Source organism: Sinohyriopsis cumingii, unplaced genomic scaffold (genome assembly GCF_028554795.1).
Source record: "Sinohyriopsis cumingii isolate HCF-2022 unplaced genomic scaffold, ASM2855479v2 utg000441l, whole genome shotgun sequence".
Classification (NCBI taxonomy): Eukaryota; Metazoa; Mollusca; class Bivalvia; order Unionida; family Unionidae; genus Sinohyriopsis; species Sinohyriopsis cumingii.
In genome coordinates, this window is record NW_028315899.1 from 318,228 (window position 1) to 549,863 (window position 231,636).

The following is a 231,636-nucleotide window of genomic DNA, read 5'->3' on the forward strand; positions in this document are numbered from 1 at the left end:
TTAAAGATTTCAAGGCTGAAGTGCCGTTAGAGAAAGCAGAAGTGTTCATCACCGAGGTGTGGGATTCTTTGCTCACCTCACTCAAGCGACAATGTCAACCCAAAGAAGACGATCGCTTGAGACTTTCCATACAACACGACGGTTTGAAATCCCCTGTTTGGATCGAGTTTAGCACCCCTGCAGAATTGACTGCTTCCAAAGTCATGGACAAGATTCAACACGTACAACAATCTAATGACCAGTTTGACATCACCGATGGTAAAGCCACACTGGACATGACCCACGTCTCTCCTCCTCAAGGGACAGGAAGCAAAAAGATGTTATTGGTGGACGACCTTCGCAACACCAAAACAAGTCTCGTCCGAATTGACAACCCTCATGACCAGATGTGCTTAGCCCGTGCCATCGTGGTGGGACGAACCTATGCCAACAAGAACGACACGGTAGAATGGAAAAGAACCTGGGACACTATTCAACGTTCCGACCGAGCCAAACAACGAAATGAAGCAGAACTCCTGTTACAACAAGCCGGACTGCCCAAAGACACACCCTGCGGCATTCCTGAGATGCAAAAATTGCAAGATGTCCTAGCTCCACGATACACCTTGAAAGTGCACCCTCAAGAAGTGCGCGGACCTCTGTTGTTTCGAGGCCAAGACTTTAAGGACGGAAAATACATTCATGTCTATTATCACGATGACCATTTCGATACGATTACCACTATCACTGGATTCCTGGGATACAGTTATTACTGTGAAAAATGTGACCATGGTTATAACAATCGAGAGCAACACAAGCATTGTGGATCGAAATGCACAGGATGTTTGGCCTCTTCACCCTGTCTGAGCGAAGAACCAGTGCCTTGTTCAACTTGTCTGCGCACGTTTGTCAGCCCTACCTGTTACCAACAACATTTGATGACGCAAGGTTCACAGAAGAAATGCGCTTGTCAACTGCTGAGATTGTGCTCTACGTGTGAACAAGTCATACGTACCAATAATACCAAGGCACACGTATGTTCAGGAAAGAAAAAATGTCACATTTGTCACCACATCGTGGACTTGGAACACCAATGTTACGTGCAAAAATACCAACCCCCACCAGAGAAAGAGGACGGTCACAAGAAGAAAGGCAATTTCATCTTTTTCGATTTCGAATGCATGCAAGAGACCGGCATTCACATTCCTAATTTCTGCGTGGCTCATCGAGCGTGCGAGAAGTGCATTCAAGAACCTATCTTCAGTCATTGCCCTCACTGCAGCAAGATTCCCGGAGGGCGTGAAAAAATCTTTCGGGGGCCGAACACGCTAGCCGATTTCGCTCGATGGGTCTTAGACCCCATCGACAAGACGTGGAGCCAAGAGGACATCGAACGTTACGGAGATTGTCATCGTCATGCCACGGTGATGGCTCACAATTTCTCCGGATACGATGGACAGTTTCTTTTGAGGCACTATACGGAACAAGGCACCGAGCGTCCTAAAGTGACTTTGAACGGAGCCAAAATCATTTTCATGCAAGTGGGACAAGTACAGTTTAAAGATTCGATGAGCTATTTGGCCATGCCTTTGAGTCGAATGCCTAAAACGTTTGGAATGACAGAAATGGCTAAAGGGTACTTTCCACACTTTTTCAATACGGAAGCCAATCAACACGCCGGTCTACCCCATTTGCCTGAGGCTCACTATTACGACCCCGACAACATGCGTACCGAACAACGAGAAGCTTTCTACGCTTGGTACCAGATTCACGCCTCAGACCCTTTCGACTTTCAGGAAGAAATGCTAAAGTATTGTCGTTCCGACGTGGACATTTTACGGCGTTGCTGTGGAAAATCTCGAGAACTGTTCATGGAACACGGAGGGGTGGATCCTTTGAAAGAAGCTTGCACCATTGCCAAAGCGTGTTCCCTAGTGTATCGACAACGATTCATGCCTGAAAACACAGTGGCTGTTATCAGCCCTCAAACGACCCACTTTGTCAAGCGTCAATACTCGGTCAAAGCCCTACGTTGGTTACATTACTTGTGCGACAAGGAAGACAAGTGGATTCAGCATGCCCGCAACGGAGGGGGCGAAAAGACCATCGGAACGTATTCGGTCGATGGCTGGGACTTAGAAAACCCCAAGATCGTGTACGAGTTTAACGGTTGCTTATTTCACGGATGTCCTGTTTGTTACCCTGACCGTGGTACTAAAAATCAGTTTTTGCAACGAACCATGGAAGACTTGTACCAGGACACTTGTCAGCGACGCCTAAAGTTAGAACAGCAAGGATACCAAGTGGTGGAAATGTGGGAACACGAGTACGATCACCGTATGAAAACCGATCCCGAGTTTAAACGCCTCGTGGAAAGTTACCAGTTCGTGGACCCGCTGAACCCGAGGGATAGTTTGTACGGAGGAAGGACCAATGCCACCTGTTTGCTGTACCAAGCCGACGAAGAGAAAGGAGAAGAAATCAAATACTTGGACGTGTGTTCGCTGTATCCCTACGTGTGCAAATATTGTCGCTTTCCTGTAGGGCACCCGCAATTGCTGACGGAACACATCGACCTGAAAAACATTCGACAATACGAAGGCTTGATCAAGTGCAAAGTTTTGCCTCCCACGAACCTCTACCATCCCGTCTTACCTCACCATTGTCAAGGCAAGCTGATGTTTCCATTGTGCCGTACTTGTGCCGAAACGTGCAACCAAGACCAACCTTGTCAGCACAGCCAGGGAGAACGGGCCTTGACGGGAACGTGGGTCAGCGTAGAATTGTTCAAAGCTCTGGACATGGGATACCAACTGTTAGAAGTGTACGAAATTTGCCACTTTCCCAAGACACAACAATACCGCAAGGGTGACCCTACTCAGAAAGGCATTTTCGCAGACTACGTGGATGCCTTTTTGAAACTGAAGCAAGAAGCCAGCGGCTATCCTTCCTGGTGTCACACTCCCGAAGACCAAATACAATTCAAAGAGAAATACTACGAACAAGAAGGCATCACTTTAGACCACATCGAGAAAAACGAAGGCAGGCGATCGTTTGCCAAAGTGATGTTAAATTGCTTGTGGGGTAAAATGGCACAACGACCGTGTTTACCCAAGACGGAATATTTGATAGAACCTTCCCGCTACTTCCAGATGATTCACGACAAAACCAAATACATGAAACACGTGGACGTCGTTCGAGAGAATTTGATCTTGGTGAATTACGAAGAAGATCTGGACTTTGTACAAGACGACCCTTTTGGAAATGTCATCATTGCGGCTTACGTGACAGCCCATGCTCGCTTAAAATTGTACGAGGCTTTAGAACTGTTAGGGGAACGCGTCCTGTACTTTGACACGGACAGTTGCATTTACATCCATCACCCGATTCAACATCACCCTAACATAGAAGGAGACCGTTTAGGAGCCTGGACAGACGAGCATCCCGACGACAAGATTTTAAGTTTCGTCAGTGGCGGTCCCAAAAATTACGGCTACGAATACCGTGACAAACAAGGAGAAGTGCACACGACGTGCAAAGTGAAAGGACTGACTCTGAATTATCGTACCAGTCGAGTGGTCAACTTTGGGGTATTGAAAGAAGCCTTGCAATCGGGAGAGGATGGAAACTTTAAAGTGACCACCTATCAACCTAACAAGATTGTACGTTTACCCACTCACCACATCGTCAGTCGACCCTTGGAAAAAATCTATCAAATTGTATACCAGAAGCGAGTTCGACTTCCCAATCATTTCACCTTACCGTACGGTCACGTCGGTATTGGTCTGTATATAAAAAGGAACCCTAGGCAAAATCGATAGTTCATTGTGACTACCAAGACCGAGCGAACAAGATGAATACTTTCAGAGAAACACAGAACAAGTTGTTTAGAAGGGCACAATTCAAGTGTGAGGCTTCGGAAGTGGAATGCGATTGTGAGCCTTGCGATGGGTACGATGCTGTACCTTGTGACCTGAGCGATGCCGTAAAGCATCATGGGAACTTTAGTGCCCCTACCCCTATCATGGAAAGTGATGCTGTGCGTGTCAAACCTGTGGGATGCGAAAGTGATGCCGCTCGTCCTCTTGGACATTTTACTGGGTTTCGTTTTAAAGGGGAATGTTCACCTTCACGTCTACCCCCCTACGGATGTCATCCAGCCCTGAGCAAACTCCTACCCATGTCACTCAACCCTCATCGAAACGAACCTGTGAAAGACGAATATTCGTTCCCTGTGCGTTTGTCGGAATACTGCGACTTTGAAAATCGTCTTCAATCGTTCAAAGGAAAATGGCCTAAGTATCTGGGAGGACCGACCCCCGAAGAATTAGCCAGAGCCGGATTTTTCTACTTGGGCGAAGGAGATAAAGTCAAGTGCTTCAGTTGCGGTGTGTCACTTCACCACTGGGAACCGCAAGATTCGGCCTACGTAGAACATGCTCGATGGTCACCGAATTGTCATTACTTACCCTTAGTGGGACCGAGACATTGAAGTAACTTCTTACCATAATAATCTGTTCATGGATACTTTACAAGAGAACATTTGTGCTTTGCCTGTGGAGTTGAGAGAACGCATTTATCGAGAACTGGTCAAAATACAAGTGAAACGTAAAGAACAATTGCATCCGTTACGTCACCGGTGTTTGAACCACTGGTACCTGAAAGCTATACAAGGATTGATTCAATTGAAAGTGTTCCATCGGACAGACATTGATCAACGATCCTCTAGTTTTCAAAAGGATTGGTTTGGTATGGACGATTGTAGTTACATCATTGTAAACGTACTGCATCGAATTCCAGAGGAAGAGTTAACGAATTACCAACATCTTGAACACAATGTCAACTTAGTGAAAGAGGAAACTTCTGAACGAATTGTAATGTGTAGATTAGTGACTCAACGATTTAAATTCGACACTGAAGTGAAACCATGTTTGTGCAAAGAGTACATTTCTTGTGTCAGACCAAAGAGGATTTAGTATGACCTATTCATGGATACTTTACAAGAGAACATTCGTGCTTTGCCTGTGGAGTTGAGAGAACGCATTTACCGAGAGCTAGTCAAAATACAAGTGAAACGTAAAGAACAATTGCATCCGTTACGTCACCAGATCTTTAACCACTGGTACCTGAAGGGTATAAGAGAACTGATTCGTCAGAAATTGTTTCAGTGGTCAGACCTTGTTCAATACTTCCAGGGCCCCCGATGATTCACGTGTTGATCATTTTGGTTACTTCGAGATTCACCTAGAGAAACCCATTGAGGAAGACGAGGTAAAGGATTACCAACATATTTTACGTGGAATCTACTTAGCGGAAGAGGAAACTTCTAATCGAACTCTGAAGTTTCGGTTACAGTATGCAAGATTTACATTACCCACTGGAAAACGAACATCACTGGCTAGAAAGTACGTGTATTCTTTTCGAAACAAAGAGACTATAAAAACAGGCAGCTATGCCACGACTTATGTCGTATGTAATCCAACAGATTCCGTGGAAGGAACTCAATGACCATATTCAAACCGTGGATCATTACCATCGATTATTGCAAGAACTGTATCCATTCAATTTGGGACGACAAGTGGTGTGTGTCTTAGTGACTTGTTTTCTGGGATTTCGTTTACCAGCCGATTCTTTGTGGACTCTTTACGATCAGTACTTACCACCTCCATGGCCTTAAATGGTCACGAAAAACTCCTTTTGCTCAAAGCCTTGCGGTTTCATCTGGATACTTCTCGACCTCAACAGGAAAAAAAGATTCGTCAACTTTTAGCTACCCAAGACGTGTATGACGATGTGTGTGTAGCTTGTGACTTACACCCTCATTGGACAGATGTTCGTGACTGGAAAAAGGGGGGTTTTGAGGTTTGGACCCAAGAAGTGGCCCAGTATGCACAAGAGTTGTTCAAGGAAAAAAGTTACTTTTCAACCTGTGTTAGTGACGGTGCCAGAAGAACCCGTCACCGAGAACAACCACTCGCTTCAGGACAGGACTGTCATGGACATTCCTGAAAGGTCATTCCGGGAGGACACTTGTGTGACAATACCTCATGTAGAGACTGTAAGAACATTACACACTGTCCCTAGGACATCTTGGTTAACCAAAACATGTTGTACAGACACTTGTTTATATTCCACTTTGATCGCTTTGGTGTGTTTTATATTCCTGTACATCACTATTTGGGTTGTATGTATTTTTGTCTTTCGTGTTCATATTTGAAACATTCAATAAACGTGTTCTGAAAAAAGTATATAAACTCTTGTCTTGTTTGTTTTTCGTGTCACAAGTGACATTTCTCACACCATGACTACCTCTGCTGTCTCTGCTCCCTCTTCCTCTACTGTCAAAGTCATCGACGAACACTTAGATCGTGCCAATTGGGAGGCTTTGTATCTTCGCCATCCCTTTAACATGCTCATTGCTGGACCTAGCGGTTCAGGCAAAACCGAATTCGTCAAACGTTTGATCGAGCATAAACATCATTTGATCGATCGGCCCCCTCAACGGATCGTGTGGTGTTACAAAGAGTGGCAATCGGCGTACAGCCTTTTGCGAGAAAGTCAAGGCGATTCCATCGTGTTTGTGGAAGGCATTCCTAAAGAAGACGACGGCATCGTCTCTGACTCCCGTCTAACCCATTTGGTCATTTTCGACGACATGTTAGGAGAAGACGAAGAAGAAATTAAATTGTGGTTCACGCGCAAAGGGCATCACCGTAATGCCAGTGTCGTTTACATCACCCAAAATTTGTTTCAACAAAGTAAAGCCCATCGCACCATCAGTCTCAATGCGCATTACGTGGTCTTGTTTAAAAGCCCTCGAGATAAATCGCAAGTGCAAGTCTTAGCCAAACAGTTAGGAACGCCTTGGCTGACTCAGGCGTACGACGATGCCACTCAAACGCCACACGCCTATTTACTCGTCGATTTGAAACCTACCACTCCCGAGGATTTGCGATTTCGTACCCACTTGTTTCACCACTGGTGCCAAGACGGAGGGCCTGTCCTGTACACGTCTCCGTCCTCGACTTCATTTCACTCCCCATGAAAAAAATCTATAAAAACCTCAGACCCTTTTTCGTCTGTCTCACACTCAGTGCGAACATGACGTCCCTTCAGTCGCATCTTCCCGTCAAATTGATTCGTGCCTTGTATGGCATCAGTCGAGAAAAAGATCCACAAACACGAGCTCGTGTCTTAGAAGCTAGCCTCAAAGAAGTCTTACGATGGTTCACGGTGACGGCACGTCAATTACTCCAAGGAATCATTCAGATTCCTCATCAAACCCAACGCTTTTTCGATCGAAACAAAGTCGCTTTGGTCCAACTGGCCGATCCCCGCATCGACACTCAAACCAAAAAACAAATCATTTTGAAACCTGGAGGGAGCGGTACTCTAGGAGGGGTCATCATTCGCTCACTCTTAAGATGGGATCCTAATGCCCCCAAAGTTATCCCTAAGACAAAAGTTCAACAAAGCCCCAAGAAGAAAAAGACCAGGTCCCCAAAGAGAAGAACTTCTCCAGTGGCGGGACCCTCCTCTTACCAGACACCACCCCGAAAAAAGAAAAGAAGCCCCCAGAAAAAGAAACAGAGAAAAAGTCCTCAGAAAAAGAAAAGTCCACAGAAGAAAACTAGTCGCAAGAGAGGCACTGCGGCCAGGACGCAGCCTTACACTCGCAAACCACGACCTGCCACAGCGTCTCCGACAGCCTCACGTTTGTCCACTTCTCCGTTGATGTCACCAGGAACTGAAGAGTACTTGGAGACGTTGATTACACCAAGAACTTCTCCGTTGATGACCCCCAAAAGAACTTCCCCAGTGGCAGGACCTTCCAATTTAGCGGCAGTGGCTGCTGCTCACAAAGTACCTTCTCCCAAAATCAAAGTCCATGAAAGATCGGGCATGTTACAAAGTTTACTGGATTTGTCCAAGCAAGAACTGGCTCGATTTAGTCCGTTACGTACCCCTGCACGACGTGTCATGCCTGTCCTCAAACTGATACGACGTAAAGACAATCAATGGCGACCCGTTCCAGTATAAAAAAGGCCTGTGACCGAGTAGGATATCAGTGTTTTTTGGTGCTCCTGAAGACTCAAAGATGTCACCCTCCAGAAAACCCCAAGGAAAGAAAAGGAAAGGACTGCCACCACGTTTAGCCAAACATGGGGACATGTTATCTGTCCTGTCCAAAGCTTCTCCACCCCTACGAAAAAAACTCATTCAAACGGCCTCCAAAGAGGTCATCGATACCGTGTGCGAATGTTGTTTGAACGTCTTGAAAGGCACGATCCCTTTGTCCAAACACCAGAAACAATGCTTAGGCAAACATCGTCACGTTCTTCGGAAAATGGTTCAAAAGAAAATTCCCATTCGTCAAAAAAAGAAGATGTTGGTCCAACGTGGAGGCATTTTACCTCTCTTGTTAGGCCCCATACTGAAAGGAGTCTTGGGAACCATGTTGGGAGGACTGGTGGGAGCAAGATAAAAAGGCCCTCGGAAGTCCCAAGATCTCAGAATCGACCCCTGACAACCCCATGGAAGGACGAAAACTAGCTTTAGTGCCTTACAAACGATGGATGGAATACCATCAGTGGCAAGAACAACGCACCCCGCATTTACCTCCCAATCCCAATTTGAGCGAGATGTCCCAGTTACAACACGAACTGCAATCCTTGATGGATCGCCAAGATTTGTCCGAAACAGAAAAATCGCAAAAGTACGGTCAACTCTTGCAAAGACTGCAACTCTTTCACCAGAAAGCTTTAGACGAAACAGCTTTACCCACTCTGAAAGATTTTAAGACCTTGATGAAAAGTCCAGCACCATCATCATCATTACCACCACCACCACCACTACTGTCATCCCCAACCGTCACCAGAGATGCTACCCCACGAAGACCTGAGGAAGAAGAGACGCGCGAAGTGTTTCAAACACCGTCAGCAGCTCCCATTTCGAGTAAGATTGCAGCATCCTTATTGACCCCGTCCCCCACACCCCAACGAGAAGAAATGAAAGCTTGGGTTAAAAAGATGATGTCCACTCCTCCTTCGACAGAAGTGAAAAAGAAAGAAGGGAAACCAGAAGCGAAAAAAGAAAAGAAAACCAAAGCCATTCCATTGCCACCTCCACCACCACCACCACTACCTTCGACTTCTACTCCCGTAGCCCATCGGACACGTAAATCCGTTTCCAAACCACCCTTTCGACCCACCCAAAGTAGCATCACCGAAGAGTGGGTGACTTATTAACACACCAACACAAAAAATGGAAAAAGTCTTAGCCAGCATTTACTACGATCCCTCGCATCCTGCAGGTTACGCAGGAGTTCAAAAATTGTATCGTGCTGCCAAAACTCGACTGAAAAGTCTCCGTTTACCTCAAGTGCAACGATGGTTACAAGAACAAGCTACCTACACTTTACACAAACCCATTCGACGCAAGTTTGCCAGAAGTCGCACCCGAGTGGAAGGCATCGATCATCAATGGCAAGCCGATTTAGCCGATGTCTCTCATTTGGCCAGCTACAATCGTGGTTACAAATATTTGTTTTGTGTCATCGACGTCTTTTCCAAATTTGCGTGGGTCGTGCCTTTGACTTCCAAATCCAGCAGCGAGTTAGTGCGAGCCCTGCAACGGGTGTTGAAACAAAGCGGTCGTCGCCCTCTTCGATGGCAAACGGACAAAGGCACCGAATTTCTGAACCAAGCTTTCCAAAAAGAATTAAAGAAACGTGACATTCATTTTTTTACCACCGAGAATCCCGAAACCAAAGCCAGCATCGTGGAACGTTTTCAACGCACTTTGAAAGAACGCATGTGGAAATATTTTACGCATCACCACACTCTGAAGTACATCGACATCTTACCGCACCTGGTGCAAGCGTACAACCAATCTTACCATCGAAGCATCGGACGTGCCCCGCAAGACGTGACTCCCGACAACGAAGTGTTGGTGTTTGAGCGCCTGTTTGGTACGTCCCCGACGAGGGCTGTCCCCAAGAAAAGTGGAGAGTTGGTCGTAGGAGATTGGGTGCGCATTGGCAAAACCAAACGCACTTTCGACAAAGGTTACTTACCTAACTGGACGACCGAATTGTTTCGCGTCACTGGACGAGTGCATGGCCGTCATCCTACCGTCTATAAATTGGAAGACATGAACGGAGAAGTACTCAAAGGAACGTTTTATTTGCCCGAGTTACAACGTGTCACCAAGAAAGAAGACGACGTGTACGACATCGAAAGCATTCTCGAACGCAGAACCCGTAAAGTGGGCAAACGACGTGTCAAAGAAGTCAAAGTACGTTGGAAAGGATATCCACCCAGTTTCGATTCTTGGATCGACGCTTCGCAAGTCATCGACTATAAAAAGAAGAAGTGACCATCATGCCCTTTCACACATCAGACGCAGCTACGTCGACCACTCCTTCTTCACCTAGTTCTTCTGTGCAAGATTTACAAAAACAACCCTTGTGGGTGTGGTGCGGAGAACGTGTGCCTAAAACGCAAATCGTCTTTTTCTGCCAAATCTTCGTGGTGTATTGTGTCATCGGGGCAGCCATCGCCAATTTGAGTTTGCAACAAGGAGACAAACAATTGTGGACCATTTTATTGAGCAGTTGCATCGGTTACCTGCTTCCCAATCCTTCCCTGAAATTCTCCTCGAACGGGAACCCCGGGAACCTTGTGTCCAGTGCCAGTGTCAGTCACCACTCCAACAACCACAACCAGAACCCCATTTTGGGCGGAGACACGCCTCTGACGTCCAGTAATATTCCCTCGGACAGCCACAGAACTCTAGAATTATGAGTCACCAAAACCAATTTTACTTAACTTTACCCAGTGACAGTTCCATGGAGGTGTTTCCCAACAACACGTTGTGCTGTTACACGGCCAAATTACCTCAGGCCATCCCCTTAGATCACGAAGCCCATTGGGAAGTGGCTTTAGTAGAAATGATTCACCCGACCCAAGTCCTCAATGTCGTTGCCAATCAAAATAAATTTGTGGTGGAAGTTTATGACGAACCATTGAAAAAGTGGATGAATGACAATAGCAAATATCCCCATAAAAAACAAAACAAAGTCAATCCAAATTGGACCGACTATGAGTTGTCCATTCCCTCAGGCTATTATTTTAGTGGTCAACATTTGGTCAACACCATAGTCACCAAGTTTAATGGCGTGTTTGGGGAAGCTTTTAAGAATGTCAAGACCAAAGCTGTCACCATGGAATACCACAAAACAGCTCGTCGCTTCCTGATCAAATTTCCTGAGGGGGACAAAATCATGGGTTTCCATTTTATTGATGATGAATTGTTTGACATGTTGGGTGGTGACGTGAAGATGAAGAAGAAAACAGAACAAACACTAAAAGAAAAAACCATCATTCACGACAACGATTCTTTTGTCAAGTATTTTCGTACCGCGGTAGAACTGAACCAAGGACTGAATTTGATGTTTGTGTATTCCGATGTGGTGGAATACAACGTGGTGGGACACACCTCCGTGCCGTTACTGCGTGTCATTCCTTTCAAAGTAGATTCTGCCACGAATGCTGACGAGGAAGGTGGTAACACTTACCACGTCCACCGCGAATTTGTCCATCCTCACTATTTGCCGGTCAGCAAGTCGTATTTGGACACGGTCAACATTACTATAAAAGGAGATTTGGGACAAAATATTCCATTCACCAAAGGAAAAGTCACGGTGAAACTCCATTTTCGAAAACGGTTCTCTCACGACTCGTAAGTAAGTCATGTATCCAGTGTACCGAGGGGTTGCACGACAGCGAGGACACGGTTTAGGAGACATGTTAAAATCGGCCTTTCGTTCAGTGGCTCCGGTGTTGAAACCGATGGTGACACGCGGATTGCACGCCTTGAAAGATGCGGCACTGACGCAAGGCAAAGAATTTCTCCAAAATGTCATCATCGACAAACAAAACCCTAAAGAAGCCTTCATGAGGGCTGGCAAAAATGTCTTGCTGCAAACGGGAAAAGACATTTTAGGCCGACGAGACACACCTATAAATGCCCTGCACGCTACCGAGTCAGGCATTCAGCAAGGACAAGGCAGAAAGAGACGACGAAGAAAATACCCTTTCACCAGACTTCAAGCTAGAAAGGCCAAGAAAAGAAGAACCGTTCGAGACTTAGACGTTTTCGATTATTGAGAAAGAGAAAAAAATGATGCACCGAGAGTCTTGCGCTTGTTCCAAGACGGAACTGGATCTGTTTGCCATGCCCCCCACGATGATGACCATGCAAGAATCCCAGTGGGTGGAATTTAATCCCATCTCCACATTGACCGATTCTGCTCCCATCGAATTTGAAATCAAAGGACAGCCCGAAGATTACATCGATCTGAATAGTAGTTACCTGTACTTGAAAGTCAAAGTAACCGAAGCGAACAACGTTGCCATAGACAATGATGATGTAGTAGCTCCCGTCAACAATTTCATGCATTCCTTGTTTAGCGAAGTGGACTTGTACTTGAATAACAAACTGGTCAGCAGCAGCATGGATACTTACCCTTATCGAGCGTACCTGGAAAATCTCTTGACGTACGGAAAAGAAGCCAAGAACACTCATCTGGATGCTTGCGTGGTATGGAAACCTGACCAAGCGGATAGGTTCAACAAAGTTACAATTGTTGATGGGGAGAATCCAAATACAACGGGATTTGTAGAACGAAGAAAGAAAATTCATCTAAGTCGTAGTTTAGAACTGATGGATCGCTTGCATTTGGACATGTGGTTACAAGAAAAGTATTTGCTGAACGGGGTGGATGTCCGCCTGAGACTGAATCGTAGCAGTGCCGCTTTCCATTTGATGGCTGGTGCTGATGCCACTTACAAAACCAGCATCGAAGAAGCCAAACTTTACGTGCGTCGTGTGGAAGTGTTACCTAAAGTAGGTAACGACATCAGTCAGACATTGAGCAGAACAACCGCCAAGTATCCCATACGACGCGTGGAAGTGAAAACGTTCACCATTGCCTCTGGACTCCGATCCAAGATCGAAGATCATCTGTTCCAAGGACAGTTACCCAAACGTTTGATTGTTGGTATCGTCAAGAATTCAGCTTTCAATGGTGTCTATAACGAAAATCATTTTCAGTTTCAACATTACAGAGTGTCCAAGATCGAAGTCAGTCGCGACGGCAAGACCTTGTGTACCCGACCTTTCGAACCTGTCTTTCATGCCGCCGATAAGACTAAGTCGAATTACTTGAGATCGTACTTGTCCCTGTACGAAGCCACCGGACAGTTAGGAACTAACACCAGTCACGGCATTACGTACGACGAATATAACGGAGGCTGTGCTTTGTGGGCTTTCGATTTCACTCCTGACCAGGGCAGCGACGAGGGACATTTCCACCCTATAAAATCTGGCCAGATTCGTGTGGAACTTCAGTTTGCGGTTGATCTACCAGAGACGGTGAACGTCATCCTGTATGCAGAATTCGATAATACCATAGAAATCAACAGTTTGAGAGAAGTCATTCTAGATTACTAGAAGCCATGGAAGACTGTTATCCCTCTTTACAAAGTGGAGAAACTTTGGACATGGAATGTGAGGAGACCGTGAAAGGAGAATCCCAAGACAAAGACGAAGAAGATAACATAATGAAGTCGAGATGGCCAGAACAAGAAGCCCATTTAGTCTCCTGTTTTGCCAAACACTTGGTCGACAAAATTACGGAATTGATCAAGAAAAATTGCTATGGATGTCAAAACGATCATCCCAGTCAAATTCAACACGATAAATGCCTGATGTTAAGTCAAGAAGAAAAATTGGACGAGTATCTGGACGAAGCTTGGAGTCTCATCTCGAACAAAGACGTGTTGCACCAGTGGTATAAAGACTTGCGTGAACATTCTTGTCCACCATTAACCACTCAAGAGATCCATCGTATCGAAGCTCTCCTGAATCAGAGTGAGGAAACAGAACGAATAACCGTTTATTCGTCAGACATTTTCAAGCAAAAAGTCAGGATCGAATTGACGACGTATTATTACCTGTGAAGAAGAAAAAAAACCACACAAAACAATGGATACCTGGGAACTTTATTACCTTTTGAACCACAGTTCGTATACGTCTTCTTGGAATCCTGTCGTCTGTGCTAAAGATGAACTCCCTCATCGCAAACCTAAAGACCATCAAGCTTACGTGATCAACACGGACGACAGTCATCTCCCAGGAACCCACTGGGTAGCCGTCTACTTTCCTCAAGAAGGATGTGTGGAATATTTCGATTCGTACGGATTGCCCCCTTTGGAAGACGATATCATCGACTTTATGAGAAGAAATGCTCAAACCACCCGATTCAATAACGTGAAATTACAAGGCACAGATTCCTTGGTGTGTGGACAGTACTGTGTGTATTTTCTGCATCATCGCAGCCTGGGCTATTCCTTAGAACATTTAGTGACTCATTTTGATCCTCGTTCTTCTGCTAGAAACGATGTGAAAGTAGATCGATGGTTTTGTGACCATTATGCTTATCTTTTGTCTCAAGCTAGGAAACGTAGTGTCCATCAATGGCCTAATGATTTCCAACAGTGGAAATCACAATTTCATTCACAACGTTGTCAACCCTGTTCTAAGTAGATTGTATTTGAAAAGATTGTTTGATGTTATAGTGTTGGATTATTGTTAAAAATGTTAGAGTTGTTGTTTAGTGTTAAGTGATTTTTGAATAAAAAATGTTGCGTTTTGAAAAAAATGCCTTTGTGGTTTGTTTAGCTATAAGAATGTTGGATTGATGCTCTTTTTTCTTACTATCCCTCTCATGACACTCACTGAACGTTGCGGCTCGAAAACCGTGTGGGGGATGTTTTCCTTCACGTCCGCGCTTTGACTTTAAGAACCGGTTTGTTCCCAGTCTAACCATCCATTGTCGACTCATCCTCCTAAGAAGATGTGCTCCAAACTAGCTAAGCTCAACGAAGCCTACGTGAATTTGCATAGGGTCAGACACAGTCTGATACCAAAGCCAGAAGAAATAGAGAATGTGAGAATGCTAAAAATCACTGAAGACCTAATAGAAGAGCTCTTCAGAGAAGAAGTGAACAGGGAAAAAGAAGAATGGACAGAGAAGTACAGACTTCAGAGACAACAGCAACAGCAGCAACAGCAGCAACAACAGCAACAACAGCAGCAACCTGAACCTGACAGAGGCTTTGTCGATTGCCGTATCGACACCAAAGAGTTCTTCTTCTCTTTCCGAAGAAGCAGACCTATTGCCAGAAAGTCTATCCTCAGAGGACATCGCATTCTTAGAAACTAAAAAAGAATGCCATAGCAAACAAAAAAACAGCCCTTTTCAGGGCTACCCAATACTCTAGAAAAGAAATAACGATTAATTTGCCAATGTGAGTAGGTAGAGTAGTGTGTATATAAACACTAACTCTTTTATAAAAAATGTGAGAGTATGTGTTTGTGTGTTTGTGTGTTTGTAAGAGCTCACGTAAGTTGGTGTGGATAGTAGATTAAAATGATGTCTTTTTTGGTGTCTGAGGTGTATATTTGGGGTTAGATTGGATTGCTTTGCGTATGTGGATAGTCTATTGAAGTGATTTATGAAAAAATTTTAAAATAGTAATGGGGAGCATAAAAAGTGAGTGAGTGTTTCTTTTAGGTCCGCGCGTTGTTGTTGTTTTTGGTCATGATCTAGGTAAGAATAATAAAAACCAGTTAAGGACGAATATTACAAAATCACTGTTTGGGAATTATGACGGCCTGCTAGGTCTCGTAGGTTCACAAACTGACACAGCCGTTCATACCCCGAATAATAAAAACCAATTAAGGCCACAAAAAATTAAAATAGGAAAATAGGAATTAATTAAAACAGGCCTCCATAATAACATACAAACAACCATAAAAACAAGTTTTCATTCCAAACCAATAAGATAGGGAATCAAAATAAATAAGGAATTGATGAATAAAAAAAAAAAAAAAAATACTCCTAACCGTCTCCTTGTCTCTTAAACAACATCTGGCTGAACTTTTAAATCAAGCTTCCACAGCTATTTCTACTAACATACTCAGCCAAATCCAGGCAATGTTGGCAGACGACACTGAAGAATTTGAAACTTCCACGCTGGCAGCGGCCCTGGAAGTATCATCATCCAGCGGCGATGAAGCTGATGAACCTGCACCACCTAAACAGAGTGGAAAAAAGGAAGGCTCTGTCTACCGGAATATCGGACTGGGAAAGGCAATTGATGATATCAAAAAAGCGGGCCACTTCGTCAATGCCACAAGACCGGGTGTCCTAATGTGACCTCATCGCTGCCGACCAATCGTGGCGGGAGTCACATACTGCTTGGTTTGACACCTGGGGCATTTCAATCCAACTAAGAAACACGAGTGTGTGGTGTGACTATTCCCACTCATGTCTATTAGCCTTTCAGTCAGGTTGTTAAGGACTAGTTAGTCCTACACCTGAGTGGCTAAATAAAAAAGTACTCTTTGAGTACATAAAAGCCTGGGGGATGAGGCTCCTTTTCCTTCCCCCAGGAGTAATTAAAAATCACGCAGTGCGTGAATAAAAAAGTGGTACATGTTCAAAAGAACGAAAACCACTATAATCCAACTAACTAACTAACTAAGGTAAGATCCATTTTATGTTATTAGGGGGATGTTTTCCTTCACGTCCGCGCTTTCACTATAAATTGAAACTCGTTCGGCAGTCCAGCTACCCTTGTTGATTGATCAACACCAAAAATGAACACGAGACTGGAGAAACTGTTGGAACTTCATGTGCATCTGGAATATGCCAGGCGCATATTAAATGAACTGGCCGCGGAAGCCATTGTGGAGGAGGGAAGGATAAGAGAGGAGGAAAGAAGAAACAAAGAAGAGGAGGAGAGAAGATATAAAGAAGAAGAGGAAAGAAGATACAAAGAGGAGGAGAGAAGATACAAAGAAGAGGAGGAGGAAAAGGAGAGAAGAAATTTCAAAATCCCAGAGAGCGAAAATTGGGATTCTGAAGCGACATATCCTGCCTCTGCTCTCTCCCCCCAAAAGGTAAAAAGTAACTGGGGGATAAGATGCGTATGTGGCGCCAGGCCTGGAAGGTGCCACCATTAACCAGGTGCCCATGAAGTTCCAAACAAAACAGTCCTTTTCAGGGCTACCCAATACTCTAGAAAAGAAATAACGATCAATTTGCCAATGTATGTAGGTAGAGTAGTGTGAATATAAACACTAACTCTTTTTTATAAAAATGTGAGGGTATGTGTTTGTGTCATTGTGTGTTTGTGTTTGTAAGTGATAAAGTAGGTTGGTGTGGATAGTAGATTATGGGTTTCTTAGAGTATGTGAAGAGTATAGTTGGGGTTATATTATATGAAATGAAAAAAGTAGGGGGATGTTTTCCTTCACGTACGCGCGTTGATGGGTCATGATCTAGGTAAGATTAATTTTATGTTTTAGGGGATGTTTTCCATCACGTCCGCACTTTCACTATAATAACCCACAGTATTCGTCGTTCAAACCATTCTGCAAAGAATTAAAAAGAAGATGGCGTCAAACCAAATGGACAAAATACAAACCTTGCAAGACGTTTTAGACAACTTAGGAATAATGGAACAGATGCTATTAAGACTGGTTGAAGACCATTATTCCTATAGTCCCCATCGTGTGAAGATGGAAATTAATAACTTAAGGAAAGCAAAGGACAAGATTAGTGGTGTAATGAAAGAGATCAAGGAGGAGAAGGAGGATGAAGAGGAAAGAATAAGAATACGCAATTGGAACGAAAAAATTGAAAAAGAAGAAGAAAATGAAAAGAGGAAGAAAGAAGAGGAGGAAGAGAAGAAGAAAGAAGAGGAGGAGAAGAAAAAAAAGAAAGAGAAGAAGAGTGTAGGAGATAAAATAAGAACTTGGTGGAGGAAAAGAAGAAATTAGAAGAAGAAAACCCAAAGGCCCTTTTCAGGGCCAGCCATATTTCTCGAAAAGAGATAGTCTTTGAATTGCCTACCCCTTTTTTAAATTTAAAAAAAAAAAAAAATCCCATGTTAAATTCCCCTTGTCCGTAGAGTGACCCACGATTTATCACCATGTTAAATTCCCCTTGTCCGTAAAGTGGCCCACGATTTATTCCCATGTTAATTCCCCTTGTCCGTAGATTTGCCCACGATTTTTCTCCATGTTAAATTTCCATTGTCCGTAGATTTGCCCAAGGGGTTTTGTAATGCTAATTCCCATTGTCCGTAGGGTGCCCCCCTTCACTACTATCCATTGTCTAGGTCAAATAATGTGTAGTACCATAGACTTAGAGCATGCAAACGTTCTGTTACTATCCATTGTCTAGGTCAAATAATGTGTAGTACCATAGACTTAGAGCATGCAAACATTCTGTTACAATCCATTGTCTAGGTCAAATAATGTGTAGTACCATAGACTTAGAGCATGCAAACGTTCTGTTACTATCCATTGTCTAGGTCAGATAATGTGTAGTACATATAGACTAATAGCATGCAAATGGTCTATATCTATCCATTGTCTATACCACTCCGGTGGACTAGTGGTTAGAGCGTCCTCCTCGGATGCGGGAGGTCGTGGGTTCAAACCCCGTCCGAGTCATACCAAAGACTTACAAAAATGGCACTAACAGCTGCCTCGCTGGGTGCTCAACATTAAGAAGTTAGTGTTAGGACTTTTCGGCCTGGTGTCAGGATGTGACTAATGTGATATGGGTCCTTTTGACCTTTAACCCGGATACAGCTGTGAAATTCCTGCGCATGCGAAGTAATTTTCCGTGAACTCGCTTGTTACCTAATTCTTCTAGGACCGTCAAAACACCATCAGCCAATGAGAAATTAACCCAAAATCGCCAGTCTTATTATTAAGATTATTGTCAACACACACTAAGTATCTATTTATTGATCATATGTAAATTTACACATTTACTATTCCTAAAACAGACGCTAGTCATGTAGACAAAATCTAGGTGAATATAATCTAAAATTTACAGCCATGAATAGGAATTAAATTAGAAGTTAAAAATATAGATATACATAACAATGAAATTTTCAATCAAGTCAAATGCAATGATTGTTTGTTTAAATATTGTTACCACTTACATTACTAATTTGCGTGTGCCCGTGTTGTTTGTTAGATTCTGTAAGACCTCTCCGGTGGCCTAGTGGTTAGAGCGTCTGCCTCGGATGTAGGAGGTCGTGGGTTCGATCCTCGACCGAGTCATACCAAAGACATATAAAAATGGTACTAACAGATGATCAGCATTAAGAGGTTAGTGTTAGGACTGGTCGGCCTGATGTCAGGATAATGTGACTGGGTGGGACATCATGTTACATGTCTGCGGCATGATTTCCCAGTGCTAGACATCACTATAAACTGTCAAAGCGGAGACAGTGTAGCGATATGACGGAAAAATTGTTAAAGCTACGTTAAAAATCCAAATCATACACACACAGAGAGATTATCTTGTTTTAGGGTTTACCGCCATTTTTCAGCACAAGATTGGCTACACATGGTGGCCAGTATTAATGGTGGAAGACAAAACCCGGGAAAACCCTGGAAATAACCACCGACCCACGAGAAGCTACCGGCAAGCTTTCTCACATATCCACATTGGCCGAATCCGAGACTCGAACCGATTTTAAAAGTCTTTCCAAATACCATAAACTGCATAGTTTCTTTATTAGTATTGTAGTAAATTTAGAGTATGTGCACTTGGTTGTAGTGCCCCGTTTTAAGCAATTCTTAGATTTGTGTGATTACTTGTTTGATTATTGGAATTCGGCGCTATGGAAATATTCCTGGCCCGAACTAATGAGCTAATTAATAGGAGCAAACGTCATGGAGTGAAGTGTTAGTGTGTTTCCATGATGTCCTGGTTCACTAGTAGTGAATTCCGACCAAAACCGAATGAATGTCCCTGTCGTAAAATAGTACATATTAAAATCTAGTGGTATACATTGGTAGCGTGACTGCAAGGACGGTACTTACGGTATTAAACCGGTAAATTACACAAGGGCAAAAATAAAAAGGGACTTGACAGACACCGTTTATGTCGCCATGTGGGCGAATATGGTGCAGTTATATCGGCGAAATGTGCCTGGAAAGCATACATTGACTGGCCTAAGGTGGCGGAGTTAAAATATTTCCCATTGTTAGGGAGTACTCATATATGTTCTAAGGCGTGAACGGTTGGTGGTACGGAAACATAATGTAGCCAAAACACGCAGATGTACGGTTGATAGATAGTTGGCAGTTTGGTTTATCTGTGATCTTGCATTAATTAGAGGAAAATTTAGGTATAGAATGGACACGTCGGGCTTTCTGATTTACAACTGAGGTTGTATGGAAGTCTTTGGAAAGTCGGGGAAACTTATGACTTCTAGCGAGAATCGCGCCAGGGTTTGACAACCGCTCGGTCAAGTAAATACCCGTGTGCGTGTAACAGTATGTTTTACCGGTACTTTTGGCATCACCTGATTCTAACTTTATCAATCATTTTTGCTCATGAAGTTTTCTTCAATGTTCCTGCTACCCGAGACAGGAAACACACCTTTATTTGTTGTAATAATGTCGTTGACATTTAAATTAATCATTGCTTTTGTATGTTATTTATCACAAGCAGTCCATCCAGAATGTTAGCATCTCCTTTCACCCATTTATCAAACGACACTAAACAACTACTATTAGTAGCCAATATTAGCTTTAATATAAGGCGTTTGCTTCGGTTGAATTCTACTAGTGGTGTGCGTAATAAAATGTTTAGGATTGTTGTATTTAACTCCTTTTGGTTTCTTCACCTGGTTGTTAAGAGTTATTAATTTACCGTACGCAGAGATCTATTTTGAAGGGCTGAAAAATAACCATTATGTTATAAACCTTGTAAGCAACAAATACACTGACATCTATCACAAATGCATTTGAAATGTATTCGTAGTTTGCTTGTCCATCTGAATAATAGTCGAAACCATTGAGTTTGATTGCATGTTTTGTTCATGGTTTGTCTTAGTGTCCGGAATATACAAAATGATTTCTGGCATCATCATTATGAGTAGACACGTGTAGAGACAAAAAAAAAAACAAAAAAAAAAAAACAAAAAAAAAAAACAAAAAAAAAAACCGTCGTCCATTTTATTTAAGTCACCAAGGCCTATTTTATCAATCTTGTATTCAAGTAGTCATCTGTCACTGACCTTTATGATTTGAATTCATTAGAACGTGCAAATGGCAATCAACACTGGAGTAGATTACAGACATTAAAATTCTATGTATATCTGATATACAGTTTGGTAACTGTTATGATATTTGGAAAGAACACACTCCTGGAAGGATCGACAAAATCGTGAAACATTGATAGGCTCTTTATTTGAAACAACAAAACCCCTAAAAACTAACCCAGTGTTACTTTGCTGGCGGTCGACAATTCATGTAAAAGTCACAGAGTATTAAGTATTAGCTTTTGACTGGTTGAACTCTTTGTTTTCTGATAAATTAAAATATGTGCTTGCCTCAGGTTGACGTAAAGATTCTTTAGTACGATTCACAGCTGTTTTTAAGACACGTACTTAGTCAACTGGGGTGGGGGTGGGGCGAAGGTGAAACACTTCTCATGGTTAGCTGATCACTAGAAGAGGGCAGTTTTATTATTCCTATTTTTGTATGTAACGAACGTTAAGAGTGTGACAAATAAAAATTAGGACAGAAACTTAAATCACTGGCAGACTAAATGAGTTTCAATCCATTTTTCTTTCTATAGATGGCGATAGAAACAATAATCAATGTTTTCTCTCAAATAGAACATAAATGGAACATCAGTGCGTCATTTTTTCCAATATACGTTAGTTTAATATAAATAACTATTATAATGATGCCCCTAAAATGTTTGTAATGAATATTGTTAACTGCATTTAAACTCTACCATTATCGTTAACAACGGTCGAATCATACGGTATATCACCTTCCTCTATAATGGCATTTACACTAAACTTAGATTTGAAACTAACTGAAAATGAAATGTGATCATGTCATGATGCGATTCCGAACCTGTGGTCCGTTTCGTCAATTCTGAACTCATGACGTCATATATTGGCGCCAAATACTTTTGTTGTGTAATCTGCTTTAAGCATATGAATCCATCACTTGGCTATTGTGATATTATATATATATATATATATATATATATATATATATATATATATATATATATATATGCAAAATATTTTCCAATATTATACTAGTTTAATAACATAATAACACACATCAAATGATGCAACAAATTATGGCATGACAATATTTAAGGTTAGGGAATTTAATTTAAAGTCAATTCTTTAAATTATTTTTACTGATTAATATTGGTATTTACATGTAATACCATCATAAATTTGAGAAGATTTTAAATGGTTAAGAGTCCTTAATAATTCAATTTGTTCCATGCATTTCATTTAACACAGACACTCGTGTAAGACCCTCCACCCACTGTATCTTATATAATTGTTTACAGTCCATTATAATGTTTTATTGAAAAACACTTTGCTTAAATAAAGGATAACTTCATTTTGTCCTGTCCTAACAGTCATCTGCAAAGTTATTACTTAATTTTGCCTGTAACACCAGTGGGACCCTAATATTAGGACATGCTTGACCTCTCTTTCACCTTTTAGCAACTGTACATGGAGATTCATTTCGTCTGGGTGTAGCTATGGGAACATTCTTTCCAGGCATTCTTGATCAGCATGGAAAGCTTGGATCAGTGCTAAACTCATCATGTTTATATAATTTGTTCTGTCATTTATCTAATGTTCCAAGCTGAGAGAACTGAACAAGCAGAATGGAAAAAACAAACAAAAAAACTACTTGTGTAAAATGAGGAAACCCGTACTACTACATTAAGTTTCTGTTTTACCTGTTTATGGATAATTAAAAATATGCAAATTATTAACACAAAATGCATAAATTCTCCAGTCCAATATTCACATTTCATTTTTAAGAATGATACGTTCTATGCTTATACTTATATTAAAAGTATGTCAGGAGAATAAAAATGAAATAAAAGAAACTTTAATCGTATTATTGTAAAAACACAAAGTGTTATTTGTGCTTTTTTATATTTTATTTTGTTTTGTTGACACCAAACTGAAGATTCAAATTACAGGTGACTTACATAAAACCAACTCCTGCACCTATAGGTGTAAAAGTCATGTTTATGTAATCCTCGTTACACAAAAGTGATATTGGGAAACTTATTCTTTTTTGATATATAAACCTCACCCGTTTATTGTCATGCTTTGGTGATATAACACCTTGTTTCATTGTAAAACAAATTAGAAACTGGCATGTGCAGAGAGTGTGCATGGCTAATGTGTTTAAGCAATTTGCTCATGGTACTGATTCATTATTGGTCGGTAAGCATTAGGCTGTCAGAAAACTGAGAAAAAAAAGAATTAAAAATAAAATAAATAAAAATTAATAATTAAAATTAAAATTTAATTAAATTTAAATTAAATAAAATAAAATTAAAATCAAAATCCTTTTTTTTATTATCAAACTTTGAGAAGAAAAGGGCATTCATTAATAGGAAAAATGTTATCTGCACATACATGAATATAATTCTACAGGAAAATTAAGACCAAGTTTTTCATAAGAACTATTAGTAGGGACAGTGTTTAGTTATCAATGCTCAAAAGAGTTTTGTGAACAATAAAGTAAAGTGTGCGTGATTTGGATTTTTAACATGGCTTTAACAATTTTTCAGTCATGTCGCTACGATGTCTGCAGTGTGACAGTTTATAGTGACGTCTAGTACTGGGGCATTATGCCGCAGACATGTAGCATGATGTCCCACTCAGTCACATTATCCTGACACCAGGCTGACCTATTAATACTGAGCACCAAGCGAGGTTGCTGTTAGTACCATTTTTGTAAGTTTTTGTTATGACTCGACCGGGAATCTTACTCACGACCTCCCGCATCCGAGGCAGATACTCTAACCACCAGGCCACCAGAGCGGTTGACAATAAAGTAAAACTATTGTTTTACATGCACATTTTTAAAGGGAAATGGATACTGTCAGAAGTGATATGTGTTTCATTTTGCAGATAACTGGCATTTTGTAAATATATAAATACATGGGTTGAAATTTGGAGCAGCAGTGGCTCATTGGTTAGCTTTCCGGAGTCTCTATCACTAGTGTGTCCCCAGGCAAGCGCTTTACCATTGGTACTAAGTAACCTACTTAGCTTGCTTTGTCGTAAAATACCTAACATAGATAAACTGGGTTGGATCTTCGTTCAGAATTATATAATGACCATGAGTGGAATAAATGCCAGCTACCGGCAGTGTATTGGCAATAAATATAAAAAAAATGTCAACTCTTGAAGTTAGTTGTAGAATAATAATAATAGTAATAGTAATAATAATAATGCATTTTCTGAATGGTCTCGCTCTCAGTGTTTTATACAGCTGGTCGATTTGCACCATTTTTATTTTTCCTTTTGTTTTTAGCGAAATTCCAAAATGTACTGTACCCATTGTAGTATAACTGACAAGATCTGAAATCCAAACTGACACCAATATTCAGGAAATTTTTTATAATTATAAAACAAATTAGAAGTACAGGTTTAATTATGGGAAAGTAATCCACACCTATGTTAGACAAAGATACAGAAAATGGATACTCTTACGATACTGAAAAAGTAGTTTTCTCGACCTGTATGATAACATGTCTAGATTTGGATAGGAGTCTCATGTACGACTATGACTAACTTTGTCATAGGAAATGAACGAAATGAAATACTGTGTTAGATACGGATGCTTCATAATACATACTAGTTTTGATCGCTCCGGTGGCCTAGTGGTTAGAGCGTCAGACTTGAATGCGGTAGGTCGTGGGTTCAAAACCTGACAGAGTCATATCAAAGACTTATAAAAATGGTACCAATATCCGCCTCACTAGGCGCTCAGCATTATGGAGTTAGTGTTAGGACTGGTCGGCCTGGTGTCAGGATAATGTGACTGGGTGGGACACCATGCTACATGTCTGTGGCATGATGCCCCAGTGCTAGACATCACTATAAACTGTCACACTGCAGACATCGTTTTGAAATGATTGAAAGACTGTTAAAGCTAGGTTAAAATCAAATCCAAAGTAACTGTAGCCTCCATAAGGGTTTTGTCTACAACTGTTCTTTAGAACAATTACATTATTATTTGAATATATATCTTATTGTTATTGACTGACTGATCAATTTATTGATTGACTGATTGTCCTGCAAATTAATTTTAGTACAACACGACACATTTTGGACTAATCCACCGCTTTGGAGATCATACCATCTGGCTGCATTTGTGCATTTATGGCAGGAAACTCACCTTATCAGCAATGACTATTCGCTTTTTGACAAAGTAGAGTAATATCTTTGTTGCCTTCAAAATTTCTCTATCTCTCTTTCTTGGGCATGTGCAGATTTAATGTTGAAAATAGGAACGAATGTTTGTGTTAACCATATTGTGTATTTCAGAGAGACTTTGTATTGTTCGAGTCATTTTTGCTGAATAAATCGATCAAGCATACAACATTAGTTCTGTTGTAATCTGTGTAGTGTTTTACATTAACATCAACACAAAGAATAATGATATGCTAAAAACAACAATAACAACAACGACAGCAACTTATCTGTTTTAACTGAATTGAAACCTCCTAAATAGCTATTAAGTTCAGTAATTCTAGAAGTGAAGTACAGAGTTCTATGAGAGTACATATATGTATAGAGTCAGTGGATGGGGATAATTTTCTAATACCTTTTTACAAACAGTTTATCCTGTTTTATTGTTTTAGCGCCATGAATGAACAAGAATATACTTTAATGGTACAACACTCTCACGGTTTACCTTCCAAATCACTTAGTTTATACATTTGCTAATTCAAGATACCTTGTAAAGGTGTTTTGTATCATTGACTGGAAGTTTTAAACAGTTTTTTTCCTCCCTGCGTCACCTTCTGCATAAAACATCCTGAAAAAAGACTAAACGAGTAAGAATATTACAGTCTAAGTAAATGTTCTTTTAAGTTATAAAATATAAATTGGTCAAGAAAAACATCCTGAGAAATTTGGCTATTGTTAAAAACCTCTTTAAATTTGGAAAAACAATATAGATTGATGCCTTGTCTGTACATTTTGTGTGCTGTTTTAATAAGAATTCGGTTACAATGGAACTATAGATACAAACACTATTCATGATATCAGACTTGCCAACCCCGACAAGTCTGTCTCAGTAAGGCAGCTGATTTGTTTTCCGTAAGATTGACCAGTTTTCAATAAGGTGTAACAAAATATCAATAACTGCTATTGTAAAGCTGGAAAATGTAATTAAAAGTTTGACGCATCGACGATAAACATTATGTTCAACTGAAAAGTTGGTAATGTATGTGCAGACTTTATTTACCACTAGTACAGTTAGACTAGTACAGTTGCACAAACTCTAGTTCCAAACCCTATGCAGTTCAGTGACTTGTTGCTATCTCTCAACTTGACATAATTCTTGGAAATTCTTTTCCATTTCACATGACGATGACAATCATATCTCCCGCCATGAGACATACTCAAATTGGTATGTGATGTCCAATACAAGTAATTGTGTCCTTTCTAGCTTTTATTCACAAGAATCTGAATACTCCTTTTTATTCTTCTGTGTTGATTATTAACACTTTCTAGAAGCTTATTTTTAACAATTCTATAATCAACAGTTTGATCATGCAGACGCTTCACATGAACAAATAAGTGCAGTTTAAAGCGTCTGGGGTGCTGTTGTAAGGTTGGTCTGGTTCCCTAATTTTACTAATTTTAAGATGAAACCTGGATCCAAATAAAACACAGATGAACCAATTATCCAGATATTTTGGCAACCAAAATTTGTCTGTAGTTTTTGCTAGTATGCCATAAATCTGTATTTTAAGGGTAATTTTTGTAAGATTTACAGCAAAATCGTAAGAGTTGAAAGGTCTTTGATATGTTAATCAAAGTCATCAAATCACCACCTGAAGCAAGTATATACATTTAAAAGAACACTGAATGCATTCAATAGTTTATGATTACTTGCTCATGTAGCTGCAGGTCTTAAAACTCACCTATTTTGACTGCAAGAACAAGCTTAAAGACCTAATAATGTTTCCTACCTGAAATATTTTCAGCATTTTTTATGTTTTATAATTTCATGGTGTTTGCTTTTTTTAATCATATCATTATATATGTTTTTTATGTTTTAGGTGTTGTCTATTGTTGTCAAGTGCTTAGAGCTTCTAAAGATTAGGCACAATGCAAAGTCCTCATTATTATTATTATTATTATTATTCTTAAGAGCACAACAATGAAAAACATATTGCTGTAATTAAGTGTTTCATTTTGGGAATAATCATCTTGATGATAAATGTTTGACCTCTATATAATATATTTATCTTTCTATATATTTAATGAAGTTCTGTGCGTGTAACTTTTAAATTCGGTTCGTGATAATTCAATCTCACCTGTTCCCTCCTGTTTGAATACTAAGTAGGCAAATGATAAAATAAAGGCGGATATAGCTCATTTAATAAATCATAAAATAACTTTTGCATATCAATGACGTCTTTTCAATATCTTTACATGTGTAAAACCTCGTTGCAAACAGGACGTTTTAACTTTACAGATGGGTGGGTTAGTTAGGCGATTTTGGTACATTTCTAAAATGAATTTATGCGTATGTTCAATAGCATTTTAATGTACTTCTTTCATACTTGTCATAGATTTATTTGCCTGTATTCGACATGTATGGTATGAATGTATCGTTAGTTTCCCAACACTATTGTCTCACATGCATGAAATATTAATAAAATTACAAGGGACTGTTATATGTACCAGTTTTTTTTAATAGTTTAACTAAGTAGTTGGTATTTGATACTTGGATCTAAAGGGAGATAACATTTTCGCAACGTGCAATTTGATACAAGTTTTCCACCAGGCTATCGAGGACATGGTTTCAGGCATGTGTATTGCCAGATTTGGAAGAAAGATACACCCCAAAATCGCAAACAAACACTAAACGTGTAAACGGGGACTTCCTACAAATCATGATTTTACATCATTCTAGGTTAAAATAGTTAGTAGAAGCAAGATTTTACCATTTTTCCAACCTAGGACGTCCTCGGTACGTTGGTGTGTAATCTCATGAATGTCCTTGGTTTACACCAAATACAAACAAACACACAAGATGACAAGATTTATGATTCTCCATGCCTGACTGGCTAACAAAAATGACTGACAATCATGGATTAGAATTTAGAACTGTTTAGTCGGAGTTTGAGGATAAAAATAAGATTATAATCTGACAGTCTAAGTAAATTAAATGCTAAATAAAATCCTATTCAGAGCAACAAAATCTGAGTGAAAAGTCTGCTTTATTTTTCTTCATACAGATGGACTTAAAAATTCTCAGCATCATTGGCAACAGGTATAGGAACCATCTACCATTCTTTTCTTTCATTTTTTCACGCAAAATTCAACTTGAATCACTATTCCAGAATTTGCAGATTATCACTTGTTGCAATATCTTAGTAGATTGTGAAAAAAATCTTAACTTTTTGTTAGAAAAAATATATGTCAATACTTTCAATATTTACCTCAAATTAACACGTGTACTGAGGTTACTATTTGACAACAAGAACTTTATATCATGTAAGTCGTAAGTGAATGACCCTGACCCTGACAGTAGTAAATAATTTTATCATAATTCAACAGTTTTTTTCTTCTTCCTTCACACAACATATAAAAATAAATTGCATATTAAAAGATTCTGCAATCTAGATACAAGCATTAACACTTTATGGTAAATTAATGTTGATATCTGCCTCATCTAAAGACTGAATTTTATATATATTGTGGTATGTCATATTGTTGTAAGACAGGACTTTGGCTGGCATAATGGCCATGTTGCCTTGAATCTTTCCTTCTTTGTAACACTGAGCAAAGAAACGGTTGGCATCAGTCAGGCCTGAATCATTCATATACTCATCAATCTGCAGAAAAAGAAAACAGATATTGCATTATCATGATGCAGTATAACACAAATTATCCCAACCCACCTAGAGTCCATATTGCATTAATGTGATGCACTGAACCCAATTATCCCAGCCCACCCCAAGTCAATGATTTTGTTCAGAAACTAGTCATCCAGACGTTGGATTATAAACTATTGGATATTCACATTTTCAGGGAATGTAGTGGGAGATTGTATAGGAGAAAAATTCAAATATGAAGTTCCAGATCATTGGTTTTCTATAATATAATATCAGTGAATAATGCACATCCAGGTGCCCCTCCCCTACACCTATGTGCAGGTGTCCATGGCACAAACCCATAGCTGCAACTGAATATTGTGCTGGCAGATAGTCTATGACAATTGTTTGAAATCATACCTCAATGATCCATGTAAATGTTGATCTGCATGTGCACAGACCCAAATCTGCCATGGCATATTGTACTGGCAGATCAGTGTATATGCCATCTGTTTTGAATCATAAGTGAATGATCAAAGTTGATGCTGATTTTGCCAGGACATAGAACCAGACCTGCCATGAGATATTGTTCTGGCAGATCAGTGTACAGTTTGAAATGACCCAGTCAGCTGCTGATCTATCTGTGCATTATATGACAGCAGATCTGGATCTATACTGTACACAGTTGGCTACATCTATACTGTACACAGTTGGCTACATCCATACTGTACACAGTTGGCTACATCCATACTGTACACAGTTGGCTACATGCATACTATACACAGTTGGCTACATCTATACTATACACAGTTGGCTACATCTGTACTATACACAGTTGGTTACATCTTGTAAACAGATAACAATGGTATTTAATTCAAAGTTTTGAATAATGCAATGATAAACTTCTTCCTCCAAATTACAGTACAACCTACCTGAATCAAAATAATTCATCCAAATTTTTGATTTTTCTGAACCACATATATATTTCCCAAACAAGCAGAGTTGGTATAGTTTGAGTCTAGGATTTGGCCAATGTGGGTATATGAGAAAGCTTGCCAGTAGCTTCTTGTGGTGTCGGTGGTTCTTCCCCCACCATTAATACTGGCCACCATACATAGTCTATCGTGTGCTGAAAAATGGCGTTAAACCCCACAACAACAACAGATTTGGTATATTATGAATTCAGTATTATTTGTGGTATATAAATTTTCATGGATTGAAGGTTGCTAAATAACAAGTGTAAAGACCGAAAACACAAATGTAACCCATAACCCAAATAACAATGATCCTCCTGTACACAAATAATAGCACTCCCTTCTCAATACATGAATTTATACACCAAAAAAATAAGTCATCGCTTTAATAACCCCTAAAACTGATGACCAGGAAAATCCCGAATTCTCATAAATCTGAACATTTTTGTGTTCCAAAAGATTAAAGATAATGTACTGTATTCAAAAGTGCACATATATACTGTACCTCCAGGAAGGACAGAAAAGAGCTGACACCAAGTTTTGACTGTACAGACACTTTGGGTAGAAAAGGTTACTATTTTATGACAAAGATATAATGCAACTGCAGAGAAAATGGAATGTGATGTATAGTTATCAAGGCTATAAGATCAGATAAACTTTGTCGTGCCCTTCCATAATCTTTATCAAACAATTATCTTTGGGCCGCAATTCCAGTAAAGCTTGGCAATGATGATGCTGGAAAAACTGTCTTGAAATCCAATTTTGGGGGATGTTTTCATGTATAAATTAGGCTATATACATGAAACGTAACTTGTCCAACAATGATATTTAGTTGTCCAGGTTAGATAGACATGGAGAATGTTGTCCTTGAAGTACAGATAGACATGGAGAATGTTGTCCTTGAAGTATAGATAGACATGGAGAATGTTGTCCTTGAAGTATATCATACTTAATTTGAAGGAATAAGAGTTACAACAAACAGACTTTCTGCATAAAATCACAGAATGTTTTTTCCTAAAAAAAAATACAGATAACATTATCTCTGCCCTACCATGTGTGTGATTCAATTAAAAACTATTTGTGTTTCCATCTTGTGTACACCAGAGGTACAAGATGCAAGTCACTGTGTTGCTTCGTCTTTCTAATCACCCATTTACATATCTGTTATTAATTTTAGTCATTTTTTAAAAATTACATCCTCAATTATTGTGGTGAAATGTCACAAGTCCTGACAGTTCACTGAGTTGCATTGTCCTCTTCATCCCGTCCGAGACATAAGTTTGCAACTATCTTCTGCCATCTAGGTTGGTTTTGAGCAATGGCTTGTGCCTCCCCCCAGGAATATCCCATCTCTTCCATCTCGGTCATTACTGTCCTTCACCATATTATCTTTATCACATCTGCACTTACCAGCTGGCGTCCATCTGAGGGCCACCTTGGGTACCCATTCTTAGGGCATCCTCAAATAAGGCCATACAAATGTGAGGGAGACCCATCTGCACACAGATAATCTAAGACATCAGTAAGCTGTAAGAGCTATAAAAGTCAGTGCAGCACCATAAACTCCAACAAATGGCAATTAAAAAAAAAAGCAGTGAAATGATGGAGTCATTTGAGACTTGGACTCTTGTGATGGTAATAATTCTTTAAAAAAATACTTTGGTGCAAGACAAGGTATCTTCTAGAAGCAGATTCCCTCAATAGGGACCTCTATGTACGAGAACATTTTTACTTCTTGGAATGAATAAAATTCTAATTATCATGAATGCACAAGAACTGTCATATGAAAACTTCAATTAAAAATATGTCAGAATGTAAGTAGAAAACGTGTCAAAATGACTAAATGAAGCAGATGGTAGGTTTACACCAAAAACAGAAAATATACATCAGAGCTCTTAAGACTCTGCTCACGAATTTGTTCAATTAGATTTCATGTTGGTCAACTAAAGTAAGGAGAATGGGCATTCAGCAGCCATAACTTCTCTAAATGATAAAAGCAGAATAATGGAAATCCAGCTCATTCAAAGTCTTATCAATGTAAATCTGGACCATGAGCCAGATAGATGGACAGGAAAATTACTATAGGTCCTATATGACTTTATCAATGTAAATCTGGACCATGAGCCAGAAGGATGGACAGGAAAATTACTATAGGTCCTATATGACTTTATCAATGTAAATCTGGACCATGAGCCAGAAGGATGGACAGGAAAATTACTATAGGTCCTATATGACTTTATCAGTGTAAATCTGGACCATGAGCCAGAAGGATGGACAGGAAAATTACTATAGGTCCTATATGACTTCATCAATGTAAATCTGGACCATGAGCCAGAAGGATGGACAGGAAAATTACTATAGGTCCTATATGACTTCATCAATGTAAATCTGGACCATGAGACAGAAGGATGGACAGGAAAATTACTATAGGTCCTATATGACTTCATCAATGTAAATCTGGACCATGAGCCAGAAGGATGGACAGGAAAATTACTATAGGTCCTATATGACTTTATCAGTGTAAATCTGGACCATGAGCCAGAAGGATGGACAGGAAAATTACTATAGGTCCTATATGACTTTATCAGTGTAAATCTGGACCATGAGCCAGAAGGATGGACAGGAAAATTACTATAGGTCCTATATGACTTTATCAATGTAAATCTGGACCGTGAGCCAGAAGGATGGACAGGAAAATTACTATAGGTCCTATATGATTTTATCAATGTAAATCTGGACCATGAGCCAGATAGATGGACAGGAAAATTACTATAGGTCCTATATGACTTTATCAAGCAAGGCTCTAATGCACCACAACATCAAGTACAGCAAAAGTACAGCTGCAAAAATATATAAATGTACTGATGAATCTTAATAGGAAGCTCATCTAACACATAAAGTTAAGTTTATTGCCAGGAATAGAGTTAAAAAATGGTCTATATTTTTTCCACAACTGTCATGATATTAACATAAGATTTTGTAAAACAATACAGGAATTGTGTAAAATGAATTAAAAATTTCATCTTGCACAGATCACCCTACAAGTAATGAGTTCAAAACCAAGAGACTTTTGATTTCAGTTGATTGGACAAGCCTACTTAAATAATATTTGTCTTGTGCCAATGAAAATAAATATAATGGAAAAATAAACTACTTAATTGTACTTCCAACATCGAAACAACTTATTTTCAAATCTGTATTTTGTTTATATAGATTACTGGTTTATCTTTCTTAATTTTCTGTTCTACACAAAGGTTGAAAATATTGGGCCAACATGCTTTATTCCAGTATTTGGGAAGGAATCATTATTTAAAAATGTGTGCAGTAATATGGAATAATACCAGTTTAAATCAATTAGACCAAAACAGAAGTAATATTTAGGTACAACTGATAAATTAATTAGGTCACCTATAAATGAATTACCACCCAATGTGACTTTCAGTCGGGTTAATAAATTAAATGAGAGAGAATTTGAAAATACACATGCAGTATTTTAGTGTGTATAACATGTACCAATTTTCAACACAGAATGTTGTTGTTGTTGTTGTTGTTGTAGGGTTTAGCTCCATTTTTCAGCACACGATAGGCTATACATTGCGGCCAGTATTAATGGTGGAGGAAGAACCCGGGAAAACCCCGGAAAGAACCACCGACCCACAAGAAGCTACTGGCATGCTTTCTCACATACCCACACTGGCCGAATCCAAGACTTGAACCCACGCAGACAGAGGTGAGATGGCAGTGAACCGTAACGGAGAGTGCTTTAGACCACCTGGCCCTCGGGGCTCCCAACACAGAACGAGGGAAAAAAAAATTAGTTCTGCCACATAACATGTGATATAAAACACTTGAAAATCGTGATGATTTTACACTGGTTTTGTTGTGTGACAACAGTTGGCCATTTTGGATAGTGAATGAAAAAATTGGTAATACTGAAAATATATCAGTAAGATTTCACTGATTTTATGTTTTAATGTTGGTGTTGTTGAGTTCAGTCTATTGCATCAAATTCCTCTTCAATGTCATCATTTGAGAAATGTTGTTATGAGTCCTTGTTTGTCATCATTCCAGACATTTCTGCATAATAGCTTTCACTTTTGTCATCATTCTTGCTCTCTGGGTTATGTTCATACTTAGCACTGTCTTTCCACAAGGCATCATCCTCTCTGCTATCCGTTTTATTTGAGAGCAGCAATTTTTGAAGGCATGGATGATTCTTGGACATCAGTCTTCTCGGGTTTCCTCATGTTTCCAGACAGTGTAAATACAAACCACATATTCTATCTCCTTCTGAGCATGGTTTTCATGGGCTTGTTGAATCTGACATTTAAGGGCAAAAGCACTGATGTCATATCACCAGGAAATATGCCCAGAATGGTCCAGTAGTCAGTCCTTGACATGGTCTGAATGTGGTATCAGAATAAATAAACATTTTCTGGTGTAAACACTTGACCATTTTCTCATTCATTTTTTTTATTCAGTCCTTCATTAATGTTTCATGTATCAATTTCTTTTCCTGGTACCTAACAATAATCACATTTAGCCATACTGCACCCTTTGGAAGTGTCTTCCTCTTGAAAATAAGTAAGGAGGGAAGCTTTCCACCATCAGTGGTACAGGCAAGCACCACTGATATAATGATATCAAAGGAGGAAAGTTTCCTACAATTAGTTGTACAGGCAAGAATCACCATAAAAGCTGACCTTGCTGGCCCCTACCATAACAGACAAACCATTGTTATGAAAATGATGCCATAAATGTGCCTCTAATGAGAGCATCAGACAAAAATTGTATTTGATGCACAGTTATCAAATACTGAATACTGACAGGTATATCAATCATATATTTGTTCTGCTTAAATGAGATACCTTGCACAGGTTTAGAAAAACAATTTACCAGTCATTATGTACATGTATTTCCGGTTGAGCCACAACAAAATGCTATGAATGAAGACGAGTTTATTAAGCAATCAAAGAATAAGGACTAGCGAGGTTTGTGAGCATTTTTTGACTTATTATTAAGGTCAGTACTGGTAAAAATTTAGCTACAATGCAACGTGCAACAAATATTTCACATCTAGGCATCTATAGTGTTTTCATACTTTTCTCAGATTAATTTCTATAAAATTCCCACCTCTTCCCCAAAATAAGAGAATTAGACTTAACAGAAAGGGTGTGCTATACACACCAAAATATAGCAAATCTCTGTTATTTTGAGATAAACTTAATTTTGTTCTCTCATTATTTGCCTGCAAATGAGACTAAATGATACTGATATATAAAGAGGCCCAAATCTGCAAAATGCTTATGCTATTAAAATGATTAAATCATAGAATACTTATGAAATGGAATTCCCAAGGTATCCATAAATATTCCCACATGGATTGTCCCATATGAGGAGTATTGAAGAAACTGTTTTAAAAAAACATTGTTTATAATATTACAAATAAAATGTGTGACACTTTTCTAGCTATAATCACTATGATCATACATACATCCATCCATTTGCAAAAGGCTATCTCTTGCTCGCAAGTCTTGATTTTCTCGGACGTGGCTCTCATCAGACAAACAAAATACCAATCATCGCACCCGTATCGGTAATTGTGTTGATGTCGGAATGCGATCACTGATTGAAACTCACAATGCACTCCTGTCTCTTCCAGGACTTCTCTTTTAGCAGTATCTGCAAGATCCTCACCTGTGAAGAAGCCACAAGCTATTAATTAACACCTTTATTTTCTTCAATCTGTTGAAGTGGGGCTCAGAGCCACAAGCTATTAAATAACGCCTTTATTTTCTTCAGTCTGTTGAAGTGGGGCTCAGAGCCCAAAGAAGTGGGAAAAATTACACATAAAATAAATTAGGAGTAATATAAATATGAAGACATTTTTTTAATGTCTTAGATATGCTTTAATCTTGTTTATAATACATTTGTAAAAAAAAATATATTGGAACAAGTTTATAGGCAATGCAAGACCAGTATCTCCTTTTTGTTCATCTGAATTGGGAGTCTTACAGGTCAAATTTAAGAACATACCATCATTTTTAGATTGGGAATGAGGTCTGAATACAGCCTTAAATTTGAGCCTGGAAAATACTTGAATTAATAATGATCAACAGATACCGAAATATAGGGGTCATCCACAGAACAAATTCTGAAGTATATAATTTACTACAGGTGATATTGAATGTTAAATTTATATTTACATGGGTCAATATAATTAACTCGATTGCTCCTGAAGGTGAAAGAGAAAGTTCAGTATCACTGGTTGTACCAATGAACCATTTTAAGTGGCACTGACTTAAAGATAAGTGTATAAAAAGGGTGACTAAGACTTGGCTGAATTCAAAAGTTGGACATTGCATTAGTAGAGTCACTTGTCAAGCATGTCTATTGTTATGGGTATGATCATCAGAATGGTAATTATGAAAGTAACTACATAAATAATGCAAGTTTTGTGTTGCAAGTCATTGGTAAGAGGTTCTTTTCAGATACGGGCCCTGGATAGCCAAGTGGTCTAAAGTGCTTGCATTTACAGATTACTGCCATCTCACCTCTGTCCATGTGGGTTCAGCCAATGTGGATATGTGAGAAAGCTTGCCAACAGTTTCCTGAAGGTCAGTGGTTTTTATCAATGTTTCCTTTGTTCTTCCTCCAGCAGTTGTATTGGTTGCCATGTAAAGCCTAGCATGTGCTGAAAAATGGTGTTAAAACCCAAAACAACTTCCAGATACAACATCCTACTCCTGTTCAGAACACGTGACTTCTACAGCTACGGAGGACAATTTTACTTTAAGCATACATTATTGCAGAAATGTATTCTAATCAAAGTGTGGCTTCATGCACAGAGACTACATAGAGTGGGTGTTAAATGATTACAAAGACTTCATTGATATATATATATATATATATATATATCCCTACCTTTATCTGCATGTCCTCCTGGTAACTTCCACCTTGCTGGTCCAATAGAATATTTCTCTTGAATAACCAATACCTGATTTTTGTCATTGACAACAAAGCCACCAACACCTACAGCATTTTAAGCAAAACAGAAGAGACGAAGATTAGAATGGATCTTAGAAATATCATGTGTAAAGAAACAATATTTTCTACAATTATATTATTTTAGAATGTAAAAATATGTACACAAAACTGCATACATCTTTTGTTCTGAGTTGGCAGAAAGAACTGATTCTTTACCTCAGCTGCGTACAAAACATGAATGCAGTTTTGTAATTATTACTAAACATTTTTAGCTTTACTGTACAAATGAAAATCAAAATGAACTGGGATGTATAAAAGCATGTAAGATTAAATGTGTATGGGTCTGACTTATAAGTAAGTACATATGGCATCTGGTCTCTGATATGAATCAATAGTGATGTTAAACTTTATAGGGACACAAATGATACATAAAGACCTACCTTAAATATTTTCAGCATGTTTTTTATGCTTTTTAATTTCATGGTGTTTGATTTTTTTTGTCATAATATCATTATATGTTTTTTTTATGTTATGGGTATTGTCTAATGTTGTAAAGCGCTTAGAGCTTCTAAAGATTAGGCGCTATACAAAGTCCTTGTTATTATTATTATTATTAATAAATAACAAAAATATCACAACATGTATAAGAAAACTGTTGAGGCAAATAATTTTAAAGTTTTTAAATTATTCTAAACTCATTACTGAATAGTTATGACAAAGGAATTTGATTAAACCTATTCTTTCCAAGCTCTGGAGCTGTGAATCTCATTTATCAAAGTGTAACTCCACCACAAGCATTTAATACAATCTAACCTGTAATAAAAAACTACATCTCGTCCTCAAAAATATAACCTTCTAATACAGGTGGTTGTTTACTGGAGGTTTATTTCTACAATGCTTTTGTTTATAAAGTCTGAAAAGTAAGTTGTTTATTTACAACAGGTTACTGCTTAATATTTATGGCAGATTTTGACTATATTGTAACATGTAATCCAATTTTTACCCAGGTACTGATTGGCATATTCAGGTATCATGCTTTTCTCTCCATCATTTAGCCATTTGGCCATCATTACATAGCCAGGCTGGGCATGGTGGAAATCAAAACCATTCTGAAATCAAGTTAAACAACTTTATCCTAGAAGAAATTTCATTTATGGATATATATCTTAGCAGATCATTATCAAAGGCATTGCTTTTTAAATGTTGGGGTAACAAGCTTTAAAACAAATGGCATCTTTACATGACCAGGAGACCAAGCAAACTAAAAATTATTAAAATCTACCCCCTAGCAAGGGTCATTACACAGAAGATTATGGGAAAAGGTATCCTATCACTGACTGACTATACAAGCTGAACGAATATTTTAAAATGCATAACTTTTGTACAGAAGGAAGATCAGAGACTCTTTTCATCAAAACCACAAAAACAAGAATATGTTGGTGATCTGGCTTTCTGCAATGGACTACCTGCATGACTGATTTATGGCAGATTGCAATCACTAAATATTTCTCAAGTTTTCATATACTTTTCACTGACTTCTGTCCTTTTCTTTCACAAGTGGATGTTTTCTGTAATTATTGAAATTGTACAAAAATTTTCTTAATTATTTAATAGGAGACAGAAGTTGTAACTAAGCCAATGTCCAGCCAATTTCTCCCGGAGTTCATAGAAATAGATTTGTTTCAAATGAATTCCTTACTCAGCTTTTTAATTTTAACTTAAGCCCAGTTATAGTTGAAATAATATACATAGTAACATACAAATTTTTGATAAGTTGCAGTAGCGAAGTTTATTTTAACAAAGAATGCCACTGATGTAAGAGGCATTTCTTACCTTAGCACATGCATGTACTAAAGTGGAATCTGTAAGATAAATCTTCACCCACAAACCCCTGATTCCATCAGCTCTCCACTTTGGAATTGCATCTGGTGATAAAATCAATAGTAATGGACATGATGGTGAAGTACAATAATATCTATCATGAATAACATAATAATGAGAATAGACTGTAAGTACAATGTCAACAAAATATCTTCAACCAAGCTATGGAAATATAATGCAATCAAAACTGCAGGATACATGTACCAATAAATCTGAAAAGGCAAATGGTTTGTTGATGTACAGTTGAGTAGATAGGGTATTAATGACTTATATTTGAGGATGTTACTATATTAGTTGAAGCTTACTGAACAAATTCAATTTTAATCACCAGTGATGCATCAGCAAAATTGGTAAAATTATTATTGGAGAGAGTAAAACTATTATTTGCATCCTAAACCTTAAAATGATTGTGATCCTTCATATTTTTTAAACATTCTGTAGAGAAATTATCAGCAAAATAATGTATTTGTGGCTCTGTGTGTGATTTGGATTTTTTTAACATAGCTTTAACAATTTTTCAGTCATATTGCTACGTCTGCAGTGTGGCAGTTTATAGTGATGTCTAGCACTGGGGCTTCATGCTGCAGACATGTAGCATGATGTCCCACCCAGTCACATTATCCTGACACCAGGCTGACCAGTCCTAACACTAACCTCTTAATACTGAGCACCAAGCAAGGAAGCTGTTAGTACCATTTTTGTAAGTCTTTGGTATGACTCAGTCGGAGATTGAACCCATGACCTCCTGCATCTGAGGCGGACGCTCTAACCACTAGCCACTGGAGCGGTATATTATTTGTGGCTCTAAGTTGCAAGGAACATCATGATGTTACAATGGTGTCCATGTTTCAAACAGTTCATTGTAAAGAACATGTCACAATGGAGTCCAAATTTTCAAGTTTATTGTGAAGATGATATCAAATTGATATTCACATTTCCAAAAGTTTACTGAGAACATCACAATGGTATCCAATTTCCAGCAGTTTATTGTGGACACTGTTGTGTCACAATGGTATCTGATTTCCAACAGTTTATTGTGGACATCATCGTGTCACAATGGTATCCAATTTCCAGCAGTTTATTGTGGACATCGTTGTGTCACAATGGTATCCAATTTCCAACAGTTTATTGTGGACATCATCATGTCACAATGGTATCTGATTTCCAACAGTTTATTGTGGACATCATTGTGTCACAATGGTATCCAATTTCCATCAGTTTTTTATTGTGGATATCATCATGGCTGCAGACCTTCGAGGTGATGGACCTAATGATGGCACATTGCAATAGTCATGTTGTGTTTTATGACAAGTGAGAATTGGGTTCCAGCACAACTTTATTTGGGTTTATTTCAGGATTAATTATGCTGTAAAATTTAAATTATATTCACAACAATTATCAAGATTTTAAGAATCCAGACAGAGAGATTGACTGTAACATTTACATATGTCATTCTAAAGCAAAATAAATCCTTTTTACAGCTTTTGCTGATACATTAGTTTACTGCCGAAACTTGCAAGTATTCAAGTGTAAAATACTGTCATAGGCATCAGTTTAAATGGTTTTACAAACATGTCACTTTATTCGATATTCAAATTATGGACTGGGGAGGGAGCAGTATCAAACTAAGTTGAAAATACTCTCCTAATTAAGATTTTGCCCCATTAATTTACCTTGTAGATTCTTGTCAAATTCATCACATTCTTTAAAGTCCTGATCCTCTGTTGCAATGGTAAGTCCTCCATAGCTGACAACAGAGACAACAAGATTATTATTAGCATCGAACACTGATCAAATGTTAATAAATGCCTTGACAATAAAGGTTTTACTACAAAGTATATTTACCTGTATTTCAATACTGTAGTATCATTTATTTTCGTGGTTTTGTGAAAAAAGGCATTTTCGCAGGTACTTAATTTCATGGTTTTGCCTGTAAAAGTTTTCATATTAGTAGGTATTTAATTTTATGGTTTAACCTCTACAAATACCCAAAATAAACAATACAAAAGAATAAAACTATGCCAACACAAATGGTGGTCACTTTAATGTTTAAAGCAATCCTACCACCTGTATGAGCACAAATCAAAGACCTGGCAAGTTCAATACTCACACCGTGTTTTTGACTAAATGAATAAAATCAGTTGAAGCTGATGCAGCCAACAACACCAAAACAATACTTCCATCTCTATGAGCACAAATAAAACACCTGTCAAGATTAATAACTTCTGCCATGTTTTCGTTTGAGTGCTCAACATCAAAAGAAGCCAATGCAGCCAACAACAGTAAGCCAATCGGTTATTAAAGATGTGATGTGATGTGATTTGGATTTTTAATGCAGCTTTAAAAAAAATTCTGTCATATCACTACAGTGTCTGCAATGTGGCAGTTTATAGTGATGTCTAGCACTGGGGCATCATGCCCCAGACATGTAGCATGATGTCCCACCCAGTCACATTATCCAGACACCAGGCCGACCAGTCCTAACACTAACCTCTTAATGCTGAGCGCCAAGCGAGGCAGATGTTAGTACCATTTTTGTAAGTCTTTGGTATGACTCAGCCGGAGATGAAACCCACGACCTCCTGCATTGGAGGCGGATGCTCTAACCACTAGGCCACCTGAGTGGTTAGGTTATTAAAGAAGAATTAAAGTCAAACTTCCACGAGTGGTATGCTAAACAGGTCATGGACGCCATTAAGGAAAAAGATGTTACTGGTGACGATCAGTGCACAGTATTAGTAAACCTTGCAACCTCATTAATCAAGCCAATTCATGCTGAATGGATAATTGCAGCTCACGCGACAATGAATGAAAGATAGGACCTAATTATCAGTGGTTTTGAGAAGGCTGGATTTGTTTAATTCAGCAATTTGGGGATCATTTACCTGAGAAGCATTTTTGAGTACCATGAGACTTGATTGACACGATGTTGATACAGTGGATTTGTCCAAAAATCTGTGAAGTGTTAGCTTTAATACTCTGTTGTAATTAGTGTATATACATAGTGTTTCATTAATAAAAGTGTTTCAAGAAACAGTTATAGTATTTTACAGGATTGTTGTTCTTTTGGATTAAAAATTCTTGGATAAAATGAAATGTGCTTTCAGAAGGATTCAAATGTTTCAAAAACAGTTGTACTCAAATGAAGAATTGATCTGAATAAGTATTAAACTTAATTTCATATACTGTTATTTTGTATTATTTTTACTTTCATTTTCGGTATTACTATTGTTTGAACACCTTACGCTTTTTCTCTATTTTCTCTCTATCCTTACTTACCTCACATATCGATTTAAGGCAGTGAGTGTAAAATTACATATATCAGATACCTTATCAAATGTGCATTGAAACAATATAAAATGATTTATAATTCTTGTTTCAAAAAGGTTAAGATAAAAAATAAAATAAAAACATGTAAAAGCTAATATTTAATTACCAAATTACAGTACTGACCTTGATTCATCAAATACTAGTAGCTGTGTTAATCTCTAGGAATGAAACACTGCAAGAGAATGGGGGGGGGGGCATCATCCTATGTGGCTCATTTTTCCTTGGGGATTAAAATTTGTGGTTCGGGGTAACAACAAAAACCATGAAAATTGGTCCCCCATGAAAATGATGATACAACAGTATATAATATTTTTCTGCAATAAGTTATGCATTTCTAAATTTTTATATGTAAATTTTCACTATTATGTAAAACTCAATTTTGTATATGAAATATAAAGTCTTTACACCTATGTGCATTCATTCATTGATTTAAAACGCAAACCAAGTGACCTTGGGGTTTACTTGTACAATACTTTAATGAGCTGCAGATTGTATGGAGTATCTTGATTAAAATCATCCTTGTTATGTTCTATGTACATATCAAAACACATATGTAACCTACTATAAAAACATGGATGCGGGCGCTCACGGGTTAGATCCCCAGCCGAGTCATACCAAAGACTTATAAAAATGGTACTACCAGCTGCCTTGCTAGGCACTCAGCATTAAGAGGTTAGTGTTAGGACCACTTGGCCCCATGTCAGGATAATGTGACTGGGTAGGACATCATGCTACATGTCTGCGGCACAATGCTCCAGAGCTAGACATCACTATAAACTGTCACAATGCAGACATTGTAGCGATATGACTAAAAAAAATTTAAATCTACATTAAAAATCCAAATCACACACTCTATGAAAACCCTTACAATGGTATCGTCTTTTGGTCTATTCACAAAATTACAAATCATAATAGGGGCATAAATAAACCCGTATATTCACACAATTACAAATCAGGATATGGGCATAAATATACCTGTATATTCACACAATTACAAATCAGGATGTGGGCATAAATATACCTGTATATTCACACAATTACAAATCAGGATATGTGATAAATAAACCTGTATATTCACACAATTACAAATCATAATAGGGGCATAAATATACCTGTATATTCACACAATTACAAATCATAATAGGGGCATAAATATACCTGTATATTCACACAATTACAAATCAAAATAGGGGCATAAATATACCTGTACATTCACACAATTACAAGTCAGGATATGCGATAAATAAACCTGTATATTCACACAACTGCAAATCAGGATATGCGATAAATAAACCTGTATATTCACACAATTACAAATCAGGATATGCAATAAATAAACCTGTATATTCACACAATTACAAATCAGGATATGGGCATAAATATACCTGTATATTTACACAATTACAAATCAGGATATGCGATAAATAAACCTGTATATTTACACAATTACAAATCAGGATATGCGATAAATAAACATGTATATTCACACAATTACAAATCAGGATATGGGCATAAATATACCTGTATATTCACACAATTACAAATCAGGATATGGGCATAAATATACCTGTATATTCACACAATTACAAATCAGGATATGGGCATAAATATACCTGTATATTCACACAATTACAAATCAGGATATGGGCATAAATATACCTGTATATTCACACAATTACAAATCAGGATATGCGATAAATAAACCTGTATATTTACACAACTACAAATCAGGATATGGGCATAAATATACCTGTATATTCACAAAATTACAAATCAGGATATGGGCATAAATATACATGTATATTCACACAATTACAAATCAGGATATGCGATAAATAAACCTGTATATTTACACAATTACAAATTAGGATATGGGCATAAATATACCTGTATATTCACACAATTACAAATCAGGATATGGGCATACTACTATATAAGTAGTATTCACACAATTACAAATAAGAATATTGGCATATTGCTATAAATTTATGACAAGACTAGGTTTGATTTACAAGCAAATTAAAATTGACCTCATCATACAAATATATGTCGCTACAGATATGTATTTAACTTTCACTTCAACTAATAAAGTTAAAGAGAATAAACAAATTTAACCATTTATACTTACTTATCCTTTATGACCTTAAATCCATAACTGTCCATGGCAGATGTATTTGAAGGTGAATGATTTACAGCAGTCTCAACAATAACATCCATGTCAAGTCATCCAAATAAATCTGTGGATGAGGAAAAAAAAAACATATATGCATTCATATCATGAATGTTTTCAAGGTTGATTAAATTTTGTTTTCATCCACTTATTTGTTACAGGAAATTTCATAAAATTTACTTTTCCACAAGCCTTACAACTTTTCCCAAAATTTCAATCAGTTGTCAGGATTCCATAAGCTTTATACACCTTAATCTATAGAACAAATACCAGAAACACATGTACATGATATTTACTTCTTGAAAGGTATTGACTAAAGATATTGATTAAAGATAAGTATTATATGTTTTACTACTTTTAGTGGGGCCCCGAGTGGCCGAGTGGTCTAAAGTGCTTTCCGTTACGGATCACTGCCATCTCACCTCTGTCTGCGTGGGTTCGAGTCTCGGATTTGGCCAATGTGGGTGTATGAGAAAGCTTGCCAGTAGCTTCTTGTGGGTCGGTGGTTCTTTCTGGGGGTTTTCTGGGTTCTTCCTCTACCATTAATACTGGCCGCCATATATAGCCTATCATGTGCTGAAAAATGGCATTAAACCCTACAACAACAACAACTACTTTTCGTTTTATATATTTTAGAAGTTTGCCACTCAGACCAGAACTAAGCGTGCAATTGATTGATGCATCTGGGATATTGTCTGCAATAACTGCAAAACATCTTTTCCTGACAAATGAAAATTGAAACCATGGGTAATTATCAAACCAATGAAAAATTTTCTGTCTTAGTTACCTCAAACTCAGCAACAGCCTTTACAAAGTTACAATTTATCCCTCCATACTCGTGCAAATTTCCCAAACTCTGAATCTTCCTTATTACCATCCTTGCAAAAATAAATTTAGCAAACTCATTTTATCCACATGCATGTTTAAAAAATCCACCTTACTTGACCACTGCTTGAAAAGTGATCATAACATAATCCATTGTTTAAAATATAAAGACACAAATTTGATTAATTGGTGTAATCATTTCATTCCAACCACAGTATCAGATGCAGACAATTGATCCTCAGTACAATCAGTTAAAAATTAAATAATCATTACTGGCATTTAATCGGCTCCTGATGGAAGAAACATGCACTTTATCTACTTTCACATGCAGTTACATGAATGGTTTACATCAAATCAATTTTTTTGTGGAAGGGAGGAGGGGAGGAGTTCTGTTCTTTCATTAAATATCAGCAGCAATGTGTCTGAAGTGATTTCTATTCATAACAATTACATTTTTGCATTTTCATGATATGGATGAACTTGCAAATTTATGTGTTGCGGGAATTCTCACCATGAAAGTGACCAGGTCAATAAAGTCTCTTTATAAGAGCCAGAGAAATCAAAAATGAAAATGAAATATTCTTGCTTGCATTCGTTTGGTTTTGACAGCAACAACGTAAATGAAGCTCAGTTTGACATCTCTGCAAGTTTTTTGTCAGTTAAGCATAAATGGACTAATGATTCAAAGAGTAGTTGGGTCAAACTATTTTGTATGTAAATACATGGTCAAAAAATAAGCATGGAAGCTGGCACCATAACAGTAAACCATTTTGTGAATCAGTCATAAGTAAGGACAAAAAGAACATAAATAGTGCAATATTGAAAAGAATCTTAAAGAATTGGAACTACTGAAAGCTAAGGCGTTAACGGTGAAGTAGAAAAATATGCACAAAAACATCACTGACTTCAAGCTGCTTGATTGAAATCACGATAAGCATTTGTGTTTTGTAAACACAATATCATAATGCTGACGAAAACACTGCTAACTAAGTAACTAATCATACCAGATTTGGTTTGCCTGAAGTGTGTAGACTGACTAATAATTTGATCTCTAAGTCCAATACGCAGACAAGGAAATCCATACACACGCAACAGTTATTAAGTTATTTTAGGAGTGGTACATCACACGATGTGACTGAATAAATGGGTACAGGTAGATTTAAGCATCCAGTACACCCAAAGAGCATTAAGCGGCCAAATAAAGATAATTAATGTAGCTAAATCACGAAAATTGTGCTTGCCTGCTTCTTTTAAAACTGGAATAAAGTACAAGTCCTGGCTTTTGCTTTGGACTTTGAAAATGAATAGTCCAAGATGTCAGGTTATGGGATTTGATCAGCCTATGTTATATACATAATTATTTGGCTGACTTATCCAAGGTCAGATAAATGAAGAATGTACAATAACTTGTATGTTCCTCATTGTAATTAACTCATTAAAAATTAGTTTAGCTATTATAGATGTGAGCACTGCAACGGGCCCTGCTTTCTTCAATTTGCTCAAGAAAGCATTAAACATAAATATTAATGGAAACAAATGGAGATGTATCCAACAATAATGAAGCATAACCATCAGGAACTGTCTCTATTGAAGTTATTTTGCGGAAACCTACATTAGGCAATCAGAGGTCATAACTCCTGTAAATGATTAAGCGGAATGCTCATAACAACCATTCAACGACTTGTCAATGTAAACCTGTTTGCTAAATTTGATGGAAATGCAAAAATTCCTGGTCAAGTTATGGTGTGGAAACCAAAGATAGGAAGTAGGACAATTTGGTACTGTAACTTGTGTAAATCATGACTGGGAAAATCTGACTTTCAGAGTTCTGACCAATACAAAGCTGCAGTTGGTTGAAATCCAATTTTCCTGGTACAGTTATTTTGTGCAAGCCAAACTGATGATGGTCAGATGGCTGGATGGGTAACTTGATTGCTATAAAAGCTCCATTGACCTTTTCTAATAGAAATCCTAAATAGTTTCACTTCACAGTTATATAAAACTATAAAGCAGAAATATTTTAGCATGCATTATACTCTAGGAAATCAAATTTTTTCCACAACAAAAATCAATAGCCCAATATCCAATTCTAATTTTTGGATTTTTTTAATATACTAGAACTCAAGAATGAAGATGTACTTTTCACAAATATTTTTGTTGCAGGATGTGTGAGAGAGAGAGAGAGAGAGAGAGAGACAGAGAGAGATCAGATACAAGCAGATTTGTTCAATTAGGGCCTCTTCAAAACTCCATCACTCATTCCTGAGAAAAGTATTAAATCAACCCTCTTGAGAATGATTGAGACTTTTGTATATTACACATTGTACAATGCCCTTCTCTAAACATGGCTTGATAACCTGCAAACTCACTGGCAGCATGGAGACAGTCTGGATCCTACTTTTTTCTTATAAGCCCTAATTTACTTAACATTTATAAATCGCAATAAAAATTGGTAGATGAAAGTTTGATATATCACTCATGTTACTGCTGAAAACTGGTAAGTCATGTTAACAACATGAAATTCAAACATTTCAAAAGACTGTCTTTAATAAAAATATTTTCTCAATAAATAACACATTAAAAGATACTAAAGTGAAAATACTGGGAAATGCTCACTAAGAAATAAATACCAGCTAAAGAAGCATTACCTTGTGAAATGTTAACTTGGTTTTGTTGCAATTATCATAAAAGTAACATGCCCTCTTCTATTCGAATGTGAAAAGATTCATCTAATGTACACAATACGAACATAATTGCTTGGCAGCTAAACTAGATTTATTTGACAAATGATGAAAAATTAACAGTCCTTTGGCATGACATCACAGCTAATTAGCCAATTAATTTGTCTAAGCCATGAAAGGTGCCATCATCAAAGTATCATACATGTGTAGGGACAACCTAATTTCTTGTTAAAATCACACAATGCAGACAAATCGCCAAGTTGTTACATTTGTCTTATCTGTGGATTGTTTCTCAAACTTTGCAATGATACATTTGAAAATGAACTTGGAAGTTCTGATTAGAACATGGTGAATGTTTTTTCTTCAATTCAGATGTAGTGATCTCGGAATATGAATGGGCCACTTAATTAGTACATATGATATAGGGATGTACACTGCCATTAGCTATTGGCAAAATGACATTTTTTAAATTGATATATGGAGGAACTAACCAGTGTAAACATATGGATAGATTCATTAGTGTAATTCACGATATGAAGCCTCTTTTTTAAATTTATATTTACTTGCAATAATTACAGGTGCTATGGCCAGGAAAGGGAATCAACTCCAACTTGACTCGTGCACTCATATTTATGAGTACTGGAGGTCAACTTGCACTAGTCTATATTGAAAATCTGTCATCGATTACTGACTTTAACTGACTTATTCAGATCTAATATCCAAATATATTAAAGTCCAGTACATGAATATTTGCAATGGACAATGGAGACTATAGTTCTCACGAAGCAACAAAGGTTGTAAACACCCAACTCTCTTCCCTCCCCAACCACAACTTTTAACCAAAATGTGAGCCTTCCTTGCCTATGCATAATCAATGTTTATGGACCCATCATTTATGATCTAATATAAACAGTTAAAAGAAGCTTACTGTCTGTGGGGAAAAAATATGATCGAAAGGAAACCTTCAGATAGCAGAGACTGAAGAAGTGAAAACCGTACTTTAGATTGAATGCTTCACTTGAGGTGAAATAGATATCATGTATACAAGCAGAGACAAGAAATATTATCTATACAACACCTATGTAATCTTTATTCCAGTCCTTCTCTTTCTTTAAATGACTTTTTTAATTCCAAGTTTTTGCATGCTTTGTTTTTCTTCTGGGCTTTCTCCTCACTTAGTTCTTTAATCTGTTGGCTGCGAAAACTCTTTTCACCATTAATCAAATCATCTAGCTTCAGCAATAAAGTTTCTCTGGCTCTTTTCCTGTTGGTTTCCTGTGATCTGGTTTCGTGACACTGAATGTAAAAAAACTATGCATTATTCATTTGTTTAAATGTGTGAACCTCAAAATAGGCTAGCACTGGGAAATTTAAACAGGCATCCTAGCATGAATTACTTTTGTCTCCCTATAGAACATATGATGAGAGGCAAATATTTATCATAATTATAAGGCAATATACTTCATAGCTACCATAGATTGTTATAATGAGGGAACAGTGTTACATCATTATAACAATCAATGGGAGCTATAGTGTATATTGCCTTATAGTGAGAAGGTCTTATAATGAAGTACATACTACATTATTCCCTCATTATAACAATCAATGGAAGCTATGGAGTATATTGCCTTATAGTGAGACTGTCTTATAATGAAGTACATACCACAATATTCCCTCATTATAACAGTTCATGGGAGCTATATAGTGAAATACATTGTAGTGGGACATAATAATGTGTAGTGTTATAAGTATGTATACAATACATGCAAGATAACACTGTCAGTGGGAGCAATATAGTATACTGCCATACAGTGACACTCATAAAATTTATGGTGATATATGCACTGAGACAAGGAAATCCCAGTCAAGGGTTACATTATTTGCATCCCCATGAGGATCTTCAAAGTGTTAAGACAAATAATGTAACTCCACCACTGGTATTTCCTTGTCTTTGTACAAACAATGAAATAAATTATTTTTCTCATCCAATTATTTTCCAATCAAATTAAAATAACTCAGCAGATTCAACACCCACAGAATTAAGATAAGAACAACCAGACTAAGATAAGAACAATCACGCTAAGATAAGAACAACCACACTAAGAAAAGAACAACCAGACTAAGATAAGAACAACCAGACTAAGATAAGAACAACCGGACAAAGAAAAGAATAACCAGACTAAGATAAGAATCACCACACTAAGATAAGAATAGCCACACTAAGATAAGAACAACCACACTAAGATAAGAATAGCCACACTAAGATAAGAATAACCACAATAAAATAAGAACAACCAAAGATAAGAACAACCAGACTAAGATAAGAATAGCCAGACTAAGATAATAACCACACTAAGATAAGAACAACCAGACTAAGATAAGAACAACCAGACTAAGATAAGAACAACAACACTAAGATAAGAACAACAACACTAAGATAAGAACAACAGACTAAGATAGGAATAACCCAGTGTATCCCCTAGGAGTGCAAGATTGAGAATCAAAAATCTTCTTGGTATCAAAACTGGGAGTCAGACTGAGTAAAAAACAAATTTGGTATCAAAGCTGGAGGTCAAATTAAAAATGTGGGGTCTCTGAAGCACAAATGAGGGTGAAGGGAAACACTGATAATCACATTAAGATAAGAACAACCACACTACAATAAGAATAACCACACTAAATAAGAACAACCACATGAAGATAAGAACAACCACACTAAGACAAGAACAATCACACTAAAATAAGAACTACACTAAGATAAGAACAACCACATGAAGATAAAAACAACCGGACTAAGATAAGCATAACCATGCTAAGATAAGAACAACCAAATGAAGATAAGAACAACCACACTAAGATGAGAACAACAACGCTAAGATGAGATCAACCAGACTGAGATAAGAACAACCAGACTGAGATAAGAATAACCAGACTGAGATAAGAACAACCACATGAAGATAAGAACAACAATAAGATGAGATCAACCAGACTGAGATAAGAACAACCAGACTGAGATAAAAACAACCACACTAAGATAAGAACCACAATAAGAATAACCAGACTGAGATAAGAATAACCAGACTGAGAAAAGAATAACCAAACTGAGATAAAAACAACCAGACTGTGATAAAGAATAACTAGACTGAGATAAGAACAACCACATGAAGATAAGAACAACAACACTAAGATGAGAGCAATCTGACTGAGATAAAAACAACCAGACTGAGATAATAATAACCAGACTGAGATAAAAACAACCACACTAAGATAAGAGCAACCACAATAAGATAAGAATAACCACACTAAGATAACAACAACCACACTAAGATAACAACAACCAGACTAAAGACAACAATAACCACATAAAGATAATAACAACCACAAAAAGATAGGAACGACCAGACAAAGATAAGAGAAGTTATGTTAGCAAAACAGCTAGATTTCTCTGTTGCACAGAGTAGAATATATACTCCCTCATTATAACAGTCTTATAATTAAGCATGTGATACAGTACTCCATTCATTATAATAGTCAATGGGAGCTGTTTATTATACTACCTTAAAGTGAGACTGTCTTATAATGAAGTACGTGATACAATACTCCCTCATTATAACACTGTCCATGGGAAAAATATATACTGCATTACATCACAACCACCTTACAATGAAGTATATAATACAGTATTCCTTCATTATAGTACTACCCATGGGTACCATGGAGTACTGCCTTATAGTGACACTGCACAGTAATACAGTACTGACAATTTTACAAGCCCAGAATACTTATTCAATGAGTTTTTTAAATAAATATTAAAGTTGATGATGTCAACAACCTAAATTTGGTCATATTAAAGGTTTTTCAGTACTTATTTTATGACCCTTCTAACATTAGTTGTATCAATTATAAACTGAGACCAGTTTGATTTCCCTCACAAAAACATTTATCAGTACTGAAGAAAGAAAGAAAAAGTGCTTGCATGATCTTGACGAAAACAAATTTCAGGAAGAAAATATGAACTTTCAATGGAGAAAACTGGAAATATTCTTGCCAAAACATTCTTTTCATTAAAGAGAAATACTGGTCTTCCCTGAATCAGCATTTGACCAATCAATGGAGTTAATGGAAAATTCATTCAACCAACATATATTTAAAAACTGGCCTTTTCCAATTGTTTTAGTGTATTTTCAAACCCTACATTTGCAGTCATGTGCTACCAAGGGCAATATTTGGTATAATGTGAAGTTCACAACAATCAAAGACATCCACAGTCAACTGAAAGGCTCAAGGCTCTTCTGGTTATGGGAAAAATTGTGGATCAAGAAACCAACCGAGGACACATGGAAGCTATCGATTAATTTAAATATTCTACTAGTCAGGCTCGATGTACACTTACTGTATCATACTGGGTCAACAGGGTGCAGGTGATGCAAACAACTGTTTCATTAATATGCTAGAAAAGAAATGACAAGAACAGTGGTATTTCTATTAAAAGATAACAAGAATCCCTTGAAGGGACTAAGAATGGAACCTAGACAATATTGTTTCTTCTTTTTAACTGCAGATTGCTGAAACAATCTGGCAGTCACATTTGAGTAAGATTGGCACCATTTTCATTTTGGACCAACTAAACATCATATGAAGTCTTTGGTTTAAGAAAAAAAAACCATGTTGATATGAACATCGAATTTCAAGCTGGCCATCATAGTGGCTATATACACGATCAGTACCATTTCCATTTAGGTCCAACTATATCTAAGTCTTTTGGTAGAAACCCTATGTAAATATGACCATCTATTAAACTGGGCTAATCATAACAAGATTTTCAAGGTGGCCACAGTGAAAGTTAGGTGAGCATAATTTTAATTCAGGACCAACTAGATAGACACCATAAAAATTCTGGTGAAAACCCCATGTCAAGATGACTTTTCATTAAAAAAAATAGCAGTAATATTTCCCAGATGGCTGACATGGTGCCATATTGGATGAAAGATCTGTGCCAATTCCATTTAGGACCAACTAGACATCATATCCATTTAGGACCAACTCGACATCATATCCATTTAGGACCAACTCGACATCATATCCATTTAGGACCAACTCGACATCATATCCATTTAGGACCAACTCGACATCATATCCATTTAGGACCAACTAGAAATCTTATCCATTTAGCACCAACTAGACATCATTTCAATTTAGCACCAACTAGACATCATATCCATTTAGGACCAACTAGACATCATATCCATTTAGGACTAACTAGACATCATATCCATTTAGGACTAACTAGACATCATATCCATTTAGGACCAACTAGACATCATATCCATTTAGCACTGACTAGACATCATATCCATTTAGCACCAACTAGACATCATATCCATTTAGGATCAACTAGACATCATTTCCATTTAGGACCAACTAGACATCATTTCCATTTAGGACCAATTAGACATCATACCCTGTAGTTAGCCTCTTGGCAAAAACTAAATATGACCCTATGTTCAGGAGTAGTAGAAATAACATTTTCAAAATGGCTACTGTGGTGGCCATATTGGTTCTCTAAGGGGCACCATTGTCAGTTAGGAGCAACTAGACCTTGGGATGAATGTATCTGTAAAATTTGATGTCAATCCTCTTAGTGGTATAGAATGAATAGCAATAACAAACTGGTGGTGACATTAGTTAAAAGGTCATCTCATGTGACAGATAAAAGGTCATCTCATGTGTCAGATAAAAGGTCATCTCATAAGCTTTCTTAGTCTATTATCAGTAGAGTTAACAACTTGTTTACAAAGTTTCAACCCTTTATATTCCTGAAGAATAAAAGTCTACTGGAATTATTTTTAAAAAACTGCAAGATAATTAATTTAAAGATGTTTTTTGTTCAGAGAATTGAAACAGGTATAGTCCTGGATAAAGTTTCATATTGGTAAATAAAGAACAGGAGATTATATTGCTTCACTGCTCTGGTCTCTCATTCTCAAACACAATTTCAATATTTTTTCTAATGTTACCCGACTCTAGACATTAAAATATATCCTGATTAAGTGTGCACGTAATTATTTCTTTTCTATTGAAAAAATCTGCTGTGCCTTCAAAGCCTTGTTTCCAGTGATATAATTGCTCTTCACAAAAGTTTTGAAGAAAATGGGAGGATTATGTGCTCCTGCCCCTCCAGAAGTACATTAATATATTTGAGGTAAGAAAGAGCATAATGCTTACTTGCTGCATATTTCCAGTCTTCTGTTTTCATTTAAATATATTTGAAATGTGAACATACAATCTTCACTACTTAACTACCAGTTCTGTTGGTTCACAGTTGAAATAAACAGTTGGCCGTCTTGTTCATTACCTTTACAACCAGTCCTGTTGGTTTATGTTTCAAAAAAACACAGTTGGCTGTTTTGTTCACTGCCTGACCACCAGGCCCACTTCCACGTGCAAAGTGTTCCTCTATGTCTTCTTCCCTCAGTTCTGGAAACTGGTATGACTTCTTAGATATCCAACGAGACTGACCGTAACTCAGGTTACTATGCCTAAGAAATGGTATTAACAAACTATAAACAGCTGTAGAACATCTGACTGGGATTATAATACTAATATCCCGTCTGACAGAATTGTTGAAGTTCCTTCTCCAAAGATGGCAGTCTGGATACCTGGTTTGATTCTTACACAATGAACTCAATATTTTCCTAGAAGGAGACAGAACCCACCCGCTCATTACAAATCCTCTTAATCACCATCTGAAACAATTAAAAACCAATGAAACATTTTGGATCAATGTCTTAAAATTCAATCAAGTTTCTGATACCCATCATATGATTGACAGAAAACACAGCGATGCATTAAAATAAACTTAATGCAAGACTGGCAAAACAAAATATAATATAGAGAAATATTGCCATAATTTATACCAATACAATCTATCGCACTTTCTTGTGTGCCCCTATTATTTTATAGTTATAAAACAGCTTACAAATATTCCATGAAAATGGATATATTAATGGGTTTAACACATAGGAATATCTGCATAGTAAATGAAGATAATGAATGCAACAAAAGACTGACATCAATCTATACTAATCTTTGTTCTTTCAATCTGACGGCCGCTTAACTATTTGCTCTCCTAACCATCATAACTGTTCTCTCTCCATTCACAAAATATTAATTAAAAACAACTAATTCACTAACTGTGGTAGCAGTACTGGTAAAAAAGTGCAAGGTACATGTTTGGAACAAGTATAGTATTCAAAGATCAGCGTCAATTGTGTGGCTTGCTAACCTTAAAGAAAATCATATATTAAGTGCCCCCATCTTTGGTTCATATGGAATTTTCTCACAAATGATATGAACATGTTTTCATCTTAACAGTTTTACTATATCCTCCATGTTATTCAAGTTCATAGTGTCTGATGTTTCATCTGGGTTCAAGGTTACTTACAAGTCTCAGTTTTATTCTGAGATATTCAATGTGTTCTTGAGATTTGTACCAATTCTGGCATACCACAAACTGGAATAGTCATAATTACACTGTATTAGATAGAGTAGAGTATAATGTTTATCTAGTTTTTGGAGATAAACATTGACTTTGTCTAAAAAGAAACTTTATTCTATCACTTACTTAATTATACTACTGACTAGGGCAGCATAAAATACACAAAGCTATCCCCAAACTACCCAACACTAGCAAAACTGGCCCCAAACTAATCAAAACTATTAAAATATAGTCCAAACTACTGTGGTTACCTAAATCTTGATATCAAAACCAAAAATTATGTTATATGTAAATTTTGGGATTAATAGCTAGACTATATGCAACAGGAAGAAGTGAAACTTGTATAATTGTAATGCATTTGCTTAGATACAATCAGAGATGTCTTTCATTAACCTGTGTTAGTGATAGATGGGTGGTTTTGTGGTTTCATGGTCTGTAAGCTGTATTTTATTAATTTCAAACATATTTTTTTCGGCACTGTGGGGTACCTGGGTAGAACCACCAGCCCTCTGTATGCTACTGGCAATGTTTCTCAATTACCAGTCATAACTTTGTGCTGATAAAAAGGCAGCATTTCCCCAATGATTGTGGTGTGTGAGATTCTAAGACTTGCACTACTGTTAATCTTGTTCATAGTTATAAGCAACAACAAAATCAAAAATGTTGCTAGAAAAGGTAATAAACACCTTGTCTGCAAATGATAAATTAAGAAATCTGCATAACTGAAACCTCTAAATATTTTGACAATCTTTCAGTACTATAATAAATTGAACAAATGACATAAATTACAGAAAAAAAAAGAGTCTTAACAGTTACTGAGGTGCCCAAGCATTGCCAATCCTAAAAACTCAGGCTATTGTTGAATACGTATGCACCAGACAACCTGTTCAAAATGATCCTTACAAATTCCAAATTGGGTGACCCCAGTGTGCTGCAGGCCACACTGGAAAAAGTTGGGACAAAAATAGTCACTGAAGTAGTGAATTACATGGTGAAAGAAGATAGCTTTCTGACTCCAAAGTCAACATTAACAAGATAAAAAATGCTATTAGGAAAGGTAATAAACCCCTTGTCTTGAAATTCTTCAACATCAGGACAAATTATAGTATGAGTATAAGAAGAAAAAGACAAAAATGGTCACAAGCTCCACAACAACTTTGCTGATAACATATCATGTTCTTGGACAAATGAATGAAAATCCATTTGTTTACAAAGTAATTCTTGGTCAAGGAAAACAACTATTTTATATAGCGAGGAGCAGCTATTTGACTTAAAGAAAAATTGTTTCAGTACCAACTTGTTTCCTAACAACTTGCTTACCTCCTACCGCAGAACAACTCGATAACTGTCTGCGTTCATTACTTGACAAACATGCCCTAGCTACCAAGTGCAGAATATCAATTCAAAAGTGTTCTCCATGGTATAGCAGTGTTAGGGACCAGCTTCGCACTGCTAAAAGAGACCGCTGTAAAGCTGAGAGGCTCTGGCTTTCCACCAGACTCACTATTCATAAGCAAATCTATGAAGTCGCTAAGAAGAATGTCACAAATATAGTCCATGCAGAAAAATCAGCCCACTACACTACTAAGATCATGTAAAGTTCCAGCTGCAAAGAACTCTTCAAGATTACTAACAAGCTAATGTCAAGGAACAAATCAACACCACTTCCAACTACCTTCTCTCCAGTCGACCTTCCGGACATGTTTGCAAATTTCTTCCGTGACAAAGTATAAACCATTAGAGATACGCTTGACACCACAATTTCAATTGACTCGTCGACACCATACAGTTGGGATACAGAATTTGAGCGGTAACCATTAGCAGCATTTGAACCTGTCTCTATGGATTCTGTACGTACAATCGTGATGAAGAGTGCACCAAAGTCATGTGAACTTGATCCAATTCCAACATCACTGCTGCTTGAGTGCTTAGATCCAGTATTGCCTTCACTAACCGATGTTATTATTACCTCTCTCTCATCTGGGGAATTCCCATCATTTTTCAAAACTGCCATTGTAAAGCCTCTGCTGAAGAAACCAACACTAAACCATAACGATTTAAAGAACTACCGCCCAGTTTCTAATCAAACCATTCATATAAAATATCTGAGAAAAGGTTGTTCTATCCCAGCTTGTATCTCATCTGAATTCAAACAGTCTATTTAGCAATGTACAATCTGCAATTAGCCCTTGCCACAGTACTGAAACTGCTCTTCTAAAAGTAGTTAATGACATTCTCTCAGCCTTGGATAGCGGAAAGATTACAGTCCTCACCCTCCTTGATTTGTCACAGCATTTGACACAATAGACCATGATATAATACTTCACCATCTCCAGCATGTATTTGGCATTCATGAAACAGCCTTACTGTGGTTGAAGTCCTACTTGGTCAACAGGACACAAATTGTGTCCACAAATGGAAAACACTCCAGCCCAGTTGATCTATGTTGTGGTGTTCCACAGGGGTCTGTTCTTGGACCTGTTCTCTTCATTCTATACACTCAGCCACTCTCAAGTGTCATAGATCATCATCCAGTGTCTCACCAATTGTACGCTGATGACACCCAAATATACAAATCTTGCCACCCAACTGAAGTTGATGCTACCATCCAAGGTGTAGAGAGGTGCATTTCTGATATGAAATAATGGATGACATGTAACAAGCTGCAGATGAATAATGATAAAACTCAGGCCATTCTGATAACAACACAAAGACTTTCTCATTCACATCCTTTTCCTCAAACAATAAATATCAGCAACGCCAACATTAAATTCACACAATCAGTATGAAACCTAGGTGTTACTCTGGACAGTACTCTCACATTGCACCAACATGTCATGAACATATGCAAGGCTGCATATCTTGAGCTGAGACGCATCAGCTCAATTTGCAAATATCTTTCAGTTGATGCCACTAAAACACTTGTGTGTTCATTAGTACTTTCAAGACTGGACTATTGTAACTCAATTCTGTCTGGTTCATCTCAATATCTACTCCAGAAACTTCAAAAAGTTCAAAACACAGCTGCTCGGATCATACTTAGAGTACCACAATCAGAGCACACCTCCCCGCTGCTCTGTACCCTACACTGGCTATCCATTCGATCCAGAATCAAACACAAAATTTATTCTCTGTGCTACATTTCACTGTCAGACTCTAGTCCAACATACCTATCTGACCTCACCCATGTGTACACACCAGCAAGATACTTATGCTCCTCTTCTGACAATCGTATACTCATTATTCCCACTATGAAAACAAAGTCATATGGACAGCGTTCTTTTGCATACCAGGGCCCAGCAACGTGGAATGAATTGCCCACTGAACTTAGACACAAAGACACAGTGATCACATTCAAGAGGGCTTTAAAAACTCACTTATTTTGACCGCAAGAACAAACTTAAAGACCTAATAATGTTTCCTACCTGAAAAATTCTCAGCATGTTTTTTATTTTTTAATGTTTTTCTAATTTCGTGTTGTTTGTTTTTGTAATAATATGATTATGTTTCTTATCTTATAGGCATTGTCTAATGTTGTAAAGCACTTAGAGCTTCTAAAGATTAGGCGCTATACAAAGTCCTCATTATTATTATTATTATTACCAACATTAGCATTATTAGTGCCAAAAGAACTTTTAACTTACTAAAGGTAAAATGTTTGTCACCACCATTTCGTGCAAAATTAGGAGTAAAAATTGCAGGACACCCAATCAGTACCCTATCTTAACAAGATATCTTTGCCTTTGATGGGATGGTGAACAAAGCACCTAATACACTTTATTTCACATATAAGAAGGAAACTCATTTCAGACAATTTTACATTAAGGCACAGATGATAAAAAGGCTATGAGCTATGCTCTTTGAAACAATTTTCCAAACGCACTCTTTTAATGTGTATGAAGCTCTTAAAAGAGAATATCAGACATTTTCTTCAAAAACTAGGCTTCAGTCAGGAAGATCAAGAAAAAAATTATAAACATTATCTTCAATGAAATCAAATATGGCCTATTTTTCAGTCTTGATAAGCTTGAGTTTTTAAAATGGAAGGACGATCTCTCATTATATTTCGACAAATATCTAAGGTTCAAGATCTTCTACAAGTATTTGTCTGCAAAATTTAAGCAAAATGTCTTCAATCTATTGAAAAACCAAATCATTTCCAAACTTTGTACTAACATTACCAAAACTCAGAATAACTGACTGAAGCAATGACTGAATGGAAACAACTTAGATTTCCCAACTTATGGACAGATTATCCACAGACATGTATATCATAAACTTGACATAATCTTTATATGGGACTATGACCTAACATTGCATTATTTGTTAATTCTGTGCCATTCTTGATGAATAAAAACACTTAGCACAGAGAGACTGCTGATGAGAAAAAGTTTTTTTTCAAAAACTTTCATAACACCCAGCTATAAAAGAGAAATTAAAAATTCCAATTATGTTCTATCAAAAAACGGATCATACAAGATGAAGAGACCAAAAGTTTATGCTGGATGAAAACCACAGCAGTGCAAATGTCTGAAAGCTGATAGGGCAACTAACATTAAATAATCAATAAGAATGTCATTACATATCTAATTATGAGCTAGATAAATAATATGTACAAGTTTGCTTTCTCTCTCTTGATCTGAGCTTTACTCTGCTTTTCCATATAGTTTTAAGTATTTCTTTCTGCCATACTGACTATGCACTCACTGAAAGTTATCCATATGTGTGAATATGGAGACTTAAATTATCCATTTTCTACAGATATTAAATAAAATTTCTTGTATCTTCCGTAGTAAAAATTTGAGCACTCCTTCAGTCCAACATGGACACAGTCGGTCATTATTGTTTTTTCGTGAGGACTATATAATGAAAACAAAAAGCAAAATTCAATGATATATCAGCAGATTGAGATTATTTAGGTCTGTTGTGTTCACTACTCAAAAGACAGCTCATATTGACAATTATCACATTAAAACGCAAGTATCTCATTATTTACAACCAGCTTAAGTAGTTAAGACACATCACCCAATATTTTTGTTCTGGGGGAGGGGGTGATAGCACTAAAACAAAAACAACATGTGCAATGTCTTACACTGTACGACTAGTGATCATATAAGCATTGTCGATGTAACTTTGTAAGTCAATAAAGGGGTCAAAATAAAGTCCAGATAAAGTCTCATTAGAAATAGGCCATAATGTTCCGACAAAAATTACCGGCGTACAAAACAATGGATTAAAATTCTTCTTTACGATGTCAGAAATCCAAATAAATTGCAGAATGACCGACTGACTAAACAAATAAAGATGATAGCATGAGCTAACCACAGGTTATCATCTGCATAAAGGGGCATAGCTTTCAAAGACTGTCAATGAATCATGGTCACTAACACGACTACTTACTGGTTGAACAGTACACATAAGCGTTTAAATTACAGAGATGTCCGCCGGAAGATCAGCTTGTTTTGACGAGTCTATTATATCACAATAATCTAGTTTTTGTTGCGACTTAATTTGATTATAAGCCGATTATTGTTAGCACACACCCGAATTGCACTAAGATAGAACAAATGATGTTATGCATGTTGATATTCTAGATCGATTTTTTGCATAATAACCACAGTGACTTGGTGAGATCCATGTCAGCAAACTGTACTCGTCAGTAGGATTTACCTGTGGTAAGTGCTCGTTTTATGGCGGTGTGTGAGAACTGTGGGAAGCCATTTATAAGACAGATTGTAAATATTGTAAAAACTGTTCCAAAATAATTATCGTTGTGGTTTTTTGTTAGATTTACGTTGTTATATTAACTTAATTTGATTGTGGATCACTTTTTGTCCTCTGAGGAATGTCGGTTCTTGTACTTGGCGCAGAAAACAAAATCCAACGTCTCAGGGTCGGTTGGGTAGCAAAAGTTACTCATCCTTTTCCTGGTCATACTCAGCACAGTACAGTTCTCCACCATACTGCTGACTGTTGCACGCTTGTTACTGAATTGGGTCAGTTTACCATGAAAATATTGTATTCTAATATATGGCTCATTAGATAACCATGAAATAAGCGCCATCGTTATTTTACTCAAGAAATTGCAGTTTCACATTTAGCCCTTGATTTCTTTGTGGTATTATCATTTACAATGAAATCTTTCAGTAACCATTGATAGCACCTTATCATGGAACAGCCACATTTACTCTGTTACAAAGAAGGAAAACAACACTCTAGCATTCCTTCCTAAAAATCTGTCTTCATGTTCCAAAGAAGTAAAGCTACATGCTATAAATCATTAGTGCACCCACATTTGGAGTATGCATTAACCGTTAGGGACCCATCTACCAAAGTAAACATGGCCAAACTTAAAGCAGTACAACGAAGGGCAGCATGGTTTGCTGCTGGTGATTATCGACTAACTAGCATCTCCACCATGCTCCAACATTTGGGATGGGAAGAACTTCAAGCTGTTGTGATGTACTGGATTATACACCATCTAGATGACACCCCAGCAGCACTATACCTCCAACAGACATGATCTAACACCAGAGGGCATTTATGCAGATTTCTCATCCCCTTCATCAGAGTCAACACATACAAAGACTTCTTCTTTCCATCAGGACTCCACCTATGGAACTCCTTACCAACCACCCTAGTAAATACAAATTCTAGTAATGCTTTTAGACTTGTGGTTGGTATAGGGATTGCTTAGCTCCAGATCAAGAATGTTTTTAACCTCCCATCACATGTACATAGTTCACACCATATGCGAGTATGTTCCAGTGGAACCCTGCACATTATTGGAAGAAGAAGAAGATCTGGATGTCCAATTTTTCATTTCAGCTGGCTATAACACCTTTATGAGTTAGATAATGGATAAGTCAAGACAGAAAATATAAAAATGTGATGATTTTGTATGGTCAGACATAGTTATGCTTGCCCCTGATCACGAGTATTTTTAAGACTGCACCTTTATTAATGCACTGTCCTGCCTTAGTAAAAGACAAAAGCAGCTATTGATATAAGAATGTGATTACTTTTCACAAGAAAAATGTCAGTTACTTGTATTTGAAAGAAGAATTTCATCCTCTTCAACTTCCACCAGAATTCATATTAATTGATTGATTTTGATCAAACCTCCATTCTAGAAAGCTAAAATTAGATAAAATATTAATTTAAGTCAGCAGGGTTTAAAACAACAATTCAGCATGAGCTTTAATGAACTTTTACCAACATTACATAAAACAATTGAGTCATTACCACAAACATGATTTGCAAGACATACAAACACAGCATTGTACATAGATACAATTGGACAAAATGCACAGTACATAACTTGAAACATGAGCAGGCATAGCATTTTAAAGGCTGCGATTAAAAGTGAATTTAGTACCTGGATAAATTAAAATCACAATTAGGATAATTTAAAAATGAAAACCAAAAATATTACTAAATTTTGAAATTGAAATTAAATACAGAAGCACCAGATTAGGTCTAAAAAGTATACTGCGATGCAACTTACATCTTGCTTAAAAAGAAAGGGTCTAACAGTAGGGCACTTGACAGTATAATAGACAAGGTCGGGTAAACAAAAAATGCTGTCGTTGTGTGTGTATTATTTACAGTCTTTACCATTGCAGGATAGAATTAAAGATCTAAATGTAATTAAACTTTGATTGGTCTCAAAAGATATTAGGTAGCTCATTCCGTAGAATGGCAGCTGTACATGTAAAAGATTTTTTGCAAAATGTTGAGGTTTTAAATATTGGGACAACTAAAATATTTGGTTATACAAAATTATATTTATTGTGTTTAAAGCATTAAATCATCCAAACATTTGGAAGCATGCTTATTCAGAATTTTGAAAGTCTCTAGGGCCGTAACCTGAAGTCTGCACGCCCTTAGAGCTGTTATTTTTGCTATAATTAAGAGTTTAAGAGCTGCTTGTGATACTACTTCGGTGGCCTAGTGGTTAGAGCATCCACCTCAGATGCAGGAGGTCGCGGGTCGAACCCTGGCTGAGTCATACCAAAGGCTTACAAAAATGGTACTAACAGCCACCTTGCTTTGCACTCAGCATTAAGAGGTTAATGTTAGGACTGGTCGGCCAGGTGTCAGGATAATGTGACTGGGTGGGACATAATGCTACATGTCTGTGGCATGATGCCCCAGTGCTAGACATCACTATAAACTGCCACACTGCAGACATCATAGCAATATGACTGAAAAATGTTAAAGCTACGTTAAAAATCTAAATCACTCACTCACCCAGCTGCTTGTGAAGTCATCATAACAAATCTCAGATCATGCTGTTGTATTTTTTCAAGTTTAGTAGTGTTCATATTATTACAGAAATGCCAGGCTAAGAAACATAAATTAAAATTGGAAAGGATAAATGTCTTAAGATAGTCAGTTTATTAAGTCTAGTTAGCTTCTGACCAATACATTTCAAGACAGATAGTTGCCATGAAACTTTCCTTCAGAAATTATTTACATGTGAATCAAATTGCAGTTGATAGTCAGTATCAGTTTCAAGCAGTTTAACAATTTCTTCACAGTGAATGACGACATTGCTTATGTTAAGTACAGGCTTTTCACCGAACGTCTGGGGGCCCTGAGTGGCCGAGTGGTCTAAAGTGCTTTCTGTTACAGATCACTGCCATCTCACCTCTGTCTGCGTGGGTTCGAGTCTCGGATTTGGCTAATGGGTCGTTGGTTCTTCCCGTGGTTTTCCCGGGTTCTTCCTCCACCATTAATACTGGCTGCCATGCTGAAAAATGGCGTTAAACCCCATAACAACAACAACAACTGAATGTCTGTACCCAGAGCTAGTGCTTAAAACTTTTTAGTCAGTGTAAAACTCCTGTGTCAAAAAGACAAAGTGTTATCATAAGCATAGTTATATAAAGAGCTACATGTAATAAAATGGAAGATATCATTGATAAAAACATTAAAAGGTAATGGTCTGAAGATCGACCCCTGAGGAACCAAATTTGAATTGAAATCTTAACTACTCAAGACACCTTGCAACTTAATTTGCAGCTTTTGATTCAGCAAATGAGTATTATTCCTACTGAGTTATTTGAAATACATAAGCCTTCAGCTTACAGATAAGAACATAATGAGGGAGACAGATAAAAGCCTTGGATAAATCCATTAGAACTGCAGATACTTATTTGTTTTCATCAAGAGCCTTCCGCCAGTCTTTAAGCAAATGTAACAGAGAAGTCTGGCATACATGACCTTTACGAAAAACACCCAAATGTTTGCTAAAATTGTTCTCAGAAATGATGTTAACTGGGTCTCATAATTTCTCAAACAGTTTGGATATGATGGATAAAATGTTGACAGGTCTGTAGGTAGTTTTATCAAGAGGGCTGTTCTTTTTGAAAATCAGAACTGCTTGGGTGCCATAAAGAGGAAGACTACTTATTGACCAGAAGAATTGGAACATTTTTAAGTCCTTACTAGATTGTAACCAGTCTTGACAGCATCTGCTTTCTAAATAGATTATGATAAAATGTATTTGAATTGGCTGAGATACTTAAAATATATCGAAGTAAATACTCATTTTGAATGTAAGTTGCCAACATTTTACATGTGAAAAGTAATCACATGCTTTTAGAAATTTCTGCTGGCATCTTCATTTGGTATGACAATATATCAATAAAACTTTAAGTCTTGAATATACCGGTGACCTCAGTGAAGATTACCTGACCAACTTTGTCTTTTATCTTCTCAGATATCTAATGCAAGAAGATTTATGATTGCTTATTTGATAGGGAATAATTATCCACCTCCAACTGGTGCTCAAATTACTGAAACATCACTGTAATTGTGAACACCATTAAGAAACCAAGGGCTGGGTTTGAAACTGGAACATAATATGCATATTGTTTACTCAATTCATTATCAAGCTTACATGGGTATCTGTGTAAAAAAAAGAACTTGTTTCCACTGTGACATGTTCTAGACTGACAACAAGTAATCAGATTAGGTGATAATTATTTATAATTGATGCACTGCAGATGTTAAGCAATATTATGTGCACTGTGCTTGTTAAGGGTAGAAAATGCATTCATTGTTAAAGAAACTTGGAGCTTTCAGATATTTCTTTTGTGATGAAGAATATAATGCATATTCTTAATATACATTGTGGCCAGTAGAATTGTTGATTTTGATATGCCTGCCATAAGGTGGAGCATATCATGTTATGATGTCTGTCTGTCTGCTCCCTATTTCTCTCAAGCATAATAAGTCTGGTTTTCTACCATCAGTCATTACCAAACTTTGAAAGTAGCTTGCATTTTGGTAAGGAAGAAACACATTGATTTTTCATTTGGCTTGGTTTGATTTGGCTTGGCTTGGTTTGATTTGGTATGGTTTGGCTTGGTTTTGAGTTTTACAGCACAGCAACACCAGTATATTCTTTAGTGCCAAGGGTATTGGAGTAATGCACCTTGGTCAGTAGCACAGTAGCCAACCCAGGTTCTGATAGTAGGATTCAAACCCATGTACTGTCACAAGTCCAGCACATTAACCACTGAGCTATTGTGACTCCTCATCAATTTGGCATCAAAAGGTCAAAGATTAAGTTTAGGGACTTTGAGAAGGAAGACTTTTTTTCAGCACAGTAACTTTACCTATATACTAGATACTTTGACCAAAACATTGTAATTAGCTTGTATTTGAGATAAGAAATATACCTATTGAATTTGGATTCCAATGTCAAGGTCATAATGTCCATAAATTATAATGCAATTTTTATCACTTACTTTGACCAAACTTTGTGGATGGCTTGTATCTGAGACAAGAAAGACACTTATTCATTTGGAGCTGAAATATCAGTGAATAAATTTATAGGAACTGAATGAAGTAAAAATGGTTTTCACAGAATAACTTAAGTCCTATGCCATCAACTAATGCCAGACTTGATGAATGGTTTGCATTTAGGGTCACTATATCAAAGCAGAGATCTCAGAAACAATTACGTGTATTTGGACGCCAGTTTTTTATTTGGGATGCAGAAAATCACTGAGGCGAGAGTCCTCCGTATGCATGTAATGGGTGTGCGGCAAAATTCAAAGCCTTGCCAGTCCTACTTCAGCCACCTGCTTTGTGGGAAAATGTGTTGATCAGTTAGCTGTGCTGATATTTACAATGACAGAATTCAGTGACTGAAAGATCCCTTGATGTACATACATGTTGCCATTATAAGAGTACGTCAAAAAGAACATGATGCAATAGCTGGGTGGCAAGTTCAAAGGCTTTGACTGGCGGCCAGGTGGGAAGATGTACTTATATTTACAGTGGTTGAATTCAGAGTAAGAAAGACCCAGAGGTGTACATGCGGACATTTATAAAAGTACATCAAATAAACAACTTTAGTTTTCGTTATTGTGTTCATTTCCGAATGTTTCGGAATAAGTAGTGCATGTGACCTCAGAATCAAAACATGTTGAGACTTAGACAAATTGCCATTTGTAAATTTGGATAAGTAGTTTGGGGTTAAATGGCAAACTTATGAAGATTGTAACGAGATTCAGAAGAGTGCTAAAGCTGCTAGAATTGATAGTTCAGGTAGGACAGTAGCTAAGTGTAAGAAAGTGTGTGATGCCTAGCTTAGTTTTTGGAATAAGTCCTTACTTGGATTGACAAAATTCAGTATCACTCTGATGAACAAACAAGAGCTACTTAAGAGGTACATTGACTGACCATACTTTTTTAAAAAATGCCCCTCGCCTTATCCCGGTTAGTTCTAGTGTTGTAGCGAAATGTATTCATCAAGACGTCAGTAGCTAGGCCTAGTTATGATATCAATTATGTTGACAAACAAACTCTTGCCCATTCACAAGCATATGTTTTGATAGCTGATTGACCATTAACCCTTTTCCAATTAAGGTAGCAACTATCAATTTCCTGCATGATATCCTTTGATGATAAAACATACAAACATGTGTTTAAAGATCAGAATCGGTGATCTGGATATATATTAACTGCCTCTTGTACACTATTTCGTCGTAAAATTAGTTTGAAACTGTAAGTGAACCAGTAGGCCTAACGAGAAATAATGGCGGACTTCGCTAAGTCTGGGATGTACCAGTTTATTAGATTGTCTGTTTTCTTAAATCATCAGGCAAATATTTTCATAAAAATATACAAATCATTGAAAGCAAAGCCAAGGTATTATTTTATTAAAGATTTAACTTTCAAATGCAAATTATGTAGGTCAGGAACATATGGGACAATGCTGTGTTGTGGAATTCGCGAGATGCGCTTTAAGGTCTAAGCTGTTTTCTGACTTGACACATATTTGTGAAAATACGGGGGAAAAAAAGCAAATCAGATACTATTTAACCATTGCCTAAAATTGCTACAAGGACGTAGACAAATAAATAAACCATAAATTTGCAATCCTGTCAATGGACTGTTGTAATGAAGCTATATTAAAGTGAGTGATTACATTACTAAAACCTCTCCATCTAAAAATAGATGCACTCACTTCTGTGTTGATTCTGTAGGAAAGAAGGGACTGCAACTTTTGATGGTGGGACTCCTATTTTTACCAAAATGGGAGTCCTGGACTCCTAGTTTTAAAATCCTAGCGAGACCTCTGGCAAAGGTTAATGTCATAAAGACTAAAAAAAGAAAAATGGTTGTAAGAAAATAAAATGAGTTCTCTGTTTATTACCTGAACCAAATGGCTTGTATTTAAAACAAGGAAGATACCTATTGATTTTTTTATTATTTCAAACTGTCAAGCATCCAGTCAGTCAGTGAAGGTTTTGTATATAAGAAGTATAATAATACAATTTATACCATGGTGGCATGTAATAATTTTAAAAGCCATTGTTTGGGATATTCCTTTTTTGATTTACATAAGGTGAAATTCTGATTAGCCAGTACCCGAGTGCATGGCTGTCAGGCAGACAAGTTTTCTTCAGCTTGTCCCTAATTTAGAGACATAAAAGAATTTGTGGACATCTAAAAAAAACTGTTTCCATGGAAAATTGTGCATATCTTTAAGATGCAGACAGGTTTCCATGCTATTTAATAACTTTGCAAAATATATGTTGCTATTCAGTAGCCCATATCACCTGCCTAGGCATGTTCTTGGGATTGGCACTTAGCTCCCATTACCTCTGGATGATATAAGCAATGATATGTTTAAAGTGCTTTTAAATTTAAAAAAATTAAAAAACTAACCTGATATTTACTTTTTAAAATTTATTCATTTATTTATTTATTTCAGAAACAGTTTTTTTAATTATCTAAATGGAGGCGGCTGATTCAGATCATGGTAAACCAGTCACTGATACCAGTCACAAGAAACACGAAGGAGCTATGCATGAGACCGGTTCTCCTGATATCTTTTGTTCAGAAGGGCAGCCAGAAAGTGAAAATGATGATAAAACTAGTCCAGTGCAGACTGCTACCTTAGAAGGTCCTGTGACTGAGAAAAATGGACAACCTTTTATAGAACATCAGACATCTGATAATATCAATATGATGGATGATTTGGAGGATTTTTTTGAATCTGAGAATATGGCAAGGAATGACCAGTCACAGGAGGGAGATGAAACCCAGAATCATGAAATCAACACAGTGTTTGATCAGTATGTCCTGAATGGTGATATGAAGGAATCTATAGACTTAAACAGATTGATGGTGGAGGAGGAAGTAAACAGTGGGGTCCAAGTAGGGCTTAACTCACAAACTGCCCAGGATCAAGGCCAAACTAATCCAGCATCTGAAAATGCCTCTACTGCAAGTGAAGAAGATAATCAGATATTGGATCTAGATACTGAAGGTGCTCCAGAGTGTGACAATGACACAGATACCAGTCAGATAGCTCAGACTGTGGTCTCTCAGGTCCTGATGCAAGCAGTTAAGATTACCAGGGAGGAGCAGGCAGAAGCCTCTAGTGGAAGCAAGCTGTTAGGTTTGATACAGAAGGATCTGGAACAAGATACTCATCATCAGGAATATTCTAACTTGATAGAGGATGATGATGGATCTCTACCTGACATACAGGTTAATACCCATCAGATTAGGAATTGAAACTTAATTCAAATTTTCTTTTAAAAAATATGGTAAAACTTTGGTAGATAGGCCCCATTGTAACCCAACCATAAGCTATGCAGTAACCCAACCAGTGACCCTGATGTAACCTAATCATTGGCCCCACTGTAAACTGATTACAAGCTTCATTGTAGTCCAGCAGCCACTGATCCAGCTGTAATCCAACCACTGGGCAAACATTTTTGCCCCAATAAGTCAGTCCTAATATTAATCAGACCTTTTTGTACTGACCAACTCTTTAAAACAATCTCAGTACTGATCAGACCTCCCTGTACTGACCACTTGTATAAAACAGTCCTATCGCTAATTATACCAAATGCTGATAACCTTAATAAAACAGTCTTAATGCTAATCAGACTTTATACTGACAGCCTTTATAAAACAGTCTTAACTCTAATCAAACCTTATACTGACAACCTCTAAATTAGTCTTATTTTTAATCAGACCTTATACTGGCAACCTCTCAGTCTTAATTCTAATCAGACTTTATACTGGCAACCTCTCATTCTTAACTCTAATCTGACTGTATACTGGCAACCTCTCAGTTTTAGCTCTAATCAGACCTTATACTGACAACCAATATAAAACAATCTTAACTCTAATTAGACCTTATGCATACAACGTATATAAAACAGTCTTAACTCTAATCAGACCTTATACTGACAACCTCTGAAACATTCTTAACTCTAATTAGACCTAGTTGACAACTTCTATAAAACAATCTTTACTCTAATCAGACCTTATACTGACTACCTCTGTAAAACAATATTTACTCTAATCAGTCCTTGTACTGACACCTCTATAAAACAGTCCTAATACTAATCAGACCTCCTTATGAAGATCACTTTTCTGAAACTGTAAATGTTCAGTGAAGACTGCCTGGTTTGGGGGAGTTTCACTGTTCAGTGAAGACTGCCTGGTTTGGGGGAGTTTCACTGTGACTTTATGAGGCCATCAAGTTTGAAAAATAATATTTACACAGCCATTGGAAAATGAAACAGTTATGTTTAAATCTGATAAATCCACTTGCATTTAATCTAACAATCAGCAGCAAATATGAGTCGTTTTCATAAATGATACTGAAATGAAAATTGAACATTTTTTTAATTAAGTCCAAAAATAGGTATTTCCTAAATAATTCATATTACTTAGTTACACTGTTTACCTGTTGACATCAGTTTCTGCTCACATTTGACAAATTAATGACTGCTGTAGGTATTTAGAAACTTGAGCAAGATGAGGTGTGTTACAGAATATGGACTGACCCATTGCTCTCATGCTCTCCTGATTCCATAAATGTCATTAATGTTGTTAAGACTGCATCAAAATCAAACTTAAGCGTCCATGTTCAGTTGAGTTGAAACTGTCCCGGCAAGTAAATTTCCTTACGCAATAATTTTTTACATTGACCAAATGTTAGAGTATGTGTATTCAATGACTGCACTGTTAAAAACGTTAAGTCCATGACTATATTAACTCACAGAATGCAGAAATGTCCAAATTCTATACCTATAATTGACAAGCAAACATTAAAGAACATTTTATTAATTTCTCTTTCAATATTTGTGCAGTTCAAATATGGATGTCAGTTGGCATTCACATCTATGCAGAAATAAATACATGGGGTAACTGTTGTTTTTTTCTGCCTGTTTACTGAGCTGCTTGGCTCATGCCAAGCAAGAGGGTTGTCTTGTATTTACTCACAAGTATAACAGGTCATAATAGACAGAACCTTATTTGGCAATTGTAGTTTTTTTCTGGCAATTTGTATGAGGGATTTAATTTAGCACAAAATGTTTGAATCCCCCCCCCCCAAGCGATAATCAGTGGTCAGGGATCATGTGTGCATATAATGGCTGGAATTTCAGTACACCACTGCCACTTGGACACTGGATATTGTTGTCAATTTAAATGCAGGAATTGGCCAGAGACCATGTGATTGCAAGTCTCAGTTTTTAAAAGACTTTTGTAATTATCACTCATCACAATTTTTAAAAGAACTGTGTACTTGTCACTAGTCTCAATTTTTAAAAGACTTGTATCCTCATTGCTCATCTCAGTTTTTAAAAGAATTGTGTACTTGTCACTAGTCACATTTTTTAAAAACTTATGGACTTGTCACTAGTCTCAATTTTTAAAAGACCTGTACTGGTCACTATACTCAATTTTAAAAGACTTGTTTACTTGTTTCAAGTGATTGCCCAACACACCAATGCTACCCCAAATGCTACCCCTAATTTATGTCAAAAATAGGTTACATTTACCTTTCTGTTTGCTGCTGGCATAAACAGTCATGAAATACTTCCAAACTGGAGATAGTTTCCAAAACTAACTTTTAGCCATTTTGAATAAGACAAGGGATTCCAAATGACATGGTTTTGTCATGGGCTTTTTTTATTGTTCAGATAGAAGAGATATGTTGTAACACAAAACAGTTTCATTAATACATGTAAACATGACAGCATTAGACTTAATAAGAGATTTGTTTAGGGATTCACAGGATCTGCAAATATGTAGCAATCCCAGATTGCAATATCTAGTTGTTGCTAAATGAAAGTTGTACTACCTCATATCACTATATAGGTTTTTTTAACACATGACTTCATATGATGACTAATTGATCATAAATGAAAATGGTGCCAGTCTTGCATCCAATTTGAGCATCATGAAAATTTTCTTGTCAATCAAGAATATCGTAGATGGTTTAAATGTTAAACAGTTAAATAAAAGAAACATACTTATCTTGGATTTCTGGAAAATCTCTTCAGCCAGTAAAAGCATCAGACCTTTCAAGGTACTTTTGTTTGTTTGCCTCAACAAGAATAATGTCATGGCTTGTAAAGGATGAAAATTTGTCAATGAAAAAAAATACCTAATCTTGGAATGTACTGTTGAAATTTAGCCATAATTTAAAATAGTAGAATTTCAGTTTCATTCTTGAAATTCATTTGCTTTGCATTTCATTCCATTTTGTCATTTATTGGTTTTTTTTTCATTTACATTGTCCATTTTGTTTTTAAAAAATGCAGTGATCATTTAATTTTTACATTCATTCTACGTTTCATTTAGTTTGCCTTTATTCTGCATTCATTGTGCATTTGTATGCATTCATTCTGCATTTTTATGCATTCATTCTGTATTTGTATGCAATCATTCTGCATTATGTTTGCATTGTTTTCATTTCACTGGTAAAATTACATATTTTAGGGTCTGTGTGTTTTATTATGTAGTGAAATGAAAATTATATCAGCTTTCAATGATATAATAATTTTACCATTGAATTTTTTACTGGGCATTACTAATGGCAGTCAGACAAGTCATTTTGGTTGCATTCATAAGTTAGTCACCATAATAATGCAAGTAACATTTTTATTAATAGGTTCTTTCAGCAGAAACAGACCAGCATTTGAATGGGCATGGCTATACAGAACATACTGATAAACAGATCTTGGTCATGAAGGATGGAGATATGGAAGATCTTGAAAATATTAGAGAAATACATATTCTAACAGATGAAGAAGAGTCCTTGGAAAGTCCAGGCAGTATTCAGGAAGAAGCTGATGATCAAATGACCAAGATTGGCTTTGAAGAAGAAAAAGAAGAAATAAATGCACAAGCTGATGTCCAGGAAAAGGAACATGTAGAATTGCAGGAGAAGGAGCAAGCTGGTTTCCAAGTAGAGCCTGAGGATGGTCGTGGAGAGGTGAGGAAGCTTGTCAGAACCAAAATGGTACGAGAATCAGAGGATGAAGGCAAAGTTGTTACAAATCAATCATCTCAGATTGCCACAGAACAAAATGTGCATGTTGAGATACAGCAGCACAAAATTCATGAAAGGATTCCTTTGTACAATCCAGAGGATAATGAGGAGATATCAATAAGCCTAGAACCTGTTAAAGGATCTAGTCAAGAGGCAAAGCTGCTGGATGATTCTAAGCCAGAAATATATACCATCCAGGAAGACACGCTTGTAAGGTCAGATTTCAGGGATCTAAGCACAATCGACAGGGACTATCAGACATCGCCAGTCTTTACTAGAGAGCAACAAGAGAGAATTCAGAATCTAGCTCAGAGAGAAAGTTTTGAAGCAAAGAACATGGAGGATCATAGCAGATATAAAGCCACCAAATACAGTCCAAGATTCTATAGGGAGAGAGAACTCAGAGATTATATATCATCAGCAACCTCTGACAGAACGAGAGAGTTTGATCTGAAAGATTTTGAGACAAGGTACAAGGAAGATCTGCAGAGTTATTTCCCAGAAAGGGATGAAGATCAAGTATCCAGGGAAGCTGAATGGAGGGAAAAGAAAGCCAAGACAGAGGATTCAGAAAAGCCTCAAAACGAGGAAAATGTACAGAAGGCAAGAAAAGATCTACAACCAGGGAAGAAGGAAACTCAGAACGTTACAGAGGTAACTACAAGGAATGGCAGAGAGACAGAAAATACGTTAATAGAGCATGAATCAAGTGAAGAAAGAGCACAGAGACTGCGTGCAACAGCTGGATTCCCCACTCAGTATGAGTCAAAACTATTACAAAATGCATATGAACGACTGCAGCATCTCCGCCAAATGGCCAGTGCAGCGGTCCCAATGCCAGGTCATGTGGCTTCACCACCCAGTTCAGGACCAATACCAGGCTTCAAGACACTCCATGAGCAGCAGGTAAGGAGAAACAACTGAAGGAAAGTCATCTTTACTGAAAAATTAAATGAAGGATAAGTACTTGTGATCTAGTCTACATCTGGAGCTTTTCAGTAATTTCATCGTTAATGACACTTATACAATATAATGGGTAATACAGACAACAACACATGATATGAATGTTCAGGGATTATTTTGAATCAATAGAAGAGGAAAACATAACAAATATTGTGACCATATAAATATTTTTGTGTGATTGGCAATTTACTACAGAAGTATCGAGGTAATGCTACACAGTACCAGATAAAGTGGGTAAAATAGTTGCTATAATTGCATGACTTTGCCTAAAACAATAATTCTGTGCATAATCTCATAATAGTGCATAAAAGCATATTGACCATACAGTTTCAATAGAAAAGGCATATGGACCATAGAGTCACAATAGAATAGGCATATGGACCATCCAATCACAATATAATATGCTTATTGACCATACAGTTTTAATAGAATAGGCATATTGACCATACAATCACAACAGAATAGGCATGTGGGCCATACAATCACAATATAATAGGGTTATTGACCATACAATCACAATAGAATAGGCATATTGATAATACAATCACAATAGAATAGGCATATGGACCATACAATCACAATAGAATAGGGTTATTGACCATACAATCACAACATAATAGGGCTGTTGACCATACAATTACAATATAATAGGCTTATTGACCATACAGTCACAATAGAATAGGCATATTGATCATACAATCACAATAAAATAGGCATATAGACCATACAGTCACAATATAATAGGGCTATTAAGCATACAATTACAATAAAATAGGCATATAGACCATACAGTCATAATAGAATAGGGCTATTGAGCATACAATTACAATAGAATAGGCATACTGACAAATGCAATTTCAATAGAATTGACATATGGACCATAAAATCACAATAGACCAGGCTTATTGTTCATACAATTTCAGTAGAACAGGGATATTGACCATTCAGTAGAATAGGCATATTGATGATACAAGTAAAAAAGAATAGGCATACTGACCATACAGTTATAATAGACTAGGCATATTAACCATACATTTTGAAAATAATAGGAATATTGACCTTACAATTTCAATAGAATAGGTATATGGACCATACATTCACAATATAATATGGTTATTGACCATACAATCACAATTGAATAGGCATATTAACCATACAATTTAAAACGAATAGGCATATTGACCATACAGTCCCAATAGAATAGGCATAGTGACAATTCAGTAGAATAGCTATATTGACCATACAGTCCCAATAGAATTATATTTTGTTTATATTTAGAAAATTCATTTGGAAAAGAAACTTCTGTATAATTTTTTATGGTTATTCCATACCATATTTTATTAATTATCTTTTTTATGTTACACTATTGGAATGCAGAATCTCACAAGATAAAGTATTTTTAAATGTTATCACTAGCTTTTGAATAAAAATACTTTAAACTTTTGTTGTAAAGTACCTAATTTAAATTTGGAACAATATTTTATAAAAAGGAAAAGTTTATTTGTATATATTTGACATCTGTTGAAAAAACACTTATGTTCCATGAAATGCTTGTGTGATATGCAGTCTAATAAAATTAGATCTTCACTGCCCTGCATAGGGGTCATTTTCTGGTCACCTTTGAATTGGCCAAGGGAAATGCAGCTTTCAGAAATCGGAAAATGAATCATTTGGCACATAATGTTGCTCTTCATCTGTACTGCTTAGTATCCCAAATGGAAAGATACAAGACTTTATCTGATTGGCTGATAAAATTAGCAATTATGGTAATGACTTTGGTCACCAGAACATGACCCCAAAGCTGTTGCTGTCCGATCTTCATGTAGGACAGTGGAGATCTGATTTTAATCAGACTGGTGTGATATATATATATATATATATATATATATATATATATATATATATATATATATATATATATATATATATATATATATACTGTATGTACTGCTTTTAAGTCACCCAAATGTCCAACTATAAACAACATAGACCCTGATCTGCCATCACATGATGCAATGGCAGGTGAGAGCCCCTGTTGTTTGTTCTACTGATTGCCCCAGACAAACTCCATAGACTCAGATCTGCTGGTGCATTATGTGATGGCAGATTCAGGTCTATGGTGTTTGCAGCTTGGCTTGACTTATGAGCTGTTGAAAAAGTTTAGGTCTTACAAGAATAACTTTGATAAGCCGACTGTCATAATGGAGAAATCTGTACCAAGAAAACTGTTTCTCACACTAGAAGAAAATAATATTTCAGAACAATGATTATTATTATTAATTTCATTATTGATTCATTAGATTTGGGCTGGTCTTCCTTAGAATACAAAAGTTTTATCCTGATTTCTAATTCCAATCCTTACCTGATTTGATTCCCAGGAGTAGCTGCATGGAAGTGTGTGAATTTTAGTAGCACACAAGGAACAGATTGTGTTGTTCTTGGTCAGTGTTACTTACTAAACAATCAATATTTGAATGTATGTTACAGGCTAGCTGGATGGCAATGTTTCGAGAACTGGAGAGTCATCATCGTGCTGAGTTACAGAATCAGTATGAGAGGCATCAGCATAGCATCCAGCGATTACAGCAACAGATGGAGAATGAGCTGCACAGTCAGCATGAGACACTCCGTAAGAAGCTGGATGTTCATAAAGAGGCCTTGCAAGATGGGTTGTCGCCAGAAAGACACCCGCCACATAGAGACGGTATGGTTAAAGTTCGTTTATTTAAATTTATGGTAGAACACATTCTGACAGATTTTATTGTATATTATAGATGCGAAACTTCACTGCCTAAAAGGGAATCATGTGGTATAAATCGCTCTGCAGATATGAACCTGTCTGATGCAATAAAATCAATAGTTACCCGTGTAACAGGCAGTGTAAAGGCACTCTCCTTTGGACAGAGCCTGGATTAATAGGTTGATATGGCCTCCACCTTCAGCCACCCAAGCCTTATCAACCTGATGGACTAAGCTTTGTCTTTAGGGCAGTTCAAGTTGATATGGCTTTCACCTTCAGCTGCCCAAGCCTTATCAACCTGATGGTCTAAGCTTTGTATTTAGGGCAGTTCAAGTTGATATGGCCTCCACCTTCAGCTGCCTAAGCCTTATCAACCTGATGGTCTAAGCTTTGTCTTTAGGGCAGTTCAAGTTGATATGGCCTTCACCTTCAGCTGCCCAAGCCTTATCAACCTGATGTTCTAAGCTTTGTATTTAGGGCAGTTCAAGTTGATATGGCCTTCACCTTCAGCCACCCAAGCCTTATCAACCTGATAGTCTAAGCTTTGTCTTTAGGGCAGTTCAAGTTGATATGGCCTCCACCTTCAGCTGCCCATGCCTTATCAACCTGATGGTCTAAGCTTTGTCTTTAGGGCAGTTCAAGTTGATATGGCCTCCACCTTCAGCTGCCCATGCCTTATCAACCTGATGGTCTAAGCTTTGTCTTTAGAGCAGTTCAAGCTGATATGGCCTCCACCTTCAACTGTCCAAGCCTTATCAACCTGATGGTCTAAGCTTTGTCTTTAGGGCAGTTCAAATTGATATTGCCTTTACATGAGCAGCTATAGCTCAAATATTGGAGTGAGATGCCCATTTAGGAAATTGGAGAATACAGAGAAACCACTGGACATCCTCTTACCCTTTCATGTTATCAACACAGTGTATATTTGACTAAAGTCCTTTCAGAGCCTTTTCCACTGAGCACAAGAACTCATTTTTTTAGCTCCCCTTAAAAAGTACTAAAGAGTTCTTTCCCTTTTATGTTGTGATAGTTGTGGTCATACTCCGTTCACGTTTTATCAAATAAGGTAAACCTGTCAGTTTTTTTCTTTTCTTATGTCAGCCACCGTTGTCATTAGACTGTAATAAATTATCTTGTTTTAATTTCCTCATGAGAGGTCCACTTTTACCAGCTTAGTTTTGTTGTACAAGTAACATGAACACATATTAATTGCCATTGATTTTCAAACTGAATTAAATTTTATTTAATCTTAGCACATTTTTACATGGTCTGGTTCCAAGGCGTTGGACTCTTGAAATATTGTAATCGTAAGCTGTACTCAAAACAACAAAATTACATGAGGTGCTTTATATTTATCTGATGAAAAGAACATGCTTGATAATAAGTTGATGCTTGAAGATAAGCTTATTCTTTGCATATTTACACAATCTAATGATAAAAACATGCTTGATGTGATGGGTATTTTATCATTGGATACTGTAAACATGCCTACCCCTTGCATGTTTACAGTATCCAATGATAAAATACCCATCACATGTTAACAGTATCCAATAATAAAATACCCGTCACATGTTTTCTAAATCTAAAGACTCTGCTTGATGATAAGCGTACATCTCTTAGTTTGCCAAGTTCAATGATAAGACAATATTGGATGATAAACCTACCCCTTTTATGTTTACAAAATCCAGTGATAAAACCATACCTGATGATAATTCTACCCCTTGCATGATTATAAAATCCATTGATAAACCCATACTTGATGATAAGCCTACCCCTTATATGTTTACAAAATCCATTGATAAAACCATACCTGATGAAAAACCTACCCCTTGCGTGTTTACAAAATCCAATGGTTAGACCATACTTGATGATAGACCATGGTTGATGATAATGCTACCCCTCACATGTGTACAGAATCCAATGATAAGATTGTGGTTGATGATAGACCATGGTTAATGATAATCACACCCATTGCATGTTTAGAAAATCCAGTGATAAGGCCATGCATGATGATAATCCTAAATCCAGTGGTAAGACCATGGCTGATGATAATCCCACCTCTTGCATGTTGCAAAATCCAGTGATAAGGCCATGCATGATGATAATCCTAAAACCAGTGGTAAGACCATGGCTGATGATAATCCCACCTCTTGCATGTTGCAAAATCCAGTGATAAGGCCATGCATGATGATAATCCTAAATCCAATGGTAAGAACATGTTTGATGATAGACCTTGGTTGATAATAGTCCTACCCCTTGCATGTTTGCAAAATCCAATGGTAAGACCATGGTTGATGATAATTCTATCACTTGCATGTTTGCAAAAGCCAAGGATATGACCATGGCTGATAATAATCCTACCCCTTGCATGTTTCAAAAATCCAATGATAAGGCCATGCATGATGATAATCACCTGAAGCTGTGCATATCAACAAATTACTTTGCTCAACTAGTTTTTGTTTGAATTTTTGCCCTTTTTGTATTGTAACAATGCTGAATATGACAATAATTTTAGCACAACTAGCCTCCAAGTTTTTATGGATTGCCATTAACCTTAGTAAATTTTATGCAATGTTCATCACCTGAACAAATGTACAAATCACTTTGCAGATGCAATTTTTATTAGAGTTATTGTCCTTTTTCTAGTAGTCTGATCAAGTGTATGATGCAGTCTCATTAGCACTAGTCCTGTATTTTTTGATAGATTACCATACAACTTACCATTATGGTAATCACTTCAGGATGTGCAAACACTCTACTCCCACAGTCTCATTAGCACAACTATTCCTCCAGTTTGCCTTGTAGTTTTTTGTATGGATCACTTTGATGCACATGTTGACAAATCATTTTGCATAATACACGGTATTGGAATAATGAACATATACATTTTGTTATGTTTAAACATTTCCTGGAGCACTCACCTGAAAACTGTTACAATTTGACCACTCGTCTTGCTGCAATAACCCTAAAATTACAAACTTATGGAATAATGGCAAATGCAAAAATGTAATTGTTGATGCCATCTGAAGGTGGAGGCCATATCAACCTATTAATCCAGGCTCTGTCCAAAGGAGAGTGCCTTTACTGGCATGTCCTTGCTTGATTCAAATCCAGGTTTCATATTACATTCAGTGGAATTGGTCAGGGAACAAGTCTAAATTTTACATTAGTACCTTAGACACTTTAAACTGCCCATATTTTTTCATGCAAAACACCTGCATGATCTCGCTCCGGTGGTCTAGTGGTTAGATCGTCTGCCTCAGATGCAGAAGGTCATGGGTTCAATCCCCGGCCGAGTCATACCAAAGATTTACAGAAATGGTACTAACAGCTGCCTCCTCGCTTGGCACTCAGCATTAAGAGGTTAGTGTTAGGACTGGTTGGCCTGGTGTCAGGATAATGTGACTGGGTGGGACATCATGTGGCATGATGCCCCAGTGCTAGACATCACTATAAACTGCAACATTGCAGGCATCGTAGTAATATGACTGAAAAATTGTTAAAGCTATGTTAAAAATCCAAGTTACACACACACACACACATGCTCAAGATGCTGATTAGTGCATTTTCTGGAAGTGGCATCCACTGCACAGAAACACTTTGAAGACATAATAGACAGTGGACATTTATGTTTAAGAAACTTATGCTTAAGATTTCCCAAGAATTTTAATATTTCTTTTATGCTTCTGCACAGAATGTTTATCTAGCATAGAAGTATAAAAAGCAATATTAAGCTTTTTGGGGTAAAAGCGGGAAGGCAACAATTATGTTTACTGGACATCATGTCATGTTGATTTGATTAAGTCTCATGGCAGTAGAGATGATTGTTGCCACTTGAAATTGAAGAAACAAAAGAACAAAACAAATAATAACCCAGTGATTATGTACAGTTGAGAAAGCTAGTAAAAAGCTTTTGAGGTCCATGCGGTTTGGAATTGCAGTACTGTTTCTGAAATTGTACTGAAGGTAATCATGGTCCAAGTGTACTTTACAAACTTTTTTAGTTGAACATAATTTTTACCTTTGCCACATTAGTCTCGGATCAAACTTCTGAACTTTTTAAATGCATGTTTCTCAGTTGACAATAGCAGTACATGATATTTCACTGCACCTTTCTGAAAATTGGTCTAACTTACGGGAACATTTTTATTACCATGCTGATCTTGCTATAGTTGGAAGGTCTGTCTTAGGGCTTGAAAAATCATAAAAACTTTTTTTCTTTTTTGGAATCAAGATACCCAATCATTATACATTAGGAATACATCCACTACCTTAAAATTCCAGCCCTCCCAAGCTTCTTGTTAGCAACAAAGTGGTTAGCATAATCTGCTCACTGAGGTGGAAATCATACAAGTGTAATCTCCACATGGATAGAAGGGTTGGCACCAAATCCCATCAGTATTTAAGTTACTCTCTCTGCACATGCTGTGAAGTACAAGCTTCTGGAGATGTCATAAAAGTGATTTCAGCCTTGTCACTGTTTTAGTGATTCTAAGGAATTTTCTGCTGCTCTGTTAAGAACATGCATCATCTGCTAAGCTTACTAAAACATGACCTGCAAAGAAGTTCCCACTCACAGGGAATCAGCCTTTTGTTGTGGAACCTCTTTCCTTGTTGGACCCTTAACTTCAAGGGCATCTTCATGACCTTGTTGGGGCTTTTAAGTGGTACTGCAACAAACTCGAGATGGTGAGAAGATGGAGATTTTGTTTATTTCGATGGTTTAAAAAAGGAAAGGTTGATATCTTAAATCAAGTTATGTTAGCATGGGTGTGAAGGGTTTCTGGTACATATTGTTCACAAATTTAAAACAGCTACCACTAGTATATCATTCGAGCATAACTGTTCCCAAAACTGTCATTATGTTAGTCATGGGATGGATGGCAGTAATGACTCTCTTTAGCCTTTATCTCAGAGATCTTTAGTTCCAAAGAGCTCAAGTTTGTTTGGGTGAGACTTGTAGAAGCAGCAGAACAGCATCTTTACAGTGATACAGTCAGTTGACTTTATTAGATTTTTGTGGGTGAAAATTTTTCTTATAATCTATGTCCAGTTATATTGGTATGCTAACTCTAGCCCATATCTCTTACAAGCTTTGAAACTGCTAAATCATGTATTTTAGGGGTCCAAAGATTGGGCCTTCCCTAGGGCTAGGGAATGTAACTTCCTCCACCTTTTACCTATTCCTTTAATATATTATTATCAGGTAATGTATTTGAACTGGAAACGAATGATAGATTTCACACTTATCTAGTCTGATTTTATAAATTACAGAGGTTCAGATGTATGAGAATGTGAAGAAGTCCAGTGGATATGATTTACATGTTGATGTTAGTTTGGGAAGCTCCTCTGGTTACCAAGGAGACACCTCTAGTCCAAGGTCAAAGAGTGCCATTCAGAGGGGTGAGGGAAAGTTTTCCACTGCCTTGCAGTCTCGTTCCTGGGTTGATATTTATAGAGAAATTAGAGAGGAAGAGGAGGAAGAAGAAAGGGCTGAACCTCGACCATTACGGCGATCTTTGGATGGGGACTTTGATAATTTGGAAAATACTGTTGATAATGGTTCAACAAAGTTGCCAATTAGCAAACCTCCCTATGACTCAAATGGAAAAGTTTCACCAGCCAAAAGACCATCAGATGGAAGGAAAGGCAGCACAAAAGCAACCAGACTGAACTCTGACAAACACATAATCAAAAATAGATCATCCTTATCAGAGTCAGAAAATGAGGATGAAGATGCACTTCATGTAACTCCTGGAGATGTATCCCCTCATGTGAGACGGCTCCTGAATAATTTAAACGAGGGTCGCTCCAGTATACATGGGTTGACTGATGACATAAGGTCACCTCCCAAGCAGGGGATGGATTCAACTGACACACGTCCAAGGGCTGGTGTGTACAGCAATCCAATGCCAATCATAAGGTCATCCAGAACATTGAAGGTAAGGTTAGATGGTGTGTGCTTGATAAATCAGCTGACACACTTCCAAGGGCTGGTGTGTACAGCACTCCCACTCCCAAATCATAAGGTCATCAAGAACATGGAAGGTAAGGTTAGATGGTGTGTGCTAGATAAATCAGCTGACACACTTCCAAAGGCTGGTATGTACAGCACTCCCACTCCCAAATCATAAGGTCATCAAGAACATGGAAGGTAAGGTTAGATGGTGTGTGCTAGATAAATCAGCTGACACACGTCCAAGGGCTGGTGTGTACAGCACTCCCATGCCAATCATAAGGTCATCAAGAACATGGAAGGTAAGGTTAGAAGGTGTCCACTTGATAAATCAGCTGACACACTTCCAAGGGCTGGTGTGTACAGCACTCCCACTCCGAAATCATAAGGTCATCAAGAACATGGAAGGTAAGGTTAGAAGGTGTGTGCTTGATAAATCATACTCAGACACTGATACTTCTTTTGCTCATTGCACAGTTTGTCACTGATACAAATTCTGTATTCATTGGTACTGATGTTACTTTATGCACAGTATCTCACTGATACAAATTCTATATACATTGATACTGATATTACCTTATGCACAGTATCTGAATGATACAAATTCTGTATGCATTGACAGAGGTCTCGCTAGGATTTTTAAACTAGGAGTCCAGGCCTCCCATTTCGGTAAAAATAGGAATCCCACCATCAAAAGTTGCAGTCCCTTCTTTCCTACAGAATCAACACAGACGTGAGTGCATCTATTTTTAGATGGAGAGGTTTTCGTAATGTAATCACTCACTTTAGCTTCATTACAACAGTCCATTGACAGGATTGCAAATTTATGGTTTATTTATTTGTCTCCATCCTTGTAGTACTTTTAGGCAAGGGTTAAATAGTAGTCTGGTTTCTGTTTTACCCCCGTATTTTCACAAATACATGTAAGATGGAAAACAGCTTAGACCTTAAAACGCATCTCGCAAATTCCACAACATAGCATTGTCCTATACATTTCTGAACTACATAATTTGCAGTTTAAAGTTAAATCTTTGATAAAATAATACCTTGGCTTTGCTTTCAATGATTTGTATATTTTTATGAAAATATTTGCCTGATGATTTACGAAAACAGACAATCAATAAACTGGTACATCCCAGACTTAGCTAAGTCCGCCATTATTTCCTGTTAGGCCTACTGATTCACTTACAGTTTCAAACTAATTTTATGACGAAATAGTGTACAAGAGGCGGTTAATAAATATCCAGATCACCGATTCTGATCTTAAAACACATGTTTGTATGTTTTATCATCAGAGGATATGCAGGAAATTGATAGTTGCTACCTTACTCGGAAAAGTGTTAATGGTCAATCAGCTATCAAAACATATGCTTGTAAATGGGCAAGAGTTTGTTTGTCAACATAATTTATATCAAAACTAGGCCTAGCTACTGATCTATTGATGAATACATTTCGCTACAACACTAGAACTAACCGGGCTAAGGCGAGGGGCATTTAAAAAAAAGTATGCTCAATCAATGTACCTCTTAAATAGCTCTTGTTCGTCCATCAGACTGATACTGAATTTTGTCAATCCAAGTAAGGACTTATTCCAGACACTAAGCTAGGCATCACACACTTTCTTACACATAGCTAGTGTCCTATCCAAACTATCAATTCTAGCAGCTTTAGCACTCTTCTGAATCACGTTACAATCTTCATACGTTTGCTGTTTAGCCCCAAAATTCTTATCCATATTTATGAATGGCATTTTGTCTAAGTCTCAACATGTCTTGATTCCAAGGTCACGTGCACTACTTGTTCCAAGACATTCTGAAATTAACACAATAACGAAAGCTAAAGTTGTTTATTTGATGTACTTTTATAAATGACCACATGTACATCTCTGGGTCTTTTAACTGGTTGCCCAGCTATTGCATCATGTTCTTTTTTATGTACTCTTAAAATGGCAACAAGTATGTACATCAAAGGGTCTTTCAGTCACTGAATTCAGCACAGCTAACTGATCAACACATTTTCCCACAAAGCAGGTGGCTAAAGCAAGACTGGCAAGTCTTTGAATTTTTCCGCACACCTATTACATGCATACGGAGGACTCCCGCCTCAGTAATTTTCTGCCTCTCAGATCAAAAATTGGCATCCAAATACGCGTAATTTTAGGTAATTTAAAGTTCTTTTTACATGTTTATTGGTTACTTGCTTAGGGAAAAAAGTGGTAATTTGTTTTTAAAGATTGGCTGAGTATAAATTAGCAGTTAATACCAAATACCCAGTGTAATGTATTACATAATAATTTGATTTGAAGAATTTGTATGTACCATTGCTCAGACTTGCAATTAAGGAATCAATAATCCATATAGAGCTTCATCTGTGCTAACACTATGTAATGAACAAATTGAGAAGCAAGACAACTTATTATGTGTTTTTGGTAAACCTTTTGTAACAACATTATCTTCCTCCAGCAAATTTGTTCAGTCCATTTCATAATTTGTACTTTTTTAGTCACTAAAATTTGAAAATTCATCACAGATGGACGCTCCTGTCTTCAAAACCAGTGGACAGGTTTCCTCCCCCACTCCAAGTGAGCATCAGCAGAGTTCAGTCCTGAAACAACAACTTGAACGACGTCATCAAGAGAGGTTACAGCAGCTTGAAAGTAGAGATCAGGAGCTCATGCAAGACTCTGGGCGAAATGATGATGTCTATTTATCTTCAAGGTACTGTACAAAATAATATATATGTTTTTATTTTCCTGGTAATATATTTTTGTTTTTTTAGTCCATTCATTGCAGTTCAACATATATTTTTCAGAAATCTGTTTGGCAGTATGTTTTATATACTTATCTGTATCAATTAATAATACTTTTTGAATTTGTACACAAAATTCTTGAAAATATCTGCTCATTTATAGTTTGTGACTACAATTGTATCTTTGTTTCTTGCCTATGTAGGAAAGATGTGATATGTAGTCATTTTTCCAGTTGCAGAAACAGCATTTTCGTCAAAAACATTTAAGAGATTTGAAAGTCACACATTTTCTACAAAATGTTATTGCATTTATGTGAAACTTTGGGATAATATCCCCATTAAGTATAACAATTATGATGTGATATGCATTCATGTCTTGCTTGTCCCATGCACTTATGGTTATGCTCTACAGTTTCAGAAAATTTCACTTCCATATTTTCAGTCTTTGCAGTGAAAACTGCCAAATATTGGATCTTTTTTATCTTTGCAATCCAAAATAAAATTCTGTATCTCATTCTAGCTTAGGGCTGTTCTAGTAAAGCATATTTGGGACCTAGGGAAAGCACATATATTGTTGGGTAGTCACCTCTTTGTGAAATTTAGAATTTGGCATCATTGTCATTTGAATCTTTTGAGTAATCAGAATACACTGGCTTATATTTTCAAACATCTGCCTTTGCTGTGTACCATATATATTAAATGAAAGAGTCCTTATAGTTTTATTGTATTTTTAAGTCTGAATTATTCTGCCACCAAGCAAACCCATCTTGTTAACTTCAAAAATAGCCAAACTTAGGTACATTTGCCCTGTCTCTGTTCTGTCCAATGACTATTCTTACAAATATGTTCATATAGAGTTTTAAATATCTAAATTTTCCATTCTCTGGACAAAATTTGATGAAAATCTGAACAACTGTATATGTTGTTAATTTCATCTCAAACATTTGATGATAATTTTGCTTTTTAAATTCGGTATTTACTTAAGGAGCATTGTTCACAGGTGGTACTGATACTTTGTTATAGTACAAGTCATATGGGTCATGTATGTGCACTTACTCATTTTAAATTTGATTTAAAATTTAACACTAATTTTCTTTAACCAAATTCTATTAAATCCTGAGTTTTGAATGGTCTCCACCTTAACTGTCATCAAGAAACTTCCAGACAAAAGCTATCAATCTCTACGGTCTTTTACAATGATGGCCATGTACTAAATTTGGGTCAAAATAAGAGCACGACGAGTGGAATCATCACAATCGAGGGTTGTACGAATTTGTTTAACAATATGTGTAGCTTTCATTGTGACTTCACAGCATACGACATTCAATCTGGATTGTACTGAATCACACCTTTAGGTACATTTCGTCTAAAAATGTTTACATAATTTAACATTGATTTTGCCCTATGCAATTCTTGGGATATCTAAATAATGAATTTCCAAAGGAATATGGATGTATACAAATCCAAATGAAGTGAATACTGGCCACTTAAAGCTATGTAGAATCAAGTTCTAAAAATTGACAGCCTTTACTGAAATAGTTGGTGTTTAATGTCTACATGATCTGTGTGACTTGTACTAAAGGTATACATTGTGTTTTGTGCATATTGAATGCTTAAAAACAACTGATTCATGCCAAAAAATAATTCCTATGTTCAGATTCATATAACACATGATCATGTTGATCAAATGTTGAGATTTGCTTTTTAATTAGGAAGTCACCCTTGTGCAAAATACAAAAAATGTGGAGTGGAACCTAAACAGGTATAATTACAAACTACATAGCTTAGTAGTGGTATTTGCATGCTAATTAAATATGCCATGGCTGTATTCAGTCATTCCAAGATAACACCTGTTTGAGGTCAAGACCAGATCAGATTAGCAAGGCTACCAACAGGGAAATGAGGCTACCCATGGGTATTAAGAACACCAAACAATATAGTTAAAGGAAATGCCAGGTGGTTACTATTGTAAATTTCTCAGCCAGTGACATTTTTGAACTTGCCAACAGAACTGACACCAATTTAAAGTACATCTAGCATGAGCAAAGATCAAAAACAATTGCCGCCTTAGTACAGGAAGAGCACATGCACTTTAAACTAAAGCTTAATTGTTGGGAATGGAGAGGTTATTATACTTGAAATGAAAATTAGACAGTAATCAAAATGGTCGTCCTTGGGATTTAACCTAATGGAGTCCATATGGATATAACTATTGTGAATATTTAAACCTTAAAGGAGTATGGTATGTATTTTCATAGTTTACATTTACTGTTTCATTTATTAATGTTTTCTCTCTTTGACAAAAGCTTCAGCAGCATGGGGCAATAAGTATACAAAAAAGAACAAAAAAATCCACGAAGAGCTGAAGTTTCTCTCTCTCTCTCTCTGTGTCTCTCGCTGTCTCATATATCGGACCATATTTTATTTTGATCACGAGGTGCAAAAAGAAAATTGCTATGGAATACATATGCATCCTTATTTCTCTGTCTCTCTTTCCCACCACCTCCGGAAAATTCATTTTAATATTGATGATGCAATTTACCTATTGCTGGCAATCTGAAATAGCATACAGTGATACTTTGAATATTTATGAAAATGGAAGTTATTATAATTTAATTCCACACAGATCACGAGTTTTATCATATCTGTAACTCAATAAATTTTTGTTGCCAGTAGCTTCTCGTGGATCGTTGGTTCTTTGCCAGGGTTTTCCCGGGTACTTCCTCCACCATTAATACTGGTCTCCATGTATAGCCTATCTTGTGCTGAGAAATGGCATTAAACCCAACATACAACAACAACAACAATACATTTTTGGGTCAGCATCATTATATGTAGAGAAAAGTACATAATACATTTAAAATACTTCTTGTGAAACAAAAAAGGTACTTTTAGTTATATTTAATGATCCAGACTGGAAATGTTACTGAGTCACAAGTAGGATAAAATTTGTGATGCTGTGTGGAACAAAGTGAAAAACTCTATCAGAGGTATTGATCTGGCCTTATCTTATACTCACCATTGACTTATATAAGGATGAAGGATGGAAAATTTGCCAAATTTGCTGATTCAGCTTATACTATGTATTGACTTATAAGCCGGCAAATATGTTACCCAAAAACATAATTGTTTTCAAATTTGTTTGTGTGTGTGTGTGATGCAAATTAATAGACGGAGATGGGTAGAATCAAGCATTTGGTATGCCCAGAAGGCATGAATGGCCAGGTAAAGGTAGGTAAAGTGATTACAGAATTTAAAAAACACTTGACTAACATTTTTAAAATATGATAAAAGCCCTGTCAAATGTCAAGGTTGCTGGTGGCTGCATTTATTTCTTTTTATATAGTAATTTTCACCCACAAATACATTTTCTGGGATGATTTGGAGCAAGAAATGTCATGGTTACAGAACTTGAATGCTAGTTTCCATTACAAAAGTGCAAGCTCATAAGATATTCATGCACACATTTTTCCCATTGTGATATAACATTTTCTTATTATCAGGAAAATATCATAATTAGATTGCTTCCTTTGACAGGGTTTTGTTTCAATAATAATAGCACAAGCTGTTATAGATTTATAGATTAATTCAAGGTCTGCTACCACAAAATTAAATATTCAATGCTGTAATGTGCAAGTAGACTAATGGTTGTACTCATTTTGTATTTTTCAGTTAAGAATCAGAGTACACATATGTCATTCTTTTTTGTTAACAGTACAAGAGTCAGTTTAAGAGAGAAACATGCCAAGCACTTGGCTGACCTCAGGGTATATTATGAGAATGAGCTGTCCACACTGAGATCAGCACTGTCCTCATCTGTTGAAGCCTCGATGGACAGCAGTCTTGACAGTCAGGCTCAGATGAAGTACCATGTGGTGCTAGCAGAAAACCGACACCTGAAGGAGAAATGCCAATCTATGGAGGATGAGATAGATGACGGAGAAAGGTAACTTTTTGCCAATCTTAAGTCCATTTCAAATGGGTTGTGTAGGCACATCCTTCAAGTTTGCTGAACAAAAACTTAATCTCATTAAAAATGACAACTACAAGCTCTGACAACATTAAGGTTACATTAATCAAGAAATTGAATTTCAGTCTTGGTTAAAAGTTAGTATGATTTTGTACAAATAGGCAATTTTTGCGAGCCATTCTCTGTAATTTTCTGCAAGGTACTGTGTGTAAAACTTGTAATATAAATGAAATATTTTTAAGTTGATAACCTTATAACAATCATACACCTTAATACCTTGCAGAAAATGGGAAACAATTACTCGTAAAGTTGACACTGATTCATACAGGAATTTATTTTGCGTTTGCTAAATTGATCAGAAGAACTGACTGCCCAGATTGTCACAATTTATAGTTATTGTATTAAATTATGTGAATTATTTTTTTAAATGCAAGAATATACTTAATCAGCCCTGTTGAGATAGGCTTACATGTGCAGGTTCCTGTTAGCATGTTGGAAATACAAGTAGTGAACCTAGTTGGCATGTTGGAGATGGTTGTTGTCTTGGCATCAGTCCGTCTACGGGAGACGATTGCGTAGCTCCAAAGTACGCTTTTGCTTATCCTTCTTTTTAGCTCTCTTTTCAGCTTGTTTTATTCTTCTCTTTTCCTCTGCGTTTTGAACTCCCTGCCTGACAGCTAGACGCCAGCTAGAACGGTTGTTTGCACAGCTCTCCCAGTCGTTGACATTGATGTTTGCCGTCTTCATATCCTTCTTGCAAACATCTTTGTAGCGCAGATGTGGTCGTCCAGTTGGTCGTGCACCTTCTGCTAACTCCCCATATAACAGGTCCTTGGGAATGCGACCTGGGTCCATTCTCTTGACATGGCCGAGCCAGCGAAGGCGCCTCTCGCTGAGTATGGAGAACATGCTGTTCATGTTGGCGTGTTCTAGAACCTCTGTGTTGGGTACTTTGTCCTGCCACTGGATGTGCAGAATGCACCGCAGACATCTCAGGTGGAAGCTGTTGAGTTTCCTTTCGTGTCTTGCATAGGTGGTCCATGTTTCGCTGCTGTAGAGAAGTGAGCTGAGCACGCAGGCTTGGTAGACACGCAGTTTGGTCTTCTCTGTGAGGTTGGGGTTGTTCCAGACCCTCTGGTTAAGTCTGGCCATCACTGCTGCTGCCTTGGCAATCCTGCCACCCACCTCAGAATCAATGGAGAGTGAGCTGGAGATGTTAGACCCGAGGTATGTGAAGTTCTCGACAACTTCCAAATTGTATCCATCGATGGAGACAGAGGGAGGGGAGTCTGTGTCCTGTGCCATGACATTCATTTTCTTCAAACTGATGGTCAGTCCAAATTCCTTACATGCATGGGAGAGGTGGCATACCAGCTGCTGAAGTCCATCTTCCGTGTGTGATGTCAAGGCTGCATCATCGGCAAAGAGCAATTCACGGATGAGTACCTCTGTGACTTTAGTCTTAGCACGGAGACAGGCGATGTTGAACAGCTTGCCGTCAGCCCTGGTATGGATGTACACTCCCTCGCTGCAGTCCTTGAATGTGTACTGGAGAAGCATGGAGAAGAAGATGGCAAAGAGCGTCGGTGCAAAGATACAGCCTTGTTTGACTCTGCTAATGACTGGGAATGCTTCAGATGTTGCGCCATTGAAGCACACTGTGCTGTGCATGTTCTCGTGGAACGACATAATGACAGCAAGCAGATGTGGAGGGCAGCCAATCTTCTGCAGGAGTCTGAAGAGTCCACTCTGACTAACCATGTCAAATGCCTTCGTCAGGTCTATGAAGGCAATGTAGAGGGGCATCTGCTGCTCGCGACACTTCTCCTGCAGCTGACGTAGTGAGAAGATCATGTCTACAGTTGACCTGCCGGCTCGAAATCCACACCGGGACTCTGGGTAGACGCGGGATGCTAGGACCTGCAAGCGCACCAAGGCAGCGTGGGCGAAAGCCTTTCTGACGATGCTGAGGAGGGAGATGCCCCGATAGTTGTTGCAGTCGCTACGGTCTCCTTTGCTTTTGTACAAAGTGACGATATTGGCGTCACGCATGTCCTGTGGGATGTATCCCTGTTCCCAGCAAAGGCAGAGGAGTGTGTGTAGGGGCTGGAGCAGTGCTGGTTTTCCGCTCTTGAGGACTTCAGGCGAAATGCCGTCGCTTCCAGGAGCCTTCCCACAGGCAAGGCAATCGATGGCTTTTCCAAGCTCTTCCAGGGTGGGCTGTGTGTCTAGCTCCTCCATGACAGGCAGGTCTGGAATGGCGTCCAGGGCAGTTCCAATCACATTGTTTTGGGTTGCATATAGCTCGAGATAGTGCTGAACCCATCACTGCAGTTGTTTCCCCTGGTCTGTGATGATTTTGCCCGTCTTGGACTTGAGGGGGGCGGTCTTGTAGCTGGGGGGGCCTGTCGCCTTTTTGATACCCTCATACATTCCTCTTGTATCCCCGGTGTCAGCAGCTGTCTGTATACTGTTGCAAAGGTTCAGCCAGTAGGTGTTGGCACAGCGGCGGGCGGTCTTCTGGGCGTTATTCCTTGCAATCCTGAGGGCTTTTAGTGTTCTGGGGTTAGGTGCAGCCTTGTATGCCAGGAGGGCTTTCCTCTTTGCCTCAGTCACGAGCTCCATCTCCTCCCAGTTTGCCTTATACCATTCGACATTCTTTCGCTCCCTCTTCCCATAAGCTGTGATGGCTGAATTGTACACAGAGTCACGGATATGGGAGCACTTGGAGTCAATGGTGTCGTCAGGTGTCACTTTGGTGAGGGCTTCCTTCAGTTTGCTGATGAACTGCTGTGTTTTCTCTGGGTTGCTTGCACAGCAGGTGTTGATGCGTGGGTGACCCTTCTTCTTGGCATGGTGCAGCTTCTTGGGTAATATTCGCACCTTGCTGGCCACGAGGGAATGGTCCGTGTCACAATCGGCACTGTGGTAGCTGCGGGTAAGGAGGACACTGGCCAGTTCTGCATGCCTGGTGATGACGAGGTCTAGCTGGTGCCAGTGGCATGAACGTGGGTGTCTCCATGACACCTGGTGGATCTCCTTGCATTTGAAGAAAGTGTTGGTCACACATAGGCTGTGGGAGCAGCACATCTCCAGCAGTCGCTGACCATTCTCATTGATCTTGCCCCTTCTGTAAAAGCCGAGACAGGTGGACCAGGCCTCATGGTCAGCTCCCACTCTAGCATTGAAGTCTCCTAGTAAGTAAAGGCTTTCATTGTTGGGGATACTGGATATTGCCTGATCCAGAGCCTCATAAAACTTGTCTTTCTCCTTGTAGGTGGAGCAGAGGGTTGGGGCGTACACGCTGAAGATGTTGACCGGGCCTAAGGATGTTGACAGCCGGAGGGCAAGGATTCTCTCAGTACCTGATGATGGAGGTTCAATGAAGGCGATTAGCGTGTTCTTGATGGTAAAGCCTACACCATGCTGCCTAGGTTCATGCAAGGGCTTCCCCTGCCAAAAGAATGTGTAATTGGCTTCCCTGATGGTGCCGCTGTCAGCCAGTCGGGTCTCCTGGAGGCAGGCAATGTTGATGTTCAGTCGGGAGAGTTCTCTGTCAATGACGGCAGTCTTCCGTGCATCATCGCTCTGCTGTAGGTCAGTGGTCAATCCAGGACACATGGTCCTGATGTTTCAGGTTGCAAAACGAAGAGTTGGAGTCTTTTTATTTCTTCTTTTAGTCTTTCCTGGTGCAGAGTTTTGTGGCCCACTTGTCGAGATGGTTCTCTAAGCTCCACGCACCCAGTGAAGCAGGCAGGCCATGGCGGGCAGTACCTTACTGACTGGGGGCTTCCCAGCTTGAGACGGGCGGTAGCTGTCCAGTGAGACCTGGTGATCTCTCCCACCGTCAGAAGTAACCCCTGGCGCCAAGCTCTAAGCCGATCGAGCTTTGACTTAGAACCGGTAAACTGCTACTTCTCGTGTTGTGTCGATGCCATACGACGACGCTGGAGTGTCCTCTCCAGGGGAGCTACGAAGCCTGGGCAGGGTGGTATGGAGAATCAGCTGTTGTCCATGCAGCAGATCCCCCTCTCCACGCAGCTGGTGTGCCCAAGGGAACGACGAATGCTGATACAGCTTGGCACCAACGGCGTCGCAGGAGTTGCCGGAATGATGTTGAAGTCAATGTCATACCGCCTTAGGGACTCAATCTCCAGATTTTCTGTCGGGGTTTACTACCTTAGCCTTTCCCATGAGTGGGTATAGCCACAAGGCAGCAGAGGTTTGGAATCAGAGTTTTCCTTCTCCTAGGTTTACGAGTCCCATCTACCCGAAGCAACTGGTTTTAAGGCGCCAGTGGGCCGCCTTCACCCCTTCTCCTGTTAGTAAAAAACCGGGCTTCAAATCTAAACCACTCGCGAAGGCCAGGAGCTGGATTTTAGTTGACAGAGGCAGTAAGAGACGCAGGCCGTATGGGGCATTTTGGAGGATTGGGGCACTTGTCTCCCACTCCCACCCAGGGCAATGTCAACCTTAGACCACAGGAGATGGTTGTAAGGGACCCAATTGCCATGTTGAAAATGCAAGTGAGTTGCCCTGTTTCCATGTTGGAAATGCATATGAATAGCCCAGTTACAGTGTTTGAAATGCAAGTGGGTAGCCTAGTTGCCGTGGTAGAGATGAAAGTAAGTAGCCCATTGCCATGTTGGAAATGCAAGTGAATAACCCAGTTACCATGTTTGAAATGCAAGTGGGTATCCTATTTATTCTCATTTTATTATTCTGATTACATATGTTAAGATATTGTCAGTACTTTATCAAATACATTAAAAAGCCATTTTTTTTTAACTTTCTCTGTCGAATGCATTACCTAATCATATTAATGGTAGGAACTTACATCTGTCTCCTCATAAATCCAGCCCTTCAAAAAGACAAAACAAAGTAGTCTTTCCCATTGACATACAAAGGAGAATCCATCTGCAAGGTCAGTATTGCCATGATTATTATCTTCTTGCATTGTTACATTATTGTTTCGTATTTCATCAGTAACTTTGCATATTTTTCCACCGTTGTGGACTTGGTCATTGACATTGCTGTTTATATTCATATATAGCAGTCACTGTTGAATTTATATTGAGCTTTCATAAGTTACTGTGTCAGTGCAATGATTTGTGTTAAGTTCGCTTAAGGCAGTTTCCTTTCTCGCTTTTCATTCCACCTATTGGCTACTGATAAGAACATGATGGGTGAACTTGATCCCTCTTTTTGACTGCTTTGTGGGCATAAGTCTCCATTCATGCTAGAGCATTTTGAGAGAGTATATAAGTCTCTGTGCATGCTAGAGCATTTTGAGCGAGCCTATAAGTCTCCATGCATGCTAGAGCATTTTGAGCGAGCCTATAAGTCTCCATGCATGCTAGAGCATTTTGAGAGAGCCTATGTCTCCATGCATGCTAGAGCATTTTGAGTGAGCCTATAAGTCTCTGTGCATGCTATAGCATTTTGAGTGAGCATATAAGTCTCCATGCATGCTAGAGCATTTTGAGAGAGCCTATAAGCATCCAAGCATGCTAGAGCATTTTGAGAGAGCATATAAGTCTCCGTGCATGCTAGAGCATTTTGAGTGAGCATATAAGTCTCTGTGCATGCTAGAGTGTTTTGAGTGAGCCTATAAGTCTCCGTGCATGCTAGAGCATTTTGAGTGAGCCTATAAGTCTCTGTGCATGCTAGAGCATTTTGAGTGAGCCTATAAGTCTCTGTGCATGCTAGAGCATTTTGAGTGAGCCTATAAGTCTCTGTGCATGCTAGAGCATTTTGAGTGAGCCTATAAGTCTCTCTGCATGCTAGAGCATTTTGAGTGAGCCTATAAGCCTCCATGCATGCTAGAGCATTTGAGTGAGCCTATAAGTCTCTGTGCATGCTAGAGCATTTTGAGAGAGCCTATAAGTGTCTTTGCATGCTAGAGCATTTTGAGTAAGCCAATAAGTCTCCGTGCATGCTAGAGCATTTTGAGCGATCCTATAAGTCTCAGCAGTAGCAATCTTCTCTTTGCTTGACTTTGCCTCACTCTTGACATAGGCTGAGAAAGTGGACAGTGTTATTACACACTGTGCCAAATGCAATGACTGTCTCATGTGGCTGAATTTAATGAGATGTGATGCTTTTTTTTTAGTACACTTTCACTTAAGCCCTATCACTTTCAGTTGTCAAAATAAAGATATCTTAGCCACTAAGTAAATAAAGTTATTACTGGTGTTTTTTATCCTTTTGGTTTTATAATGTTCTCATACACAATGCCGAGTGGTCTAAAGCGCTCCCCGTTACGGATCACTGCCATCTCACCTCTGTCTGCATGGGTTCGAGTCTCGGATTCGGCTAATGTGGGTATGTGAGAAAGCTTGCCAGTAGCTTCTCGTGGGTTGGTGGTTCTTTCCTGGGGTTTTCCGGGTTCTTCCTCCACCGTTAATACTGGCCGCCATGTATAGCCTATCGTGTGCTGAAAAATGGCGTTAAACCCTACTACAACAACAACAACTACAACTCATACACAATACATATTACATACAAGGGTAAATAGTCTTAGTCTAGTATAAAAATGTATATGCCATGTTCATTTATATATATGCAGGTGTGAGAAAAATGGATAAACTTTGGTTGTCCATGGGAAGCCAGGTTTGAAAATCTGGTTGCCTTGCATACATTTATATATATATATATATATATATATATATATATATATATATATATATACTACCCCTCAGAGAGTATAGGAGGAAGAAGTTGTTTGTGGTACAGAGGCACTGCATCTTACCTTGTATATTAGGCTGCTCCATCTTCTGAAAATAGCAGATTCAACTTTGCATTCTCTATTAATATTTACATTTTGTGCAAACTGTTGAAGTTTGAACAACAAAAAAAGAAGGAATGGTATGATATTTTAAGGAATTAAAGGGATTAAATCATTCTGAGATAGTATTTAAATAATAACAACTTTCTGAGATCCAATATGGAGTACAATTTAAAATGGGTTTGATCTGGACTAAATGTACAGTGGTCCCTCTTTTGAACAGCCCACCCAACCACCCCATCCAGTGCCAACCACTTTATATGGCCAGAACAAAATCCCTAGTCACAAATGAGTCTGTTTGCAGATGAACCCCTCTTTGATGGACACCACTCTAATGCCTGGCATTAGTCCACAAACTCTAAGATTTGCCTTTCATTAGTGGTCATAGGGTATGGTTTGCAAATAGAATTGTCATGGATTGTTGTCGATTTTCTAAATTCAATACACTGACATTTGCTCCAACATGTCAATAAAGAAACTTGAATCCATACAAAGAGGCAAGTTATCTGATTATCTTTTCTGCTGTTCATGAGATATTTGGCTTTGTTACTTGGATAATAACTGAATTACTAGCTTTTGTTACCACCGATAAGGAGTAAAATATTTCTCAGCACAAGTCAACATAATGTCTAGTTGTCATAAAGTGAATATGGTATGCCATTGTCACAGCTTCTCTGTCATAGATATTAAACAGACTTGAAAGGGTACCAGACTAAAACCAGTCAATCACATGACAATTTCACTGGCAATTGTAAACTCTGATCATTTTGTATAATAACTACAAATTGCCAGTGAAGGAATATGTTGTTTGGAAATAATGCAAAATGTGCAAGGAAATGTGAAAGCATTTCAACTTTACAAAAAGAGGGAAGGTCCTTTAATGACTGTTGAGTGATTTTGATGTCAGAAAAATATAACCATCTTCAGTTATACATTCTACAACAGTGAGAAGATAGAATAGATCATCAATGTTACAGCCAGATGGTGGTGCTATGATTTTATTGACAGGGTGGTTTTGCACTATGATTCAAGATTGTTCATGCTTATTTATATAACATTAATATAATTTTTTGTTATTGATTCCATAATATGCATGCAATTTTTACATGTAAATATGAAATATTTACAAATTAGTTACTCCATTCTTTCTGTATTATGTAATTATTACATCTGTGAGATCCCAGTTAAAAAAGCCACCACTCTTATAAGGCTTGATTTCTGCTGTAGAAGGGGTGGCCTTATAAGATGTTGATCATTGTATTGAATAGTTTTGCTGAAAGAAATATTTTCATCCATCTAGTTAAAGCAAACTATAGGAAACAAAATCATTGCTATTTTTTTGCATGTAAAATTGATCAGTGTGAATTAAAAATATACTATTTTATTTACATTTACAGAAAAGTTAGAGATCTTAAACAGAAGATTATTGGGCTGGAGAAGAGAGCTGTAAGTTATTTATATTCCTTACATTGACATTTCCTATAGTGTTTGAAATATTGTGCATGTCCAGTATTAAAATTCAGTGTTAAAAGTTTGATGTTAATATCCAGTGCTAGAAGTTTAGTGTTAAGATACACTGTTAAAGGTTTATTGTTAAAGTCTAGTGTCAAGATTCAGTGGTAATGGCCAATGTTAAAAGCTTTTTGTTATGGTCCATTGTTAATGCTTCAGTTTTAACGTCCGGTGTTAAAGTTTCAATGTCAGTTCTGGTTGTTAAGATCCAGTATTAAAAAATGATTTTGAAATGAATATAGTCTCTTCATCAGCTGTTGTGTTTGACACAGGAAAGGCACTTAGTTTCCCACTTTCTTGGCATGATATAACCAATTAAAATTGCCAATAAAACTAAAAAGGGAAGAACAAAAAAATGAAACTTTGGTAAAATAACATGCCTAAAAATGATACTTTAACATGCCAGGATTCCATTGTCTTACCTTTGTTATCATAGGGATGTTCAGAGTTAACACACTGCATTCTGTGGAACACTTATTTTGAAACAGTTACAATGAAGGATCCTGGTGTGAGTGAATGTTTTATATCATTTCGAATTACTTGACAGTAAATTTGTTGATTTCATAAGGGTGTTTTAAACATCTAACATCAATGATTCTGTCTTACAGAAGGAGTATGCAACCTCATGTGCAGAAGCTCAAACGCAGGTGGTGGAACTAAAAGCTCATGTGGAGGAACTTCAGCGGTACTGTCAGGAGCGGGATGACATCATCAGTGATCTTGAGATCAAGGTCAAGACCCAAGAAGATGCCATTAAGCAATATAGAAAGGTCGGTGTTATTTGTATTACAGTGGATTTTTCACAAGATGTCCTTTTTGTTGTCTAGCTGGTCCCAAATGAAAATAATGACCATCTTGACATTCTTATCATGTCTACACCTACGGAATGGATGGTCATATCAACATCAGGTTTTTCAAATATCTCAGATGGTTCAAACACTTAGCATCTAAAAGATGAAATTGTCAGATCTTGAATTCCAGGAAATTCTTTTCAGCCATTAGAGCAGTGGTTTCCAGCAGTTGTTTGCTGCAACCCTAAATTGGTCACCAACAGGACCTCTCAACCCTGGGGCTTATGATGATTTCTTCTGATGACCCTTCATAACCCTAACAAGGAATCCCCTGTAACCCTGATTTGGGTCATGACCTGAGTTTGGGAACCAGTTCAGTAGAGCGTCAGTCCCATTGAAAGACTTGTTCCAGGGTTATGCTTGCTAATACTGTTAAATTTACGTACAGTATTTGATAATTATTGTGTGTGCAGCTAGTTCTACAACTTTTGGTGAAATGTCCAGAAACTTTTCAGACATTACTAATATGTAGTGATCATGTACCTGTAATTCTGTTGTCGGAAACTGGTGCGATTTTCCATAGTTTTGCCTCTTTTTTTAATGTTAAATATAAACTAATTTTGTATGCCCCTTTCTTTTATATCTATTCTAAATGTACATTTACATATTCATTGATCCATGCATACATTCTTCCAGATTTTTTGCTACTTGCATCAATCTTTCTAGCAGAGCGGGCATCTGTGTCTTATGGACACATTTTCAGTTCTTTAAAAATCTTTGGCTCTTACTTGCTGTCCTTGTTGATAACTGGAGACTGCACATGCTCATTACAGTTTTCTGCCACAACTGCACATGCTCATTACAGTTTTCTGCCACAATAATGGTTTCACAGCTACAATCCTATTGATCAGAGTGGTCCAACTAGAGGCCAAATGTGGCCCATTGGTCTGTTTTTGTGGCTCACACTCATACAAAAAGTTCTGTATGTATTGCCCATGAACGTTATATTTTTAGTTCATGTGGTCCACAGTGTTGAAAGTGTTGGCTCACCCAGCTCTAGTCTATTCTTTGACTGATATAAGTCAAAGAATCTTTCTTTGGTATGATCAGATGCTTTTCTTTGTCTCAACGTAGTCTTTTATATACTGGTACAATATGTACTATATGTGACATGTAATGTATACACATTTTTCTTTATAGTGATGTTTCTTGAATCTATGTCTTGAAAGAAAGGGAACATGGTGTCCCCCTACCAAACATTTGCGAGGACATTGAGAACGTCAAGGTGCCAGGCATTAATTTAAGGGAGAAAAATCCCCAAGAAAATAAATCAATTTATTTAAACAACTGAAGGTGTTTGATTGACCTTATCATCATTGCAAACCTTGCAGAACATTCCAGATTGGGTACAAGAATCAAATGAAAGCTACATAAATTTTGTTTGTGTGTGTGTGTGTGTGTTTGTGATTAGATTTTTAATGTAGCTTTAACAATTTTCCAGTCATATCGCTACGATGTCTGCAGTGTGGTAGTTTAAAGTGATGCCTAGCACTGGGGCATCATGCCGCAGACATATAGCAGTATGTCCCACCCAGTCACATTATCCTGATACCAGGCCAACTAGTCCTAACACTGACCTTTTAATTTTGATCGCCTAGCGAGGCAGCTGTTAGTACCATTTTTAGAAGTCTATGGTATGACTTGGCCAGGGTTTGATCCCACGACCTCTGCATCTGGGGCACATGATCTAACCACCAGGCCACTGGAGTGGTGCCACATAAATTTTTATTTCCATCTCATCAGAAACAATCTTGGTCTGATTGAGGTACAAATTTTCTTCACAGTTGCCTCTGGATTTTGATCTTTTTTGCTTGGTCATACATAAGGCTGTTGAGCTTCATTTTTTCTCCAGAAAGAAGAACCCAGATTAAGTGAGAGTTATGGTTCTTGGATTCTCATTTGCATCACTGCCATTACCAGCAATTGGCTAATCCGAATAATTTGGACATTATATTCCAATAATATATGGTTGCTCTTAGGAATGACAGTGGATAGAGGACACTGAATTATTCAAGTTAGAAGTCAGTGGGAGAGTTTGTTTTTATTCCATTGCAAGAATGTAGATGCTTTCATTTGCCAACAAGTCAAATATGCTTTATCAGAAATTCGAGAATCTGGAGAATTTGAATTTATTTGAAACTTTCTTGATCAAAATAGGGATTGACACTATAAAGTAAAGCATGCCATACTGGACGCAATAATTTTTATTATGGAGGACATCAGTGATAAAATTGCAGCATTGCCACAATGCCGCACCCATCATTGATTATTGTGAGCTGACAAATTAACACATAGATTCCAGTGTACAGGGAGGCAGACTTTGGAATATAGCCATACTTCTCATTGTGGACAACTACAGGTAAAGGACATCTTATAAAGGACAATATTAATAGTGCTTCTGTATTTCACCTGTATATGCAAGTTGAGACATATCTCTTATATTTTACAGATAGCATTATAGAATATATTTTTTTAAAAATTTCAAGTCAGACACGAGGGAATACATCATTATGCAGCTGCAGTTGAGGCATCACGTTCTTTATTTAATTATCAATTTCCTGTAGTATGTCATAGACATATCCATTGACTAGGCAAATTATTTTCCCTTAAGTGTCTATTGTAGATATTTTCATTGTAGAATAGCTTCCTGTATAAATGAACATGATGGAGGGACAGCATAGACGGTATCAGAGGTCCTGTCACATACACAGTGAGAGAGAAATAATGTTTTTGTAATCCTCTTTTAAGTACACAATACTGTTAATTCACTTATCTTCTTTTAATTTTCATTGCTTTGCTCAAAGTGATATTGTCTTATATATTTAAATTTGTGGTTGGGAAAATGATTATGTTCAAGGAAGGACATTAAATTTGTGGTTTGTAGCAGTCATGAAATCTGCAAAGATTGGTACATCACAAAGATTGGTACACCACAAAGATTGGTATACCACATAAGATTGGTACATCACAAAGATGTCTACACCAAAATGATTAGTAGACCACAAAGATTAGTATACCGTATAAGATTGGTAGATCACAAAGATTGGAAGACCACAAAAGATGTCTATACCACAAAGATTGGTACACTACAAATAAAAATAAATGCACAGTAGATTTCAATGGAGGATGTAAGCAAATTAATCCTTCAGTCAAAGTTTCTCAGATATATTAGTTATATTTTATTTTCAATGGATGAAGAATTCATCAGTAATTATAACAGTGATTTTTTTCCTCAGAACCAAGATGAACAGTTAGAAAGTCACAGAAAGGACAAAACTGCCTTGCAAAAGGTGAGTGTATCAATGATCTCATAATTCGAACCAAACCATAATTTTTTTTTTGCCCACTTCAGAGGCATAGTAGTCACTTTTCTGTTGGCTGAGTCTTCATCAACAGTTTGTTATGGTTATATATTTACATATATTTCCTAAATCTATGGATAGATTCTGATAATATTTGCATTAATCATTATGAAATGGAGCCAATTTATCCTGCAATATGCATGCTTATCTCAATGCTTTGGGTCAAGGTTATAGTCATAGAAAGTTGCATTAAAGTTTTCTTGAAGTTTTCGTTTGCTTATATTTATTAACCTACTTGATGGATTTTGTCAATATTTGGGATGAAACAGTATGGAAGTAATTCATTTAATTCAGCAACATGCTGGATCATCCTTTGTACATCAGGGTAATAGAAATTCACATACAGATTCTCTTGTTCATTTGCTTTACTTCCTAAGGCTGCTTCATTTAAACATACATGGTATTAAAGGAAGGCAGTTTTTCAAAAATATATGCCGGCTACTTTGCTTTCTGAAAGAGTTTAAATGTAAAAACAAAATTCAAAATTTGCACTACAACTGACAATTCCAAATTGAAAGGGCCTTCCCTTGGTCCCAAGTAAATGTTATTGGAACAACCCTAAACTCCTTGATTGATTCTTATCTAACTTGGCATGAATCAAAATGATGTTGAGACATATTATTATAATAATTATTATTATTATTATTATTATTATTATTAAGCTAAGACAATTCATTCTATGATAAGCCTACTCACTCCTTTGACAATTAGGGTCATGGTCACAATCATAGACAATTTGCATTCAGAAGTGGTTGAAGTGCTTTCATTTGAATATATTTTGTAAACCACTTGATGGATTTTGTTTATATTTTGAATGAAACATTAAGAAGCTAATTCATTTCATGTTGCAGCATGCTGGCTCACCCCTTTTACTTGGGGATGAATGTCACAGTCATAGAAAATGCACATACACTTTGGTCAACATACACATCTCATTTTTTTTTATCATGCTGTGATATATTTTTCCAGAGTTACTTCCCTTTCTGGCCTTAGCTATATATACAGTAAAGCAGGTCTTGAAAAAAAACGAGAAATCACCTGTCTTGAGAGAACATATTCTCAGTGAGCTAATTGATCAATTATACAATGTTATGACTGGTTGTGAGAGACCACCTGTCTTGAGAGACCATGACTTTTTGGGTATAAAGGGTGGTCTTTCAAAGCAGGTCTTCATATATTGTATACAAGCATTCCTGAGTATGCAGATTGTCACAGCTTTAACTTAATTGTCTTGAAAATTGAGATCATAGGAACTTTCAGGTCAACATATCTGTATTATAGTTTACATACTTAGATGCTTTATCCAGTTATACCTATTTTTGGTCTTAAATGTATACATTTTGCATAACAGTTCTTATATGTACAGATAGTTGCACAGCCTTTGATGAATTGCCCTAAACATTGACAGACAGTGATAATATAAGGTTAGCAAAGCATGTATATATTTTGTCATGCGCTGATGCAGCTTTTTAAGAGTTATGGCCCTTTGTGTGATAATTTTATATAATCTTTTTGATAATTATTGTGTATACTACCAGTCCCCAAGTTTTTAATGAATTGCCTGTACACTTAAAAGACATTATTGTCACAGTCAGTATGCACATGTCATTCTTTCATCATGTTCTGGTGTTTTTTGTTCAGAATTATGCCCATTCTTGGTGTTAAATATGAATGCTAGATGTGTTAATTGTTATGTGTGGAACTTGTTTTATAACTTTTGATGAATTGCATTTATGTGAGGTCAACATATTCATATTGTTCTGTCTTCATGCTATGATACATGTTTCCAGAGTTATGCCTCTTTTGGGCATTAACTGAATATACAGTATATGTCTTCTGCTGTTCATTCAAGAATGGGGAGGGGGGGGCATCAATTTCCTATAGAGACATTGCTAGTTTTTAATTTGGTAACAGTATGTGGTAATTAAAAAATCTTACTAAAAGATGGTTGTTGGATATTTTTCACCATGTATTTGAACAGGGATCACTGCCAGTCCCAAATGTTCAAAAAGGCAAGTGTTTTGTTATTACAAAGCTGTATTCTGTAGGAAACACAACTTCCAGTTAAGGTTAGCATTATCTTTCATTTTGTACAGACAGATATGATTTGGCATTAATGAAATGCATTCCAGACAAATGATTCAATCTGCCTAAAAAAGAACCTTAAATTTTCCTTCTATTTCCTTTCTTGCCCAGTTGATCATGCTAAACATGAAGCTAAATGGGCACATACTTGACTTTTGGCTAAAATAAAATTAAAAAAACCCAACAATTATTGCTGAGTTATTTATAATTATGCAGTAAAAGCATGTAATAGAGATGCAATAAGATAGGATAGAAGACACTTATTGATACAGTTTACGAATGATCAGCACATCTAATATTTTTCTTTCAGTTTGACTTAAATACAATATATAAATGTACATTTTGAACATAAAATATTCATACACCACAAATATTTCTATATGTAAAATATATATGTATTGAAAGTGTTAATTATTCTGTCAAATATTTTAGAAACAGATATGTAATATGTTTGTAATTTTTTAACTTTTCAGCACGTATACAGTACTATAATATAGGTCACTAATGTATATTGACCATGGCTTTGCACATCCTCTTCTTAAGCTATTTTTTAAAATTAATTCTGCTTTGTGTATTATTGTAAAAACTCCAGTTTGCTTTTTACCTTCTTATCCTATAACCGGGTAACTTGTATTTTCTTGTAGTTCTTTCTTAAGACATTTTATATATCTTTTTACCAACTGTGTAATTAAGAGATATTTCATTTAAAGAACTATAACATATAAATATCAACAAACAAATCTAGAGATATGAATTATAAATATGAATTTTGACACAAAATTCTGTAACAAAAAAGAAAATATATTTGGAATTTTTTCACCCCACCCCACCCACCCAGTTGCCCCATGGAACATTGCCCCTGGACCATTGGAGAGAGGTTGAATCTTTCCTTCCCCTTCCAGTTCTTATAGTTATGCAACTTCACCATGCCAGTGGTCTAGTGGATAGAGAGGATGCCTTGAATGCAGGATGTCACAGGTTTGAACCCTAGCTGAGTCATACCAGAGACTTATAAAAATGGTACTAACAGCTGCCTCACTAGGTACTCAGCACTAAGAGGTTAGAGTTTAGGACTGGTCGGCCTGTTGTCAGGATAACTTGACTGGGTGGGACATGATGCCACATGCCTGTGGCATGATGCCCAGTGCTAGACATCACTATAAACTGCCATGCTGCAGACATCATAGCAATATGATTGAAAAATTGTTAAATTTATGTTCTAAATCAAAATCACACATACACTTAAGTAACATCTCTTGCTAACCCCTACTGCTATCCCTTGCTGAGTTAATTATATTTTTAAACAATAAAACTGAAGACACACAAACACACACACACACACTACAGAGGAGTTCTTGTATTTTTTAAATATTTTATGTAATCATAGATGAATGGGCATGCACAGCAAGTTAGTCTTGACATTACTCAAAAATTTTGATAGCATTACAGTAATTTGATCTAAATCTCTTGCATGACATTGTGCTTGGATTATGTTTTCCCATACATGTTGCTGGAATAATCAACAAATAGATTTTGAAAGCTCCACAGTATTAATGTATCAACAAAAATGTTCTGTAAGTGTTGAAATTAATGCTTACACAAGGTACAAAAGGCTATGCCATTTTCTTTTCAAAAGAATGTACCAGGGTTCAAAGACAAGCTTAAATGATGTCTGTGTATTCATGTTCTTTTGCAGAAAGTACTCCTTTGTGTGACTGACATCAGTGCACAATTATGTGTCTTGGTTGTGGGTCGGAATACAACTGCTTTCTGACATCCCCTTTTCACTGCAATATTTTGTCATCAGGATTTATCTTCCAAATAATTAACGTGGCTCCATTAACAGCAGTCACAAATTTAAATATTTTTGTTTTTAATCACATACAGACCCTGAAATCGGTAATTTTACTAAAACTACATTTCATTTGATTTTCATTTGGGTTTAATTTGCAATCATTCTGCATTTTGTTTGCATTCCAATCACATTTGTATTTCAACTATTATCTTGTTGTTTTTCATTTATTGCCTTTGAAATGCATTCTTATTTTGCATTTTTTGCATCAGTTCATATTTGCTTTTCCTTTTATTTCATTTGTATACATTTGAAGTTTTCTGTTTTTGTTGAGCCCATGTTAGCAAGCTGCAAGATATGGCAGTCACTTTTCCCGATGGTGTTTTCAATTGCAGTGGTGACATCAAGAGTTTGTTAATGTTATAGTTGGTTTTGTTTCACTTGCTTATATTTCCTAAACCTCTGAAGAGATTTTCATCTTACTTGACATGAATCATTATGAAGGCTAGACAAGTCATTCTACAACATTCTGGCTCACCCCTTCTACCTTAGGGTCAAGGTTACCATCAAAGAACTTTTTTGTTATGGTTTTGCTTGAAGTTCTTTCATTTAATTACATTTTCTACATGCCTTGATGGATTTTCTTCATATTTTGATGAATCATGTGAACATAAGACAATTATCTCAGTGGTCTTTTTTTAACCTTGGGGTCAAGGTCACAGTCACATAAAGTTTGTTTAAAGAGTTTAGATCAGGTTTTCTTCATTGGCATAATAGGCATGAATCATCATGAAGCCAAGACAAATCATTTTGTGAAACGCTTGTTCTCCCCTTTGATCTTGAGGTCAAGGTCACAGTCATAAATGTGTTTAGATCTAGGTTAATTTTTTTTTTATTTGCTTAAATTTTCTAAGCCTGTCAATGGATATTCTTCATACTTAGGATTAATCAGTATGAACCTAAGATGATTCATTCTGTGACATACTCACTGGTCCCGTAGACCTTGGGTAAAGGTCATAAAGATAATTTGTGTAAAGGTTTAGTGCAAGATTCTCATTTGTTTATGTTTCATAAACCTCGTTTGATGAATTTATTCATATTTTGGATCGATTATGATGAAGCAGAGACAAGTGATTCTGTGATATGCTCACATGACCTTTAGACCTTGGGTTCAAGGTCACATATTTAAAGCAATGCTTTAATTGTGGATTCAGTGTGTAAGCCTTGGCATTTTTCAAGATATTAAACAGAGAGAACATCTGCATTCATATCTTGTCTTATACAAAGTTTGTTTTGATCAAATTGATACTTGTTTAGATAAAATGGAAAATTATATAAGTCAAAAGAGGATATTGAATTTACAAGAAAATATTTACCCCAACTGAAACAGATGTAAAAGTATAGTTGTAGAGTATTTATAAATCGATTTTATTTTCTGTTTCATTTCCATTAAATACAAATTGTACAGATGGTGATGATCTAATCACATCTTTGGCAGTTTGTTAGAAAAATGTCTTAGATTGTAAGTAGTGATGATGTATTGTGTTGGTGTAAAGAAGTTAATCCCACAAGTGCATTTGAGTATGGAAATCTAGTAACATCCACAAAAATGGGATACTCAAATCTATGCATGAAATGCATTATCATTTCATTTTCATTTATCAGTTATTACAAACACTGCATCAACTGCATTGGCGTGTTCATGGGAAGGGCATTTATCTCCCCTTTCCTCTGCTTAACATAGCCAGTAAAGCATGAAAAAAGTCATTAAAAATGAACACACACAAATAAACTTTTGTATTATGTATGGTGCATGTATATTTATTTCTGATATGTTTAAAACTGATTTTAATTGCAGATTGTTGACAAGTATGAGAAGATGGAGAGAGAATACAATTTGTTAAAGGTAAAAGGATCATAAGTATTTCTTATGGGTATACAGTTTCAATATTTAGATTTATATATAGATGATCAGTCATCATTCCTGCAAGTATGTTTATACATTATAACAATCTGAACTGGAAAGGTTATGTGACTTATCACATAGGCATCAGGGAAAAATGTAAAAGCCGTGAAACAAATACAGCTTTAAAGATCACCTGTAATCACTTATTGGTGCCATCTCTTTAATTAAGAAAACATAATATCTACATTAGAGATGATCAATTTAATGGTATTTTGAGTAATGTGGCAGCTTGTCCCAGCAAAGAATAAAATTGGTCCTCACCCAGTTCCAAATGCAAGTCAGAAATGGATTAGCTGAATAAAAATTAAGCTGTGCTAACCTGACCCAGTGAGTCTACATGTTGAACAAAAATGTGTTCTTCAGTCACATTATCCCTTACAAAAGTTGAAATTGTCCATTTGTTTTTACTGAAAATTAAAATTACAAAATGAGGGGGATTTTCAGTTGATAAATGAAGGTCATACTGATTATGTACCATGTTTTACATGCACGGCATGAAGAAGAGAGACGTACACTGAGATGACCATAGTTTGATTGTTTTGATTGCTTACTTTGAAATCTGTTTCCTTTATATAATGTCATTACTGTAGCCATTCTATGGTCTTGGATATTATTGTATAGCTCCATATCAAATTTAATTGCTTTAATTTTGTCATCTATGATGGGCAATTAACCATCTGCAGGAAGAAAAAATTTAACAGAAGTTTAAGATTAGACTGAAAAGCAGGTTTAGTTGTTCAGGCAAGTAAAAATTAATTTGGCCAATAAATCCGGGAAGATAGATTGCCAGAATAAGTTGACGGAAATTTTTTATTTATTCCTAGGGTAAAATGATTGGGAAATTGAACATACTCTTGGGAGATTTGAGTTTGTTTCAAAATATGACAACATAACATCACAAATAAACAACTTTTATTTAATTTGTATTAATGTTTACACAATTAAAAACATATGCCTGTGATTAAAATGATCAAAAAAGAATATGTCATACGGTAGTACAGATAGATAGATTCACAGAATAAGAAGGAATCTAAGGGTTTGGATTCATACATAGTAAGAAGAGAAAAAACAAAGAATGTCATATAGATAGGAAGATAACTGATAGATACATGTATTGGAAATAGCTAGATCTTTTAGATACAGGTATTGGAAATAGCTAGATCTTTTAGATACAGGTATTGGAAATAGCTAGATTGTTTAGATACAGGTATTGGAAATAGATCTTTTAGATACAGGTATTGGAAATAGCTAGATCTTTTAGATACAGGTATTGGAAATAGCTAGATTGTTTAGATACAGGTATTGGAAATAGCTAGATTGTTTAGATACAGGTATTGGAAATAACACTGTGACAAAGACTGTCTTTCAAATTTTGCTGTCCCTACTTCTTCGGACTGGATGGTCATATTGACTTATGGTTTTCACCAAGAAAGAAAGGATGATATGATATCTGGTTTTCACTAAGAAAGAAAGGATGACATATGTTTGGTCCTAAATGAAAAGGTGCAATTCTGACATCCGGTATGTTCATCACAACTAATTTGAATTTTTGTTTTAATCACTGATGAATATCAGACAATGGTTTCAACACCTTGCATTTAAAAGGAAGAAATTGTTTTATCTTGAATTCCTGGAAATTATTTTTGGTCAGTGGATCTCAGACCCTTTGAAGAACTCTTGTATAATTTTTACTTTTATATGTTATTTTTTTTAGACATTTAAAGAATTTTACCATCTCTGCCCTTTGTATTTTTTTTATAAAATTTTGTATTATGTTTACTTTGGTTTAGAAGAGTTTCTCTGCCGTAAGTTTTTCGTATTTCTTTATATTTACATTTTCAATTTGTGTCTTTTGTCTTTTAGTACTTTATGTTCACATTTTTTTGGAAGAGTTTACCTTCCTAAAGATTTTGTGGAATTCTTCATTTTAACCTTTTTATAACTTTACTTTTAATCAGCACTGTGTAGTGACTGTTGTGTTGTTATACTGTTAAATGCTGACAGGTGCACTCATGCATCCACACTTCAAATAACCAGTATAACTCGGCAACCGTTATACATAACTGGATGCCAAATATTGCCTTTTACATATACATGTGCCTTTTTAAGGCTTTATCTTCTAAAGTTCAATTTTGATGGAGTTATTGCCCATTTTCTGTCAGCAGATATTGGTAACCACCATAGCTCAGTTGCAATTAAAATATCCAAATTCAATTTGGCATGTTGTCTCAGCCTTAGATGTGCCTTTTATGGATTTTTTCTGGTGAACTCCATTTTGGATAGAGTTATGATCCTTGATCAGGGTGCAGAAATCCATTGTGTTTATTGTCCAGAGTTGGAAGTTTGTTCTTAACAGATGGACAATTTTTGCATTGTTACTTGTCCATGGACAAATTGTGGCCTGTTACTTGAAAGGGCAGTAGTTCCCATTTTGTCTGAGCAATGTTTACAGAAACGCCATGTATTACCATCAAGTACCATACAGGTGCTTTGTATATTTTGATAGTGTATGCTGAAATTTATAGGTTAGGACTGAAACCAGCTGCAGCTTCTTTGGATACAACAAAGGGAAGCAGACAGTACTGGTTTAGGTGATATCTTTTTATGGTTACATCAGAATGAATTTCTTTGGCTGGAGGTTAGGGCTTCCCAGAGAAATCTGTTGTTTTGATCCAACTGTTTTACTCCTTGAAGCCATTTTGAGCAGCTACGATGAATTTTCCCAGGAATACATCTGGATGGATCATTTTCTTATAAAGCTTGGGCTAAATGGTGAAAAGGTAACAAAGTGAGCTAAAACGAACATTAAATATGACAGGGAATACAATTTAAAAGAAAACAGGAGTTCATGGATTTTAGGCTGTCAGAGCATTCTTGGCTCAAGGCCATTGAAGATTGAGCAATAGCATCTTGTAATATGTGTAAGAGATATCTCTCAACTCTGGACACAACCAGTGGATTAATTTTAGGACAGGTTACCACACTGTTAACGCACGAAAAAGTGCACAGCGCAATACACGTAGTTAAAATTTGATAATGATTTAACCATAGTGATCTGTTAATACAGTGTAAACCAAACCAAGCATTACTAGAAGCCTTTTTTTAACACAGCAAATGCCATAGCAAAGCAGAGAAAATCTTTTTCCGAATGAATTTCTTGGTGAAGTTCAAATCAAAATTGGATTGAACTTGGAACTGATCACATTAAGAGAACTACATGCACAGATTTCATCAACAGTATATCCTAATGAAAAATGTCATGGATAACATATCTAGAACTAAATTCATATCCATCCTTTAGATGCTAGTTCTGATTCAGCAGTTATAGCCAGAATTCATTCTTGTTATACTTGTAGACCCTGACCATTTGAGTCCAAAAATTAGAGAAGTTAAAATATCCTGTATGTTTTACATGCCACAGAACCATATTGCATTTATTTAAATGGTGTAGCTTTATAAAAGTAAATATTTTATCAGTTCCTTCTTCCACTATTTTTTCTTAGAAAATAAAGACAATTGGGTGGACAACTTGATTTTCAACCAAATGAAAGTTAACATTCATAACTTCACATGGGATGTTGCTTGTAACTGGCACAACTGAAAAACCATTCAACATATTCTGGTGCAGATTTGTGTGAACACAGTCTCATAGACTTGCATGTGCCTTTAAGGGTTTAGTGTTGTTTTTAAGAGCTATGGCCCATTGATTATGGTCATCCTGATTTAAGATGACTTCACCAAAATTTTATGGATTTCAACCATTTTTGGAATATAGCTTCAGACTGATAACATCTTGTGAGAGCTTGATTTTCTGCTTTCCACAGCCTGATTTACAAATGTTATTGTCCAGCATCTTGACTTTAGTTTTTGAGCATAACCATAACAAGCTTTTTGCATTCAGACCAGACTTGGCATGCAGCTCTATATTGATGAGACCCTGAATGAGTTTGCTTTCAAGCATTCCACATTATTATTTATAAAAGTTGTGGCCCCTGACTGCTAATCATCCCACCTTTGTTTTCTTTAACATTACTTATAAAGTATTTCAGCCAATTATCATGCCACCTTTATGTTGATGAGACCTCGAAAGAGTTTGATTGGCAGTAAGAGTTTTGGCTCATGAATATCTGTCTTGACCAAACTTCCAAACAGAATTTCTTCTGCTTAAGGACCATTTAAGCAAATTTAGAGACTGGAGCTCATTGCTATTCATCCAAGGCTACTTGCTCTTATTAGTATTATTAGTATTATTATTATTATTATTATTATTTTATTATTTTATTATTATTATTATTATTATTATTATTATTATTATTATTGGTTAGTAATAAGAATTATTTGGTAAATTGAAGCAATGAAAGGGTTTAAAATCGATAATTAGTTGTTTACCTGCATGGGAAATGAATTACCTTATGTAACATAGGCATTGATATGTTCAGTTTTAGATTCTAACTTTTTTATGTAAATGATCTGATATGGATAGGCATCTTAACCTGGATGGAACAGGTTACAAATTCTCTTCCAAAACAGAAACTGTTTTATATGAAGAATGGAAATGGACGACGGTCTTGAAATTATTCTCAGGTCAGCACTTTCAGGTGCTAAAAGGAAAATGTTTGTATCAACACTACACATTTTTCATATGAATACATTCCCCAGTCACATTACCCTTTAGAAATAAAGTCCACTACCTATCTAATCCAGCCTTCCAGAAAGATGAAAATTTAATCTATATGCCACCAAGACAAAGGGAAGACATGCTTACTAGTCACCTTCTTTTATCACATGGCAACCCATGAAGGACACACGGTACTAATTATACGGAAGAACTGTGAACCAGTCTAGAAATGGGTGAAGAAATGATAGAGTATTTACAGGTTTGGTGGTCCATAATTGGTTAATAATGAAAATTAAAATTTTAGGAAAAATATCTTTTGAGAGCTTGTCCTATATGTAATGTAAAAAAAATATTGACAAATTTCTACTGATGCAATTTTAGCATTTTTACAGGCTTGACTCAGGAGTACTCAATACTGAAAGTAGCACCTGATTCATTTGGTGCAGAATCAATAACACGTGTTTCATGCACATGTATGTAAACAAATTGCCGCGGGTCATATGGTGTTCTCCACACATAAGCTTGCACCAAGGTTAGATGTGCACGAAAAATTATAGGTGTCATTATCAGCACCCATAAATTTTAAGTTATTGAATTTTGAATATGACAGTGTTTCCATATGTTTACCATTGGAGTGGAATTAGTACCGTGAGTCCTATATGCGACCTATACCATAATAGGAGTTTGTTGTTTCCATGGTTACCACGTGCATCCAGGGTATCAATTTGGTGGTTTTTACATATGACAGTGATAATGGAGTCTTTTTATCATGGTTTGCATGTGATTTTGGAGAAAAATTCTATACAAAAGACAGATGGGGATTGTTTTATACACTGGAGAGTGGAAGTATATAGCTCAGGCCATAGGGAAAAGAGCACAGTATGGCCTGATGGCAGAATTTCATATGATGGTACCCATAGATTGGCCTGTATGGTTAAATACCATTTAACACATGCAATAATTCCCCAAAATGGGGTGGGGTGGGGTAGATTTTATATGTAAGCCACTTATGTCACAATCACTTATGTATCAGTACTGATCATTTAACTTTAGAGACACACTCAGCAGATCAAAGCAGAGAACATTGTAAAAATAAGGACTGTGCACAAAACTGCACATGCTGCATTGCCTCAACCTGTAAATTGAATTATTATATGTCGAGTCACATTGAATATCAATTATACCGGTCTTATTTCTTATCCTAGAATTAAACTCCTTGACACCTATTCTATGTTCAGCATGTTTCTCATATTGGTACATTACATTTTTGGGCAAACAGTATTGGAACTTTTCTGCATTCCTTTTGTTGAGGGAGCAGGGAGGGACATTTTCACTTAAAATAATAGTTTTCAACCCTTCATTCCCAATATAAGTCTGCAAAAGTCCTATCTGTATTGCATTCTTTACACAGGCAGTTTTTCTTCCCCAACCTCCCTTCATACAGTTGAAACATTCTTGATGTATAACTGCATGGTGAACATACTGCTCTCTCCCACCAAACCAGATCTCTTTTTTCTTCATGTACCAAGTCCCATGATAGAAAACCTTTATACTCAGGGTGTTGCAACTTGTGGTCTCAGAACACATTATTCCAAATCTCAGCATTTGATTACTGCATGCACTAAGTGATATGGGTTTTCTTCACCATATATGTTGTTGTGAATAAATGAAAACAAGCTTCATGTCAGAAATATGGTTTCATATTTGAAACAAAAGCTATTTATTAAACCTACATTGCTCTGTTCTTACCATCAAGTAATAGTAAGGAATCATTTAGCTGTAAATTAGAGCTTGCTATTTGGTTTGCCAATTCAAGGTGTATTACCTCCCCTTTGACTGTAATTGAGTGATTGCAATGTTTGCTTTGTTTCTCTTTTGTTCAATAATGTATGCATTTTTTCAGCTTTATATTAAAAAGTAAGTAATTTAACACTGCTTATAGTGGAAAGTAGCCACAGTAATGATTTTGAGACTTTTTCTTAACTTTTTATGAGCTTTGGGTAAATGTAGGTATATGTTTATGTATTAGACAACTTCAATATGCAATTCAATTCTATTACTTAAATTTAACAAGTAGTGTATTCAGTGACAATTTTTATCAGTGTCTGCATATTGCATAGAGACATGAACTTGTCTTGGCATAGCAAAGTTTTTCACACATTTCTCCACCTCCAGCATACTTAATAGCTTGAGTCATAACAGTTTGTGCATACACTTTCTGTCTCCAACATCAATGTCAGCATTATAGGAACTTTGGATAGCTTTTTCAAATTTGTCTCTTGCTGTCCTTATGTAACATACCTCATGCTGATGTGTTATTTGGGTTGATACACATTCCCCCCACCCCCGTTGTGGGGAACATTACCAGGCTTGAAGAAATTACTCTGTCTATTCTTTGCTTATTCACCCTTCCCCATAGTTTTATACTAAAAAGTAGCACTATGTTATTTAATTATTCAGTATAATAAAGCTTATGGAACTCTTCCTTGGCTTTTATACCTTTTTATTAACATTTGGGGGGTCATGAATCACATGTGATGATAGTTTAAATAAGTTTGGAATGTCAGCATCTCTTGATGCTTCATGGGTGTGTGTATATGTTTTAGTCACAAAAGGGCAATGGCCTCTTATCATTTTGACCTGTCATGTGGCACACTTATTTGTTTTGTTTGATTGATGTGAATAGGGATGTACTGTATCTTATTTCTGTGAGAGTCAGCAAGAAAAGAAATGCAATTTTGAAATTTAAAACATTTAAAACTTGTCTTATAGCCAGTGAGAGATGAAAATACAATGCGTCATGTAATTTGATACCCTGTGATGTCATACTTGCTGATGTCAGCATGCTTGTGTTTCTTTTGTGTAGCATGCATGCCATAGAAAGATAACATGAAGATACAAAGGCAGAAAACAATTATTTTAATAATAAGAATAAGCCATTAATAAGTACAATACAACACAGCAACATGTGATGCGGATGCAATTTAACTATAGATATTGGTATCACATAAAATGCTATTGCACTATTATCCATGCACAAGCATGGCCAATTCTTTCTTACAATTATGCTCTAATATCAAGGAGTAAAATACAACTTTTTCAAAAAAAATTAAATCTGGTTATAGGACACACGGTACTAATTATACGGAAGAACTGTGAACCAGTCTAGAAATGGGTGAAGAAATGATAGAGTATTTACAGGTTTGGTGGTCCATAATTGGTTAATAATGAAAATTAAAATTTTAGGAAAAATATCTTTTGAGAGCTTGTCCTATATGTAATGTAAAAAAAATATTGACAAATTTCTACTGATGCAATTTTAGCATTTTTACAGGCTTGACTCAGGAGTACTCAATACTGAAAGTAGCACCTGATTCATTTGGTGCAGAATCAATAACACGTGTTTCATGCACATGTATGTAAACAAATTGCCGCGGGTCATATGGTGTTCTCCACACATAAGCTTGCACCAAGGTTAGATGTGCACGAAAAATTATAGGTGTCATTATCAGCACCCATAAATTTTAAGTTATTGAATTTTGAATATGACAGTGTTTCCATATGTTTACCATTGGAGTGGAATTAGTACCGTGAGTCCTGAACTGAATGTTTACCATTTTTAGCTTTTTGCTGGGGTCAATCAACTTGGTACTGCATAACATCTACTGATCTATCAAAAATCAATTTGAATACCACCCATCCATTTAGAAGTCTGTATGGTATTATTATTTTATTTGCTATGTATTGGCAACATTATTTTTGTATTTTTATCTGCAATTCTTACATTTTTGTGTACCAACACTGTCTCATGATGCATACTGTTCATTGTCTCATGATGCATACTGTTCATTGTCTTACGAGCATAAACTGATTTAGCATTTTGCTAGCTTGTTAACGAGAGTTATTGTTACCGTGAACACTTAGGTTACTTTACCAGTATATGTTCTTGTCATTTGATTTAAACCAGTCCAGCCAGCAAGCCTGATGTTCAAGGTGTATCTGATGGGTAGGCACCATGTTGCACACAGGGACAGGGACATGATCTTGTCCATGCTGCTGGTAATAGTTTATGCAGTTGCCTGACCTCCACAGTAATAGCAGGCACAGATCAGTTGGTTCACTCCAACCACACCATGGATTGCAAAGATACAACTATAAGACCTAAATCAGTCCTGGTTACCTCCCTTGTTCCCCCAATGGAATTTTTTGTGGTTATGACATAAAGGCAACTCGATTAAGTTCAGGCCTCTGTTCAAAACCTCACTGAGACTGCTATCATACAAACCATATTTCTTTTATAGCCTTAGGTTCAGCGTACATGATTATAGTTGCTTGCCCTTTCCTTGGACCTAAACTAGTTTAGATGATTGATGTTGTGGTCCTAATGATGAAACTGGGCAAGAGAGTCAAGAACAGATCACCATGTTCAGGCAATCAGAAGGTGGTCATTTGTTTGCTGTCCTTCATCAGTATATCAATAGAGGCAATAAAGCAAGATCTAGTCAATGTTAATTACCTTAAACATCCAAAGATGATTTGTGGGACCCAAAAGTATTTCTTTCTTCCACTAATGGCCATGAAATACAGCATATCCCCACTAGCGTTAGCAGCTTTTTTTTGATGATACATTAAATAGTGTCAAAAGTCTCTCGGGTCCGGATATGTCTCAAATAAATCTCAGCTCATGAGATTAGAGTAATCTTTGCAAGCCTCACAGTCAAATATAGTTTCTTCAGTCCGTGACATTGTTGAAGCCATTGGCTGGTATGAACAGTGAACCATCTTGGCTTTCCATGTCAAAGAAATAGTGTCACAAAGAAGGGAATTAAACCTGGTGGATCCATTTGCTGCAGCCCAGATGATAACAAGATTAAATTGATAAAAGTGCAACCTCCTCAATAGCATGGGTAAATATACAGTGGTCCCCCCTCTTATACAGCCACCCCTTCTGCACCAGGAAAGTGGCCTTATAAGACAGGTGGCCTTACAAAAATGGTACTAACAGCTGCCTCACTTTGCGCTCAGCATTACGAGGTTAGTGTTAGGACTGGTTCGGCCTGGTGTCAGAATAATGTGACTGGGTGGGACATCATGCTACATGTCTGCGGCATGATGCCCCAGTGCTAGAGATCACTATAAACTGTCACACTGCAGACATCATAGCGATATAACTGAAAAATTGTTAGAGAAACATTAAAAATTGAAATCTCACTCTCACAATACACAAGAGCATTATCCATTTTTCTAGTAAGAAATGAATAACAGTACTCTTTACTCTTGAAGCCATGTCTTATTTCAAAAGATATCTGTTTCATTGTAGATCCATTCGTACTTAGGGTATATTCTGTGGATCTATGATGACCAAGATTGAGGTGAAAAATAAATTTAATTTGTTTCAGTTGAACAATATCTTACCTGCACTGCTTAATAATTGGTATGCAAACAGGATTTTTTTTTACTGTCTTACAGATGCACCATAGATGATTAAACAGTTTATTTCACTGAGTCAGATGTAGATATTTTCTTTTATACAGCATTTTGATTAAAACAAATATTTGTATTCAATGTGAATAGCAGATCTTCATGTGATGTCAAGAACTTCAATGTGTTTTGCTATCATAATTGAATGCATATGTTGTGGCCATTCCACTGCAAACGCAGCAGCTCAAAAGATGATAGCTCAAACTATCTTTAAATATAAAAATCTCAAAATGGCATCATTATGCCACATTATTATTTTGTTATTTTGTTTCAGGTTTTTTTTTTTGATGGACTGGTATATATCTTTAACCCTGCTGTGTTCATCTTTAAGTTAGAAGAGAACACCATGTACATAAAACATGTTTTATTATTTATAATATATTTGTTGTTGTTGGGGGGTCCTCTGTAAGTATTATGTGACATGTCACTTTTCTGAAGGTGTTGTGATAAAGTCTTTCAAGTTGTTTGTTAAAGTCTTTGCCACTCATCAGTATAAGGACACATAAAGAGACATCAGGATCTGCCGAAGACTTGTCATCAAGCAGGAACAAATTTGTTGGTCAGCAAGGAAAGCAATGAAACACAACACTTTGACTATGACATATGATGCTCTACTTAGAACAGAACTGTTAGGTATCAGCCACTTAGATAGAACCATGAAATAGACAAGTTAATGTCAAAAATGTGTTTTTATATGTAAACTTACATTTCATGGATTATTAGTAAGGATTTACATTTCAGGGACTGTTAGTAAGGATTCACATTTCAAGGACCATTAATAAGGATTCACATTTCAAAGAGGATTCCCATTTCAGGGACTATTAGTAAGGATTCATATTTCAAGGACCATTAATAAGGATTCATATTTATAGGACTATTAGTAAGGATTCCCATTTCAGGGCCTATCAGTAAGGATTAACATTTCAAGGACTGTTAATAAGGATTCTTATTACAGGGACTATTAGTAAGGATTCACATATAAGTACTCCCATTTCAAGAACTATTGGTAAGGATTCACATTTCAAGTACTATAGTTAAAGATTCACATATGGCAAACGATTGATAGAACGGTCCCTTTATTCAAATTCTTCAGCTTAAGTATACACTGAAATATAAATTGTTTCAAAAAGAACATATTTGTTACATTTGTATAAAATAACTCATTATTTAATGTTCTTCAACTTATCAATTACCACTTTTTAATCTCTGTATATAAATTGAATTGTTTTTTATTGAATATTGAAAAATAATTGTAAGGGTGCATTTTAGATGTGGAGTTTCATCATTACAAAAGGCCAGTTGTTTGAAATAGCATGTACCATAAAGTTACGGGTAATATTCTTAGTGTTTGAAAACTTGTCTGAAAAACTGAATGCATAAGTATTTCAGCTGAAAAATAAATTCATAAAGGCATATGATTTCATACACATGCTTCACTGGTGTTATGATTAATTGATTGAGTTAATTTCTGGTCACTAGGGTCTCAGATTCCATTAATTGATCATTGTTGTAAAGATCAACTAACATTTAAATTCATGATTTACATTGGATGAAAGCCAAAGCACGCATAAAGGGTGCAGGAATGAAAGTCAGAAGGGTGCATAAAGGATAGGGGAATGAAAGCCAACTGGTTCATAAAGGATAGAAATTGTTAAATAAGTGCTGCTACTATATCTACATTGTATTGAAGAGTGCTACCATAACAAACAGGCAGTGTGTTTGCAAAATACATAGATCTTTAATTGATCATAAGCAATAATCAGTTGTGAATTTTGAAGTGATTCCCACATCTAATACTTGCTATTTCTGCCTTTCCACAGGAAACCATGGCTTCAAGAGAAAATGCCCTCTATGAATCCAGGACAGAAGTAGTGGAACTCAACAGGCTAGTTCTTTTTCCTTTTAACATGTTGTCCAGTAATATTTCTCCAACTGATTCAAAACAGTGTTAAATTGTAAGAAAATTTAGCTCTTTTTTTTGTTATCAGTTTTAACCTCTGCAGGTCACAGACCAGGAGAGCATGTTAGACGGTCATCTGTTCTCCAACCATCTGTTAGCACAAGTTTGTCACTGCAACTCCCCCTATACTACTTGGAGGGTTGCCATGAAACTTGACACATATTCAAATTCCATGGTCTATTTGATCTTAAATGAAAATGTCTTGATTGATATCCAATATGTCCACCACAGCAGCCACCTTGAAAATCTCATTATGACAACTTCTAACAGAAAGTCATATGAACTTTGGGATTTTGACCAGAAAACTTCCGTATTTGCAACTGAATGACTTTGTATTTTTTTTTGTCAGTTCTGATGGTCATAAGAGCATCAGGTTGTCATGAAAAGACTTCCTATAAGGTTTAGTTGGTCCTAATTAAAATGTTGCCAATCTGATGTCCAGTATGACCATCACTGTGGTAAAATTGAAAATCTTTGTTATCACTACTCCTCCTAAATGATAGGTAAGATTTCGCCATAATATTTCTTATGATCTCTGGTTGATCCAAAATGAAAATGATAACTGTTTGCACATCAAATAATGCCACCTGGGGCCATCTTGGAAATACTGTTAATGCTACTACTCCTCAGTGGATGGTCTTATCAGGATGGGAATTTTACTAAACAACTTCATCTTATGATGTCAGGCTGTCTCTCTCTCTATATGACCATGGTATTCAGACTTCGAGTATGTCTTTCATAGTGACCATCCTGAAAATCTTGTTATCACTATTTCACCTAAATGAATGGACATAATAGCATAGGGTTGTCTCTAAAAGCCTTTTTATGACGTTGTGTTAGTTGTAAATGAAATCTAATGTCAACTATGGCCAATACAATGGTCAACATGAAGATCTTTCTATCACCAGTTCTCTTTGATGTCTGGTCATATTGACATTGTGCTTTCACTTAACACATTAACCCCTGGAGGTTTTTGTCGTTTTCGCCTGAAATTCGAGTAGGAAACACATTTTGAAAGCTATTTCTGAATAGATCCGAAAACACCAAATCCTAGGTGATGTTTCAATAACATACTTCCTAGTTGTGTTAGAAACATCGTTTTTCATTGGCTATTTGGCTCGCATATGAGCATAAAGGGTAAAAGTTGGAGTTCTTTTTATTTGTTTTATTTTTATTCTTGCTAAATGGAGCCATTATTTTTGTATCAAGACCACTTTTTATTCCAAATGCCCATCTTATCCTACTTTTTGCAAAGGTTCATCTATCTGTTTGTAGTTCATACCGGTTTGCCTTAGATCTGAGACCAAAAAATCTAAAATCCGAACACAAAATCGGATTCCAACCACGGGCGAATTTTGTGTAGAAAAAATCGGGTTAACAAAATGAGGTATTTCCCTATGTATTTTGTAGTGCATTTGAAATTCCCGATTATTTGGCATCATTGTAGAGCTACATCTGTCTACCTTTCTATAACATCACCCACTTTAGTGTTTCATGCATGACCATGACGCTACAGAGCTTGGCAGTAGGCTACCACCTTCTGCCAGGTTAACTCGTCGCTAGGGGTTAATGTGTTAAAGACATCATATGATGTGTGTTTGGTATTCATTGGAAATGGTGCTAATCTGATATTCATTATGACCACCAAGGCAGTGATCTTGAAAATCATGTTATCCGTGTCTCTTCAAACTGGAATGAGATATCAATATGGGGTTTCCTTTAGAAGACATTTTACAGTGTGTTATTGGTTCTAAATAATACTGATACCCAATCTTACCTATGGTATGTCCACCACAGGAGCTGATTTGAAAATCTTGTTATGGTTGAACAATATCAGAGATGGTTTCAACAATCAGCAATGAAAAGGAAAAATGGTCTTATCTTGAATTCCTAGAAATTCTTTTCAGCCAAAAGTGCATCAGCCGAATTGAAGAGACCATTGTTTATTGTACTAGAGTATTATAGGGTTATTTTTTATTGTCTGCGGTACAGCTTTCCGTTTCACCACAGGAATATACGTATAACAAGAGTGAGACTTTTAATCAGACTGATTTCTTGCCTTGAATGTTTGCTGTTGTTTGTTTGATCTGTTGATAAAAAATGAAATGCTACCTATATTGCATTCTAGTTGAAGCAGAATCATGAAGTTCTACATTGAGATAAAAGAGTTGAGCAATTCCCTTGCTAGTTTATTATTGTTTCAAATGTCTCTCTTATAAAGACTGTCTTATCCTATATTTTTTTAGGATTATTTCCAAATTTGAATTGGAGAATAAAAGGATTGGGAGAGAAAATGACAACTTAAGGCACAAAATAACCCAGTCGATGAAGTAAGTGAGCACAACCCTTTTTTTCTTCTTCATATTTTAATGTTTTGGTATTTTATTTATTACTGCTGTGAACAACATTTAAAAAACCCCAAAACATGCAATCATCATATTGTGATCTTTTATGTGACAGTAAATTAAATGTGTTGAAAAAGTAGCAGCAACAAAATAGTGCAGATAGACTCTGCAGTGTAACTGGGTTTAAATTTACAAGGTAGTGTCATATACTGCAGACTGTAAATCAGATTTGAATACATATCACAAATTGCCATTATAGTGTTACAGTCCTCTAAATTTCTTTTGTGATTAAAGAAGTAATTATGGATGTACACAATTCAGATGTTCATATTGTTTGTTATCTGTTGTGTTCACCTTAGGTTGTCTGTTACTTCCTTTTGTTTATCTGTTGTGTTCACTTTAGGCTGTCTGCTATTTCCTTCTGTTCATCTGTTATATTCACATATATGCATGGCAATTATGGGTAGTTTCCTTTTTAAGCATGGTTGATTTTCGACCTTGAAAACTGGCTTTCCTGAACAAATCTGTTATGTAAAACCAAATGTTTTGAGAAACCACTTTTTGTTGGCAGTAGGGGTGGACTCCTTAAGTTTGACAGTACTAACTAATTAGAGCCGACCATGTTATCAATTTTGAATGACAAATTCATAGAGGTTTTTCTCGGGCATTTGTAACAGGATAAACCTGAATGGATGCCTGGATCGAATGACAACACTTATGAATTTTCTAAGATTTTCCCCCTTCGTAACCTAGTTGTTTTTCCAATTCAGCTAGTTCCTTTAGCGAAGCCATGATTGTTTGGTGATAAGAACTAAGTACAGTGGTTTAGAGGCTGTCAAACCACAATTAACAATCTTAGATATCAAGGAAACAAAAACTAAACAAGTGTGTACATATACGGAACCCAGCACCTACTAAAAATAAACTTGTCAAAAAGTCCACGACTTACAGCCTGCCTATGGTTTAAATACAGTGTATTGGTAGTTCATTCAGTCCAAAGCATCCCATTTCTGACACCAGTTGTAACAGGATAGACCTGAATGGATGCCTGGATCGAATGACAACAGAACACAATGTGATGAATGATGATAATTCATTTAAAATGAATTAATAAAAATAATATATATATATATATATATATATATATATATATATATATATATATATATATATATATATATATATAACAAATACAGTTATTCTTTCACGCTCCAAACATACGTCTCATTCAAATACTTTATCCAAGCATTCACAAGTAGGAAAACAAAAAATGATTCAAATGAAAGTGAGATTCAAATGATCTCCTGGAATGTAAGTGAGATTCACATAATCTCATGTAATAAAAAATAAAGATTCAAATAATCTTATGTAAACAAAATGACTCAATTGACTCAATTGAAACAACCAATTGAAACAAACATGACTCAGTCATTTATACAGCCATATGAAATTATATTTGTAAAACTTGCAAAATGTGTCCACTGACAAACCACACAGCTCTCCCGAATTCTTGGGTTGGTCCTCACTTGTATTGGCTGTACACACCCTTCATGGATCCACCATGTGCACAAGTTTACAAACTAGCAGTTTCATCTTCATATGGCTTTGACAGTTACATCATCTTCCATATCGACACACAGACTGCCAGACAGATAGCCTGAGATACCTGCACACGCATATGCACTGACAGCACACAGTTCTCCTAGATTGGGTTGGCCCACTTGTATTGGCTACATCCTCCCTTCATGGATCCACCATGCACACAGACATATGTATAGACATATATATATAGACAGCCCTTGACAGCTACAGACAGCTTTAAACAGCTTCAGACAGCCCTAAACAGCTACAATCAAACCAAACTGGTCATAATAATAGGTTCAGAATTAATATATATTGATACGTGCTACTAAATTAAACTAATAGCAACTTGTAATTCAAAAGTTCACAACATTTCATATCTGCATAGTAGTAAAGGCATCATTTCACGATACGACATTAAAAACTGAATATGCTTCACATATCAAATAAAATACAAATGTAACACTTACCCCTATAGCTGGAGTACACAAATGGAGAATGTTCACTCCTTGACAAGATCCATAGACCAGTGTGTCAGTTAGAAATGGAACTTGCCCTAAATCCACAGAAGAGTGAGTATTAGTCAGGGTAAAATACCAGTGCTTACCATGCTTTTAGTGAATCTCACCACAATCAGCTACGACAAGGTACATGTTAGTTAAGTTGCTTACCTAGAAAAACAATTATTCACCCTAAGTAACATTGTACGCATGTATGACAAAAATGATCAAATCGTTCTAAGGCAAAACCAAGTTATTTCTTGCCTTATTCTGTGACAGCATTTCTGAAAATGCACTTTTGATGGGTTTCTTATCTTCCTAACCTTACTTGTGTAGTCTTATACAATAACATGTCTGTTTATTATTGTTCTCATCGCTGATAAAAAATTCTGTTTTCCAGTTTTTCATCTGTCCAGAACAGTCTTAATGATTTGTTTGGGAGTGATAGATCACCTTCGCCACAGCGGATGTCAGAACATATAAGTGTTGGAACATGCTCTACACCAAAACAGAATCTTGAGGTGAATAATTCTCAGGAAGATCAGACAGAAAGGTAATCAGTCATTTAACTCTACATCTAAAATTTGTTGAGCATAAAAGTTTAATTGATTTGTTTAAAACTGATTTTACAATATGATTTTATATTCTCAGTTGCATAATCACAACATCACAACAGTATACATGCTGGTATAATATTTATGGAGGTAGTGGAAATTGGAGAACTTGAGGCCATTATTTTTACGTCTCATTGTTTGTTTTGTTTGTTTTTCAGAAAGTCTATGGACATAAAAACTTCCTTGCCAAAATATTTTTTTTATTCCCTATAATTCAATTTTTGGACACCTTTTTAAATATTTGTATATTTGTGTTTGTGTTTTTGGACACAGATGTAGTTCTCCAGTGATAATTGAGTCTGGGTAATAGTGATTTTAGAAAGTTGAGTATTGGCTTGCTTATCTTTGGAAATTTACATTTTCAAACATATACCTTTAGTTGGCATCATATAGCCACTATTGTGCTGAGATGCCCAAGAGTACTGCTACAAACAAATAAAGAAAAACAAGTTAACTCATAAACCCCTGTTGCCTCATTTACATTTCAGAGGTAGTACCCTACTTCCGGGCTCTGTAGTGTCAAGGTCTTTTAAGATATACCAAAGTAGGTGGTATTACATACAAGTAGAGAGTTGTAGCACTACAGTGATACCAAATAATCTGGACTTTTGAGTCGCATTACTATATACAGAGGGAAAAACATTTTTTGAAACCCAGTTTTTTACACCAAAAAGTCCCTCTTCGTCAGAATCACATTTTGTGTTTGGATTTTAGACTTTTTGGCCTGAGATCAAAGGCAGACCAGCCTGAACTGCACACGGACAGATGAACCTTTGCAAAAAGTAGGCGAAGATGGGCACTTGGAGTAAAAAGCAGCTTGGACACAAAAATGATGGGTCCAATAAGCAAAAAAAACCAACAGGACTCCGACTATTACCCTTCTGCTCATGCACAAGTGAAAAAGCCAGTGAAAAACAGCATTTCTAACACAACTAGGCCTCAGGCTAAACCAAAATCTCTTGGAAGCCAATTTATTTTGATGTATTCAAAAGTAGCCCCCAGAAAGTGTTTCCTACTTGCATTTCAGGCAAAAATGATAAAATTATCCAATGGTTAATGAGTTATGGGTCAGATTGTGATAAATTGGGAGAAACACACTTCACTATTCATTAAGTCGCTGACACTGATGTAACAAATACAGTTTGTTTAAACTGCATTTTTTACCTGTAGAGGAAAATCCTCAGTCCTTTAAACATTGGAATGATATGTCACCCGTTATTAAAAGAAAAAAGTCAACTCTTTCACCTCAAACATTTTATTTAACACATACATTATGGATAATATAAAAACCTGCACCAGGTACTTTACCAGTCATGTAACTAGTATTACAACTTTTAGTTTTAAACTATCTAACAAAAAGATGTAAAGCCAGCAAGTTTGCAAAATTCCACAAATAATTGGTTTCTCAATGTTACAAAGTGAAAATTTAAAAGACAGATAATATTGAATTAAATTCCAAATAATCCAAAATGTCCTGAGAAAACTCCAAAAGTATAGAATGTTCTGAATGAATTCTAATAGTCTTGAATGTTCTGATTTACAGAGAGCCTTAAATGCCCTGATGTACCACAATGTTACAATCTGCAGTGTCATTGAGTGAGTTCTAAATAATCCCAAAGTAGTCTTTTAGTCCAAAAAATCGATAAGCTCTTTGTAATTCCTATGAATAATTTTAATAATTAATTCCTCTTAGGTTATATCAGAACACAGCTATAAGTGATTCCACTACTGATGGGAATGAATAATTGTTTACTATACATATACATATTTCACTTGACCTGCAGAGTAATAGTATAAATTCATAACAAGGTCAGATCTTTAACTCAGATTCAAGTGAACATCCGGTTTACATTTCATAAATCATGTAGGCATTAACCCAGAACCCTCAGTCATGGACTCACAATTAAGCACACAGTATATATATAAATAGCTTTAGGAATTATTTTTTGTTCGATAATAATTTTTATTTTAATAAAGGGGGTTCATAACAGAGCCTTTTCTATGTGTTTCATATGTTTTGAAATTATTCTCAGATTGCGATTAAACTGGTAATGTATTTATAAGTTTCTTTACAAAATTACACAAATCAGGATCATTTTATTGTTCTTTTAATTATTCTAATTAGAAATGACCTTCTGCTCTCTGACCTGCAATGCCAGTATACTAGTCTGTTTCCTTTGTTTTAACCATCTGAAATATTACAGTTGATATTTGTCCTGTCCTTTTGTTTTCATTCAACGACAAACTCTTGATACCAATCCGTGTATAATTTCTGCAGATGTTCAAGACGATTTTAAGAGATTAAAACTTGGAGGACTTTTTGCTTTACATGTTTACGTATGTATTAGCATTTTCTTTTGGACCAAACTAAATTAGATGAAAAATAAGCTTGTAATGTATTATTTCATTCATGAATGTACATGTGAAGTGTCATTGTTGTGTGACTTAAAGGGTAGCCAGACATCATAGGTGTATTTGGTTGCAAGGGCATGGATTTTTCATATATTGAATGAAATATTTTTGTACATGTTTGTTAACAGAAATGTTTATTACATAATGCTGTTTGAAGAGAAGCAGAAATCAAAGCATATTGATTTTCATCAAACATTTAACATTTATTATATACACCTGCCAATAAGGAGTCAGTTTGTCTATTTGTTATGCAATTGTTTACTTAATATCACCTGAACCTTTTGAGATATCTTCATGAATCTTGGTATTTTGTTGTGTCGTGACAAGAGTTTTTGAGTCACATATAAGAACTGGCTTTGTCAGATTAATACTTTTAGAGTTTTCGCTTGAAATGTTTGAAAATTACATTTACATTTTGTATCTTGTGGAGATAATCTTTTTATTTAAGTTTATATAACTCCTCTGCTTGATATGCCACAGTGATGAAACTTGGTGAGAGGTTACATCTCAATTAGTAAAGTACTCTGATACCCATCTGTTATTATTGTGATCTACATAATCTGTGGGATGGAGGTCAGAGGTGACATTATTCAGCCCTTGTCTCAGAGACCTTTCATTCCAAAATGCCCAGTTTGACTTGTTAGGACCTGTATCATAAACATAACATGCTACCATCTCAGGTCTCTCTGCAATTTTAGAATGCTACAAATTACTCTTCTTGCATTTGGTGTATGTGAACACAGTTCCGCTTTCAACTGTAACAACATATTGATCATGTACTTAAACTAGTTAGTCACTCAAATGTGACTCAGGGCTATTCCACATATATTAGGCGGTATGAGACAGGACTTGCTCCAGGTTAAGTGGATGTAACTCCCTCCTTTTACACGGGCTCCAGGCTGCTGAATGTTCTGAGGTGCTTGCCTTGGCAAATCACTTGCATCTCCCCTCTGTCTATGTGAATTTGACTCTCAGCTCAGTCATGGTGTGTATACGAGAAAGCTTTTCAGTAGCTTCCTATAGGTTTGTGGTTCTTCTTGAGGTATTCCCATGTTCTTCCTCCACCCAATATACTGGCCAACATGCATAGCCTATCATGTGCTGAAAATGGAATTAAACCTGCAAATCAATCCTCCTCTTACATTTTCTCCTAACATATTAGGATCTGGTAAGATTTGAAAAGGAAACCAATTTTTGGAGGACAATCTTTTCTCGACAACACATAATCATAATATGGGCACAACCTCTTAATCCCTCCTTGTAGTTATGTAATTGAAAAAGCTTGCACAATTGCTCTAGTAACAACTGATGGGATTGGGGGGTCAGTCACCTTGTGAAAGGGGAAACATTTCTCATCTGATATCTGTTTGGTAAGCATAGGACTCGAGCACTTCTGTTATTAAATCAGGTAAGTATTGGCACATGTACATACATACATACATACATACATACATACATACATACATACATGAAATCAGACAGAGTGAAAACTTGAAGAAATCTACAAATAAAGCCAACTTTTCACCTACATTTTTGACAAACATATTAAGAAAATGGCTTAAAAATTTCAGAAAAATGGTTGGGCATGCATATACACTGAAACAGTCACTGCTATACATTTGCAAGCAAGGATATAATTAAACCTAGTTTATCTGACCCACTTCTGACCAGGTTTGATCTCACCAGATGTTTGTGTGTATGTGTGTGTGTGTCTGTATATATCCTGACAATGAGGAAAAAAATCCTATTTTAATTATCTATTTTTAATTTTGTGACAGTTTGATAAATAACGATAATCAGTTATCCAGATTATTGAAAATTACACCGTGAGCAACTGTTCTAGTGGCTTAGTGGTTAGAGCGTCTGCCTCGGATGCGGGATGTCCTGATACCAAAGACTTACACAAATGATACTAACAGCTGCCTCGCTTGGTGCTCAGCATTAAGAGGTTAGTGTTAGGACTGGTTGATCTGGCGTCAGGATATTGTGACTGGGTGGGACATCATGCTACATGTCTGCGACATGATGCCCCAGTGCTAGACATCACTATAAACTGCCACACTGCAGACATCGTAGCGATATGACTGAAAATATGTTAAAGCTATGTTAAAAATCCAAATCACACACACACACACACACACAAAGTGAGCACATGGGGGGTAGTTCATTAGTCACAAGCAATTCAAGTATAAAAATGTTTGAACTCGGACTTACAACTTCAGCATTATACTATGTATTCATAGTATTTTTGTCCAAGTTTAAATTTGCAGAATTATATAGGGCACACAATATGAAGCAGATATTAAATGAAACTTCAATAATTCAGCCTTTCTTCTGACTGTAATTTTTATATTTTTTATGTTTGGATTCAAATTTGTATTTAAGATATTTCATTGCCACAGTGCCAGTAGACACCTCCAGAGTATTAGTCCATTGAATCAGCACATTAATGTGGCTGCATTTTGCAGAAATAACAGGTGCAGCTGTCACATCATTAGAATACAACCTTCCAGTTTCTTTTCTAAAAAATAAATATTTTAAGAAAAGCAAACATGATGTATAACACTGAATTAAATTGTGTTCATTATATGTCTGGAGTTTTGTAAAACCATGTTGAACAGTTCTCAAGGCTGTATCTCAAGAGGAGTTGGATAGGTTTGGTTTTAGTGTTTTACAATACAGCAACAGTAGCTTCCCTTGGGTCAGTGGTTCTTAACTGGCTTTTCCCTAGCTACAATGTTGTAGCCTCAACTTGATTTGTTGTGGTTGAGGCTATGAACTGATCCCATATCATGTAATGGAGCAAAAGAAATCATCACTAAAGTCAGAAAAACAAACAGTGTAGAAATCTACAACATAAGTATAATCATGTTGTGAAAGAAGTTTGGCTTATTTTGAATTTATTAAGCCCTTACACAATAAAATAAATTGGCATGGTTACTCTAACCGTATCCTGTCTGCCATGACAGATAATGCGAGACTCTCGCCATGACCCCTTTTCTACGTAAGGCTTGCCAGGCCATATTTTGCATATTCTACGCTATATTATTATCAATCAAGTGCAAATAATCGCTTCTTGGTGGAATTTCAAAGTTGCCGATAAACCGTATTTACTTTTAATGCGCATAATTTCTGACCAAAACGGCGCCAAATTTTTACTACAATTTGTTTACATTTCCAAATTAGGCGTCAGTGTCCTTATATGGCACAGAAACAAACGAGGCTGAGAACGGAAGTAATCATTATTTGAAATAATATGGCAGACAATCTAAACGAAAATATCGGCTAAAAAAGGTAAATGAGATTTTACAACTATTTCTACAGTGATTTTTGATACTTCCGGTATTAAATAAGAGGACTACTGAACGTATTGGAATTTTTACTAGGAATATGTTTAAAGTGTTATTATTAAGCTAAAAGAGTGCCGGGTGTGAATCACACCCGGCTTGCTCCATTAACACGTATATGCTCATGTTAGTACCCTGTCCATGAGGTACGAGTAAGGGTACTAATATTAGTACTAGCTTTTCCCATGTTCTTTCTCCACCAGTTAAATTGGCCGCCATGTATAGCCTATCTTATGCTGAGAAATGATGTTAAACCCCCATAAACCCAACAACAACAGTACAGCAACACAAGTGGTCTATATAATGCCAAGGCAATTGGAAAATAGTTCCTTGCTCAAAGATGTACCACCATAGCTGACCCAGTTGTTGGATGTAAACCTGCACCCTTTTGGTCTTGAGTCATGCATGATAACCATTGAGCCATCATAGCTTATACGTCCATTAATTCACATGGACCCATCAGGCCAATTCTGTTTTCAAGAGTCCACAAAAAGTTGGAGAAAGATCAGAAAAGGTCAGTATAGTCTCAATTTGTTTTTCACACAAACTGTAGGTGCAGGAGTTGCAGCAGTGCATTTGTCAACAATAGCTCAGCACTGTCCATACTTGTAAAAATGATAAAAGCACAAAAAAATTTAAGAAATTGGGAATGATGGCAGTCTGTTTTAAAATCTGCATGATGTATATTTATTTCTTTGCAGACCCACAAGCCGATCAAGAAAATTATTCTCAGAGGAGATGTCAACAGTCCAACAAAGGGACATTACTCCACCAAGGTCTTCATTCGCAAGCATGCATGTATGTGAAGCAGATAATGTTATTGAAAGCACAAGTTCTCCACTGATCAATGCAGAGAGAGAATTATACAAATTACGTAACTTGATGCGTGATAGTGTTACATCCATTGGAACTGATGCATTACAGGAACCCAAACTACAGAAGAAGTATTACGGTTCAGAGAGGCCCACAAGGGATGAACCAGAGAGGACTGCAGATTTTGGATCTCCAAGAGGCACTAGAGAAAGACTGAGACTTACAGCTGTCCCTAAATCTAAACCCTCGAAAGATGATAAAGTAAACGGTGGCAAAGGATTGGTCACTAATGCCTCAAAGTTAGATAACTCCAGTATTAGAGAAGTCAATTTTTTACAGCAGAAATCAACACCCCAAAAGAAAGAAAATGTCAAAGTTTCTTTCACTCCACAACCAGTAGAAGTTTCCAGTCAAAGAAGATTGTATAAAAATGTAAATGAAACTAGGAAATCAGGGAAAGAAAATAATAAAGTGTCACAGTCTGGAAAAGGGAAAAATTTGTCTCAAGACAGTAATAGGACCAATCAAGTCCAGGTTGAGCAAGAGGAAGACAGAGGTATAAATTGAAGAAAAGCAAAATCACTTTTATATACTTTTATGTAAAGAATTATATATATATATATATATTTATAAGCACACACACCTATTAGAGGGTGACTTGGATGAAATAGTCATCCTTCCATATATATGTCATCTTGCATAAAGATGCCAAAAAGCTAAGTTTTCATTACCTTACCTGGATTGTTTTGTCATTCCCCACTCACTTACATTTAGTGACTGTCAGAATAAAAAAAGGAATTGCTTGCTTGTGTTTTATAAAGGAATTTTACTAGTACCAATACTACATCATTACAGTGCATAAATAATACAAAATAAAGCTTAAGCAGTCTTTTGTGTCAAACTTCCCTTCATTGAGGATAGTAGTAAGAGATTTCATTCTCTGTAATGAGTTGTAATGCTAACGTTTTATCATAAATCATTAAATTCCAGAAATTAGATTGTTACTTATGGAATTCCCACCTAAGATTCACACATGCTCCTTGAAGAAACAAGTCAGAAATACCTTTTTTAGCCAGTCAGAAATAAATGACTCCACTGATATAGCAAGGTCCATTACTATTATTAATTATAAAATTGATCTAGCCCATTATTATAAATTATATTATCTAATATTTCCTTATATAAATTTATGAATTAGTGAAAAAAGAAATTCTATTATGGAAGCAGAACTAGTGCCGAATTTGAATGCAACCCATTTTCTAGTTTGCCATTTTATAAAATTGGCAAAGTAAAATATGGCAAAAATATTATAAAATATCAATAGTATTTCATTAGTATTTTCAAAAACTCATGTGAAGATATGCCCAAAAGATGTTTGAAGGTACTATTTTGATATTATACAATTTAAACTTTCTGCACTCAATTCTCCTGGATGGAGGGAGAAGTCATTTCAACCAAATATTTTAGTCTAACATGAACTGGGTGGGTCAAGTGGCCTAAGGTGCTTACCTTTATAGTCCTTGTGGGTTCAAATCTCTGTTCAGCCAACTTGAGTATATGAGAAGGCTTGCCACTAGTTTCCCATGGGTCAGTGTTCTTCCCATGACTAGGGCTGTTTTTCCACCAAATATACTGGTTGTCATGCACTGAAAAATGACATTACACCCACAAAACCAAACCAAACTAGCATTAACCTAGAATATGTATCATACATACTCCCTTATAAATCAAGTCCATCTGCAAACAGTATAGACCCTGATGATCTGCCATAACATGTTCCAGAAGAAAAGGGTCAGTGTTGTTTGTACTACTGATATAACCTGACAAACTGCATAGATCTGGATCTGCTGATGAATTATGCATCAACAGTTCTGTGTCTGTGCAGTTGCATTTAGACTGGACATGTGAGTATATGCTATATGTATCATGCCTAACTGTAGCATGTATGATGTACGTATGACATGTATAAAAGTGACAAATTTTGGCAAGAATTAAGCTGTAGTTACACTGTGTTCTCAGATATGTCATGAATTAAGATGCTGTTACACTGTATTCTCAGATACGTCATGAATTAAGATGTAGTTACACTGTGTTCTCAGATACATCATGAATCAAGACATAGTTACACTGTGTTCTCAGATATGCCATGAATCAAAACATAGTTACACTGTGTTCTCAGATACATCATGAATCAAGACATAGTTACACTGTGTTCTCAGATATGTCATGAATCAAAGCATAGTTACACTGTGTTCTCAGATACATCATGAATCAAGACATAGTTACACTGTGTTCTCAGATATGTCATGAATCAAAACAAAGTTACACTGTGTTCTCAGATACATCATGAATCAAGACATAGTTACACTGTGTTCTCAGATATGTCATGAATTAAGATGTAGTTACACTATGTTCTCACTCAGATGTATCATAAATTAAGATGTAGTTACACTTTGTTCTCATATATGTCATGAATTAAGATGTAGTTACACTGTGTTCTCAGATACGCATTATTTGTATCTAGACCAAGACAAGCAAATTCATTTTGCATATATAGTGGTGATCATTTATAGATAAGTTTGAATTTTCTTAAATTCCTTTGGGAGGTAAGGTTATTTTATTTACTGAGGAATATTAAAACTATGGTATATTTATTGCGAAATATACATTGACTGTGGTATTAAAATAGGAAATAGAGTACAGAGTGTGCACATACATGTACACACAAGTAATTAATTAACAACCGTTCTTTTTTTTTATTGTCCACTGTGTACAGCTGGAGTCTGAATTCTCTCTAAAAAGTTATGAAATCACAGCGTTTGTTACTAAAGTTAAACTGTATACAAACAAAGCAATAACTAGTCTTAAAACTACAGGCTGTTTGTCAGCAACATTTCAGTAAACTTCATAGTAAGAGACAGGAAACAAAGTTAAGGACCTCTTTAAGGTCACTGTAACAGTTTTTATGAACTAAATAAAATCAGTACTGCAAGAACTAAAGTATGGCAGGGGAAAAGGGAATTTTCTTTATTATTTATTACTAATATATACAGACTCTAGAGATAGGCGAGGCTTCATTTTCTTACCAACCAGTGAGCAGCAGATACAAGTATATAATGTGCTTTGCAGGTGAGGAGAAAATTGGAATGATATTCATCTTAATATATGGTTGCAAATGGAATTTAAAACAAGTGACATGTTGTTGCAAACCAATAGAATAATTTTCATCAGTCTGAAAACATGAAGAAAATGTAACAGATAGGTAGAAAACCATCTGGATGACTGTTAACCAATGACATTGTTACAGAAATGTATGTGTTCTAAAGAAATTTTGACTTGGTAATTTATCTCATTTAAAAGACCTCCAATCTTCTTTTGATTTCTGCAACCTGGTTTGACTAAATTATTATTTTTGTTGTGCATTTAAATGCCATTTGCTTTTTGGTACATCAGATGCATAATCATTGTTCTGCAGTAGACAATATGGCTACATTTTTTTTGGACACCCCTGATGTAATCAAGATAACCAGGTTTGACTGTAAAGGGTTTTGAAGATCAAGGTTGTAGAATATTTTATAATTGCTTTATGTTAAAGTTTTTGTATTTTATTTGTCACATTTTCATGATTGAATCAACAGTAATGCTGTTTAATTTTTACTATTACTCATTTTTATATTCTTGACATAAGTTTGAGCAGATCAGGTTATGATGTTCTCTGTCTTCTGTCCATACACCTATTCTTCTGTTCCCAATTTCATTTTTACACGGTAATTCCAGTGCATGAGCATGTACCATTACAAACTTTATAGTAGCTTGCATTTGGGGCAAAAGAAAGAAATTTTTTTGTTGATGGAACTCAAAAGGCTAAACATTAAGGTCACAGGGACTGAAAGATGGGAAACTGTTTAGACACATCTTGACTTGTATACAAGATACCTTGACCAAACTTTATAATGTCTTTCATTTGAATTAAGAAAGATACCTTTTGATTTTGGGGTGCAACATTCAGTTTAGAGCAACTCTAAGGAGAAAAATATTTTAATTGAATTCATTATCATTTACTTTGATGTGGGTGAGGGTGTGTGTTTGCATGCATGCAGTGGAACTGCTTTGAACAAATTTTGTTGATGGCTTGCATTTAACACAAGAAAAACACCTATTTATTTGGGGTAAAAAGGTCAAGGTCATGTGATTGTTTAGAATGAAAAATTATATCCACAAAACAATTTAAGTTCTGTACCACATAGCTTGACTAAACTTTTATTTGCCACAAGAAAGACATTTTGATTTTGGGAGAGTGGGTTGAGGGTATTGTTTTGGTTAAAAGATCAAAGTCAAGGTCACAAGAACTCCAGAAGAGAAATGATTTTGACAGAATTACTCAAATCATATGATATTAACAATGACCAAACTTTCCGATGAATTGCCTTTGATACAAGAAAAGTACATTAATTTTAGAGTTAGTAGGTCAGAAATTAAGATCACAGGCTGAAAAATGATTTCAGTACATGCATTCCAGGTCTTGACCATGTGCCTTCATCAAAGTATGTGTATGTCTCACACTTCGGATAAGAAAAAAGCCTGTTGATGTTTGGGTCATAACATTTTTGCACAATGACTTCAGTTTCAGACCATTTACCTTGACCAAGTTTTATGGAGAGCTTCCGAAAGAGGCCTATTTATTTTGAGAATAAAGGTCATGTGACTGAAAAAATAGTGGGTTTTGCTCAAGAACTTTTGTTCCAGAGTAAGTTCCTTAACCAAACTTTGTGTATACCTTGCACTTAGAGCAAGAAAAAACCCAGTAGGTATTGAAATTGATGGGTTGAAGGTCAAGATTATGGTAAGTTTAATAATAAAAAAATGAATAGTTTCTATACAATAAGTTTAGTTCAAGACCGTTTATCTTTACCACTCTCAGGGCTCCAGTTGGCCAAGTTATTGTCACCTTTACTGATCACAGCCATCTAACCAGTCCATGTGGTTTCAAGTCTTGGGTTTGGCCAATGTGGGTATATGAAAAGCTTGTTAGTAGCTCCCAATGGGTCATTGGTTCTTCCTGGGGTTTTCACAGGTTCTTCTTCCACCAATTATACTGGCCTCTATGTGCGGAAAAGTGGCACTAAACCCACAACAACAAACACAGTTGACCACTATCAAGGTCATTGAGGCCTACTGGTCAGTAATCTCCCACTCATATAAAAAAAATGGGCATTAACCATTGAGCATGCATATAATGTACCATGAATGGGTAGTCTTGTTGGATTTAGGCAATCATTTAATGTATCATAAACAGTACTTTTGTTGGATTTGGGCAATCATTTAATGTATCATAAACAGTACTGTTGTTGGATTTGGGCAATCATTTAATGTATCATAAAGAGTACTGTTGTTGGATTTGGGCATTCATTGAATGTATCATAAATGGTACTCTTGTTGGATTTGGGCAGTCATTTAATGTGTCATAAACAGTACTCTTGTTGGATTTGGAGAGTCATTTAATGTAGCATAAATGGTACTCTTGTTGGATTTTTGGCAGTTATTTAATGTTTCATAAATGATACTATTGTTGGATTTGGGCAATCATTTAATGTATCATAAACAGTACTCTTGTTGGATTCGGACAGTCAGTTAATGTATTATAAATGGTACTCTTGTAGGATTTGGGCATTCATTTAAAGTATCATAAATGGTACTCTTATTGGATTTGGGTAGTCATTTAATGTATCATGAATGGTACTCTTGTTGGATTGGGGCACTCATTTAATGTATCATAAATGGTACTGTTGTTGGATTTGGGCAGTCATTTAATGTATCATGCATGGTACTCTTGTTAGACCCAATTTAGGCAAAAGTCATATTTTTTAAAATTAAAATAATTTTTGTATGGTAGCAGGTGGTGCTACTGCTATGGAATCCACAGTAGAAAATACCCTGAACACCATGAGGGCAGGTAACTATGTAACCAGACCACAGTGGGAAGATATGTATACCTCAATGGCTCAACCCCACTCATCTCAGGGACACCAGGTCCCGAAAAAGGTGAGTACTTTCTCTCTCTCTCTCTCTCTCTCTCTCTCTCTCTATAAAAATTGTGATCTGCCCATGACACAACAATACAAATATACAAACATTCTCTCAGCTGCAGGTCTGTAGATCAATGATGAATTTTCACTCATTAATCATTAATGACATATGAAAATAATGATACAAAGTATTAATAGGCCTTGTTTTCTAAATGAATTTAACGTGGTACACAATTTCATCGCAGTTCTTTTATTTTTCTGTTCCCCTCTTCCCTATCATGCATAAGGTGCAACATTCACAGAAAGATGGAGTGAGAGAAAAACAATTTGGGTAGGATGAAAACCTTAAAAGTAAACTTGCACCAGGTAACCTACAAGAATACGGTTCATCGTAATGGTATGTTTACACTTTCCTTGGGATCTATCTACAGTGTTCATAATATCAATGATACATAGTTGTAATAGCCAGTCAACACTGAAAGTTCTATTTGTCGGTAACGAGGCACACATACTGTAATGTATTTAATGCTTTATTGTTGTTGTTGTTTCTTAAACCTATAATAATGTTCAAAAATATGATTATTGTTAATTAAATATGAAAATATCCAAATGGCATCCCCCCAACTCTCTTGCTCTCCCTGTGACCGTTGTAGCAACAGCAAAAAAAATTGGGCGAAAATCCATGAAAATACGAGCATTGGAGATTTTCGCTTGTGTCATACAACAATATCTCTGGACCTATGAATGGTTGTAAAATCAAGTCAAACTGTCCAAAGAAAGAAAGAGAGACAGAGAATTTTATGGTCATTAGTAATGTTTATTAAAGCAGAATAATGACTTAGATCAACTGTAAATATATTAAAATATTTAAATTACCTCTTGTTGGTTCATCATTATGCTTAGTTTCTATTCCACGCTAATTTCCTTAAGCCATTACATGAATTCAAAGTGTTCAGTGTGTCCGAGAAGCTAACATGTTTGTAGAACTCTACTTTCTTCATAAAAACAGTCTTTCATGTTTAAGGCCTAAGTATGTCTTATATTGATTTAATCAATGTGAATAAAAATAGAAACTCAAAAAGGAAACAACTTATCAGTTTGCAAACGTGATAGCGAACAACAAGAAAAGGCAGAGAACTATATCTTTAGCAGACACGCTCGCAGGGATGTGAGGAGTTTATTCATTCGGTCAATACACAGCTTCCCGGAGCATATCTTGACTCCATTCAAAGGGTAAATATCTGTATTTATATGTGATAAAAATCAAATATATGTATAGTATGTATGCTGTATCAATGATATACCACTCATTGTATAAATTTTTCATTAACAGGAGACCACTCTGGTGGCCTAGTGGTTAGAGCATCTGCCTCAGATGCGGAAGGTCGTGGGTTAGAACCCTGACAGAGTCATACCAAAGACTTTAAAAAATGGTACTAACAGCTGCCTCGCTTGGCACTCAGCATTAGGAGGTCAGTGTTAGGACTGGTGTCCGGATAATGTAACTGGGTGGTACATCATGCTACATGTCTGCGGCATGATGCCCCAGCGCTAGACATCACTGTAAACTGTCACACTGCAGACATCGTAGCAATGTGTCTGAAAGTTTTTTAAAGTTACATTAAAAATACAAATCACACACACACATTAAGAGAAAACTTGGCAAGCCTCATTTCCTTTTAATGAATTTTCTTTTACATCCCGTGGTATATCAGTGATACAACGTTAATACCATATATAAATATATATATATATATATATATATATATATATATATATATATATATATATATATATACACACAGTGCGACACTGCCATAATGCGGTTGTGGTGTGGCTCCTGAAATTTCATATATTCATTCAAGTACGTGAAATAGTGTATACAAAAATTTATTATCATTTTTTTGGAAGTACAAGAAATAGTGTGTTAAATGTTTATTATCATTTTAAGGATGAGTTCACTTATGAATTTTAATATAATACGATCGTGGCATAGCTTCTGAAATTTAACAATTTCACCAGGTTCTTGAAGTGTTATGCCAAAATAAACATTATCGGAAATGTTACTTATTACTGATGCATGAGTAAAGCCAGTAAGTCATCTTTGTGATTGTCTTCAATTCATTCTGTATACAATAATTGCTCAAACAATAGCCAACATGTGTTTCTTCTTTAACTGCATACACAACCAAGCAGCAGACAATGCGGTAGTTGATATAAGATTCTCACAATTTAATAAACATCAAAAAATGAAAGCTGCCAACATGTTTGCTGGGCTTGGTGTTGTTAGACACAATCAGTTGACCAGTAAGTAATGTCCGCTTTAATAGCTGGAAATTGAAAAGGTATGAAATTGTACCTGCTTTCAGCTTTAAGAAATTTATAAAAGTGACTCGTGACCATTGCAGGTCTACTGCACTTTGTTCTCTGGTTTTACATGTGTATGGTGCTTGTTTATGAACTTGTTATTAATTTCCTATTTTTTTATACAAATATTTTACCAGTATGGAAAAGCAGATTCACAAGTGCAAGTCAGTCTCTGCACTTTGCGCAATGGTTAGTAATTTTCACACATTTCTTTCGATATTCACAAAATCTAAAGAAAAAGTTATATGCATGCTGAAAGCATGTGTTGATTGTTAATTATTCTTGCTGTAGTCGTTCAAATGAGTAGGCATACAAGCATTATTAATTGGAAATTTGCAATGGATAAATGTACATGGAAACACATGTGAGAAAAGTTTAGCAGTATGAAATTTATACAAACACAGTTCATAGACCCTGGAACGTAATGAATCGTACACGTGCTTCACCTTGGTTAACCTAATTTTGCTGTTCATTTTTCCCATTGAATTCAGACACATAATGATCTGTGACAAAATTATTGAATAGTTTAAATATGTATGCAGTTTTTGCAATGAAATTACACGTATTATGGAATAATTGCAAGCCCCAACGGTATGATATCAGACGATGTTAATACTCTGTTCATGCTGTATATTAGACTTTGAATTCAGACACAATGATCTGGGACAAAATTATTGAATATTGTAAATCTGTGTGCAATTTTTCAATGGAATTACAAGCATTATGTATGAGCTGCATGCCACGATGACACAATAGTAAATGGTGTTGATATTATTCATCATATACATTAGACATGAATACATGTACATGTGCCAATGAGTTCTCTGAAAAAAGTAAAATACTGTAAAACCAATCATTAACGCGACCCTGCTAATAACATGATCCAATTTTTGGGACCTCAACTATAGCGTTATAGTGGGGTTCCACTATGTGTGTGTGTATATATATATATGTTATATATATATATATATATATATATATATATATATATATATATATATATATATATATATATATATATATATATATATATTTGTATAGTATGTAAGCTGTATCAATGATATACCACGAGATGTATATATTTGTCATTAAAAGGAAATGAGGTTTTAATGAAACATTTATACAACGAGTGGTATATCATTGATACAGAGGACATACTATACATATATTTTATTTATATCACAGTGACATACAAATACACATATTTGCCTGTGGAATGGAGTCACGATATGCTTCGGGCAACTGTGTATTGACTGAGTGAATGAACTCCTCACATCCCTGCGAGTGTGTCTGCTACAAAATGTAGTTCTTTGCTTATTCTTGTTGTTTAAAATCATATATGCAAATTGATAAGTTGATTGTTTTCTTTTTGAGTGTCTATTTTTATTTACATTTAAATCAATATAAGACACACTCATGATTTAAACATGAAAGACTGTTTTTTATGAAGAAAGTAGCACACAACAAACATGTTTTGCTTCTTGTACACTGAACCTGAACTGTCAGGCGTTCACATACTGTCATATGGAAATGAGCATGGAATAGAAAATAAATGACGAACCAACAAGAGGTAATTAAAATATTTTAATATATTTACAGTTCATCTAAATCATTATTCTGTATTAATTAACATTTCTAAAGACTATACAATTCTCTCTGTCTCATTTGGACAGTTTGACTAAGCTTTACCATTATTCGTAGGTCCAGAGACATCATGGTATCACACAAGCGAAAATCCCCATTGCTTATATTTTCATGGATTTTCGCTTGTATCTAACTACAATAATCGGGGGTGGGGGCAGTGTGTGACCATTTGGGTATTTTTATACTTAATAATTAATCATTGATTTTTAGAACATTATAATTGGTTTAAGAAACAACAACAACAACAAAGCATTAAATATGCTACAGTATGTGTACCTCGTAGCCAACAAATTTAACATATAGTGTCGACTGGCTAATGCAACTATGTATCATTGATAATATGAACACTGTAGATAGATCCCAAGGAAAGCATAAACATACCGTTATGACGAACCAGATTACTGTAGGTTACTTGGTACAAGTTCAGTTTTAATGTTTTCATCCAGCACAATATGTTTTTCTCTCACTCCCAATTTGTTTCCCTTATGCACAAGATTAGAGAGGGGAATGGACGAAAGAATGGATTCCGATGAAATTGTGTACCATTTTAATTTTATTTAGAAAACAGGGTGTATTAAAACTTTTAATTGCTATTTTCATATGTCATTTTTGATTAATGAAAGAGTAGAAATTCATCATTGATCTATAGGCCTGCAGTTGAAAGAATGTTTATACGTCTCTCACTCGATAACTCACGCACAACAGGGTCCACAAACATGAACTGCACTATAAATGAGGGACCTCCAAAAATTGAACAAATCTGCTTAGACATAGAGAAAACCTGGGTTGTTGTTGTAGGAAACTGAGCTGTTTAATGGCTGAATCCTTTGTTTTACAATCACATCAAAAAAAATTTTTAATAATGCACTTTTTCAAATGAAGTTGTTTATTATTCTGTATAAATAACATGTATTTTCACAGTGTCTAACATATGTAAGATAGTTTAAACTGCTTTCAGCAACCATCGTATGTTTGCACAAACATCGGTGTATTATGTCACTGATTTTTATTTTAGCAGGGAACTAGACTAACTGTTGATACACCACCAAACAAGATTCCTTTTTTTCAAAAACTAGAGTTATTTATTTCATGAGACAGTCGTCTTCATTGACACTCAGTTTTTATATTGTTCATTTAGTACAATATTGATGTCATGATTCCATTGGAAGTAATAGTGAGACTTCTTATTATCCTTGAGGATATCTCAAAGTGCCAGTTCAGGAAGTCTCTAAAACTCTTTTGCCCACAATGGTCCATATCTGTGAAACCAAGCTCTTCATTTTATGAAGTATTCATTTCGCTTGGCTGCCTTGCTATCTTTGATCAGTTATGAATGAGTCTGTTAATTAAAGGTAGTTTATGTTACATGCACAATAAAATTTATGACAGTGTTCAGTTGATCGAATGAAGTGAGTTCACCCGGCATACGACCTGGGCCACTAGATTTTAAGTATGTAGGATTTGCATGCCTCTTACCATTTCTTTTATTCCACCTCCTTTATTTGATTCAAAAGATATATATAACATGATAATACAAAGGAAGCCAACTTTTAATTCAGTGCAACAATACAAATACTTCCGCAAATCAGTTATCAAAACACAGTTGACACTTAATTAGGTTCTCAGAGAAATGCTTATGGACATGGCTGTTACAGTAGATTGCCACATTTTACATTTAAATGAACATTACATTTATGATGATTACACTTAAGAGGAATGAAAAGATAGAATTAAAACACAAATTTCACTTCATAAAAATTATTTAATTGGCATTGAAATATTAAGGTACTGCCTACAACTAGACATAAGTGACATTATCATTAATTAAAATTTCCTTGAATTTCTTTAATTACGATGTACTAAGAATATCGTTTTGGAAAAAAATGTAACCAATAATATGACTTCTTATCAAAAAGTTGATAATTTCAAAATGTTGATTAAAATTTCCAGGTCCTATCTACCGTTTTTGACCATAAAACGAGCGATATATCAACATTTCAGTTACCAGTTTCGATTGTGATTTTCTTTAAGTTCAAGAACTCGGGATGAATATTTTGTGTATTTTCTGGTTTGAAAAATGGGATCCATGCCAGACCCTGCATTATAAGTTCATGAGTTATCAGGGCATGAGTTATTGAGGGAGTGGTTTATATTCGTATTATTGTGCTATAGGTGGATCACAGATTGATATACCAATAGTGTTGGCATATCAGTTTGCTTTATATCAATGCTTTAAATGCCATGTTATTTTTAATGTATGTGGTATATATATATATATATATATATATATATATTATAACCTTGGTTGAACTAAAATAAAACATGCCAAATTTAAACAAGCATTTTCTGACAAAATCACAAATCGTTTTGTTCCCTTGCTCATGACATTTTGTGCACCAGTCATTGACACTGTTACTTTCATAAGATATAATAAAATCCATTGTATTGGTTGATACCTTGTTATTCATTAGATATTTCAGATAAGTGTAATCCACTGTATTTGTTGACACATTATTATACATTAGATATTTCAGATAAGTGTAATCCACTGTATTTGTTGATACCTTGTTATACATTAGATATTTCAGATAAGTGTAATCCACTGTATTTGTTGACACATTATTATACATTAGATATTTCAGATAAGTGTAATCCACTGTATTTGTTGACACATTATTATACACTAGATCTTTCAAATAAGTATAATCCACTGTATTTGTTGATACCTTGTTATACATTAGATATTTCAGATAAGTGTAATCCACTGTATTTGTTGATACCTTGTTATACATTAGATATTTCAGATAAGTGTAATCCACTGTATTTGTTGACACATTATTATACACTAGATCTTTCAAATAAGTATAATCCACTGTATTTGTTGATACCTTGTTATACATTAGATATTTCAGATAAGTGTAATCCACTGTATTTGTTGATACCTTGTTATACATTAGATATTTCAGATAAGTGTAATCCACTGTATTTGTTGATACCTTGTTATACATTAGATATTTCAGATAAGTGTAATCCACTGTATTTGTTGATACCTTGTTATACATTAGATATTTCAGATAAGTGTAATCCACTGTATTTGTTGACACATTATTATACATTAGATATTTCAGATAAGTGTAATCCACTGTATTTGTTGATACCTTGTTATACATTAGATATTTCAGATAAGTGTAATCCACTGTATTTGTTGACACATTATTATACACTAGATCTTTCAAATAAGTATAATCCACTGTATTTGTTGATACCTTGTTATACATTAGATATTTCAGATAAGTGTAATCCACTGTATTTGTTGATACCTTGTTATACATTAGATATTTCAGATAAGTATAATCCACTGTATTTGTTGATACCTTGTTATACATTAGATATTTCAGATAAGTGTAATCCACTGTATTTGTTGATACCTTGTTATACATTAGATATTTCAGATAAGTGTAATCCACTGTATTTGTTGACACATTATTATACACTAGATCTTTCAAATAAGTATAATCCACTGTATTTGTTGATACCTTGTTATACATTAGATATTTCAGGTAAGTGTAATCCACTGTATTTGTTGACACATAGTTAAACACTATATCTTTCAAATAAGTATAATCCACTGTATTTGTTTACACATTGTTGTAGACTAGATGTTTCAAAAAAGTGTGATCCACTGTATTTGTTGACACATTATTATACACTAGATCTTTCAAATAAGTGTAATCCACTGTATTTGTTGATACCTTGTTATACATTAGATATTTCAGATAAGTGTAATCCACTGTATTTGTTGATACCTTGTTATACATTAGATATTTCAGATAAGTGTAATCCACTGTATTTGTTGATACCTTGTTATACATTAGATATTTCAGATAAGTGTAATCCACTGTATTTGTTGATACCTTGTTATACATTAGATATTTCAGATAAGTGTAATCCACTGTATTTGTTGACACATTATTATACACTAGATCTTTCAAATAAGTATAATCCACTGTATTTGTTGATACCTTGTTATACATTAGATATTTCAGATAAGTGTAATCCACTGTATTTGTTGACACATTATTATACATTAGATATTTCAGATAAGTGTAATCCACTGTATTTGTTGATACCTTGTTATACATTAGATATTTCAGATAAGTGTAATCCACTGTATTTGTTGATACCTTGTTATACATTAGATATTTCAGATAAGTGTAATCCACTGTATTTGTTGATACCTTGTTATACATTAGATATTTCAGATAAGTGTAATCCACTGTATTTGTTGACACATTATTATACACTAGATCTTTCAAATAAGTATAATCCACTGTATTTGTTGATACCTTGTTATACATTAGATATTTCAGATAAGTGTAATCCACTGTATTTGTTGACACATAGTTAAACACTATATCTTTCAAATAAGTATAATCCACTGTATTTGTTTACACATTGTTGTAGACTAGATGTTTCAAAAAAGTGTGATCCACTGTATTTGTTGACACATTATTATACACTAGATCTTTCAAATAAGTGTAATCCACTGTATTTGTTTACACATTATTGTACACTAGATCTTTCAAATAAGTATAATCCACTGTATTTGTTGATACCTTGTTATACATTAGATATTTCAGATAAGTGTAATCCACTGTATTTGTTGATACCTTGTTATACATTAGATATCTCAGATAAGTGTAATCCACTGTATTTGTTGATACCTTGTTATACATTAGATATTTCAGATAAGTGTAATCCACTGTATTTGTTGATACCTTGTTATACATTAGATATTTCAGATAAGTGTAATCCACTGTATTTGTTGACACATTATTATACACTAGATCTTTCAAATAAGTATAATCCACTGTATTTGTTGATACCTTGTTATACATTAGATATTTCAGATAAGTGTAATCCACTGTATTTGTTGACACATAGTTAAACACTATATCTTTCAAATAAGTATAATCCACTGTATTTGTTTACACATTGTTGTAGACTAGATGTTTCAAAAAAGTGTGATCCACTGTATTTGTTGACACATTATTATACACTAGATCTTTCAAATAAGTGTAATCCACTGTATTTGTTTACACATTATTGTACACTAGATCTTTCAAATAAGTGTAATCCACTGTTTTTGTTGACACATTGTTAAACACTAGATCTTTCAAATAAGCATAATCCACTGTATTTGTTGACACATTGTTAAACACTAGATCTTTCAAATAAGCATAATCCACTGTATTCGTTGACCCGTTGTTATAGACTTGATCTTTCAAATAAGCATAATCCACTGTATTCGTTGACCCGTTGTTATAGACTTGATCTTTGAAAATTACATTTAGTAAATTCCGTATTCTTAAATTTAATGCTGGCATTAAGAGAAGGAAAAAGATTCCTTTGCATGTTCGCGTTAAACAGTTCAGGTATATTATTATTGTCTGGACTTCAAATGAAAGTTAAACTTAAGTTTCACCTGACTTGTCTAATACATTTTTTTTATATTCCTATATGTTTCAGCTATTAGTATTTTTATTTTAGTTTAATTTCATAAAAATTATAAAATTAGTACAGTCTGTAGAATTAATACAGTCTGTAAAATTAATCAAATTGTGGAAGATTGGGTGCATTCATCTTTAGAAAGATGACTCATTGCTATCACAAGTAGTAATTCTTGTTTTCACTTAATTTCCCTTTAGTACCAATATTTGCATCAAGCTGATTCTGATGTTTGATAATGTTTTTACATTGAAAACCAGGTGGATAGGATCAAAGAGAGGCTTCGGAATATTGAAGAATTGGAACGGCAGTATGACAACCTTCATGCTGAGAAAAGACAGGTTAGTGCAACATTTCCTTTTACTCTCATTTTGTGTGCCAGAGGTCACAGCTTTTACATATGACCTCAGTTACGACACCAGGGTTTGCCTTTTACTCAGTCTGACCGCCAATTCAGACACCAGGAAATGCTGGGTTATTGATAGTTCATTTCTAGGATACATTATACATTTGATACTGGTCTGACTCAATAATGCTGTATTATAGACACGGTAGTCTAATATTGGGATATATTTACATAGTTCTCTAATCTTACATTATAATGCTGTGTTTTGGAGACCAAAAACTGTATTATATTATAGACAAGGTAGTCAAATACTGGGATACATTTACATAGTTCACTGATCTGGTGCTGTAATGCTGTGTTTTGGAGACAAAAACTGTATTATATTATGGACAGGGTAGTCTAATATTGGGATACATTTTACATCGTACACTGATCTGACACTATAATGCTGTGTTTGGGAGACAGTTGTACTGTGTTACAGAAAGGGTAGTTCAGTACTGGGGTACATTTTACATAGAACACTGGTCTGAGATTATAATGCCATTTTGGAGAGACATTAATGTATACTGTGTTATAGACTTGTACTATGTGTAATAAAAGTTGAAGAATGTCCATATCATGATTACAAGTAATCATTCAGGTCATGGCATGTCCATATCATGATTACAAGTAATCATTCAGGTTATGGCATGTCCATATCATGATTACAAGTAATCATTCAGGTTATGGCATGTCCATATCATGATTACAAGTAATCATTCAGGTTATGGCATGTCCATATCATGATTACAAGTAATCATTCAGGTTATGGCATGTCCATATCATGATTACAAGTAATCATTAAGGTTATGGCATGTCCATATCATGATTACAAGTAATCATTCAGGTTATGGCATGTCCATATTATGATTACAAGTAATCATTCAGGTTATGGCATGTCCATATCATGATTACAAGTAATCATTAAGGTTATGGCATGTCCATATCATGATTACAAGTAATCATTCAGGTTATGACATGTAAATATATTTGGCTTCCAAAATGCACCTTGCCTTCATACTCTTGGTGATATTTTTCAAGAGACCAGTGTTTTGTTTGAACTTCTGAATTTCTTACATTGCTGAAAGATATAAATTAGATTTTCAATTAGATTTATGGTAATACATTTTGCATATTACTCCAAAACTATAGCATGCATGTATTACTTTTCTAATGAATCTAGTTTTCGCTGAAATTAAATTTTGACATTATTTTGTCATGCCTTGTAATGGTGATACCTATGTATACGTTTATGGCTGACATCATTGACTGTATTCAGTTGAAACTTTTTGTACAATATTACTATACAAGTTCCTGTCTCAACTAGTTAAGCATTAAAGCTATCACATAATAACACCATTTATAGGCCAGAAAACACATTCCACAGAATGTTTGTAAAGATAATGATTCAACCACAACAATGAACACTGGACTATTCCTGCCCAATGTCCAGATTTTTGGATAGAATAGCCCGGTTGATAATGCAGATTTAGTATCAGAGTAGCAGTAGTTTAAGAACAACCATAAAGTGGAACATAGAACATTGCTCTAGTCAACCCAGCTTTAAATTAGTATCAGCATCCACAAGTATTTAACCTGCGATGGACTGGCATTTGGTTAAATGTATTGGTCCTTTATTCACAAAAATTCTTAGCTGGTTTCCACACTCAGATTTTATCCATCAATTTTTTTTTGTAACAAACTGTTTGACAGTACTCTATTGTTACTTTAGAAGAATTGTGACTGTTCAAACCATAATTGTATGTTAAAAAATATTTTCATTATTATTTGTCAGAATTCAAGTGTAAGAGTACTCTTGAGTTGAGTTTTATGAATGCATCGTTAGAATTGTCATTGAATCTGAGTAGTAAGTTAATTTTATTTATTATCTATTCTCTGGCAAATTAACATTTCTTCTGATTTAGCACTAATCTGGAGTAGGCAAGGTTGAGATATATGTTTCACTGTATATTGATATTCTTTAACCATCATTTCATGAGTCATAAAATTTAAAATGTATCAGTAATTAATTTTTTTCATAACAGTTTCTTAATAAGTTTCCTAACATTAAAAAAAATATATTTTTATAAATAAAATCTTATTTTTTCACTGTTACAGCTGGAGTCTTTGTTGAGTAAGATACCTTTGCATGGAAGAGTTGACCGACATTCCAGACAGCAGAAGGTATATGATTTAAGTTACTCTCTCTGCAAAGCAACCCTTGTTTGCATGTGTTTTATTGTTGCAAAGCTTAGTTGAGATAGTGTCCATAACACAAAAGGCCATGAATACAAATTTGTTCCACAAGTGAAGTGAAATTTGCAAATAATAATTCATATGTAAAATGAAGTTGCCATGAACATGGTTGAGATTTTAAAAGATGTTAAGTTAATACAGCAGCTATGAAACAGATGTTAATAGTAACTGTTCTACCTTTTCTCCAAGTAACTAACTGTGACCATGTAATTTAGAATATTTTAGTAATTTATGACTTTGATAGTATTTATTCTTTAAAATGTTTACAATTGGTACATAATTAATGACTGTGTTACACTGTTATAAAAATAAGCAATTGAAATTACATGTGATTACTACATTGAGTTCTTACTATTAGAAGTAATTACCATCCGATCTTAGTGAATCATTTTTCAAAATAGAGAGGTATCATGGGAATGAACTCCAAAAGATAGTCATTGTCTAAATAATGCATGACAGTATCAGTTTTGTTTAGCCAAGCCACTTGTGATTTAGTTAGGGTTATACTCCTGTCATTCTCAACTGTTTTGGAAGTGGACATTTATTAAGTAAATGAGTCAGGCAAGCAGGTGTAAAATGCAATCCATAATTTCACCTTTTTGTGTGTAATATACTGACTTAAAGAATTTTTAACTCAATCGATCTTAGGCCACAAGAATGATGAGATTGCCTGTTTTCTGTCATTCATCAGTTAGCACAAGTTTGTTATCACTACTCCTTCTAAACTGTGTGGAGGATTGCCATGAAATTTTACACACACATTCATCCCATGGCATTGATGATCCCAAATGAAAATGGTTCTGGTCTGACATCCAATATGGCCTCCATGGCAGTCATCTTGAAATTCTTGCTGTAGCTACCACCCCTGAATAGATTGTTATACTGAATGGGATTTTCACCAAAAGACTTCATAAAATGTACAACTGGTCCTAAACTAAAATAGTACTGATCCGATGTACAAATATGGCCACTGTGTTAGCCATCTTGAAAATCTTATTATCAATACTTCTTCTTTGAAGATGGTCACATTGACAGACATCTTATGATGCCAGGATGGAACGAAATGAAAATGGTGGTTATCTGACATCCATTGTGTCCACCATGGTGGCTGTTACATCATTGCTACCATCCTGAATGGATGGTCTTATTGACATGTAGTTTTCACAAAACAAGAAGACTTCTCATAATCTCTAGTTGGTCCTAAATGAAGTTGGTGCCCCCTGTTTTTTGTTTCTCTCATTTACAGGTAGTCATATCAACATGGAGTTCTTACTATAAGATGTTATTTGATGTCAAGTTGCTTATGAAAACAAACAGTGATGGTCATTGGTGGCCATCTTGTAAATCATGCCATCACTACTCTTCTGAAGGGATGGTCCTATTTACATGGAGTTTTCAGCCAAAGAAACGCCTCTCATTATATGTGTTTGTTTTTTATGAAACTGATACATATGTGACCTCCAGATGTTAACAAATTTTTGTAACATCAACAGCTAACTCTTAAAATTATGGTGATACCAATATTTAAATAAAAGACCACTTTTCTTGTAAAATACACTTTTTATTGTATTAAAATGGTGAAGATCTAACCTCGATAATGGCTGTTTTGACAGCCATCCTGAAAATCTTTGTATGGCTACCCCTCCTGAATGTATGGCTTCATTGACATGGGGTTTTAACTAAAATAATGTAACAACATTATGTTGTTGATTCGGATGAAAATGGTGTTCATCGAAACTTCCTTATGGCACAATAGTGGTCATCTTGAAAATCTTAATATCAGAACTCATGCATGAATAATGGCATCGACTTTGGGTTTTGACCAAAACGTTCTTGGATTATCTGTTTGATTCTGAATAAATGGTGCAGACCACCACCATGTTTGTACTTTTGTGAAGGGGCTGTGAAAACCAGATATAATTGACTTTAGAGACTAGTCAGAGATCATTGCTTGCATTTTTGTACCTCATTAAGCTTATAAAGACAGTGACTGTATTTATACAAATGAATTTTGACCAGACTTGTATTTATACAAGTGAATTTTGACCAGACTTGTATTTATACAAGTGAATTTTGATCAGACTTGTATTTATACAAGTGAATTTTGACCAGACTTGTATTTATACAAGTGAATTTTGACCAGACTTGTATTTATACAAGTGAATTTTGACCAGACATTATATTTAGTTGCATTCCATTGTACAAGTTGATAGTCAGTTTTCTGACATTGATTTTAAGGTCACAGATCTTGATTGAGGTTCTTAGTTTTACTGGTTCATGAGCATGGTAACACAAACAAGTATGGATGGGTTTTTATCTGATCCAGTCGTGGATATAGCTGGTGAACATCTTTTTTTGGGGGGTGGGCATTGTTCTTTGCAAATAGTTATCTCAAGTATAGATTCAGCCAAACTTTACATGTGGGTATATCTTGATATCATATGAGACAAGTTGGATGAAAATCTATTTGTGATATCAGGTTAAGAATTAATGACCATGGCTAAAAGGTTTATCTTGTAACATATTAACTCAGAAATATATTTCTAATACCAAATTTTGTTATGTTGGAGATTCTCAAAATACCTGAAATGATTTCAATATTCCATAGTTAAAACAAATAAAAGAACAGAAGAAACAGTCTTTATCTTGGATTCCTGAATATTAACTTCAGCCAGTAGAATGTCTTGTAATTTTCTGATAAATCATGTTTGATTTCCCTCTTTTTAGGAGGAGTTAGAAGATCGTTTAGATAAAGTTCAGAGAGAACTAGGTTCCATCCGCATGTCACTCAAAAGATGTAATGTGCTGAAGTCAGCCTTTTGATGAGGAAGATTCTGCTTACAGCTTAAAACTCCACAGATCTGAGACAGTGACCATGAAATTTTTTTATCAGTTGTTGTGTATCACTTTTCGTAGATTTCCGCATGGTTAATGTTCCGTCCATTGCTTTTATTGGGCAGTATTGGAAGGCTATAACTCTAGTCAGTTTCAGAGTTTTAGTTGATTCATTTGACACCAAGGGTCCATTTAGTTGCCTATAGACAGAAAGGACGTGTGCAAAATAAAAAGACAATTGCAACAAAAGAACAGCAGTCATTAAGGATTTTTTCCACTATGTATTGTAATATCACCAGGTTTTTTTTATTGATCTGTCTTTCTATTTATCTTTCAAACTGTTTTCATATGTGTGAGTTATTAAATATATATTATAAGATATTCATGTATTGCATTTATAATACCAGACAAGCTCTCTAATTTGCTTACCAAAACAATGAGTCAACATCTATTAGTTTCGGTACTAATTTAACAGCCAGAGTTATTATGTACTGTAAACCAAATGAAAACATTGACAATAGTATTTTTTTCACTATCAGTGAAATAACAATGGAAATATAATATTTAAATTATATTTAAGTCATTGTGCAAGTTAAGTTTAAAAGACCTCTCTACTGTAAGTTCTAAACAAATTTTCTTCCTGCTTCTATCATGTAATAATTGTGACATTGATGGAACCATGACATGATGTTGCCGTAAAGTTTTCATGGTGGCAAAAATATTAATATTTTCTCTTTTGTCTATTTGACATCATCATTTATGTAATTAGTCTTTTTTACCTTTTCTTTTACCTTTTTTACATGTTTTATCTTTATTTAAAATATTCATTTTCCTTCAAGCAGGGCATACATGGTTTTGGTACACAACCAACTTTGTATTGTACAAAATATGTTTCCACCCTTTCAAGTGCTAGCTCAACAGATTTTTGCAGTTTCAATTTATTGTTAGGAAAATTGAAACTAAGATTATCAGTCAGTCAGTAACCACAAACCCACTCCACTATTGGACACTATACAGCCATTTCATCCAGTCAAATAATCAGACTCACTAAAACCAACAAGTATAATTACTTGAACCACAATTCAACTAGTAAGTAACAGTACTAGAGAACTAGTAAGTAACAATACTAGAGATCCTTTAAAAAATTTATATCAGTCCTTATAAGTCAAAAATATTTTTTCAGTGAAAAAACCCCAAGGTTACAGGTCTAGGAAAATTCAAAATTTGGTCACACTTGCCTTCAATTCAGCAAGCATATATCAGCTGAACTGTATTAATGCTGAGGGCACAGCTGAATCTAATAAATGTTCTAATTAGTATGGTGTTGCACCCTGAGTACTGGCTAATGGGTTTCCCCCATTTTTTTGTCTTATGTCCACCGAATCTTGACCCTAATTGCCCTACTGGGCATGCTTTTTTGTCCTCCCCCAAAATTTATATATATATAGAAATATACCTACCTCGTTTCATTACTGGATGTTCACCCATTTCTCTGTGGTGCTGGCAATGTCCAAGGTTGCTAAAGGTGATAAAACAGTAAGATGACAGTGAATATCTAAAAACAATGTATCGAGCAATGAAAAGCTTCAATGATTGTAATAGTTGGCTAAGTTACAACGAAGAGTTTTTGACAGCTTTGTTGATGTTTAAAATCAGATTGGAGTTTTTTTGATAACATGGTTGATGTAACATGGTTGCCATATTTGCATGGGTGAGTGTGTTTTCAAGCAACATATATGATGTTGTTTACTCTCTTTAATATCAATAATTCTGTAAATATTGGAGTAGCATATCTTCAAACACATGTATACAAGAGGTCATCCTTTTTATATGTTCAGTTTTGTGGGGAAATTTTAAAACTCAACATTGCAGATATGTTGATGCAGATGACAGTTTTTACTGAAATGGACTGTTAAAAAAAAGAAAAGGACAGTGATCAGTTTGTCGGCTTGTTTACATTGAAAGCTTCAGTTTGGTTTGAAAAGACAATATGTCAACAGTGTTAGGGACTCCCTGGCGACAACCAGGTTAGAATTTATAAAATGATGAATGAAATAACAAAGAGGGGTACAAAAGGGAGAAGGGTAAATACTAAAAGAGGCTTGTTTACTCACTCACAAAAACCAAATATATCTTTCGTAGTTACTTAGTTACTATGTATAATATACTTAATGAGCTATACCATATGAGATAATGTTAAGACCTTTGCCTCCACCAGCACAAAGCAGTTTGTTATTTCATCCTTTTATATGTATCAACATACTACTGTTATCAATGTTTACATTGAAAGCTTCAGTTTGGTTTGAAAAGACAATATGTCAACAGTGTTAGGGACTCCCTGGCGACAACCAGGTTAGAATTTATAAAATGATGAATGAAATAACAAAGAGGGGTACAAAAGGGAGAAGGGTAAATGCTAAAAGAGGCTTGTTTACTCACTCACAAAAACCAAATATATCTTTCGTAGTTACTTAGTTACTATGTATAATATACTTAATGAGCTATACCATATGAGATAATGTTAAGACCTTTGCCTCCACCAGCACAAAGCAGTTTGTTATTTCATCCTTTTATATGTATCAACATACTACTGTTATCAATGTTTTTTTCATTACTGTTTGATACAAGTACAATATAATACATGCAGGTTTCTTTGAGTATTACATCAAACTTCTTTACTAACTTCAGTCACGTTATCTAACTAAAGATTATTGTGTAATGAAGTTAAGCTTAATCTAGTTACATAATCCTCAAGATCTTAATCCTCAGTGTTGTTTTGACTTTTATGTACTTGCCTTGTTGATAATCTATAATAAACACAGTTTAATACTTTGCATTACACACATGTATTGTTGTGTAATATTGCTAATTCTTGTGTTATAATGTGGTACATGATTTTATTACATGATGTTATGACACTTTGAATGCATGAATGCATACTTAAGTTGTACATTTAACCAGACTGGAAAATGTGTAGTGTGTATGAATTTACTATATATATATATATATATATATATATATATATATATATATATAGCATCAGTTGAGTGAATCATAACATACCAGCAGTTGATAGAAATGTTTTTAATCAGGGGGAAAATATATGTACAAAGAAATGTACAAGTGTACCAGTGTACTATCTACTATCTAGAAACATTTAGCAATACTTGGGTGAATCTCAATGTGCCAGTAGTTAAAACTTTAGCAGTTTGTGAGTATAAACTGGATTTTTAGAGTTATTGTACACGGACATTTTTAAGGTGACAGTCTTTAACTATCTTACAGTGTGTATTATTCAATATAGCAGTTAAAGGTTTAATCTAAAGCGATTTCTAGCCTGAGTGATAGAATGTATTTTTAATTCATGCAGATATTTCAAAACTTTTTTCTGCATAGTGTAAAATGATATTACGTTGTTCATATATTTGTTTTATCATATACCATATGTACTCATTGATTAGTCTATTTAAACTGCAGACAACATAGACCCTGATCTGTTGTTGCATGATGCATGGCCTTTGGTGTTTGTTTTACTGATTATGTAGACCCAGGTCTACTGATGCATTTTGTGCTGACAGATCTGGATGTGTGCAGTTTGCAGTTGGATTAGATTTATAAGTGAGTGTATATGGTACCTAGTAACCTAGTATTTCTTGATAGAATAGATTTACTGATCTTGAAATTTTCTAATGCAGGAACTGCATTGGCAGGGCTGGTACACGAGTAATGTTTTTTTACACACACACACACATATTTTTTTGTTTAGTGCCTAACTTTTCTTGCCAAAACAGTTTGCATTTGCATTTCTTATTGACATTGTTATACTTGTATCACATACTTTTGTTAGATTTAGAGATTCAGTAGTAGTAATGTGTAGGTGGTTGTAACTTTTCTTACTGGAAATAAAAGTGTAACGGATGTTGTTTTTTAATGTCATTCTTGTGGGTTTAAAAGCCACAAGCAACATGAATAGTAATGGCCTTAGTAGTAATTATGGTTGTTGTTGTTTTCAAAAGTTATAATGGTGGTAGCTGTGGAAGATGCAGAATCTTGACTTATACATTCTTGTCACACCTGATTGGAATGAATTGAATAGGGCAGTCAAGTGCAACTTCTACCAGGGTGCTGGCAGGATAGCAATTTTTAAATGTACCTGTGTGATGCAACTGTAACAGGATAAAACCAGGTCATAGGCCATGGATTGCACATGCCTGCAGGCAGTGAGATGTACATGTTCTAAGTATGGTTCTGTATTGCTTTACTAATGAATAGAGCATCAGAAACAATAATGTAGGAAGTTTTATCTCCTGTTTAGTTTTTGGGAACAAGCTGGCAAGAGTAAGTATTTTGAATTAAAAGTCAATACGTGGTTGGTTGTGACTTTATGATAACAGAGAGAGGGAGAGAACTCTCCATTACTTCAGTTTTTTTCAGCCAATTGGGTATAAGAATTGTCTTAATCAGAGGATTGAAGTTGGTAAATTCAAACTGAAGGCTAATAAATGGGGAGATGGTGGGGGGATAATCACTATTCATCTGAATTTCTATGAATGTGGAAGTGGTCAGTGGTTTCTTCTTCATTCGTTCAACATTTACACATCCTTCTGTTTGTTCTGGTAAAGTTCACACGAAATCCAACTCTATATGGACGTGGCCTTAAGGTCATTCTCCGTCGTATGATGTATCTTCATGACTACCTTTTAGAACAGTCTCCTGAAAAATCTAGGTAGTGTCACCAACATCTTTTTTTTGGTATATGATAACTTTCAGAGCTTTCAGTCAGTTACACATAGAAGTGGGACATCTCACTTGAAATTCATGCTCCATTAATATATTTTATAATTTAAGATATAGACCCTGTGAGTATACTTGCCTACTTCTGTGTGACGAAATTTAAGACAGTTAACATTTATTACAACAAATAAGGAGTAACTTGGGTACCAGTTTGGAACGATTGTTTTTCACCCCAGTTATGTGAACTACTACTACACTGAGCCCACTGATGGCAGAACTTAAACTAAAAGCTATTGTTTCATGCAATCCTTTGCTTAATATTGAATAGTTGCCTATAAGCATGCATACTTATTTGCCTCTACCAGGTTCAGCTCAGATTTAAGATTTAGGAACACATGCTGATCTACAAGAGACAGACAGACAGACAGACATCTTAAGGTTTGTACATTTACTGTTTAAAAATTTAATAGACATTTTTTAGTTGTTTCATCATTAGTCCTTGAGAAATTAAAGTCTTTAAAAGGGACGAATTACTTGAACTTGGCCAACATTATGTTCTTGCTGAGGATAATCCTTCCTGGCTGAAAACGGAAATAAAGAATCTCTTGATAGATTATTTGGTGAGGCAGAACGTTTTCAGTAAAAGTTTATGGTTTGATAAGGAAGACTCCATCTGATTCAAGCAGGAGATCAAGAGAATCAGAGTTAAGAATTCAGTTTAGGCAAGCAATACCAATAAGTTTGGAAAATGAGAAAGATCTAGTTAAGCAAAAGGAAATATTAGATTTGTTGAAAGAGAGGGAATTAAAGCAGGACTACATGCAATTGTTAGAGCAAGGCTTTGGGTCCATTAGAAGTTGAGATAACAAATGGCTTGAGAAATATAGAATCTATGTTGGGGTTTGGACCGAAATAAGGAAATCCCAGTCAAGGGGCTACATTATTTGTCTCCCCACGAGGCTTGCCGAGTGGAGAGACATATAATATAACCCCACGACTAGGATTTCCTTGTCTCGGTCCAAACCGCAGCGTAGATTATTTTTCCCACCCAATAGTTTCCTTTAAAGTAAAAAGAACTCTTCGCTAGTGTAATATAGTTCACCTGCAAATGTTTACATGCAGCACAATATTACAAATTTGTTAATGCGGGTTGTGGTGTGACCATTTCATTTGAAGTATACAGTTTATGCGTGTGAGCAAAGAAAATAACAACATAAAACATGGCATAGTAATGAGGTATTATCATATTTAATATACGGATGTTATATAAAATTGACAATAATATTTATTACAAGAAACTGTTTCATTTTCATAAGGTGCAATTTTGAAAAGTTATATTGTAAATAATGACACGATACCGGGTATTCAGCTCTACTGTAGCTATACTTAGTACAAGCTGTAATAAAGAGTAACATGTTGCATTAGATTATTCATGGATAATTAGTGATCTGTGTCACTATCGTATATATCCCTCCTTTTCTTTAGAGGAGGTGAAACTGTGACATACTTTTGTTATCCTTAATATTGATTGTAAAACAACCCCCGGGTATAAAAGACCTTCCAAATATGGACCCTAGCAGATAACCATTTGCAACACTTTCAAGTTCACGGATTCTTTGAACATTTATTTTTCTGTCTTGGAAATATGGCAAGTGCAACAGTAACATTTGCTTATGATTAATGTGTTGACGGATAAATGATTCCTTCTCGCTGATAAGTGCATTATTGTCATCAAATATTGTAGGTATAGTTTTGGTTCAACTGGGTCACAATGGAGATGCTTAACAAAATTAGAATAAAGCATGATTGATATGCCACATTTCTGGCTGTTACTAAGTTTTCCGTCGTTGTTAAGAGAGTTGTGAGGCTATGAAGTGTAAGTTCCTATGTTTTTGTTATATATTTGTTGTTTTATTTTGAAACAACTATGTCAGGCATAGCAGAAGACAACAAGGGTTTCTGTTTTTTTAAAAGTAGTTCTGAGCATGTAGACACCTTGACTTAGACTACTGGTCTGAAATGACTAGAATGAGGTAAGACAAGTAAGTTTAGCAAAACAGCTAGATTTCTCTGTCACATGGGTGAGAAAAAATCCCATTTGTTTAAGTTTGTATTAGATCCTGTTTTATACCCTTTAAGGCTAAGCTGGTATTAGATAAGATCCTGTGTTTATATCCTTTAAGCTGGCATTAGATAAGATCCTGTATATATGCTCGTTAAGTTGGTATTGGATAAGATCCAGTATTTATACCCGTAAATTTGGCATTAGATAAGATCCTTTGAGTCGGCATTAGATACGATCCAGTATATATACCCTTTAAGTTGGCATTAGATAATAATAATAATAATAATAATAATAAATAGGACTTTGAATAGTGCCTAATCTTTAGAAGCTCTAAGCGCTTTACACCATTAGACAACACCTATAACATAAAAAAAACATATAATTATATGATTACAAAAAACAAACAATATGAAATTAGAAAACATAAAAACATGCTGACAATATTTAAGGTAGGAAACATTAGGTCTTTAAGTTTGTTGTTGCAGTCGAAATAGGTGAGTTTTAAGAGCACTTTTGAATGGAGTCACTGTGTCTTTTTGTCTAAGTTCAGTTGGCAATTCGTTTCACGTTGCTAGGCCCTGGTAGGCAAAAGAACATTGTCCATATGACTTTGTTTTCAGTGGGAATAATGAGTATCAGAGGCGTAGCTATGATATTTTGCGCCCGGGGACGAACTATAAAATTGGCGCCCCAGCCCCCTCCCCGTTTAATCACATTTTTGAATATTACCCTGGTTTACTTATTATAATGTAACGTTGTAAGCCTCATTTTGGCGCCCCTGTACCTTGGCGCCCGGGGACATATGTACCCCCCTGCCCACCCACCCCCCATCTACCCCTCTGATGAGTATACCTTTGTCAGAAAAGGAGCGTAAGTATCTTGCTGGTGTATACACATGTTTGAGGTCGGATAGTTATGTTGGGCTGGAGTCCGTTAGTGAAACTTAAAACAGATAACAAATTTTGTGTTTGATTTTGGATCGAATGGCTCGCCAGTATAGGGTACAGGGCAGCGGGGAGGTGTGCTCTGATCGTGGTACTATAAGGATGATCCGAGCATCTGTGTTTTGAAGTTTCTGGAGCAGATATTGAGATGAACCAGATATAATTGAGTTACAATAGTCCAGTCTTGAAAGTACTAATGAGCACACGTGTTTTAGTGGCATCAACTGAAAGATATTTGCGAATGGAGCTGATACATCTCGGGTCAAGATATGCAGCCTTACATATGTTCATGACATGTTGGTGCAGTGTGAGAGTACTGTCCAGAGTAATACCTACTGACTGCGTGAATTTAATGTTGGTGTTGCTGATATTTATTGTTTGAGGTAAAGGATGTGAATGAGAAAGTCTTTGTGTTGTGATCAGATTGGTCTCGGTTTTATCATCACTCATCTGCAGCTTGATACATGTCATCCATGATTTCATATCAGAAATGCACCTCTCTACACCTTGGATGGTGCATCAACTTCAGTTGGGTGGCTAGATTTGTATATTTGGGTGTCGTCAGCGTACAATTGGTGAGACACTGGATGATAATCTTTGACACTTGAGAGCGGCTGAGTGTATAGAATTATGAGAACAGGCCCAACATAGATCAACTGGGCTGGAATGTATTCCATTTGCAGACACAATTCGTGTCCTCTTGACCAAGTAGCACTTGAACCACAATAAGTCTGTATGATCAATGCCAAATACATGCTGGACACGGTGAAGTAATATATCATGGTCTATTGTGTCAAATGCTGCAGACAAACCAAAGAGGGTGAGGACTGTAATCTTTCCGCTATCCAAAGCAGAGAGAATGTCATTAACTGCTTTTAGAAGAGTAGTTTCAGTACTGTGACAAGGGCGATACGCAGATTGTACGTGGCTAAAAAGATATGATCCTGCGTTTATACCCTTTAAGTTGGCATTAGATAAGATCCTATGTTTATACCCTTTAAGTAGGCAATAGATGAGATCCATTATACATACACCCTTTAAGCTGGAATTAGGTAAGATACAGTATCTTTACCCTTTACGATGGCATTAGATAAGATCCCGTGTTTACATCTTTTAACTTTGCATTAGATAAGATCATGTGTTTATACCCTTTAAGTTGGCATTAGATAAGATCATGCGTTTATACCCTTTAAGTTGGCATTAGATAAGATCATGCGTTTATACCCTTTTTTTTAAGTTGGCATTAGATAAGATCATGCGTTTATACCCTTTAAGTTGGCATTAGATAAGATCATGCGTTTATACCCTTTAAGTTGGCATTAGATAAGATCATGCGTTTATACCCTTTAAGTTTGCATTAGATAAAATCATGTGTTTATAACTTTTAAGATGGAATTAAGCACTAGTCTCATAACATTCTAACACATTAATTTTAAGAAACGAATACAGGAAAAAAGAAGAGAGGAAACAAAACAACATTTGTTGCGCATACATTTCTTAAGTAATAAAGATGGTAGATTTAAATTTGTCTTCTTTCTTTTAGTTATCCTACCTCATTTCAATAACAGTTTAGCAAATTTACATCTGGCTTTTGCATATCTCGTTTTCGATTAATGAAAACATTTTCTCTGTTGTTCTAAATCAGATACGTCAGAAGTTGCACAAAAGTAAAATGACATTATTTCTAAATACTTATTACTTTAAAGTTTATTTTAAATCAATCACTTACAATAATAATCAATAGACGCGGGGGGGGGGGGAGAAAGGCAATGGCGAGCAACAACAAAAAAGTAAGAGAACGTCGTTCCCACGGCACTACACCCCAGTCTCTCTCTCTCTCTCTCTCTCTCTCTCTCTCTCTCTCTCTCTCTCTCTCTCTATATATATATATATATATATATATATATATATATATATTATTTTCTATATCTTTTGGTGAAGAATATATACAGTGATCAGAGTAAAAACAGAAGTAAACCAGAAAATCCGAAGAAATGTTCCCTTAAAATTGAAGTTTGAAGGTAAACTTGGACTGAAATGAAAATAATTTTAGGAAAGTAACTTCTGGAGACATAAGGTAGAACAATAAATTTCAACACCAAATTAAGACGAAAATTAGTATAAATAAGTGGGATTGTTGCTGAAAAGGTGTTGGTATTGTCGTTTTTGTTTTTGCATTTATATATTAAAATAACAGTTTGTTACATTTCTGAGGTGGCTGACACTTGGTTGAAAGTGAAATTTACCCAACTCGTACCAATATTATTTTCTTGCAACATTGTCATATTGTACAATACTATTGACCTAACTTGGTGTATGCAGACTTAATTTTGTGATGTATCTCCTTGCTTCCGTCCTGGGGATGGTAGTTTAGGGGTGGTGAGCTTTGGGTGGGGTGGAATAATAATATGTAACAAAAGCATTGTGATTTTCCAGTAGGTCACCGTCCAGGGGGAAGGGAATAATAGACGGGGGGGGGGGGGGGGGGGCGGGGCGGACACCAAGCTATCATCCTGGGGTAGGTGGGAATAATATACAACTGAAATCATGAGGAATTCCCATATAAAGTCATGGAGGTAGATTTTGTTGATATTGGTGCAAATTTCAGAATGTTTCTATATCCGATTAAATACAATCTTATTTTTATCGTTGGAATGTTGCTGTCATTGTTGCTTTACTGGTCATCATCATCATCATCATCATCATCATCATCTTATTATTATTATTATTATTATTATTATTATTATTATTATTATTATTATTATTGGCAATAGTGATGATCATGGCAATGAAGGAGTTAAGGACAGTTATGATAATTGAGTTGCTGTTGTTTTTCGCTGTCGTATCAAAATTCGTATATGTATCGTGCGTGATCAATTTACAAAATATGCACCAAAGCTGCATATGTATGCATGCATTTTGTTTTCTTCGGCGAATATCGCCCACTCCCACCTCTTCACTTTATTCGCATTTACCAGCCCTTACCGTCTAGTCACATTTACCAGCCCTCACTGTCTAGTCAGATTTACCAGCCCTCACTGTCTAGTCACATTTACCAGCCCTTACCGTCTATTCACATTTACCAGCCCTCACTGTCTAGTCACATTTACCAGCCCTTACCGTCTATTCACATTTACCAGCCCTCACTGTCTAGTCACATTTACCAGCCCTTACCGTCTATTCACATTTACCAGCCCTTACTGTCTCTACGTTTATCAATCAAAGCTCTAAAAGACTCTAAAGAAAAGAAAGGAAAAGAAACCAAACCAAGCATTAATCTAAATACTAGTGATCCATTTAAATGTAATGGCATATACAGGTAAATATCATGGAAGCCACGCCTATATGTATGAATATGCACAAGCACACAAAAACATTCAAGCTAGCGCAGACGATGACGATGGCGCGTTACATCACGAAAGCCCTCCTCTTACAAACACATTCATGTTTGCAGGGACAGACAGAAGTTGCGCGTCTCATCATTACTGCTTTGTATAATTTTGTAATGATAATTACAACGTCCTGCCACTCAATAAACAAAAATTGGAGGTAATTTGTAATTTTGGAGCATGTCATGTCCCCGGAATCCGGGTTACGTGGGAGAGTAAGATTTGCAATTTTGCCCTAAGCACTTACATATTTACCTTAATCACAATAGGACAAAATTTAATGAATGTCTTATTTTCAAAAATAGAGTATATATCTGATCAACCAAACAGAGTTCCAATACCACTACCACCCTTCTTTTGTCCCTTGTCTCTCAGATGTCCCCAACAGTCTGCGATATACTTATTTTGAAATCATGGTTTTCTGCTTTGCAGTACAAGGCGACATTTTATTGGGAAAGCGGGAATAAAATCAAATTTTGTTATATATGATTTTTTTTATGTATAGATCTTCTACCTACACAGAATATACTAATAAAAATCTTTATCACAATAACCACCACCACAACAATGTCTGCCTTCACGCATCTGAGTGATATCGCTTCTTTGCAAGCTGAAAGAAAAACGTATTGAGTACCCCCCTCTTCCTTTGGAGGATTGGGAATATCCTCGTCTCTTTCAAACTCTAGCCGAATAGAGACTTGGAGGTGATCATAGACTTTGCGCCGTGGTCGCTAAATAAGAAACTCTGCTACCTTGATATTTTCTGGACGCCAACCAGTTCTGAGGAAACGTCTGTACGTTAAAAAAGTAACAAAATAGTTCCAAACACTTGGACCCAATCTTTGTTAATTTTCAGGACTTTCAATGGGAATTCTGACTTGTTGTGAGGTCTTCAATTTCGGAGGAAAGTAAATCTTCATGCTGACCGCAATCCCATAATTCCAAAATAAAAGTGACCAGATTTGAGAAAACACAGGAAATTGGGAAGTTTGGGTAATTATAGAGTTACTTTCGAAACTGGTAATATTTTGGAGGACAAACGTTTGAGTAGATGTGCAAGAACAGATTCGTATAAACGTATATGTGTTAAAAATAACATTCAATGACATTTAAACGATCAATGATACACCCGCCCTTTTATTTTTTTTAAATGTTATTTGTTCAACATTGTACTGAAAAATTAAACTAATGAAACTGTACCTACGTTGCTGTTAACGATGACGTCAATGAAATTATTGTGACGTTTGACAACTACGGGCTTGAGGACAGTTCAAAATGGTAATTATTTACATCAGAGGTTTTTCTTTTAGCCTTCCATAGAAAAGACTGCCAACGTTCCGATTAGTAACAGCCTTAGATGACGTCACGAGTGACATACGATGACGTCACAGCGCTCAACTGTGATCAAGCTTGCTTCCGGCGTTCATCTTCTTGCTTGTCAGATTGACTACGATGGGAGCTTCACACAGTAACACTAAAGAAAAACAGAAACGTAAAAAGATTCACGATGACGTAATACCAGGCGGGGTCATAGTTCATCAAATGCCAGCAGAAGAAATTGATGTAACTCACAATGACTCGGATATGGAATCAGTTCGAACCTGCAAGGACACTGAGTTAACTTCCAATCTTTCTTTGCCATTTTCTGCTGACACACCAAAACACCGTACAACACCTCTCAGATTTCCTGCGTTTGAAATTTGTACTCCGAGGAGACAACATTTTAGCCTGGAGGACAAAATGATGATAGCCGAAGTTCTTCATCAAGAGCATCTGCGACAGAAAGGACAGCAAGCACGAATATACGAGGAAAGAAGGGTTCGACTGATTGAAAGGAAAGAGAGAATGGACAGAGAAGCTAGAGAAAGACTGCAGAAGAAAATGCGGGAAGTAGAAGAAAGAAGAAAATTCTTAGAGAAAGTTTCGAGGTCTAGATTTAACCAAACGTACAGCGAAAATGTAAAAATTAAAACAAGGAGCGGATTTGAGAAGAACGATTGTTGTGCGCATAATAATTCTGTTTCAACACTGAAAACAGAGAATATAGCATAAAACATTGATAACAAATGAACATTTTGTTTTTTCCTTATCCTTGGATAAATTATCACTCACATACCATTGTAACTCAATAATGGATCATTGAATAGCATCAATACAGTAACTCTACTTATTTTCCAGAGAGTATCTAAACCACTAGGAACAGTGGAAGTCTGGACAATTTTAAAACCTATACAAATGTTTGTTATACAAAAATGGTGGTAAATATAATTTTATGCTAATCATACTTTTTTATCGGTGTTATTTTTTGACCTATGTGGTTGAAAGATCTTACTCTAAAGTCCATTCCAGCACGGGATAATAAGCTTACCATGACATTTTGTTTTAAGAAAAAATACTTGACAAAAATTGAAAATAAAAGCTACAAACCTTGTCAAAATGAAAGCTCGGCTATTTTGAGTAGGCAAAATGATTGTTAATTTCTGCTAAATTATAATTTATAGCAGACTTTTGTCGACCCGAAAATTCCTGCATAAATCGGTAACGGTTGCAAGCCATTATGGAGAATTTTATGCAAGGTACTTTGGGTAAAACTGGTGCAGATTAATACTTTCACTCTGTTAACCCCAGTGGCTACGAAATTATTATTAAGAACAAAATATAATACCGGTCGTACCAAATTGGCCGATTTGTGCAGGTATTTTTGTTTCGTTTACCGTCATCAAAACAAAACGAGAATAAAATGTTTATGACCAGTGTTTAGTCATTGAATTAAAGACACTGATGTACTTTCGGTGTTTTGATCTTCAATGATAATATATGTCGTCATCTTTGCAAAACTAGGGCTGTAATGTAGAACCACATAACAATTCTGATGTATAATTTATTAAGAAAAAAAATCGAATGGAAATATAATATTTTAGACTATGCAAAGAAAAAGATGCAATATTAATTTTTTAAATAAAAATAATATCAATATTCCCGTCCTTCATCATCATTGACAAGTGAAAATATTTGTAAAATTCAGCCACCATTAAATGAATGCCTTGAAAACATCTTATTACAAATTTCATGTCTAACTTAAATTTGGAAGACATTAAGATGTTACCGTCAATACAGAACAACTAAAACAGATTGCTCACGCAAAGAAAAATCTCATCTAGAACAAATCTGGGCATGTGAATGAGGATGACTACCAACAAAATCTATCACTTCCTGCAGATGCAAAAGAATACTGTGGCCACATGTACTTGTATTTGTTAGCGAAGAAGGAAAACAATTGACAACAGCGAGTCCTATTCTCTAATTTTCTTTTTAATTTTGCACAAGGTGATAGACTTCAGCTGTGTGAAATCTGCCCCCTTGCTGATTCTTTTTATAATTTTATTTATTACATCAGCACCTTCATAAACTAGTTAAATATCTCTGCATAAAACGCGACATTCCAAATTTGTTCTCCATGTACAAATTTAATAAACGATGCTGCCAGACTTTTATCATAAGTGGAACGTCACCCTTTGTCGCCGAAAGAAGTGGAAAGTAGAAAAGAAAGAGGGGGAGAAGGAAACAGTCATAGTTCAAAATTTACCTAACACTTCAATACTCCACTTTTTTATAAATCTTTACAGAAATCAAAATCTTTTAAAAGATGTCACCTATAGTTTTATAGGCATTAATCTGTTAATAATTTCTGAGCATACTCTGGTCCTTATCTGTTTATGAATATTTTTATGTGTTTTCTTCTGAAAGGGCATATACATAGCTACCTTTGTCAGCTTGAAGGTTTTGGGAAACTGATCTTTGTGGCTGTTATTTCGAATTTTCCAGAGCTCACTTATATTACCTTCTGAAAATATCTGCTCCAAAATAGGATTTTTCACTAACATAGACTTACTTTCTTGACTCAGTAATTTTCTGACTACTATGCCAGATTTCTTATCTGTTCCAGAATGCTGTATTATGGTTTATAGTCCATCAGTGATATAGTCTGATTGTGTAGACAGAGGTATTTAAATAAATATCTTTACTTCTTAATCTCATTTTTTTCATCCTTACTTATTCAGTTTATCTTAACCCTGATATAGATGTATGGTTTTGAAGCATATGAGTTATAGGGCTGAATGGATTGATAAAAAATGAAAATTGTATTCTACTTTTAAATTTGTATGTATTTTAATTAGGTTCAGTATTCTGCTCTTTCTACATTTAATTTCGAAATACAGCTGAAAGGGAGACTGACCGTCATGCCCTCTATTTTTGTCCATCCAACATGTGCATCTGACTCGTATTTAACACCATTTTCGGGCTCAAAATCACTCACTGGTACCTCCATTAACAAGTTGCCAGCTATAATAATCCAATATACTTCATAACCTTAAACATTATTGTCATCATCAATATAACCAGCCAGTATCTGGCGAACAAAAACGTAATGAACCACGCTGGGAATCACACATTTTGGGTTTTCTAGGTGGCCCGTATATTTCACACGCATTTACAAAAGTTTCTTCGTGGTTGATTCAAACTACACCAGAACGCGTATTCCAGGGCACAATGTGCCAATCGAATTTAGTTTAACAACCATTTTTCTGATGCTTGAAGAACCCAGATGTGTAAACAGTTGCCTACCCGAAAAACATGTCGCAACAAGAACGGTTAAATAAAAAAATGTATACTTCGCCGAGCACATTTTCATATGCAGGACGTTTAACTAATTTGCGGGAGTTCTCGCGCATCCCTGTTCTCTAAGAGTGCGAATTCCTACATATTATGCACGATTCACGCAATCGCATACCCTGACAACATATCTGTTTAAGTACTTTATATATCAATGACTTTGGAACGAGGTCTCTCGGTTGCTTTGCTAGTCTGTCACGCAGGGAATAAGCTACATTGATTCCTGATTGGTATTTATTATTTAAACTCGAGTGGAACAAGCAGTAACCACCAATAAGATTTGAACGTAACATAATTCACCGTGTTAAACACCTGTAGTTTAGCTTTCAAATCGACCAAAGTAGACAAAATAAAATTTAATGTAAAAACTTCGCGTAAAATCGGTTATTTAATGTTGAGTAAAGTACTTCATTATATTCAATATGCATGTGGAACACCTTTGGAATGTATCCTTTATGCTGAACATGCTGCTGGGTTAAAATAATTAGCATGGAATTGGGGTGGGGGCAGATTATGAACCATGTCACTCTGAATTTGCAGACGATGAATGAGTATTCTCAATAATCGTTTTTAGTAACAAAAAGAATGCATAGGACTACAAATGCTGTTTCAGATGATTTCTATATTTAAAGAATAAGACGGAGAACTAATAATAATTCATTACTGCTGAAGATTAAAATAACATATATTGTAAGTATCGTTTTGTATCGATTCTCATTCTCTTGTATCGATATGTATATCGTTCCAGCAAAAGCATCAATGCATCGATATATGGATGAATCGTTTCACCCCTACCAGTTATGCACCAATTTAAGTGCCTACATAAACAAGAGCAAAGTTTTCTCTGAATGTGGAGGCATTTCTAAACATACCTTTAATCCTGACATAACTCCTTAACCTTTCTTACTTTGTTTGGATTTTTAAGCTTTTATTACAAGATTCCATCGGCAAAGTACTTGATCTCTCCTGTCTATCATGTCTGGTGTCAACTGGAACATCAGCTTCATATGTGATTTCACTGTCAAGCGTTTTTTCCAAGATAGTGTTGTTAACCTCAACTAACTTTGTTTGTTCGGGGCTAATATTTCCATTTGTAAAAGTAGTTCCAGAAGGTGTGCTTTACAGAATCACGTACTGAACATCTGTATCTGTATATTGGGGGCCCCGAGTGGCCGAGTGGTCTAAAGCGCTCTCCATTACGGATCACTGCCATCTCACATCTGTCTGCGTGGGTTCGAGTCTATGTGGGTATGTGAAAAAGCTTGCCACTAGCTTCTCGTGGGTCCATGGTTCTTCCCGGCGTTTTCCAGGGTTCTTCATCCACCATTTATACTGGACGCCATGCATAGCCTATCGTGTGCTGAAAAATGGCGTTAAACCCAACAGCAGCAACAACAACAACATCTGTATCGCAAGCCAGATCAGCCATGCAAGATTAAATGGGTATGTAATACTATTTTATTTGTAATATTCACCATTAATTTGTGACAGGTACAACCAGTTGGTAAAAATAAATTAAACTTGTTCAGCTAGTTTGTCATGAATGATGAAAACATGATGTTGACATCGTTTAGTCGTGATAGGATTTTGTTTTGGAATTTTCTTACATTCCTTACTGACGGAAACTACCGATGTACCGGTACAGTAAAAAAAAAAAGCACATTGTACGACTACTGCACAATGAATTTCACGCATCATTAGTTTTGATGCGTCACACATTTTGCAGCAAATTAAAGAAGAAAGTAAGAAGAAGCGAATGAGGAGACAATAGAGATATATTGTTGGACAAAATTTTTCCCAAAACGGAACGCATAACAGTGACGTATTCCAACACAGCCGAATTTAAAGAAGTGTACGCATGCGCAGGAACAACAATGGTGACTCCGGTTGAAAAAGGCATTTTAGTGTTATAGGGGAGCATGTGGACCGATTTATCTGTTAATTAGTAAAAAAAATGTTTCCGTACTGTGCCTTCAGTGATTTAGAAGAATCGATGCTCATTGAAATGAAATAATTTTTCTTTTCACAAACTTTTATTTTTGTAACACAGTCACTCTTCAATGACTAATATGTTTTTTTAGAAAAATGTATCTTTATGAAATGTTTTGTGGATACAAAGTGTCTTCATAAAACAGGCCCTGCTGCATGAAATGTCTATTTGTTTTATGGACACACTTGTCTTCATAGAACAGCCTGGTTCGGTGAAATATAGATCTTTTTTACTGAAAAAATTTGTCTTCACAGAACATTCTTGCTTGAGTGAATTTTGTGTATCTGTTCTATTGACAAAATTTGTCTTTATTATACATTATACATTATAGATCTCATTTATAGATTGAGTTTGTGAACTGTAGATCTGTGTTGTGGAGAAAAGTTGTCTTCGTAGTATAGTCACATATTCACGAAATAAAATCGCCAGTTATGTGGACAAAATCTGTCTTCATAGAACAGTCCAGGCTTGGTGATTTGTAAATCTGTTTTATGGACAAAATCTGTCTTCATAGAACAGTCCAGGCTTAGTGATTTGTAAATCTGTTTCATGGACAAAATCTGTCTTCATAGAACAGTCTAGGCTTAGTGAATTGTGCATCTCTTCTATCTGTATCTTAATAATAATGCTCATTCAATACAATTTCCTTTGTTTTAAACATTTTAATTATATATTGAATCAATTTTAGCATCTGGGATGATATATAATGGCATTGTTGTCAGGGCCGACAAGGGGGGGGGGGGGGCAACCCGGGATATATCCCCGGGTCCAGGTCCCATAATGGGGCACTTTTCAATTTTATAAAAGAAAACTTTTGTTTGAACAAGAACTAGGAGAGGCTCGAGTGTTTCTTACCCCAGGCCTCGTGATCGCTCTCTACGGCCCTGGTTGTTGACAAATAATACTGTTAAACATGACAAATAATGATGTAAAAAATGACAAATAGTACTGTAAAACATGACAAATAATGCTGTAAAAAAATGACAAATAATGCTGTAAAAAATGACAAATGACAAATAATACTGTAAAAAATGACAAATAGTACTGTAAAAAATGACAAATAATGCTGTAAAACATGACAAATAATGCTTTAAAAAATGAAATAATGCTGTAAAACATGACAAATAATGCTGTAAAAAATGACAAATAATGCTGTAAAACATGACAAATAATGCTTTAAAAAATGAAATAATGCTGTAAAACATGACAAATAATGCTGTAAAAAATGACAAATAATGCTGTAAAACATGGTAACGGAAACATAAGAATACGATTTTTCTAATGCAGATTATGTTTCAATTTTTAAAGAATGTCTGATATAATTTCAATAGTCTGAAGTTAAAGTGAATACATGCACCAAAAACATGAAATCTTTATGGATTTCAAGTTCATTTTTAGCCAGTAGAGTTCCAGTCCAATTAAGTCACTCTCGGTTTTACGTTCTTTTCAATTTCTGAATCTTTGTGATCATCAGACAGTGAAATACTAATTATTAGACCATTTATCAATGATAGAAAAACCCACTTTGGTCTAATTCAGTATTGCGTAATTAGTTATAATATTCGGTCTTTTATTGTACCTTTCATAGTTAAGTGGCTAAGCATAGCAATTCTGGCAATTGCGTATATCCTTTATGCTAATTAGCAATTATCATTTTGCTAACCATGATTTAGAAATAGTATATGTGTGTGATTATTTTTTTCAGCTCCAAAACTGGTAGTGTATGACAATGCCTGTTCTCTCTATGTGTAAGAGCCGTAACAGGGATCCTATATTTTTTATGGGCAATTAATTCCGATAGGAGAGTTTGCATTTCAGAAATCAAACAGTTACATGTATATATTGGAGATTAGGTTATTTCATTTCTCTGCTATAGAGGGGCTGTTATAGTAGTAATTTGTATATTGCAGGCTACTATGTTTTCTGTCAATTCTGTTCGGAATTAATATCTCCTCCCACCCCCACTCCGGTTTTTCTTATTTCATTCATCTGAGACTATAGGACAACGACTGTAATCTTAATTGCAGGGTCCAATCCATATTATATAATTTTGTGTTTACTTAATGATGGTTTTATTTTTCTGTATTTGCATCATGTGGTCCTAGTTACGAATTAAAGATATATCTACAGAATGGTAAATTAAATTCCCAAGTCGTGTAACAGTCCAGCTCAAGATCGCAGAAGTTAAAGGGATCCCTGTCTTACATCACACACAAAAAAATAATGAAAGACTATTGATTTGACCTTTGTCGGCCGAAATCAAAAGACACTTTCCAAACACAGATGATGCAGCTCATGATCATAAATATGGCAGTTATTGCTGATATCACAAAAGGGGATAATTCCATGCCAAATCACAGAGATCCCCGGATGACCATTTATGTTTTGCATGAAATGTTCTCCACGTGTACATGATGGGTGCATGCAATTTTTCAGCACAAAAATTCCAATAACTGTTGGAGTTATGACCGATTGAAGTTGCGTTGCGTAGCATAATGATTTCGCTTGCTTTTACTATTTGTGGTCTTGGAAATTTAAATCTGAACTCAGACTTTCAATATCACATATATTTATACACCCCTAAATTTGTCCTTTTGTTCATTGTGGACTTTTTGTTCCGATTTTAAGGCACCACGACTACCTGGCCATTCATCACAACAATAAACTGTGAAGACTATAACAACATTTGTTATACCAAATTATTCTCATTTGAGTCGAGTTCATTGTCAAGCTGCACCTGGGGCTCAAACTTGAAACAAACCCTACAGTGCAAAAATTGTGCTCTCATAGCATACGTGCTTTATCTTAGCTACATTTATACCAGATTTAAATCATGTATCAAGGTGCTTTCACCCTCAAATTACTTTGTGTTGGTAGCCCTTTTCCAAGCTAGTGGCTATGTTGAAAATCAGCATATGTAGTGCCACCAGAAGGCTATCATATGTAGTGCCATCAGAAGGCTATCCTATGTAGTGCCATCAGAAGGCGATCCTATGTAGTGCCATCAGAAGGCTATCCTATGTAGTGCCATCAGAAGGATATCATATGTAGTGCCATCAGAAGGATATCATATGTAGTGCCATCAGAAGGATGTCATATGTAGTGCCATCAGAAGGATGTCGTATGTAGTGCCATCAGAAGGATATCATATGTAGTGCCATCAGAAGGATATCGTATGTAGTGCCATCAGAAGGATGTCGTATGTAGTGCCATCAGAAGGATATCATATGTAGTGCCATCAGAAGGATATCATATGTAGTGCCATCAGAAGGATATCATATGTAGTGCCATCAGAAGGATATCATATGTAGTGCCATCAGAAGGATGTCGTATGTAGTGCCATCAGAAGGATGTCGTATGTAGTGCCATCATAAGGATATCATATGTATTGCCGTCAGAAGGATATCATATATAGTGCCATCAGAATGATATCATATGTAGTGCCATCAGAAGGATATCATATATAGTGCCATCAGAAGGATACGCATTGTAGTGCCACCAGAAGGCTATCATCTGTAGTGCCATCAGAAGGCTATCCTATGTAATGCCATCAGAAGGCTATCCTATGTAGTGCCATCAGAAGGATATCATATGTAGCGCCATCAGAAGGATATCATATGTAGTGCCATCAGAAGGATATCGTATGTAGTGCCATCAGAAGGATATCATATGTAGTGCCATCAGAAGGATATCATATGTAGTGCCATCAGAAGGATGTCGTATGTAGTGCCATCAGAAGGATGTGGTATGTAGTGCCATCAGACTGATATCATATGTATTGCCGTCAGAAGGATATCATATCTAGTGCCATCAGAAGGATACGCATTGTAGTGCCGTCAGAAGAATATCCTATGTAGTGCCATCAGAAGGATATCATATGTAATGCCATCAGAAGGCTATCCTATGTAGTGCCATCAGAAGGATATCATATGTAGCGCCATCAGAAGGATATCATATGTAGTGCCATCAGAAGGATATCGTATGTAGTGCCATCAGAAGGATATCATATGTAGTGCCATCAGAAGGATATCATATGTAGTGCCATCAGAAGGATGTCGTATGTAGTGCCATCAGAAGGATGTGGTATGTAGTGCCATCAGACTGATATCATATGTATTGCCGTCAGAAGGATATCATATCTAGTGCCATCAGAAGGATACGCATTGTAGTGCCGTCAGAAGAATATCCTATGTAGTGCCATCAGAAGGATATCATATGTAGTGCCATCAGAAGGATGTCGTATATAGTGCCATCAGAAGGATATCATATGTAGTGCCATCAGAAGGATGTCGTATGTAGTGCCATCAGAAGGATATCATATGTATTGCCGTCAGAAGGATATCATATATAGTGCCATCAGAAGGATACCATATGTAGTGCCATCAGAAGGATACGCATTGCTTTCTTGGTGAACAAGATTGTTCACTTTGCACTTTACTACTTTTCTCAAGTGCATTGTTGTTGAGACATTATCTCCATAATATCCATGAAGAGGAACATGTCAGTGACTGTACAACAGTTTTTAAAATATTCAGTTTATGTTCTGAATATTTATTAATCTTCCCTCATAGGGAAAAATAGTGTCACTTAAGTTGCTGTCCGTGCTTTTATTTTCATTGATTTTATTAAAACAATATCGGTTATCGTATAAAAAAGCAAAGTAAGTTTTATTTTCAAGACGTCGTATAAATTTCAAATCATTCTGCATGCGTTCTTTTATTGTTTGCTGTATGCTGCAAAGGAAGTGGAGCTTGCATACTAAATATCTTTCTTGAAATTACAATGTTTAGATGCTGCAGGTTGCTTATTCAATGTCATTTTATACTTTTTGAAGTGTGGATAATTTACTTTTTATGAATCACAATTTTACTGACAAACAGTGTATGTATGAATGACATAATATTTCACTTGTATAGGCGACTATTCATACTGTATCTTAGATCACGAATGACACACCAAGGCAGCCGACCCTGTATGCCCAGGACCTATAACTAATCTGCGACCCGTGGATTACCAACTGGGTTCCCTCATTACAAGAATAATGCGTAACAGCGGACACTTGTATGATATTTAGTGAACAAGAAGTTCACTATCAGAGATTGCATGAAAATACAAGGTATTGCAAGAAACAAAATGTTCATAACTATCATAGCTTCATTTGTTATATTTTGATTCAATAATGCACTAAATTTACAAGACTAGATATAAATGTGCTAGAATTAAAAGAAAATTATTGGCGGTAATAAAATTCCTACGATTTTAGTGATTTTGTAGCCTATAGGTAATTGGTGTTGTCCCGAATGATACAGCTAGCGTTTTCTTATTAACAACCAGAACAGAAGAGAAAGCGAATTCAACTACGACTTTGAATATGTCAGATAGTCACCAGTTTGTAATAGCTAATTTTGATCGTGACAAACAGTGATACATTAGGAGAGGTCATTTGTTCTGAAAAATGCTAGAATTCTTACGTGGAATTTTAATCGGCTTCTCAGCAATCCTAGCATATGCACTTGGCTTTGTCAGTAAAATGGGGGTAAGCTAATGATATTACACCCTAAAGGGAGTAGAGGAGGATATTATGACTGGTTTCGCACTTTTCATTAATAAGAACAAGTTTATGTGGTATTCTAGACATACTTTATACACAATCAGATTAAAACCATATCTCCTCTGTCCTACGTGAAGATCAGACTGACTTTGTGAATGTTATTGTTTTGGATCTTTACAAATCAGAGTGCTTTCGTATGAGTTTTTCTTCTATTATGGTAAAGGTCATGTACTCTTTGTTTGTCCATATACTTTTAAATTCAAAAAAGAGTGTGTTAAGTATTAGTACGTCTTCACCAACAAGCTGTTATGTGCCCTTTCTTCTGACATTACTGGTTTGCCAACAGTAATGTAAAAAAATCAGAAAGGCGGAGAACAGTTTGTTGGTCTCAACAAGTTGGATCTGTTCGAGTTTCTTAAGAATTTTGTTATGACAAGTTAAGCAGTAATATATTGAAATGGTAAGCACTGGAACTTGATGTTCAATCTTAGATATTCAGTATTAATTAATTATTAAATGTTTAGTTTTCCAATCTCGATACGAAAATTCCCAATGCAGGCAAAGATGTAAGTACATAAACGGCAATCTTCATGAAATCCGCGTAACTTCGTTTTTAAGATCAAAAACAGACAAAAATAATTTTGCAAGCGAAATTAAAGCCATAATGATAACTGTAATCTCTATTTCCTCCCTTTGGAAAAGACTATTGTGCTGTAGTACTCCATGTTATATGTATCTGGAATAAAACATAGCATCTGCTTTTGACCTCTGTAAAATGAAATATTGTTTCATGATAGCTAAATACGTACAACAGTGACACATGTATCTAGCACTGTGGGAATGATCGATGGTTTAACTAGACAGAGGCAGCTTGACTACCCAGGATCTGAACACGGGTCTCTCGTTGTGACAACCAACACTCTCACCGAGATATACTATATTAGTTTATGCATCCAGTGTTCAGCCATCTCTCCAGAATATGAATGAAATAATGGTAGAGGATGAAGTGTTATACCACACGATTGATTTCCAATGTATATTTGTCAAATTTAATTTTATTATATTATGCAAGTGATTTACTTTGTATGTTTTTCAATATTTTGAAATTAATTATATCGCATACTGTTGCAAATTGGTGTTACTTAAAAAAAGAAAATGTTGATGTTTTATCTATCACTGTTAAATGATAAGTTACTGGTGCTGTTATTTTGGTCCCCTTTACCCAAAGATTAAACACTATTCAGATGATTTGGTCCCCTTTACCCAAAGATTAAACACTATTCAGATGATTTGGTCCCCTTTACCCAAAGATTAAACACTTTTCAGATGATTTACATTTTTCTTGAGCTATATAGTTATTACTTATGAATGCTAATAAGTAAAACTATTTTAATTTCAATATGAAAAAGTAAATATAAATATAATTAGTTAATGATCTTATTTCCCAAGATATTACCACACAACATGGTAGATTAAAAATTTAGTAAATATATTGTTGTAATTTGTTCTTAGAACACCTTCCTTCAGAATGTTTTCCTTCGGATATCTGAAAACGATGCAAGAAGTGTAAGAGAGAATACACAGAAGCAAAGGTAAAACACGTGCTTATGTTATAGTTCGGTGATAGTAATTAATAGGCTAGTATTTTGCAACATAAAAATTGTTATATTCAGTCATGTTAAATCTAAATTACATTTCCTTGAAGGCTGTACATCTAAATTACATTTCCTTAAAGGCTGCAAAAGGAAATTATACTTCTTTAAAGGTTCTACAACTAAATTACATATAAATTATATTACCCATAAAGACTGTACATCGCAATTACATTTCCTTAAAAGGCTGCAAAAGGAAATTATATTTCTTTAAAGACTGTACAAGTAAATTAAATTTTTTAAAGGCTGTACAACTAAATTACATTTTCTTAAAGGCTGTGCATCTAAATTACATTCCCTTAAAGAATGCAAAATGAAATTATATTTCTTTAAAGGCTGTACAACTAAATTACATTTCCTTAAAGACTGTACAACTAAATTACACTTCCTTAAAGAATGTACAACTAAATTACACTTCCTTAAAGACTGTACAACTAAATTACACTTCCTTAAGGAGAAATGGAATACAAAAGATTATGGTACACATTCAACTCTAAAGTCGTTTTCAAAAGCACAAAGAAATATCATAAGTAACTTGACAGAAATAGGTCCACCTTCAATTATTACGCCCATCATGATACATTAATTGAATGCAACTAGAATAGTAAAGCCTGTCTTAAGTGGAGACCACCATTTATGCCAGGTAAAAGTGGCTGATCAAGTCAAGTCTCTCATAAAACAATGTATCCAGAATGGCCAGCTTATAAAGTCGAAATTCAGCTGGGTTTAGGAAGGAAAATTATTGACAGTTACTGTAATTTTATTTTATTCTTTATTCGTAGATTCTACTAAAATATTACATGCTTTCAAATTATTTTTATGGCATTAAAACCACACTGATACTAATCAAAATCAGTTTATTTAAAGTTCACATGCATAATGTTTGGCATCATGACATATGAATTGTAAAGTTAATTACAAGGTAATATTTTGTTATCTTGATCATACATTTACATTCAAAATCCGCAACGTAACTCACCCACACCAGAAACTATAAATGGATTAATTCATCAAACATATAGAATTAACAGATATGCTTTCGTAAACAGATGACAAGATCTCTGACCATAACGTATTCTGCCTCGTGTGTAGGTTCTAATAACAGTGACATTGATAAGAATCCAGACCTTTACAATAACTATATGATCAAATCATCTAGAAAATAAAAATAAGTTATTAAGAGAAGAAAAGGCATCAATGAAAATGCTTCTAGAGCTATGATATGTAATGAACCCTGTCATTATATATTGCAACTCCAAAGACAAATTTGTTATTGTTGTAGGGTTTAACGTCATTTTTCAGCACACGATAGGCTATACATGGCGGCCAGTATTAATGGTGGAGGAAGAACCCGTAAAACCCCCGACCCACGAGAAGCTACTGGCAAGCTTTCTCACATACCCACATTAGCCGAATCCGATACTCGAACCCACGCAGACAGAGGTGAGATGGCAGTGATCCGTAACGGAGAGCGCTTTAGACCACTCGGCCACTCGAGGCGCCACAAAGACAAATGATTTAAGGCAGAAATCATCATGGAACAGTGGAAGCAGGGTGAGAAGAACTCTCATCATATCATGAAGATTATACGGATTTTAACAGCAGATAAGTGCGCAATATGAACCATTGAACTAGCTATATGCATCCATGAAAGAGAATTCTTTCAAAGATAGATTTCTCACCGCAATAAGGATTTTGATGATTATGGCACTACAGTGGTGTTTTTTTTTTTTTGACCCGCACGTAAGTCTGATTTACAAACATTCGAATCCAACTTTAAATCTAATAAAACTGGGAAAAAAACAACTTTTTCTTCAGATTTTTGTGAGCATTTCAGTTCATAATAATCTGATGTTGCTACTTGACAATCGTGGTAACACAGGATTGAATATAGGTCTGATATATTTATCTAGTTTAACAATACATACATTCATAGCAGTGTTGAAATATATTTTGCCATTTTTGTTGTTGAAATATACTTTTGAATCACAATTGCTTGCAGGTGGTCACTCAATCTAGTGCATTTATGTAGTAATCCAAGTCCAATTCTAGTTGTAAATGGCAGAGGTCACTTAAATCATGTTTTACTATACATCTAAAAATAGAAGACTTGGAAATAATGACTACTGGTTTTGGTTTACAAACCTAATTAACAATTCATCCTGGTTTTCCTCAATCAATAGTCAGTTAATAAGGTAGATAAAAATAACAATTTGTATAACATATTTATCATGAAGGATGTGTATAAACCTTTTGATTTTTTTTAGATACCTCAGTCCAAAAGAATCTGTACAGTCTAATACCCTAATCCACATCTTCTTTGCTCTCAAAGCATCATGTGGTATTTTTTACTTGTAAAATCAGTTAATACCAGAAAAACATGGAAATGAAAACATTTCATGCAAATTAATTACTATGAGTGTTGTTAAGAGATGCTTATAACAAAGACTGTGGGGTGGACGTTGAGGTGTGGTGTTTAAGTTGTCGAGGTTGAGGGGTAGAGAGTTTGCAGATATTCAAGCGTATTATATGTAATTTTAATTGTAACTTGATTCACAAGGTCAGAATTCTGAAACTTGTAACAAGCACCGTCATCAAAGAACTTTTTCATATGTACTAACGGTATCCCATGCTAATCAAACTCCCTCATTGCCAACTCTATTCTTCTGCCGTATTTCTGGAGGATTTACTCTGGGAAATGAAATGAATACAAAATGACATCTACAGTATTTTTTAAAAAAAAACAGCAAATAACAGTTGTTTCTTGTTCTGTCAAAATCATACAGAATGAGTAAAACATCTGATCAAAACATAATTTTATATCAAGAAAGTTGAGATTCAGTGAGCTCTTAGTAACACCATATCTGATGAAGTCTGTTGCTAAGGCTATTTCAGACCTATTGTTCAAAAAATAAAGATCACATTTTCTACTAATAATCATGCGCAAGCAATAAAGGCGTCTAAATGTAGAATGATTTAAAGAATTTCCTTATCAAGGTCTATTGCAATAACATCGAATGTGCTATATAGAAAGAATATGAAAAATAACACAGATTTATTTAACCTCCTTAGTTATAGGCCAGTTGAATTGTTTTTATTTCACTTACATCTCCATGACTTACATCTCCATGTAAAATCACAGAAGAGTTATGATATAAAAGGCAGAAGTAAGTAAAAGAGTGTCAATCTAAGTTGTTGACTCTTCATACTGAGACCAATCTGGCTACCATAACGACGATGAGATAAACCAACCTAAATTGGCATAGCCCTGAGAATTACTAGGTCTTGCTTGTAACTGAATTGTTCATTAGAATGTGATTTTTTGGAAACCTCCCGCTTGTGCAATACCAAGGAAGGAGCTTCTGCAATTACTTATGTTACTTTGTGTCTGGAAAGAAGCTGAAATTGAAACAATTTATTGATGCTGACTTTGGTTGCAACCTCTTTCTGTGGTTTGCTCCAGTTTGGCTATAAGCTAGGGTGATGTATTTGTCCTCATCTATGTCCACTGGATTATTCACAATCTTGTACAATATGGTCAGCTGGGCCTTGGATCACCTGGATTCAGGTGATGTGTATTATTCAACACTGCACTAGCGCTGCTAGTATTTTGGTATCTGTCTGTGGTGAATCTAGCAGCTCTCATCTGAAACATCTCTATCTTATTTATTAGGTCTATTATATGTGGGTTCCAGCACTCAAGCTAGGTCGTACAAGCGAAAAATATGCTGCACGTATTACTTCCTTGATGATGTGGTGGTTGCTGTTCACTTTATTCACTGTCTTGTCTATGTGCCTTTTCCAAGGGAGTTCTCTAGAGAATTCTGCCCCAAGATATTTTTGCCTGATCAGTAGTTAGCTTGTGCCCATTAAGTGTGTACTTTAACAAACCGTGCTGGGCCTGATGATGCTCCATCTAAGATAACCATCCACGATAAGTCTGTGAGGAAATCTCTGATCCATTTCGGAGTATTACACCTGATGCCATAGTTGTCCAACTAACAAAAGAGTATTTCATGTGGGACACAACAGAAAGCCTGCTTGGTGATTCTACTTTCCTCTGTCTAAGGATTGGCAAACTCAATCACATGGGTTATGAGCTGTGTTTCAGTTTTGTCTGGTTTGAAACCATGTTGGCAGGCTGCCAGGATGTTGAAATGATCTATATGATGCATTATATTGTTGACAATGATGTGTTCAAGCATTTTGCTGACTATGATGTGTTTGAGCATTTTGCAGCAGATGCATGTAGAGGAGACAGATCAATAATAACTGGCCTTGAATCTTTCTCCATTTTTGAAGATAGCCATAACATTTGCTGTTTTCCACATATCAGGGGCATAACCTGCAGAGAGGCACTTCTGGTAAATATAACTCAAGCATGGTGCACACTCTTCTGCTATATCTTGCAGGATCCTTGCTGGAATCATATCTGGTCCACTGGCCTTCTGAAGGTTAAGTTTTCACAATAATCTATATAAGCATTCAACAGTAAATTGAATATTGGTGGGTAATGATCTTCATGTAGGTTGGTTAAGTCACTCTTGTCCTCTTATGTGAAGACCGACTGGTATTGACAATTCAGTCCAATAACTCTGAATGTACTTTCCCATGTTCCTTGAGAGGTGCCACACCATAGTTGTTTCCATGAAAGGATTTAACATAGTTCAAAAATCTATTGGGTCTTAATAAATCTGTCAATTCAAGGCTTGTTTTTCTCATTTCCAGATATGGTCTTTGATGGTATAAATTTATCCATTAACCATTTGATCTTCTCAAAAGGTTTACACGTGTCATTTGCTGAAACATTATCTGTTTCACATATGAATGAATCTTGTGATGTTTTCAGGTCTAAACGTATCAGAACATTGTCTGCATTCATGTGCTGAAAAACTTTATGAGCTGCTTGCTTCATTTGTTGTAGGCTGGACTCCAGTAACTGCTTCAAGGTCAGCACTTCTCTGTATGACATCACCTTTGAGAAAAATTCAGTTACCCGTGTTGATGCTTCTTCACCCTGTTCAGTGAATGAGTCCTTAATGATATTTAGTAGCTGTTTGCATCGGACATTGTTTGTGGCTTGTGGTAGTGGACACTTGTTCTCCCAATCAATATCTGCCAGGTTAAAGTTTCCTCCTAGATATAGGTGCGCACCATGTGGGATTCTTGTAAGGCATGAGTGAAGGTGGTCTAGTTAGTTTGGATCAGTTAAGGACAGAGGTTTGTAGAGGGTATCCACATACAAGTCTGTTGACCCCTTTAACCTTAATTTTGGCACAAACTATCTCAAAGTTATTTTCTGCCTTAAGTTCTTCAAGCTAACAGCTGCCATGCTTGTCAGATACTAGGGCAAATACACTGCTATGCGATTACCTCTGGACGATCTTTGTGGTAGTACCTACAGTTTGCTGGGAATACTTCAGATGAATTTATGTTGCTGTCTAGCCATGATTCTGTACCAATAACATTGATGGCTTTGGTAGAGGAGATCATATTGCTAAGTAGTCCCTTCTTTCCAGGCCACTTTATAGATTGATAATTAATGACTTGGCTTCTCATTGACAAGTCAGTTCTAATTCTAGTGGGACCATGTGTTCTAAAAGTGTTCCGCTGCTTGACTGGAGATGAAGTAGCAATTGGCTTGCTAAACTTGTCTCAATGTCTGCTCAAGTGCTTTCGCTAAGGCAGTGGTAACTGTTACTGGTATCAAAGATAAAGGTGTCAAATATTCCAGTGAGAAATTTGGCAAACCACATTGAATACATTTCCAAACTTACATTGTGGAGGGTTTTGAACAAGGCATCTGGCATACTGTTACATTCTTGATGATACCATACTTTGCATGATTCACAGCAAAAAAAGGCACTTGCTGAGATGCCACGTATACGACTTGAGTACAAGTCGCAGTTGCATACACTGCACGAATTCTTTCATGAAACAGCATGCCAGATGATCTCAAATCTTATAATGGTCACTCTTAACAGACCTCCCAACTGGGAAAAGTACATGATAAATAGCTATCAAAGACAAAACCTGCCTGGAATGGTATTAACTAATTAAGGCATTTACTGGGAAAAAACTACTGGCAAACAGCAGAATCAATTTGCACAAACATAATGCATATGTGGAAGGAAGAACTGAAGAAGGTGAAACGTCATGGGCAGAATATATGGAACAGATTGTACCTCAACCAGTGATACAAACACAACAAGAATTGCCAAGACAAATTGAGGCAGAACAAAGTCCTAGGTTGCAACTACCTCCACCAATCCCTAAAATACCGGAATATGTACAACAATAAAAAGAACTTGAACAGGACATAACAAAAAGAATTTACACTGGAACAATGTGAATTACAAAAATAATTTAACAGGTGGTTAGCAAAACAACATGCACCTCAATTTCACTTGTAAGAACAACAATCCAAATGGAGAGACGAATAATTAGTGGCAAAAACTAAAGGAGTTTAAAGAGCATTTTAAACTTCTTAGCCAGTGAATAAAACCAAAACAGAAACAATCCAACTAAACCAACAAAACAAAAAGAAAAACACATAGAAGCAAATAGTGGATAGTGCAACAACCTGCACCTTCATTTCACACACTGGAAGAAAAACCCGAACAGCTTACTGAACAAGTTGGCGAAAGCAACAAACAATAGAAACGTTGGAGAAAGAACTAAAATTATTTCCCAGCAACACAATCAAGTAGAAAGCTTTGGTGGACTGTGTAACCCTAATGACCTTGTGGATCGAATGGAACATCTTCACTAGACAAGGTTTATTGTAACCATAGCTAATTGGTCATGGTGTCGAATGGATAGGTTGATAGTGATTAGCGGTATCTTGGTTTTGCTGGTGATGAAATTTAGTTCCAGGTATTCAACATCTATCAGGACAGGTTCTTAGCCTCATTTGGTGTTTGGGTTTAACATTAGATTTCTGTCATTATATAATGTGACTGGTGGGACATGATTGATGCCAGCATCATGCATCATGTTCCACCCCCGTCACATTATTTTGACACCAGGCCGACCAGTCCCAACACTAACCTCTTAAGGTTGTGCGCCTAGGGAGGCAGCTGTTAGTACCATTTTTTGGTCTTTGGTATGACTTAGTTGGGGTTCAAACCTGTGACCTCCCACATCTGAAGCAGACACTCTAATAACTTAGGCCACTGGAGCAGTCAAAGAGAGAGAGAAAGAGAGAAGAGAAGAAAAGAGAAGAAAGTGAGAGAGAAGAGAGAGAAATGAGAGAGAGAGAGACAGAGACAGAGATTTTGGTAAAAATAAAAATTTGAACTTAAAATTTAACAACCAATAACTAAACTGTGTTAATTTGATTTTAATCATAGTTAATACATGACATTCTTCTTTCACTAATTTCCACTTAAGAACAAATGACATGGAGATATAATACAGAAAACAAAAGGAAGTAAAAATGTGTCCCTCGTCAAAGTTTTCCATAAATATCAATGATTACTTTTTCTCTGGGGCATGTTGCATCCACTCATGTCTGCTTCTGCTTCCACATTAATAATTAGCATTTAGTCATCTGGAAGTCACGATTCAGCAACGTTCATTAAATTATTGACAAGAAGACTTTTGAGGATGATTTAAATGCATATAAACACTAAACAAAGCTAACGATATATGTACTCTGGTAAGATTTCAGGGTATAAAAACTGCATAATATCATGCGTCACAAACTAACATGACCCTTTGTCTGTAAAAGTGCTTGTACAGAGCTACAGTAGTGTTTTATATATTTTACCAAGACAGTAGACAGTAAACCAAATATCTTGGATCTCACTTTCTCAGGTTTATTTTGGACTTGCCTAAAGGCATTTGTTGTTGTTGTTGTTGTTGTGGGGTTTAACGCCATTTTTCGGCACACGATAGGCTATGCATGGCGGCCAGTATTAATGGTGGAGGAAGAACCCAGGAAAACCCCGGGAAGAACCACCGACCCACGAGAAGCTACTGGCAAGCTTTCTCACATACCCACATTGGCCGAATCTGAGACTTGAACCGACAAAGACAGAGGTGAGATGGCAACGATCCATAACGGAGAGCGCTTTAGACCATTCGGCACCCCTGCCTAAAGGCAAGTGCCTTGCAAACTTAGCATCTCAAACTGAAATTGAGCTTGTCCATGGATTTGAGCAAGTGGATTTGTAAATTGCTGAACATGTACACTCTGATCAATAATGCCTCATAAAACTTCACAACTGTACGACTCTTTCTCCAGTATGAAACATCTGGTACATTTTGAGATTATTACCTTGCCCAAATATTTTATCACAAACGTCATCTTTTTGTTGTAATATGTATCTTCATGTGTACTCTCCAACTTCCACTGATTAAACATCAGATAACAAACTTAAGACTTAAATTGTTTGTCTCTATCATGTTTCCTCTTGTGCAATTTTGATCTCCACTCTGATTGAACATTTCAGCATATAGTTCATAATTGCTTTTGATCCAGTATGGGTCTCCACTTCATGCATAAATGTTTTTTTTATCCAGGATGGGTCCTCACTTCATACTTAAATACTTTTTATCCAGTATGGGTCTTCACTTTATGCTTACAAGGTTTTTATATTAAGTATGGGTCCTCACTTCATATTTGTATCATTTTTAATAAGTATGGTTTGTCACTTCATACTTAAATGGTTTTTTATCCAGAATGGGTCCTCACTTCACACTGGAATGGTTATAATTCAGTATAGATCTTCATCTCATACTTAAATGGCTTTTGTTCAGTATGGGTCCTCACTTCATACTTAAATGGCTTTTGTCCAGTATGGGTCCTCATTTCATACTTAAATGGCTTTTGTCCAGTATGGGTCCTCACTTCATACTTAAATGGCTTTTATTCAATATACATCCTCCTGAGCCTCTTAGATATTCACTCGAATTGCAGTTCCATCACATACTTCACATTTAAATAGTTGTTCTACAGTATGCATAATTGTTCACCTTGAGAGTTCCATTACAGCTCAACATGATTTCATCATATACTTCATACTTTAATGTTTTTTTCAGTACATGTTCTTATTTACTACCTCTGACATACACTTGCAATGAACCATCTCATGTTACACTTCAATGGTTTTCGTCCAGTATGCATCCTCCTTTACCTTTTTAGAGTTCCATTCTAAGAAAATCTTTATCACACAATTCATACTTAATGCCTTTTCTCCAGTATGAATCCTCATGTGGTATTTTTTGCTTCTTTTGAGGTCCACTTTAAGTAAACATTTTATCATCCTCTGTTAGTAAACATTTTCACACAAACTTCATAATTAAAAGTTTTATCTCCAGTATGAATCCTCATGTTGTGCTTTTCTTGAGTTCCACTGTAAGTAAGCATTTTATCATCCACTGTTGGTAGACATTTTATCACAAACTTCAAATTTTTTAGTGGTTTCTCTCTAGGATGTATCCTCGTGTGTCGGTTTTTGATCTCCACTCTTGATAGACATTTTATCACGTGCTTCTGTGGCTCTGAATGGCTGAGTGGTCTAAAGGACTCACCATTATGGATCACTGCCACCTCATCTCTGTCTGCGTTGGTTCAAGTCTCGGGTTCGGCCAATGTGGGTACGGTATATGAGAAGGCTTGCCAGTACCTTCTCATGGGTTGGTGGTTCTTTCCAGGGTTTTCCTGGGTTCTTCGACCACCATTTATACTGGCTGCCATGTATAGCCTATCCAGTGCTGAAGGATGGCATTAAACCCTACAACAACAATCACAAGCTTCTGATTTAAATGTTTTTTTCTCTAGTATGCACCATCATGTAGTTTAAAATCTCCACTCTGACTAAATGTTGAATTGCACTCTTCACAATTAAATGTTTTTTCTCCAGTATGAATCGTGATGTGCAGTTTTAAATCTCCACTCTGACTAAACATTTAATCACACACATCACACCTAAATGGTCATTTTCCATTACAAATCATGTGCAGTTTTAAATTTTCATTCTGAATACACATTTTATCACACAGTTCACATTTCAATGTTTTTTCTCTAGTATGAATCCTCATATGGTTAATTAAACTTCCACGTACACTAAACACTTTATCACATACTTCATGCTCAAATTGTTTCGATCCAGTATGTTTCCTGATGTTCACCTTTAGATAACCACTTTCACTAAGCATGTTTTACATTGGTTTTTTTCTAGTATGCATCATCATATGCAGTTTTAAATTTCCACCTTGGCTAAACATTTTATTAGACTTCACACGTAAATACTTTTTCCCCCAGAACGAATCCTCATGTGCTGATTTTGATTTCCACTGTTTTTATAAAACATTTTGTCATATACTGCACACCTAAATGATTTTTCTCCAGTATGCATCCGGATTGTGAGTGACATGGTGATTAAACAATTTATCACATACTTAGCACTTTGATGAGTTTTCTTCAGTATGCATCCTCATGTGATGTTTCTGTGTTGCACGGTGACGAAACCTTTCATTACATAGTTCACACTTAAATGGTTTCTCTCCAGTATGTATCCTCATGTGTTGTTTTAGACTGCCACTCACATTAAACACTTTATCACATACTTCACACTTAAATGGTTTTTCTCCAGTATGCATCCTCTTGTGCTGTTTTAAATGTTCATTTCGACTAAACATTTTATCACACACTTCACACTTGAATGGTTTTTCTCCAGTGTGCATCCTCACATGCAGTTTTAAATCTCCACTCTGACTAAACATTTTATCACACATTTCACATTTAAATGGCTTTTCTCCAGTGTGCATCCTCATGTGCCGTTTTAAATCTCCATTCGAACTAAACATATTTTCGCACACTTCACATTTAAATGGTTTTTTTCCAGCATGCCTCCTCATGTGCGGTTTTAAATGCCCACTGTGTCTAAACTGTATATCACACATCTCACACTTAAATGGCTTCTCTCCAGTATGTATCCTCATGTGTTGTTTTAGATTTCCACTCTCATTAAACATTTTAGCACATACTTCACACTTAAATAGTTTTTCCCCAGTATGCATCCGCATGTGCAGTTTTAAAGTTCGACTCTCACTAAACATTTTATCGCATACTTCACACTTGAATGGTTTCTCTCCGGTATGCATCCTCATGTGCCGTTTTAAAGTTCCACTCAAACTAAACATTTTATCACACACTTCACATTTAAATGGTTTTTCTCCAGTGTGCATCCTCATGTGCTGTTTTAAATTTCCACTCTGGCTAAACATTTTATCACACACTCCACATTTAAATTTTTTCTCTCCAGTGTACATCATGTGCCTTTTTCAATTTCCACTGAAACAAAACGTTTTATCACAAACTTTACGCTTAAATGGTTTTTCTCCAGTTTCAAGCAGTATGTGCTTCCACGTTGATTAAACGCATATTTAAAATGTGCATTTCCACCTATTCTCTTACAGCTTCTAACTGCTACGAAAGATTTATTTTGTCTTCGACCTTGAACTTTAAGTGATCTTCTACATTATGTATCCACATGTGCAAATCAATTCATCATACAACACCACAATTGAAGGATATGTCTTTTTACCACCGAACACCACAAAAAAATGTTAAATACCACCGAATACCACCTAACACAATACAATTACCACCGAACATATGAAAATAGAGACAATACTTGAAAACAGTTAAATGAGCTGCAATTACAGCTAAAATGACGAGTCTTAAGACATACTTTCTTATAAGAACATAGATCCCGAATCACTTCATTAATAGGATTTTTATTTTTTCCTGTTTATCCATTTTTTGTTGTTGTTGTGAGTTTACATCATTTTTAATTTAAATATTTTTCATTTGTACCGTCTATCTGTATGGTAAAACACTATTGTGTTTTTTCTTATGTGGATTCATTTTGCTGAGTGCTGTTGTTTTTCCATTTTGTTTTGCTGCCTGTTTTGGGCTTTGTTTTTTTTCTTTCTGCATTTGGTTTGGTCGTTTTATCTGAGGCATTTATTTGAATTGGTTGGATTGGTGTAGCATAGTGGGTGACCTAGGGTACTTTGTTCTTGCTGCTTTTTAATGTGGCTTTCTCGGCGGTTTCTTGTTGCAGACTAGGAATTAGTTGTCGTATTTGTGTGATCTCTTTTAGCATTTCATTAATATTTTTAGTTCCAGATGATTCAGTTTGCTTTTTTCCTTTTGGGTTTTCTTTTTTTGGTGATGTTATTTTTCTTTTGTTTGTAGTCTTCTTTCTTAGGTTTTTTGTTGTTGCTGTTGTTTTAGGGTGTTTGTTTCCTCGCTTTCAGATGTCTGCTCTCTTTCATTTTGTATCTGTTCATTAAGTTGTGTTGTTGTCATTTGTTGTGTTTCTTCTTATTCTGTATTGTTTCTATCCTGCGGATTTCACCCTACCCTCATCGAAATGAACCTGTGAAAGACTAATATTCGTTCCCCGTGCGTTTGCCAGAATAATGTTATTTTAAAAGTCGTTTTCAAACCTCCCAAGTAAAATGGCATAAATATCTGGGAGGACCAATCCCTGAAGAATTAGCCAGAGCCGGATTTTTCTACTTGAGCGAAGAGGATAAGTCATGTGCTTCAGTTGCGGTGTGTCCCTTCATCAGTGGGAGCAGAAAGATTCGGCTTACCTGGAACATGGTCGATGGTCCCCGAATTGTCACTACCTACCTTTAGTGGGACCCGGGCCATTGAAGTGGCATACCATGTCGTTTAAGAAACCAGCTTGGCTATGAGTCAAAGGTTGGACACCACCGAGACAAGTATTTAAACCCCATTTAAAAACTAATATTCAAGGACTACCTAACGAACTGCAAGAGAAGATTTATAAGGAAGTTTGGCAGAGACTTGCCAGAGCAAAATCTCATTTGGTGACTGTAGAACTTTTGTGTCCAGAAATTCAGAAGAGGAAAGTGAAAAAAGATAACAAACGCGTCAGATTTCTGTGGATCAGGTATGCGTTTATCGGATTATTTCGCTTTAGACCGTTTACATCAGAAGATTTTATTGACATTCTTGGCCTTTACCCTGAATGGCAGTGGTCAGAAATTACTCACTATGTCCATTACTTTCTTTCTAGGAGAAGATTTTAAATAAACTAATACTGACTGACATGATCATGGATACTTTACAAGAGAACATTGTTTGGTAGGTCCTAGACAGTGACTGTCCCCAAGAAAAGTGGAGTGTTGTGAACAGGAGATTGGGTGCGTATTGGCAAAACCAAACGAACTTTCGACAAAGGTTACTTACCCAACTGGACCACTGAATTGTTTCATGTCACTGGACAAGTGCGTGACCATCACCATACCATCTATGAATTGGAAGACATGAACGGGGAAGTCTTAAAATGAGCTTTTTATTTTCCCGAGTTACAATGCGTGACGAAAAAAGAAGACGAAGTGTACGACATCGAAAGCATTCTCGAATGAAGAACACCGTAAGGTGGGAATACGCTGTGTCAAAGAAGTCAAGGCACGTTGGAAAGGATATCCTCCCAAATTTGATTCTTGGATCGACGCTTCGCAAATCATCAACTATAAAAAAGTGACCATCATGTCCTTCCACACAGCTTCAGCTACCGCTACCACTGTGACCACTCCTTCGCTCAGTTCTTCACTGCAAGATTAGAAAAGCAACCCGTGTGTGTGTGGTGTGGAGAACGTGTGCCTAGAACTCAAATCATCTTTCTCTGCCAAATCGTTGTGGTGTATTGTGTCATCATTGCGGAAATTTCCGCTTTGAATTTGAAGAAAAGGAGACAAACAATTGTGGACCATTTTGTTAAGTTACATCGTTTACCTTCTTCCCAATCCTTCCTTGAAATTCTCCTCAAACGGGAACAACGGGAGTCTTGCGTCCAGCGTCAGTCACCACTCCAACAACAACAAACCCCACAGCAATCATCTCTTAGAAACTCCTCTGACTTCCAGTGAGCCCACATACAGCAGAACTCTTGAACTATGAATAACAAACCCCCAATTTTACTTACCTTACCTAGTGACAGATCCATGGAGGTGTTTCCCAACAACACTTTATGCTGTTTCACGGCTAAATTACCTCAGGCTATCCAGTTAGATCACGAAGCTTATTGGGAAGTTGCTTTGGTGGAAATGATTCACCCTACACAAATCCAAAACATCACTGAAAATCAATGCACTTTCCAGATCGAAATTCTGAACGTCCAATTGCAAGAGGAAATGAATAAAATCGGGTTTTCAGGTACCACAAAACCAGCAAGCAATCCATCATTCATTATCTACACTGAAAATTCCGCCTGGCTATTATTTTAGCGGTCAACATTTGGTGGACACAATTGCTGACAGGTTTGACGCAACGTTTGGCTAAGCCCTGAACAGAGCCAAAAAAGTGTTAAGATTGAGTACCATAAAGTGGCTCATCGCCTACTGATGAAACTTTAGAATACCGACACGTTGGGCATTACCTTTAATGGGAATTTGTTTGAAATTGTGGGTGGACATACACAAATGGTAGCATAGAATTTGAGCCCAAAGATCAACAGTAATATGGACTTTTACAGGGCTTTTGGATCCCCGGTAGAACTGAACGAAGGACTCAATTTGGTCTTTGTTTATACCAATGTGGTGGAGTACAACGTGATGGGACAAACCTCCGTACCGTTACTGTGTGTCGTTCCTTTCAAAGTGGATTCTGTCACGAGCACTAACGACGAAGGTGGAAAAATCTATCATGTTCATCGCGAATTTGTACATCCTTATTATTTACCAGTCAGTAAGTCGTATTTCGACACTGTCAACATTACTATAAAAGGAGGTCTAGGGCAAAATATTCATTTCAACAATTGGAAAGTCACGGTGAATCTCCATTTTCGAAAACGATTTTCTAACGACTCTTAGGTCATATATCCAGTGTACCGAGGCATAGCTCGACAGCGAGGACATGGTTTAGGACATATGTCGAAATCGACCTTTCGTTCGGTGGCTCCTATTTTGAAACCGATGGTGACACGAGGATAGCACGCCTTGAAAGATGCCGCTTTGACGCACGGCAAAAAATTTCTCCAAAATGTCAACATCGACAAACGGAACCCCCGAAAGGCTTTCTTGAGAGCATTCAAAAATGTCTTGCTGAAAACGGACAAAGACATTTAGGGCCGACGAGAAACGCCTAAAAATGCTATGGACACTGCTGAGTCAGGCATTACTGCTTCCCTGACGCCACAGCATGGATAAGGCAGGAAGAGACGGCGAAAACACCAGAGGACTTCACACTCATAAAGCTAGAAAGAATAAGAAAAGAAGAACCACCCGAGACTTAAACGTTTTTGATTATTAAAAACAGAGAGAAAAAGAAAGACAGAAAATGATGCACCGAGAGTCTTGCGCCTATTCCAAGTCGGAACTGGATCTGTTTGCCATACCACCCACCATGATGACGATGCAAGAATCCCAATGGGTCGCATTACATCCCGTCTCCTCTTTGTCAGCCTCAGCTCCCATCGAATTTGAAATCAATGGTCAGCCCGAAGATTACATCGACTTGAATAGCAGTTACTGTTACCTACAAGTCAAAGTTGAAATTAAGAATGGATGATCTACAGACGGTGATGAGCAAGTATCTCCCGTCAACAATTTCATGCATTCTTTGGTCAACGGAGTGGGCTTGCACTTGAATAACAAACTAGTTAGCAGCAGCATGGATACTTACCCGTACAATGCCTACCTGGAACATCTCTTGACGTACGGAACAGACGCCAATAAACATTCATCTAAATGCCTGCGTATTATGGGAACCTGACACAACGGGCGAGTTCGACACAATATCGGAGAAAAATGATGGCTTTGAAGACCGAGGAAATAAAATCAAAGACGGACATATTTTAGAACTGATGGATCGTTTGCATTTAGACATATGGTTGCAAGAAAAGTATTTGCTGAACGGTGTGGATGTCCGCTTTAAACTGAATCGAAGCAGTACCGCTTTCCATTTGTTGGCTGATGGTCACGATCACTAAACCATCACTCAAGAAGCCAGACTCTACGTGCGGCTCGTGAAAGTATTACGTAAAGTGGGAAACAACATCAGTTATACTTTAAGTCGTTCGACCGCCAAGTGTCCGATGCTACGCGTGGAAGTGAAAACCTTCACCACTCCCAGACACCAGTGATCCATGATCATTTGTTCCAAGGACAGTTACTCAAACGTTTAATTATTGGTATCGTCGAGAATTCAGCCTTCAACGGAACCTTCAATAAAAATCCTTTCAACTTTCAACACTTCGACGTGTCCAAGATCGAAGTCAGTCTCGATCACATGACCTTGTGTACCAGACCTTTCGAACCTAACTTTGAGAAGAAGTATTACTTGAGATCGTATTTGTCCCTGTACGAAGCCACGGGACAGTTAGGAACCAACAATTGTCACGGATTTACGTACGAAGAATATGATGGAGATTACACTTTGTGGGCTTTTATTTTCACTCCAGACGAAGGCAGCGACGAGGGACATTTCCACCCTATAAAATCAGGCCAGATTCATGTGGAATTTCAGTTTTTAAAACCTCTACCCGAGACGGTGAACGTCCTCCTGTGTGCTGAATTTGATGATACGATAGACATGAACAGTTTCAGATAAGTCATTCTGGACTATTGGAAGATATGGAAGACCATAATCCCTCTTTCTATGGAAATGGAATGGGAGGATATCGCGGAAGTAGAACCCCAAGACAATGACGAAAAGGACATAGTGATAAAGTCCAGATGGCCAGAACAAGAACAACATTTGGTCTGTTGTTTTGACAGACACCTGGCAGAAAAAATTACGGAATTGATCAATGTCAAAACGATCATCCCAGTCAGATTCAACACGATACATGTATGATGCTGAGTCAAGAAGAATAATTGGACGAGTATCTGGACGAAGCTTGGAGTTTAGTTGCATCAGTGGTATAAATACTTGCGTGATCATTCATCTCCTCCATTGATGGCTCTAGAGACCCATCATATCGAAGCTCTCTTGGCTCAGAGTGCGGAGACGAAGCACGTAACACCACTAATACTTCTGGTAATTTAACACTCTAGCCGAAGGTGACAGTAATATCTATACCACGAGAAATTTCTCGGCCCCCAAAATTAGAGCATATAAGGTGGTCCAACACCCAAGACCATCAGGGCCCGACGCACAAGGTGGCAAACCATTAAACAACTTTAGGAAAAAAAGGACCTCAAATTAGCATCTATAAGGTGGTCTAAAACACCAACGACCATCAGGCCCAGCAGCTCAAGGCTGCAAAAAACAAAACAAAAAATACCCTCCCAAACAACAACGATAATTTAGACAAGTAAGACGCTAAAAACCGAATCCTACATATTAGGTGGTCTCAAAAGTCCAAGACCATCTGGACCAGCCACACAAGGTGGAAAACTTTACTAAAAACTGTCACCTAAGATACCTCTCCTAAGCTAAATTCTCAACTCAAAACAGCACAGAGTTTTTTTCAACATTATTTAGGACAACAATTTAGACCCGATACCTTGATGTCTAGGAGGACCTACCTGTGAACTTGGAACCGACTTTCCACCGTCTCCTCACTTGCCACTGTCATACATCAAAATAAATAGACTGCAGTGCACGCCCTTAACCGATTCGGCCCCGATCCCGTCTGTAGGCGTGATGAGGCTGTACCCTACTTCCAAGCTCTGCAGCATCAAGGTCATTTAAGATACACCAACGTGGGTGATATTAAAAAAAGCAAACAGATATAGCTCTAAAATGATATCAAATAATCTGGAAGTTCTAGTTGCACTACAAAATACAGAGAGAAAAACCTCATTTTTTTGGACCTTTTTGTTTTACCCAAAATTCGCTCGAGATCGGAATGCGATTTTGTGTCCGGATTTTAGACCTTTTGGCCTCAGAGCTAAGGCATACCGGTCTTAACTGCACACAGACAGGTGAACCTTTGCAAAAACTAGGATAAGGTGGGCATTTGGAATAAATTGCGGTCTCCATACGAAAATGATGGGTCCATTAAGCAAAAAAGAACCTCCAACTTTTACCTTTCTGCTCATGCGCAAGCAAAATAACCAATGGAAAATGATGTTTCTAATACAACTAGGCATTAGTCTCATGGAAAATCGGTTGAAAGCCGATGTATTACGATGTATTCAGAAATAGCCCCCCAAATGTCTTTCCTACGCACATTTCAGGCAAAAACGACAAAAATCTCTGGGGCCGAATGAATTAATACTAAGAAAATTCAGTACCAACATATGAGCGTGTGATGGGTCCATTCCCAATCATACATACCTAAACGTAGCTAAGTAGTAGCGACTGAATAGGTTGAGTGTGTGATGGGTCTATTTCCACTCGCCTTAAAGCCCTTCATTCAGACAATTAGGGAGTTATTTTACTCCCATTGCCTGACGGCTTCAAGTAAACAGTGGTCATTGAGCACATAAGTATCTCTGTCATTTTTTCTCCCTCCATGTATGCATGCTTGCATCGTAACATCCCGTGATGGATATCGGTGTGGTGTTCTCCACCGATCCCTTCTGGAATTCATCCGTTATCTTTGGGTCAGACTTGTGATGATAATTTTTATCCCATTCACTGTTCAACTGCATCGTCAGTAGTGAAGGGGGATATTATAGCGACAATGGGAATTAGCATCACAAAACCCCTTGGGAACATATAGCGACAATGGAAATTTAACATGGAGAAAAATCGTGGGAACATATAGCGACAAGGGAAATTTAACATGCAGAAAAATCGTGGGAACATATAGCGACAAGGGAAATTAACATGGAGAAAAATCGTGGGACTGTTGAGCGACAAGGGGATTTGAACATGGAGAAAAATCGTGGGAACATATAGCGACAAAGGAAATTAACATGGGATTTTTTAAAAAAAAAATAAAATAAAAAATACAAAAGGGGTAGGAAATGGAAAGGCTATCTCTTTTCGAGAAATATGGCTGGCCCTGAAAAGGGCCTTTGGGTTTATGTTAATATTAATATTAACATAGATGGCATCTGTCACATCTTCTTCTTCTTCTTAAACTCCTTCTAACTGCCGGTCCATACACAAGTACCCTCTTGAGACATCCTTGTCTTTCTATATAAACTCTCCTCATCCATAGACTAGTATCTGTCCTATCAACAACAGTCCACTTGGACCGGACATACATGAGCATGTCCGTCCTGAACATCATTGTTGACACAAGGGTTGAAGATTGAACATCGGTCCACATCTTGAGGTTCCGAGAACAGGTGAATCAATGCAGTGAACTGCGCTTATTTATAGGCAGAGGTAGGATTGAAACGGATTGAGTTCATTCACCAATCCGAACACGCGTTACAAAATTCAGTCAGCCCGCATCCAATCCGAAGAGAGCAGTCTGTGACGTCTGTTGGTCTATATAGATTCGTTAGCGCTTGTGTGCAGTCAATCTATGCGACAGTGATTCAACATGACGGAAACTCAGAAAACGATCCAATGGGGTGCACCAGCAGGGGAGACCGCCCAAGGGAACCCGGACTTACTTTCAGAAGAGGTGAATTGGAATTTTGTGGATTTTCTCTCTTCGCAAGAATTTGTTCCGGAACCTTCGTTACCTTCTTCATTACCGCAAGTGGAGAATTTTAGACAGAGACAGAAAGAAGAATTGGAGAAATTTATACAACGACAAAAGGAAGCGGAACAAGCTTTTCTCCTACAGCAACAGCAGCAAGAAGAAGAGGTAAGAAAAAAACAACAGCAACAACAGCAAGAAGAAGTAGCAGCAAAGAAACAAGAGGGTGAAAATCAAACGGTCACGGTACTGTTGGACATTTTAGCGGAGTTAAGAAGTCTGAAACAAATGTATCAGACTTCTTTATTACGACCGAAGAGAATACGACCTTCCCGAGCTAAACATGTCAACCCTGTGATTAAGCCTACCGTACCACCCTTAGTGATTTCAACCCAGTCATTATCATCATCATCAACATTACGCAGTCCAGAAGTAGGCCTTGGCCGTGGCAAAGGCATAAGGCAGTTAAAGTTGATTGCTTAAACTCACCCCTACGCCATAAAGAAAAAAGGCCCTTTTCAGGGCCACCCACATTTCTCGAAAAGAAATACAATTTCAATTTGCCAATAACTCAAAAATAAACCCCACCCATTTTACCCTTATAGTACGTGTCTGTGTATGAGTGCGTGAGTGTACGTTCTTATTTTAAAATCAAAACTCAAAGACACTTACCTTATATCATTCATTTATTCTTTTATCCATTGTTACAATCTAATTCACAATTCACAACACAACACTTTAATAAAAAGTTCATTGACTTCTTCTTTCTCCTTGTTTAGTCTCTCTGTTTTTTAAATTTCTTCACCGTCTTTTCCTCATTTTCTTCCCTTCTTCTTTTCTTCTTCCCCTGTTTCTTTGCCTCTTGTAAATAGAATTGTCTTCTTTCTTCCTCTTCTTCCTCTGAAGAATCCAACTCTTCTTCCGAAGAATCCCTCTCTTCTTCTGAAGAATCCCTCTTTTCTTCTGACTCCTCTTGTTTCTTTTTTGGGCAATCTGGAGACCAATGTCCTTTTTCTTGACAATAATAACAGGTATCTTGACTTTTGTCTTTTTTAGTCCCTGTTTTTGTTCTTTTTTGACGGTCTGGACACTCTGAAGACCAATGCCCTTTCTTCTGACAGATATAGCAAGTATCTTGACTTTTATCTCGAAAGGAAGGAGAGTAGTCCGTAGGCTGGTCTGAAGAGAATTTTCTAATGACCCCTCGAAAAGCTCTGACGAAACGTTCCATCTGGTTAGTCTCTTCCATCCTTGTGCTCGGCTTGAGAGTGAAATGAATAGTGAAAGGACAAGACACACACCCTTTTATATACGCTGGTCTGCTATGACTATAAAGTAGCTCATGGTGTTTGAACTTGAGTCATTTGACTTTTTGCTTTCAAGATGAAACGATCTAATTCATTTGAGAAGAAAGAAGAAGAAGAAAGTAAGAGGCAGAAACGTGATCTATCGCCTCGTACCAGAGCTGAAATCTTGGCAAAAATTCATGCCAGTGATTTTGAAGAGGACATGAGTGAACCAGAATCAGAACCCTCTAAAACAAGTTCACCACCCTTAGTCAACCCTGAAAAATACTATTCCATTCGAGAGACGGAAAAGCGCTCCTCTAGAAAATTTAGAACCACGGCTTACAAATACACGGTGAAGTTTAAAGATTTCAAGGCTGAAGTGCCGTTAGAGAAAGCAGAAGTGTTCATCACTGAGGTGTGGGATTCTTTGCTCACTGCACTCAAGCAACAATGTCAACCCAAAGAAGACGATCGCTGGAGACTTTCCATACAACACGACGGTTTGAAATCCCCTGTTTGGATCGAGTTTAGCACCCCTGCAGAATTGACCGCTTCCAAAGTCATGGACAAGATTCAACACGTGCAACAATCTAATGACCAGTTTGACATCACCGATGGAAAAGCCACATTGAACATGACCCACGTCTCTCCTCCTCAAGGGACCGGACGCAAAAAGATGTTATTGGTGAACGACCTTCGCAGCATTAAGCGTAGCCTTGTCCAAATTCACAATCCTAATGACCAGATGTGTTTAGCCCGAGCCATCGTGGTGGGACGAACCTATGCCAACAAGAAAGACACGGTACAATGGAAAAGAGCCTGGAAAACTATTCAACGATCCGATCGAGCCAAACAACGAAACGAAGCAGAACTCCTGTTGCAACAAGCTGGCCTGTCCAAAGACACACCCTGTGGCATTCCTGAGATGCAAAAATTGCAAGATGCCCTAGCTCCACGCTACACCTTGAAAGTGCACCCTCAAGAAGTGCGCGGGTCTTTGTTGTTTCGAGGGCAAGACTTTAAGGACGGAAAATACATTCATGTCTATTATCACGTTGACCATTTCGATACCATTACCACTATCACCGGATTCCTGGGATACGGTTATTACTGTGAGAAATGTGACCATGGTTATAATAATCGAGAGCAACACAAGCATTGTGGATCGAAATGCTCAGGATGTTTGGCCTCTTCACCCTGTCTGAGCGAAGAACCAGTGCCTTGTTCAACTTGTCTGCGCACGTTTGTTAGCCCTACCTGTTACCAACAACATCTGAAAACGCAAGGTTCACAGAAGAAATGTGCTTGTCAACTTCTGAGATTGTGCCCTACGTGTGAACAAGTCATACGTACCAATAATACCAAGGCACACGTATGTTCAGGAAAGAAAAAATGTCACATTTGTCACCACATCGTGGACTTGGAACACCAATGCTACGTGCAAAAATACCAGCCCCCACCAGAGAAAGAGGATGGTCACAAGAAGAAAGGCAATTTCATCTTTTTCGATTTCGAATGCATGCAAGAGACCGGCATTCACATTCCTAATTTCTGCGTGGCTCATCGAGCGTGCGAGAAGTGCATTCAAGAACCTATCTTCAGTCATTGCCCTCACTGTAGCAAGATTCCTGGAGGGCGTGAAAAAATCTTTCGGGGACCGAACACGCTAGCCGATTTTGCCCAATGGGTCTTAGACCCCGTCGACAAGACGTGGAGCCAAGAGGACATCGAACTTTACGGAGATTGTCATCGTCATGCCACGGTGATAACTCACAATTTCTCCGGATACGATGGACAGTTTCTTCGCAGATACTATACGGAACAAGGCACCGAGCGTCCTAAAGTGACTTTGAACGGAGCCAAAATCATTTTCATGCAAGTGGGACAAGTACAGTTTAAAGATTCGATGAGCTATTTGGCCATGCCTTTGAGTCGAATGCCTAAAACGTTTGGAATGACAGAAATGGCTAAAGGGTACTTTCCACACTTTTTCAATACGGAAGCCAATCAACACGCCGTTCTACCCCATTTGCCTGAGGCTCACTATTACGACCCCGACAACATGCGTACAGAACAACGAGAAGATTTCTACGCTTGGTACCAGGCTCACGCCTCAGACCCTTTCGACTTTCAGGAAGAAATGCTAAAGTATTGTCGTTCCGACGTGGACATTTTACGACGTTGCTATGGAAAATTTCGAGAACTGTTCATGGAACACGGAGGGGTCGATCCTTTGAAAGAAGCTTGCACCATTGCCAAAGCGTGTTCCTTAGTGTATCGACAACGATTCATGCCTGAAAACACTGTCATCAGTCCTCAAACGACCCACTTTGTCAAACGTCAATACTCGGTCAAAGCCCTACGTTGGTTACATTACTTGTGCGACAAGGAAGACAAGTGGATTCAGCATGCCCGCAACGGAGGGGGCGAAAAGACCATCGGAACGTATTCGGTCGATGGCTGGGACTTAGAAAACCCCAAGATCGTGTACGAGTTTAACGGTTGCTTATTTCACGGATGTCCCGTCTGTTACCCTGACCGTGGCACTAAAAATCAGTTTTTGCAACGAACCATGGAGGACTTGTACCAGGACACTTGTCAGCGGCGCCTAAAGTTAGAACAGCAAGGATACCAAGTGGTGGAAATGTGGGAACACGAGTACGATCACCGTATGAAAACCGATCCCGAGTTTAAACGCCTCGTGGAAAGTTACCAGTTCATGGACCCGCTGAACCCGAGGGATAGTTTGTACGGAGGAAGGACCAATGCCACCTGTTTGCTGTACCAAGCCGACGAAGAGAAAGGAGAAGAAATCAAATACTTGGACGTGTGTTCGCTGTATCCCTACGTGTGCAAATATTGTCGCTTTCCTGTAGGGCACCCGCAATTGCTGACGGAACACATCGACCTGAAAAACATTCGACAATACGAAGGCTTGATCAAGTGCAAAGTTTTGCCTCCCACGAACCTATACCATCCCGTCTTACCGCACCATTGTCAAGGCAAATTGATGTTTCCCTTGTGCCGTACTTGTGCCGAAACGTGCAACCAAGACCAACCTTGTCAGCACAGCCAGGAAGAACGGGCCTTGACGGGAACCTGGGTCAGCGTAGAATTGTTCAAAGCTCTGGACATGGGATACCAACTGTTAGAAGTGTACGAAATTTGCCACTTTCCCAAGACACAACAATACCGCAAGGGTGACCCTACTCAGAAAGGCATTTTCGCAGACTACGTGGATGCCTTTTTGAAACTGAAGCAAGAAGCCAGCGGCTATCCTTCCTGGTGTCACACTCCCCAAGACCAAATAAAATTCAAAGAGAAATACTACGAACAAGAAGGCATCACTTTAGACCACATTGAGAAAAACGAAGGCAGGCGATCGTTTGCCAAAGTGATGTTAAATTGCTTGTGGGGTAAAATGGCACAACGACCGTGTTTACCCAAGACGGAATATTTGACAGAACCTTCCCGCTACTTCCAGATGATTCACGACAAAACCAAATACATGAAACACGTGGACGTCGTTCGAGAGAATTTGATCTTGGTCAATTACGAAGAAGATCTGGACTTTGTACAAGACGACCCTTTTGGAAATGTCATCATTGCGGCTTACGTGACAGCTCATGCTCGCTTAAAATTGTACGAGGCTTTAGAACTGTTAGGGGAACGCGTCCTGTACTTTGACACGGACAGTTGCATTTACATCCATCACCCGATTCAACATCACCCTAACATCGAAGGAGACCGTTTAGGAGCCTGGACAGACGAGCATCCCGACGACAAGATTCTAAGTTTCGTCAGTGGTGGTCCCAAAAATTACGGCTACGAATACCGTGACAAACAAGGAGAAGTGCACACGACGTGCAAAGTGAAAGGACTGACTCTGAATTATCGTACCAGTCGAGTGGTCAACTTTGGGGTATTGAAAGAAGCCTTGCAATCAGGAGAGGATGCAAACTTTAAAGTGACCACCTATCAACCGAACACGATTGTACGTTTACCCACTCACCACATCGTCAGTCGACCCTTGGAAAAAGTCCATCAAATTGTATACCAGAAGCGAGTGCGACTTCCCAATCATTTCACCTTACCGTATGGACACGTCGGTATTGGTCTGTATATAAAAAAGGAACCCTAGGCAAGATCGATAGTTCATTGGGACTACCAAGACCGAGCGAACAAGATGAATACTTTGCAAGAGACATCGTTCCAGTTTGGGGATTGTAAAAAAGTTGTATCTTCCTCTAGTGTGACTAATACTGGATGGATAAGACCCAGGCATTGCGACGGAAAATGTCCGGAAGGAAACTGCGATTGTCCATGTGGTTACCATTGTAATTGCGTAACGGAGTTTGCAGACGAGTGCGATTGTGAGCCTTGCGATGGATACGATGCTGTACCTTGTGACCTGAGCGATGCCGTAAAGCATCATGGGAACTTTGTTCTCACTGCCCCTATCATGGAAAGTGATGCTGTGCGTGTCAAACCTGAGGGATGCGAAAGCGATGCCGCTCGTCCTCTTGGACATTTTACTGGGTTTCGTTTTAAAGGGGAATGTTCACCTTCACGTCTACCCCCCTACGGATGTCATCCAGCCCTGAGCAAACTCCTACCCATGTCACTCAACCCTCATCGAAACGAACCTGTGAAAGACGAATATTCGTTTCCTGTGCGTTTGTCGGAATACTGCGACTTTGAAAATCGTCTTCAATCGTTCAAAGGAAAATGGCCTAAGTATCTGGGAGGACCGACCCCCGAAGAATTAGCCAGAGCCGGATTTTTCTACTTGGGCGAAGGAGATAAAGTCAAGTGCTTCAGTTGCTTCAGTTGCGGTGTGTCACTTCACCACTGGGAACCGCAAGATTCGGCCTACGTAGAACATGCTCGATGGTCACCGAATTGTCATTACTTACCCTTAGTGGGACCGAGACATTGAAGTAACTTCTTACTATAATAATCTGTTCATGGATACTTTGCTAGAGAACATTCGTGCCTTGCCTGTGGAGTTGAGAGAATGCATTTACCGAGAGCTGGTCAAGATACAAGTGAAACGTAAAGAACAATTGCATCCGTTACGTCACCGGTGTTTGAACCACTGGTACCTTCAGGCTATACAAGGACTGATTGAGTTGAAAGTGTTCCATTGGACAGACATTGATCAACGACCTCCTGGTTATAAAAAGGAATGGTTTGGTATTGACGATTCTATCTACTACATTGTAAACGTACTGCATCGAATTCCAGAGGAAGAGTTAACGAATTACCAACATCTTTCACGCAATGTCAAGTGAAAGAGGAAACTTCTGAACGAATTGTAATGTGTAGATTAGTGGTGAAACGATTTAGATTCGACAATGAATTAAAACCATGTTTGTGCAAACAGTACATTTCTTGTGTCAGACCAAAGAGGATTTAGTATGACCTATTCATGGATACTTTGCTAGAGAACATTCGTGCCTTGCCTGTGGAATTGAGAGAATGCATTTACCGAGAGCTGGTCAAAATACAAGTCAAACGTAAAGAACAATTGCATCCGATATGTCACCAGATCTTTAACCACTGGTACCTGAATGGTATAAGAGAACTGATTCGTCAGAAATTCTTTCAATGGTCAGACATTGTTCAAAACTTTGAGGTCGCTAATGATCGACATGTTCATGATTATGGTTACTTCGAGATTCACCTAGTGCAACGCATTGAGGAAGACAAGTTAAAGGATTACAAACATATTTTACGTGGAATCTGCTTAGCGGAAGAGGAAACACCTAAACGAACTCTGACGTTTCGGTTACAGTATGCAAGATTTAGATTCCCTACTGGAGAACGAAGATCTCTGGCTAGAAAGTACGTGTATTCTTTTCGAAACAAAGAGACTATAAAAACAGGCTGCCATGCCACGGTTTATGTCACATGTCATCCAACAGATTCCGTGGAAGGAACTCAATGACCATATTCAAACCGTGGATCATTACCATCAATTATTACAAGAACTGTATCCATTCAATTTGGGACGACAAGTGGTGTGTGTCTTAGTGACTTGTTTTCTGGGATTTCGTTTACCAGCTGATTCTTTGTGGACTCTTTACGATCAGTACTTACCACCTCAATGGCCTTAAATGGTCACGAAAAACTCCTTTTGCTCAAAGCCTTGCGATTCCATCTGGATACTTCTCGACCTCAACAGGAAAAAAAGATTCGTCAACTTTTAGCTACCCAAGACGTGTATGACGATGTGTGTGTAGCTTGTGACTTACATCCCCATTGGACAGATGTCCGTGCCTGGAAAGAATGGGGTTTTGAGGCTTGGACCCAAGAAGTGGCCCAGTATGCACGAGAGTTGTTCAAGGAAAAAAGTTACTTTTCAACCCGTGTTAGTGACGGTGCCAGAAGAACCCGTCACCCAGGACAGGACTGTCCTGGACAGGCCTGAAAGACCCTTTCGGGAGGACACTTGTGTGACCTTACCCCCTACTATAGAACTGGTTAGAACATTACCCAAAACATGTGATTGTTGTACAGACACTTGTGTTTATTCCACGTTCATAGTTATCATGTGCCTTTTATTGTTGTACTTAAGCCTTTGGCTTTTATGTATTTTTGTCTTTCGTATTCATGTTTGAAAAAAAACATTCAATAAACGTGTTCTGAAAAAGTATATAAACTCTTGTCTTGTTTGTTTTAGTGTCACAAGTGACATTTCTCACACCATGACTACCTCTGCTGTCTCTACTCCCTCTTCCTCTACTGTCAAAGTCATCGACGAACACTTAGATCGTGCCAGTTGGGAGGCTTTGTATCTTCGCCATCCCTTTAACATGCTCATTGCTGGACCTAGCGGTTCAGGCAAAACCGAATTCGTCAAACGTTTGATCGAACATAAACATCATTTGATCGATCGACCACCTCAACGGATCGTGTGGTGTTACAAAGAGTGGCAATCGGCGTACAACCTCTTGCGAGAAAGTCAAGGCGATTCCATCGTGTTTGTGGAAGGCATTCCTAAAGAAGACGACGGCATCGTCTCTGACTCCCGTCAAACCCATTTGGTCATTTTCGACGACATGTTAGGAGAAGACGAAGAAGAAATTAAACTGTGGTTCACGCGCAAAGGGCATCACCGTAATGCCAGTGTCATTTACATCACCCAAAATTTGTTTCAACAAAGTAAAGCCCATCGCACCATCAGTCTCAATGCGCATTACGTGGTCTTGTTTAAAAGCCCTCGAGATAAGTCGCAAGTGCAAGTCTTAGCCAAACAGTTAGGAACGCCTTGGCTGACTCAGGCGTACGACGATGCCACTCAAACACCACACGCCTATTTACTCGTCGATTTGAAACCTACGACCCCCGAGGATTTGCGATTTCGTACCCACTTGTTTCACCACTGGTGCCAAGACGGAGGGCCTGTCCTGTACACGTCTCCGTCCTCGACTTCATTTCACTCCACATAAATAAAATCTATAAAAACCTCAGACCCTTTCTCGTTTGCCTCACACAGTGTGAACATGACGTCCCTTCAGTCGCATCTTCCCGTCAAATTGATTCGTGCCTTGTATGGCATCAGTCGAGAAAAAGATCCACAAACACGAGCTCGTGTCTTAGAAGCTAGTCTCAAAGAAGTCTTGCGATGGTTCACGGTGACGGCACGTCAATTACTCCAAGGAATCATTCAGATTCCTCATCAAACCAAACGCTTTTTCGATCGAAACAAAGTCGCTTTGGTCCAACTGGCTGATCCCCGCATCGACACTCAAACCAAAAAACAAATCATTTTGAAACCTGGAGGGAGCGGTACTTTAGGAGGGGTCATCATTCGCTCACTCTTAAGATGGGATCCTAATGCCCCCAAAGTTATCCCCAAGACAAAAGTCCAACGAAGCCCCAAGAAGAAAAAGAAAAAGACCAGGTCCCCAAAAAGAACTTCTCCAGTGGCAGGACCCTCCTCTTACCAGACACCACCCCGGAAAAAGAAAAGAATCCCCCAGAAAAAGAAACAGAAAAAAGTCCCCAGAAAAAGAAAAGTCCACAGAAGAAAACTAGTCGCAAGAGAGGCACTTCGGCCAGGACACAACCTTACACTCGCAAACCACGACCTGCCACAGCGGTGACTGCGTCTCCGGCAACCTCACGTTTATCCACTTCTCCGTTGATGTCACCAGGAACTGAAGAGTACTTGGAGACGTTGATCACACCAAGAACTTCTCCGTTGATGACCCCTAAAAGAACTTCCCCAGTGGCAGGACCTTCCAATTTAGCGGCAGTGGCTGCTGCTCACAAAGTACCTTCTCCCAAAATCAAAGTCCATGAAAGATCGGGCATGTTACAAAGTTTACTGGATTTGTCCAAGCAAGAACTGGCTCGATTTAGTCCGTTGCGTACCCCTGCACGACGTGTCATGCCTGTCCTCAAACTGATACGACGTAAAGACAATCAGTGGCGACGCGTTCCAGTATAAAAAAGGCCTGTGACCAAGTCGGGGTATCAGTGAACTTGTAAAAGATGTCACCTCCAAGAAGCCACAAAAGAAAGAGACAAAGGCAGACGCGTCATCCGACAAAGCGCTTAGCCAAGCATCGACATTACCCTAAGAAAAGACACAGTCGTTCCAAGAAAAAGAGGCGTCAACAAAGGGGAGGATTCCATGGCGATTTTGGGAAAAACATTGTCACCTTTATGACAAAGCGATAGTCCCAAAAAAAGATAAAAGGGTGTGCGTTAAGTCATCGACGTTAGTGTCTGTTCGGTGAATGTCCCGGAACCCACAAGCAAAAATGTCACCCTCCAGAAAACCCCAAGGAAAGAAAAGGAAAGGACTGCCACCACGTTTAGCCAAACATGGGGACATGTTATCTGTCCTGTCCAAAGCTTCTCCACCCCTACGAAAAAAACTCATTCAAACGGCCTCCAAAGAGGTCATCGATACCGTGTGCGAATGCTGTTTGAACGTTTTGAAAGGCACGATCCCTTTGTCCAAACACCAGAAACAATGCTTAGGCAAACATCGTCACGTTCTTCGGAAAATGGTTCAAAAGAAAATTCCCATTCGTCAAAAAAAGAAGATGTTGGTCCAACGTGGAGGCATTTTACCTCTCTTGTTAGGCCCCATACTGAAAGGAGTCTTGGGAACCATGTTGGGAGGACTAGTGGGAGCAAGATAAAAAGGCCCTCGGAAGTCCCAAGATCTCAGAATCGACCCCTGACAACCCCATGGAAGGACGAAAACTAGCTTTAGTGCCTTACAAACGATGGATGGAATACCATCGGTGGCAAGAACAACGCACCCCGCATTTACCTCCCAATCCCCATTTGAGCGAGATGTCCCAGTTACAACACGAATTGCAGTCCTTGATGGATCGCCAAGATTTGTCCGAAACAGAAAAATCGCAAAAGTACGGTCAACTCTTGCAACGACTGCAACTCTTTCACCAGACAGCTTTAGACGAAACAGCTTTACCCACTCTGAAAGATTTTAAGACCTTGATGAAAAGTCCAGCACCATCATCATTACCACCACCACCACTACTACCATCCCCTGGGGTTACCAGAGATGCTACCCCACAAAGACCTGAGGAAGAAGAGATGCGCGAAGTGTTTCAAACACCGTCAGCAGCTCCCATTTCGAGTAAGATTGCAGCATCCTTGTTGACCCCGTCCCCCACAACCCAACGAGAAGAAATGAAAGCTTGGGTTAAAAAGATGATGTCCACTCCTCCTTCGACAGAAGTGAAAAAGAAAGAAGGGAAACCAGAAGTGAAAAAAGAAAAGAAAACCAAAACCATTCCATTGTCACCTCCACCTCCACCACCACTACCTTCGACTTCTACTCCCATATCCCATCGGACACGTAAATCCGTTTCCAAACCACCCTTTCGTCCCACCCAAAGTAGCATCACCGAAGAGTGGGTGACTTATTAACACACAAAAAAATGGAAAAAGTCTTAGCCAGCATTTACTACGATTCCTCGCATCCTGCAGGTTACGCAGGAGTTCAAAAATTGTATCGTGCTGCCAAAACGCGACTGAAAAGTCTCCGTTTACCTCAAGTGCAACGATGGTTACAAGAACAAGCTACCTACACTTTACACAAACCCATTCGACGCAAGTTTGCCAGTAGTCGCACCTTAGTGGAAGGCATCGATCATCAATGGCAAGCCGATTTAGCCGATGTTTCTCATTTGGCCAGCTACAATCGTGGCTACAAATATTTGTTTTGTGTCATCGACGTCTTTTCCAAATTTGCCTGGGTCGTGCCCTTGACTTCCAAATCGAGCAGCGAGTTAGTGCGAGCCCTGCAACGAGTGTTGAAACAAAGCGGTCGTCACCCTCTTCGATGGCAAACGGACAAAGGCACCGAATTTCTGAACCAAGCTTTCCAAAAAGAATTAAAGAAACGTGACATTCATTTTTTTACCACCGAGAATCCCGAAACCAAAGCCAGCATCGTGGAACGTTTTCAACGCACTTTGAAAGAACGCATGTGGAAATATTTTACGCATCACCACACTCTGAAGTACATCGACATCTTACCGCATCTGGTGCAAGCGTACAACCAATCTTACCATCGAAGCATCGGATGTGCCCCGCAAGACGTGACTCCCGACAACGAAGTGCTGGTGTTTGAGCGTCTGTTTGGTACGTCCCCGACGAGGGCTGTCCCCAAGAAAAGTGGAGAGTTGGCCGTAGGAGATTGGGTACGCATTGGCAAAACCAAACGCACTTTTGACAAAGGTTACTTACCTAACTGGACGATCGAATTGTTTCGCGTCACTGGAAGAGTGCATGGCCGTCATCCTGCCGTCTATAAATTGGAAGACATGAACGGAGAAGTGCTCAAAGGAACGTTTTATTGCCCGAGTTACAACGTGTCACCAAAAAAGAAGACGACGTGTACGACATCGAAAGCATTCTCGAACGCAGAACCCGTAAAGTGGGCAAACGACGTATCAAAGAAGTCAAAGTACGTTGGAAAGGATATCCACCCAGTTTCGATTCTTGGATCGACGCTTCACAAGTCATCGACTATAAAAAGAAGTAACCATCATGCCCTTTCACACATCAGACGCAGCTACGTCGACCACTCCTTCTTCACCCAGTTCTTCTGTGCAAGATTTACAAAAACAACCCTTGTGGGTGTGGTGTGGAGAACGTGTGCCTAAAACGCAAATCGTCTTTTTCTGCCAAATCTTCGTGGTGTATTGTGTCATCGGGGCAGCCATTGCCAATTTGAGTTTGCAACAAGGAGACAAACAATTGTGGACCATTTTATTGAGCAGTTGCATCGGTTACCTGCTTCCTAATCCCTCCCTGAAATTCTCCTCAAACGGGAACCTTGTGTCCAGTGCCAGTGTCAGTGCCAGTCACCAGTCCAACCACAATCAGAACCCCATTTTGGGCGGAGACACGCCTCTGACGTCCAGTAATATCCCCTCGGACAGCCACAGAACTCTAGAATTATGAGTCACCAAAACCAATTTTACTTGACCTTACCCAGTGACAGTTCCATGGAGGTGTTTCCCAAGAACACGTTGTGCTGTTACACGGCCAAATTACCTCAAGCCATCCCCTTAGATCACGAAGCCCATTGGGAAGTGGCTTTGGTAGAAATGATTCACCCGACCCAAGTCCTCAATGTCCTTCCCAATCAAAATTTTTTTACGGTGCAAGTTCATGACGAGCAAGTGCAACAGTGGATGGATACCCATAGCAAATATGACAAGAAAACCCGTAACAAAGAAAATTCAAACTGGACCGACTATCACTTGTTCATTCCCCCAGGTTATTATTTTAGTGGTCAACATTTGGTCAACACCATAGCCACCAGGTTTAATGGTGTGTTTCTGAAAGCTTTGGAAAGTACCAAAAAAAGTGTCACCCTGGAGTACCACAAAACAGCTCGTCGCTTCCTGATAAAATTTCCTGAGGGGCCTAAAATAATATCTTTCTTATTTTGTCCTGAATTGTTTGACATGTTGGGCGGTGACATGAACCTGAAGAAGATAGTAGAACAACAAAAAGGCGAATTACTAGTCATTTCTGACAACGATACTTTTGCCAAGTATTTTCGTACCCCGGTAGAACTGAACCAAGGACTGAATTTGATGTTCGTGTACTCCGATGTGGTGGAGTATAACGTGGTGGGACACACCTCTGTGCCGTTACTGCGTGTCATTCCTTTCAAAGTGGATTCTGCCGCGAACGCTGACGAGGAAGGTGGAAACACTTACCACGTCCACCGCGAATTTGTCCATCCTCACTATTTGCCTGTTAGCAAGTCGTATTTGGACACGGTCAACATTACTATAAAAGGAGATTTGGGACAAAATATTCCATTCACCAAAGGAAAAGTCACGGTGAAACTCCATTTTCGAAAACGTTTCTCTCACGACTCGTAAGTAAGTCATGTATCCAGTGTACCGAGGGGTGGCTCGACAGCGAGGACACGGTTTAGGAGATATGTTAAAATCGGCCTTTCGTTCGGTGGCCCCGGTGTTGAAACCGATGGTGACACGCGGATTGCACGCCTTGAAAGATGCGGCACTGACGCAAGGCAAAGAATTTCTCCAAAATGTCATCATCGACAAACAAAACCCTAAAGAAGCCTTCATGAGGGCAGGCAAAAATGTCTTGCTGCAAACGGGTAAAGACATTTTAGGCCGACGAGACACACCTATAAATGCCCTGCACGCTACCGAGTCAGGCATTCAGCAAGGACAAGGCAGAAAGAGACGACGAAGAAAACACCCTTTCACCAGACTTCAAGCTAGAAAGGCCATGAAAAGAAGAACCGTTCGAGACTTAGACGTTTTCGATTATTGAGAAAGAGAACAGAACAAAAATGATGCACCGAGAGTCATGTGCTTGTTCCAAGACGGAACTGGATATGTTTGCCATGCCCCCCACCATGATGACGATGCAAGAATCCCAGTGGGTGGAATTTCACCCGGTCTCCTCATTGACCGATTCCGCTCCCATCGAGTTTGAAATCAAAGGACAGCCCGAAGATTACATCGATCTGAATAGCAGTTACTTGTACTTGAAAGTGAAAGTGATGGAAGGAACACCTCCCGCTAACATAGACGCTGATAAAGCAGTAGCTCCCGTCAACAATTTCATGCATTCCTTGTTCAGCGAAGTGGACTTGTACTTGAATAACAAACTGGTCAGCAGCAGCATGGATACTAACCTTTATCGAGCGTACCTGGAAAATCTCTTGACGTACGGAAAAGAAGCCAAGAACACTCATCTGGATGCTTGCGTGGTATGGAAACCTGACCAAGCGACTAAGTTCAACGGCATTACACTTGCTGGGGATGCTTCAAATCCAACGGGATTTGTAGAACGACAAAAGAAAATTGCTGGAAGTCTTAGTTTAGAACTGATGGATCGTTTGCATTTGGACATGTGGTTACAAGAAAAGTATTTGCTGAACGGGGTGGATGTCCGCCTGAGACTGAATCGCAGTAGTGCTGCTTTCCATTTGATGGCTGCTGCTGATGCCACTTACAAAGCCATCATCCAAGAAGCCAGACTCTACGTGCATCGTGTGGAAGTGTTACCTAAAGTAGGTAACGACATCAGTCAGACATTGAGCAGAACAACCGCCAAGTATCCGATACGACGCGTAGAAGTGAAAACGTTCACCATTCCTGCTGGACAGCGATCCATGATCGAAGATCATCTGTTCCAAGGACAGTTACCCAAACGTTTGATCGTTGGTATCGTCAAGAATTCAGCTTTCAATGGTGTCTACAACGAAAATCCTTTTGAGTTTAAGCATTACAATGTGTCCAAGATCGAAGTCAGTCGCGATGGCAAGACCTTGTGTACCCGACCTTTCGAGCCTAACTTTGGTGCAGCAAAGAATTATTTGAGATCGTACTTGTCCCTGTACGAAGCTACCGGACAGTTAGGAACCAACACCAGTCACGGCATTACGTACGACGATTATGCAGGAGGCTATGCTTTGTGGGATTTCGATTTCACTCCAGACCAAGGCAGCGACGAGGGACATTTCCACCCTATAAAATCAGGCCAGATTCGTGTGGAAATTCAGTTTGCGAGTCCACTGGATGCAGGGAACACAGTGAACGTCATCCTGTATGCAGAATTCGATAATACCATAGAAATCAACAGTTTGAGAGAAGTCATTCTAGATTATTAGAAACCATGGAAGACTGTTCTCCCTCTTTACCTAGTGGAGAAACTTTAAAGATGGAATGTGAGGAGACTGTGGAAAAAGAAGAAGTGATCATGATGAAGTCGAGATGGCCAGAACAAGAAGCCCATTTAGTCTCCTGTTTTGCCAAACACTTGGTCGACAAAATGACGGAATTGATCAAGAAAAATTGTTATGGATGTCAAAACGATCGTCCCAGTCAAATTCAACACGATAAATGCCTGATGTTGAGTCAAGAAGAAAAATTGGACGAGTATCTGGACGAAGCTTGGAGTCTCATCTCGAACAAAGACGTGTTGTACCAGTGGTATAAAGACTTGCGTGAACATTCTTGTCCACCATTAACCACTCAAGAGATCCATCGTATCGAAGCTCTCCTGAATCAGAGTGAGGAAACAGAACGAATAACCGTTGATTCGTCAGACATTTTCAAGCAAAAAGTCAGGATCGAATTGACGACTTATTATTACCTGTGAAGAAGAAAAAAGCACACGCAAATCAATGGATACCTGGGAACTTTATTACCTTTTGAACCACAGTTCGTATACGGCTTCTTGGAATCCTGTCGTCTGTGCTAAAGATGAACTCCCTCATCGCAAACCTAAAGACCATCAAGCTTACGTGATCAACACGGACGACAGTCATCTCCCAGGAACCCACTGGGTAGCCGTCTACTTTCCTCAAGAAGGATGTGTGGAATATTTCGATTCCTACGGATTGCCTCCTTTGGAAGACGATATCATCGACTTTATGAGAAGAAATGCTCAGACTACCCGATTCAATAATGTGAAATTACAAGGCACAGATTCCTTGGTGTGTGGACAGTACTGTGTGTATTTTCTGCATCATCGCAGCCTGGGCTATTCCTTAGAACATTTAGTGACTCATTTTGATCCTCGTTTTTCTGCTAGAAACGATGTGAAAGTAGATCGATGGTTTTGTGACCATTATGCTTATCTTTTGTCTCAAGCTAGGAAACGTAGTGTCCATCAATGGTCTAATGATTTCCAACAGTGGAAATCACAATTTCATTCACAACGTTGTCAGCCCTGTTTAAAGTAGATTGTCCATTGAGAAAAAAAGTTTGTGGTTTGAAAAGATTGTTTGATGTTATATTGTTGGATTATTGTTAAAAACGTTAGAGTTGTTGTTTAGTGTTAAGTGATTTTTGAATAAAAATGTTGTGTTTTGAAAAAAAATGCCTTTGTCTTTTGTTTAGCTATAAGAATGTTGGATTAATACTCTTTGACTTTTTACTATCCCTCTCATGACACTCATTGAACGTTGCGGCTCGAAAACCGTGTGGGGGATGTTTTCCTTCACGTCCGCGCTTTGACTTTAAGAACCGGGGTTGTTTCCAGTCTAACCATCCATTGTCGACTCATCCTCCTAAGAAGATGTGTTCCAAACTAGCCAAGCTCAACGAAGCCTACGTGAATTTGCATAGGGTCAGACACAGTCTGATACCGAAGCCAGAAGAAATAGAGAATGTGAGAATGTTAAAAATCACTGAAGACCTGATAGAAGAGCTCTTCAGAGAAGAAATGAACAGGGAAAAAGAAGAATGGACAGAGAAGTACAGACTTCAGAGACAGCAGCAACAGCAGCAGCAGCAGCAGCCTGAAGCTGACAGAGGCTTTGTCGATTGTCGTATCGACACCAAAGAGTTCTTCTTCTCTTTCCGAAGAAGCAGACCTATCGCCAGAAAGTCTATCCTCAGAGGACATCGCATTCTTAGAAACTAAAAAAAGAATGCCATAGCAAACAAAAAAGAAACAGCCCTTTTCAGGGCTACCCAATACTCTAGAAAAGAAATAGCTATCAATTTGCCAATGTGTGTAGGTAGAGTAGTGTGAAAATAAACACTAACTCTTTTTTAAAAACATGTGAGGGTATGTGATTGTGTGTTTGTATTTGTGTTTGTAAGTGCTCAAGTAAGTTGGTATGGATAGTAGATTAAAATAATGTCTTTTTTGGTGTTTGAGGTGTATATTTGGGGTTAGATTGGATTGGTTTTGCGTATGTGGATTGTCTATTGAAGTGATTTATAAAAATTTTAAAATAGTGATGGGTAGCATAAAAAAGTGAGTGAGTGTTTCTTTTAGGTCCGCGCGTTGTTTCTTTTTGGTCATGATCTAGGTAAGATCAATTTTATGTTATTAGGGGGATGTTTTCCATCACGTCCGCGCTTTCAGTATAAATTGAAACTCGCTCGGCAGTCTAGCTACCCTTGTTGATTGATCAACACCGCCAGAAGAATGAACACCAGAATTGTGAAACTGTTAGAACTCAAGATGCACCTGGAATATGCCAGGCGCATAGTAAACGAACTATCAGCGGAGGCTATCGTAGAAGAAGCAAGAATAAAGAAGGAAGAGGAGGAGAGAAGAGAGAGGGAAGAAGAGGAAAAGAAAATAGGAGAGAGGATGTCATACAATATTCCCGAGACAGAGGATTGGGGTGCTGAAGCGAATCATCCCGCCTCTGCACTCTCAAGACAAAAAGTAAAAAGAGACTGGAGTCAAAGATGCGTGTGTGGCGCCAGGCCTGGAAGGTGCAACCATTAGATAGGTGCATCAGGAGTTCAAAAAAACCAACAGCCCTTTTCAGGGCTACCCAATACTCTAGAAAAGAAATAACTATTAATTTACCAATGTGTGTAGGTAGAGTAGTGTGTATATAAACACTAACTCTTTTTTAAAAAAATGTGAGGGTATGTGTTTGTGTGTTTGTGTTTGTAAGAGTAAAGGTATGTTTGTGCGAATAGTAGATTATGGGTTTCTTTATTGTTTCTTAGCAAATGTGGAGAGTATAGTTTGGGTTATATTATATGAAATGAAAAAGTAGGGGGATGTTTTCCTTCACGTCCGCGCGTTGTTTGGTCATGATCTAGGTAAGATCCATTTTATGTTTTTAGGGGGATGTTTTCCTTCACGTACGCGCTTTAAGTATAAGAACCCACAGTATTCGTCGTTCAAACCATTCTACATAGAAGATGGCTTCAAACCACCTGGATAAATTTCAATCATTGCAAGACGTCCTTGACAATTTGGGCATGATAGAACAAATGCTCGTACGACTCGTTGAAGACCACTATTCTTATAGTCCGCATAGAGTAAAAATGGAAATTAACAACTTAAGAAAAGCAAAGGACATGATCAGTGGTGTGATGAAGGAAATAAAGGAGGAGAAGGAGGATGAAGAGGAAAAGATAAGAATAAGAACATGGAACGAAAAAATTGAAAAAGAAGAAGAAAATGAGAAGAGGAAGAAAGAAGAAGAGGAGGAAGAGAAGAATGAAGAAGAGGAGGAGAAAAAAAAGAAAGAAAAGAAGAGAAAGAGTGTTGTAGATAAAATAAGAAGTTGGTGGAGGAAAAGAAGAAATTAGAAGCAGAAGAAGAAGAAAACCCAAAGGCCCTTTTCAGGGCCCCCATATTTCTCGAAAAGAGATAGCTTTTCCATTGCCTACCCCTTTTTTATTTTTTATTTTTTTTTTTAAAAAAAAATCCCATGTTAATTTCCTTTGTCGCTATATGTTCCCACGATTTTTCTCCATGTTCAAATTCCCTTGTCGCTCAACAGTCCCACGATTTTTCTCCATGTTAATTTCCCTTGTCGCTATATGTTCCCACGATTTTTCTCCATGTTAAATTTCCCTTGTCGCTATATGTTCCCACGATTTTTCTCCATGTTAAATTTCCCTTGTCGCTATATGTTCCCACGATTTTTCTCCATGTTAAATTTCCATTGTCGCTATATGTTCCCAAGGGGTTTTGTAATGCTAATTCCCATTGTCGCTATAATATCCCCCTTCACTACTATCGTCGTAGTCTTGAGAGAACACATAATGAAAAAGTATTTCATTTTCTTGGTTCTGAAGATAACTTGATCATCCTTAAAATATATACTTAAATCTAACAGTGCAAACTAGTTTGTACCTAGCCTTTGGTTCTGAATGAGTCTTTCTAAAGGCAAATACAAAACACAGAGAAAACAAAAAATAAACAGAAAAAGCGTCAAGATTTTTAAAAAAATTACATGACCATTCCACATGAATAAAAGCATGAAAGTTTAGATGTCAACTATTTGGCTTCAACTTTATGTTGATGCTGAAACACATTTTATATTGACCTTGAAATCGATCAGCCATATCGCCATCTGTATTTTAATGTAAATCCCGCATTTAATGTAAATCCCGCATATTTTAATTGGTTTAGTAGTAATTGTAGGCTATTGGGTGACTAATAACCAAAATGAAATAATTATTTAAATGAAAATGTTACCGCTGCAAAATGATGATGAGTTTATTTGTGCATGGCTTTTTTTTCTAGTCTTCTTGGTTCTTGATCGCAATGTTCTTAGGCGGCGATTTCTTTTCTTTCCTGATTTCGGAACTTCATTTGGGGTTGTGCATAATTGCAATAAGTGTTACATCACCGAATATGCGGCATGGCAAGAGAAGTGTTATACAACTGGACTTTTGTACAGCTTCTTTGTTATCCAACCTTATTTGTGACGATTGATCCTTTTGTGTAACGTTTCAGTTTCTCCGACATTCTGAAATTTACAGATCTTACATGTGATGAGATAAATTACATCCTCTCTTTTGCACGTTCTGTTTGGAACACATATATTCAGTTTTCTCAAGTGGCTGTGCTAGAAAATGTGCTGGTCTCTATCATATGTTGACAGATGATTTTGTACCTTTTACCGCGACAGGGGTAAGCTTTTTGTGTTGTCTGTTTGTTTGGTTCGTGATTTGTATTTGCCTTTGAAAAAAAAAAAAAACTCATTTAGAGTCGAAAGCCCTCAGACTAGTTAGAAGCTAGTTTTGCACTGTTTAGTTGTCAGATTGTTGCATTTATCTTAATCAATCCCTGACATACATGATCCTTTGCCGGATCCAGGGCTCTTGAACGGATTGTTATTCGCCATAGGATTTGTATTCTTTATATATATACTACACAAATTTTTATATATTTTTGTTTGTTTATAATTGTTATATTTGATCTAACCCTTGCACATTATGGCAAACATATCTTTCCTTCACGTTAATTTCTCAACATTTCGCATGATACTATAGGAAGCAAAAGTTCAGTATTCCTTTAAATCTTAAAGTAAATATAGCATTGAAAATACACATGTCCCAGACAATTTAACGCTTAAAATTTCTAAAGCCGTAACTTCAAAGAACGTGGTGGAGTTTTTATCTGCATGTTTCTAATGATTTGAGATGGACTTATTAAGTGCAACTTTAACTTTCTTACAAAAAGGTCAAGATGTAGGGCAGCGCTCCAAATTCAAAGTACTTTTACGATCATACGGTCCGTGGGTTATATTATTTATATTATTATTCATATTAATCAAGTCCAGTTCGAGAATGTCTATAGGACACAATGAGTTTTCAATATTCTAAAGTTCTAACGTTCGGTTACATTGCATAATATCTATAAAAACTGAAAAGAGGTCAAATGTCGTTTGTCTGTGTCAACTATGAACACCTAGTTGGGCATCTGAATCAAACATAGTAAAAAAGAAGCTCATTAGCGTTAACTTTACTTTCAATACAAACTGCAAGACTGAACACTGATTGTTGATCTGAATAAACTAAAGCTGGATATTATTAAACCTAAAAAGATACACCGTCGTCTAACCTTTGACCTAGCTATTAGTCATAGAGGCACATTACGCCTAGCTGTAACTCGACTGCGATGGCATGAACCAAAAAAACAGATCGGCTATTATATATATATATATATATATATATATATATATATATATATATATATATATATATATATATGTGTGTGTGTGTGTGTGTGTGTGTGTGTGTGTGTACTGTCGAGTATACCGAGTAAGGTGCCAAGTTGAGCTTGAACAAAATGGCGGATCGAAAATCCGCTTCTTTGCTTGTGTCTTTGCAACTGAATATATTTAACCGATCAGCTCTCTCTCTCTCTCTCTCTCTCTCTCTCTCTCTGATACACACGCATCATAATGCACAGTAAAGAAAGAACTGTCATTTTCATTTACTTGAGTGACAATTGCAGCCATACATGCATCTATGATATTTGACAGTTGCTGTTTCTTTAGGTATAGGTTTACTAGTCGCAATTTTCGCAAAGCCAACCTACTGAAGAAATCTGGGTATTTGTCTACAATCATTTGAGCGATGAGCCAGGAAAAAATAAAGAAACGTTTTTTAAGCTGCAGTGGGTCATCGTTCTGTTTTAACTTGATTCATACGTAACAAGTTGACTGTAACATCTTCACTTTTTCAGATCCAATTACGTATTTTTTAAGGTATAAATAGTTTGCGTGAAAAATCAATCAGATAATATTTGCTCCTTCTAGGTTCACAATAACCTTGTTCTTTGGACATTAGACCTTAACATTGAGAAACTGTCTCTTGGCATCAAAAGCATCATATCTGGTGACAGTTGGTCATGGTATGTTCCATCGAATCAGTTTTGCACATTATCTCCCCACCTCTCCAGCCCGTACATACACACACCGCCCGGCAGGAGTCATAAGCAAATATAATTTACATATATGATGTATATATATGACCACTTATACAATTTGGCTAAAAAAGATTTCAAAATATAGCTGTAATTGATTGCTTTTGAATTTACGAGAACTCAGTCGAAGATAGTTATTATGTGGCTGAAGCTACTACTAAGTTTCGTCGACTTTCAGCACGCGGTTTACAAAGAATTGCAATAGCAGGGAGATGGACGGATGTAGCCAATGTATCTGATTAATCCTGACGCTTCGACAATGAGATACAAATATATTTACCTTTTGTTCTGCAGGAGTTTCGAATTATGTCTTATCATCCTTGACCACTGCAAAGAAGTCTAAATATTGATTCGATTCTTCTCTTTCAAATTTCACCATGAGCTTGAATTCCTCGTCAATATTAAAGTCTCCTTCAATTTTAAACATTTCAGACCTATATCTGGTTCATAAACTATCACTTTTCTTTTTTATCTTTTTAGGGATATTCGACAGTTCTTCGTTTTTTTTTTCTCCATTTGATACCGGTTTAGCCTTCAGTGTACTAATGTAACTTGGTGGTACTTCTACATTGATCTGCAGCTTTTCACACATCTTATGGAACGGTATTCTGCGTTGAGATACAAAGCAAAATAAGATTATGTGTATTTTATAAATAAGTTTGATAGTGAATTAAATTATCACACATATAATTACGTTAGCTTTTACGTGCATAATATTATGCATGCATATTGTCCGTCAAACCTACGTAACAGCTAAAACTACAATAACTGAGCCGTGTAATTGCGAATACAGTGATACACGTTATGCAAGCGTGCACCTTAACAGGCTTTGTTACACGTTCATTTTTCTTCCCTATAGTATTTTGTCTGTTGGATTGACACCAATGTGTTACTATGTTCAAGTAATTTTTATTGGCATTAAGCACAAAGATGACACATTTACAATATGTGTACAATGAAAAAAGCAAGCAACAAAGTCCTGCCAATATCTATCCATAGAATATCGCCATTTTTCTTTTCATACCAATGAATATGAAAATTACCCATTAAGCACACTAAGCACTTGCTTAGGACACCAACCCAACAGCGGCACCAAAAACAATTCAGATCATTTGTTGATGATTATTTCGATCTGCATGTACGTGTATTTTGATTTGGAATGATGGTAACACTGGTATTTTCCTACCTTTTTAGCTTTTAATATCGCTTTTCCTTTGAGTTTCCGATTTTGTAGACGGAGGGGCACCATACTATTTTCAAGGACCCTAGAAGGTCTTCATCCGGCACTGCAAATATTGCCAATGTATTAATTAATCCAGTGGATGTCGATGCAATTGTCTATAAAGGTATTAATTTTTCTAATGCAGATTACCGTATGAATCTAGCGCTGACATTCGTTTACGAGCGAACGCTCGATCTCTGTACTATTTACACAGTTTCATGCATCACGATTGCGAGTGTCATCACCAACGAGATAGAAAGAGGAAGGTATCCAAAGTTATAATTTCCTCTTAAAGTAAAAGATCAACTGGTCTTTGATTTAATGTTTGTAAAGTTATTTTTAAACTATAAATTGTACGGTTATCTTTGCACGTGCTTTAATTACCAGAATAGATCATAATCTTACAAAGTACGAAAACTATTGCAGGCATCGTTTCTGAAGTAAAGTATAGTGATTTTTCACTTGCATATTAGTGTTCATGTTAAGAAAAATCCAGTGTGTTTTTCTATGTTTGTGTAATACAACTCAATTTCCCCTTATCAATATAGGCATTGTTAACCTATATGACTAAAATTCGAATTGTTATAGTTGAAGATCCACATGATATGAAGTGTACCTATGTAGATTCAATGACGTAGACAAGAAGCAACATTAGACAGCTTTTGTGAAAAATAAAGTCATTCAGTATATCAAAGAAATATCATCGTTTTAAATGGCAAAGTTCTGGAAAAGAACTCTAAAACACTCGATACAAGTATCAAAGATATAATGAGTGCGCATTTATAATGGGATTTTGGGTCATCTGTTGCATTTTGCAGGAAGTCAATCGTAGCCATCTGTTACATTTTACAGGGACTCAATCATAGACATCTGTTGTATTTTACAGGGATTCAATCATAGTCATCTGTTGTATTTTACAGGGACTCAATCATAGCCATCTGTTGCATTTTACAGGGACTCAATCATAGCCATCTATTGTATTTTATACGGACTCAATCATAGTCATCTGTTGCATTTTACAAGGACTCAATCATAGCCATCTGTTGCATTTGACATGGACATAATCATAGACATCTGTTGCATTATGCAGGGACTCAATCAAAGCCATCTGTTGCGTTTAAAGGGACTCAATCATAGCCATCTGCTGCATTTTACAGGGACTCAACTATTGACATCTGTTGCATTTTACAGGGACTCAATCATAGCCAGCTGTTGCATTTATAGGGACTCAATCATAGCCAGCTGTTGCATTTTACAGGGACTCAGTCATAGCCATCTGTTGCATTTGACACGGACTCGATCATAGCCAGCTGTTGCATTCTACAGGGACTCAATCATAGCCATCTGTTGCATTTGAGAGAGACTCAATCATAGCCATCTGTTGCATTTTACAGGGACTCAATCATAGCCATTTGTTTCATTTTACTTTTTACTCAATCATAGCCAGCTGTTGCATTCTACAGGGACTCAATCATAGCCAACTATTGTATTTTACAGGGACTCAATCATAGCCATCCGTTGCATTTTACAGGGACTCAATCATAGCCATCTGTTGCATTCTGCAGGGACTCAATCATAGCCATCTGTTGCATTCTGCAGGGACTCAATCATAGCCATCTGTTGCGTTTTAAAGGGACTCAATTATAGCCATCTGTTGCATTCTACAGGGACTCAATCATAGCCAGATATTGCATTCTACAAGGACTCAGTCATAGCCATCTGTTGCATTTTAACTGGATTCAATTATAGACATGTTGCATTCTGCAGGGACTCAATCGTATCCATCTGTTGCGTTTTACAGGGACTCAATCATAGCCATCTGTAGCATTTGATCATATCAAATCTAACAAACCAACGTCGAACTTCAACGCAGAATTAAATCAATAGCAGGAAAAGAATAAAAGATCGCTATCAAGGTACAAAAGCCAGTGCTGAGTGCCGCCATTGAAATATCGGCGGAGTATACTGCGGCACACAATTACGCCGTTGACATATACAAATCGTCGATCAGAACCGTGATCAAAGGAAGACAGTCCCTATAGATTTTTAGTTACAGAGTATGATGATCTACATCTTGATAATAAAGTTCTTCAAGGAGAAAAAATGGCCAGCGTGATTACGAGGTTGTACGAAAGAGAACAGCGAAAACTAAGAGAGAGGTTTGAGAGGTATTGGGAAGCATATACTTGAATATCCTAATAAATTTATTGGATTAAGTATTAGTGTTATAATGAGTCATCTAGGAGGTCTGAGTCAAGATGCTTCACGTTTAGCATGACATATTTATGGGATAGCCAGGCCTGAAAAGGATCTTGATCAGTAAAATTTATTTTATGATCGCTTTAAGATCACTGAAAAAAAAACGAAATTGATACGCTTAAGCTATATGGGCTTGCTTCTGGAAAGATGAGGTAGACTATCAATGATATGGCTGACGAATACCTTCCGAAGATTGTTGCAAAACTGGAGAAAATAAAAGACCCTCCAGATATTTTCCGACATGACAACGATCCAACAGGTGGCGGTCGTCATGTATCGTTAGGTATTGTCAATATCACATCGACGGTTTCTGTAAATGTAGTCTGTGATGCAGTTGACGGTAGCTATACCGCGTCTGGGCAAGCATTACATGGGCAGACCCAGCATGAATATGTTCTTTGCAGTTTTTCTCCGGATGTCTAGCCGTGTGAATCGTTTGTGTGAGTGACTACTAATCCTGTTTACTTACGATGTCATAATGCATCTTTGTCACGAATACGTTTTCTTCTAACCGACCAAGACGGTAATTTACTGGACAAACGTGGTGAAGAATTGTCTGTTAGTTTGTATGTATGTGACAGACCTTAAACGGCCTCTGGCGGCCAGTAACAAATAACAAAACCTAAAAACAACATTTTTGTCGTTATTTTATTTTTGTTGCTGTTTGGGCTGTTCCTTCCTGGGGAATGCTTCTCTTTCTGCTCAATTTTAATAGATTGCAATACAATTTCTTTTAGCTGTCTCGCACAAGCACTTAAAGCCGCTCGAGTTTCATATTATCGAGACAATTCTGATCGTTTTTCTCAATTGCACTTGCCAATGGAACAAATCTAGCTATATTATATTGTTCGTGTAAATCCGCCAACGACAATTCCATTTCACTTTAGAGTAATTTGATGAATCCCTGCTGGGTTGTCTGAGCATGTGCAAAGAAGTTTCTAAACTTACATGTCCATGTCGCTCGAACACCATGTCTCATGAATATTTCACCACGTATGTGTATCAACCCCGTTAAAACTAACAAAAACATTGCAATAATCTCTAATTACTTTGGGAATCTAGGTATACCGCTGAGTAAAATAAATAACATATGTGTTTTTATATCTACCCCGTGAAAATATTTTGGCTGGATCTGCTTGTTTGTCAAGAATAAAATCATCGTAAGCCACTAGATTGTTCATATCCCCGTTAAGATCCTCGACGTACGACGCTTCATCAATGTCTGTGATAAATTCAATAATATCGTTTACAGCCGTTGAAGATTTATTAAATTCTTTTAGATCATTATAGCATATTTGGTCACTTACGGATGGCGCTACTAAATAAAGTCTGTCCCATTTTATCTACGTCATTATCAAGTTGAGCAAAAACTTAGTTTTACCCGCCCCAGTTGGACCAATTATAATAGCTGGAATGGAATTTGGTAACACTGAACGATGCTTGACCGGTGCTTGCTCACGTGTTGCTGAAAGGTCAATCACGTTCATATTGTATAGATATAATATTATGTATAATCATGAGTGTATACTGTTTGCGATGCAAGACGGTCACTGGTACAAAATTTATGAGAGCAGCCACGTTGAGAAATAACACGCCGCAACTTACAGGTAAATGTATAAAATGCGGTGCAAAAATATAAGTTTATGAGTATTACTGTTGCAACAGAGGGTGGTGATATTGCTTAGGTACTTGGAAAATTGCCAGGAACACTATGGGCTAAGTATCCTGGGGAAGCACATCTTCCAGGATATAATTATTGTGGTCCTGGAACTCGCCTTGATATAAAATTTGATAAAAATAATCAAAGAAAACAGGGAGAATTTCTGGTAAATACGATTGACCAGCGTGCCATGTTCATGCTGTCGCTTATACAAATCCAGATCTACAAAAAGTTAATTCACACGCTGAATTCGATAAAGATACAATACTTAAGAGAATCACTCACGTATTGGTTAGTAAGATTGGCGATAAAATGTAAAATAGTGTTAAGAGCGGGCAATTAAACACCAACAAATACATAATGGAGTCGATTTATTACAGTCCAAGAGGATATTGGAGAGGAACAGCAGCAATTAAAACACTCGTCGATTCAGGTGTCACACGAGATGTAGCCACAGATTGGTTGTCAAGACAGGCTATATGGCAAATTTATCTTTCACGTTCCAACACGATTCAACATGGACGAGTTGATGTCAACACGCCCAACAAAGTTCATAAGGCAGATATTTTGTTTTTACCATATGACATATAGAAACGGTGCACATGCAAATACGCGCTGACTGTCGTAGATGTTGCAAGCAGATACGAAGAGGCTGAACCGTTATCGTCTAAAACAACAACTAAAGTCGCAGCAGCGTTTGAACGAATTTATTCGGGAGGACCCGGGTCACACGGAGACCTGCGATGGCAACAATTGTTACAAGCTGATCCTGACAAAGACTTTCTCGGTGCAGTATGATGATGGAACAATAGAACGTTAAAATTAAACGTGGACACAACAGCGAAACATCGCGCTAAGGCAATCGTTGAACGATTTAATCAAACACTTGCACAGCGACTCTTTGGACACCAATATGCCCAAGAATTACTAAATCGAACGCTGAGCATTCAGGAATGATCTCGTGAATGGGTTACGAGACTACCTCATGCGAAAAAACACATACCAAGATGAAAATCACCAGATCAGTTGCAACAACCAGTGTTGGGTAATAAAGCAACTGTGAGGTGTTTATATGAACCTGGTGAACTCGAGGGTGGTTTCAGTAAGAGTAACTGACCCCGTGTGGAGTGTAACAACACATAAAACTTTAAGCGTGGTAAGATCTACCACGTAGCCATCAATGTATGGATTAGATTAAACGGCTCCTCAGCTTGGATTTGTCCGTGAACAATTACATGTAATTCCTGAAAAAAACCAGTTTTCACCAGATTGGGCACTCGCCAACAGAACACGCTAACATGAGCCAAACGCTCTGAGGAACGAAGCTCCTCAACGTCAGTTACATTCAAGACATGACAGAGGGACATTTTCATTTGTGTGGCCGAGACTACTATCGATTCTGTCCAAGGTAAATTTTCGTACATCATTAGGAAAATAGTGCCACAACATTATTGTATTACAGCAGACGCAGTGATTATTTTGTCGAAGATCCAGGATCATGATATATTCCCCATCCAGATCAAACTGGCTTAATTTTCGTTTGTCATTTTGCGCATAATTTGTAAATGTTTTCTTCGCTGCGTTGATACTTCCTGGTGACGTTTTTATTGTTTGTGACGTGGTTGGGAGCTACAGCATGTAAACAACCCTGTGCAACTGAGTTATTTGTGTTACTCTAGACACAACCAGATAAACTAAACTTGACCATTCTATGCGACCATCGACGATCGTGATATTGATATTTGATATTGTTTATCCCTGAAACGAATGAATTGTTAGCGCATATCTCAGAGTATATCATGATGGGTTTGGCTGCTATCGTGGAATGACTGCTCCTTGCGTATTGAACGCCAACAACGCCTTTTGTACAGCCTTAAGCGGAATCTCGCCGATATCGTTAAGAACGAGTTTTTGCTTTCGGAAAACTCCATTTCCTGCCGGAATATCAGCAAGTATATTTTGTATATGTTGGTCGTTAACATAATGGAACTAGTTGATCAGGAAATATTTCCTTGTGAAGCTAAAATAATTTACGCTGAAGTTAATCACGGACGTTTTCCTTTGATACAACTATTAGATCATTAGGGCGCTATACGTTTCAGAAATCAGACATTGGCGCCTTTGAAATTACAGTACGCATGATTTCACATTGAAATTGATCTGTTTGTAGTTTGATTGGCGATTTTAACTGTCGTAATGTTTTATCATGTGACGATGATAATACAAAATGTCTTCGTTGTAGCCAACGTAGTTGCTTAACTGGTCACACGGGGATTCTCCAGTAAACGTCCAAGGCTGTCTGTGATTGCTACACATGATAATTGCAATAGATTTTGTTAATAACCAATCAAGACATGTCTGTAAAGTTTCTTTGGATACTGTACAAATCTCATCCTCAATATTTATTCTCGGGATACATTTCTCGCCCATTCGTTTGGGCGTCCATGCAACACTTGGCCACCTAAAGAAACTATGATACGTGCATGCGGTGACATCACGTTGTCTCATCTCTCTGGCAAGCCGGTAAGTTGGCGTGAACACAATCATATCGGAGTTTTTAAATAATTATATCGCACGTGTTGTTTTACCAGAACTACCTGGACCATTCAGATAGACTGTGCTATTTCTCGTGATTGGATCGTCTACTGATGATGATGATGAAATCCGTGATAAATTATCGTTGCGATAATAAATATATGGTGTTTTAACGTCAGCCGACTCTGAATATTTACGTAATTGTGCGTGTTTTATTCACCACAAACCCCAATGAGTATTCGCAGTGTCCTTATAAATTAATTGCTGAAGAAGATCCGTTTTACAACGCCTAATATAAAAAGAATCCGTGGCGACCCTAACAGCATAATTGGGAAATCTATTAATCTTCGATAATAGGTTTATTGATGATTAGGCGAACATTGATGATCTAATGATCGCGCCAATAATGATTCCATATCGTGTTGTTACGTTTCTCTGTGACACCAATATACCTTTTTACAGCTGTGTTCTTGATGACGAAATTTAATTCTACTGGATCCGTAATTAATCTCGTACAACGATGTGACGTCGCTGATGTGAATTTGCCAATATTTTTTCTACAAATATCTTTGTCATCTTGTGTTAACCAAACTTGGTTTTGTTGTTTGCACGAAATTATCGCAGAAGTTACAGTCTACAATGTGAGAATCTTAGCATCGGAGCATATAACATGATGACACTAGTGGAGTCCAAACACGCTGGTATTTTGCGCAACATTGTTGAGATTAACATTGGCATTCGGTTTATTAAAAGACGGCCGAAACAGATTTGTATAACTGGATGAATACTAGCTGAAAATTCGAACGATTCAATCTCAGCAAATCCGGTCAGATCGATATTTGGATGTGGCCCGCTTATTGAAACTCGTGTAATTTAATGTGTTGGGTGCCCGAATCGTTCAATATAACGATGACATTCGCCAAGTCCAAGAAAATCCGCAGGATAAGCTGTTACGTTATCAACTGAAATTATGTCAGAGGAATTAGAGTTTGTGTTCCAAAGACCGCCATGAACAAACCCATTTAATGTGATGGGTGCCCGAATCGTTCAATATAACGATGACACTCGCCAAGTCCGAGAAAATCCGAAGGATAAGCTGTTACGTTATCAACTGAAATTATGTCAGAGGAGTTATAGTTTGTGTTCCAAAGACCGCCATAACCAAACCCAATACAAGATTATGATACATCAATGAGAAATTCTTTTGGAGTTGGACGCCATGACTTTTTGTTGTACGATGTGAGATGCAACAAACGAAAGAGTAAAATAGTTAACAAGTAAATCATCGTTGTCGCCATTATATTTTATAGCAATCTGTTTGATAGCATGTTGTGGCGATTCCTTCAGATGAAGAACTCCAGATGGCAAAAGAAACAGATCAAATGATTCGTGATCAAAACTATTTATGCAAGCGTATTCGCCGCAGCCACTGTAAAATAACCAGACTTATACAGGGTTGATTTTACTTATGTTATGAATTTCCTCAAAAATATATCCGTTGTAAATCTTATTGTTCTTTCTGTGGATATTTTGTCACAGACTCTGCCAACGCATGACAATTATGAACAATTAATGTTACTGGAGCACCTTTGCTATGACAATTACCAGAGTCGTATAAAATTTCATTGGTTATTGTTTTCACAATTATTGGAATCTTCAGTGTTTTTCAAGTGTTGCAACGTCATTTATTTTAGCTCCGCTAATAATAAGAGTTATCCCAGTTATTTTTTTAACTCTTGATTACCTAAGTCCGTTTCCTCGTTTTGAGTTTGCAAAATGTTCTCTGACACGCTGATCCATGCAATTTAGCGAGCCTGTTTTCATTGGAGCAAGAGCAGCTATGTCTGATTCATTCACGTAATAAATTGCGCAAACAACAGCTGTAGCAGGATAAGCGTTCTTGTAGAAGATGTTGTCTATCCCGATAAATGTTCCTGGTTTAGTATTGTTGTCCAGGATGCTGCTCTTGATTATTTTACCGGATCCAGTTTAACACGTATGATCCACTGTGATCCTTCTTGTGTTTCTTGCTCAGCTATACATTTTATCCTCAGAAAATACTTCTTGTTGTCCTGTAGATTTTTTAAAAAATTATTTTATGTGCAAAATTTTGATTCTTTGTAGAATTTACAAATATTTCCATCACCATCTATTTTAAACGTCGAACAAATATGAACAACACCATCGTTGTAAAACTCATTCTTTGCTTGTTTGATAACATCATTCAACTGTAACTCATATTGTTTTTGTTTTATATCATCATTCAGTCGGTCATAATCAAATCTTGAAGTTGACGGTTCAATCGCAGACAATCTTATAAACTCATCTTGTGTTGCTTCTATTGATCTGATGTATTTTTTGATGAGATTTAAATCATCTCTTGGTTTTTGGATAATATGATTTTATTCCATGTGAGATCCTGATATTGTTGATATGCCAACTACATCAATAAAAAAGAAGTTCTTGAATTTTAACGATAATTTTGGACAGCAACGTTATATAAATTTAGCTTCTACATATCATGCCTCAATTTGTGTTTTGCCAAATGAATGTCTTGTACATTCGTATGAAAATTTAGGCAACTACAGTATTCGTATGAAAACATAAGTAATGACTGTATTCGTACGAAAAGTTAAGTAATGCATGTTTTCGTACGAAAATTGAAATAATTGATGCCTTCGTATGAAATTTTAAGTAATCCCTGCTTTCGTACGAAACGTTTAAGGCAACAAACCTATTCGCAAGAAAATTAAGAGATTTTAATTTTTCTTAACAAGTTTCATTCGCTGATTGGTATGACTGCATAAAAATACACTAAAGGGTCTCCAGCTGAAACATTTTAAGATGTGGAAATACAGGTTTTAATGACAAACATAAGGTTAGATATATGTCATAAATGGGAAAAGAAGGTAGTTCCAAAAGTGATATCACCACTGTGGCGACAAAAGTGGTAGCGACGCAGTGGTGACACCATTTTCCTCCCCATGATATTTTTCAATATCTCACTATAAAACACATACTAAATTAAATTTCTATTAAATACATGACTATGTTTCCTGAACAGCTATAGAAATGTTACAAGCTGGTGAATTTACAAACTTTTTTCATTACTCTGAAATATATTGCAGTCTTTCTCTTTGATCAGAAGAATTTGTTAATTAATCAGTCCATAATCCAAACGAATTACAATAGATTCGGATTGAAATAATGTTGAATCAATTAGCACATTTTAAGGATTTCACTCTGATAAAATGTATTCTAGAAATACAGATTACATTTTAAGTTTTGTACAAGATATTTCATCTCTAGAATCTACAACAATCGACAGTCAAATGGGAAATAAGTCGCGAAGACTTAGCTTCCACTCAACATAGAAACTGTACGTAACGGCAGTAAGTACGTAAATAAATAAATGCACATATGTTTGATTCTACACATCATATATTCAAAAGCGATTTACACAATGTATGCATGGTAAGACCAACAAACACTCAATATATGCACGCCGAAGACAAGATTTGCTTGTAATTCTTCGCCATTTCTTTCTTCAAATTTTAATATTGAAATTTTATCATACATTAACATCTGTGAAAATAAGAAGCTGCCAAGATACAGACCACTTAATCTCTCTCTCTCTCTCTCTCTCTCTCTCACACACACACACACACACACACACACAACTGCCATTCGAAATTGGTCACTGCTCTGCACAAAATATTGCATATATAACAAATTTTTGACGATAGTTTCCTGTTCTGCAATGGTTTGGATTCTCTGAACACGTTCATAAAACGTACCGGCCCCAATAAAGTGCTTGAAGCTGACCGAATCTCAAACTTAGCCAAGGTATAGAACCACGGACATTGGAATGCCATATGGGTACAGACACTCCATCCCAGTCTAAGTTTTAAATTTTTTAAACCGTTACAAATATGCTGGCCTATTTTGAAATAGAATGGGAAAAAAATAAATGTGACATAAATCATTATAGCTCAGATTTAATTAAATTATGGAATTTCATGTTTATCCGGTAAAATGATGGCTTAGCTTTTAAGTTCTTACACCCTACGGAAAAAGGAAGAAATGGTTTGCTTTGATGCTTTGAGGCACAACAACACATTTAGGTTATTTAGTGCCGATGAAGTTGGAGTAAATGCCTAAGGACAGACCACGGGAGCTAACACAGGCTTGTCTGATAGTGGGATTCGAACCCGCACTTACAGTCGATAGTTCGGCACGCTAACCACGGAGCCACAAAGAAATGTGACATGTCATCAATATACCCCAATTTTAGTTTAATTATGGAATTTCACCTTTATACAATATAGTAATATCTTAGCTTTAAAGTAGTTCCCAGCATGTAACAATAATGATCAAATATGGTAAACTCAATACTTTTGAAAGCGAGGTGACAAAGCACACGCACGTGCAATTGGTCTTTAGATCAAAATGACCATCACGCATCTGTCTGTTTGGATCTAACATCTAACATTCACCCTATGCGTCTATTATCTACTAAGGGAAATCGACACGAAACTTAATGTGTCCAAGCGGACACAAAACAGATGTCTGTTTGTCATTGTTTAAGAAGTTTTTAAAGAGCTAAACTTAGACTGGGCGAGGGGATTATGTTACCAAAGGACGATTTTTTTCTTAGGGGGCTTTTGTCCCACACTCAACACCACATGCCCTACTTATGTTGTGATGGAGATATAAATACCATCAGCATCAGTGGCTTACTAAGGGTAAATGGCGATGATGGCCCATAGGGGTTTTGGCGCCCCAAGACCTCTGGCGTCAGTGGTTTTAGTACCCCAAGACCTCTGGCACCCGGGGCAACCCAA

The 231,636-nt window shown here is 36.9% G+C and overlaps 3 protein-coding genes across 8 annotated transcripts; 1 reads left to right on the forward strand and 2 right to left on the reverse strand.

The window, feature by feature from the left end:
- Nucleotides 1–28,377: 28,377 nt before the first annotated feature.
- Nucleotides 28,378–60,719, reverse strand: LOC149774037 (nucleoside diphosphate-linked moiety X motif 6-like). Of its 5 annotated transcripts, none has more exons than XM_089945881.1 (10): nucleotides 60,662–60,719; nucleotides 54,197–54,587; nucleotides 48,920–49,137; nucleotides 44,294–44,402; nucleotides 40,509–40,582; nucleotides 38,788–38,879; nucleotides 37,958–38,063; nucleotides 36,892–36,999; nucleotides 35,462–35,664; nucleotides 28,378–29,014 (listed from the first exon to the last, which is right to left on the reverse strand). In XM_089945881.1, exons 4-10 carry the CDS (start codon nucleotides 44,380–44,382, stop codon nucleotides 28,820–28,822), a joined length of 867 nt encoding a protein of 288 aa, XP_089802007.1. In that variant the 5' UTR covers nucleotides 44,383–44,402; nucleotides 48,920–49,137; nucleotides 54,197–54,587; nucleotides 60,662–60,719; the 3' UTR covers nucleotides 28,378–28,819. The 5 variants fall into 5 exon arrangements, with proteins under 5 accessions (XP_089802007.1, XP_089802005.1, XP_089802008.1 ...); XM_089945879.1 differs by having other exon boundaries at nucleotides 60,554–60,709; XM_089945882.1 differs by having other exon boundaries at nucleotides 60,562–60,702.
- On the reverse strand, nucleotides 48,931–63,612 carry LOC149774038 (mitochondrial translation release factor in rescue-like). The gene is made up of 4 exons (XM_089945866.1): nucleotides 63,593–63,612; nucleotides 54,197–54,380; nucleotides 52,235–52,291; nucleotides 48,931–49,137 (listed from the first exon to the last, which is right to left on the reverse strand). The coding sequence occupies exons 1-4, from the start codon at nucleotides 63,610–63,612 to the stop codon at nucleotides 48,931–48,933; spliced, it is 468 nt and encodes a 155-aa protein (XP_089801992.1).
- Nucleotides 60,761–156,509, forward strand: LOC149774039 (uncharacterized). 2 transcript variants are annotated; one of them, XM_089945877.1, is made up of 19 exons: nucleotides 60,761–61,014; nucleotides 68,577–69,358; nucleotides 72,786–74,072; nucleotides 76,617–76,833; nucleotides 82,144–82,811; nucleotides 85,355–85,542; nucleotides 89,289–89,519; nucleotides 97,728–97,776; nucleotides 98,451–98,612; nucleotides 101,930–101,983; nucleotides 107,791–107,838; nucleotides 119,818–119,882; nucleotides 122,204–122,287; nucleotides 124,784–124,936; nucleotides 131,458–132,125; nucleotides 137,466–137,611; nucleotides 147,375–147,455; nucleotides 149,618–149,683; nucleotides 152,483–156,509. In XM_089945877.1, exons 2-19 carry the CDS (start codon nucleotides 68,600–68,602, stop codon nucleotides 152,576–152,578), a joined length of 5,022 nt encoding a protein of 1,673 aa, XP_089802003.1. In that variant the 5' UTR covers nucleotides 60,761–61,014; nucleotides 68,577–68,599; the 3' UTR covers nucleotides 152,579–156,509. The 2 variants fall into 2 exon arrangements, with proteins under 2 accessions (XP_089802003.1, XP_089802002.1); XM_089945876.1 differs by having other exon boundaries at nucleotides 60,762–61,014; nucleotides 137,463–137,611.
- The last annotated feature ends 75,127 nt before the right edge of the window (nucleotides 156,510–231,636 follow it).

Bases quoted from the DNA above. Each gene is read 5' to 3' on its own strand.
- LOC149774037 (XM_089945881.1), bottom strand. From the start codon at position 44,382: ATGGATGTTATTGTTGAGACTGCTGTAAATCATTCACCTTCAAATACA. The intron at 38,880-40,508 runs GTAAATTAATGG...TTTTATCACCAG, and splicing joins ATTTGACAAGAATCTACAAG to ATGCAATTCCAAAGTGGAGA. The intron at 29,015-35,461 runs GTATGTATGATC...CTTTTTCTGCAG, and splicing joins CCTTTTGCAAATGGATGGAT to ATTGATGAGTATATGAATGA.
- LOC149774038 (XM_089945866.1), bottom strand. From the start codon at position 63,612: ATGACTTCACAAGCAGCTGG. The intron at 54,381-63,592 runs GTGAGTGAGTGA...ACCATTTCTTAG, and splicing joins ATGACTTCACAAGCAGCTGG to GCATAGTAACCTGAGTTACG. The intron at 52,292-54,196 runs GTAATGAACAAG...TTTCTTTTCTAG, and splicing joins CAACAGGACTGGTTGTAAAG to CATATTAATGAAACAGTTGT.
- LOC149774039 (XM_089945876.1), top strand. From the start codon at position 68,600: ATGGAGGCGGCTGATTCAGATCATGGTAAACCAGTCACTGATACCAGT. The intron at 74,073-76,616 runs GTAAGGAGAAAC...TGTATGTTACAG, and splicing joins AGACACTCCATGAGCAGCAG to GCTAGCTGGATGGCAATGTT. The intron at 132,126-137,462 runs GTATAAATTGAA...TTTGTATGGTAG, and splicing joins TGAGCAAGAGGAAGACAGAG to CAGGTGGTGCTACTGCTATG.